Raw genomic sequence first — 278,123 nt, forward strand, 5'->3', positions numbered from 1 at the left:
AGTACATTTGTCTGGGTTGAGTTTCATTCCATGCGACCTCATTATGTTGAACGCCTGAGAGAGGTCTTTGATGTGGTCCTGCGATCTCTTACTCTTGACCAGCATGTCATCAACATATACTTCCATGGTTCTTCCGAGCAGATCGCCGAACATCTTATTAACCAATCGTTGGTAGGTTGCGCCCGCGTTCTTCAACCCGAATGGCATCATGTTGTAGCAATAAATCCCTTTATCTGTGACGAAGGAGGTTTTGTCTCTATCCTCTTCTGCCAGTTGGATCTGGTGATATCCTTGGTATGCATCCATCATTGAAAAGAGTTCGAACCCTGCGGTCGAATCCACCATGGCATCGATCCGCGGCAGCGGGTATGGGTCTTTAGGGCACGCCTTATTCAGATCCGTGAAATCCACACACATCCGCCATTTTCCTGAAGTTTTTGGGACGAGTACTACATTGGAAAGCCAGTTCGTGTACTGGATTTTCGATATATATCCAGCTTTCAGCAGCTTCTCGACCTCATGCCTGATAGCATCGTTCTTTTCATTGCTGAAATTTCTCTTCCTCTGCTGCACAGGTCGAGCAGTGGGGTCTACATTCAACCGATGTACAATGACCTCCGGGTCAATCCCGGTGAAATCCGACGGACTCCATGCAAATATATCCGCGTTCTTCCTTAGAAAGTCGATCATGGCCATCTCCCCCTCGTTTAGGCTGGAACCTATCCTGGTCGTCTTGCTGGGGTCCTCTGCGGCGAGCTGAATGGCCTTGTATTCCTCGCTGGGTTTCAAATGTTCAGCTTCATATGGTCGGGGTTCCGCGTCCTCCCTGACCTTCTGTTTCTTCGACCTCGACTCTCCCTTTATCGACAAATTGTAGCATTTGCGGGCCTCCTTTTGGTCGCATGATACCTCCCCAATCCCATATTCAGTGGGGAATTTCATCTTCATATGGTACGTGGAGATGACCGCTCGGAACGAGTTCAACCCGGGCCGTCCCAGTATGACATTGTACGTGAACGGGGTATCGACCACCAAGAATTTAACCATCAGGGTTTTCCTCTTCGGCTCATCACCCATGGACACCGGCAGCTCAATCGTCCCCAATGAGGCCACTTCGCTTCCTCCAAAGCCGACCAGCGGAGTCTTTACTGGTTCGAGCCTCGCATTTTCCAGCCCCATTCGGTCCACGACATTTTTGAAAATTATGTCCGCTGAGCTCCCGCTGTCAATCAGCACTTTGTGGACGGTGAAGTTCGCGATATCGAGCTTGACGACCATGGGGTCGTTTTCTCCACCGTCCTCCAATCTGTCTGAGCTATTAAATGAGATGGCCGCTTCGCCCTCCACCTTCAGCACGAATTCCTTCTGTCTCACCGATCCGGCTGTTCAGGCGCATCTCTTCCGTGTTCGACTTGAATCTCCCGCAGTCGATCCTCCCGCAATTGTGTATATGACGCCTTTAGTGGGTGCGTTGTTCCCACCCGCCGGGGGTCTGTCGATCCTTGATGGGCCCGGGTTTCTGTCTCGGTCCGGGCTTCTCGATCTACTCCTCCTTCCTCCCCCTCCGATCTTACAATTTGGGGGCACGCGATCCCGGAAGTGCCCCTGTCGAACGAGCCTTTCGATCTCGTCTTTCAGCTGGTAGCACTCCTCTGTGTTGTGTCCTCTCTCCCGATGGAAACGGCAGTACTTGTTAGACATTTTCTTGGTGGGGGTGTATCTCGTATGTCTAGGCCCTTTCAGCACGTCGGCATTTTCTACCATCATCAGAGCCTTCTCCCTAGACATGGCCAAAGGAGTGTAGTTGTGGTATTTCGGCACGTACTTGGGCTCCTTCCGTTTCTCCGTTTTTGGTTTGTCGTTTCCTCCCCCTCTTCCCTCATGAGGTCGTCTGGGAATATACTCCCGCTCCCTTCGCTCCGAATCTTTCATCGCATTCATCTCCTTTTCGTTGATATATTTCTGTGCTATCGCCATTAGTTGCTCGACATCGATGGGCGGATCTCCCGCTAGGGCGGAGGCGAAAGAGCCCTTCCTGAGTCCGTGGATGAGAATACTCACGAGCATGTCAATCCTCAACTCTTGCACCTCCAGGGTCTCATTGTTGAATCGGCCCATGAAATTTTTCAACGTCTCATCCTCTCTCTGTCGGATGTTGAACAGATGGGTAGCCGACCTCTTTTGCTTCTTTTTGCTCGCGAAGTGGAAATTGAACTTTTGCACGAGCTGTTCGTAGGACTCAATGCTTCCTCGGGGTAGGTTCGTGAACCACTCTTGAGCCTTTCCCGTCAGTGTGGTCGCGAACAATTTAGCCATTATCGGGGCTGATTGTCCGTAAAGATTCATCACCATTTCGAAGGCGGCCACATGCTCCTGGGGGTCTCTCATCCCATCGTATCTCCTCAGATCGGGCACCCTGAACCCCGGCTCGACGGTCTGAACGAGGATTTCATTACAGAAAGGGGAGTTCTTGTTCTGCGAGACGATCTCCCCCCATTTCTTCAACTCGTCGATCTGTTTATTTAGGTTGTGTATCTGTTTGCCCACGCTTTCCACTTCGGCCCTGGATATAACCGGCTCTCTTCTTTTCGCGCGTCCGTGGCTGCTGGAGCCTGCATCGGATGATGCCGGTCGCTTACTGCGATGATCATGTTCCCCTTGAACTCTTGACTCTCTTATTGGTTCCACGTTTTCGAATAACTGTCTTCTAGCAGTTTCTTTGACCAGGGGGGTCGCTGTTCTCCTTTCATATTCTACTATGGCTTTTCGGCTTGCCTCGTCTATCATTCTTTGCAACTCATCCATAGTGATTTGGATGGTTGCACCTGCTCCTTTCCTGGGTGTCTCTTCCTCAGCAGCATTTCTCCTCGATGAACCTTCCATAATGACAAAATTCTCAGAAGTTCCCACAGACGGCGCCAACTGATCCGGGTCGAATTATGCGATCTCTTGAGACGATCTCACCGCTGATCGACTAACTCTTCCGAAACAGGTTTTGGATCCCCTGAGAATAAAATACGAACCGTGAGCTCGTCGGGTATGTCCCCGACAATGACCCTCCGACGCTCAAGTTAGGTTGATCGAGAGAAATGTATTCTATCTCAAAGTTCGATCACAATTAATGTATATCAGTTACCTCATTTACGGCGTATCGGGGTCTATTTATAGTATACAGTTGTACGGCAAGTACTGGGCCACGTGGCCTCATCTGGTTGATTCCCATTCTGATCGAATGGTCGTCATTGTCCGGGTCTTCTGTCGGTTCCTACGACCCGGGTCGGGTCCTCTGCGACCCGCCCGCTGCGAGGTACGCGGATTCGGTCACGGAAATGACCATCCTACCCTTAATGAAGGGCTTTTCAGTCTTTTTGCAGGGGGATTATACATATACCCATCAAATACAAAAACAGATATCTACTATATTTAAATTAGGTGGTGTTTCTAATTGATATTTTACTGAAATTTAATTATGATATGGAGATTAGATTTTGAATAAATACAAAAATAAATAATTAAGATATTTAAAATAGATAATATTTCTAAATAATAAATTTTTTTCTTGACAATTAAAAAAATTAATTATAATTCTGGAGATAAGATTCTGAATAAATATTTAATATATTTAAGTACACGATGTTTCTAACCAATGAGATTTTTTCTTATTATTAAAAAATTCAAAATTACCAAAAATCAGAATTTGGTCAAAATTGGCTTAATTTTAGTCACCATTGTTGCGCTGTATACAAATGTGAGGAGGTATATATTCACTGTTATAAAGGCAGTTTAATTGAAAAAAATTATTCGACTTGCAATAATTAAGTAATAAGTCAATCCAGTATAAATATTTGTTTTTCATTCATTTTTTTTTTAATATCAGCAAATTCAGTAAATTTTGATTAATAAATTGAATTTATTCAAATAATAGAAATTACGTATAATTACACCAACTTCAAGGAGGAAAGCGTAATTATGAATCCTTCTTTCTACAAGAATTTAAATTGTGCTTTTCCCATTTTGTTTATATCAAACCAACATTTGCTCACCTACTAACAAACTACATTTATTTTCATTAATGATATTTATTTTGCCACCATCTAAAATACTCACAATTGTATCAAGTTATAAAAGATTCAATAAAAATATTTTACTAATTCAGTAATATTACTCTTATTTTGTTCCCTTTATAATATATATTTCAATCATTTAAGATATGTATAAAAATTGTAGTATTAAAAAGAAAAAAAAATGAAACATGTTGTATATATAAAAAGAATAAAATGAAATAGAAAATGTAAGATGATTTGAATATAAAATTATGGATGGCAGTTTGTTAAGTGAAATAAAATTCAAGAATTAAAAGGAAATGAGTTGGCAAAATTTATTTTATTTTCTGGGTTGTTTAATGAAAAATAAAGATAAGATATTTATAAGTAGGTGGGTGTGAGTGTGATCATCTGCCTTAATTTCTTTTTATAAAAATTGGGGCATTAATTGTCCCTTCCGTTGGAATTAAAAAAATATACAAAGACAAAAACTCCTAAAAATATCATATATGTATACATATTACATACATACAACAAAGATTAGTAATTACTAGAACAAAGGAGTAGCAAGATTGTCGCTTTGGCCGAGTGGTTAAGGCGTGTGCCTGCTAAGTACATGGGGTTTCCCCGCGAGAGTTCGAATCTCTCAGGCGACGGTTATTTTTTTTGTATTATTATTATTATTTTATTTTTGGTCTCCTTTGTGATTTATATATCTTGTGTTTGTTTTTTATGTGTTAATTTTAGTTTGAGGGATTTGGTCTTCCAATTCCAATTGAATGTATTAATTCTAAGGCGGCCCTCATCATTTCCAATTCTTTGGATTTGGATTTAACTTTGATTAGGAGAGTTAATTCAACACTTCATTTCCATTCTCTATATGTATAGTTGTTTCATAAAGTTACATTAATTAGCGCATGATTGTATACATACCTGCGAAACCAAGCAAAAGAACCAAGAAAGACTTGCCACCACTACTTAATTATATTTTTCTTCTGTCCCTCTATTGGTATTGAATGTGTGTCTGAGCGTGTGAGATACTACTCACATATATCGTGTTGGGATTAACACTTTGCTGCACCAACTCCACAAACATCAGCCGCCTTCAAGTGAACAAGTGTGCATTTATGTGTTCTTCTTCTTCTCCTTAAACTCGCATTTGTACTTCTTCTTCTTCTCCTTAAACTCCTTAAACTCGCAGTCATGTGTTCTTCTTCTTCTGCTAAGTATAATCTTTTATTCATTTTTCAAACTCAATCTCTAAAGATTTCTACTTTAATAAGTGTTGAAATTTCCATTTATTAGAGTGGGAGACTATTCATGTGCATAAAACTAAGTTAGTCCAAACCATCCAAAATGAAAAAAGATACAAAAGCCATGTAACATTCTTGGAAGCCTAAGTCATGAGATGTCCAAAAACACTTGACAAATGGTCATGACATGTGCTCCCCAGAGAACATATTGGCAAAGAAAGGAGGTTGAAAACATCCCTCTCTCATTTGGCCCATGAAAAGATGTAAAGCCCGAGCTAGGCCCACTAATCCATGATGAGGACGGCTGTTGAAAATTACCAGGCTTAGCCTAAGAGAAAAGCCCAGTATAGTAAGAATACCTCACGAAGAAGGCTTGATCGAGTTCTGCCTTCCAAGCCAACCTTAGGGGAAAGGAGACGTCTTCAAGAAGTTGGACTCATTGATCTAGAAGGATTTCTTGCAAAACAATAGTACTCCATAGAGGGAGTACTCCTCCAACCAAAGACGTGTTGCTCAAGTCATGGAGGAGATAAAATCATATCTTATCCCCGAAATTTTCGTTTTCTTTCTCGGAAAGGCAGGTCAACTCAAAGTTCCTGCCAAGAGAGACTCCTTCTCTATAAATACAAACAGCACCCCTCAATACGGATACCTGCAGCCCCCCTTCAAGAAGCTGGAAACTCTAGAAACCGAAAAACCACTCTCAATTCTTGCTTTATCATTCGAATTGCACTCTTAGCACGATTTCTCTCATGAAATTATTTACTTTATCACGATTTCTTATTACATTTTTTATGATTGTTTTTATCATAAATTCGATATTAACTTGCCCGTCGGAGTGCTAATGTCCTTTTTACAGGTCCTCCTTCAGGATTGACATTCGTTTTGATCCAAACTTTAAGCATAGTTATATCAATTGGACCAATGCATTTTTTGAACGCATCAAATATATATGTACTGTGATAAATTATTATAATTGATTTGATAACTAAAATTATTTTGAGATATAATTATAGCGAGAAGTCATAAGATATCGAGGGTAGCGTAAAAACGAAGCAATTGAGTTTGAAGCACAAGGAGACTTGGCCCATAAAATCAAGATGCAACAATTATACTATTCCTAATTTGTCTCTTTTGATAATTAGTGTGTTATGTTACACAAATGACAATAATATTTGATGTTAACCAAGTGAAAAAGTAAAAGGCAGCAATCATGAAGTGCAGGTAGAAATTAAAGCTAAAGGGAGGAGGTAGTGGTGAGTCGGGACATCTACACTTTTAACTTGGCATTAAATTTATTACATCCAAAAGCTCATTGTATTATTGGTACGTATCTCTACCTCATCTTTGTAGCTTTATGTATATAGTACCAAAAAATAATGGAATTGTTGAATGAATATAGGCATGAAGAATTTCTCTTTCATTGCATGATTGTCGCTTTGGCCGAGTGGTTAAGGCGTGTGCCTGCTAAGTACATGGGGTATCCCCGCGAGAGTTCGAATCTCTCAGGCGACGGTAATTTGTTTTTTCAAGCATTATGAATGCAGTATGCCGCAGCATCCCAAGAAGTAACAGGGTAACATTTCAGTTTAATTCATAATGTATTTGATTTTAGCCTCTCTCTTTTCAACTTAGCTGATCCGTTTGTTCATGGGTCATTTTTTCGCCTTTGTATTTTTTTTTTCTTGGTAAAAGAGACATTGCAATATAAAGAAAATAATTTAGTCCCTTACTTTTCATTTTTAATAATTTGGTCTATTGCACTTAAATATATAAAATGCAAAATTATTTTAATTAAGATAATTTATGTTTGGACAATTATTTAGGTATTATTTTTTATGTGCATAAAAATAAGTCGGCCCAAACGATAAAAAAAATAAAAAAATAAGAGGGTCCGTAACATTCTAAGAGGCCCAAGAACACTTGATAGACAGTCTTGGTGACTGCCTTCAAAAAACAGATTGGCAAAAAGAGGAGGCTAAAGCCATCCTCCTACTCGGACCAAGATCAAAGCCCAATAGATATTCAAACCAAAAGACTCACACAAGTGGCGGCTCACTTTCCTACTTTTCTTACCAATTCTTGAATTTAATTTTGATGAGGAGTGTTATATATAATATAATAATGAAATGAGTGATGTATTGATATAATTAATTAATTGGAGCTGCAGACTGGAAAAAAGAATAGGTAGCAATTTGTGTAATGAAAAGGTTATATATAAATAATAGAAATGTGGATTTAGAACAAAATTATTGATGATGGATGGATGAGTAGTGATCAACAATTATAAAAGCAAGTACATATGTAAGTGCCAGTGACGGGATCGCCAACGAGGGTGCACACTCCATTTCCATTGTGAGCTTTGTAACATTGTTCTCTGCAGCTTGCCAGATCACACCCTTTGGGGTTCAGTATCTCTTTGCATCTCTTCTGCCCCTCCACTTCCACAACCAGTGTTGCCACTGCAACTGAGAAAACAAGCAAGAGAATCAACAAAGACTTGGGACCCATTCCCATTTCAACACAAGTTTCTTTTTTCCTATGTTGCTATGACTATTCCACTATTCCACTCATCATCATCATATATAGGGAGGGATGAGAAATTTTATTTCCTTTTTCAAATTTGAATAATTAAATTTTTACCACTTAAGTTAGGATTCTGATGAGAAATGTTAGGCAATAGCATGTAATTAAATTAGTATTAGACATTATAATTTGGATTTTTTACTAATTAATCTTCGCATATGCAATCCCATGCTATTTAACTCAAAATTATATTAGGAAAACTAACATAATATCACTTTCTTTTCATTTAAATATATCTGCAGAGCTTCAATTCCCACGTTTCTAATCCTTGTAATTGCAAATTCTCCAAATCATGATTAATTATCACTAGTCATCTTCTCAATCATATATTTTGGATTCTGAATTAAATTATCTTTGTATATAGTTAAACTTATTAATCGGATCATCATATTCCTTAATTAATTGTCGAAAATTGCCGTTTTGTTATAAATTTAAAGAAATTTTAAGTTTATTGGCCTATCACTCCTAATAGAATGTAAAGAGGACAATATATGTATCCTTTTTTAAATCACTTTCTTATTCTCTCAAAAGTTTCTATTTACAAATAAAATACATGGTGGTATTTATAGACGACCAAAATTCATGAAATTATATCGTGATTACCGGCCCTAGCCACGTTAATGATTGATATTTTGAATAACTAATCCCAAAATGTAAGGTGGTGAAACTGAATCCAGTTATATATATTAATTCCCGCAGGAGAAAAATTAAGACATTATGCGTTAAGGTAAAATATATATATAGTATAGTATGAAGGTGTTTTTTATTAAAACTAAAGTGTAATGATGAGGTTGTTGAGGTTTTATAGTGCATTATGAAGCGTGTATTGAGAGAGAATCAAAGAGCAGATGAGTAGTATGTATGTATGTATTTATGTATGTATGATGTCTATGATTGATGAGTCGACGTGCAAGAAGAAGGCAGGCACGTAGCTAGGTTTGACCGTTTGAGTCAGTTTTTAGCGGTTATAAAGACGACTTGCATGCGACTTTCCCGCAACACATACAACAGAAAAATTATCCCTTCTCACTTTCTTCCCAATCACACACAAGTTTCTTCCCGTTTTCCTGTCTCCCTTACCTACAGGTTCTTAATTTATAATTTCCCTGGATTCTCATTTCTTGATTTTCTTGCATTTTTATTCATGATGGGATTTTGGGTTTTTGTAATGAAAACCTTTTTCCAAACATTTCTTAATGTAATTTGTTGATTTTTTTCTGAATTTTTTCATGCACATTTGCCTAATTGATATGTGATCTGTCAGTGCTGGTTTCTCATTGATGCTGTTTGCATTAGTCATCCTGTAATTTTCTTGCATGTTCTTTTCTTGTAGGTTTTGTCTCTGAAACAATTAACAAATTGTGAGTTTGATCGTGTGTAATCTTTCTTAAAAATTACTGCATTTCATCAAGGTTTCTGTGCCTTGAGAATTGAATAATGTCGTGCTGTGGAGGCGGAGAAGAGGAAGTCAACAGTGGTCCGCCGGCAAGCCAATACACCGCCCCGCCCAAAGCAGGCGGTAGTTTCCACGGTGGAGGTCTCTTCTCATTCCTACATTGTCATCATCACTTATCAATAATGCTTCAAGAGGCATATTCTGGACAAAGAATTCATGAACTTGGTTTTTGACGACCTTGATTTAGTCTTAGATTGCTGTTTTATGCAATGTTGTTAGGCGGTGAAAGAGGAGAGCCAAGGACTTCTGGTGCAAGAGGTGGAGCTCCTCAGAAAGTTTTGCCTATTGAGATACCAGCACTGTCGTTGGACGAGCTAAATAAATTGACAGGTAATTTTGGAACTAATGCTTTGATTGGAGAGGGCTCTTACGGGCGTGTTTACCATGCTACATTGAGCGATGGCCGGCCAGTGGCACTCAAGAAGCTAGATACAAATTCAACACCTGAGACAGACAGTAGCGAGTTTGCAGCCCAGGTGAAGTAATTTTCAGTTTCTTGTCTGATGGAATACAATATGAAACTAGGATTAATCTTATAAGATCTGTCTTTGTATATATGATGTATCATGCAGTTATCCATGGTTTCGAGGCTTAAAAATGACCATTTTGTGGAGTTACTTGGGTACTGTTTGGAACCAAATAACAGAATCTTGGCATACGAGTACGCCATGATGGGGTCTTTGCATGATGTCTTACACGGTATGTTAGTCAAGTTTCATAGCATAGAAATTCTGGGATTTTATGAAACATAAGGTGATGTCGTCCGCATTATGTTGCAGGTAGGAAAGGGGTTCAAGGGGCAGAACCTGGTCCGGTTCTGACATGGAGTCAAAGAGTGAAGATTGCACATGGTGCAGCAAGGGGCCTTGAGTTTCTGCACGAAAAATGTCAGCCTTCGATTGTCCACCGTGATATCAGGTCCAGCAATGTTCTGCTTTTTGATGATTTTGTAGCCAAGATTGCTGATTTCAGCTTGACGAACCAGTCTTCGGACACAGCAGCTCGACTGCACTCGACCAGAGTCCTTGGAACATTTGGCTACCATGCTCCAGAGTAAGCTATTACACTCCCTCTATACACAGGTGTCTTATTTGAACATCATAAATTTCATTTCATGCCAAAAAAAGGTTATCAAGATTTACATAACTTAAAAGGTTCTGGAAGGCACTAGTCATAAATGTCTGACCCAACCTTAGCTGATGCAGCCGAAAAATACAGCGACTTTTGATGTTAAAAAGGTTGATTTACTAAGACTAAACATCATATTTTCTTGGATCAGGTATGCCATGACGGGGCAGATAACACAGAAGAGCGATGTTTACAGCTTTGGTGTTGTTCTTTTAGAACTTCTGACAGGGAGAAAGCCAGTAGATCACACCATGCCTAAAGGACAACAGAGTCTTGTCACCTGGGTAAGGTTTTTTGGCCCAACTAAAGTTGTGTGTTTTTTTCTACTTGGTACAATCAGAAATACAGTTAATCTGTGTCTGCTTCCGGTATACGATGAAATTTGAAGTTATTTTCCAGGCAACTCCAAGGTTGAGTGAAGATAAAGTGAAGCAATGTGTGGATCCAAAGCTAAACAATGATTATCCACCAAAGGCCATTGCCAAGGTAGAGTTTGTTGATTGTTTAACTTGAGACCACTTAAGCTATTACTGGTACATGTTATTATGTTTGGTTTTTGTTTGTCAGATGGCTGCCGTAGCAGCATTGTGTGTGCAGTACGAAGCAGATTTCCGGCCAAACATGACGATCGTGGTTAAGGCATTGCAGCCACTTCTCAACGCAAAGCCGGCGGGGGCTGAGACTAATGCATGAAGATGGAAGAGAAGCAGAGCAGGGCAGAAGCAAAAGTTGTTTGTTTTTGTAAAACTAAGACATGATGATGTTGTTAGAAAATGAGAAGATTGGCAATTTTGATTCTGCAGTTTTTGTGTTAAGCATTTAGTGTTTGTTGTATTGTTACTGGAATCATACCATAGATGATGTTGGATTGAAATTCAGAGAGATTTGTGATTAGTTGATGATAGTTGAATTTATATGTAACTTAGTCATTTATCAAATTTGGTATTTAAAGTAGAGTGAGTGCATTAGTGGATCATTTTTCATTCTTAGTAAAGAAAAAATAGAGACCAGAAAATCTCTCACATTAACTTTTCAGAAATAAATTTCATTTTTACAATAAAAGAAATTCCATAAACTGCCAATGGAAATATTAACATATCAAAAGGTAGAGAGGTAGTAAAGTAATAACTGAAAAAGTTTGGGGGCCAAGTGCAAAATGAGTATAGTTTTGATGATTGAAAGAGGGAGGGAGGGAGCGGCGTGGTGGTGAGGATGGACGTGACAGAGGTAGAGTTAATGGAGGTGTGGAATAAGGAAATTGTTCCAAAGGTGATGAACATTGTGAGCACCAGACTCCCTCAGACAGACCTAATTTCCCTTTTGCTTGTCACCCCTTGGATTCATCGGAATCTCATTTCTCACCCTTCCTTATGGCTGGTAATTTCTGTATATGTTTTTCTCTTTAGCCACTTGTGTTTTTTGTTCCGATTCCTCCCTCCGGCTGCTAAATGGTGTGTAGATATACAAGATGTACATACTTGCCTGTGCTCTCTCTCTCTCTTGTTGTGTTCGTCTGTAAGAAAAACAAAAACCAATTTCTACTCCTTTATTACCCATTTTTGTAGTAATCTTCTCTTTTGGGCTTCGCCATAAAGACATAATTCTCTGAAGATCATTTTTTTCTTAGTGTTCGTGGTATGTGAAATTAAATTATGATATTTGGGATAATGGGTGTGAGTTTATCCCTTTTTTTGTCTTTCTTTCAGGTTCTTGATTTTCATGAGATGAATAATGCTGGGGATCGTCTTGTGGCAGCTCTCTCACTGGTCCTTCTTTTCCTACACGATTTCATGTCTTTTCTCTTTTATTCTTTTGATTGTTGAGTGTGGGTTCTAAGGAAAACAACGGAGACCTATAATCTATCGCAATATCAATAATCAACATACTCAAACTGCTGCTGATACTTGAACCTAATATCTCATTATCATATAGGCTCGTCTCATCAAGGTTTATGACTTGAGCTTGACTTCATTGATAGAATTCAAATATAAAACCTGTGTTCTTTATCTTTTGTATTAAATTGAAGCAAGAACCACGATTAGTAATGATGTCTAACACATCTGCATGTCTAAAAGTTGTTTTGCAGTCGAGATACCAGAATGTTAAGCATATAAACCTTGAGTTTGCCCGTGATATTGAAGACAAGCATCTTGAAATTGTTAAAAGCAAGGTGATACGTCAAACTAACTATTGGATATTTCTATATCTCATCGACTCTTCAGTTACTTTGCCTCAGTTTTGTCTTTTCTTGAAGTATAATTTCTGTTTTGAAATTCAATTAGATTACTCCTATGCATGAATTGTTATGTGTTCGGATATAAAAATCATGCAAAGAAATAGAAAATACAAAAATGGTTAGCATAGAAAGAGATGCATGCTGGAGATTCTGATTTAAACTATAAAGTGCTTGTCAAATATGTATAAACTGTGAACAAAAACGAAGTGGTTATAGCTCCATAACTGTAAATTAGGACAATCTTATCCATATTCCCCTGCTTTTATACAATTATACTTCTTTTTAATGATTATCCTTGCCTTTGCAGTGCGGACAGTCAGTTAAAAATTTAGAGGTTCTTAATTTGAATGGCTGCCAAAAGATATCTGACCTGGGAATTGAATTTGTAACATACAACTGCTCAAAATTAAAGGTTTTTTCAATCTACTGGAATGTCAGGTACTTCATGCCTTTGCTGTGATTGTTTACACTGTTTTTGTACATTCAACCAGTAGGATTAAAGGCCAAATAATTATGGACTTTGGACACAACTTTCCATTTCAGGGTCTCAGATCTTGGCATTAGGAACTTGGTGAAGAACTGCAAACTTGTGATTGATCTGAACTTGAGTGGTTGTAAGGTATATTAAATGGGGCTTGTTAGTCTTAGATGCTATATTCTATCAGTCCTTTGTCTAAAATGATCATCTTACATAGGGTAGTTTACGCTAAACCACAGAATATCACTGATGAAAGCCTGAAATTGATTGCGGAAAATTATCAAGGGTTGCAGCTGCTGAACCTGACAAGGTATGGAACTTTATTGTGGTCTTATAGGTTATTGTAACTGGAACTAAGAAAGGAAATTGTAAGCAAATTTTGACGCAATTCTAACGACTCAATGAGTACATTGTCCCATTTCCCCCATTCTTATCTTGGAGTTCCTTTATTAATATTAAATCACACACTTTTAGTAGCACTTCCCAAAATATTGAACTATAAGTTATCTTAGCATGTCAATTATTACATATTTAAGTCTTGCTTGAAGGATAAACTCAACACAAAAGAGATAGTCAGACAATGTGGTCTATGTTTGATACAAAAATAAAATATTTTCTCTCATCTCCTTATGCTGCACTATTTAATGTATGGTATCTAGATGCATCAAGCTAACAGATGGAGGTTTGCAAATGATATTGCTCAAGTGCTCTTCACTTCAGAGCTTGAATCTATATGCCCTTTCCAGGTAAAAGTAAATGATCCAAGCTTTCTCTGTCACAGTTCGCCATGGATTATGATTAGAATTCAAGTTGGTCCATATCTTACTTTATAAACAGTTTCACAGACGTAGCTTACAAGAAGATATCGCTTTTGACCCACCTTCAATTCCTGGATCTCTGTGGTGCTCAGGTATGCTTGTATCTGCACAAATATTCACTTAAATAATTAGCTTTGTGGTCAATTTATTTGCTTGTAATGCAAGAACTGTGACTCAAAGTTACATGTCAGAATCTGTCCGATGATGGACTGTCTTGTATAGCGAAGTGCAGTAACTTGATTTCGCTCAATTTGACATGGTACGAAAATTATCAGTCGCTGTTATGTTGTCATTCAGACAAAAACAGATAATCTGCTGAAACACTTGAGTGCTTATGTTGCTATGACAGGTGTGTGCAAGTCACTGATCATGGAGTGATTGCTATTGCGGAAGGCTGTAGATCTCTTGAGTTTCTAAGGTAAGTATCTGGATATTAAACTCGGCATCATCTATACAGCCATTCTTGAGGTTCCACTGTTATCAATCACAAGTTCCACTAACTAGCCTTGTTAATGTGCAAAAAGAGTCTGTTAGTGACTAGGTATTTCACTTATGATTTGACCCTCGAGAAAAGTTCGTGAAAACACTTTTCATGTTTGTGTTTAGACCTCATTTTAATATGGAATTTTTTTATGTTAATCATGCGATACAAAAGCACATTTTCCATTATCAAGGAAATCAACATTTTGGAATGGTAAAATGTCCGTAAGATATGGCTTTAGATCTATATGATATGTAAATACATGAAAAGCCAATACTTCGCAGACCAACTATCCTATTGGTGGAATTGTAAGCACTGTATAATTTCTGTTGTTTGCAAGTGGAACATGTGGCTTATTCACCTCTGTTCCATTCCAACTTGTACGTGTCTGAAACTTGACCAAATTCAACATTTTGTTACATAACAATGAATCTGGAGATTTCTTTTGCAGAATGAAGTCTTTTGATATTATATTGTTTTATGATTGATGCTGCAGCCTGTTTGGAATAGTTGGGGTTACAGACAAGAGCTTGGAGGCACTTTCAAGCTTCTGTTCAAATACAATTACAACCCTGGATGTCAATGGTTGTATTGGCATAAAGGTACATGAGTTTCCTTCAATATGAAGGAGCTACTAGTAAGGAATTCGAAATACCATCATCATTCACATCCTTGCCATCAACTGAAAAGGCAGGATAGTTTGCGCCATCTGCATGCAATTTCGGATAAAATAGTTGGTTCTATGTCAGACTGACATCAGAGATAGAGAAGTTTCTTTTTACCCAGAGATGAATTCCCCCCTTAGGCTGAATTTTCCAATCTAACAGTCTGAGAATATCTCATTTATTCTTATAGTTATCACTGTTCGTACAATGTGTATATTTTTTCTTGCAGAGACGAAGCCGTGATCAATTGCTTCAGCTGTTCCCGAAATTGAAGTGCTTTAAAGTCCACAGTTGAGTGTCGGCTGCAGAAAAGAATGGTCGCTTGCTTCAAAGTGAGAATATCAACCTAGGACTTCACTATATTGAAACCAATATGGAACATAACACTAAAATTTCCCCTAGAACTTTATCTCATGCCAATATGGTATCGCATGCCAGACGAGTTTTTGGGTCCAGTTCAAGTTGTGCATTGGAAACCTGGTAGCATACAGTTTCTTTTCCTAAGGTTATCATGGTATAATGCGAAGTCTCTCTTTCCTGCCTAATATCAAGTTGTTGAAGTGGCTTCATGTCAACCTAAGCCAACACACAAGTGAGAGTAATAATGACTCTCTGTTTCATCGATGGCAGAACTTTTGGACATTTGGGTCTTTCAATTCACTGTTACCATGGGCCGAAGTATCTGTTGAGACAATTTCTGATGCCACCGCGTACGGTAAATTTTAGGATCAATACTCTGATAATGTTTTTGTATCATCAGTATGAAACTAAATTACAGCAAAAGCTACTTTTCCACATGATTTTTAGAAGTACCGGCAGTGAAAATGATGTCTTGAAAGATCAGTTACAAAAGGGACAAAATCTTGTGTACTGCTTACTTGCATTTGGTATTATTACTTGTGCTGTGTGGAGGGAGGTTTTTATTTGTTAAAAGACATGTTGATCCGATGGAAATTCAGGGACACAATGCAGACTGTATCTTTAGGTTTATTTGCAGATGGGAAAAACACCCCATTTGGTGGACTGATCAATGTGGAAAGTCCTGTTTTACTGCAGCAAGCATACTGTGGCATCTGCATTTCCGGGGCAAATGGGCATGAGATTCAAACCAGAGCTCCCTCAAGTTTTAATCCAAGGCTAGAGCCATTCAGACCTTTAATGAGGAATGTAGAGCCGAATAACTCTTTGCTTGCAGCTTTTCTTACACCAGTGCGGTGAATTCCTCTTTGCTTGCGCTTTTCTTCACCAGTGCAGTGAGTTGGACTAACACGTTTCTGGCTGGCAAGATCTTAACCCAGCATACCGTAACATCATTAAGAGAGAGAAAATCACGCTCGCACACTGTTTGTCATTGTTAACAATTGAAATCAAGGATATATTTTTCCTGCATTCAGCCAAAGTGCTTTATGCATCCATTCAACTAGATAACAGGAAGCAATGATTTGCAAGCGCAGAATCAATAAGAATACATGTCCTAGGATCACTGACCAATTTGAACAGGTAAGATTACAGTATTTACATAAAACTCACATAGACAGGAACCACGTCCCTTATTGCATGAAGGATGTGTCGACCTCTGGTGCAAGATGCCAATTGCATCTGTCCTCAATTGACAGCCCCGCATAAGAGGACACTGGAGGTTGAGATCACCATTTTGCAATCTGGATTCTCCCTGTTCAAACCCCAAGTGACCTCAAAGCAATCAAATATTTCTACCTTTGCACTTCATGGACAGGATGGTCATCTACCATACCTTTTCCACACAAGTTAAAAAACCACCACCAAGCAAAAATTGCTCCACCTACATGCAACTCAATTAGCAAGGGAGGTCAAAAACCCACCCTTAACCCAAAAAAACAAAAAAGAAAGAAATCGAATGCACAAGAGCTTAATCTTTTCGCGTCGTTGCTGCAGAATTATCATCGTAGCAAGGGAAGCGGTAAATGTCAATTCTAACATGCACTTGTTGCTGGAAAATGCGAAGAGGAAGATCAAAAACGCTTGGCAATTTTTTTTTCCAAAATCTGCTTTAAAGCAATTAGAAGGGAATACAACATGATCACATTGCACATAGCTATAAACTACCTATACTTCACTTTCAAGGTGGGGAATAAACTAAAGTAGCCATTATAATTTTCTATTGGACATGGCTGGCATGATACAAAGGAGCTCATATAAAGATCCCACATTGGGATGTACCTAGAAAATAGACGGGAAATTACAACCACTTCTCTGTGCTCTATAACAGTTCCAGCTACTATTTTTGAAATTCTTCTTTGGACCAGACCTGCAGGAGACAGACAAATGTACAAGGACTAAGCATTAAACAATTAGAATGAGATGGTAAAAACAGGACTCACATTGATACAACATGAAAATCACCTAAATAAAACCATTGGTGGACAATGAACATAACTTCCCATTTCTTAAAAATGGAAACTTTATTTCCAAGAATACCCTTTCTCGAAGTACGATCTAGCGCCACTAGCTCGTTATTTAAGAACCATGCATGGCATGTATGCGTCCATTTGTTGGAGCAAAATAATAGTTTCAGCAGTAAATTATGAAAAATGTTAGCATGTGAAATGGTATGACAATACTGTGCATTTGTGCAATCGACAGAATGAATTCCATTAATATCTGGGCGTTACATGTTATAGCTATAAGTAAATATAGAACTGAAACACTAGTTAGTAATCACACTTCACAGACTACAGGATCAGCAGAAATTAGATTGGGGAGCGACCTTTTCTCCAAAATAGCAAGGCAGGGAGTTGAGAATCTAAACAAGATATCATGACAATGCTCAACAGAAGAGGAAAAAATTGCACACCTTTTGTCAGCGTCTAGTCCTAGGTTTGCAGCGGAATTCAGCTAAGAGTGCTATATGATCCGAAGACCATTCTGGAGAAGGAAGGGCAGTATCTTTGCGCAAGCTATCCTCATCCAAGAGCTCCAACAGAGACTCGACCGTCAAGGAGTCAGCTAGAAGGACAAGCAAATTGTGATCTAAATTAGTGTCATACAACGCTCAGAATGTGAAGATATAGTGCAGCTTTAAGCTAGATTTTCACCTTTTTCATTTTTGCTTTTAGCTATTAACTCCTTTTTCTTCTTTGTGCGTGTGTGGGTGGAGGGGGGGGGTGTGTGTTAGATAGTGTGTCAATAAAAGCAAGACATTTATTATACCTGAATAGAATATGTAATCATGAGTACCAATAAAATCTCTTGTGCAATTCGTAAATATGGGTTCATTGGTAGCAGGATCCATTCTCCTTCTCTGCTCTAGTCCAAGGCCCACCCCAACTCTTGCAAACGATGAGTAAGCACTTACCTAGAGGATAGAATGACCAAAAATGATTAAGACTAGGCATATAAACACAAGTTGAGCCAACAAATGACCATAAAAAAGGATTAATTAGGTTATACCAGTGGTAGTTGATGCGTTAGTTTGGCAGCAGGGCGAAGAATTCCAAGTGGGTCTATCGCTAAGTCCGGGTGAAGTGGATCAACTTTCCCCATAGCGAGGAGGGTATGAGGAGCACTGTACATAAAACAAAAATGAAAAATCAAATTAAAAAATAATAATGGCGTCTAGTAGTGCAAGGTGCCCTGAATGTACATAAAGATGGAACTACAAGCATCTGAACAATAATTATATAACAGAAGAGAAAAGCACTCCACCTTCCAGGAACTGAATTAAAATCACCGCACACCAACATTGGGATATCTGCACTTGCAGCAATCTTTTCCAGTCCTTTCAATAGTGTATGGACCTGATATGGAGGAAAACAGAAGAGCAACCTCGATATGTGATCACAGTAATAAATCATGTTAACCAGGATAACTGACTCCACGAACCTGCCAAAGCTTCACATCTTTCAACTCTTGATGCACATTTACATGTGTGTTTGCCTATGTACACGAGAAAAAGTAACATAATGATCAGCAGATGCTCCACCAAGTACCCAGCCAATTTTATATAAATAGTGAATAATCTAAGAGCAAGAATTGCAGAAGTGTTCATTCATTCACAAGCAATAAAAGTTAAGAATAGTATGACTATATTTGAAGACAACATGGACACACCGATTGAAACATCTGGAGAAAGGTTAACAGTTCTTGGAATAAAACAGATGAATGAATGTAAAATCAGAACTCCATCTACAGGTAAACTGATTATGTCAAATCAAAAGACTGCCACTAATGAGTAAAATCTCACAAGTTATATAAGCTCTCATTTCAACAACCAACCAAAATTTTTTAGCCCATCATGCTTCCACCAGAAACAAGAACAAGCCTGAGAATATTTGACAAGAAAACTTCCGTGCTCACTGTTTTACCATCTTTTATTCATTGGATTGCAGAATATCTCAAGTGAATATTACCTTGATAACCAGCAAAAGCATGTGCCAGAACTGCAGAATCCCTGAGTGGCAGAGAGCAATTTTACCCTATCCTCAAGGGCCACAATAACTAGTCCTTAACACTTCACATTAACACAGTCTAGGGCCAGGAAATGCACTTAGAGCCTATAGTCCTATACAAACATAAACTCTCTCAAAATAATTTCCTTATAAACATATTGAAAGGTTAAAGGGGCAGCTGCACACATTCTGCTACTGTGATCCTTAATCTTCCAGCTCAATGTTTGCAAGACTAAATTAAGTACCCCCGATTTTTAGTTCCCACTGGGGTTACCTGGTTCACAGGTCGACCCCATGGCAGCAGGAGTAAATTCTTTTTTATCTCATCCGAGAAAAGGCTTCTTTCGGGGGTATTGTAACTAGGGGTAACGAGAAGGAAGGAGTCCCGCAAAGAGAAGAGGTTGCTTCAATTCCTAAGAATCATTCCTATTCCGAAAGTCTGTAGGAATAGGGCAAATGTTCCCCTTCCCAATATATTACACTCAAATTCTGAATAATAATCAAGTTTTAGAACTGCGCCAGACTCCACAAGATACCTTGATAGATCAATTGGCCTCAAATTTTATTTCTTGTTCCCCATACATGGAAAGACTAATGGATTGTGGTACCGGACACCCTCCAAAAGCCTCAACAGAATGTAAGACGTGAAGAAAAAGTGGCGTGGTACAATAGCCTCTTCTCTCTGAATACTTAGATATGGAGAAGTTGGAGGTTGCAGAAATATAGCCAGAATCTTGTTGGCACAACTGTTAGCTGGCCTATTGAATATTAAAAAAGTAATATCAGAGTTTCCAATTTGTGGCGAAAAGCTTACCACACAAACAAGCTGGCGCTTACCAGGGTTATCAATACCCTGGTTATTGAACTTGGCTTCTAGAACTACAATCAGCGCAACATTATCCTGTATGGATGAAAAGGATATTAAATGATATACGTAAAGAAATGTGAGATAAAGTGTCAAAAATATAGTTTAAATTCCAGGCAAGCAAAACTAAATTTTATAAATACAGTACCTTGACCAACCGATTCAAAGCATTTTTTTTCTGAGCACTAGGAACCAAAGCATCAGTTAGAGATTGTGCAGCTTTATTGAATTCAACCTACAATAATAGAAGCCAATGATTAAAAGATACCAAAGGAGCTCAGAGATTTTACATGCATAATATGGCAATTTGTTCACCTCATATTTTTTGACATGAGAAAATCGATCACGACGGAAGAAAGTTGCACAACCATCAATACTGTTGATGTTCCCACCAAAGACCTGTAAACAGCAAAAAAGCATAATACATAAATAACAGCCTGACTTCATCAACCAACTTCAGAAAATGTTTGACCAACCTCTGCTGTTTTCCTCTTAAAGAGAGCTTGATAGCCATGTTTATCTAGCTCCGGTGCAAAGAATTCCTCAAAATGATCACTTTGCACCTGATGGGGGATTTCAAAACACACACACAAAAAAGGTAAGGTTACATAAGGTAAAACATTTTGGCATGACTGCATGCACATCCGAAACTGTAATGCCATTCAATAAGTGCAAAATTCAAATTCTATACGCCAGTGAACTTGATTGCAAGTAATTTTGAATAATGAAAAATTTTAAAAAAAAAAAGAGTGGCTCTCCAAGAAATGCCCATGGAGACGTATTTATTTGCCATTACAGATTGACAAAGAAATTTCATTAGATCTACAAAGGGAGATGCTAATATAGTGGTTCTCCTAGACCAAATACTAATATAACTATTTAATCTCAATGATTGCATTGCGAACAAATAAAGCCAAGAAATCCTCAAATGTTTAAAGCTTCTTTCATGAAATAAGCAGAATCCAGCGTCGCAAAAGTTCTTGAAACCAAAGCTAACTTCTAAGGCTTTGAAAATGCATAATGAAATTTCCCACATGAGAGTGTACCTCTTGAAGACAAACAATGTCTGCACGGTAGCCAACTATTTCTCGCAGTAGGTTTTGCCTGCGGTAAGTCCAAGAAAGAGCCCACGATGGGCAATAGCTGTAAAGTTCACTTGTAGCATATGTATCGGAGAGGATGTTGTACGAGAGCACTGTAAATGTCCCTGCAGATGAAATACGACCATCCAAATCTAGATGCCCAGGCATATCAATTCCACCCACAATTATCAAGCGTCGAGGACTGGGTGATGGAGCTGGAATCACACGGGAAGTTAGTAAAGTATTTGCTGGTCCCACAGCTAACTTTGTTTCAGCATCTACCACAACACACTCAAATTTAAGGACATGACCAATATCATCAGCTGTCGGTGTATATGTTTTATAACATCCAACTTCAAACCATGTTTCACCACCACTCCTCTGAGTAACTGTAGCAGGATATACAGCAGTAGAACCATTTGACAAATTGGGATTTGAGTGAGATGTTGACAGGCCCACATTACTACCAGTACTATTGAAGCGCCCAAAAATTTCTTCATCCTCGCTTCCATTTTCATTTACAGCACTAGCCGCACGCTCGTGAAGAACACGATGGTGTTGCCATGCATCAGAAAAACACTTTGGAGAACAATGGTAACTTTTAGCAACAGGTATTTTTGCCTTAACACATCCGAGGCACTGTAATGTAGCTTGCTCAGCTGGGTGGACACTACAAACTGCAACTTTTTTGTCACTTTGTACACGATACCTGCAAGGATACCCAATTACTTCTGCGTGAAAAACATATTTCAACCAAAGATGTTGATGTGTGCAATTGCATACTCTTGATCCTATTGCCTATCTGTACCAATAGAAAACATCCATCCATTTATACAAAAGAAGGCATAGGAAGAAATCACAGTTAAAAGAATTTAGAGCACAAGATCGCAAAAAGGAAGTCCCGCACTACCATGAAATCAAATAAGGTTTAAGCCACATATTTTAGAAAAGATAAAGTAAAAAGATTCGGACAGGATTTCCACAGATGAGCTCAAAATCACCCCGGAGATCATGATTTGAGTGAAGCAACCATCTCATCAAACATGTTACAAAAATAATAAGACCTTTAGGAAGCAAAAGAGAAGAACTTCTCATCAAACATACAGGGAACTGTGCAAGATGCCAATGTTTACCATAAACCCAGACGATAATCAAGGTAACTAGCTCAAAGTGATTTACTTAAAATAGCTTCCATTGAAAAGCGTAACACTTAGGTTGGAGAATTTTGACTTGTACAACACGACAACAACATTTATTTTTAAAGTACCTGACAACATTAGCAAGTTGAAGTTAGCTCCATTTGAGGAACTGAAATGCACAGAGAAAAATTTCCTAACAACATTAGCAAGTTGTAGTTAAAGAAGCCACGTGCCCGGCATTAATCACTAATGCAAAGTAAAGCAGTAATAAAGATTCCCTTCTAAAAGTAATAAAGACTAAAAAATGCGTGCGATTAGCACCAGAACACATGGCACAAGTCGCAGCTGACTCACACAAATAAGTTAATCTTTTCTCCAGGAATCATGGTGCGATGTTTTCAGAGTCATGGACAAATCAAGTCCAGCAAGCAGACAGACCCAAGCCTAAGCCTCCATGCATTTATACGTCAAAGAAAAAGTATTAACGGCAGATGAAAACCGACAATCCGGAAACTGACAGCAGCAGCCAACGACTAACAAGAAACCACTTGCATAAAAAAGGAATGAAAAGTAAAAGAAAAGTATAAATCATGGGTACTTTTTAAAACAATTCCAAAACAGCAGCCATTTAAGAACAGTATTTTAAAACAGTTATTCAATACAATGATTTCCAGCAAACAACCAAACCATAAATCATATTTACCGCTTTTCAAGTTTTCATATGCCGATTAAGATTACTCAGTAAACGGTGCTCAACAGTAAAGACCGATCTTAGGGTCGGAAAAATAAATGCAAACTATAGAGATTTATTATCCGCCTATCTTCAAACAATTTGCAATCTACAGACAAAATTTGAACAGAACTTCAGAAAACAAGCTCCCCAAGCTCAATTTACACATCGCGTTGACTCTATAGCCACAAATGCATGAGCACAATAGCAACCATCACCATTACCACAATCTGGAAAAGAAAATTTTTTTTGGAAAAATGACATGAAAAAGTGATGCTTAGAAAAAGTCACCATTTATATCTCAAGAAATGCCCGTCAATGGGGTTTAACTCAGTAACATCATCGGTTATCACAGACTTATCAGCGCGCTTCAAAAGCACATACGGCGTCAACTCGCATCCTACAATCGGTATATCGGACGGCAGGTGCACCCGCAGCACAGTCAGCATTTTACCCTAAGCCCACAAGAATTCAATGCCTCACTCTCTTCTTCCAACGTCACTTGGAACCCTAAAACAAATAGAATTGAATATTCAAGCACCAACTCTCGGCGGACTTGTGGCGGATCCGCCATCACCTATACACAGCGCCAATCGCCAGCCTTGCGCTCTCAAAACCACAATTAAAATAGCAAAAAATGGAGATCAATTCATACAAAAGAAAAATGATAGAAACGGGAAAAATTGGCGATCTTGTGGGAATAAAATCGGAATTGAGGAAAAATTGATTATTCAAAAGAATAGAGAGAGTGGGGAGTAAAGATTTGAGCTTGCATGTGAATGTAGAGTGGAGGAATTCAAGAGAGGGAAAGTAAGTGCGGAGGAATCGATTGATTGCAAGAGTTATTAGGGTTTTACAGCAGAGGAAGAAAGGAAATAAGAGAGCGTGAAAATGTCTTTCCAACACGTATTAATAATAATAAGAGCAGAGAAGTGTGTGTGTGTCTTTTCCCTTTTGTGCATTTTATCCAAAAACTAGGGATAATTACGCACTCATTTTCTAAAAATTTGGTATAAATTATATGTAAATTATTTATAATTTGAAAAATTTTATTTAACCCCCTTAAATTTGTTTTTATTTAATAAATAAGTCTTTTCGTTAATCAAAATTTATCGAATTTGCTGATATTAATAAAAAATTAGAAAAAAAACTATATATTTACTCCAAATTGACTTACTAGTGACTTATACAAACTCAAATAAATCCTTTTATAACCAAATTAACCTTATACGTCTCCATAGATTAATGCATATAAGAAGGTATATCTTCATTGTTACAAGAGTAGCTTGGTCCGAAAACAAATTATTTGACCTGCAATAAATTGATTTTAAGTCAATTAAGGCTAAATTGCAATTTTCATTAGGTTTTCTTTAATATTATCAGCAAATTCAGTGAATTTTAACTAATAGGCGATTTATTTGTTAGATGAAAGCAAAATTTGGGAGTAATAGATGTAATTTTTCAAACCACAGGATGTCTATATGTAATTATAGGAAACTTCAAAGAAGGGGAGTGTAATTATTTCAAAAATCTATTATCATTCATGCACACACACACATCACATCTATATACACATAGATACACCTATTATAATATTTATTAATTATTAATTAATATATATTTCTTAAGGTCTATTAATTACATCTTGTTTAAAAATATACATATATAAAAAGAACAAAGAAGTATTTTCTTCTAACCCTAATTGGATGTATATTGGTTGTTGGGGTTGTGACATATGGTATAATATGATTGACTACCAATAGAAACATAAATAATGAGTGAGTGGTAAATATATTTTAAGAACAAGTTAGGTTTAGACATTTGCAGGTCTTCCCAGTTTCGGCCTTGGTATATTTTGGAAATGCAGGACTCAAGTAAGGTATTTTCATCTACTCAATACTCATTATTAACCATTGCTTTCTTCAGTCTAATACAAAAATGAAGCAGCCTACCCTGTTTCTTCAATCTCAACTACCCCTGCAATTTCTAACACTATGATTCTTGCAAAATTAGAGTCCAAACCACACTTAAAATCAACACGAACAAATAGTAAAATAAAAAAACTAATTCCAACATCGAGTGTTTAGACATACATTAAAAAAAAATACAAAATTAAAATGTAATTTCAGAACAAATTAACATTAAAAAGCAATATTTGGCTCAAGAGCTGTGAACGATCAAGGAAGAATGGCACTTTTGAACATGTCGATACAACGATAGGATAGGCGCAGCAGCTAGTGATGGAACACCAACTCAAGTGATGAATGCCAAATCAAGAGAAGAAGCATTTATTTGGGAGGGTCATGGCAGTAGTATGTGCAGATGCAGTAGTTCCATCTGCATCTTCCCTGCCCCCCTGGCTTCACAGAGCATTTTTCCATGCATTTGTAGGTATTGCATTTGCCTGAACGGATTTTTTCAAGGCACCTATGCTCCGGAATCCATACTGCAACCGCATCATTCAAACCTGCAATGCAGCGAATCAACGGACAAAGACTTTATCATCAAGAATCTGTCGTTGAACTAAAGCTTAAATGTCGCTGGTGCAGCATTTACAAATATGAATGTCTACGATGCTGAGAAAATTACAAGATATGTAATGAATAAACAACCAAACCATGTGGTAGAATGAGGCGACCTGAGAAGACGATGAGAGCAATGAAGAAGCCAATGGCAGCAGGCAAAATTTTCATTCTGAACAGAAATGGGAGTCCACAGCACTGACTCCAAACCCAAGTATTCTCTTCAAAAGCATAAGCTTAAAGAAAAGCCACCACTGTTGCCCCAATATATATACAAAAGCACGAAAATTTGTTACTTGTACAAAAAGATATCACCTATGGTACGCAATATATGTGTTTACTAGCAACTCAAGGATGAGTAATAGATTTGTTTTTGACCAAAATGATTAGGCGGAAGCTGAGTTAAATGAAAAAATGTATTGTATAAGTATGGGGAAGGAACTCACTTATCAAACACTTAACTAGTTCTTTACTTTGAGCACAAGTTCTTTTCTTTCTGCCCACTCCTAAAGCCAGCAGGCAGCAGGCAAAATGGATGCCCTGATCCTTGTTTGGTTGATAATCCTTTATATAGGTATATGTTTTACTTGTTTCATGATCCTTGCTCTGTGTTTGCTCATCCAAAAACGTGAAAACTTCAGTTTACCCATCGGCTGATGATTTAAAAGACCAGCTTTCATTACGGCACATTATCTGCTAATTTTACAGAGTCCTGATTTCCTGATGAACAAATAAATACGAGGCGCATGTTGATATGTGAAAAATTGGACTTCACATACAATGTAGTTATCCCTGGTATTCCAGAAGAAACCAACGAGGTACTGAAAAACCATGAGAAGATATCTCACATTCTGAGGCGTGAAACCGTCAAATTAAGATAGACAAAGAATGTAACAGAATCTTGGTGTACCCCATCTTACGGCTTAAGCTCATGATATAATGAACTCATCATCGCAGAAAATTGGAGCCTCTTATATCAAGCCTTGAAATGTCATTTAATGGATATCTAAACATCCCCATTAAGTCTCAACCGGTATGTTCCCTGTTAATGAAAGCTCATTCAGTAAAGGATAATGCCAAATGCTAGCATTGATCAGATCAGATATCATTTTGCCCCAGAATTGGTCTAAATATCAATTGCAAACTCCTTGTCCATCACAAAAGTAACGCAAGAGAGAGAGAGTTTGACTCAACAATTTCCAGCAAAAAGCCAAAAGAACAGAAAATTCCTAGCCACCACCAGGGTCTTAGTAACCACCCTTGAGATCATTGACCACATCATATGGGATCGGAGTGACAGTTTCTAGAGTGGCACCTTCCACCATGAAACCAGGTTTGGGACCTTCTGGCTGCCTCTTCGTGCTAATAATTTTACCTTGCGCCTTAGCTTCAGCCTTCAACTGATCATTCTTTTTTATCCTCTCAAGAATCTCCTCATGGCATCGTGATGGCTGAACATGTTCCACACGAACATGTATCCTCTTCTTGATGATTCTGTTGCCGACCTGAGTGCATGAACACACATCAACAAACTTTAATTTTAATTTTCTTTAGTGGGTCAAGCAAGAGGGTAGAGAAGCTAACATATAGTACAGCATGGAAAACTCTGACAAACTGAAGATCAAGTGACTGCAGATCTCAATCTCCTCTGTGTTTTACAACCTAACTAGAAGACTAACAAGCCAGAATTAAAACAACGGTAATGATAGAATGAACAGCTTAACAAAAAACTTCTTTTCTCAATTGCTGTAAATGCTTTCAAGATAGAGATAGATACAAGGCTTGGAAATATTATCCAATCACCAGCCAGCACCTTATTCAATGTTCCAAACAGCTGTGATATGATGTTTAAGCCATTGTTCTCTCACAGGTAATCAAGAATCAAATGTTTAAGATAATTCAGAATTTCATTGAAAAGTCTAGAAAACAAATGACAAACAGCTGTTCTGAGACCATAAAAAAGAGCTTCATTTTTGTCTAACACTTCCACAATACTTTAGCAGAGTAATATAAACACCAAAAGTTCGATAGGAAAAAGAAACAAAACTTCAAAAGGTGGAATGTTCAAAAGGAATAAAAATATCAAAAGCAATTAAATCAAAAGTTGAAAGAATATAGTCTCAGACATCCAAGGAAGGATAAAAGCAGCAGAAGCTCTCAAGCCTGGCGAAGGCGAAAGCTCTCAGGCGGCCACTGCGAATGTATTGAGAAACAAGCCTTAGAATTTGTCATCACAGACTTCCAAAATTAACCGATCCCACAAAATCCAAACAATACAACCTTTAAATGACCATAAGCACAATTACATTCCGTACTGGTGAAACATGACTGTTACCAAGAATGCAACCAAGGAACTACGCTTGAATACAAGATTAACCCGGATAAAAGCAAATCAAAAGATGAAAAAAATGCTAACTAATTGCCATCATATTTTCTTAATGTTTCAAGACCAAGTCACTCTTATGTGGTTGACTACCGTTAAAAGAAGAAAACAAAGTAGTATAGAATTAGTACTAACAGCTCTAGTTATTTATACTTGACCATAATGGTTCAAACGAAGGTTGTCCTTGCCAATTTCAATAAGTCCGAGGAACTGCTCCCAAAGGTGAAGTTACAAAAACACGCACAAATAAAAAAAAAAAATTCATATAAAACACCACCTAAATTGAATCAAACTACATAAATACATTAATACAGCCGAATATCAAATAAATCTTATCAGTTCCAGCCACAAAATACAGTTCTTAACACCGCACAAAGAAATATAGTAAAAATGTAGATAGACAGCGACCATGCTTAGACGATTTCTACCTGCTTATTGACTTCAACGCCGATGGCACGCTTGGTTACATTCCAGACCCGACCCGTACGACCATGGTAGAATTTATGGGGCATGCCCTTATGGATGGACCCGTTAACTTTGACATCAACATAATCTCCGATTTTGTAGATCCGAAGGTAGGTCGAAAGATGGGTTGGACCCTTCTTCCTGAAGGGCCTAGCGAAGAGATCCCTAGTCCGCGCCCTCTGACCGTGTCCCGCCGGCATGTTTTAGTGTCGTGATCGTGAAGTGTGTGAAGAAAACCGAGGGTGGAGGGAAACTGATCAAAGACAGGAAAGAATAATTATATATAGGGGACTTAGGGTTTTGGGACAAGAATGGGCCGCAATGTAGAGGAGGTGGAGTTGTTGGATAGTTGAGGGAAATGAATATAGCTGCATCACTGGGCTCGATTTGGCAACCAGGCCCACTAATATTTTCCTCTTTCACTAATTATTTTATTCTTTTATAATTACAATTTGATATTACATCCTATATTCCTATGCTACACAAATAATTATATTTATACCCCTAATCTATGATAGATTTACACAAATTACTCTCTCTTTTAGATAATTATACATATACCCATAAAAAATATCAATATTATTTTACAAAAACTACCCTGTTTTTTTAGAAAATTATGTATACATTCCTATAAAACGTTAATATCATCTTTATTACTTGGTAAAAAGCTTAAAAGCACCAATACACTTTGATTACAATCACCTCTCCAAAAGCTTTACATATTTATAAATATTTTTTATTATTAAAAATACCTTCTGTTTAATATTTGCATAACAACGAAACCAGTGGATTAGATTTTCATTTAATTTTTATAGTGAACGGATTAATATACCATTTTGAATTATAAATTATAATTTTATATACTTTTTAAAATTTTATAAAAATATTTTTATGAACTAAAATTTTCAATGTATTATTTACTTTACCAACCCTCATTTTTTTTTTAATATTTTATCATTTAAAAAAATCAACAAGGATAAAGTAATAAGTTTTACATCATTATTTAAGGACTATATAATTGTAATTATTTTTTATTTGAGAAGTATTTGTCATTTTCATTTTTCAAACAATAATAAAATATTTATAATTATAACAAACATAATGGGAAGTAGTTGCAATTTACCCTATGTTTATTTCAGTACCTTTGGATTCAAGTTTTAGGGTTGTTTTGGTTCAAATAATAGGAAAAGGGAAGTGGGGGGGGGGGGGAGAGAATAATAATTTCCTTTTAAATTGTTTGGTATGATTAAAAGAGGAGTAAATCTCAAATATTTTCAGTTGTTTGGTACGAGAAAAACAGATTAAGAGTGAAAAGACTATTTTTTATAATTTCATTAAATAGTCCTTCTTTCATTTTGTATTAAAAAATAAATAATTAATATAATTTTTGTACATGAAAATTTTAAAAATCTCATTAATAAAAGTATTATCAAACAAGTACAATAATATTTTTATTAATAAAAATATTCATCCTTGACTTCGATGCAATAATTTTTCAATAATTTTTTTATATTATCTTTAGTGAATGTGTATGGTATTATTAGGGAGAAGGGAAAAAAATTTGAAGAAAATTATACATAACATATATATATACATACATATAAATGGGCAATAGAGTAATAAAAATAAAATATATTTTTTTGTCTTTTTTACTTATACTTTCACTTTTTCGCCAAATTTCAACTGAAAGAAAATTGAATTTTGAAATAATTTTATATACATCGTGTTTTATTTCCATTCCATCGTTCTGCCCTAATAAAAAACACCAAAATAGAGGTGGCAAATGGACGGGTTAGGTCCAAAATGGGTCTAAATGAATGGGTTCAAAATAGATTGGGTCGGGTTATTATAAATTATTTTATTAATTTGAATATAGAGATTTCAAAATTTTACAAAATAAAAAGAAAAAAGGACAATATTTGAACTATTGAAAAAGGTAATCACTACTTGTAATGTAATAAAATTAAATCTGTCGCACATGTCATTTCTGTCTAATGACCATGTACATTAAGATTCATTTGGTAAACCATAAAGTAAAAAAAAACTACTAGTTATCTGATAAAATACAACATTTTATCAAAATAATTCATAACGTTTTCAATGCTCATATTGAATGCTTACCTTAAAAAAACATCATTATCTTTCAATAGTTTTTAAACTAAAATAATGTACTTTTATATTTAAAAATATATATTGCTTCATCTTAAAAAATAAATAAAAATAAATTACATATATATATTTGTAGAGGAATAATTTATTCACGTGTAATATCACAAAGAAATAAATTGCATTAACACATTATAAAATGATTAAGGTAAGAGAGTGACAGTCAAATTCATTTTTTCAACTTACTAAGAAGAAATTCATAAAATTGTTAATAAATAGTAACCAAATATAATATTGTTAAGGAAAAGCATTTGGACATCCCCTTCAAAGCTGAATTATTGGTACTAATAATAATCAATCTTTAAAATACTATATTGTTGCAAGCAGACAAAATTTAGTAGGTATACGGTATATGTGCCGTAACCCAAACAATCCCTCAGCCGTCAGTGTATATATACTACACCCCTACATTTGCAGCTTTTCATGCTGAATCCCACAATCACTATGGCCAATTACGCTTTCCTTCAACTCACACTCCCCATTTTCACACTTGTTCTCATCATCTCATCAAATTTCATCCAGACACATTCCCAACAGTTTTCAAGAAGGCTTTCCAAAACTGAAATGGGACTCAAAGCACAAAAGCTCTCCCACCTCCACTTCTACTTCCACGACATAGTCAGCGGCCGCCAACCCACCGCCGTGCGCGTGGCGGAAGCCGCCGTGACCAACTCCTCCGCCACGGGCTTCGGCTTGGTGGTGATGATTGACGACCCTCTCACTCTGGGCCCGAATATGAGCTCCAAGATTGTGGGGAGAGCTCAAGGAATCTACGGTTCGGCGGATTTGAGCAAGCTGGGGCTTTTGATGGTCTTGAACTTCGCATTCACTGAGGGGAAGTTCAACGGCAGCACGCTGAGCGTGTTGGGGAGGAATGCGGTGTTTTCGGCGGTGAGGGAGCTGCCCATCGTGGGGGGAAGCGGCGTGTTCCGGTTTGCTAAGGGGTATGCAGAGGCGAGGACTCATGAGTTGAACTTCAAGACAGGGGATGCTGTCGTTGAGTACAATGTGTATGTCTTCCATTATTGAGATGTGTACTGTATTGTATGTATTATGCTATAATAATTTATTATGTTGGTGGGATTATTTCTCCATTTTCTACCAATGTCATCTTTGTTTTGATATTATAATAATTTATATAAAATAAAACAAATACTGATACAAATATTCACACATTTCAAAAAATTCAAGTTGATGATCCTAACTTTATTGATGAAACCTCACATTTAAGCCTCCAATGTCAACTTTGTTTGTTATGTTAGTTTTGGAAAAGATTGCATATATACAGCAGTGGTGTATTTAATGTAGGGGACGGGGACCGAGGTAGGCGGGACACTCATTTAAATTCAAAACTATACCACGTTCCATTCAAGTTGGAGTACAATATCTTTGGCACATTAAGTGAATGAGACTGAGGGGACGACAAACTGGTATAGTTGACAGGCCCTGTTGAGCCCATATATTCATCCAATGAGTCCAAGGCGAAGCCCAGGCCCATACTGGATACCCCCAGCCCAAACCCAGAGGCAGGCTTGCTGTTACTGCCTACATTCCTAAAGTTGTGTAGTCTAATACTCATGATTGAATGGCTATGGCTGTAATTTAGGTTTGACTTGTTATTTTCTGTCCGCTGTCCTAAAATGCTGACATCCATTTCACAAGAATTGCTTAGCTAAATAAAATCCATCTTTTGTTTGCTGCACTGTTGCTGTGAATGTGGATATATATAGCTATTCCACTTGCTTTTTTGCTTTTCCCTCTAAACTAGCTCGTGAATTAGCATGTCTCAGTCTTAATTCCATTACCTCTTAGTTCTTTTGTTTACTACCTGAGTAAGACATCACCTGTTTTAAGTAGAATAATCGAATCATATGTTTTTTCTCCCCAAAAGGACTTGAACTTTACAGAGTAAGCTGGTCTATCTTTTCTATTCTATGAGTAGGAATTAATGAGCTGTTGGAGTTGTTGAGTTAATTCCTTATAATATCTCATGCATTTTTTGGGGTGTAGCTGCTCTTTGACACCCCGTTTTTATCAGATTGATCTGATGACACCTTAATTTACAGGCTATGCACTCCCAAACTTCACTCAACTCACTGTGACATCATATTATGCTGCTTCAAGTGCATCTAACTATGGCATTTCACAATGAGGATGACCATGTTTCCAATATTTGATGATGTAAGGAGCTTAAGTGATCTCCTGCAGGTGGCCCAAATTATATTAACTCTACCCTACCTCTTTCACTTTTGTAATTAACTCTAACTATAACCAATGTGTAAATCTAGAGTATCTTTACTTTTGTTTTTGTGAATATCTGTGGCCTAAATCCCTTAGGCCCAGCCATCTCACTGGATGGCTGGGACTGGTCCACCTCATGGTGCTTGGCCCAATTGCTTCCGACCTTGGCCCATTTTCCTGACCCGATCCACTAAGATTACCGCTTTTACCCCTTTAAATGGTCTCTCTCTCTCTCTCTCTCTCTGTCATAACCCTAATTCCGTTCCCCCTCCTCTTCGTTTCTCTCCTCTTCTTCCTCTCTCTTCTTCTCTCTATTGTTAGGTCTCCCTCCACCACCATTCTTCTTCAATTCTATTCTGGAATTAAATGGCTTGTTCCCTTATATATGTTGGCTTCAGTCTGGTTTCAATTTCAGAAATTGAAACCCTTCTCCTCTCTCTAATCTACTTCTGTATTCCTTAAAGCTCTTAGTTAACAAACATTACTGGTTGAATAAATCTTGAAAGATCTTAGCCTTTGAGGCCCTAGGTTAATCTAATAGCCTTTGTGGCAGTATTTAATGCCTTGTGGCTCAGTGGTTCCAAGCAACCGTGAGTCTGGGTTGGGGCCTTTGTGGCTTTTGGGTTTACATTGACTGGATCAGGCTTTCTGAGCCTTATTCTTGTAAACCATTGAGTATTTCAATTTTCTTTTATACTGTATTATTTTTTTATACCTGTATAGATCTGTAATTTCTATTTTGAACTTTTTTGTATAAGGGGTTTTCAAACCCTATTAAAATTTGTAATAGGTGGTAGATTTGATTCATTATTTTCTGGGTTTGATTCGAGTTCTAGAGGATTAATACCTAACAGTGGTATCAAAGCATTGTTCTCCTTGTAAGATCATTCATTTCTTCTACATTTCTTATTTTATTTCAAACCTAGACCAAACCCCCTTGCTATCTTTCTTACTTGGGCGAGCCCTTTAGGCTGCGGGTATCTAGTTTTGAGAAGTAGCCTGGGTGCCCTCTTAACTGCAGTTTATTTATTTAATTCTCTGATCTCATTCTTAGTGATTATTATGTGATTATTTCTGTATATATGGCTAGATATAATTTACAACTTTTTGATGCTAAATCTGATTTTTTCATATGACATCAAAAAATGAAAGGAATCTTAATACAACAAAAAAAGTTTAAAGTTATTGATGAAAAATATGCTGATAATGTTTCTGATGATAAAAAGATTGAAAATGATGAGTATGCTTACTCTTTGATTATTCATAATTTATCTAATTCTATTATTAGAAAAGTAGGGAAATAAAATTCTGCTAAAGATCTTTGAGATAAGTTAGAAGAACTCTTTACAGAAACTTCTTTACCTAGTAAGCTCTTCTTACTTGAAAAATTTTTCAGATATAAGCTTGATTTGTCTAAAAACATCAAAGAAAATTTGGATGATTTCTCTAAATTAATTCAACACATAAGATTAACAGGAGATAAAACATAGATGACTACTCTCTTATGGTGCTTTTAAATGCTATTCCTGAAACCTATGGAGATATCAAAGCTGCAATTAAATATGGTAGGGATAATATAAGCTTAGAAACAATACTATTTCTTAGGGGCAGAACAAAAAATAGAAATTTTGATTATAAGTTTATAAAATATGGCAAAAGCAGAAGTAGAAATAGAAGTAAAAGCAGGTCTAGGCCTAAGTATAGAGATGATAGACATAATGAAGATAGACATGAAGAAAAAAGATGTTATAACTGTGGAGCAAAAGGGCATTTTATAAAAGACTGTAAGAAGCCAAACAAAGACAATACAAAAGAAAATGTAAATGTTTCTGATGAAACTTCTGATGAAGTTTATATGATCTGTGATATTAATTATGCTAAAACTTCTTTGCATATAAATGAATGGCTTATTCTGGTTGTACTTATCACATGACTCCTTTTAAAGAAATATTAACCAACTATAGAACTGAAAAATTGGGCATCGTTTCTATGGCAAATGAAAAGATATGTGAAGTTCATAGTCTTGGTGATGTTTGCTTAAATTTTGAGAATGGTTTCAAGTTTACTTTAAGAAATGTTAGAAATGTCCTTGAACTGTGTCATAACCTAATATCATGTGTTGCCCTTGAGGAAGAAGGGTTAGAAGGGAATGAGTAAGGGTGTGATGAAAATCATGGAGGGTTCCCTTTCTATTTTAAGGCAGAAAAGAAAAGGAATTTGTACATTTGTTCTATTAAATATTACATGCTTGCTGCTTCTGTCTTAAAAACAAATAAAACTGAGTTATGACATAAGAGGTTAGGACATACCAGCTTGAAATGATGGGAATTACTTCATAAAATTGGTGTTCTAAAGGAAAAATTTGATGATATGTGATGTTTTAGGAAACAACATAGAGTTCACGTTCCCGCTTCACCTTCCCCAAGACCTTCATCATCCTCATACATTTTAGATTATATCCATGCTGATGTATGGGGACCTGCTAACATTCCTCACACATGGTGGAAACAAGTATTTCTTTTCAATTATCGATAATTTTTCTAGAAAAGTTTTTGTTTTCTTAATGAAGCAAAAATATGAGGTTTTTGAAAAATACAAAAACTGAAAAGTTTATGTTGAAAACCAAACGAGTAACATATTAAAAGCTTTAAGAACATATAATGGTTTGGAATTTTGTAACCAGCAGTTTATTGATCTTTGTAAAGAATTTGGCATTAAAAGACATAAAACTACTCCTTATACTCATCAACAAAATGGAGTTGCTGAACGTATGAATGGAACTTTATTAAATAAAGTAAGATATTTATTAATAAGTCCTGGATTGCCCAAAACTTTCTGGAGTGAAGCCTTTTTAACTGCTGCTTATCTGATTAATCATTCCCCTTTTGTTCCCTTATTTGGAAAATTGCCTGAATGTATTTGGTCTGATAGAGATGTTGGTCTTTCTTCATTTCGCATTTTTTGTTGTTTTACATTTGTTTTGCAAAATAATGATAAATTTGATCCGCGCTCCCAAAAATGTGTTTTTATTGATTATCTTAATAGAACTAAAGGGTATAGACTCTAACTTAGAAGCTTACCAGGTTTTAAAACAATAATCAGTAGAGATGTCATTTTTAATGAATCTGAAATACCCTGTTTTTCAAAAATACCTAGAAAAGATGAAGAATATAATATAGAAACCACTTTTAATAGGTGGAGGGATCTGTAGAGGATAACCAACAAGGGAATGAGGTTAATGAAGAAAATTAACAAATAGAAAATCAACAAAATAATAAAAATACTGAAAATGATAACCCTGAAAATAATGACTCTGAAATAGATCACTATCAACTAGCTAGAGATAGAGAAAGACGAGAATCTAGGACTCCCTCTAGGTATAGAGATTATCACTTAGCTTTATATTCTGAACACCTTGAACCTCCCTCTTATGAGGAAGCTGTAAAAACTACTGATTCTAAACAATGGATAAAAGCTATGAATAAAGAAATCTAGTCTTTATATAAGAATAATACTCGGGTCCTAGTTCGTAAACCCAACAATGCTTCTATTATTGACTGTAAATGAATTTTCAAAATTAAGCAAGAAAATGATGAAGACGTTTGAAAGCAAGATTAGTTGCAAAAGGTTTTACTCAAAAGGAAGGAATAGACTACACTGAAACTTTTCCCAAGTTGTAGAATACACTATCATTAGAATTGTTCTTGCTTTAGTTGCTCATTATAATTGGGAACCGAAGCAAATGGATGTCAAAACTGCATTTTTGCATGGTGGTCTTAATGGACAAATCTATATGTATCTACCAAATGGTTTTATTAATAAGAAAAATACTGACTTTGTCTGCTTACTTAAAAAGGCTCTTTATGGTCTAAAACAATCTCCTAGACAATGAAATAAACAATTTGATCTCCTCATGCATTCCTTCAAGTTTCAAGGAAGTACTTATGATCATTGTTTATATTTCAAGTACAATAATCATGTCCCTATTTTTCTTGTGTTCTATGTTGATGATATGCTTATTTCTAATCCTAGCATAAATCTAATTAAGAATCTCCAATACAATTTATGCAAGAATTTTAAAATGAAATATCTAGGACATGCTAAGTAAGTATATGTCAAATGCGGGTCTTCCTCATTGGGAGGCTCTTAAGTGGTCATTAAGATACTTAAATGATTTCAATAATAATGGGATAAAATTTACTAAGTGTAGTTAAGGTGTAAACTTGGTTGGATATGTTGATTCTAACTATGCAAACGATAGGGATAGTAGAAATCTACTACTTCTTATGTGTCTACTTTATGTGGTGCATGCATTAGCTATAAATCTCAGCTTCAACATATTGTTTCATTATCTACAAAAGAAGCAGAATATATTGCTACCACAGAAGCCATTTGGCTTGAAGGATTATTAAAAGAAATTATTTTTTTAAAGAAAAAGGTTACAATTTTCTCAGACAGTCAATTTGCTATTCAACTATGCAAAAATCCAATCTTCATGATAGAACTAAACATATTGATATAAGATATCATTTCATTTGAGATATAGTTGCAACATAAATTATTAACTTAGAAGAAATCAACTCTAAAGAAAACCTTGCTGACATGGGGACCAATGTTTTACCCCTAGAAAAATTTAAGAATTGTCTTAAAATTCTTAACTTGATTTGACCCTCCTGTATGCATGTATTCCCTTCTTCTAATGTGCAGGTATCCTTTAGGCCCCGGTGTTTGGACAATGATGATGCTTGTATCCACCATCTTTCATTTGGTCCAAGGTGGAGATCGTAAATATCTGTGGCCCAAATCCCTTAGGCCCAGCCCATCTCATTGGATGGTTGGGACTGGTCCGCCTCATGGTGCTTGGCTTAATTGCTTCTGACCCTGACCTATTTTCCTGGCTTGGTCCACTAAAGTTGCCTACTTTGGCCCCTTTAAATGGTCTGTCTATTTGTCTCTCTCTCTGTCATAAACCTAATTCCCTTCCCCCGGCTCTTTGTTTCTGTCATATTCTTCCTCTCGTCTTTTTCTCTCTAGTGTTGGGTCTCCCCAATTCTTCCTAGATTCTATTCTGGAATTAAATGCCTTGTTCCCTTATATATGTTGGCTTCATTCCGAATTCAATTCCGGAACTTGAAACCCTTCTCATCTCTCTAATCTCCTTTTGTGTTCCTTAAATCTCTTTGTTAATTGCAAACCTTAGTTGTTGAATAGATCTTGAAAGATCTTTGCCTTTGTGGCCCTGGGTTAATCTAATAGCCTTTGTGGCAGTGTTTGATACCTTTGTGGCACAGTGGCTCCAAGCAACCATGAGCGTAGGTTGGGGCATTTGTGGCTTTTGGGTTTACATTCACTAGATCTGACTTTCTGAGCCTTATTCTTGTAAATCTTTGAGTATTTCAATTCTCTTTTATACTGTGTTATTTTTTTGTAATATTATTTATGTATCTGTATAGATCTGTAGTTCTATTCTAAAATTTGTTGTATAAAGGGTTTTCAAACCCTATTAAAATCTGTAATAGTTGGTAGATTTATTCTTTGTTTTTTGGGCTTGGTCCAATTTCGGGAAGATTGATACCTAACCGTCTTAATTTAAGAATTTATATGTACTTCCCTTAAATGCTTGATAGAAATTTTTAGAGGCATATGACTGCATACTATTATTGGGAGTTTTACAAAAAAAAAGACAAAATTGCAAAAATAGTCCCATAGGTATAGGGGGTGGCAAAATTGGGACCGTAACTACAAGACTGACAATTTTAGTCTTGTACGTATTGATTTTTTACCAAAATTGCCCAAAAACGCGACGGAGAGATTTGGGGTTTAGGGTTCCGACGTCCACGTGCGCAACTTAAACACCTAGCAGCTTGTGTGGCTAATAAAGTGGCTTAGGCCGGAAAAGAGGCCCTCTTCCCGTTTTTTTTCACCCTTATGTAAGTAAATCTCTCTCTCTCATATTTTTGCTGCAAATGAAGTTGCAATGAAGAAAAATAGTGAAAATGTCTTCATTATCGTCGGACAATTACTCACATTAGGCTGCTACAGAGAATCATTGGGTTCGAACAAGAATGGGTGATGATCATTCTTGCGGCCAAGAAAATTAAGAAACCCAGCCTCGGCCATGGAAACTATTTTTACAGAGAGGTGAAACAATACGCACAGTAAGCCAGAAGCTGTAGGAAATCTTGAAAGAAGAAGTTTGTAATTCTTGTTTCTTGGTTTTGCAGGAACGTTAATATTGTAAGGTTGGGTTATTAAATGTAAATAGGGGTCTGAGTGTTTGTGCCAAAGAAAAATCATGCATCGCCCTAAAAGTTTTGAGTAATCCCAAGGAAAACGCTTGGGCAATTGGGTGAGTGGGGTTCCATCTCATTGCTAGAAATTTGTGAAGAAGGGACGCCAAATTCGCAGGCTTGCTAAAGAGAATTTTTCAAGCAAGCAGTGTTCATACTATGGGATAGTGCAGTTAAGTTTGGTGGTATGTTTGGAGTAGGATAAAAAAGTTATCATGAGTTATGAGCAATGCAAGCCAAGCGTAATAATATCATTCAGGTTTAGTCAGAAAATTGGTTTAAGATTTACTTGTGAGGGTGACTTGATTACTCTGGTTTTCTTTGTCTCACTTGTGAACACTTATTTACTCTTCGTTCCCAACCCGAGAAGATTAAGAAGCAGCAGATAAGCAATCATGTTGTTTTGCAACCCAATTACCCCTGCTGTGTTGAACCTGAGAACATAATATAAATAATCCTGGTAGCTAGGTAAAGAAACTATTAATCTGTTTAGCAGTTATCTGTCATAAATTATCCATTAAAGTACCGACCGGGGATGTGTTTAAAAATTGTTGTTATTTGGGACAAAACAAACAATATAGACCTTTGTTTTTAATAAATAGGTAGAGTTGGTGTTGTATTCTACGTACTATATATGATAGATAAAAGGCTTTACATTGGATTTTATTGTGATGATGAATCCAAGCCAGAGTGCAACTGTTATTGAGTGAAATGCTTGAATCAGCTTATCACTCTCCTACAATAATTACTTGAAGTGATGTCCCTGTCTTCATTCTTCATGCTTTTATGCTGGGATTGGTAATATTGAGAAAAGTTGATAAAATGGTAATTTAGTTAATAAACATTGTTTTTTCACTGGCAGGAAAAGTAGTAAGACTCCATACTCTTCCTCTCTGCGCACGTTAGCCTGGAAACACTGTTCAAACTGTCAACCTCCTTTGCAAGCTTTATGGGGCAGTGGGCCGATGTTACTTAAATTCCACTGGTCTGTGTTTGAGGCATTGTGGTCCTAAGTTCCATAGTGCATGTACTCTTCATATGTCTTTGTTCTGCTCTTTATTTGTCAACTTTTCTGTACATGTGTTTCTGTAGGTTTGCTGTGTCCTCACCAGAGTATTAATTCGTGGGCCTTCAGATAGTTGGACTCTGTTTCCACTATGACAGTATTTCAGTGAACCCTCTCCTATCTATTCCTATATATATATATATCGTGCTTTACTTTTTGGGTTTTTTCTGAGTGGGGTAAAAAAGTTGTTCCATGAATGCACATACATCACTTCTTATTTAAGTTTATCAAACACTTGGGTTTTTTTTCTTTCTTTTTTGAAAATGGGGTATCATGAAATGCCCTTTTCTTTATGTGGTCAGAGGGAGCATGGTGAGAAAATGTTAAAGATTGGTCCCCAAACTCTCAGAAGTGAGCATATTTACTATTTAGGGCGTTTCGATTGTCGCTAAAATGTCATTAATCACATGCATTTGTTGTAATGAAGCATCACACATCTTTTTAGCATATATCTCAGGATTATGAAGGTTCATGAAAGAGCAAACAATGTTTCATCCTTACACCTGCAACAAGAAGTTGCTTTCTGATCTCACTATTTATTTTAAACTACTGAATTTATATGGCTATAGAGTACATACGTGATTAAAAATCGTGCTTTCGTTGTTTGTTTTGGACTTTTAATATAAAATGCTCAAAATTTGGCATATTACGTCATTGAAACTTCAAGATTGCATATGCTCACAAAATATCATTTAACTGTCGTTATGCAGACATAACTAGGTTCATGAGTATATGTCGTTAGAAAACTGAAGCACCATTTGTGCTTTGCCCCCATGATTATTTTTTCTGCACAACAAAGTGACACGGGGTACCAAAATAAGTGATAATCTAGAAGTACTCGTGTTTCACCCTTTTCTAAAAGTCAATTTCAAGAGTATCAAATTAAATGTTGTATGATCTTTAACGACAAACCATTTAAAGATGTTAACGCGTAATATTTAAAAACTCTTTTTGAAAGAGTCCATCTTTGGGGTATGCAAATATTAGATAATTTCAAGGTTATGACCCTATGATGATGATATCCACATTTTGGAACGTGAAAATAAGGACCCCAAAGACTCCTAACATGAAACACCAAAGTGCTGGAATTAAGTGGACTTAAAACTGCCACCTTTCTTAGATTGACCTCGACCTTTAGCTACAGGTTTCTACCCAAATCTTCAACTAGATATGCTCTTCTATCGTCACATAAAGTTCGATAGCTACAATCCATGCAAATAACAAAAGATCTACATAAGCTCCATGTGTGTGGGTGACCCCCAATTAAAGTTGATGACGACCCACATGGACAAAACTAGTGAAGAATGTTGATTCATTCTTCCTTCAAATTTACTTGCAACTATACACCATTGGAAATATCGCTTCTTTGTCTAATCGTTCGACATCACTATATGAGATCCTAAGACATACTAATATATAGCTGTTTCAAGTATTGATGGAAATTTCTTGTAAGAATTGAGAATCTGATGATGAATTTGTATGCATTCGTGCAGCAACGGGTAAATTAAGTACGTGTAATATTGTCAAATAATTAAGAAACAGAGTTGTTATTCCTCAATTTTCCTCATATATCGATCACGAAATAGCAATGAATAATCTCTATCTTTACCCCTGTAGAGGAAATGGTTCGTGGAGAATCAGTCAAAGATGTAAATCCAAACTCACATGATCATGCATGTCAGCCTTCGTCTCGCGCCCAAACCTGAACTGATGAGAACCAGGGCTACTACTGATTGATGATAATGGCTTCATCATCTCATCCTTGGAGTTAAACAATGGGATTTGCTGATGCATTGGCAACGGGCGGTCGCGATTGTACGCCATCGACGGATTATGAGCATCTGGGATTCGCCATAAAGCCAAGGGGCTCCCGTTGATAGGCTGTGTCTGGTGAGCATTGTAAGAGCCATGGCTTCCGTGGGAGCTGTTTCTGCTGTTCCAAGAATTATAAGCCATAGGAACCGTTGTCGGAGCTGAGCCGAGCCTGCTGCAGTTCATTAGGCCATAAACATGCGCATGATCGACCAAACCACCATATTGCGCCATCACCGACTGCAAATGAGCTCGTTTCGCTTGTTGTCGTTCCCTCTTGTGCGCGTTTTGATGGCCTCCAAGTGCTTGAGAAGTAGGGAAGTTTCTGCAGCAGTAATGGCATTCGAACTTCCTGCTGCTGATCTCTGTGTTATCACCACTGATTACCTTATTCACTTCTCCTTCTCGAGCAATCTTGTTCTCATCAGTGGAGTCTGAGTCGTCGTCTATGGTGGTTTTGTTGTAACCACCAAATTCTTGGCCGAAAAGCCTAATGGCTCCTCCGGCACCCTTTTCTTTGGGAAGCGAAGGCGCACGGCGGATAAAGGGCAGCTGAGAGAAGGACTCAACGTTCATGAAGTCCTGAGTTTCTCTCTCAGTCCTGTCCATGGAATTTCTGAGAATTAAGATAATAGCTCCTCTTGGTGTTGAAGAGAAAGATGGAGGTAGAGTTGTGCAGGAAATGTGAAAGAGGAGAAGATTGATTTGTTGTTTGAGGGGGGGGGGGGGGGGGTGGGACCTGAAATGGAGTGGTTCAGATATCCATGGTGGGTTAATATTGGAGCTAAACTCTAAATTCTTTTGATGAATGAGGGCAGATAAGGTCCCCAGTTGGGATGTGTATAGGTGAATATATGGATCCTTTCATCTCCACTTCCACAGACTAGTATTTGTGTATGTGATGATTGGAAAAGGAGAGAAATGACTGTATCTAATTGCGTGTCAATGTCCGATAATAATGATCGATAAAGCCATCAAAATCACGAGCATATATGCTACATATGTATAGCCCACTTGCTAGAATCAGAAAATCTTAATTAGTATTATCAAATTCTTAGTCCTTTTTCAAGCGATGCATGGAATTAATAGAATGTTGATAAATGAGTTTGTTTTAAGGTTGAAATTTCATGTTAAGCATCTTCAAACTCATCATCTTCATGAGCCACAATAAACTCCAAGGGGGTGCTCAAGTACTTGTCCAAAGAGTGAGGACCATGTAAATTTAAAGACTATATAGAGTAGTAGCTAGCTACCTTGTTGCTTCCTCTTAATAGCAACGTGGCTGTTTATATATGCAGCCTGCACCTGCCACTACCCATCCCATCCATTCTACTTACCTTAAGTGGTCCATTCAAACTCACTCACAAATCACAATATATATATATATATATATGTCTAATCATCATCATCATCAACTCTCTCTCTTTCTTTTGAGAAACCGTATACTTATTTTGTATTTTATCTCTCTGTTAATTTGTCGTATGTACGGTTACATAAATGTTTTCCTTAATTGCTCACCTATATATGCATGAAAACAGTAAACTATTGGACCATGATGTTCTTTTTCTTTCTAACAAATGCTGCTAGTGTTGGGGCATCTCTCTCATCATTCTTTATTTAGAAATATTGAGGTACATGCATGTTCATGTTCATGTCCATGTTACGTGGGATTTTCCTCAAGCTAGTGGTAAAAATTAATTACTGATGTTAAATATTAATCACGGTAATGAAAACTGAGCATCTGCCAATCAACCAAACAAACAAATTAAAGAATATTACATGATATATATAGCAACCTTATATTCTGCAACTACTATATACAAAAACTACCCATGTACAGCATCATGATCAGACTAGTTGAGAGATGGGATTTATCAAAAAGTTGCTCAATGTCATCTTCACTAGCAACATTTTTTGTCAACATTGTACAGTTTTTCTTATCTTTCTCTGCACCAGCTTTCATTACCACCCAACTCCAACCACTTGATCACCTAAACTTCATATATACTTGTGATCACTTATTCTTCTTCTTCAACTACTTTTCTTCCCCACCCAAATTAAACCTCTCTGGTGAAAAAATTAATCTTTAATTTAATCAACTCCATGCTGTAAACATTTGTTCTTACATGATCTGATGTTGATATATAGTAATTATTAATTGTATACAGCTACCTTTTTGAAGATATGTCACCATCCTCGTTTTCTTTCCTTGTTCATGGGATTTTACAGTATATATTTAGTCATTAGTTCTTAGGTTGTTAATTCAAGTAGTACTCACTCATGATTTCAATATTGAATTTGTGGAGGGGTCCATCCCAAACATGTCCTTGAGAAATCCACATCTCCATCTCTCACAACAACAACCCTTCATTCATGCAAACCCCTTCTTTGCCATTAAAGTTACCATCACTGCAGGCTACGTTGTCATGACCCGCCCCTGAGGGGATGGGGACCAATTATGTATATGTATGTATGTATGCATCTTATGTATTCATACAAACCTTAATCTTGTACATGAAAATATTGTGTTGTGTTGAGTACTACAGCTAGCTAATTATGGCCAACACTGTGTTTTTGAGTACTCATGCCATTCAGACATTAGCTTCAGATTTTCCAATTATATAAGTTCAACTCACGTGCGCTACAATTTAATAGTAGGCAGTTTCTTTCTTTCTTTTTTTTTTTTTTTTTTTTTTGTATGGGTTTACGACAGTTTCAACTTCTATGAATAAGGCATACACAATTCATATTTTGTCGGTTCGAGATTTAAATAAATAGTGAAAATGTACGTAGTAGTAGCCAAATTGTCTTACATGCAAACATTAATAACCATATATTTGCATTGGCAATATATAAATTGCATTTACTATTCCGTATGTTATGGTAACGATTACAGTTATAGGAGTGGTAATTAAACACTCATAATTCACTAATTCTGACATTTGAAACACTCATAACACACCTGAAGATGCCGATGATGAAGATGAAATTAGGAGTTTATAAATTGTGGTTTTGCTAACCAAACATCCAATTAGCACCTCTAGCCACATAAGCTAAATTGCATTTTATGCCCTAAGGGTGTACAATTTTTGGTTAATCAACCGAACCGAAATTTTGATTTTTATCAAATACCGAATCGAAAATGCGTTTAGGTATTTGGTTATTTTTTGAAAAAATTTCAGTATTCGATTCAATTTTAATTATTTGTACCGATTAATCGAATCCAACCTGATATGACAAAAAATGTTTGGCCCAATTCATGGCCTTCATACAAAAGTCCAACACAAATAAAAGAAGCCCAACAAATTAGCAGGAAGCCCGAAGAGGACCACAAGAGTTCCTACTCAACTAGGGCCCAAGGAGGACGAAACATGAGGAAGGAGTTTATCGATCCAAGGAGGCAGGGGCAATGCCACCCTATTCGCCTAAAGGACACTCGCCTAAGTGGCGGTAAATTATTTTAGCAAAGGTGGCAAAGAAGCACACATGGAATACAACAAGGACTCGATGAGGCTTCACACGTGGCCAACCACTCCTGAGAAATCCGGATATAGCTAGCAGGACTCTTATCCTGCCTTGATCTCCCCTAACCAAGTTGGAGTCTCTTGGACCTCTCCAACTAATACCAAATTCTAAGAAGGCCTATCTACAACAATTGCCTCCCCGATTCCCTAGGGCACAAGACGCCTCACCTACTTGGGAACTTCAATTATAAAAGCAGGTTTGACCCCCCCCCCCCCCCCCCGGTCAGGGATAACGCTTTTCTATTTACATAAACACTCTTTTTAGCAATAACTTCTTGATCATTATCGCATCATAGCTCGTCATGTTGTTGCTATATTTTTCTTTTTGAATTTTATCATTCTACAACTGTGTACGAATACAAATAAAAAAAACCCAACAAATTAGCAGAAAGCCCGAAGAGGCCCCCAAGAGCTCCTACTCAACTAGGGCCTAAGGAAGACGGAGGGAGTTTGTTGATCCAAGGGGGCAGGGGACCAATGCCACCCTTTCCGCCAGAAGGACACTCACCCAAGTGGCGGTAAATTATTTTGGCAAAGGTGACGAAGAAGCACAAGTGGAATACAACAAGGACTGACGATGCTTCATATGTGGCCAACCACCCCTGAGAAATTGGGATATGGCTAGTAGGATTCCTATCCCGCCTTGATATACATTGGTTTGGCACCAGCTGGGTTGATGGTATACGTTGGTCAATCCAAGAAAAGTATAGAGGGTATCAGTGGCTATGCCTTTTGGGCTAAAAAACATAGGGCCCACTTATCAACGCTTGGTAGATAAGAAATTCCACCCCCAGCTAGGAAAAAATGTAGAAGTTTACATACATGATATGCCAGTAATGAGCAAGAAAGCTGGTGATTACATTGTGGACCTCGAAGAAACATTCGGGGTCCTTCGAAAGTATAAAACTGAAGCTTAATGCGGCCAAGTGCACATTTGGAGTTTAAAGAGGACGATTCTTGGGATTCATGGTGACGAAAAGGGGCATCAAGGCAAACCCCCTCAAAATCAAAGCAATACTGTACATGAATGCCCCGACTAGGGTCTATGAAGTACAACGACTTACGAGAAAGATAGTAGCTCTCAGCCGCTTTATTTCTAAATACACTGAAAAGAGCTTACCCTTGTTCAAGGTGTTAAGAAAAATCAAGAACTTCGAATGGAGCCTTGACTACCAAAAGGCATTTGAAGAACTTAAAAGTTACATGGAAGAACTCCCGTTATTAGTCAAACTTGACCTAGGGGATACTCTGTACTTTTACATATCTACGACCCCTCAAGCTGTAAGTTTTGTCCTTCTCCAAGAAGAAACAGGGATACAAATGCCACACACTATGTGAGCAAAATACTCAATAGCGCGGAAGGGCATTACACCCCTCTCGAGAAAATGGCTTTCGCCTTAGTGGTCACTGCTTGAAGATTGCGACCATACCCTCTCGTACCCGATGAGGGTGATAACCAACCTTCCCCTAAAACAAACCTTAGGGAAGCCAGATACTTCAGAAAATTTGGTGAAATTGGTCTTGGAGTTAAGCGAGTATGATATCTCCTATTTACTTCAAAGACCATCAAAGCTCAAACCTTGGCCGATTTTGTCTTCGAAAATGGCAAGCCCCTCTCCCAGCAAACCTCCTATTAAAGAAGTATGGCTGCTACATGTAGATGGGTCAGTTAGCTCTTAGGAAAGTGGGCCGAAATAGTTATCACTTTTTCCTAGGGTGTAATGCGGAAGGGCATTACACCCCTCTCGAGAAAATGGCTTTCGCCTTAGTGGTCACTGCTTGAAGATTGCGACCATACCCTCTCGTACCCGATGAGGGTGATAACCAACCTTCCCCTAAAACAAACCTTAGGGAAGCCAGATACTTCAGAAAATTTGGTGAAATTGGTCTTGGAGTTAAGCGAGTATGATATCTCCTATTTACTTCAAAGACCATCAAAGCTCAAACCTTGGCCGATTTTGTCTTCGAAAATGGCAAGCCCCTCTCCCAGCAAACCTCCTATTAAAGAAGTATGGCTGCTACATGTAGATGGGTCAGTTAGCTCTTAGGAAAGTGGGCCGAAATAGTTATCACTTTTTCCTAGGGTGTAATGCGGAAGGGCATTACACCCCTCTCGAGAAAATGGCTTTCGCCTTAGTGGTCACTGCTTGAAGATTGCGACCATACCCTCTCGTACCCGATGAGGGTGAGAACCAACCTTCCCCTAAAACAAACCTTAGGGAAGCCAGATACTTCAGAAAATTTGGTGAAATTGGTCTTGGAGTTAAGCGAGTATGATATCTCCTATTTACTTCAAAGACCATCAAAGCTCAAACCTTGGCCGATTTTGTCTTCGAAAATGGCAAGCCCCTCTCCCAGCAAACCTCCTATTAAAGAAGTATGGCTGCTACATGTAGATGGGTCAGTTAGCTCTTAGGAAAGTGGGCCGAAATAGTTATCACTTTTTCCTAGGGGGACAATATGGAATTTATCGTCAAATTTGATTGCAAAGTCTCAAATAATAAGGCTGAATATGAAACCCTCACAATTGGTATAAAATGGCCTATGAACTTAGGGCTAAACAGCCTACTCAGGCTTCCAACTCATAGTCAAGCAGATAGAAAGAGTATATGAAGCCAAGGAGGATAGCATGATGCAATACCTACAACGAATAGAAGAATTAAAAACGAAGTTCAAAAGCTTCCAACTTGTGCGGATACCCCAGGAAGAAAATACTATAGTTGATTATTTATCTAAATTGGTTAGTGGTTTAGAAAATTGCAAAACTAGATAAATTACTATACAACATCTATAGGGGTTTGTAGCACCCCCTTCGCTACAAGGGCTATATCTACGCTAAACATCATACTTATAGTAATCCCTGTGTTTATATATATACATTTGTACATACCCATCTAATTAATTTGCATACATAATCCCAACATGTCATAATAGTTATTATCAACCCACAATATTATATATATATACATATCACACATCACAAAGTGATTCGTCACAGGTAATCCGTACACTTATATTCTCTCTGTACAGACAAAATGTGATTTGTACTCTAACTGACTAAGAGGAGAAAACTGCATACTGGCCCGACCTGCCTGAGTATAACGCGTAGACCTATTCTTCAATAGTCAGACACCTCAAAAGTCTACTCCTGAAAGAAAATGTTAGCAGAGGGATGAGCCTGTCACTCAGTAAGTAAATAATCAGCCCTATCTATATATGCATGTCAAACACAGCCCAAACAAGATAAACAAGCAACACGAATAGAATACGATCAATTTAATTCCAACATAATCAGCTTTATTACACCACATGACTATCACATAATAAGACAACCAACCAAACTCCATTTTTCCTAGTTTGCTTACCAGAAGGTGATATTGTATTTTTCCCGCCAACTCAATCTCACCGTTATATAAATTTAAGTGAACCCCCTTGACATCCGGCTCATCAATCTCTTTTCGCACATAGCTTTTTCATATCGCAGCATCGCTCTTTTCATATCATATTTTCGCCTCATAGGCTTTTCAACACATCAAGGGGTATTCACACCACAATTATATTCAATTTTCACCACTCCCTCATTTCCACATATCACCATTCTTGTAAGCAACTAGTAACGTAAAACCATATATCAATACATTCTCATTCTCAGACACTCACAACACATCAAACAACAAACATAATATTTCAACGTACTTTTTCATTCCACGTACACATTATCGTCAATCAAATTACATCATTCACCACTCATATATATTTTCAGATAAATCAAAGTCAGCATGAACCACAAAATCATATAACAGTAATACCACAAATAAAGGGGACATATATAGATAATACTAATTATTTACTTACCTCTTCCTTACCACGCCTTTATCTATTCAATAGGTAGTGGTTCGATTTTTTCACTTTACCCCCGTATCCTATAATGAGTTATACCATATACAGTTAATATATCGAGAATATCATAACTTCTTTTAAATATAATATTAAATATTATTCGTACAATTTCTAATAATTCCTCAATATTCCATTTCTTTCGAAGTACAAATCTTCATTTTTCCTCTTTATTAACATACCATTTATTAAATATAATTCTCGGAATATTTCTATGAATTTTCTATCAATTTCTCGCTATTATACACTTTAATTAAACAATAATACATATAATTGCGTATTTGGTAAGTAATTCCGATGGAATTGTATCAATTAGCTATAGCAATATTCAAATCTAATAAATTTAATAATCTAATTAACCAAAGATGTCATTTTTATATCCAATTTGATATTTAATTCGACACTATTCTAAATAGTTAAACTCGTAAAATATTCCGATTAAATGGTATATCGCTCAATATAATCAACATTTAATAAACAAACTAAATAAATAATATAATTATATGAATTAATAAAAATTGAAATTACAATTCTCGTACCTCTAGTTTTTCTTCCGCAAGAGAAACCCTCAATTTCATGTGTGTGTGTGTGCCTTGCATGTGTGTGTACTATGTATGTGTGTGTGAGTAAAGAGAGGAGAGTGAGGCGGTGGGGGAATGGCCCACCTCTCACTCTCAATCCTCTCTCTCTCTTTTCATATGTATATGTATATTATTCATTAATATATATATATATACTAATATATATATTATTTACTAATACATATATATAAATAATAATAATATTATTATTATTTATTTAATTAGTTTTTTTCTTAAAATATCCATTACGTCCTTCCTAAATTTCTTTAATTAATATAAATTGTCCCAAAATATTATAACAAACTCCAATTTAATCCGTTCAAGTTTTATTATATTCCAATTATGGCCCATAATTTATTTACCAATTAACTAAGTTTCATAAAAATTATCAATTATATATTATAATCTTTGGGGCGTTACAGGGTTGGGTTTCCTTAGAGATTCAGGCTATCCTCGGAGGCTTTGGGCTACTATAGAGCAGGGTACCTATCGATGGCCATGAGCATTCATGCTGGACTGGTGAGAAGAGAGGTTTGATGCTTGTTCTTTAAGTCAAGGGGATTGAACAGTCCCCGAGGTTCTCTCCTGCTCCTCTAGGAAAGAATCTCATTTTCACTTCTCCTTTCGTGGTTGTTGTCCCTCTTCACTAGTCGAGTTGCTTCTAAGTTTATGTATTTTTCTACCCGAGCCAGCAAATCGTGAAAGTTAGTTGCGAGCTTCTTTTCCAGGGACTCGAAAAGAGGTACTCGAAGTCCTTGTGTGGGTAGTTGGAACCTCTAGGACAACATTGTTAAAATGTTGAACACATGCCCTCAAGATCTCATCTTCTTTCTATTTCACCTTGAAATGGTTGATAGCCGATTTTCAGTATTTATTGCTTCTAGCGAATTGGTATAGAATAACAGAACTGGATTCTGAAAAGATCATACTGATCTAGCTGGAAGGGATATGCCCAACAAGATCTATAGTGCCATTTTAAGTAGGCAGATGCAAAGGCATCCTGAAATGAGTGAGGAGTTCTTCTGCTATGATGTCATCGTTGAAGGAATACCACGTTTCAAGACCAGCGCTTCCTTCCTTACCTCCTGGCAGAGTTCCATCATTTTTTTCGTGAGAGAGTGTCAACTCTTGGGAGGCTCTTAGGTGACTGTCTCCTTATTGACGAGGTCAGTTCCATCAATATGCAGTATTGGATTTAGAAATACTAGAACCAGTTGTTCCTAAATAAATCAAGAATCTGACTAGTGCACATCAACTGAAACGACATCATATTATTTATTAGGGACGGGTTTTGGAACATCTTTTTAAAAATTTGACCGTTCCGAAGCCCGTTTCAAATTTAAGTATATAAATAACACTAAGCAGATTTTTTTCTTTCGCCTCCTCCTCTCCCTCTCTCACTCGCTCGCACTGTCTCTCTCTCATTGTGCCGTCGCGTCTGTCGTTCGTCATTCGCCACGTTCGCCCTTCCTCTCTCTCTCTCTGGTCGAAGGTTGGTTCACTTTTGTTTTTTCTCCTCATCCTCCTCCCCCCCCCCCCCCCCCCCGCATTTCTTTCTTAAAATTTCCCGCATTTTCCAAAGATAATATTTTTATTTCTTGAAATTATTTTCTATCTTATTCCAATTTTTTTTTTTTTTTGTAATATTTTCAGAACATGAGTAGTAATTTCTGTTTTTTTTTCCAAAAAGATTTTTCTAAAATTTTTTCTCAAACTAAAAATATTTTTAGATATTAAGTTTAATATTTCCTAACATTAAAATATGTTTTTCCAAAATCGAAATATATTTTTTAATTAAATATAAAATTAAAAAATTTACTGAAATTAAATATTTTTTTATAAATTAAAATATATTTTTTTCTGAAAAATTCAAATATTTTACAAAAATGTTTTCTGAAAATATTTTCAGAATTAAAATTTGTATATTATTGTGTAATATTTGTGTAATTAGGGTATAATTGTGTAATTTAAAAAAATATTGAAAATATTGGCATGTAATAACTGTATAATTGTGTAATTTCTATAATTATTGTGTCGCATATATCATAATCTGTAATTTTTGTAATTATTGTGCCATTGTGTAATTTCTAAAAAAATATTGTGTAATTTAGATCGATTATATTGTGTAATTTTGGTTACAATTGTGTCATTGTGCAATTTCTTCAATTATTGTGTCATTATTTAATTTCTGCAATTATTGTGTAATTTCTATAATAATTATGTCATAGCGTAATTTATGCAATTATTGTATATATAATTTTTGTAATTTATTGTGAAATTTGTGTAATTTAGTACACATGTCGTAGCTGAGGTCGTGGTCCTCCACTTCCATCATGCCATTCGATGCTTCCCTGGGTGGGGAAACATTTAATTATAAATTACGAGTAAGTATAAATATATTAAAAGTAAAAATATTTTTTTGAAATTGAAAAAGTTTCTAAAATTAAATATACTTTTTCTAAAATTAAAAATGTTTTTCTTAAATTAAAAAAGTTTCTAAAATTAAAATATATTTTTTCTGCAATTAAAATATTTTTTAGAAATAGTTTTCAGAAATTAAAATAAGTTATTTTCAAAAAATGATTTCTGAAAAATATTTTCAGAAAATATTGTTCATTTTCAGAAAATTCTGCATAGTTTTTTTACAGAATTTAATTTTTTTTCCTAGAAGTTAAAATATTTTCATGAATTCTTTTTAGTAATTCTTTTCAGAAATTTAAATTTGCATATTATTGTCTAATTTAGGGCATATTGTGTAATTAGGATATAATTGTGTAATTTAGGCAATTATTGAAAATATTGTTCTGTAATAATTGTATGATTGTGTAATTTCTGCAATTATTGTGTAATCATAATATGAAATTTTGTAATTATTGTGTAATTTAGATCATGTTGTGTAATTTTGGTAATTATTGTGTAATTTTTGCAATTATTGTGTAATTTCTGTAATTCATTGTGAAATTTGTTTTAATTGTCACAGCCGACTGCCTCTGCTACCACCCCAGAACAACCTCCGACAAACCCTCTAGCAGGAAACAACGACGAAATGAATGACACTGATGAGGAGGGATTAGATTACGTTTTTAATATTTTTTCTAATTTTGTAATTGAATAATAATAATTTATATTAAAATAATATTTTTTTTCTAATTATTCATGTTTTTTTATAATATTTATTACATTCCATTATTACATATTTATTCAAGTAATTGAATTTATAAATATAATTAATTAAAATTTTATTATTTATTATAATTTATTAAAATACATAAATTATTTTATTTATTAAAATTTATTAAATATGTAAATTAAATAATTTATAAAAAATTAATAAAATTAAAAATTAGGAACGATTTTAGTAATTGTAAAGAAAATGCTACAAATCTAAATAAAAAATCGTTCTTAATACCAATGTTAAAACAGTTCTAAAAACGTGTTCCTATATAAGATTAGTCGTTCCTAAAATAGTTATAAAAGACTGTTCCAAACAAAAAATTGATCGTTCCTAATACTATTTTAAAAACAATCCAAATTAAATTATGAAACCGTTCTAAACTTTATCCAATCGGTTCCAATGAAAAAAAATTATATTAAAATACAATATTATGAACAGTCACTGTCGATGTGTTACAATGTCTGTTCCAAAATGGAACAGTTGGTCACCAACCGTTCCTAAATATTCGTAATGCCATCTGCATCAATGGACCGTTCCAAAATTCAGCTTAAATTGAGAATCGTGTCAAATGACAAAAAAATTGTTCCTAAATTCGCCCTAAATCTCGCATTTTTTTGTAATGATATATGTATACATCATGTAATATTAATTAATTCATAAAAGAAAGTGAAAATGGTAATATTATATATGTTATGATAGATGTGAAGATAAAATAATGATTGAGCATGATGTAATTAATTAAATATGTGTATAGTAGAAAAAGATATATACAAAATATAATTGGTAGCTGGAGGAGTGAATAATTGGATTAATTAATTAGTTGAAATAATAATTAGGGATGAAGGTAAAAAGTACTTGAACAAAAAAGACGTATTCATGGGCAATGGAGTTAGAGGCACTACCTGCACCTGCACCTGCACCTGCACCTGCTTATCAATTACTACAGTAAGATATGTGTTTTCGACAAAATTAACAACAATTGAAAATACAACTGCCCCTTTCCCTATTCACTTGCATAAATTAACAGTAGCAACACCTTTTTCTTTTTTGGCATTACTTAAGGAGAGAGGTACTGTACTGCTCCCAAACTATTCTTTCTCCTTTCTACTTTCAATTTCCAAACCCACCACTGCCACTCTGTCCACTACTCACACACCCCATATATATATATATATATATATATATATATATATATATCTTCTCTTCCTCCACAAAATAAACTAAAAATACCTTTGTTTCTTACCAATTTGCAACAAGTAGGGACAGAGAAAGGTACAGGACCCCTATATATATTGGCCACTACTGAACAATAGAAAAAGCCAATGAATGCAACCACAGATTGTGACGCTTTGTCATCATCATTCATTCAGCTTCTAATTCTGAATTTCATGTATGCATATTTATGATCGCATCTCCTTGTTTTCCGCTCTTAATTCAAATTATATGGTTTTCACTATAATTATTCCCATGCACCTTCAGAATTTTCAAAATATATATGTAATCAATGTGATTAAATTAAATAAAATACCCGCTGCTAGCTTGTACTTGTATGACCAAAACTCGTTTCTTACTTTTTTTTTCTTGACATGTTGGCCTCAATCTTGTTTATCCTGAGCCACATATAATTTTGATGTATGTCTTTTAGTTAATTAAATGAGTGATTTCCCCATTCCCAATACCCACTACCAACTCAACAAACATGAAAAAAAATACAATAATTAAAAACAAGGGTAAAAGCATGCATGTCATCTGGTTTCTTTCTTTTTTGAAGACATATAACACATTTTTCACTTCAATCATTTTCTCAAATTCTTGTATTACTATTATTATAAGATAATAATAGTAACTCTATATTTTTCTTTTTAATATTACAAATTGAATATGCATACAAGTATATACAAAAACATAGAGGAATTAAGATATGTGCATGTGGCCGACTTCATCGACTCGGTCGAATCCATTTTGACCCATACCCACTATTATTATGTAACTTAAGCCCAAACACCACATCTCAAGTTGGCTTAAAATTGGGCCCACCAGAACCTGGAAGCCCAACTGCTAATGATTTCATAAAGAAGCAATTTGGACTTGTAAATTTTCGGGCATAAGACTTATTAATGTTTATACTTTATAGACTACTCGTCTTGCATCAAATCTCACTCCATAAATAAATTAGGTTGGAATTGGATTTCACCGTCGTTTTTTGCTATAAATAATGGGTAGGCTCATGGCTGGTAGGATAAATCCTTCATTTTCAGAAACGACAACTGTGACTGTTTCACCAAGATCGCTAATTCAATTCCCTGGCATTATGTGCGCTGCGCTGCAAGGCTATGTTCCTGTGGTGGGTGCAAAGACATTCATCAGAACACAACCAAATCTCAAGATTGGTGCGTAATAGAAAGGGGCAGAATCCTTCATACATTAGAATGAAGACAAGGACAGGTAAATTTTCCATTAGCAGCAAATAAAATAGAAACTTAATGCTCTCCGCACAAGAAATAGGATCAGTTCAACAATTTTATTCAGTGCTCAATCATCAAACTCTTGCCTTTAATAATAATAGCTTACTATTACTACATCATCATAATGCATGCTTGCACATCTTCTTCAGCTTCCTTCCGCACCATCAACATCTTAAACCCCCAACAACACCACACTCCCACACCATCTATAACGTAACCACAACGAAGCTTCAAAAGAACACAAACTTGTACGTTGCTTTAAATTACCATGTCTAAGGAAAGAAAAGCAAACTTGTACGTTGCTTTAAGATGTTTGTTTAATGTTTCTATGAACCGAAATATCCAGCATAGAATAACACAAATTTCATGGGGTGATATAGGAGTAACTCCATAGACAAGAACAGCTTGTGGGTTAAAAATCTTATAGTAACTAAAAAGATTATCCAATGGAGAAGGGGGTGAATCAGCATACTAGAAATATCCATCAATAGACAAGTATGTTACAATGAAACTACTCCAAATTCTTTTGCATCCGGAAAGGCCAAGATTTGGTGCTCTTACTATGAGAAATGGCAGATCTATGACTTCAAATCAAGATCCAACAAAACCAGGGAGTATTGTGAATTAAAACTACAATCATGGCTGTTACAAACTCCCATCAACAGAATATCATTATCTCAAGAAAGAAAAAAAAAAGGTTTGAGCTAAAACGTCCACAGCACAATCAACAATATAAACAAAGAAAAACAAAAATGCATCAATCAATATTCACATAATTCAACTACTGTGGTGAAACAAATTTCTTAAATCACAACGAAAACCGAAAGAGCTTTTATTAAAATCCACCAATTAATAGAGCTCGGTATCAGCATCTTTCTAAGACTTGAGCCATCTGATGGTCTTGGTCTCCTAACAAGCATAAATAATTAGACAAAAACAATAGCAAACTTAATAATACCAAAAGGCTGATCGAAGTAATTCATTCCTCAACTAGACTTAGGATCCGGCATGGGGAATAACCCAGCACCAGCAGCCCCACGAGGCGGCGAAAATCCTAGAAACTTCTGCAAATTAGTCCTTATGCTAATCGAACACAGTAGGTACAGAAAGGCCATGGAGCAATCCGTCATGTCGTCACCCGGCAATCCCCTGTGGCTCATCTTCTGCACCAATCTTATGGGAACAAAGGGAATTTTGGCGACTGCCTTGCCTTCAAACAAACTGTTTAACAATCCGAATACCATGAACAAAACTAAGGCAACAACGGCGCCTGATTTGAATTTGAACATGGACAAATCGCGGCTCGATTCTTTCAAGGAGGTCTCAACGCGGTCCATCTTTTTGGTTTTGGATGATTTTTTGAGGAGGTTTGAGGAGGCGGAGGTGGAGTCGGTAGATTTCATAGTCTCGAGCTTTTTGGAAGCTTTGTCGATGGTGGACTTGAGGGATTTGTAGGAGGCTGTCCGGTAGATGAGCAGCCATGAGATGGCTTCGCAGACGACGGCGGTGCAGATTGAGATTCCAACTACAGTGAGGCTGTCGGAGTATCTGAGGGCGGATAATAGGGCTGACGCCATGGGCAAGCGAAGAGGTGAGATCTGAGAATTGAATTTTTGGGGAGGAATGTGAATGTGTATGTGTACGGGGGCTTAGCTTAATTATTTTTTTATTATTAAAAAAAAATACAAAAATATTGTAATATTAATAATATGAGTCGTGGACTTCTCTCTGGGCCTCAGCCCATCATATTCAACTTCACTCCGGGCCTCAGCCCATCAAATTTTCTTTTTTTTTTAATCAATTAACTTTTTAAGAACAAATCAAGGTTATTTATTTATAAATATTATGTTAAAAACATTATTCATTTTGCAAATACACATTATGTTGAAAGAATATCGGAACTTATAAATCGTTCAAATGCTTTATCTGCAATAAATATAGAAATATTTGCCATCATCTCCCCAGATGAGGGGCCTGGGATAGGCGGACAGGCACATGGCCCTTTCCGATATACAATGCCAAATAATATAACTTGTGATTCTATAACTATAAATGCTCCGTTGCGCTGTATATTGTCCGTTTTTACTTTGTATGAACATCATGATTTTATCCTTAAAAGGTGCCCAGTAGAGAGAGAGACATTAGTGGTTAGATGGGTGCCCAACTGTGCTAGGTATTATCCACTCTGACTTCATATAAGCTTCACGATATACGTGTGTGCAATTTTTATAAATATCATTCAATATAAAGTATTTATAAAATATTTATTATTTAGTAAAGTATTTACAAAAAATAAGTTAATGACAAAAAAGATGAAAGAAAATAACTATAAAAAAATAATAGGTCAAGTTACATAAAAATTTTAAAAAAATAAATTAAATATAAAAAATATACCAAAAAAGGATAAACACCAAAGAGGTGCTCTCAATTTATATATAGTATAAATAAATTGAGAGCCCACATACTAAATAATAAAAAATAAATTATTTAATAAATAAAATCTATATTATGATAATTTATATCTATACTATTAATAAAGCCTCAAAGGCTAATTCCAAATGAACTCAAACTCTATCATATCTAAAAATCAAAATAGAAAATGTTGTCTTACCCATATTTAGGGTCAGGCCATCTCATTAGAATTTTAGTAGTTTATCATCGATTTCAAAGAATAGATGCGTGTAGAGTAGTGTCATGGATCAATTGGGATGTCCCAAAATTCAATTGATCCACAAGACTACTCTCCACATATTTATTTTATATTTATAATATACATACTAATCATAATCATATATATGTGTTTAGTAATTATAATTTTCATTGTATTATATGATGATTTTTTTATGTAATATTTTAATAATAAAAAATATATTAGTTGTATTTTTTAAAATTTTAACAACTAATATAAAATTAAAAATTATATATAAATAAAAAGTTAGAAGAATTAAAAAGTTTTAAGGGGCCATCTCTAGTACTACTAACTTATTGATTAGATAAATATTTTGAGATATGCCTCTAATGTAATTTAATCTTTCGTTATTGTCTGTTTTATTATTACAACTTATTTAAATATTTTTAATTTGATTAGCATGAAGTAAACTGAAAATAATATAATTAAATAATTTTTAAAGAGAAAAAAATATATTTAAAATAAAGTATGTTTATTTGTGAATGTATCACAATAACTAATAAAATTTAATTAACAAAAAAAAGAAATGAATGCCCAAATTGCAGTAGGAATGTATGAAAGAAATTGATGCGACAGTTAAAAATTTTCATGTGATATTACTACTTGGTGGCTAGCTGCAGACTGCAGATTCAGAGAGCAGCCTAATATTTCTTTTTACCAGATTAACCCCTCTCTCTCTCTCTCTCTACACACACACGTCACGCGCGCACGCATATATATGTATATAGCCACAATACACACACACAGTGCCGAATCTTCTCATAAGCGAAAACCCCTATCTCCCTCACCCCGCCTCTCTAAATTCTCGATCTCTCTCAATTATATTTTACCCTTTGTTTCTAGTCTCAGTTCATCCCCTCAATCACATACCACAAACGCATATGCTGTTTCTCTATACATGTATCAATTTATATCACTTTTTTTTTTTTGTTGATTCAGACTTCTTTTGTTTCGTGATCTATGAATTACGTTAATATACACTTTCTTCTGGTTAATTGAATAGTTATTCCTTTGTTTGTGAATCGGACGGCGATTGGAGGGAGTTTTTTTTCTTGGAGATGAGGATTCAATACAAGGGGAACTGAAATTAGGGATAAGAATGCCTGGGATAGCGCAGAAAATTAATAATACTAGTTGCGATTCTAATGACACTAATACTAATTATAAGAACCCATTATCCCAGAACGGGTATAATTCCTTTAATGGATCCTCGATTTCTAGCAATGGGTTCTGGTCCAAGCATCGGGATGATGTGAGCTACAATCAGCTCCAGAAGGTATTTACATGTACATTTATTTTTCTGTTCGACTAAAATCTTGTTGCAAAACTCTGTATGATGGTCTTTTTGGTGGTTTGTGCTGATTGGATGTATGGAGTTTTTATTTGGATCTTGTGGTTTGGACGGTTGTAGGGTTGAATTTTTAAGATTATCACTCTTCAGTGGGTGACTTGATAATGCTGTATGGATCTATGTTTAGGTCATTCAAGAACTACTCTTGGGTCATTCTGCTTTGTTCTGTGTTTATTTGCTACTTAGACAAATCAGTTGTTAAAGCAATTCCAGTTTGTAAAACACTGTTATATTAATTTTTGTGCTTTTATAATTAAAACGACATAATATTTTTTCAGTTTTTGAACTAGCAATTGAACAAAGAGTTCTTAATGACTGAGATGATGAGCTTCCTGTTGGATGCCCTGTACATTAAACTGGACAGTAAAGGCTCGTATTGGTTGTCTTGCAGTTTTGGTGTGAGCTGACACCCCAAGCTCGGCAGAAACTTCTGAGGATTGACAAGCAGACACTTTTTGAGCATGCGCGTAAGAATATGTACTGCTCTAGGTGCAATGGTTTGTTGCTTGAAGGTTTTCTGCAGATTGTCATGTATGGGAAGTCTCTGCAGCAGGATGCAGCAGGTGGCCACTACAATGGAGGTTCAATGAAGAATCAGAATGATGATGATTTGTGTATGACCAATGGGTGCCAAGATGATGTTCTAGATCCATCTGTCCATCCGTGGGGTGGATTAAGCACTGCAAGGGATGGGACACTCACGCTCATGGACTGTTATCTTTATTCAAAGTCTTTAAAGGGGCTTCAAAATGTAAAGATCCGCTATGATATTATTGAATTGATTCCATATATTTCTGTTTTCTTCGGGGAGCACCTTATGTTAACTTTTTCTGATTTGTATCAGGTATTTGACAGTGCACGAGCAAGGGAAAGGGAACGCAAATTGCTTTATCCTGATGCATGTGGCGGAGGTGGTCGAGGATGGATAAGCCAAGGACTGGTGGGATATGGTAGAGGGCATGGCACAAGAGAAACCTGTGCTCTTCATACTGCCAGATTGTCTGTGGAGACATTGGTGGACTTCTGGTCTGCACTTGGGGAGGAGACTCGACAGTCTCTTCTAAGGATGAAAGAAGAGGATTTTATTGAACGGCTCATGTATAGGTATGCATCTTATCCACCATCGTTTGTTAATTCACTTTTCGTTGACTCGTAAATAAATGGAAGCAGTTTTGAACAAATATAAAGATGTCTAGAGGTTTTTATTAAAGAAGCCCGTTACCTTTGCTTTTGCACATTGGGGGAGTAATGTTCAGTTGCCTTCTTAAAAACTGTGGTCATACTATTGAAATTATCAACTATAGGCCTGATTTTCTTATGAGCCTGTTATTGCAAATAATTTTTGGTGTGTGCTTGTGTCTTAGGATTGTGGCGGATGGGGTAGGTTTTGGGCAGGTGACATATTTTCTGTTCCAGAATGCTTTGTGGCTGGTAAAATACTTTCTGGTCTGATGGTGTGCAAATTCAAACTTCATCATCTTTAAGTATGCAGTTTTGAGTTTCCTGATTTCTGGTAAATAACTAATTTGTCTAAAGTGAGAAAATGGTATCACTGTTGGAAGAAGTGGAATTTAGTTTTATTCTGCTGGATAGCAGAGAAGTTGGAAATCTTTTAAGCTACACCGACACGTCAAATATCTATGATTTTAATAAAGTAATAGGTTCTGGATCAAGCATTGAGACTCGAAAAATATAAATAGTGGCAATGTAAGCTCTTAGCTTTGATAATGTGAATGTGGAAGTCTATCAGTCTACCTAAGTTAGCTACAAGGTGAAGTGGCAGGGCAGGAGTTTAAGAGCTTGTTATACTTATATAATCCTTTTAATTTTAGTTTTGTGCAAAGTATAAACATTGAAATCTTCTTTAATCAACATAGGAGACCCCCATCTTAGCTTCTGTTAGCCTCAACTAGGCCTATGGTACAGCCTCTTTCCAATGTTTTAACTTTAACATGTCTGAATGACTTGATTCCAGGGAAAGCCAGTAGACAAACAGTACCATCATGCATAATGTGAGGATAAATGTATGGAATATTTTAATCAGCAGGCTTGTTAATTTTTTAGTCATTGCTAGAATCAGTTAAGCCGTATGAAAATTACATTTTCTTTGCCCAAGCTTTTAGGTGGTTTTTCTCATTAAGAAAAGATGAACATTGTTTACCTCCGCGAAAATCACATTTCATTTTTGGAAGACTTCATATGGTAAAAGCTGAATGATTTTTGCTTTGAAACGTTTTTTATTGTGTGATGCAAAAGAAACATGTATGTCTCTTCTTTGCAGGTTTGACAGCAAAAGGTTTTGTAGAGATTGCAGAAGAAATGTGATACGTGAGTTTAAGGAGCTGAAGGAACTAAAGCGCATGCGAAGAGAACCTCGTTGCACGAGTTGGTTCTGTGTAGCAGACACAGCCTTCCAATATGAGGTGCATAATTTTGGGTTATGTTGCCATTGTTTTGGAGATTGTTTCCAATGGAAAGCATCTTCAGGGAACTATGAGAACTGCAATGATGTGCTTGCAATCAAATGTGATGTTCATGATAGTTCTCCAGTATGCTAGAATTATGATGATTGATGCATCTTCTGTCTTAATTATCAGGTGTCTTGCGATACAGTTCAGGCTGATTGGCATCAAACATTTTTAGATGCTCTTGGAACATATCATCACTTTGAATGGGCTATTGGAACTGGAGAGGGAAAATCTGATATCTTGGAGTTTGAAAATGTTGGCCTGAGTGGAAAGGTTCAAGTAAATGGCCTAGAACTAAGTGGCCTGAATGCCTGCTACATAACTTTACGGGCTTGGAAAATGGATGGACGCTGTAATGAACTGTGTGTGAAAGCCCATGCCTTGCAAGGACAACAATGCGTTCATTGCAGGCTTGTGGTTGGTGATGGATATGTAACAATTACAAGAGGGGAAAGCATCAGGAGGTTCTTTGAGCATGCAGAGGAGGCTGAGGAAGAAGAGGTAGTCAATTTGTGGCAACGGAGAATTTGCTTCATTCATATGCATTTTCCGCCCTGCATTCCTCTATTCCTTGTCATGGTATTATGATTCTAATTCTATTATCATTTTTAGGATGATGAATCCATGGACAAGGATGGAAATGATCTTGATGGTGAATGCTCCCGTCCGCAAAAGCATGCAAAGAGTCCTGAACTTGCTCGTGAATTTCTCCTAGATGCTGCAACTGTCATTTTCAAGGAACAGGCATGTTTGTATTCTCTTTCCTTTCAACTTATCTTCTCAAATTCAGATTGAGTAACCCATGTGAGTCTCAACTATCCTATGTAGCAGTTTATTTTCTTGTGTCGTAGTATTGTAGTGGGATCATTTGGTTTTTGTTGTTTCCAAGAATATCTTGTCAGTAGTTGCTTTAGCCTTTTGAGCAATTGATTTTGATTTTTCTACTATGCAGTATGATTATGTATTAGCATCCAAGATAAGGCTTTATCTGGTAATTTTTTCATAGATATGTGTTTCTTTGTGCTCCCAATAAATTCTCAGCAAAAAAATTATTGCTATATAATTCCTACACAGAGATCAGTAGTACCAGCTCAGGGATTGTATAAGAAAGCATCTTGAGGGAACTAGTGTACTTTGGCCCATTAATCTTGTGGGGTTTAATATTCTAGATGAAGTACAAATTGGAGGATTTTTCATCTTGTTAATTGTTTCATAAATGCTCGAACTTGTTAGCCGTTACGAAGTTTTCTAACTTGGCTGGGGACTCCTGCAGGTTGAAAAAGCTTTTAGAGAAGGAACTGCCCGGCAAAATGCCCACAGCATTTTTGTTTGTCTTGCTTTGAAGTTGCTGGAAGAGCGTGTGCACGTGGCATGCAAAGAAATTATTACTTTGGAAAAGCAGGTGTTTAACTTGTGCTATTATGAAGTTCTGGTTTATCTATGGGTGTTCTTAGAGTCTGACTTCTAAAATGGGATACCATTTTATTTCCAATTCAATATTGAATCCACAGATGAAACTTCTTGAAGAAGAAGAAAAGGAAAAGCGTGAAGAAGAAGAACGCAAGGAACGCCGGAGACTAAAAGAAAGAGAGAAAAAGCTGCGCAGAAAGGAAAGATTGAAAGAGAAGGAAAACAAGGAAAAGAAATGTGCTGAATCAAATTCAGTTCCCGTGTCTCTTGATGTTTCAAAGAAGTCACCACCTTGTGTTGATGAGGATGCTCATGTTGAGAGAAGCATGGATTCTGTCAGTGAAAAAGGTGAAGCTATTTCGACCAGTCATTTGTCTCCCAATATTCACGAGGACCAGCTTGTGATGGATGACATTTATCCAAGTGTGGAAAATCACTTTGAAGATACTCGGTGTAGGGAAGTTGGCAACACCAGGGATTGGAGCCCCTCTTTCTCATATGATCGCTTTAAGTATTCCCGCCGCAAGCTGAAGTTTCAAAAAGATCCTCAACTGGAATCAGCTTTAAAATGGTCTGACAGGAAGAAAGGTGCAGCATTGTCAGAGAATGAGGCCATTGTTAACAAATATGAATCAAGGTTTCATGCTGATAATTTTGAGTCCATGAGGAGCATCAATGGCTTTAATAAGCAATTGAGGAGCAATGCTGCAAAGTTTAACACCAGAAATGGCTGCACAAAGTTGAGTGAAACACTCCCATGTGACAATAGTAGAATAGGTGAGAGATCAGATCCCCATGTTTGCAGCTGTAACCATCATAATGAGTATAGATCAAGACTGGACTCGCATACCACCAAAGCACTTCGAGAGACTAAATATGTGAATAAGTTGGACTCTCTTGCAGATACCTCAAAATCGTATTTTCGTGGCAGGTACAGTCAAGTTGAGGGCACACGTGAGATTAATGGCCGACCTAAAAGCAAGATCACTGCTGGCAACCCGACTACGATGAAGAAAGTTTGGGAACCATTGGATTCGCAAAAGAAATATGCTCAAAGCAACTCAGATGATGTTATCTTGAGATCGGAACGCAAAGTTGAAAATTCTGAAACCGATCAACTCCCAGAATCATCTGCTACCGCTAACTCAAATGAAGCTGTAGATACTTCAGTTGAAACTAATAATGAGGCTAATGATGTGAGGGGCCCTGAGAATTGCGGAGACAGAGAGAATCAGTTCCATGCAATGACGAAATCAGAAAAATACTCAAAGGAGGCAGTAGCAGAGGATGGGGAGGGGTGTTCTTTGGCAAGATCTCCACACAGGAGAGTAGATTCATCAATGAGCAGCTCTTCCAACTCTGATAACTGCTCCTCCTGCCTCAGTGAGGGTGACAGCAATACATCCTCCTCAAACCCCCAAAACCTGGAGTCAACTTCCACATCAGATTCAGAAGAGTCTAGCCCAAACTCTGAGGCGCGAGAAACTTCACATTGCCTTGAAAGTAGGTCCACTGAATGTTGTAGTGTTTTGGAGGACCAGAGCATAACGAGAGGGCATGACACTAAGGGCCAGACACCTGCCTCTGGAATAACCAATACTTTAGGCAGTTTGCCCACTGAAGTAGCTACATATTGTGAGAGCGGGAGAGCAAATATCAGTAGAAGTGTTCAGTCTCAAAGTGTGCCTCCGATGCACAGTCAAAACATACCCTACCCTGTCTTTCATGCTCCCTCAATGGGCTATTACCATCAGAGTCCGCTTTCCTGGCAAACTGGTCCTAATGGATTGATGTCCTATCCCCACTCCAACCATTACTTATTCGCTAATGCTTTTGGATATGATTTGAATGGTAATGGTGGGTTCATGCAGTATGGAGCCTTACAACATCTGGCACCACCATTGCTTAACCCTGCTCACATGCCTGTTTACCCCCTGGTGGCTCAAGCTAATGGAGTTAGCACAAAGGAGCATTGCAAGGGTACCAATCTGTGTGCCCCAAGAGAAGTACATCATAGCATAAACAAGGTGGACTCAGCTGAAACACATTCTGCAGAGACACCAACAGTTGTGGATGCTGGGCAAAATGGGAAATCTGATAAAATAGATAAGGGGAATAATGGTTTCTCTCTTTTCCATTTTGGTGGCCCTGTAGCTCTTTCAACAGGATTTAGTGCTGACCCTGTCTCCTTGAAAGAAGGAACTATGGGTAACACTGCTCTCGACCTATCAGATAACAGTGCTGATGGTAATCATCCCTGCAATAAGAAAGATTCTATAGAAGAATACAACTTGTTTGCTGCTAGTAATGGCATAAAGTTTTCCATCTTCTGAGATAGTTATATAGTGAGGCTATTTGGGCTTTTATTCCAGTTTTCATTACTCTATTATAAAAGCTTAGAGCAACTTAAAACCTCTTACTTTCTCGTGATACCGAGTGATGGAAGCTTTGAGTGCTTTGTAATTTGGTGCACAATAATCCTCCTCTGCAAAAAATTTAGGGTCTTTTACATTTTGGAGAGTGTTTGCTTTGATTGTTACTTACTTGCTTTTATACTTTACACATACATATAATTGAAAATTTTCATTATGTTGAACCGTATGAGATGGAACATTGTTTGCTCTGTTTTGGCATGATATGTGTAATTGTTCAACAGTATTTCTACACTAGTTATTTCAGGTGGTTGTTCTATAGGGGCTACTAGTATTCAAGTAGTCTGAAGAAATCAGACTAGTGCTTTTCTTATGAACCTTTTTGTTTGTGGAGTAACAGAAGCAAAGATGTAGTTGTGGTTCTTCCTTGTGTGAAGGAACTCTTTTACTGCAGTTCTGACCAACTTAGTCAATCGCTCGCATATATTAATGCTTGTTGATGTTTGGTCTTCTAGAATTGGATGCCTATACCAGGTGCAGTTGAAGTTGTTTTTCCTTGCATGTGTTTGAATCTTGACTGACTAAGAAGGAGAAATACAAATGTTCTTGGTGTTGATTAAATACAATATAGTTACTAGTTAGTAGGTAATGAGATTAAATAAATAGCCAAGGAAGTTTTACCTCGGAAAACCAAAAGAGGTATAAATTCATTCCTTCTAAGCAAATCCAACATTGTAATAATCACACACACCAAAAAGAATAGGAAAATAAAAAAAAAAGGACGAAGGCCCAATAGCTGACCATTACACACAAATTGGGCCTCTGAAAGCCTACCTGCCTTCTTCATAAGCTCGATACTGTCTTTCCCTCTGCAAATTCGCAGAATACAGTGATGAACTCAAAGGCGCGGTTACTCTCTTCGTTAACAAAATTCCCTTTTCATAATCTTCATCATTATCGTACAATAGCCAAAGTCCGCTTAAAATGGGTTAAAAACCGCTCACTGGATCACATTATCGACGTCCAAACCGACATTAAGGCTGCTTGCCTTATAAAAGATGCCATACTCCGCTCTCCCGCCGGCTACTTAACCTCAAAATCACTTTTGGATTCTCAAAAGCTGCTGGGTCTCACCGTCCCAACCCTCCGCTTCATCCGGAGGTATCCCACGCTTTTCGAGGAGTACCCTCATCCCAAGTACCCCTCTTTGGCGTGTTTCAAGTTGACCCAGTTGGGAAATATGATGCAAGAGAAGGAAATTAGAGTGTTTGAGGAGTGCGAAGGTGATATCGTGGAGCGGCTTTGCAGGGTTCTGATGATGACGAGGAATAAATTGGTATATATTCATCTCTCCCCTTTGTATCTCTGTGTGCGTGATGGTGGCTTTCCTTATGAAAGATTTTAGCTTTTTCTAGTCATTTTTACTTTCTTCTTTATTTTAGGTAAATCCGAGTTAAGAAGCTTTGTGTTTTATTTATGATTTTCATATAAATGTGGACGTGAAGAAGCATAATTGTTTGGAATGTTATATATTTTATCGAAGCAGGGGACTTGCAGAAATGAATTCGAGTAGAATGTAACCAATGTTTTAGTTGTATGATTACTCTTGAGGTTTTGTTAATTAACTGGAAATATGCGTATGGTTAAAACAAGTACTTTTCAAACAAGCGACATAATATTTCTGCTTCTGATCCTTGTATTTGATGGTGTTCTGGTTTTACAAGACAGCTATGCTCAAGTTCTCTTCAGTTTGATCTCAATCGCTTATGCTTTTATATGTTTCAGCTGCCGTTGCAATCTTTGCATCCATTGAAATGGGACTTAGGACTGCCAGATGATTACGACAAAAGCCTAATTAGAAAGTATCCAGATCTTTTTCGGTTGGTCAAGGCAACTAATGGATTGAATTGCTTGAAGCTTGTCGAGTGGCGGGAAGAATTTTCTGTTTCTATGTTGCAGAAGCTGAATGAGAAGAGTATAGGTGGGAGCATTGATGACAACAATGCCATATCTGGTTATAGGGAATTCAAGAGGGGAAAGGCAGCATTAGAGTTTCCGATGAGTTTCCCAAGGGGTTATGGGGCACAGAAGAAGGTGAGAGCATGGATGGATGAGTTTCAAAAGTTGCCTTACATTTCTCCCTATGAGGATTCAATGGGAATTGACCCAAATAGTGAGCTTATGGAGAAAAGGGTTGTTGGGGTGTTGCATGAGCTTTTAAGCTTGACCATTTACAAAAAGACTAAAAGAAATTACTTGAGGAGTTTGAGAGAAGAATTAAATCTTCCTCACAAGTTTACTCGTATATTTACAAGATACCCTGGGATATTTTATCTTTCACTTAAATGCAAGACTACAACTGTGGCATTGAGAGAGGGTTATCGCCGTGGTAGACTAGTTGATCCACATCCTCTTGCTCGCCACAGGGATAAACTTCACTACGTAATGAGAACTGGGTTAATTTATCGAAGCAAAGCTGCAGACATGTTACCTCATCTTGACAGTTTAGTTGATAATGCAGAAGACCAAGGAGGAGAAGAAGAAAGCGATGAAGAAGAAATCATAGTGGGTGATGAATATAATGATTCAGAGGCTGAAAGTGGTTCTGATGAGGACTAGCGGTTGATTTAACTGTAGACGAAATTATTTGTGCCAGTAGTAGAAGCGTATGAGCTCCTGAGGTAGGAAAATATAATTGAATTATTATGGTAATTCAGTATTTGATGGTTTTTTTCTGAGCTGGGACAAAGTTTGGCTTGCTCTTTTCCATGTTAGTTCACCTGAAAGTCTGTCATCTATTCGTCCTATCTTCATGTATATATGCTGCGTAAGTTCCCAAGCAGAACAAAGTGCTGGACTTCTTGATGGTATGGAGAATAAACTAGTTGGAAACACTGTTGGTGAATTGCTATCAAATAGCCTGCAGCATTGGGGTGCTTTTTCTACCCATCTTAAGTGATTGGCTCTAGATTTGAGGTGTCTGCTTGGGAAGAAATTGGACATATTTTTTAGGGTTTGAACCAATTCAAAAAAGCCCCTAAGTTGACGTGATATGGCAAACCAGCTCTATTCGCTACGCTGAAATATTTTACCGCCTCAGTATCTTCATGATATTGCAAAAGTTTCTTCCTTGCAGTTAACTGATCTTTACTGCACATTGCACGTATAATTCAACCAACGAAGATGTGCTTCTTTCTGACCTAATATTATTTATATCAATTGACTGGCATTGTTGTAGTGGCAGTTTTACTCTTGAGATTTTTGGCAACATGAGTTCCGTTCGCTTCTGCCTTTCTGATAACATCAACTTGGTTAAGGGTCCAGCTCCTCTTCGCTTCACTATGATTTCAAGCAGATTTGGGCAAAAGAAAGACGTGGTAGCCAGAGAGTCTGAGGCTATATTGAAGTTGTCCTCCTGGTATTACAATCAATATAAGCAAGAAATTATGCTTAAATACAGGCCACTGTTTTGACTGAGAGAAGGTGAACCTATGTGGAAACAAATTTGTTGTCAGCCATCACCGCCGACCCCCTGTAAGTTAAACCAAATGCTACACAAATGCCTGGTAATGTTATGATCCCTAGTGAAATTGTATGGAGCAATACATTAAGCCAAAAACTTACTACAGAAACAGAAACGTGTATTCCTATAGAATCATCACAAGAATGCCTCACGTTTGGAGGCCATCATCTACATGCTCTACATCAAGATTCCATCCCAGCAGAAAGTAAATTTAGAACAGGAGCAGTTAGAAGCGATACAGAAATAAAAAGACTTTCAGAAAGGGATCAACCCTAGTTATCAGCAGTCAGTAACTATGTACTCTGCTACCATCACATCTCTCCCGTAATCCCAAGTGGATTACACAAGTTAGTAACCATATTCTTTTCATGGATGAAAAATTATATATACTCTGCACGACAACATTAAGCATATAGTGAAACACTAATCCCACGCACTGGTCACCCCAGGACCATATCCTCCACCATAACCGTTGTAACCGCCACTGCTGCCACCTCCGTAATAGTCATTACCACTCCCACCCCTATTAAATGAGGAATCCCTTCTAAAATCACGAGCACCAAAGCGTCCACCTCCACGCCTATTTTTACTTCCATATGAAACTCGACTCGCAAACCGAGTTAACCAATCAGGTACCTCCTGATTTGCTTCCTGCATCAAACTTGCTAGTGGCTTTGCCAATGACATGTTATTCTCATTGAAGAATGCTGTAGCCAATCCTGTCTTTCCAGCACGACCCGTGCGTCCTATACGGTGGACATAGTCATCAATGTCATTTGGGAGGTCAAAGTTGATAACATGAGCAACATGTGGAATATCAAGACCACGAGCTGCCACATCGGTTGCAACTAATATTGGTGTATTTCCACTCTTAAATGATCTTAATGCCAACTCTCTTTCCTGCAACCACAAATCCACCACATTCCCATAAATTATACATAGGTGGTAAGAAAGCAACAAAAGTGCAACTAAGGTTGTGATGAGGCTTAATGCAAACATTCTGTATGAACAACCTTTCACCCAAATTTTTACCCTTGTTAAAACATTCAAGAGCAAGGGACCGTGATGAAGAAAACAGCTGAAAATCCATTGGCTAACATGCATTCGCATGACAACATCATGAGGACTACAGCACAACCCTCAATAGTGTGGCTCAATCATTCTAATAGCTTGCAAGAATTTTTCACTTCTCAGGAAAAAGATGTCCTAATGCACTGGAAATGAAACTCAAGAAGGAAACCAAAAAGGGCTCCGGCTCTCTCTGGAGATGCCCTCTTAAGGTCTCCGGTTCCAGTAGCCACTTTTCAACTTAAGAAAAATCATAGAAAGCCACACAGTCACTGGAAATGAAACTCAAGAAGAAAACCAAAAAGGGCTCCGGGTCTCTCTGGAGATGCCCTCTTAAGGTCTCCGGTTCCAGTAGCCACTTTTTGGCTTAAGAAAAATCATAGAAAGCCACACAATGGACATCATAGGTTTGTAGCAACAGATACAACTTTGCAGACTTCATGCAACAAGCACGTTCTCCTATTTCAAAGCATCACATTACCAACAACTAAGGTGCCCTAGAATTACGTCCAGTGCTTAGTTATGCAAAACTAATTACACCACACTAAATGACTGGGTTACCCCAAAAGCCGATAAATACAAATGAATAGAACTAATTGTACAAATTGACTATATTAGTATAGTAGGTTTAAAGATCAGTTCATGTCCACTCTGCTCACTAAATATCTCAAGCACATTAATAAAAAATGACAGGAAAAGTATTATAAGTATCTTAATTGCATCATCTCCTTACCTGTTGTGTTCTATCCCCATGAATAGTGGTAGCAGGAAAACCATTAAGACATAACCAATGTTCCAAAGAGTCAGCACCTTTCTTTGTTTCCACAAATACTAAAGTAAGAGCTTGCTGCAAAAATCAGCAACAATCAGGAATCAGAGATTCTCTTAACATAAATGGAAAATCAAATAAAGAGAGGAGACAGTTCCCAATATAGAGAAAGCCAAAAAAGTAAATATGAAAGATGAACCGTCCAATTAACATTATTTGGAAGAGAAACTGCTCACACGAAGGACAATACTACTAGAAACTCAACATCATAGCCAAAAACTAAATGGGCCAAACAAGTTGCCCCTTTAGCTGTTGAGGAGTTAGACAACAGATTTTATCTGATTACTCATTAATATGAATAAAATATTTATATCTTTAACATGTTCGAAATGGACTTTGTCGACAATGAACAATCAATTTATGATTAGCAAGCTGAATTGATTCTAAATTCATGGATTTTCAGAGGTAAGTTATGTATTGAGGGGGGGAGAGAAACTGGACCTAAATAAACCAAAAACAATTAAAACAAATAAAATTTACTAATTTGATAATTAGATAAGTCTTCTTATGATCAATTAACCATATAAATAAGACCTAAAGGTCCAACAAAATAAATTATTTATATTCACCAGAACATCAACCTACCTTTCCTTGAGCTCCATTTGCCCTCTGCGCATGAAGAAGATCCATCAAATAACTTCTCTTGTCACTCTCATGAACAAATTCAACTCTTTGAACAATCAAGTCTGTACTGGAACCAACCCTTCCAACTGTCAAAAAGATGTAGTTTGAAAGAAAATCGGACGCCATTCTCTGCACAACAACAGCATGAGATTTCAGAAGATTACTGACAAACTATGTAATGATATCCATGACAACAGCAGCATCCTTCCATTTACATTACATCCAATTCTTAGTAAAGGATACAGCAGATGACAAAACAATTCTTACACAATTATGCAATCATGTCCGTACTCTTCCAGAAATTGGATAACTTCATTTAATTTTTAAGTCCGCTTTCCTTCCCTAAAAGCTCTTCTCAATTTTTCTTTCTAAAAGTCGAAGCTAGAAATTAACAAGTTACTTAATGCCTAACATCAAAGATTAGATTTGGAAATGTTACAATATAAAGGTGCCCAGTTTCCACCCCAACCAACAACAAAAGCTGATTCTTCTAACATGTAAATATTTTGTATAAAAAAGTTTAAGTACAATTCAGTAGGGGGGTGGGGAAGTGAAGTTGAGAAAACTAGAAAACATTTATAAAAATGACCTGGATCTCTTTTGGAAAAGTGGCACTAAACAGCATTGTCTGTCTTTCGCCACGAGGAGGCATATCCATCTGTTCCACTATCTTTCTGATTTGAGGCTCAAAACCCATATCCAGCATTCTATCTGCCTCGTCAAGAGCCAAATATCTTATCATTTGTAATGAGACTTTGGCTCTCTCAAGCAAATCAACCAATCTTCCAGGAGTTGCCACCAGAATGTCAACTCCCCTTTCAAGTTCCCGTAGCTGCATAGAAACTAATACATTCGGTCACCTGTACATAGTAACAATTATAACAAAGACTTCACATGGGCATGTGGCAGGACATCTATATTCAGAATGGCCCAACTTTTACAAAATAATAAGAAAAGAATCCTTATGACAACTATAGAAGTATCTGACTCAAAAACAGCAAACTAAACCTGAAAATCCTCAATCAGCATGCAGCAGTACAATAAAATGGTCAAGAAAGACACCAACAAAATTCTGTTTCAAACCAAATTGCGTCACTTTTCTTAGGGCCGAGTGCATTGGATAATGGGCTTTCAAGTCGTTTTAATAATAGCTAAGGGGGAGAACACAATGATGATATAACTAGTTAATTAACTGTTTTTCCTCCAGCATCCTTTACATCAGCTATAAATAGTAAACATCCCCTTGGAGTATCACATTTTCAGATTATGCCAATTTAATCACCATCATGTATGCCCAAATCAGCAGCAAGAAAACAGATAGCATAATATTTTACGTTAAAACCAAGACGTGACAAGAATGGCCAAATATATCCATTTTAAATTTTAGAAGAAAAAATACCAATTGCGAAATAAGAAATCAGCAAAATAGGCAGGTTCTGGACAAATTACAAAATCTCTGAGAGAGAGGATTGAGATTATACTTCCATGTACAAACTAGAGCAACGTCATAAATGATGCTCGGCTCCTCCATCTCCATAAAGCTACACAGACAATCACTTACTCACAAACTTCTTGTGGGACTAAGCTACGGCACAGCCAGCAGTTGAAGCCAATTATAGTCTTACATATCCCACAGTGAACTTTATAAATCATGTTGAAAATTAGCAGTTGTTTACATATATTGAACACAAACACACACATATCTTCAGGTATTGATATTCATTCAATTAAAAAAAACTAATACATGGAAGTAAAGTTAAAAAGTCCATCTACATATTCACTACAAACTCAAAAAATCAGGAAGAAAAATTAATTTTTCAACCATAAATCAATCAGAGTACAATAAGTAAGTATACTCTAGCAGTAGCAGGTAAACATGAAAACCAAATGAACTTGCATTAACAAATCTAATGAGACAGTATGTGATACAAAGTTTCAATGAACTTCTCACTTAGCTTTGGTAAATATTTCAACTTGAACTTAGAATACCTATATAGATCTAGCAATTATCACCTTAACAGGACAAAATAAGTAATCAACAAGGCAGAGAAATCTTCAAAACTCTGTCTCCATGTGTGTGTGTGTGTTCTCTAGCGTGAGAGAGTTAAAAAAGAGATTTTTCATGGAAATGCATGTAGTGCATTACAATTGGCTAGCTTCTTGATCTTAATGCACTAAATTATCTTTTCCAAGTGTACTAATGGTCATGTGTATTTTCACTTTGGGAATCAATTAAATGGTGCTCCAAAAGAGACTTCTACAAGTTGTAGACACATACATCCAGTGCTCATATTAACCACGCACTTTAGCTTCAGTCCTCAAACATAAAAGATGCATCAAACTCATGTTTGAACCCTAAATGGAAATGAATATATATTAAATAAAATGCCAAATTAACCTGCTGATTTATTGGTGCTCCTCCATACGCAACAACTACTCTAACACCAGTTTGATAGGAAAACTTTCTAGCTTCCTCGTGTATCTGCAGATCAAATGCAATTGAGCTGTCAAAATTTCCTACTTCAGAGGAAAGATATCAAAAAATCTTAGGGATGGTGTGGAAGTAATGCTCATAAAATGGCATGCCCACCTGCATTGAGAGTTCTCTTGTTGGTGAAAGAATAAGACCTAAGGGAAATACAGTGCGGACACCACGTGGTCGCTGCGGAAAATGACCTCTCATAATTCCACTAATAATTGGGAAGCAAAAGGCAGCAGTCTTGCCTGAGCCAGTCTGAGCACAAGCCATCAGATCTCGTCCTGCCAGGGCAATTGGTATTGCATGTCGCTGGACAGGGGTTGGTTTCACATACTTGCACCTGCGAATATTCAGATTAAGCGCATCCCCCAAATCTATTTCTGCAAATGTATTCACGGGTGGCGGCACATTATCCCCACTTGTATCCACGGGAATATCCTCATATGCATCAAAGTTAATGCCAGTATTCTCCTGCTCATTAAACGCGGCCTCTGTGTCAGCATCCACATCATCCTTACCAAAAGGGTTGACCTCACGTTCCCTGCCACCCCAACCACCTCGGCCACCCCAACCACCACTGCCACGACCACCACCACCGTATCCTTGACGTCCATAATCAGACCTCGAACCAACCCATCGTGACCCACTAGTGGGTCCGCCATAACCAGAGCGGTCATTAACGGATGGTGGTCCAGTAAGTGAAGGAGCAGGTGGGTCCGCTGCTGGAGGTCTGTTCCTAAGGTGGGGAGGAACATAGGCAGGCTTGGTGGGAGCTGATGAGCGTTCACTTCCACCACTAGTCCCAGCATTATCGGAAGATCCAGTAGCTACATTGTCAACAGCATCCGCCCATGAAGTCCTCATTTTCCCAGAAGAGTTGTTCAAAAGATCGATCTCAGCGTAATACACAACACCTGCGATCCCAAGAGTGGTGAGAAATTAAACTACCAACTTTTTCATATATCAAAGTTCAAAACCATTGTTCCGGAAACAGAAACAAGTATAAAAGTTAGATCATGGATCAAAACGAATCAAAGCAATCTAACCTATAAAATAAACTTAAAAAATGAATGGAAATAAATAGATATAAAAACAGCGGAGCAGTGGGTGAATAGTGAAGAAAATGATTTTTCTACAAAAGATTCTCAGGGTTGCTGTGTGGCTCTAACTCACAGGGTCACATACAAAGAGATGAACAGACAACAATTTGGATCGTGTCCGGTAGAATGTATGGGGCAGGGAGACAGAGACGTATATAGATAAGCAGAAAGCACATCACAGTAAGGTACCAACCAACCAACCAACTTACCTGAGTGTAAATGCAGAGGAGTAGAGAGAGAAAGAAGTAAAGGGTGGGTGTATGATGTTTTGGTAGAAAGAGAAGAATTTTGAAAACCCTAGCCAGAAAATAATGGGGAGAAAATATAGGAAGAGAAGCAGCAGGCGAGAGAAGGGAGAGAAGGAGAGTTGGAGTTACTTTTATATATATATATATTATAATATTAATCGGTCGGAGTCGGACAACAAAACAAATAATAATATTAATTTCTTTTTCTTTTCAACAATTTATTTTACTACAACAACAACTACTCTTTGTATGCGTATGCGTATGTGTATGTGTGTGCGTATGCGTATGTGTGTGTGCGTGTACGTATGTACTCATCAACTCTAATAATCAATCCTAAATATATATTCCTACTTCTCTTTCCCCTGTCGTCAATCTCCTCTTGTTACTTTTTCACTTTCCGCAGATAAAATTCAAACTCACGTTACCACCTCCTACCTTCCTCCTCTCCTCTCATTCCTCTTTTTTCCTCAATAATATATTTTCTTATTAACTATTTATTTAAATTAATTCAAAAAATATATTACTCATAAATATTATTCTTATATTAATAATATCATGTTTTGATACATTACAATTAATTATTTTTTCTTTCTTCAAGTCATAGCTCCTATATATATTAATTAAGTACGAAATGATTATATATGGATGTCGACCCTCAAAGAATATAAATCTGAAATACTATATTTATACAATCAAAGTACGAAAATATTAAGTTTAACTAAATTGGGATTTAAATTTTGAAGTTATTCAAAATCAACAAATTGAATGAAATCTTAGAATATGTAATAATTGATGTGGTGGTGATTTTAATGAAAGGATGAAATTGAAATTTTACTCTCGACACAATACTCACCAGCTGAAATTAATTATAGAGAGAGAATTTTTTGGAGAGGGTGTATTACCATTGTAAATAAATGGATACCACCAACACATACATTATATAACCACCCACTCTTGGAAGAGTTACTAGGATGAGTAAATCATATGAGAGTAAGAACACACAAGAAGTATCTAGGGCCTTAATTTACTTCGGACAACTATTGAGTCATATATTGAATAAGTTAATAAGTCCAAGATTTATAATCCAAGCCCTCGAACCGGATTTAGGCGTCAAGTCGAGATTGGTGCCTCAAGCTAGCGGGCGGCACCTTGAGCACGAGGCACTTTGTTGGAGGATTCCCAGAGTCTAGCTCGAGGCACCAGTCTCAAGATAGAAGAGGTGCCCAGCTCGTGCCTCGAGCTGGAGGAAATCCCCGGTAGAAGAGGTGCCTCGAGCTGGCAAGCTCGCACTCCCGAGGTTCGAGTCCTCGAGCGCTCTGGGAGGAGGCGCACAATATCGCGTCCCATGGGTTTTGAATCCAAGTCAAAAGGGTAGAAGTAGAAACCTCAATCACTCCACCATCAAGTATTTTTTGTCAATTTTATTCTCACTCTCTATTAGTAGAGGTTATTCAGAGTTATGGTATTCGTTTTAGTCATTCTTTACGCCGACATCATCTTCAAGAGATGAAATCCACATTACACTAGAAGATTTTCATATATTGTGGATGTGCAATCAGTCACCATATTGTTTTCTGCTATCAATGATGGGAGGTACTTTTACTTCTATCCCTACTTGGGGTGTAAATTTTTCTGGAGGGGTTTGCCTCTTCTCGGCTTCGAGGTGGATGGGGAAGAGTTAACAACTTTTACTTATGGTGATGAAGCCCCCCAAGACCTTGGGGAAAGTCGAGTGGCGTACTGATTTCTTTTTCTTTTTTGATTATATGGATGCTGCTTCAAGGGGTAATTTTCTTCTGACTCATATGGTCGAAAATTTTGGTATGTAATTCAACATTTAGTACTTGGGATGAATTTCTTCCGACTCACATGCTCCAATATTTTGGTATGTAACTAGGCAGTATTTCGCATCTATGAACGTTGTCTTTACACTTGATAAGTTCTATTTTCGTTCTTTTATGCTTTATTTTCGTCGGGTGTTGCCTCAAGGGATGTTTTTACTCATGCCGCAGAGTTGATTTTTTTACCAACTTCACAATGTGTCAAGGGCCACCTGCACACTCGGCACCCTTGACACGCATTTCGGCCACTCAACCGTTCTACATGGCCTACCAATCAACCTTCACCGACAGACGCTGGACTTCCGTAGTCTTAGAGTTTTAGGTGCTTGGTTTTTTACTTTGCTTTGTTTTGTTTAGATTGCTCAGGGGATGTTAAGCTTCCCGAGGTGCGTTTTTTAATCTTTTTAATGTCTATTGCTTTCAATAGGATTTTCTTTATTAAGCCTATAATAGAGGGGGGAATGAGTTCAAGAAGCTTGATTTAGTGACGTGTTAGAGTCCCCCTCAAGGCGATCCCCTTGCTCTAGCATCATTGTCCACTATATACGCATTTTTCAGTTCAATAAAATCTCCTTTCTGAAATTGCTTGTGCAATTTGCTGTCGTTGCTGTTGTTGCTCTCATTATTGTGATTCTTGTCGGCGCGTTGCTTTAGTGCCGAGCGGGAGTGTATTGCGATTGGCGGAAGTAGTCAGCGGACTACTAGCCACATGGTGTGCGTTGCGGAAGGCACCTCATGAGAGGTGGTATCAGAGCCTCGTGCCGAGATAGGGCCGACGCGGGTTGCTGTGACCCAAATAAATCCTGCTGCGAGAGTGTCGGGGCAAGATGCGGAGAGCCCGTGACATGCAACATCGCCTAGCGAGCGAGCTGAGAACCCAGAGGACGGATACTCCCGGTTGACTGAATTGGAGGGGAAGGTCTCTTCCCTGGAATCTGAGATCACGGTGTTGAATTTCAGAGCTGGACGAATGTCGGCAGGTGATCCAAGAGATGGTTGGTGCCTTTGGAGGCGATGGCTTTGCCGATATACAGCGGCACATGGAACAAATGTCTATTTAGATAGGTCTACTCCAATGTGTAGTGGGTAACGCCCTTGTTGTTGCTCATGACCCCGGTGCTAGGCTTCGAATTCCCGAACCGAAAGCCTATAGCGGTGCTCGTGATGAGAAGGAGGTCGAGAACTTTCTTTTTGACATGGAACAGTACTTCCTTGCGGCAGACGTGCAGGACGAGGCAAGGAAGGTGTCGACTGCGATCATGTATCTGACTGGTGATGCCAAGTTGTGGTGGCGTACCAAGTATGCGGAGATATAGGCCCATCAAGTGCGGCTTGATACATTGGCCCTTCTTCGGGAGGCGATCCGAGAGCAGTTCTTCCCGGAGAATGTTTAGTACAATGCCAGGCGAGCATTGCGAAAATTGAAGCATACAGGTTCCGTGCGGGAATATGTGAAAGCTACGTCAACTTTTCTTAAAGAAATGAAGCTAGTCATCCTTCTTTTTTTTTTTTTCCCAAAACTTTGGAAAGTTACTTTTAAAAACAAAACTTAAAAATCAAATGGAGTTCACCAAAAATTTGGAAAAATATGTCTCCAAAATTCAAAGGAGCATCTTTCTTACATTTTTCAGCTTCGGTTCAAGTTTTCGGTGAAATCAAAAAAAAGGAGGCAAGAACATGAATCTTACAGACGATAGACGAAGCTTGTAGAAGGAAAGATGAAAGACTTCCACTTCCAAGACTCCAAAATGGATGGAAGAAACAAAAAATGTACTTGTTGTCACTTTTTTAACACAAATTGGAAAAAGATGCTAGCCTTGTACTAATTTAATACCACCTCCTTAGATGATATTACTTATACAAGAGAAACAATATATAGATTTGTACAGGGCCTCCATACAAGAAAGTAAACATCATATTAATCTATACTAATTTTCTTATACATGCTAGTATATCAAAGTAAATAGGGCCTTAGGGCATGATTGGTGCGTAGGAATGGAACGAATTTTGAGGAATGGAATAAAGAAGATAAATGAAACGCATTGAATAGCATTTCTATAATTGGTTTATCCAACAAATTACAAGGCAATAGAATTGTCATTCTTTAGTTCCTTAACATAATTGATAATTAGAAAATAATGATTAGTAATAAAATAAAATTAATTTTATGATAAATTTTCTTTTATATAATCAATTGGTGGATAGATTCTAACATGGGTTACGTATTATCAAGGAAGTCATAACCCAACAGGCACAACAAATTGCTTCTCCATCCGATGATACTCCCACAACATCCTACAAGCAAAGAAGAAGTTCTAGTCGAATGTCTATTAGTTCAGTTGAACGTTATGATATTGTGGTGGATATAGCTGGTCCTTCTACAGTTTATACACCTCAAGATTATTACGTGCCTCAACCGTCTCAAGATTATTATATGCCTTAACCGCCTCAAGATGATTAGTTTCAATTAACTCCATATATGCCGAACCAAACACAAGATTATACTTCACAAGTACATCTTCCTTATGTTGTTAGTACATGCACACTTTATCATTTTTGGTGGATTCCTTGGCCTGTCGAGGAATTCACCTAGTTGATGATCGATGTACTGTACTTATGTACCCCTCCTTTTTTTTATTTAATAAAATTTACATTTTATCGAAAAAACTGCACGATTGTCTATATAGTCTGTGGGCTTTGTTGTGATGTTAGAGTAAATATGAACACATAGAACGAGCATGACAAAGAAAGAGACCAATACCAAACACTCATTTTATTCACTAAATAATATTACATAATGTCGAACATTGTCAAAACAGATTACATCTAGACCAATCTAATTGGCTTTCTGGCCATCTATCCTAACAAAAACCCATCTTAACCCTTTTTTGTTTTTGTTTTTCAAATCACCTGTTGCAGATGCTAAGAAGAAGAGATTATGACTAGAAGAATGAACCTTCATGACCCAAAGTTGAGCGATTTTCCATTTTCTTCTTTATTTCGGCCACCTCTTTTTCCATTTTGTGCAACAAATTCACATTCTTCTATTTTGTTCATTTTGCAAAGGAGCCCATATATGATTTTTTTCGCCCATGTGCATATTGGTGGGTTTTTCGATTGTAGAAGTCGAATGACGCCGTTTTTTCATAAATTGAAACTAGATTTGGGTTGAAAGAGAGAAAATGGTGGAGGAATCCCAATTTTTTAATTTTATCCTCTTTTCTATCAAGTCTGGTATATTTTTTCTCCCCAAATACGCATCACATGAGAAGCATGTGCGCCTCTTTAACGGCAACTAACATATTCCGTCAATTATCTGACGGTGGGATCAAAATTGAGATAAATCAAAAGATATTATCCTGAAATTGAGATTTTTGTAATAAGTGGGATAAAAATTGAATATGGCCTAATATGTGGACCAAAAATGAAATTTTAGCAATTATTTACCATAATTTTTAATCCATAGTTATTAAAATTGTAGCCAATAGTCATTTTTTTCTAGTGTAATAATTTATAATGAACTAACACATACTATTATTATTGCGATTGAAAATTTACAATTCAATTTTGAAAAAAATTCATGGAGAAATTAATTGTACAACTATTCATCTCATGATTTATTTCGAAAAAATACAATATTTTTAATACTTTACAAGCTTTTTATTTTATATTTAACAAATGAATCTTTAATTTAATTAATCTAATTACTTTTCATAAACAATGAATAATGTAAATTTAGTTGTATTATATTATATTACAAGTTGTATTGAAAATATTGTCATCTTATTACCGGGTTATTTATTTTTTTATTATAAAAAAAATTATATTAATATAATTTATTATAATACTATAATCTTAATATGTCGAGTCATGATTTGAAATCACGACTCGACTAAAAAATAGTTTTTTTTTTCCACAAAAATACCCAAGTCACGTTTTGTCGTGATTTGTAATCACGATTTGGACCATTTTTTATTTTTAAATTTCATTTAATTAAATTTTGTTATAAGTTAATTATATAAAATTAATTTTTTAACAACATAGTAAAGTTCAAAAAATTATAATATTAAAATTGTCTTAATTTAAAAAATTATAATTAAGTGTACAAATATAATAGTATATATTTTTTTGTACAATTATAAAAAATACAATGAGGCACAATTATTCTTGCTAGATATGTTTCTTCCTATTGTTATGATCATTCATAACTTTTTGAGAGGAGACTCCTACCTGGCACATCTACTTGGTAGCTTTCTTTGGTAACAGTCCGGTGCTATAGTTTTTTGCAACATTCTGAGCTCTCAATGCAACTTCCTTTGACTTGTGCTTCTTTCCTCTTCGGTGTTCGTTCAGAGCTAGCTCACTGGTGGCATTAACTCGGCCAATTACTCTATAAGATATCCAAATAATATGGGCACTCCCAAAATACACAAAAACTTCAATGCGAGAAGAGACAATCCATCGCTGTATAATTCACCACCAAAATACACAAAAACTTCAATTCAAAAAGATGAAGTAGACATAGTTAGCAAGAAATAGAGAAATAATGCATGATTGTATTTGAGATAGCAAAGAGTGAATGGGTTGTTGCGTCTATCTGTTTGAAGCACATAAGCCCAGCTATTTATACACGCAATCGAACCTATCACCAACTTTTTTATATAAAAAAAATTGAACGATGTGTTAGTTTTATTTAATTACAAGGCGATGTTCGCAGTGATGGGTCAATCAATGTGACCTGTCAGCATTATATTAAATTTAAATTTGACAACCGAACGTCTATAAAAGGCTGGGATTTACTCATTCAAGCATTTTCAAATCAAACATCTCGTGTTACTTTCAATCATAAGAGTTTACTGTGTTATATTCTTACAAATATTTTGTGTGGGGTTACACAAATTAATTTTTTGTACAAATGGATAGACACTCTGTGTACGACCCTGTGACCTAGATGCCGTACTACAGGCACGGCGTGCGGATGGTACCTTATGGACTCATTTTCAACAAAATAATCTTTCCGTACGTGTACAATAAATCTTACACCAAATAGGATTTTATGGAATTTACAGATGCGGACGCCTTCAATTACAGATGCGGAGAGGTGGCGATCGGAGACGCACAATTTTTATTTTCGTGTAGGGGAAGTCACAATTATAATACAAGATATTCAAATAATATGGGTACTCCCAATAGATGGCGAGCCGGTGACTGGAGTTGATATCAACCGCACAACACAACAATGACATGAATATTGCCTTACTTATTTAGGCTTTATCCCAAATGCAAATGCGTTCAAGGGTTCAAGACTGCAAACACAAGGAATTATATCTCATTTGGCGGCGGTCAATATCACTCAAAACACTCCCCACGATGTCGTCGTCCAGTACGCCCATGCTGTTGCATTGTTTCTCTTGGGGGGAATGATGTGCCCAAATTCCTCAGGTAACCTGGTATCATTACTTTCTTTCAAAATTAGAAGATATAGAAACAACCAGGAACTATAGTTGGGGGAGTGTTGTGCTGGCATTTTTATATCGTGCATTATGCAATGTCAGCACAAAAGGCAAAGCAGCAATTGGTAGCGCGCTGCAATTGTTGCAGGTAAAATTTACTTAATAACTCTTACACAATTCTTTTGCTATGAATATTATTTATTAACATATATTTGTATTATTCGTACAGATTTGGACATGGTCGCGGATTACTCCACTTTGCTTTGAACTTGGTGCAGAGCGACTATTTATGGGCCAAGTCTGGATGGACTACAATCGCTAGCTCCCAGCAGCACCATATGGTGCTACTTGGAATTGCTAGCACACGTTCACCCGAACAGTACGGGGAACTGTCTGGGTGATAAGAGAAATACTGGATGAGATGCAGGCAGATCAGGTAACTTATTTTTAATATTATACATATATTTATACTGTGAATTTAATGTGTATTAATTTACATCTTTTTATTTATTACAGTTCATCTGGCAGGCGTATGACATGGACTAGGATGTCATTATGGCTTATGCAGCTGATTTGAACCCCAGTTGTGGAGGTCATCATGTCCATTGGTATTCTACGCAATAGTTGAAATGCATTATCCCGAACAAGTTCTTTACCAATTCGGGATGAGGCAAAATATTCCAGAAGCGACGGATATCAGGGATATGAGCCTCCATTAGATCTCCCGTAAAAATCACATGGGCACAGATTGTCACCTGCAACACATACAATACATCACTCGATGGCAAAGATGATATAACACGATTGTATAGAGGCCACCTATTTCCAATAGAAGAGAAACAAAACAAGGTTATTGGGAATGGTACTACAACATATCAAGAAATTTTCTGTCGTCATCTACTGATAGACGTGTGGAAAGCGGGTACCAACTGGATAAGCACCTATGTTGCAAGTTGGGGTGCGTTGTTATATAATATCACATATTTTATTTTAAATATTTTTTTTACAACTCAAGACTCATTATTTTTCTATAATTTTCAGGCAGACGATTTAAAAAAAGAGAGAGAGAACTTTAATTCCCAATATATTGAAAATAATTAAATGACTAGTTGTTTATCTAAATGAATAAGAATTTTCATAAAAATAAGTATTCACATACGTATAGCATATCGATCAAAGATGTAAAAAATAAACTTATGCTTATTTTATTTCTATTTATTCCTATATACCAATCACACCGTTAATGATAAATGACCAAAGTATTTATTGTTTAGAGTCTTGAAATTATAAATGTCTACTCATAAAATTTGAAACTAAAAATGAGAGATTATATAGCGGGAGTACAAAAGTGCGATTTGCCGATTAAACGTTCTACTATTTATGTTGCAAATTGAATGGTCAAAAGCCGACTGCTGAGTGGTCTGAGCTGTTGATTCTACGCCACTTGACAGCTACAATGCCAACGAAGCTTCGCCTTCTCCTCATAATCTAATTATTCATTTATTTTAACACTCCAACTATAAAAAACTCCCAATATTTTAAAAATCAGAAAAAATTTCTCTTATTTTAAAAATAGGTAAAATTCCCCTTGTATTTTTTTAATTCAGTACACGCTCCCTTTTTTATTTTAAAATATAATGGCGTTAAATCTTTACATCGTCTGATTGTTATGCCTCTATATAATTTTAATTATATATAAATAATTAAAAATTGTAAAAAATAAATTGTTATGTTATATATATATGTTTTTTTTTTAAGAAAAAGATAAAAAAACACTACTCCTCCACTGCCTACCCTCACTCCCAAGCCCTGCCCTCGCCGTCTCCGATCTAACGACGACATTGCCTAGCAACAAGAAAGAGGGTGATGACCGTCACAAAAAAATAAAGGGCGACGGTCGAACAAAAAAGTGTCATTATCATCCCAGATCTGATACATATTGAATTTTTTTTAAAAATATATATAATACTAATTTAAATATAAATGTCATTTATAAAAATAATATAAATTAATAAAGTATTTAATTTATAAATTATAATTTATTATAATTATTTAAGATTTATATTCATGTATATATATATATTGTTGGGGTTTTGAAAATAGGAAAGATTTTTTTTCTATTTCTAAAACACAAAGAAATTTTTTGCTAATTTAATAAAAGATAGGGGTAAAAATGGAAATTAATAGGCTAAATTACACAATCAAACAACGGACATTCTTGTGTGTATCAACAGGAGAGCAGGATTTTATTTCAAAGGGCCACACAAGTTTCATCTTTTGACAATTAATCAGTAGTGGGTCTTTGAAATTTCTTCACAGATCATATCATTTCTTAGTCTTCTTCTTCAATCTCCTTCTCTTTCTTCCAGGGGGAGAATTGAGAACGAGAATACGTCCAAGGTCATAGAGAGAGTTTAAAGAAAATAAATGGAAAGCATAACAGGGTGGCAAGTACTCTCTCTTTGTGGAATAGCATTGTGGATTTCGATTTCTTCAATTTTGAACGTGACGCAATACCTCAGATCTTTTACACAGCCATGTGTTTCTCGCCTTGTCATATCTGGCACTCCCATTATTCTCAAGATCCAGGTTTGTTTCTGGATGTGTTTATTTCAAGAATTATGTTTAAAGGTTGGAACTTTTTGATGTATTTTTTAATAAGATCTTGAGTGTTTTTTTTTCCTGGGTTTTGCAGAAATACCAGCGTAGACATTTGGATGCCTTGTTTTCTGGGTTATCCTGTGTTGTTTCTGTGCCTTTTTATACTGCCTTTCTCCCCTTGCTTTTCTGGGTATGCCCTCTCACACCCTCTCATATGTATATTTTGTATGTGTTTCTATTTTGCATTTTCTAGAGGAGTTCGAAATTTTTTATTTGTGAACTGGTATGCCAATTTTTCTTTATACATTATGTTTTTGGTTGTGTTTTAGACTGGGCACTGCAAATTGGCTCGGCAAATGACTCTCTTGATGGCCTTCTGTGATTATGTGGGAAACTGTATAAAGGTATCTTTGATACAAATGTTGATTTTCTGTACAAATGCTCTGTCGTATTCGGGTGTCCTGTTTTATAATTCCATCTATGTTCATGGCTCAAAGGATGTGGTGTCAGCACCTAGACCCAGTTGTCCACCTGTTAGAAGAGTAACAGCCACCAAAGATGAGGAAGAGAATGCCATGGAATATGGATTACCTTCGTCGCACACTCTTAATACCGTTTGCTTATCAGGGTAATAAGACTTTCCTGCACTTTCTCAGTTAAACTTTGTTGAGGCTAAATTAAGAGATGACAGACTCCAGGTTGCTTTCTTCTTTTTTTTTTTTCAATCTGAAATTTGATTTTGCACGTTCTACTATTTGGGGTTTTGCCTCATTTTTTGGCTTCCCATGCTGTCTAAACTTCTTGAGTGTTTGTCCAGATACCTATTACACTACATTCTGGACTATAATGGAAGTAATGGTGTCTTTTTAGAGGTGGTTGGATTTGCCATGGTTTGTTTGTTTGTTGGTCTCATTGGATTGGGTGAGTTTCAATCTATCGCATAAATTTCTAATGGTTTGTTATTCTTAAAGTCATGTTTGATTTCCATAAAGTTTCCCATACTAAATCTTGTTATATTGTTAGGAAGGATATACCTTGGAATGCACAGCTTGGTCGATATTATTGGTGGTCTGGCTTTGGGATTGGGGATCCTGGCAATGTGGCTTTCTGTTTCTGAATACATTGACAATTTCGTAGTTTCAGGTCAAAATGGTACGGATGCTAATTCCTTTAAACATTGCTTCTTATGCACCTATTAATTTGAGGAAATAACTAGCAAGCTTCTTATTCCAAATTGAGTTTCCAATACTATGTTTGCTGGGACCTGGTAAAAAATGGCAGTAATGCAGAAACAAAAGAGAGCCTTACTTTTGGATAATTCTTTAAGCATGTATTCACTAATTATAAACATGCTAAAGGGTCTGTTTATGGATAGACTAGCGAAAACATGTAGAGGACGTAGTCATGCTCAATGCTTACTGTAAATTTACGGCTTGGATGATGCATTTATATACGTATCATGTTTTGATGCTGTTGTTAAGATCTTTTAATTTTGAGAAATCTTTTGTCTGCAGTTGTATCCTTCTGGACCGCCCTAAGCTTCTTATTACTGTTTGCTTACCCAACTCCTGAACTTCCAACACCAAGTTTTGAGTATCACACAGCCTTCAATGGTGTTGCCTTGGGAATTGTAAGCTGATTTTCCTATTCAACACAACTATAATTCCAATGCAAGTTTAAATGGTTTTTGTGTAATTTGGTTTAATGTAGCACAACGATTGTTCTGAAACAGTGTCCTCCCAAATTCATGTTAATGCGAGCAGCATGATGTTAATCAACATAAAGTTTTAGGTGTTAGCTTTCTAACATTCCATGGTAACATGAAAAGTTGTTTAGACACTGCCCGCACTCCCAGCTTCTTTTCTTTCCACTCATTACTTGGAAATTGTGTTATCCAGGTGATCGGCATCCACCAGACATTCCATCAGTTTCACCATGAAAATGTTCCACGCGTATTTTCCCCTCAGCTTACTTTCCTTGCATTTGTTGGTAGAATACTACTGGGAATTCCAACGATCCTTCTTGCTAAGTTCTGTAGCAAGGCTCTTGCGAAATGGATTCTTCCCATTCTAGCAAATACTCTGGGAATCCCAGTAAGATCAACAAGCTATATACCTGCCTTACATGGAATGCCTGCTGATAAGAAGTCAGACGAAATAAAGCAATTGGGTTATCTCCAGAAAGTGTTCTTTTTCTCCAAGCAGACCTCATTTGATGTTGATACAGGCATAAGGCTCCTTCAGTACGCTGGTCTTGCCTGGTCTGTCGTTGATCTTGTTCCTTCTGTGTTCTCTCACCTGGGCTTGTGATGCTTGGATTGCGTTGTATAGCAGTCGTATTTCTTCTTTATTGTTTTTTTTTACTTTCATTTTGTGGTTTCCAGGTGGGGGTGAAGGGTCGTTTAGGCTGTATGACCAAAAATGTAGGTGGAGCTAGTGTTAAGATGCTTATTGTATAGTGACGTATCCAAATTTTGGTGCAATTTACAATTCTTCACAATGGAAGCTGAGTTGCTTCTGCTCTTCTATCAGGCTGATCTTTTACGATTTGCAATGCGTACTACAGTCGAACTTTTTGAAAAAGATGCTTGTGCAGATGGTTATGTCAAATTTCCTCCTTTATTTGGAGTATCCTCCACATGCAAATCCAAAAGTGTTACTATATTTGATGTTGTTAAAATGCCTGCTCTCAAATTTGCTGCAGCCGGGCTCGGCTATTATTATACAGTTCATTACAACTTAGGTTTGGCTTACAACTTAAATGTTCAGCTCTTATTGTTCTCAGACTATGGCATGTCCCTATCATTCCAATGTTTCTTGCAGAACTAGAGAAACTCAGGCATCTATGACTATGATTCGACTTAGACGCACATATGTTTGACTGCATTTATTAATCAACAATAAACTGGCACATCTCTTGTTCATGGGGAAGTACACAAGGTGAAAAGGGGCTAAAAGAAAATCATTCTTTTACATTAGACTGCAGAAATTAATAGCAACGTTTTGCTCAGCTGAAGCTGCATCAGCTGCTTAGACCTCTTCCCTTCATCACGTGCCTCCTCAATCCTGGTATGTGAACATTAGTTATGTAATCTTTCCAATCTATGTTCTCAACATCAAAGCCAAACTGTTGTCTCTCGTCCTTAGACATGAATCCCATCAATCTCTTCGTGTTGCTGTTATCGAACCTGTTGTATTTTTCACCATTATATGTCTTGCAAACTATATGAAGCATTAGATAACGATACAAAATGTTTTGTTGATTTTTACCTTCCACCGTAGAAAGTGTAGGACTCGTAGATCTTTGCCAAATACTTAGCTTGTTCCACTGATTTTCTACAGATACTCTCGAGCTTGTGGGACAATTTCCCATCAAGGTTGGTGAAAGCTCCTAAACCAGTTTGTTTAATAGCATGCCTCCAAAGGTGAGAGGAGAAATCTTCCATGGAGCTGAATAGCTTCATTTTTGGAACACGAACTGGACTCCCTGTTGGATCCATGAAAGGCGAGGAACTGAAGTGCTGATAGAGCAATTCGGCCAGGTCCCTAAAAACTAAGGGGTTGACAACGGATGAAGCAACCTGGTAGATGCTGCATTCTGGTTTTCCACCTGCCCCATGCTTTGCCATGGCTGCAAACGTCGCGTTGACAACCATATCTGCTGGAACCTAAAACAACCCATTTCTCAGTGCTTATTTCTGTCTTCCAAGTCTAAAAGACAAATGGATACTAACTGTGTAAGGATATCCACTTACAACATCAAGAACTCCATTCGGGTCAACCAGAAATCCTGTGAGCTGCCCCTTCCCGTAGTGCAGAATGATTGGATCCATCATCCTGGAAACCAATTAGTTTTGTTAGCTAACCTGAAAAGGTATCAGACCCAAAACTAAATTCTTTGATCAGTTCACCAACTATCAGGAAATACACCTGTTTCCCTCCATCCATCCGGGGAATGGTTCTCTGTATGTGCTCTCGATAACACTGGGTCTAATTACAACTACTGGTATCTCGCCCCTTAGACTGTCTATCATCATTTCTCCCATAGCCTTGGTAAATACATACGTATCTTGCCAACCGAATTTGTTTGCCCTGAGAAAATCACAGGTTTAATCACAGAAAAGATACGCATCCATGGATGACGATTAAATAATATACAAAGAATCAAGAGGGGTATATATACTACCTCTGCATCCCTAGTTCTTTCATTTTCTGAAGCAGTGAATCATCTTCAAGAGTCTTTTTTGATTCCAAGACTACCTTTATTTCGTCTTCAACACTCAATTTGGGAAGTGACACTTGGTGGTTCCCGCAGACAACAGTCTCAGCTGCTATACTTTCACCCATGCTGAAAGGTTTTTCCATGATTCTACCTTGCCTTTGTCCATTCACATAAGCTGATGGATGCAACAGGACAAAAAGAAAAAAATATTAACAGTGCCAGGTTTCATGTTTAGAATGGCACAAAAACTAGTTTCTGGCATATACATGTTGGATACTTGCCTGTTGATACTTGTAAAAAGAGCTTCAGTTTCTTGCATTTTTTGGCAAAACTCATGAGGCGGGTAGGTCCACCAGTGTTTATATCAAGAGCTGTATCATACCTGAAACCATCCAATGTTTTACCTAAGATGTATCTTCTAGTTATTTTACATTTTCATCTTATATTTGTATGAAGACTGTAAAACAGAAGTAGATGTCCTGGAACCTTTCATCGAAAGTGGTATTAGCTGCAGAATTTATGATTACATCAACCTCTTGGGTCAGGAGCTCAGCTGCGTCTTCATCCACACCAAGATTTGTTTCACAAACATTTCCAACCACAGGAATCAACTTACTCAACATGAAAGCTTGATAGGATTTTCCATGAATCTGCTTCAGGCGCGTGAAAAGTTCCGCGTGCATGATCTATGATTCGAGACGTGTTAGAAAATTCTAAACAAAAATGGCAATAGATTGGAACATGACCACAAACGTCATCAAGAATTGCATACTTCATTTCTCAATCTTTCTGATGCAGCTTCTTTGTTCTTAGCCTTGATCACGACAAATATCTTAAGAACATCAGGAGCTGTCCTCAGCATTTTCTCAACAAGAACTGCAATTCATACATACAACAGGGACAGTGAAAAGAGTTAAAACTACTTCAAACTTCATGCAGGATTGTATATGTAACAATTCAAGAAAAACACAACACCTTTTCCTAAAAATCCGGTTGCACCAGTGAGAAGAAAGGTTTTCCCTCTGAGATACTTGACGATGCCAAGACCTTCGTCGTGCATTTCCACATCCAAATCCTTCCCATTTGGACTTAAAACTAAGCTCCCCTCCATCAAAGCAGGTCCGTGATCTGCGCTAATCAACGCCGATGTTTCTGTCAAAACAGATGAAATCCCACTAGACTTTATGGCATGATTACCACTTTGACAATACACCATGCTCTTCTTATTCCCCGAAAAAAGCCTTCCATGCTTGTAGTTGTAAACTTTTGTAACTCTGCCTGATGCAATGGAGATGGAGGAACTCAGAGAGAAAGCCTCCATTGTTGCAGAAAAAGAGAATTGAAGAAAAACTAAAACTTTTCTGAGGAGAAATGGTTGGTCTACAAACTTAGTTAATCAACTCTTTTTTCTTTTCTGTTTTCTGTACAAAAACAAACACAGAAACTAGTTTGTTTAAGATTTGAGTTTGGTTAGATTTAAGAGGGTGGAAAAAGAGTGGGGAGTGAGAACACAATTGTTGATCTGGTAACGATTTTAAGGCGTGAGGAGATGAGAATTAGGAGAATAACAAGAAGGCTCTCTTTTTGCCACCCCTTCACATGCTTACTTAGAAACCGACTAATTTGGCGCAAAGTTAATTATTTTGTATTCTTAACTTAGTCATTTTATAGGATGGAAACGATCAAGTTTACCACAATAAGGGTGTGATCATAATCTAGCTAGATATGTTATTATTTGGAGGTTTTAAATTCATTTATACAAAACCAAAAAACACATATACTCCTACAACTAGGGAAACTTAGAAACTTTATTACAACAGACCTCATAAATTATTCCCCTGATGTAAAAATCAACAGTTGAATATCTTGCTAAGTGAGTTGGTAGAGTATGGATTGGACAAGAGAAAAAAACAAACACTGACAACATTCAACAAGAGGAAACTTAAAAGAACAGATACTTCATTCTTGTGACCAAAGTAGTCCAATAATTAAGCTGGAGCTATATATTGATTGATCACTATACATGTATATGCATCATTGAGTCTAAGTACTATGCAACGATCAAGTTAAGAAGGTGGAATTGGAATCTCTCCATCTCCTCAGCAGGTCGTTGAATTAATATGTTAACTCCATCAACATAGGGAAACATCCAACACAGACGCTCTAAATTGTTCACCACATGGCAACAATACAAGGACTTGCCCCACGGAAACACCACCTCATTGAGTCCCAATCTCAACCAAGAAGTCAAAACGCAATCTCCATATGGGATCCCTTTGTTGATCTCCAACCAGTCTATTGCGGATTTCACGTACTCATCGCTCAGTCTTTCAATCCCTTCTGATATCATTTCCACCAGCTTTAATAGCGGCCATTTCTCGATATCTCTGCACTTTGCTGAGGCATAAGCTGGTAATATTGCATTGCCGCAGTATTCAGGTGGCAACGGCGGATTCAGCCTTGACCTCAAATCCACGGCATAACACATAGTAAAAACTCTATCTTTATTTCCCTCCACATCACACAACGACAAAGCTCTGCACCGCCATATCAGGGCGGCCATAACGTTAAAGCTGGTGATTTTTACGGCGGTTGCATTATCTGCTGCTGCCTGCTTGGCGACCATGGCCTTCAAAAAATTGACGTCACTTGAGCTTATTTTGAAAACTTTGAAATCAAGTTCTTTTTCGGAACCGGAAACTGGGCGACCAAGAACTGGGAACTGGGGCTTGAGAAGCTCCGGGTGTGGGAATGAGATGAGCGGCGGTGATCTGGCGGCGAGGAGGCGGCGGTTGTGGCAGGGGATGATAGCCAGGGGTTTGTCCTCAAACGCTTGTGATGCTAGATTTTCTAGGAACATTCTTCCGGCTAAGCCATCAAGCAAGATGTGATTTAGAGATACTCCAATTGCAAAACCACCGCACTTAAATGATGTTACCTGCAGTTTCCAGATTATAAGCACGTGTTATAACAACTAATTAATGATCACAAACACTTTGGAACTCAAACTCGACGACTGATAACTCTTTTTAAGACAGGCAGTCCAGCCTTGAGTTCTTGCACTGACCTGGAAAACACACAACGGCTGATCCTCATCCTCCAAATTATTCAAGGTTTGAACAACAAGCTGCCTGAATCCCGGATTGGGACAAACCAGGTCACCTATCTCATCAAGAGAGAAAGTGGAAGAAGCCGCCATGAAGCCAGCCCCGGCAGCGTTGCAGTGGAGGTCGAGGCGGGCAGAGTGGTGGTTCCACTTGAGTCTTCCAGCCATGAAATCATATGGGACGAGCACTTTTTCTACAGCGAGTTTGAGCCTAGTGACCACAGTATCTGGGGGGAAATCTGGGTTGGGGGAGAAGAAATAAAGTATTTGGACATTGAAATTAAGGGATTGGTCTATGTTGGACAAGAACAAGGTTTTGTGGTCATCAGTTTGTTGTGCGGGGAAGACAAGGGTGGATAGCTGGAATGTGAGCTTGAGGTCTTGCATGGCAGGGTTGGGGGAGAGAGCTGCCATCTCAAATTTGGTCCTCATTTCATATTCTTCACAAACATATGTATATATCTCAAGTCTTTTCTTGAATCACTTGCGATGCACATGCATTGATATGAAGAGATGAGCATAGTGTATTAGTCCACCTTCAGTTTATCGGCAAAGAAGGATTTGGACGATGGAAACTTCCAAAGTGATGATATAAGAAATTGACAGACGTACGTGATTAATACTACTTTTGTCATGTAATGTTGGTAGGCATTGGCTATTTATATCAATTGTACATGTGATGTGGGGTGGTATTAACAATGTCATACATATCTGAAAACTTTTGTCTTCTTTTTTCTTTTTCTGGTTACATGCATGGGAAAAGCAAATTGAGAAATCTTGATTTTCGCACTCTTCTGGCTCAATGAATCTTTGTGTTCCAAAAAACAGCGATGTTGTATTTGAGCTATTCCACAATAATAGTGAGTACATGAGTATGGGAGAACAATGCCTGCAAAGAGACAAATTGTTAAGACCAAGCCGGGAGAGTTACCAGCACAAAAATCACTAATCGGAATGAGTTCTCAAGAATCAATAATAGTGATATCAAGTCTCTATTGGTGGGGTAACAGCTCTATAGCAGACCTTCAACACTTGGTCTGGATATGGATAGTCTTATTAGGAAGGTCTCTGGGAGACTAATAAATTATACCTAGGAGTTCTTGAAAGATTGGTTCCCACACTAATAAGTACAATCTCTAGAAGGCCTTTAGATACCTAGCTGAAATATTCCCACATCAGAGTCTATCTCTAGAACCCACAATCTCATCTAGTCCTTCCCCATAGTAGAGTCTTCACCTATGCCTAAAAATTGAAATATGGTTGATTTCATGATTCAAATATTTAATGAGGATAAGTATGGGTATAAAGTTGATTTCCAATAACAGTAGGATGAAAGCAAGGGCCTTGAGGCTAAATCTTTGTAACTGTAAGCATTACCAATGTAAGGCATGTTGATATATCAACAGTCTCGGGAGGGGGTTAGGACAATTGCTGACTGCAGGACTCTCTCAATCATATTATAAGAAGAGGATGAAGTATGGAGTTGAATGTTGTAGTGATTTGAGATATCAAGTGTTCAAATCACCATCTATTTAGTTTGTTTCCATTATGACCAAAAAACAGATGCATCATTTACATTCCCTTCTCTACTTTCCTTTCTCATATTACAACTCTAATTCTATTCCTCTTTCCCTTAGCAAGAGAAATAGTTCCTTTGTCGTTTTGGATGAAATCTGTCACGCTTCAAAAATTATAATATATAATTGTAGGATTAATTTGTATATTTTTATAAAATTTAGTTAATTAATAAATAAATTGTAGATTGAAAATAGAATATAATAAAATTTGAACGAAATATTTTGAAATTCGTTATAATATTTAAAAAAAATCATATTAATTAAGTAGGACTTAATGGTAATTACTAAAAAATTAAATAATATGAAAAAATAATATGATTAATAATTATAAACAAAAAAAAGAAAGAAAAGAGAAAGGCATGCGGTGGCCATCACCTCACCCACCGCCTCACTTTCTTTCTTTTTCTTAATCACCACACACACACACAAAACACAATTAGGAGTGCGGAGGATTAACAGGTACACGATTTTCTTATTTTAATTCATATTAATTTATATAATTATATTATTTAATTAGTTTATTTACTAAATATAATTTATATTGACCGATATATTATTTAATTAGAATATTTTACGAGTTTGGCTATTTAAATTAGTGTCGAATTAAATATCACATTTGATATAAAAATGATATAATTGATTAATTAAATTATTGTATTTATTAATTTAATTATTATTATTATAGTTAATTTACACAATTTCATCGAAAAAATTAATCAAATACGTAATTTTATGTATTGTTCTTTAATTAAATTATATCATAACGATAAATTAATAGAAAATTCATAGAAATATCCCGAAAATTATGTTTAAGAAAATTATGTTACTAAAGAGGAAAAATGAGGTTTTAATCATAATCTAATTTATGGATTATGTTAAAAACGATAGTTATAAATATATAAGAAGTTTGATTAAATGAATTTTTATGAGTTAGTTGATAAATTAAATATATATTTGAAAAGCTTAGAAAGTGTAGTTATTTAAAGAAATTGGAACAGATGTTTGGACTTCAATAAAGATATTAAGAGATTTGTGGAAAATGTACGAACATTATATAATATATTATTTAGAGTTTATAATATTATATATATTGATTATATGTATAATACTCTATTGTAGGATGTGACGACAAAATAGAAGGTTGAGCAGTTCCTTATGTTAATTGAATATTTTGGGATTTGAGCTAAGAATAGCTAATTGGATGTATATATATATATTGATATGTGTAGTATTGCATATTATATATATTGATTTCTTATATTTGATCGTGAACTTGGATTTATATTTATATACGTAGATTTTGTATATTCGTTGTTTATATATTTAGTCGACGACTATTTGTTGGATTACTTTTATATCGGTAGAATCGTAACTACGTGTTATATGTGATTGTAATGTATGGACGTGAGAGTTATGATTATGTGATCATATAATGGATTATTACATGAAATTGAATTGAGAAATTATTACTGAATAAGTAACTATTATAGATAATAGAATGATGGTGTTAGTGGTAGTGCTGTTGTGAATTGAAATAAAAGATGGTGCTTACCTAGTTGGAACATAGGCAATAATTTACGATAATGTGATTGATGATGATATAACTGATGATGTAATATGAAAAATAAATAAATATCCTGTGTTGTTAGCTACACACTGGGTGGTGTGGGGATGTCATAAGTGTTATGATATCCTGTGCTGATATTACTACACACTGGGATAAAGAGTGTGGGCATATCACATACAAGGGGTATCTTGTGCTGTATATAATATGACGTTGACTGAGATGATGATGGCTGGCAAAACTATTGACTGATGTACTCCAATTAGTGTAAGTAGGGCCCTTAGTTAATAAACGATAACGTCAAATAATACATCGTGGATTGATTTATAGTCGTGGGTATGCATTATCCGTTACATCTGTTGTTGCATATGATGAATATTTATTAGTTGATGTGATTGCATTGTACGTGACTTGCTACCTATGTATATACGTAGACTGGTTAGCTATACTTACTAAGTAAGCAGCTTATTTCTTACCACGTACTTTTCAGGAGATAGGTCACACTGACTAGACACATTAGACTTTGAGTCGGCCATTGTTCTTATTAGGTGGGTCAGTCATGACATCTGAAACCGAAGTTTTTGACTGTTTAATTGATAACTATTCTAGTCTTTTGCTGGATTTGCGCTCAAAATTTTGTATTGTTAGCTATTATGCTATTTTCCTTTGAGGTTATGTATATGAGGACATCTGATGAGGTAAATATAAACTTTTGATGATATCTATTATTTCTTGTGATATTTATATATTATATTAATAAAATAGCATTTATTTTACGGGTTGGAAAGACATTACTTATAGAATGAGTTGTAATTAAGAAATAGAATAAAATAGTGATAATTAAATATAGTGAATAGGGGATGCAACAATATCCACCATCAATTACATTCTATGGATTTAACCTAAATATGTTAACGAAGGATCATTCAAACAATATAACCTGTTGGACAGTACCTGCACTTGTAATGCATCCATAAACCTGATACTGATAGGATATGTACACTTCAATATCACTGTTCCCTTTCCCAAGACTACCAAACTTCTATTGCAATATGTTCCTCATAGTGACTAAAGACTGCAGGCAAAACTGAGGAGTAAAATGAAAAGATGCAAGAACCTTTCCTTCCTTTTCTCTTTCTTCTTCTCTCGTCTTCTTTTAAACTGACAGACATCTGAATTGATGGAGTTTGTTTCCTTCTCTTGAATTGTAAGTATTTAGTCCTTTGACGCGCATCTAAGACAGTTGCAATGGAAACCAAATCCTTCATACAGGATTGTCTGCCGAGCCTTGTAATCCATGCTAGCATCAATGTAGCATATCCGCAGTTCTTCCCCTGCAGCACCACACAAGTACTCAATATGTTATTGAAGGAGGTCTCACATGCACTTTCAAATAATTAGCTAATAATAGGGAAGCAATGGAAACAATAATTATGTTGAGACTGTCTTACTAGATGAATCTTCCCTGTTTGACAAAGAAAACAAGCAAATAACTTGGCAAAGCTTTATGCAATACATGAATGCTAGATGATACAGAAGAAGATTCTCAAGGGTGATTTGCTGTAGTTTATCACTTCATAGTTTATACAATACGATCAGTACCAAAGAGAGAACAGAAAAAGCCCCCTATTAGGAGGAACTTTCATGTGTAAACGTGTGAATATAAAGAAAAAGGTAGTACTAAAATGATATGTCTCCCTTTCTTCATCTGTGATTTCTCGGCCTGGGAGTAAGATGGACTATGACCAAAACCATCCTCTAAATGTTTTTAGCGAGCCAAACAAGGCCCGCTCTAGCACTATTAGCTAATTATGGGCATCATAATATTGATGAGTAAGAAAGACGACATAAAATTCTGCAAAACGCATAAACTGCAGGGTTCTCGGTTCACAGTGTCCTGGCTAAATCACATGTCCAGACAAAAGTTGAAATCAATGGGACTATCAAAGTTTCAACAACCAAGTCGAAAGAACGGACCTTCTTCAATGTCACGGAGAGCCTTTACTTTGGCATCCACATTCTCAATCCACACAATATTTACATTAGGATCTGCAATATAAGGAAAAAAGCATCATTTGCATGGACTTGCCATATTACTATTTTTATGCTGCTCTTTCACAGAAATGACAGATGCCAATACCCGACCCTAGCATTCTTTGTACTATGTGACTTGGAAACTTACTCCTGCTCTGGCTCAAGTGTATCTTTTGCCAATAAATACCAACTATCGTGACAGAAGTATGCCATAAACAACTTAAATGTAAATCCTTCCTAAAAATGCTAGTTACTAAAGAATTTCTTTGGCTATTACGGGAAAATGTAAATGCTGAGTTTGCAGAGAAATGAGAGATTTTACCACAATCATGATTGTATAAGGATGGAAGCACATAAACAGCGTTCCCAACAGCAGCTTCTGCTTCTACTGATGCTGCTGCCAAGGAAAGAAGATCTTCATATGATCCTATGGCCAATTCAATACGAAATGCATTGATACGAATCCGTGCCAACACACCAGCATACCATTCTTCAGTCAAAACTACTAAGTCAAAGACACAATCTTTTACACTCAGGGAAATAAGGTACTGAAGCTTTCATGAAATTGACTCGAGAGTATGCCATCAAGGGAAACAGAAACTTCAACTAATTTAAGTGTTGATAAACTTCAGTGCACAATGACAAGGATACATGCCATCTGCTCACTCCCAATATCCGAGCCCTCAAAAGTGTTATTTAGCAGGGCAACTTCCTTTTTCATCTGTGAATCATCAAGGGGAAAAATGGGAAGGAACTGAGTAATTTATGAATACTGATTAAATTAATGTTACATGATATATTGCATGTTTACATCAAATACCCTTCTCTTTTCTGCAGACACAAACAGGACACGCTTAAACATTTCCCTAGCCTCTTTTCACTTCTCACCATTAGCGGCACCTATAGGATCTGGGGGGGAAATACTGAAGGTCCAAGAGATAAAATGGAAAATGAGTCAAACCCCTTGAACCCACTAGGACCCCTAGCATGCACACTGAGAGAACCCAACCTAACAAACTAACTATTGAAGTAGGAGAACCAAGATAACAACAATAACCTCCACATTAGCATCCCAAAAATACTGATGTAGTTCCCGAGTTCCAAACCTTGCCATTAGGAATATAGTAGGCCACCCCAGGAAAACATGGTTTGAAGGAATTGCAGAATTAAATATATCAACTATCCTTCTGATCAAATACCCAACCTCCAAATGGTGTATCTCCCACTCTGAAGAATTTCTTAAGGGAGTAAAACATTTTTATTAAGGATTTTAGAACAGAAGAAAGTGACATACCAATTGGATTGTGAAACATTAAAGCTTTGTTCAGAAACTGGTGATGCTGACCTTAGAAATTCTATCAGATGATGGAATCTCTGGTTGAAGTATGTCAAGAACATCAGACGAGACGACTCCGGAGATAACCTGACAAGCCAGACGCTTCACCAGAAGCGGATACTTTAGACCCTGCAGTCTTCAGAAGGAAAAGTGAATATCAATATCATCAAGTAATATGATAAGAGGTCTACAGAGATCCACATACCTGCAATATTCATTAAATCTCGACCAATCTGCCTTCTTTTCAACATCATAAAACTTCTAATGCCATGAAATAGAGATTATGAGTAAATAAAAGAAATATGGAATGCAAAAGACGAAATAAGACCTCATCAAAACCAAGAGGGAGGAGAACCCAACAGAAGGTAGGGTAACAAACTGTAAAACAAAAGAAAGATTCTACTAGATTAGCGGGCAAGGATGCATAAGTATATCGATTTCAATTCTAATGGATATATAGCAGATAGCAACTCGCAAAATAGATTGTCAAACAAACTCATATAGTACTTCTTTTGTACCCGTTATCCAGACAACTTTTCATAGCCAAACATGCAGATGCAAACATCAAAATAGATGAAACACTGTCCTAGAACATAGTCCTAGAACAGCCTAGAGAGTGACCCCATGATGGAACCAGAATAGATTAATTAGAAAGTCCAGTCAGTCACCAACAACCTGATATCAGACACATTTTCTGAAATGCTGAGCAAACTCTTTCCACTGTACCATTCCCTCTTTGCAAACTACAGAAGCACTTGAAATATTCTTGTCTGCCAGCCGGTTTTGACTGGCCTATACAGGGATTTGTTTGGGGAACATTAGAAAAAGATAGACTTGAGTGTTCACCAAAGAAGAGCATTTTTTGACCCATCATCATCAGACCGAGTAGGTCCACACTTAAGCCTACATTTTACCTTCACAGAGAACATAATTCTAGTTTCCTTTAATTGAATTCCTGGGGAAAGAAAACTGGATGGCAGCCCGGGTTATAAAAGGAAAAACGTAAACGTAGTATTCGTTTGAGCTAGAGGTCGATTAGCTTGGAAGCCCGACCTCGACTAATGAAACACTCATGCTTCACCGCACAGCCCTTGCGGCTCACCTACGATCCATCTTGGGACAGTTTACACATTCTGAATAAGAACTTGATGGAGGAATGGATGGTGAGGAAGGTAACCTTGGACTGGTCTTCACACTGTGTACTGCAAAAGGACACAGTTTGAGAAGCTTCCAAGCTTCGGGCGCTGCTTGGAAGTTTCCTGAGGCAGAAATAGCAGACGGTGTGAACGGAAGATAGCGAAGGATGCGAAACAATGGGTTGTGCAGTGTGGATAAGTTCTCCGGCACTAATCCTCCGAGAGGCAAACACGCCCCGGCCCGCATACTCAGTGAGTCCGACGTGAATGGGAGGCGGCGAAGGACGAGTCGCGGTCGACTGAGAGGCGGAAGTCGAGAAGGAGGAGGGGAACGACAGCGTTGCGATGTGAGAGCTATGGAGCTTTCTCAATTGCAGAGCCCAAAAGCTGTAGCGGGCTAGGCGCGACATTCTTTGAGATGTATGGAAGTCTGAAGAGCTTAACACGCTCAATTTATAGGTCGTGGCCCATGGGCCCATAGAATAGCCCAAAATAGGCTCAAGGACCAACTTCAATATTAGTATGCCAAAGCCCATATTTGGAGGCTTTTAAAATTTTAAAAAATTCTTACTCGCACCTTGTTCGATCCAAACAGAGCAAGTATGATACAATTAGTTGTCTATTTGGACAAAAATTTCCCAAAATTCTGCAATTTACGTAGCAATTTACCTACATTCTTTAAACAACGACCATGTCTGCATTACATTACTTTAAGCATTGTAATTTGGTATTACACCCATCCTTTCTATAGCATTAGCAAGCTGAGTAGAGGTAACGGTTTATACGCATCCCCCATTCACCCGAATAATCTGCCCATTCACCCACTCACCCGCATCACTCGCCAAAAACCCCACCACCGGCGCCACATCATCCGCTTCCCCCAACCGCCCCAGCGGGCACTCCTCCACCAACTTTTTCACTGTCTCCTCCGTCTTCCCCGCGTAGAACATATCCGTCGCCACCGCCCCTGGTGCCACCGCATTCGCAGTTATCCCCGTTCCCTTCAGCTCCTTCGCTAGTATCTTCACCATCGCCTCCACCGCCGCCTTTGACGCTGTGTACGCCCCGTATTTCGGAATCAATGCCGCCACCAGTGACGCTGTCAAGCATATGATCCGTCCTCCTCCACCGCGCTTGATCCTGTACTTATACATTACAACAATACGGATAATTGAATCAAATAATTGACAATCTTAAAAGCCAAACGCTAAAATTAAAATTGATTCCGGAAAAGTGAAGTTATCATTAAAAATTAAGAAAACACACACACTCACCTATTGGCCGCTTCTCTGCAGCACAAGAAGGCTCCTCGAGCATTGACGCTGAAGGTACGGTCGAAATCTTCGAGGGTGGTATGAGCAAGCGTGGGATACTTGGCGTCTAGTACTGCGGCTGAGTTGACAAAGATGTGAACAGGAGAGTTGAAGGCGGATTCCGCGGCGTCGAAGAGGGATTTGACCTGGTCGGGGTGGGAGATATCGGCTTGAAAGGTGACGGCACGGAGAGCGGAGGGGGTGTTAATTTGGGCGGCAACAGAATGGGCTTGAGCGGAGTTGGAGGCGTAGTTAATTAGGAGTTTGGCGCCGAGAGAAGCCAAATGGAGGGCAATAGCACGGCCAATGCCACGAGAGGCGCCTGTGACAATTGCAACTCGGTCTTGGAGCGGGAGGGAGTTGGTGCTTGATTCAGCCATTATCAGGGTTGTGTATGAATAAGTTGGTGGGAGGATTGTCTTGGTCAATGTGGTAGGAATAGGATGGACATTCATATTGGTATTCGTATTCAGACAGAGTGTACTGGAAATTACGAGAAGTGAGCGCTTAAGTCAGCACAGTCCCAGTAGGCAGTAGTTGGACAGAGAAGGCCCAATGAACGAGTTGTCAGTTTGTGATTAGTCCTTTTGACCTAATCCGCTTTCACCAAAACGATTGTCTGCCGAGCCTCATAATGCATGCTAGCATCCATGTAGCATACCTGCAGTTCTTCCCCTGCACCTGCAGCACCACACAAGTACCCAATCAAACACTAATGCAAGAAATTCACCTTCTTCCTCATTTGAGACATTTCTTCTTTCATTTTGTCCAATTTGTAAGGAGCTTAGGTATGATTTTCTTTGCTTTTGTGCACATTGGTGGATCTTTTTATGCAAAAAATTCACATCCACTTGCAATATCATGACAATCATGAAACCTTGGTCCAATATTCTAGTTGTTCTACCAGATTTTCGGATATACTTTCTTATCACAATAAGACATTATAAATGATTTTGTTGAAGATTGTGACGTCCGTAAAATTTTTCACGTAATTGAGACACTAATTGATAATTATTAGAAATTTAGATGTAATTAGTAAATAAATTATAGATTAAATTTGGGATATAATAAAACTTGAAAGGATTAAATTGGAGTTCGTTATAATATTTTAAATCAAATCATATTAATTAAGAAAATTAGGAAGGACGTAATGGGTATTTTGGTAAAAGTTTAATTAAAAAATAAAATAATAATAATATTTTAAATATATAAACATATATATAATAATATATATATATATAAGGAGTGAGGAGAGAGAGAGAGAGCTTTGAAATTTGAGGCGGCGGGGGCCTCTCTATTTACCCTTCTCCATTTTAAGATTTACACTCACCCACATTTTACATTTTACACATAGCAACGCACACACACAGCAACGCACGCACAGGTATGGATGTTGGATTTTAATTTTTAATAATTAATATAATTATATTATTTAATTACTTCGTTTATTAAATATTGATTATATTGAGCGATGTACTATTTAATTGGAGTACTTTATGATTTTGGATATTTAAATTAGTGTCGTATTAAATATCATATTTGCTATAAAAATGATATAGTTGGGTAATTAAAATATTAGATTTGTTAGATTTAATTATTACTATAGCTAATTTACACAATTCCATCAGAATGATTAACGAAATATGTAATTCTATGTATTGTTGCTTAATTAAATTGTATAGCAACTGTAAATTGACAGAAAATTCATAGAAATACTTCGGAAGTTATATTTTGGAAATATTATGTTATTAATGAGGGAAAGGAGGTTTCAGTGGTAATATAATTTACGAATGTTATTAAAAATGATAGTTATAAATATATAAAGGGTTTGATTAAGTGAATTCTTATGAATTATTTGATAAATTAAATATATTGATTATACGCATTATAATTTATTATAGGACGTGACAATAAGGTAGAGGGTTGAGCAGTCCCTCGTAAAATAGAAGCATTTTGGGATATAAGGTAAGTATAGCTAATTGGATTTATATATATATCTGTATGTGTAGTATTGTATATATTATATATATTGGTTTCTTGGATGCGATCATGGACTTGGCTTTATATTATTATACGTGGCTTTCGTATATTGATTGTTTACATAATTAGTTGTGAATTATTTGAATATTGGTGAAATTGTTATTATGTGTCATATGTGTTTGTAATATTTGGACGTGAGAGTGGTATGATTACGTGATTGTAGTATGAAATCAAATAGGGAGCACTTATTGAGGAAGTAAATATTATAAAGAAAAGAATGATGATCGTGAATTAAAATAGAAGATGATGCTTACCTAGTTAGGAACACGGTCAATGGTTTATGAAAATGTGATTGATGATAATGTGATTGATAATGAGATATGAAAAATATATGATTTAAGCTAGGTAACATGGCGCGTAGGGTACCAGGGTATTCCGGGGCAGCAGGGAATATCCTGTGCTGTTAGCTACACACTAGGGTGGTGTGGGGGTACCATGTTTGTTGTGATGTCTTGTGCTATATTACTACACAGCTGGAGTAAAAGAGTGTGGAGATATCACACAACGGGTATCCTGTGCTGTATATGATATGATGATGGCCGGCAAAACCATTGACTGATGTACTCCAGCTAGAGTAAGTGGGGCCCTTAACTAATAAATGATAACAAATGAATATTATGTCGTGGATTGATTTACAGCTATGAGTATGTATTGTTGCTTATATCTGATGTTGTTGTATTATAAATGACTGTTGTCGGTGTGACTGCATGTACGTGAATCTTTATCTGTGTATATATATAGACTGGTCAGCTATACTTATTGAGTAGGCAGCTCATTCCTTGCCACGTACTTTTCAGGAGATAGGTCACACTGATTAGCCACATTGGACTTTGAGCGGTGCCTTAGTCTTTATTAGGTGGGTCAGCCGTGACTTCTGAAGCCAGAGTTTTTAATTATTGGGTTGTTAAATATTTTGGTTTTTTATCGGGATTTGTGTTTTAAGTTGTGGTATGATTTTTCTTGAGGTTATGTACATGAGAACATCTAGTGAAGGTGAACATAAACTTTTGGAGGTATCTATTATCTTTTGTGGTATATATATATATTATATTGATAAATTAGAATTTATTTTACGAGTTGAAAGAAAATTACTTATAGAATGAGTTTTGATTAAAGAAATGATGAAATAGTGATAATTAGATGTAGCGAGTAGGGAGTGCTACAAAGATGGCTCACTTGTTGACACTATTTTGTCAAGCTTGGAACCTTTGCATAGCAGGCATTTTGGCGATTTAGCTACATTCTTTAAACAACGATCATGTTTGTATTAAATTACTTCACGCATTGTATTACAACTCCAATTAAGGAACATAATTTGGAATTACACCCATTCTTTCTCTAGCAAGAGCAAGCTGATGAGTAGAGGTAACGTTTTATACGTATCCCCCATTCACCCGAATAATCTGCCCGTTCACCCACTCACCCGCATCACTCGCTAGAAACCCCACCACCGGGGTCACATCATCCGTCTCCCCCAGCCGCCCCATCGGACACACCTCCACCGCCTGTTTCACCATCTCCTCCGTCTTCCCCGCGTAAAACATCTCCGTCGCCACCGCCCCTGGTGCCACCCCATTCGCAGTTATCCCCGTTCCCTTCAGCTCCTTCGCTAGTATCTTCACCATCGCCTCCACCGCCGCCTTTGACGCTGTGTACGCCCCGTATCCCGGCCTAAATGCTGCCACCAGTGACGTCGTCAAGCATATGATCCTTCCTCCTCCACCGCGCTTGATCCTGTACTTGTATACATTACACCAATATGGATAATTGAATTGACTATCTCAAACCCTAAATTAAAATTGATTCCGGAAATTGAAGTTATATCATTAAAAGCTAAGAAAACACACACACCTATTGGCGGCTTCTCTGCAGCACAAGAAGGCGCCTCGCACGTTGACGCTGAAGGTGCGGTCGAAATCTTCGAGGGTAGTATCAGCAAGCGTGGGATACTTGGGGTCTAGTATTCCGGCTGAGTTGACAAGGATGTGAACAGGAGAGTTGAAGGCGGACTCTGCGGCGTCGAAGAGGGATTTGACCTGGTCGGGGTGTGAGATATCGGCTTGGAAGGTGACGGCGCGGAGAGCGGAGGGGGTGTTAATTTGGGCGGCAACAGAAAGGGCTTGAGCGGAGTTGGAGGCGTAGTTGATGAGGAGTTTGGCGCCGAGAGACGCCAAATGGAGGGCAATAGCACGGCCAATGCCGCGAGAGGCGCCGGTGACAACCGCGACTCTGTCTTGGAGAGGGAGGGGGTTGGTACTTGATTCAGCCATGAGTGAGTTAGCGGCTGTGGAAGGAGTGATGAGTGGAGTCAGTACTGTAATGTAGGATGAACATATCAGTCATTCGTATATAAAGGAAGGGGTGGAGGTGAAAAGCTAAAATTTGGTTCCATATCCAATTTGTAATCAATTAAATTAATTCTTTAATAAGCGTAATATATTTAAAATGGAATTGATTGTTTTTTTAATATGTAGCGTAATATATTTAAAATATAATTTGATTTTTTTAATACATATTAAATAATTTATAATTATTATAATTGATTCAAATTTAATTAAATATAATCTAATTAACATTTGCCCAGATAAGTTTGTAGCTGCCGCAGTTACTGGAGATCATGAGTGAATGACATCAGCGCTTAAGTCATTCCCAGTCGCAGTCGCCGTGGTTCGTTGTCAACTTGTAATTAAGCCTGCTGTTACCATCTCTTCAAGTCATCAACCAGTAGAAATTTTTTTATTAATAACAGGTATAAAAACCAGATTAAAAATATAAAATAAGTATGATGTGGATTTATTATGTTATTAATTATTTTTTAAATTGTATATCAATTAAAATATATATATTATATTTATTTTATAATTAATTTAAATATATTCAACCTCAATTTAAATCAAAATTTCTCTCGAACCCAACCACAACTGCATTTGACGCTCATAATAGTAATTTGTTTTGGCTTGATTGATACGGACTCAGGTTTTCACTTTTTCATTTACTCAAATTTATTCTAGTTTTTTATTTCCGCATTGGATTTCGTAGAGCTTTTGAAAAATACCACAAATTGTTGAGAAAAACTAAACTACGAAAGTTGAGGAAAAAAAAGAAAATTGTAAAATGTTTGATGAAATAATTTTTAAAATATAATTAGAAAAATAAAAAGTACGAGAAAATAGTTTTTTTTAGAAAAATTACACCAAGAAGTGGCCTTATTTGATGCGACTGTAACTGGTTCAAGTTTTACCGATTGCAGTTCCACAATTATTGAGCATAGAGTGTGGACGAACATTTCATACAGTTTGGATTCTATGTGCATTGGCATTTCATATGATGTAACAAGTCTATTATCTAAACATCGGCCATCATCTTTCTAGGTCAATGGTCACAATCCTGCACCCTTTTCCTCGGTGTCGAGGAGAGATCCATAATTAGGAGACTAAATAAGTTATCCTGACCTCATCACTTCAGAAATTAACTACGAGATTAATAATTAGGAGAGGAATAAGTTATCCGGACCTCATCGCTTCAGAAATTAACTGACCAACCACCTGCGTCGGCTTAAGAGTGATTGGAGAGCATTCACAAACACATCACTTGTACAAACATCATTGCAATTTCAAAGAAAGGAACCATCTGAAGCAAGCATATGTCGGCAATCAGTACTTCGTCCAGCATGTGGTTTAAACTAGTACATAACACTGTCACCAAAATACTAGCTACTCTAAACTTGAGGCATCCCCACATGGATGCATCATAACCCCAAGAAATTACCAACTATGCATCCAAATCACTATCAGTAGCTTTCTCGGCTCCAGCTCCTGCTCCTGCTCCTTGTCGTCGGACTTCGACTCCAGCTCCTTGAGTCATAAGGTGACTTTGAGTAAGACCTCTCCCTATAATGGCGGCCCCGAGGTGAAATGGATCTGCATTAATAAACAAGGTATTCCATTCCTTTCATTTACTCATAATACAATTTAATGTCCAACTGATTCAACAGTTTGCATACCTCGAGACATGTCTTCTCCTTGAAGAAGGAGAATAATAATCAGGGCTACGAGAGTAAGCTCGAGCATCGTGTGGTGAGGGCGAATATGAATGTCTATAACGAGGTGATCGAGAATAACGAAGAGAGGACGACCTCCGTCTACAATGGCATGAATTGAACTTTAGACATGCAATGTAGCTACTACTAAATCATGACAAGAGAAGAATCCACAAACCCCATTCACCTTATACGCTCTCGTGCCCGCATTTCCGAAGGTTTCTTTCTATTTTCTTCGGCAAACACAACAGTCAACTCCCGTCCAAGAAGTACCTGACCATCCATCTGATACTTTGCTTCAGCTGCATCATCAGGGTCAACATATTGCACAAAACCAAAGCCACGAGGCTCCCTGCATGATTTAACATAATTCACGTAAGAATAGTATCTAAAATCAGTGAGGATTCAGCAAACTCCCAGATAATTACAATGCAGCTTCACAACTAGTCATTTTGACAGCTACCCGAATCTGAACCAGGAAGCAAGTTAGCTCACTGTGGGGAACTCAGTATTCAGTAATGCAAATATATAGCAGCTAACCTTGTGAGAGCAAGGTTAAGACTTGCAATTCTTCAAGACTTCAACTTCTTCATAATTGTATTCATACTCTACTTTGCTTCAATCTTCAAGTTCATTAAGATGATCTTGACCTCTAAATACTTCATTCTTGTCTTCATCACTTTCAAATAAAAAAATTAAGAAAAAAGAACAAATTCCCATGAAACAAATGCAGTAGCAAGAAGATGACGTCCAGCCAATCTTGCGAAATAAAGTGAACATCATTTAAGATTTTCTTTAATCAGTTCAAAGCCAATGATGAATCTCTCCCTGGAAGAGATCAATTAACAAAATATTACTAACCCAGTGTAATAGTCACGTGGCAGATAGATGTCCTTAAGAGGACCAAATTCCCCAAATGGCCCACGAAGGTCTTCCGGCCTGCAAAACAAAGTTTAACTACAGATTTAGGATGTAACCATGCAGTTTAAGATGGGAGACTAGGGATATAATTTCTCCAAAGCAACCTCAGTAGCTGAGCCATAAGTTAACAATTGAGCGAATCGGCTTTGTTGAAGCAATGGAAACTTCAGGTCAAATTGCAGAGAATAAGATGTACATTATCAAGTATAAGTAGAAGTGAGAAAATGAAGGACAATACTGATCGGTGTCTTCATAGCAATCTGGCTATCCATAAAACATATTCAGTTACAGAGAAGTATATATTGAAATTCATTATTGGACCAGCTTAATTGATCATTAAGAAAGTTTGCCGTTATAATTTATGATTTTGTGGCTTTTGTTTGACGTGCCACTGTAAGAAAGCACTCCCCATTTTCTCTCTCTCATCAATTCTCCTACTCCTAGAGCATTATTCTCATGCCTTCTCAACACCCAAAAGCGGGATAAGAAAATACTGATGAGTCTGAGTCTGCCTCCTATGATAAGTCCTCCCTACTCATCATAAAAACTGATCGCATAATCAACAACAAATTGAGCCAAAAGAAGCATCAAGCTTATGAAAAATTGATGTACATATTATAGAAGGTACATAAGTAGGGCAAATTGATCAAATACATGCGCAAACCTGCAATCATGGCGAAGATTGCGGACCAAGAGGCTAGTGGGAAGGTCTTTGTCACGGCTTCTATAGCGGCTCCTAGGACTTGGGCTTCGGTATCTCCTGCTGTAACCCCTAGGGCTAGGAGACGGACTTCTGCTGTATCTTCTGCCCATTTTCAACCTATTTCACATAGAAACACGAAACTATATTACATCAGCCGTTGAGTACAAATATTCCAACGCAATCTTTTTCCTTTCACCGTCAAAATTGCACGGGACCATTGGAAATCACAAGCCACAGACATGCACCAGCACCACCACGAAAGATATCAGAGGATCTTGATTGTTCTAGTGCTAAATCTATCAAGCCGTTCACAAAAGGAGAAAATCCCAGCAGCTGAACAATTCAATTATTACAGTTTAACAATAAAAACAAAAAGAAAAAAACATCGAATTTTTCATCCGACCAAAAAAAACCACACAACACTCCAGCATAATAAAGCTTGCCACGAAATTGAAACGAAAAGGACTAAACAAAACAAAATCACATAAAAGTAATTCAATGAAACACATTGAAATATTACCAGAGAGACGATCTCAGACGTAGACACACAAATGGAGGTGTGATTACAAATTTTCTCTCCTCTTCCTTTCTGCCTTTATATGCAATGCAGGCTCCGGATTTGGGATGCTTCTCGAGAAGCTTCTATTGACCCTCTCCAGTTTGGGCTTTTCCCCTTCAAAGCCCATAAATTGTCATTTTGGGCTATGGGCCTTACAGGTCAAATTAGAGACTGTTTGTTATAACTTTTAAAAATGTACTTTTCAGCTCTAAAAGTGTTTTTAAGCCCAAAACTAAAAAAATGTCATTTCTAATTGCTTTGACTTTTCTATAAAAAAAATATATTTTTTTTATTTTTTTATTATTTTATCCTTATTATAATAATATTAGTTCAATTTAACCGCTTTTAATCTATTTTCTAAAATTATATATCTAAAGTTGATATTTTAGAGATTTCAAATAATTTGAATAATTTAACAATGCTGAAATTTACTCATTCACTTTTTTACGTATTTAATATTTTAGAATATTTGTATTTTATCTACTACATTATCTAATTATCTTATTTTTGTATTATTGAAAAATATAAATTAAATGGCTATGAATAATTAATAAAATAATTTATATTTGCAAACATGCAGGTTTAATTCTTGTGTATGAATGAACAATTATATTACTTAGTCAGAACATTGTTAAATGTAACATTTAATTTTGCTATTAATATTTTTCACAAATAAAAGATGAAATATACTAATTAAACTAAAATTAATTATTTTTTATGGAAAAATAATAATTATTGTCAAACCACAAGTGAAAATATAAGCAAAAATAATAAATTTTTTAATACATAAGGACGAAACAATTTTAATCAATTAAATTTGTCTTAAATATGATCTTTTTCCCAAATACTATTTAATTTAGTTTTTGTGCGCTTTTCCTAACACCATCCATTTTTAATTGTACTGTAACTTCCAATTTATTTTATAAAAATTATTTATCTGAAAAATCAAAAGTTTTTTCAAATACTCCCTTAATTCATTTGATAAGTGATTTCCCAAAATTAATCTTATAAAACTTTTTTCTTTTTTACATAAAATCATTTTAGTTCCTCACTTATATTTTCAACTGCAATTTGGTATCTTGCACATTAATTTGAAGTATTTACTGTTTAATGATTGTTTAAATTGATGCATACTAAATTTTAGTCCAATCATAAAGGTCAAAGAACTTTTAAAGAAATCCTAAGGAAATTATGATGTTGAAGTGATATATATTGGTATGGTGTACAAAATATAACCTTATAACAGTTTAAAAATGAGAGAGAGTTGAGAGAATAAGTGATAATTTGAGAGTGAGGAGTAATGTTATAATGACTGCACAATGGCTCGATTTATAAGTGTGTACGTAACATAGTACAATAGTTAGTTGTAGAGATTCGTATCTCATTTAAAAGCACTTTAAATCAGTTAACTACACAAAAATTTGCATGTGAGTTGGAATTTGATTAACTGAGATACATTTAGTTTACTAACTCTTACTAGATTTGTTTGGAAATATGGTATAGCATGTTATGTGTAGATTACCAATTCGATTGCTATCAATTTACACCACTTGAAAATATTTTAAGATGACGTATCTTAATGTGTCGGCGAACTATATGAAATGTCCATAACCTATGTGGTTAGAATGAACTTGATTCATAGGTTTGCCAATTCGGTAAAGTTAAAGAGAGAGCACCTTATGGGGCTTACCTCCCAACTAAAATGACAGTTGAACTTGCAACTAGCAGCGTTGACGAACATTGCTTGTGGACTTAGCTTATAAAAGGTTTTAGGACATCGTAAATAATAACATGATCAATGATATATAAATATAACTTTTGTAATGTATTGAACAATGATAAATTGTTTTATATAAACAATTATATTATTCTAAATTTATATGTGAGGGACCAAGTTAAAAATCAAAATTAAAAGTGGGGGATTAAAATACTTCTTTTGTCAAAATAAATCTAGGGGTTAATCACATTTAGACCCCATCCGAAAATGTGAATTACACTCTCCCCTAAAAGTTTTTGAGATTATACTTACACCCTCTTTAAAAATTATTTCTTTACATCTGACACCCTTCTGCTAGGATTTAAACGAAAAATGCTAATACTAACAAAAAAAATGAATTACACAAAATTTTTAATTTGGTCTCTCATTTAATATTTTCATGTATATAATTGTACTTATCAAGAGATAAATGTTATATATTTATGTGTGTGTGTGAAGTAAAATTAACATCAAGTACTAATTATTACATGAGAAAGCTAAATGAGGACTAAAATTTATGTTATTTCTTAGACTGATTTTTTTGTTAAAACCCCAATAAAAGGGGGTTATGTGTAAACGGTGAATTTTTTGTGTTGGTGTAAGTATAGTTTGAAACTTTTTGAGTGGAAAATATAAGTTTTTATTATTAAAAAGGGTTTAAGTATAATTAATTAAAAAAATTATAACAGTAATATGATAAAAGATTAGTGAAAGGACTAGTCTAAAGGTAGTTGAAAAACTAAGTACCATTTTGAAATTGAAATAAAATGTTTGGACTAAAAATGAAATTTTCCCTAAATCATTCCAGTAATGAGTAAACAAATACTGTACGCTAGAATTTAATGATGCTCCTGTCATAAAACCCTCTAAAACCCCTCTCCTCGTCCGCCGCTCTGTCTCAAGTAACTCTACGTTTTCCAGCCACCGCCGCCCGTCGGAAACAAACTTGTTACTGATAATATCCCCTTCTCCATCTTGGTCGGGCGGGTCCTACGAAATGGCACCCCCTTCGAAGAAATCTAAACCCAAACCCAACTCCAAAAACTTTCAAACTCCATCCAAGAAACCTGCGAAAGCCAAAGGAACGCACCTTAACCGCGCCGTTTCTTCGTTGCAAATGCCTGTTCAGGTCGAAGACGATGTGCCAGATTTCCCCCGAGGTTCTCTCTCCCCCTCTCTCTCTAGGTTATACGTACAATTTCTTCTGCTCATGTATTTGAATTTCATGTGTTCACACAACTTTCAGTCAGTCTGTTTTAGTTTTGCAGCACTAATACGTGGTTCAAGTTCAATTCCCTTTGGTGTTGTCATGAGTTTGCCTCTATTTTTTTGATAAATGCACATAACATATCTGTTGTGCAGGAAAAGAAACCTTGTCCTTGCTTGAGTGCTCATCAAATATATCTCAATTTCTTTACTGTTTAAGGGGTCATGATTTTGTATCCTTTTTTATTTTACTCATTTTTAATCCGACATTTTATACCTTATCTTTTCTTTCTTGATACTTTAGGTCGGGGAAGTTTGTTAAGTGGAGAAGAGGAAAATGAGGTAAGGGCATTAGCAGAGAAGGAGTCTAGGGCAGACGAGAGAGTGCTGAAGAAAAGGAAGAAGGAGAAGAGGGCGCAAAATAGGAACCAATCCACAGAGGATGATTTAGGTTCGCTCTTTGGAGATGGAATTATTGGGAAATTGCCAAGGTTTGCCAATAAGATCACTTTAAAGGTATGCATTCGTTCGTCTTTGTTCTTCTTAACCCTGTTACTAAATCCTCTGGGGTTTGCTATCATATGTTGTGATGGTTCCCTATTAATGCAATTAAGAAGAATTGATGAATATTCACTTTCTTTTTTCATAATAAAGTGAGTGGGACCTTGTTGTAATTAATTGGAATTATCATGCGTACATTTAGGTGATTTTGATCACTTGGATATGGTGTGTTTATTCTGTCCAAAATATCCAAATTAGCTTCCTGAACTTGTGAAGATACAAGAACATTTAAAATTCAAAACTTTGTTATTTAATTGTTAAGAAGTCTATTTTGCTTTTCTATCATGGTTTCCTGCAAAGTTGGCTTGTTTTTATTACCTGATAATCACTCTGCAGTGTCTTTTTTTGTTCCTTTGCCCTCTCTAGGATGCTGTCACATATTGGATTCTTAATTTGCTCCAATTTATGAATATGAACTACTTCATAACATTTATTTTGAATCATAAAGGACCTAGGTTATTAATGATTCATCCGGTGCTGTAATTCAATTATCTTGTTTGTAAATTGAAACCTTTTTAGATGTCATGATCAATCATACAAGTAAAATTACTCCATCTGATTATGAGAGCCAGTTAATTACAGACTCATTTTGATTCTTTCATTTGAAACATATAAAGTACGTAGCTGAATCATATAATGGAGTGTACTATTGGAAATGTTAGAATTTGGTGATCACTATCCTCTTTCGTCAATTGTATGTGGGGGCACTAAGTTTACATATATGGGGTTGTGTATAGACGGATACACCCGCATAAATTATTTATTATCCTTCTGTTATCTGGGTGTATGCATGAGTGCATTTTCATTATTAGTTGTTGCTTGCTTACCTTCATCTTCCTAGCACATGAAGTTTTAAGATCCTGGATTTCTTGAAAGTAGCTTTGTGTCACACCCCTAACTAAAGAAAACGCACCACTGGAGAGATATATAACTAGCAAGAAAGAAAGATGAATATTAGTTCACTTGTGTTATCTTTTTTCAACTAGTGTCTGTGCATTTATATGGCAACCCGCCTCATTCGTCATATATCTTATCCTTCTAACCCTGTGTTTGTTTCTGTCTAGTTGTTATTGTTGGTGCCTGGTGGTTTTGCTTAGGCATGAATTTGCTAATATGATTAGCTGCATCACTCGCTGTTGACTCTCAAGATATCTTCTAGGTGCCTGCATGCTTGCAAATATGTGAATCTTTTTTGGGCTTGTGTATGTTACCATTTGTCTCTTGTGGTTGCATGAGCAGCTTACCATTTTTGGCAAAACTATAATGGGATTTGGTGAAGCCTATGTAATTGTGGACAAGGAATGTCTGTCCTTTTGTTTATTTCTTACCTCTTTACTGTGCTAGCCTTCCCTTTCTTCACCTATGATCATAGTTAAAGATTTTATTACAGAACTTGGATTTTTGTAAATAGTACTAAGAATTGTCTTTCTTCCTTCGAGATGTATTTCAGAATGTTTCATCTGGCATGAAGCTATGGGGTGTAATTGCTGAAGTGAACGAGAAAGATATTGTAGTTAGTCTTCCAGGGGGCTTAAGAGGACTAGTTCGCGCATGTGATGCTATTGATCCCATTTTGGATGATGAAGTAAAGGGGGTATTTTATTTTCACTGAATCTCTTTGGTGATTTGATTGGCAATTATCAATTCTATAGAAATGCAATACTTGTTCCTATTTCCATCTTTTCTTCTTGGAGGTCAGCTGATATGGTGATTAAAGATTGTCGCTTTTCTAATTGATTTACATGTGTCCCACATGGCAGGATGTTGATTATAGCTTCCTTTCAAGAATATATCACGAAGGACAGCTTGTGTCTTGCATTGTGTTGCAAGTGGAGGATGATAGAAAAGAAATAGCAAAACGAAAGATATGGCTTTCTTTGCGTCTTTCTTTGTTGCACAAAAGCTTAACATTGGATACTGTTCAAGAAGGAATGGTATGTAGTTTCAAGCGTAACCCGGTAGAACAATTAGTTTGGTTTAAATAAGGTCCTTTTGTTTGGTTTCTGTTCTCCATTGTAACTTATGCATTGAATAGTTTTTGGTTGAAGATAGACTATTTTGGCGCCTTGGAAGTTGCTCCGGCTAAGATCAAGAGAGCCCATCTTTACTTATTCTTTGCTTTTGTGTATCATGGATGTCTTCCGTTGTATGTTAAGAGCTCACAGCTGTTCTGATTATTAGAGTGCTGAAATTATTTTCTATCTCATAACGTTATAGAGATTTAAAAAACTGAGCTATTCGATAGAGGATCTGTACACAATTCTTATTTTTAGAAATGCTTTTGGAAACCTTGTGCCCTCCTGGAATTGCAAATTTCCACAATGTCTTTAGCACTACCCAGACAGCAAGAACTCAGTGGCGAGTTAAAGTGTCAGAATCAAATGATTTTATTTGGGCACAAGATAGGTGTACTCGTGTCATTTGTGTTAATGTAGGAAAGACTGATCTAAGCATACTTCTCCTAATTGAGCTTCTATAATTTTAGGAAGTTAATTTATTTTAAGAATGACAAGTTGAGATTTTTGGTGGGGAGCTTCTTTTGGCTTGTTAAAGCGAGGAAATGCTGCTTGCTAAAAATCTTTTCTACTCTTGCATCTACATGTTCTTTATTTTTCTTTTTCTGTCTATGGAGGTAGTAGTGGCCTTTCTTATTTCTAGTTCATTCATATATTTTCTCTAGATTGTGTGACTATCTGTAAGTTAATACTATTATATGTTTTCTGAGACATACAGGTGCTAAGTGCATATGCCAAAAGCATTGAGGACCATGGTTTTATGCTTCACTTCGGATTGCCTTCCTTTACAGGATTTATGCCGAAACACAGCCAATCTGGTAATTGATAGTCAACCATGATTTTCCAATCGATTACTTAGGTTTTGCTTGAAGATGGAATATTAACCAAAAAAATAGTACTTAGTTGAGATAGCACTTAGTTTGGTTGCCTGTGAGATTTGAAGTGTAGTCTGTGATGAGCAATTTTGAGGGAAGCACTTAATTACCTTGGCAGAAGTTTGTAGATTATGCATCTTCTACTTTATGACATATATTCTCTTACTTTTGTATTGTCATATTAGTCAACTATGAACCGCATCCTACTAAGACACAGCTTCCTAAGTTTCCATGGCAAGATAATTTGAACTGAAAGAGTACTTGACCAATGCGTTATATGTAACTTGTCAACATCCTTATTTTCTGCATCAAGATGATTCCAAAATATTAGAGGTTTCTTTTAAACAGAGAATATTAAAAACAGAATAGACATTCCTGGAATAAAAAATTAGGTATCCAGATGTCTGATTGCTCATTTCCTCTTATTTGTAGAGAAGAGAATCATTGATGTAAGCCTGGGACAGCTTTTACAAGGGGTTGTTAAAAATATAGATAGAGCTCGGAAGGTAGTCTATTTGAGTTCCGACCTTGACATGGTATCAAGATGCGTGGTATGTTCTTTTTTATTGCTGTACTAACTTGTCAACTTCTTTCATTGCTATGGAATGTTCTCCTGTTTCTAATCCACCAGCATTCGTGCAGACCAAGGACCTTAAGGGTATTTCAATAGATCTTCTCGTTCCAGGCATGATGGTTAATGCTCATGTGCAGTCAACCCTTGAAAATGGAATCATTTTATCTTTCCTTGCTTACTTTACTGGAACTGTATGTCCGCATCATTTTTGTTATGGTCAGAATACTAATGAGATGTTCTATTCTTGTATTCCATATGATTTGCCTTTCTTCATTATACAGGTTGATGTATTCAATCTAGATAAAACTTTTCCCTCTTCAAACTGGAAGAATGATTATTCCAAAAATATGAAGGTAATGCCAGTGTTCATTCTGTTTAGATTGTGTAGAAATTGTGTTTTATTACTTGGTCAGTGAGTTTCGAAGAACTTGTGGCATCCAACACAAGCATAATATCTGATCTAGAGTGCTAGGAACAGACATCTACTGAATTTGTCTTCCCATTGTTTTCTGACATTTCCATATCGGAGTTTAATACAACCCACATGTTGCATTGATTGCACCTTCTATGTTCTTGTTGGAGCTCCAAGTACGTGATGATGAGCTTGTATAAACCTGCTTTCTGTTTGGACATTTTTATATCTAACTAATTTTGCATGTTTCTAGTTCCAATGAGTGTTCAGTTGATAATTTCAATCTTCTTTTCTGTTTTCTAGTTCAATGCTCGGATCTTGTTTATTGATCCTTCAAGTAGAGCTGTGGGTTTAACATTGAATCCTCACCTAGTCAGCAATAAGGCCCCGTCTTTGGTGAGTTTGTTTTACCTTGTCTGCCACTATTGCAGCATATTTTGTATTGCTTTTTCAGCTTTTCAACATATCTAAAAATATATTGTTTATTCAAATCTAAGTGAATTATAAGGTTCTTTTTCGTTGGTAGCCCGTCTTCGTGCTTTCTGCTCCATCTGGAGTACTTCTATTAACACCTCTTTCAACGTTCTTGCCATGACGAACACAGAATATGAACAATTCTTTCTTCCTGACATGAACTTATCTATTAAACAGCTTGTTAAGATCGGTGATATCTTTGATCAATCTAAAGTAGTCAGGGTCGATAAGGGATCAGGCCTTCTGCTGGAAATTCCTACTTTACCAGTTCCAACCCCAGCTTATGTCAATGTAAGTTGATTAATTTTGTTTCTTATGTGTGTGGGCATCTGTCTATGAACTTGATCTCTTAGTGCTGATCTTATTGTGAGGATTTCAGGTAGCTGATATTGCTGACAAGGAAGCTGGAAAATTCGATAAGAGTTTCAAGGAAGGAAGCCTTGTCCGTGTCAGGGTACTTGGATATAGACACTTGGAAGGGCTTGCAACTGGTATATTGAAGGTTTTTTTCGTTCCATTGGTGGATAATTCCCTTTTTTGTGCATTCCACAGTTTTGATGTATGCTTACACTGAAGAAAGCATATATATGTCAATTAATCTTGTGCTAGGTGGAAAAAGCTTGCAGAAGATGGGGCAAGTAATCTTGAGAAACAAATTTTCCATTCACTATGTCTCTAGTAAGTTTAGGGGGGGTAATCAAAACCATGTTTTAGTTGAATGAAGATACTAAACAAAAGAAACAAGTTCTAGGTACTTCTTCTATAAGTTTAGAAATCTATATTGAGCGAAGCCAGGAGATATGATGGCTGCTGGAGCAATAATTAGTGATCAACTGATGGCAGATGCTGGTCTTTATGCTCTTTGATATTTGTGTGAACTTTTTGTGATATGCAACATTGGTGTGTCATTCTTATATAATTATATTTGGAACAAATTGGTGTAAAATGTGCTTGACATGTAATTCCTTTCTTTCTTCTGAACAGACTAGCGCCTTTGAAGGTTCAGTTTTCACCCACTCTGATGTAAAGCCAGGAATGGTGGTAAAAGCTAAAGTCATTGCAGTTGATAGTTTTGGTGCTATAGTACAATTTGCAAGTGGTGTGAAAGCGCTATGTCCTCTTCGTCATATGTCAGAATTTGAAATTGCAAAGCCTCGGAAAAAATTTCAGGTTATTGAAATGTTGGTTTTGCATGAGCCTTTTTACATTGCTTATGGTCCATTTGGATTCTTTTCCATAGTTCTAATTGTTATTCGTTTATTGACCTATTGCAGAATGGAGTTGAGTTGGTTTTTCGTGTTCTTGGTTGCAAATCCAAGAGAATCACTGTTACACACAAGAAAACTCTTGTATGCTTTCTCCTGGCTTCGATTTTTGTTGAATTTACTCTCATATTTTCCTTTGTCTATATATTTTAGCTATATCCTGGTCTATATTTTAACATATGAATGCTAACCTTACACTAAACCTATCTGTCCAAGCTATTGATATAAATGTTCCCTTGGGTTTGGATGTGTTAGGTGTCAAAGGAATGTCGAGATGTGTAAAAATTGTAAAATTAAGCTCTGTGTAAAAATTGTAATGTTAAGCTCTGGGTAAGCAGTACTACCTGGGAAGTGGACTTTGTCTAGCACGTGAAGATCTAACATGCAGGCAAATGATATAGTCACCTTATCCTGGAGCCGGAAACTGTTCTAGTGAAACTATTGGTGTTTTAAGTTCAGTCCATTGTCCATATGTGGGATTGAGGAGACTGAAAACAACTTGGCATGAATTGTGAAGTTATGATAATATGTGCTTGGTTTTGGTGAGGTTCTTTAAGCACTAAACATTCGAAGTTATTATGTCCTGTTGGTTCTGTCGATTTATCTGTTCCTGGAGTTTCGGTGAGTTAAGTAGCACTTTATGTTAGATTGTGTGATGTTTTTCTCCTTCTCCCCCACCCTTCACCCCTCACCCCTTCTGTTGCGGGGACTGGGGAGCATCCTATCAGTTTTCACATTTTTTACACATGCCTTTCCTTATTTTTGAACTCATACTTTTTTGCTTCCCTAATGAATTTAATTTCATAATTATCTCAGGTAAAGTCGAAGCTTCAGATTCTTAGTTCTTATGCCGATGCGACTGATGGGCTGGTCACTCATGGGTGGATTACAAAGATTGAGAAGCATGGATGCTTTGTTCGGTTTTACAATGGGGTTCAAGGATTTGCACCCAGGTCAGTCACAGAACACTTAAGAATAATGTCTCGCGGATATTGTAGGCTGATGCTATTTTCTGGAGAAGCATGGATATAGCCGTTCAATAACAAGTCTCTCCTTGTTGCAGATCTGAACTTGGTCTGGGTCCAGGTAGTGACATAGGTTCTGTGTATCATGTTGAACAAGTGGTCAAGTGTAGAGTTGTAAAATGTATACCTGCTTCCCACCGAATCAACCTTAGTTTCAACATAACACCTATAAGGTTTGTTTCTTTTGAACTTGGTGATATTTCCTTCCATTCAGTTAATGTGTAACTGGGTACCTGAGAAACTTTTTTACTGCATAAAGTGGAGGAGATTGTTACCATGCTCCACTCTTCTCAAGTTATACTTTTCTTCAATTCTGTTTATTTTGTATTTTTCCACAAAAATTCACAGTTATATTTTTGTTGCTGTAAAATTTAAAGCTGAATGCTCCCTCAATAGAATGTGAAATTACAAAGTGTGGGTTTTTTAGGTAACATATGGGCATCATTCCTTTGGCTTTAATAGGCATACATATCTTTTTGCTTCGCATTAAAAGTAAAAGTTGGTATTGTCTCCGAAGCCTGCAATATAATGCCAGAAACTTCTGCGCCATACATTTCACAAGTGAAAACTTAAACATCGTAAATTGTTAATACTTTTTCATGCTTTTTTAGTTGGATTTTGTACTGCAGTATGATAATTTGTTTCCTAAATGTGAACAATCTATATCTCTATCTGGGCCACTTCCATAATCAAATGTTATACTTGTCACCTCTTCTATTTCTCATCTGTGTAATGGATCAATTCACTGGAAGAATGTTAATTTTGTTTTACTTACCTTTTCTATAAAATATTTGACAGTACATCAGAGAGTGAGAATGTGAAACCAGGCAGCTTAGTCTCTGGAGTTGTTGAGCGTGTAACACCTCAGACAATAGTAGTGGAAATCAATACCTCAAGTCACATGAAAGGCACTATCTCTCCTGAACATTTGGCAGACCACAATGGTATGTTGACAACATTATTTGTATAGGGTCTCGTGATTTCATTTTGAATTCCTACTGGCCGTCTTCTAGTTATCCCTATGATTCTGCAGGGCCTTATGTATGTGTGCTTGTATTTGAACTTGGCTTTGGATGCAACAGGTCTTGCTGCTTTATTGATGTCTTCCATCAAGCCTGGATATCACTTTGATCAACTATTGGTTCTTGGTAAATTCCAACTTGGTCGGGCTGAGAGTTGCTTTGTTCTCTTATTTTCGTCAAAGAAACTTGTCTATGAACATTTTGTCCACATCCCTTCCTTCCTGATCTTAATAGAAGATGAGAACTGGAAAATGAGGTTTACTCTTACATGGTTAAAAAGCTAGCTATTCAGATGTAGCATGGATGCCATTGCTGTATTAGCCTAAAAGTTCTAGGGAGTGTATGACACACATTTTCTTGTGAATTTCTGCACATGTTTTGCTAACATATGTGGGAGATGCACAACTGACTTTTCCTTTTCGATTAGAAAACAGTTATAGAATTGAGGTCGAATTTCTGATAACCGAGTGTCTCATTCTTGTTATCATACAGATGTTGAAGGAAACAATCTTGTACTTACTGCCAAGTATTCTCTAGTTAAATCAACCGAACAGCTCCCAGCTGATGTTAGCCAAATCCGTTGTCACTCTGTGGTGCATGTAAGAATGCTGCTCATTCTTTTCTTTTTGGTATTTCCTATATAATCCCTAGTCTGCTTGCCTTGTATTGCAATTCTTGGATTTTTCAATCTAATGCTTACTGGTAGCAAAATATACTTTTGTTTAACCTTTTGGAAGCATGAGTTTTGTTAGCCTTTTGTGTTGTCCTTCTCTCATATTGTTTCTTCACCAGGGCTACATATGTAATATAATTGATAGTGGCTGCTTTGTTCGCTTTATTGGACGTTTAACTGGTTTTGCTCCCAAAAACAAGGTATGCATCAAGATTAGTGTATCTTTTCTCTGGTTTATGTGTGTATAACAAAGCAATTGGCTTTATATTTAGTTTGAGTTTCTATGATATTGTTTTGTAGGCTACTGATGACAGAAGATCGGACCTTTCTGAGGTCTTCTATGTTGGACAGTCTGTCCGCAGCAACGTAGTTGATGTATGCCCAACATTTGCACTTAGTTTATACATGGAAAACATTCAGGATATCTTTTAATATTTTCTTTTCAATCTCTCCAGGTTAGTAATGATATGAGTAGAATAACATTATCATTGAAGCAGTCCTTGTGCTCCTCAACCGATGCATCTTTTATTCAGGAGTACTTTCTTTTGGAAGAGAAGGTAACACGTGAAATTCTATTAGTCATTGAACAACTGTGAGAAGAAACATTGTTCCACATTTATGCATAAATCAGCAGAACATCCTAGAAAAGCACCTATTACATGTGTTTGCACACTATTTTATTATTTTGGGTTCAGGCTTGTAGAGTTATTACTGTAATTGTTCAGTTTGCCCTGCTCTGGTTACTTGCATAGTTGTCTAGGCATCTTGAACTACTAATCAAGGAGTCATAGTTTTGGTGCCAGTAATTAATTTGCTTTACCTTCAATCTTTTGGGGATTGGGAAGCAACAAATGGAGGAAATTTTATCTTTTCATGTTGGTGTTTAGGCTGAAATATTACCTGTCATCACCTGGACTCTGTAAACTCTCCTGGGAATCCTATTTGTTCCTGTTCTCTGCAAGGAGTTTTATTCGCTTCAACAAGCTGCTATCTTTAGAGGAACTTTCAATGCTAATTTGTGTTGATATTATGGGCTGACCTTATGCTTTGACCAGATTGCGAGGCTGCAAGTATTGGATTCTGAATTTCCAGGACTGAGTTGGACTGATGGATTTGGTATTGCCAGTATTATCGAAGGAAAAGTACATGAAATTAAGGATTTTGGTGTTGTTATCAGCTTTGAGAAATATAATGATGTCTATGGTTTCATCTCACATTATCAATGTAAGTCATTGTGCTAAAAGCAATAAGAATGAATCTTAGTTACCTTGTCGAAAATTGGATTCAGGATATAAGTTTTTGCAGTGGCTGGAACCAATGTGGAAAGCAACTCCGTCATCCGTGCTGCAGTTCTTGATGTTTCAAAGATTGAACGCCTTGTGGATCTATCTTTAAAACCAGAGTTCATAAATAGATCGAAAGAAGAGAGCTCTATTGTACAAACTCCTAAGAAGGTTTGCCTTGTGTTTTTTACTTGTCACCTGAGAAATTGTTTCTTTTCATATTTATGCTGGCTGTTATGTATCTAGGTTTGTTTGTTCCATTGCTTCCATGTTTTGACTTGTACTATTCTAATTGCAGAAACGCAGAAGGGAAGCCCACAAGGAGTTGGAAGTGAATCAAACAGTAAGTGCCACGGTCGAGATTGTGAAGGAGAATTATTTGGTAAGTTTGGTTCTTTTAACTTTTTGTTAATACTTCACGATGTTCATTCTAATGCTAGACATCCCTCTCTCTTCTTTGCCCCCTTTAAACAGGTTCTTTCACTTCCTGCTTATAATCTTATTATCGGCTATGCATCAGCAACTGATTACAACACCCAGAAATTGCCTCCTACACAATTTACCCATGGACAAAGGTACGTCATTTAAATGCTTTCGAAATGCATTGCTGCTGCTTATGGCTGCATTACTCTCTTGTTCTTTGGATTGGGGAGTCGAATAGCTCTTAGCACTTTAATCAATATATTAAAAGCTGATAACTGCATGACCCTTGGTGTCGTTTGTTTTGTTGTCATAAGGTAATAAATGATTTTGGCTGAAATCAAGCTTAGAATTCATATTGATATTAAGTATTAAAACGCAATCACGCATTTTGAATACCATTGACTGGGCACTCAGCTCAGCAGATTATGTTGTATATGGATTCTCTAATGCCTGTCTGAGATTAACTATTGAACAGTTAATCATGAAACAGTGTAAGTTACTTTAGCCGACATGAAAAGTAGTGCACCAACTAGTCAGTGATTTAATGCATCGTCAATTGTGGCATGTAAAATATAAGGCATCAAATAATTTGGTTGCACTTTTGATCTTTAGTCTAAAAGTTTATGTCTGATTTGAAGTCTCACATTATAGTGTATCAATGAGTTGATTGCCTTCAGCATGGGCATGTACCACTGATCTGGTTCAAGTCCTGTAGTCCTCTTTTTTGTTTAGAAGGCTTTTGGAGCCAATCTTTAAAACTTACTAGCTTGCTTCACTGCAAATATGACATATAACATATCACTTGAAAGGATCTTAGAAGAAAAGATGTACTGAAGCTGTCTTATGCTCCTCTGATTTACATTCTCTATCTCTGTCGAAATATCTGTATATTATCTCTATCTCTCTTTTTTTTTCCGGCTCTTTCTGGCTTGCAGAAGATCCTCCTGTAATGATGTAAAATTCTATGACACTACTGTTTCGATAAGTTATTTTGCTTTTTCGTTGTAGTTTCAAGCTTGGAATTTTCATGTTAGTACTTGTGTCGTTTTGGATGCAGTGTCTCTGCCACTGTAATGGCTCTTCCAACTCCTGCAACCGGTGGGAGGTTGCTGCTGCTGCTCACATCCTTAAGTGATGGTGTGGAGACATCCAGGTCTAAGCGGGCTAAGAAAAACTCTAGCTATAATGTTGGATCTCTCATTCAGGCCGAGGTGGGATCGCTTTGTTACCTGATTGAGACTCATAGTTTTCCAATGCAGATTACTTACTGAATATAGTTATATTTTAGCAGCCTCAGTGGCCTTCACTTCTTTAACTAGAATTTAATGCCTTATTTGATTTTCAGATTACTGAAATAAAGCCTCTTGAAGTCAGAGTGAAATTCGGCTCTGGATTACATGGAAGAATACATGTGACTGAGGTTGAGTCTTTTACCTTGTTAGTTTGTTAGATTGGAAACTGGCATTTGTTCTTGTGTGTATAATCATGCGATTGTTGATTTTGGATGTTTATTCGCAGGCAACTGATGACAATTCTGCTGAGAGTCCTTTTAGTAATTACAGAATTGGGCAAACACTGGCAGCTAGGATTGTTGCAAAGCGTAGTAAACCAGAAAACATTAAAGGAGGTTATGGATGGGAATTATCTGTCAAACCTTCCTTGCTTAAAGGTGAGCATTATCAATTGTATTCATCTGATTTGGAAGTTCTTTTTAAACAGTGGACAAACATAGATAACAATTCTTAAGATTACTCCTCGCTATTCAGCCATTCTAAGCCTGTAATGCCCAGAGTCTTTCTTCTTTTTTTATGAACTTGCTCTTACATTTAAACACATTATTTGTGTTCAGGAGCTTGTATTTTCCTCACTGTTTTGGCCATGCACAATAGCTAGAATTTAAAATATGCAGATGCCAGTACTTATTTTCCTCTTGTAAAGAGACTGACGATCTTCTCAGTTACCACTTAGATGACTTCATTTTTCAGTTTTCCCCTGGCACCATTTTGTCTAGGTGTTAGCTGTTCCCATGAGAATCAAGGTAGATAGAATGTTTTTAGATGCCTTTCATTTGGTTTCTCATTGTAACTGCTTTCGTTACTTCCACAGTTTCTTTCCCCTTCCATTATCTTTAGAGTCCCTCGACATATGTTCGTCTCTAAATGATTCTACAAATGATAACTTATATAAATTTCTTTGTGTATACAGGATCTGGTGAAGATGAATGGTTGTCTTCTGAAGGTTTCAACTATTCATATGGACAACGCATTTCTGGTTTTGTGTATAGGGTTGACACTGAGTGGGCCTGGCTGACTGTATCTCGAGATGTGAATGCTCAGTTGTATATTCTTGACTCTTCATGTGAGCCTCCTGAGCTTGCAGAATTTCAGAAGCGGTTTTATGTGGGCAAAACTCTGACAGGCTATGTAATAAACGTGAATAAGGAGAAGAAGTTACTACGCATCATCTTGCACAAACCAGCAGATGGTTTTGCTGAGATCAAAGAAAATGATACAAACCATCATCTAATGAGCCATATTGTTGAAGGTAGTTTTGTGGGTGGCAGGATTTCTAAAATTCTTCCTGGTGTTGGTGGGTTGATGGTCCAAATTGATCCGCACCATTATGGTAAGGTTCATTTTACTGAATTGAAGGATTCGTGGGTCTCCAACCCACTTACGGGTTATCAGGAAGAGCAGTTTGTGAAATGTAAAGTTCTGGAGATTAATCGTGCTGTTAAGAGCACAGTTCATGTTGACTTATCTCTACGATCAGCTCCAGATGGTTCACATGACCTAATTTCCGCTGACAGTGGCGTGTAAGTGTAGATATTTTCTGATGTGGAATTGTAGCTTAACTTTCCTTAACAGCAATTTTCCTATGATCAATGCTTGCTGTTAGACACATAGGTTTCTACCTCCTGTTTGTATTGCGATCTCTATTCAATCTACTGCAGACAGGGGAAGTAACGAATAGTATGAAATATCTGTATTTTGTTTTCTGATGACTAGAGGGAAACATAAGGGGTTTTTGTCTTTTAATGAGTAGAGGGAAACACAACGGTGGAAGTAGAATGCAGGTTATCAAGTATAAGATATTTATCTTTTATGCTGTCTTCCCTCTCTACAGTATACCCAACTCGTATAAGATTTATTCACTGATAACAAAATTATCCACACCATAATGGATTTAGCAATTTAAGCATCCCTCAGCAGTGTATCTGCATAGCATCTGCTTAGTGAGATTGGTGCTGCATGCTAATTCACATTTATTATCTCAGGATTCTTTTTGTTGCTTTATTTCTTGGGGTCAAAGTGGCATTTCTTGTTCGATTTTATTTCCCATGCCTCAAAATCCTGAAGTTGAATTTGATGCTTCTATTTATGATATGTGGTGTTAATTAGTTGAATGGTTTATCAGGTGTTGTACACTCATAATGGTTTATTGTCAATGTAGATTATAGGTTTCCATGGTTTTTTGAATGAAGAATTGATTTCCACATTTCCCATACAACCGTACGAATATAATTTCAACTGATTTCTAAACTCTTATAATTTGCAGGCATACTTCTATTAAACGTCTGGACAAAATAACCGATCTGCATCCTGATATGGTTGTAAGGGTAATGTACCAAATATTTTGCCCAGGATGTTCTTTTGTAACTTAACAAAGTGCTAATATTATATGCCCTGGAAATATTGTTTTTGTGTAACTAGTATGGTTAGAAAAGAAATTCAGTCACTCTAATAACTTGCAGAGTTTACATGTTTTGCTGATAAAAATACAACTACTCTAGTGTAAGTTTATCAATGTCTCTTTAGGATTCAGTTTCTTGTGTAAAGTATGCTTTTGTGATCTCACATGGGCTGCTGCAGGGTTATGTTAAAAACATCTCTTCAAAAGGATGTTTTATTATGCTTTCACGGAAGATGGATGCCAAAATTCTCCTTTGTAATTTGTCAGACAGTTTTGTTGAGAATCCAGAAAATGAGTTTCCCGTCGGCAAGCTTGTGATTGGCAAGTAAGTATACTTAAAGACAGATTATGTGAATGTCATTAAGCAATACTGACACGCTGAATGCAGGGTGCTCTCAGTGGAGCCGTTGTCTAAGCGTGTTGAAGTAACGCTTAAGACTTCAAGTGAAAGCAGCAAGCTGAAGTCAGACTCTACTCACTTAAATCAAATTGTTGTTGGAGATATTGTTTCTGGAAAAATCAAGCGTGTCGAGTCTTATGGCTTGTTTATAGCTATTGATCACACTAATGTGGTGAGTAGATTTCTTTTGATTTCTTAATTCTAACTTGTAAACCTCATCATGTGATTTTAATTGTTATGTTTGAAGATGTAGTTCAACTATTCTTGTTACTTTTGTGCAAGTGCTTATCTTGTGATAATGCTCAACGTGAAATTTGTGGTTGTCCCATATGCATACACATCTGCTGTTCTATAACCTAACCGCTTCACCTTCAGTTTACCTTTTTGTTGTGTTCATTTATGGTTTTCATGATTCTGCTATTTACGTTTAGCATGCATAAAACAGCTTTAGATGGATGTTTAATGTTTTCATACTCACTTATCCATGTACCTAGGGGCTGTTTCTCTGTAAGTTTATAGTGACTTGCATTCAAAACTATAACTCATGCTTACGATGTTTCACTTTGCGTAGGTTGGGTTATGCCATGTTTCAGAGCTGTCTGATGATCATATAGACGATCCAGAGACAGCATTTAAAGCAGGGGAAAGAGTGAAGGCAAAAGTTTTGAAGGTAGTCACCATTTACTAAGATAATATAGCCCTACTTCATGTCAAGAAAGGGAAGACAATGGAAGGGCGTCTTTACTTTATTTATTTTTTGTTGGAGGGGGTGGGTGTGAAAGACAAGCAAAATACAATTGTTGCTTCAAACAGTGGTGCAACTTCCTGAAGTTTATTGTTGTGGTCCAACTTCAGGTTCTGGTACAACATATTTTCTTCACTCCTTGTCTTCAAATTGTGTCTTTCAGGTGGATAAAGATAGAAATCGAGTTTCTCTTGGGATGAAGTCGTCATATATCAAAGATGAAGGAGTATTGCGTACACATTCGTCACATAGCCTTGATTTTTCCATTGATGCCAATGATTCTGTTGTGTTAGCTGACCCAATGATACGACAGAGCAACTCAGTTTGTATGAAGAGCATAAATAATGAGCCTGACAGTGATTATCATCCTATACTAGCAGATACAAAATCTAGGGCTCTCGTGCCACCTCTTGAGGTTCCACTTGATGAGGTAGAAAACTTAGATATTGAAGGTGATGTGGGTCCAGATATAATAAATGTTACTGAAGCCGATACCATTGAAGATAAAAACAAAAGGAGGGCGAAAAAGAAAGCTAGAGAAGAGAGGTAACTGCACTGTGCAAGAATCATTTTGCTTTGATTTAGGAACTACAATTATTGGCTCTTTCACTTTGTTATGTATATCAGTTTCCTTGTAGCATCGCAATGTAATTTGTTAATGCCTCTGTACAGGGAGCAAGAAATAAGGACTGCTGAGGAGAGGCTGCTGGAGAAAGACATCCCAAGGAATGCCGATGACTTCGAGAAACTTATTCGAAGTTCCCCAAATAGTAGCTTCATATGGATAAAATACATGGCATTTATGCTCTCCTTGGCTGACGTAGAGAAGGCACGGACCGTTGCTGAAAGGTGCAAATGCAGTTAGTTTTTTATTGTTTGCTGTTTCATCTATAACCCTCAATTTTTTGTTGAGCCATATAAGTTTTCTATGCTTGAATTATGATTTGCCCGATTGATTAATATTGGAAAGGCCACTAAACTATGATGTCAGAGTTGCATGTTTGAAAGGAAACCTGCATAAAATAGTGTTCTTATTCCATAAGCAGACCCAAGTCATCTCATTTGGGTTCATTATCAAGGCAAACTCCTAGATTTTGTTCATATGTGATATTAAATTTGAAGTTTGGTGGATCCTGAATGGCTTGGATTAAATTGGTGGATCCTGAATATGCTTGGATTAAGTTGGTGGAGGTGGTTCTTGACAAGGAGGAAAACATGATTATGGAGTAACGCTTGTTATGGAACATGTTGTTCCTCAAGGACACTTGTAAAGCTGCAAGGCAAAATAAGTCAGGTAAGACTAGGCCTTATGGACTTGAGCTAGTATAAGAACAAAGTTTCACTTCTTGCTGCTTGGTGGGCACAAAGAGTTGCTCTTGTTAATAGTGTGGTTTCAATCACAGGGAAGTTGTTAGTGATGTAGTGGTCACAGGTGGAAGTGGATATTCCTCAAGGCACATGTGAGAGAAAAGCCCACAGTGGAAAACTAAGGGTAAAAGAGTCTCTTTATACACCTGAATACTATGAAGAACCTTGTCTGGGTTCCTCTTCATGGTATACTTCAGGGCTTGATGACCGTTGATAGATACTATGAAGAACCTTGATACTGTTGAATCTTGTTTCATGTTTATTTGCATGTTGTGGACAATACAACACTTCAGAGCCTCTTCTTGTAGGCTGATTTAATTCGTTTATGTAGAAAAAAATCAATGGGATATTGATCTTTGACATTACTGCATTAAACTAGAAGTACTTGATGTATGGGTTTGGCCAACTATTTTAGTAGGGATGTGAATGCTGGTGATTGTTTTAGATTTTTCAGGCGGCATGTTTGAGAAGCAGCATTGAGTATGTCCTTTCTGTTTTGGTTTTTCGCCTTAGCTATGTATAAATGCTAAGAAAGCTGTGATGAAGTTCAAGCCTCAGTGCCTCAATTGTTGATTTCAAACTTGCCATGCTCAGGATTAGAATGAGCCTCTTCTGTGGAGAATATCTCGAGCATGGATACCTCACTTATTGTTTATTATTTCATTTTTGAACCATGGACAGCATAATTGTATTGACCAAATATCAGCGGTAGCATTTCTATGTTTGCCATCCTTCCTAGCTTATTATAATGATTTTCTCACTTTTGTAGTAAGGACATTTATCATCTCCCTCTTTCTCTCAAATAACACCACTTTATCTTGTCCTATTAGGGCATTGAGAACGATAAATATTCGAGAAGAGTCTGAGAAGCTGAATATGTGGGTTGCTTACTTCAACTTGGAGAATGAATATGGCAATCCTCCCGAGGTACTAAGAAATCCAACCAAAAACATTTCTCATTTTTGTAGAGTTTGGCTATTCTTTTCACTACTTTTGAGAAAAGGAGATTTAATATTTTTCAATTTAAATACCATTTTTACAAGAAAATCGTTCAATTTCCTTTTCAGGAGGCTGTAACAAAAGTATTCCAAAGAGCATTGCAGTATTGTGATCCCAAAAAGGTGCATCTTGCCCTTTTGGGAATGTATGAGAGAACTGAACAACATATATTGGCTGATGAGCTTCTTGACAAAATGACTAGAAAGTTCAAACATTCATGCAAGGTGCAAAAATTCTTTATATAACTTTCCATTTTGTTTCTGTAGCTTGGCTACCCCCTGCAGCCATTGCTGATTATAATCTTTCTGGCATCCAGGTCTGGCTGAGAAGGATCCAGTTTCTTTTGAAACAAAACAGTGATGGAGTTCAGTCTGTTGTAAATCGTGCTCTGCTCAGCCTCCCCCGACATAAGCATATAAAGTTTATTTCACAAACTGCCATCCTTGAGTTCAAGTGTGGAGTTCCGGATAGGGGAAGATCCATGTTTGAGGGAATGCTTAGGGAGTATCCCAAGAGGACAGATTTGTGGAGCATCTATTTAGATCAGGTAAAACTTGAACTCATCTCTTCTGTTAAGTAAAAAATAGAAATAGGCATGAGGAGAAAAAGAAAGATGAAATTTCAACTCTTCCATCACATTCACTCAACCTGATCACTCACTCAAGGGAGCAAAATTAGTATATACATATATATATGTATATGTATGTGTGTGTATATACTATTTTTATCTATCTTTGCATGTAGCAATCTGTATAACTTGTGTTGTAATTAACAGGAGATCCGGCTTGGTGATGTGGATTTGATCCGTGGATTATTTGAGAGGGCAATAAGTTTGAGCCTTCCCCCAAAGAAGATGAAGGTGATTATGCTAGTTTTAGCCATATAATTGGTTAAACCTTTTTCATGTACTTGTTGCTATTCCAACCCCTGTAGACTCTAAATATTACAATATTTTGATGTTGTTTTGTAGTTCCTATTTAAGAAGTATCTCGAGTACGAAAAGTCCGTTGGTGAAGAAGAGCGAATTGAGTCTGTGAAGAAAAAGGCAATGGAATATGTTGAGAATACCCTTGCTTGATATCTAATTGTTTCATAAGCGATACTTGCATAAAACTGGATCAGGGTTGGTCTCCGCTTTCAGAAGGGGTGAGGAGGACATGTATGCCCTCAGAAGCTAGTGTTGCACGCTGCAGGAGTTGGGTTGGCAACATTGGTTGATCATAGCGACTAGCAGAGGTGTCCTGATATCATTGCTGTTGAGAGGCTACCTCAGATCATCACAAGTAGCACGTTGGATGATGGAGTGGAATGTGCTTGTTCTGTTTTGGGTTTAGAGGCGCAGTTTTGTAGATCGTTATGTAAATGGGGAGAGAAGTTGATGCGAGTAAATTGGTGGAGTGTTGAGAAGCAGTTTTGACTGGGCTTTTAATATTTATGGCAAGTAGCTTTTTTTTTGGTATACCTGTTTGGATTTGGAGGGTAGAAGATGGATGGCTTTGTACTGTGAAAGTATGGCGTAGTTGGTCAACATTATACTCTATAAACTACGTGTCACCTTTAATCTGGAAGGGTTGGCGTGGGGCGAGGGTAGAACATGGCTGCTGTATTGAGATTGTATTGTCCACTGTGACTGCTGAATTCTATGCCAAAATTGTAGTTAAAAGATGTGTTGCCTGTTGGTGTTGTGTGTTGGAGCGTAAAAGTGAGACTAAATAGTATCAGCGAATACACAGTGACACTCACATCAAAGAAAACATCCCAAACTGCCTTACGCTCAGTTTAATGCTTAAAATGAATGTCGCTTGTCTTCAACACAACATATATAAGAAGGGGGCTGCCACTTGCCACTCATCTATACCCTTTCTCCAAATTCCTATTCCTCATCTAAACAATAAATATTTTTGTTATTGTTGAGGGGAGCTTCAAACTCTGTTCCTGATGCATAATAATAATAAGGGCATAATTATTTTACACTTCCCGACTTACGGTTTGGTTACACAAAATATTTGTCTTTTGAATTATTATAAGAGATGTCAATTTCATTTTAATAATTATTTTTTACATTTTGAGAATTGCATACCTGAAGGCGTCAATATTATTATATAAATTATTTGGGGTGATTTTTGTAATTATACAAAATATATGAGTAATTTGTGTAAATAAGTTAAAAGTGGGATAAATTTTAATTAAGGTGAAGTAGTAGTGGGCAGACACTACTGGTAAAAGCGTTACTCGTGCGTGAGTAACGACAATCAGATTCGCCACCAATTGGTTTTTACCCGGAAATAGTCTCTATTTTAAGAGACCGTTAGCAAACAGAAACAGCAGTGATTGATTTCTTCTTCCTCTTTGCTGTAACCATCGCATCGCCATACTCTCAATTCACAGGTGAATTCTCATTTCCTGCTATTTCTCTTTCTTCTTTCTTACCACACCCAAAATTTCTGCATATTTAACGATCATAATAATAATACATTTCTAATTGCTGCTATCTTTCTCCTTTTTCCTTCTTCAGTAAGTATAGCATGATCAAATTTCAAACCTCTGTTTTTTTCCCGTGATGTTTAATTTGTTGTACCCTCATTGCTGGATTTCGATTGAAAAGAATTCTATAATTGATGCGTTCTTCGTGGATCTGCCGGCCCCTCTTTTTCTTTGTCTCTTCAGTGTACTTAAAATGGATGAAGGTCAATGCTATTAATTTCTCATTGCGATACTGGTGTTATCTTATTCTTCAGGGATTTCCATTTTCGTTTAGAATATTGGTGGGAAAAAGGAAACTGCTTGTTTATCAACTTTTTTCTTCTTTAATGTGTGACCCGGAATTTACCGTTTTGGTATATGCGTTTGGTCGGTGTAAGAAGATATTGGTTGATGAATCTGAGGTAGGCAACGGCTTTATATGGTTTCTTCTTTAACTTCCAACTTAAATCAACATATCTCCGGGACTGGAAAAGAAGAAAATTTGTGGTTCTCTGTCAACATTCTCCTGCTATATCCCAACTGCTCTCCTGTTGAATTTAAGACCAGTTCTTTATCAAAATGATTTTTTTCCCCATTTCAAAAAGAGATTCTTTTATGTTAAATTTAAAATAGACTGACATGGAGAGAACAAATATTGCGTTGACCAAATGTTTGGAATAACTCCGTTTGAGAAAGGGATTCTTTTACTCTTGAGTTCTTTATGATCGAAAATTTCATTCACATTCTAATTGATGATGATTAAAAATTACACTTGTCTTTTTGCAGCATGAATCCGCCTGCTGATGATGTCGATTTGAAACCTGAGAAACTTGAACAAGAAAAGGAGGGAGGTGCTTCATTCCACTGTGACCTTTATGATGAGGATTTAGTTCACAAAATAGCTCAGGAGTTTCTTCCTGGTTTGGCCTCGGCATGTGTTGACAACACAACTGGTGGCCTCTTCAGGAGCCCAGCTTCTGTGGCTGTTGAAATAAGAAGAGAAATGGTGGACTATCTTGTCCAAAGAAGCGAAAATTTTGTGGCCGAGTCTGTGGTCCTAGAGGGTGTTCCAAATGCGGAAGTGCCTGAGGACCCTCATGATATTATCGCTAATTTTGTTGACGACTTTGCAAGTTCAAAAAGGAACTTTTTTAGCAGAGTTTCAGGATGGCTGCTAAGTGATAAAAGAGAGGACAAAATAGATGATTTTGTGCAAGAGATGGAGATTAATGGCTTTTGGTTGTTAAATAGGAGAGAAGCAGTGGCACAAACTCTCTTGAAGAATGTTGATTTCAAGAACATCTATCACTGCAACATGAGCTTTAAGACTGAGGAAGATCTAGAAGACCATAAATTGAATTGCGGTTTTCGGACTATGACCTGCATAAATGAGGGGTGCAGTTCTAGATTTTGTGCAGCTCAGAGCGATCATCATGATTCAGTCTGTCCTTTCAAGATACTTAAATGTGAGCAGAACTGCTCAGCTATCATCATGAGGCGTGAGATGGACAGACACTGTATAACCGTTTGTCCAATGAAGCTTGTGAAGTGCCCCTTCCATTCAGTGGGTTGTCAGTCGTCCATTCCTCAGTGTACAGTCGGTCAACACAAGTCTGAGGATCTCAGATCTCACTTGCTCTACGTTCTACAAGTTATTCACAAGGATGCAGCGGTAGAAGATCTAAAGGAAAGGGTAGACGAACTGATCGAGGTACAGATTTAAAGGTTCTGTATACTATTCAATATTGCTAACGCCATGCTATTTAAGGAATTCCATTAATGGAACAAGGAAAAGTATGAAGTTCTTTTTTAACAAGTTACTAACCATCAAGTTTTATATTAGAAGATGTTAAATATCCTAATTATGATCCCACAGAATGCTGAATTCAATAAACATGCACACTTATTGTGGAGTGTAGTTTACGGGGGTAATAATTAAAGTGAAAATGCTAGAGTACTTGGTTTCTAGTTTTACGAAAATTTTTCTTGATGCTTTTTTAGAGCTTCAGTTGGTCCTAAATTATATCATTCATGACTTCAATGTGTAAATAGTGAATGGTATAGGGAGTTCTCATATCTGGGCATTAGTTCTGGGAATTGTTTGGTAACTGTGGAAATTTTTATCTTTAACTGAACTGAAAAATGAAATACAGATAACATTTTGTACCCAAGGAAAAATGTCTATTGTAGCATCATCGACGTTCGCACAGACTGCCTTTACAGAAAGGATATGTTTATTGATGACATATGCGGCATTATTAATTTTCTTCCTAGATCACATGATTTCATAAATACTTGTGGACCTGCTGCGTTTTTGGCATTTTTCCTTTTGCGTGGTGAACGCTTTTTGACATGCCAGTTAATTTGTGATATGGTGTCGGTTATTGTGGCAGTTATCTTCTGGAAAACTAGCAGGAGCTCGTGATGCACGATCCTTAACCTCTGCAATTAAGGGTCTTGAAGCAAAGCTTGGGCCTTTAAAGGTCAAAACAACTGCAAAAGGCAGCGATGAAGTTGGAGATTTAACTGATAAGAAGGATGAAAGCTCTGGGTCGCCGACCAAACATGTGAGGTTTGAGGAGTCTCCAGTGGCAAAGATAGAGAGTGTCAACTCACCCCCGAAGAACAGTGATGGTAATGACCCCAACCAGGAGAGAGAGAAATCAGTAGAGTCACCTGCCAGTATAAGTGTGCAACAGGAGTCAAATCCTAATAATGAAAATTCTATTGCATCCATTTCTGTGCAAGGAGACTCAAATGCATCGCTTCCTGGAGAAGAAGGTGGCTTGGGCACAGAGAACAATGTTGAAGTGGTGCAGGTGGGCAGATCATTAGAAGAAAAAGCGGACAAACCCGTTATAGATGAGCATTTTACATCATCACCCAAAGCAGAAGAGCAAACTGGGTCAGTTGCCAAGAGCGAAGAGCATTCTGACGCAGCTGCTGAAGTTGCCAAGAGCGAAGAGCATGCTGACACGGCTGCTGAAGTTGCCAAGATTGAAGAGCATGCTGACAAAGTTGCCGAAATTGCCAAGAGTGAAGGACATGCTGACACAGCTGCTGAGAATGAAGAGTCAACAAAATCACCTATGAGGGAAGAGTTTAAGGAATCATCCAATAATTGAGAATTTATGCCGAGTCACCCCTTGTCAGGAGAAGAGGAGAGTCTGGGATTTGATTGCAGTCGAGGATGTTAAGGGCTGATATTTAGATATAACGTGGGTTCTGACTTCCTGACTTCCTTAATACAAGACGGCGAAAGATTGATTTTTGTGTTTTGGCTGGCTTCTGTCAATTGGAATCTTTTAAACTGTCTTTAGCATGCCTGATATTTATGAATTGGTTCTCTTGCTTCATATATACTGCTCACTCTTGGGTATTGAGAGTCAGAGAAAATGCAAATGGTATTATCTTATCTGGAAAATTTGGGTTATAATGTGGCCAGGTATTGGTACCATCAGACATACAACACTCTAAGCAAGCAGGAGGTGACGCACGCACGTGGAGACATGGTTGGAATCGATGTCCTCAAAGATAGAAACAAATTAAGGGGTTCAAGGAAGGTAGATGCATTGGTTAAATGAGGATGGATGATAGATGCGTAGTGAAGAAAGCCCATGAATATTTTGTTCCTGTTAGTTTGATGTATACTGAAGACTACTAGTAATGAGCAGGCTTCTCATTGAGATTTGGATTCTCCAAGACCAAGTTTAATACATACTGCTGATCAAAATATGAAATCCCGACTTGTGCAAGAGTAAGAGGTCTGAGAAAGGAATTGGCAACAACTGGAATTTGTGTTATTATTTCTTCATTTTACTAAAATTTATAAGGTTAAGGACTTATTGAACGTTATGACTTGTTAGATACATAAATCTCGACAAACAAGAGCTCTTGCTTCTTCCTTGTTCCAGTTATCCTCCTACTTTTTCATTTTTATATAGATATATCCCTTTGTATAAATTTTTTGGGACATATTAAAGGCTTCTTTTCTACCACCACACATTCAGTGAATTTTGAATTCTATGAAGTTATGTCAATGCAAAAATATAAATATAAATATACATATTACACTCCCCTCCCTCAAAATTTGATTTAATTACACGCAGATTTTATGCGGTTTGAAATATTATATTTATTACGTATGTGGTTTACTTCCATTTAACAAATAGTCAATTCTTTAGTAAAAATTAACTAAATTTGTTAATATTAATTAAAAAAAATTGAATGAAAATTGTTTTCTTCCCTCGATTGACTTATTGCAAGTCAAATAATTTTTTGTTGACCAAACTATTCTTATGATAGTGAAAATATACCTCCCATATGTATGAACGTATGAAGACATATGAGGTTAATTTGGTCATAAAAAGCTCTACTTGACCTGTAATAAAACAATAATAAATTAATCAAGGTAAATATAAATTTTTATCTTACTTTTTTTTTTAGAATATAAGTAAATTTAATGAATTTTAACTACTGAAAAAACTTATTTGTTAGATGGAAACAAACCTTAAAGATGTTAAATATAATTTTTTAAATTACAGGAAGTTTATGTATAATTAAACTAAATTTTAAGAGGCGTGGGTGTAATGATCCAATATAAATTAATATATACTAGAAAACTTGTGGCACATCCATGTGCAACTTTTATAAATACCATTTAAAATAAAAATTTTATAACTTAATGAAGTATATACAAAATAACAAGTTAATATTAAATTTAAATAATAATGACAAAAACAAGATGAAAGAAAATTAAACAAAAAAAAGAAGAAAATAACTATAAAAAGATAATAGTGGTGGAAAGTTAGATGAAAAATTTGAAAAAATAAATTAAATATAAAAAAAACATACAAGAAAAAGAGAGACACCAAAAAGTGGTCTCATTTAATATATATATGTAAAAATAGGATATATTGATATTTGATAGTATTTTTGAAACCGATATGTAATGTAAGAGTTATAGGCTAAAGAGGTTAATGGTTTATTGATGGGCTTAGAAGCCCATTAGGCCCAACAAGGAAGGGCAATTCTGTCATATTACGTTAATCCCACGAGTCCTTTTTATAACTGCGAGCGACTAGGGTTTAGCTCACAGTCACATTCTCCATTCATTCAGCAGCTTCACGCAAGAGGCCGACGCCGTCGCAGCTTACCAGTTTCGTCTTTCTACCACTCTCCTTCTCTATTCCTATGCATTCTTCTTCTCATATGCATTCAGTAACGACGGCTATTTTTGTTTGCTGCAGGTGAACCAGAAGATATGGCGACAGTACCTGCCGTAAACGAGGGAGAAAAGGTTCACAGCGGCGTGTTGCTTTTCAACCGCTGGTCCTACGATGAAGTTCAGGTCCGCTTTTTGTTTTTCATATTTTCCTCTGGCAAACCGCATCCTTGTCACTTACTTATCCATGTACAGTTCCCATTGGATATGATCTCGTTGTTGAACCTCTTCTTGTTGGAGAGTTCTATACGTTTCTATCTGCTTTTTATTTTTTTCTCGTGAATTCGTTTGTTTGGAATGTATATTATGATAATAAATTTATTGAGTTTACTGCACCAAGGATTCAGTCTCTTTTCTGGGAATGTTTTTCAGCTTGGTATTTGCCCAAATTTTGAGATAAAACTGAACCAAAATCTATGACCTTTTCCTTGGTGTGATTATTTCTGGTTACTTTCTTTTTTGTCCGATACAAATTCATGACCCTTTCACAGTTATGAAATAATCTAGCTGTATTGAACTACAAATAAGGCTAATTAACTATTTCTTATGTTGAAAGATTTCGTGCATCTTGTTTCTGTATGAGGCCATATTATAGAATTGGAGACGCATGCACTAGCACGTGATCAGAGATTGCATCATTTGATTGTTTTCATTTCTATGAGTATAGATTTCTAAAGACTCACTTATGCCAGACTTTAAAACCTGTTCCAATGGAAGCAGTCAATGTTTTTATGTCAACAAAACCACTCTCTGCTGCTACCAGATTCTTTTCATATTTGACCCCATTAGCATAATCTTAAATTCATGAGACCACCACATGCTAACTGATCTTCCTGCAGTAGTACTTTACTGTAAACATTTATTTGTTATTGAGACTCATATATATATATATATAATGAACCAACATTGTCACCATAACATCTAAACAAACATTACTGAAATTTCTGCCTGTAGATCTGACTCATGGAGACATTATTATATGCAAATAATTGCAGTTCCTTTTTAGTATGCGGTTTCATTGTTATGGTGTATAGTGTTTTCATTTGGTAACTTTGAATCTCATCTTAATATTAGTTGATGTTTACTTGAGTTGGTGGTTGCATAAAATTTATGTTCTTTTGAAACCATGATTTAGTTAGAAGCTTTGAGGCATGAGTTTGACTGGTTGAGGGTTGAGTTTGAGAGTTTGATGGTTAGAAGGGTGAGATGGGATGGAGATGAATTGGGAAATTGGGTTTGTCAGAAAAGAACATTATCACTGAAAATAATTGTATTTTTAGTTGTAATTCGGAAAAGCAAGTTCTGTTGCCAAAAAATGTGTGAGCTATGTTTCAGCAGCATGGGGCCTTTGCGTTCACTGATCCTATATTGGCATTATTTCACTGTCTACAGTTATGTTCTCCCCTTATGATTTGGCAATGTGCTTTTGTTTATAGATTAGTGACATCTCAGTGGAAGACTACATCACTGCTACGGGAGCCAAGCATCCAACATATATGCCTCACACAGCTGGGAGGTACCAAGCAAAGCGATTCAGGAAGGCTCAATGCCCCATTGTTGAGAGGTTGACCAACTCCCTGATGATGCATGGGAGGAACAATGGGAAGAAGCTCATGGCAGTTCGAATTGTTAAGCATGCCATGGAGATCATTCATTTGTTAACTGACCTGAACCCCATTCAAGTCATTGTTGATGCTGTTATCAACAGGTCTGCAATTCTCTGCTTTGTTTTGCATATTGTCATAAAAGTGATTAAAGAGGCGACTTCTCAAATTTACTCAATATTTTTGTTTTCCAAGCCTGAAACTGAAAGCAATGTTGTGATGTTGATTTGGAAACAGTAGGGTATTGTTAAGCTTCTCATGGTAGGGAATTTATGCTCACTTCTGCACTCAATTCAATTCTGTATGTAGTGGGCCAAGGGAAGACGCTACCCGTATTGGGTCAGCTGGGGTGGTAAGAAGGCAGGCAGTTGATATCTCGCCTCTGCGCCGTGTCAATCAGGCTATTTATCTGCTCACAACAGGTGCCCGGGAGAGTGCTTTCAGGAACATAAAGACCATTGCTGAGTGCCTTGCTGATGAACTTATCAACGCAGCCAAAGGATCATCAAACAGGTGATAAACCATGTTACTGCTTCAATATTTTGCGTCAGTTTCTGATGGTTTCTATACTCTAATAGCTGAAGATCTTATCTTTGCAGCTATGCTATTAAAAAGAAAGATGAGATTGAGAGAGTTGCCAAGGCCAACCGTTGAGAGTGGAATACTGAAGTTTTTGAGAAGTTGCACCTGGCTTGTTTTCTTAAATTCGGTTTAGGGAGTTCACTGGTTAATCTTTAGCAAAACTATGAATGGGTGAAATGTTTTACCTGTTACAATACAGCAGTACCGGGTTTTGTTTGCCTTTTGACTTTATTTTTGTTGAGATATGAAAACTTGCTGGTTTATATTTATTTATAATTTGCATGTTTCTGGGAAAATATAGTTAAGATTAGTTTCAATTGGGTTATTACCTTTCGGGTGGAGTGTATACCTAAGCTTCAGCCGTTATGGAGCGGGAGTGAGGGGTTTGGTGCGAGCTACAGCATCGGAACTCCAGAGGTGTTAAAAATTAAAGGCCTAGCGAGCGTATAAGTTGTTTCTTTTGAAGAGTTAAATGATACTCTTCATTGACGGTTGATATAAATATGAACTGATGAAAAAGTTGAAGCGATTACTTGTGCGAATGATTCGGGAATGGTTTTCCTTTGGAGCTGTAGGTTTTTTCCCTTGATTTTTTGACAGTAGAAATTATCGCATAAGCAAGAAAATATATTCGTAATTTTTCTTCTCCAAATACTAGTAGTGCAATGTTCTGATTTTCTTTTTCGAACTAGTGGGGAGAGGTGGCATACATGCATAATAATTGTCCAACTCCAACATCTAAAGCACTAACCATCAAATTTCCAATATTAAGCTAACAATATCGACCAATAATACCAAAATTTCCATTGCAAGTTAATATCAACTGTTAAAATACGAAAACCATTCTAGAGAATTTCCCCTCCAGAACAACAAGATTGGAAAAATTGGAATTAGGGACACAAATAACATAACCCTATAAGAGATGGAAGAGTGAATTCACGAAAGACATCTTAAGCCATTAAAAACTACTTATTATTAATACTCTTCTTCCACATCTTCATCTTCATCGTCCAGGCCTTCAGCGCCCACTTCCTCATAGTCTTTTTCAAGGGCAGCAAGATCTTCACGGGCTTCCGAGAATTCACCTTCCTCCATGCCTTCACCAACATACCAGTGCACAAAAGCTCGCTTAGCATACATGACATCAAATTTGTGATCGATTCGAGAGAAGACTTCTGCCACGGCTGTGTTGTTGCTTATCATGCAGACTGCACGCTTCACACGCGCAAGATCACCCCCCGGCACCACTGTGGGTGGCTGGTAATTGATGCCGCATTTGAAACCCGTGGGGCACCTGTCAGTATATCCGTGTCATTTCAGCAATTATATTAGGGCCACAAAAGCAACGGACAAGCCAAATTTGGTGCGGCTACATTTTCTTCTCCAAAAAAAGGTTCCAGAAAACAAAGTTACACAATAAGACTGCCTAGTTATTGCTCGTGAAAAATTGATTTGAAGATACAAAGGATGAACTGCACATCATTAGAAAGCTCTCTTGGGTGTTTATTTATGCCAAGTACGCATGCTCTGACCAAATTCAACCAAACCTCGACACTAACCTCTCATGGGACTTCTTCACATCCCATTACCCATAATTAGTATAGATAATACACACAAGAAGATAAGCCTCAATTTACTTTCCTTATGGCAATTAGAACTTTTAAATCAGGAATTATGCCATTTATCACAGGAACTTACCAGTCAACAAACTGAACGGCCCTTTTAGTTTTAATGGTAGCAACAGCAGTATTAACATCTTTTGGAGCAACGTCACCACGATACATTAAACAGCACGCCATGTACTTCCCATGCCGTGGATCACACTTGGCCATCATACTAGAAGGTTCAAATACAGCAGTTGTGATCTCAGGAACAGATAATTGTTCATGGTAAGCTTTAGCTGCTGAGATTACTGGTGCATAAGATGAAAGCATGAAATGGATACGAGGATAAGGCACAAGGTTTGTTTGAAACTCTGTGATGTCCACATTAATGGCACCATCAAATCTCAACGAAGTGGTCAAAGACGAGATGATCTGTGAAATTAAACGGTTCAAATTCGCGTAAGTTGGTCTCTCGATGTCCAAAGATCTCCTGCAAATATCATATATAGCTTCATTGTCCAAAAGCACCACAACATCTGTATGCTCTAGAAGGGAATGGGTGGACAAGACGCTATTATAAGGCTCTACCACCGCAGTGGAAACCTGAATGCATAAGAAAATGCGGTTAGATTAGAGGACTAAGACAAACCATCCGGAATATAATAATGTCCGAGGTTTACTCATTCAAACAGGATACAAAAATCTTGAGAAGGAGAAACACAAATCACATTAGACAAGTGGCATGAGCAGATAATGAATAACAGACTATGTAGTCATAAACAATTTGATAAAATTGTATCTAGATGAATAACCTGGGGAGATGGGTAAATAGTAAAGCCAAGTTTCGACTTTTTGCCATAATCTACAGACAAACGCTCTAGAAGCAGGGACCCGAGACCAGAGCCAGTGCCACCACCAACAGCATTAAACACCAGAAAGCCCTGCAAACCAGTGCAGTTGTCTGCTAGCTTTCTAACTCGATCAAGGCATAGATCAATGATATCCTTACCCACTGCATCACAACATTATCCAAATAAAACTATAAAGAACCATTCTGGTAAAAACAATCATTAAATAACTACACCATTAAACAAATGTTTACCTGTATAGTGTCCTCTGGCAAAGTTATTTGCAGCATCCTCCTTGCCAGAAATAAGTTGTTCAGGATGAAAGAGTTGTCTGTATGCCCCATTTCTAACCTCATCAACGACAGTGGGTTCAAGATCAAGAAAAATAGCGCGGGGTACATGCTTGCCAGCACCGGTTTCGCTGAAGAAGGTGTTGAAAGAATCATCTGCAATACCAGCAGTTTTGTCACTGCACGTGAAGAGGGAAAAGTGCATTAGATGAAAAGAATAAACACAACAAGAGAAAAGTCACGAACGGGGGGTAACTTGAAAAGAAAGAAAAATTGTGCCAATGCAAACCGAGGAATAATTCTTTTCACCGTGGCATGCACAGATTAAATGAGCGATCCAACAGTAAAACAAGGATCACCAGAGCTTGAAATAAAATGAGGAGGATCGTATGCAACACAACAACAAAACAAATTTAACGAACAATCCAGGAAAAAAGCAACAAAGCGCATGCCCATTTCTAGAAAAATGGAGACTGCAACGGAGGGAAGTACAATGAAATATAAGAAAGAAACAAAGAAGTTGCAATTGGCTTGAGAAAGAAAAAGAGCAAATGCAATATCGGGAAAAAATCAAGAAAGAAAAAAGGGATAGAGAGGAGGAGGAGTTAAAACCTAGGCATGTAACCGTCGGGCTGAATTCCATGTTCAAGGCAATAGAGCTCCCAGCAGGCATTGCCGACCTGAATTCCGGCCTGGCCGATATGTATGCTTATGATTTCTCTCATCCTCTCTTCTCTTACTTAAAAATAATTTAGTGATTATTTTCTCTATGGAGAAGAGAAGAACAAAGAAATGTATGGCGTTGTGTGTTTTTGGAGGGGTGGGAAAAGGGAGAAGGAAGAAGACGCATTCAAACTATCATAGAAAGAATATTGAATGAAGCTGCATTGGAATTTCTTCAATTTTTGTTTTCTGCAAGTGTGGGTGTGTGTGAGGAACGATAGGGCGTAAGCTATGGGATTGGGGCCCACCTCCACCTCAGCTTTTGGTGGGCCTTCACACCTTTGCCCTCTCATCTCATGGGCTATCGTTTCTTTTCTCGTAGCCCACCTTTTGATTTGATTCTATATACACCATGGATAATTATACAGCTACTTCAAAAATTAGGATATTGATATGTAAATTTAAGTTAATAAATCTTTTACATAAAAATTTGATGTGTGTTTATTACACTTATTCATTACTTAGGAAGTATTTATAAAAATTTCTGCTTCTAAAAAAGTGATTTCCATAGAAAAATTTGAAAGTTGTAACGGAATAAAAAATGGACAGTTTTTGTACAAAAAACATAAAAGCTAAATTGAATAGTGATGATGTCCCTCCAAAAATCGGGCCAAACCCACAAGTTAGACCTATTAGCCCAGTTAACTAAGAGCTCAACTAGTCCACCAGCAGGACGGATAAAATTCACTAGCAAGATGGATAAAAGCCCATTAGCAAGGAAGAAAGACCTATTAGCTTACTTGCTACTTTGTTGAACCGACAGGCCCAAGAAATAAGCCCACTTCAGCTGGACACATTATCATAAAGTTAGGAGGACACGTCATATAGCTTACCAAGACGCTTGCACACATCAATCTAAAATATCTCTAGGTGGTTCTAGGTAAATCGGATGCAAAACAAGCGGGAAAGCACAAGTAACCAATTCCCGGAAAAATAGGCAAATCTGGCAGAGTTTCATCCAGCTCACATATTTTAACCAATACTTATCCAAATCCATAACGGTTTGATGTGGATGAAAGCCAATTCAAGGAGCTTTTCAATGCCCTATGACACTCAACAATTGACTCCGTATCCAACTTTGTATGAGCCTATAAATAGAAGACTTATGCAGGTTTCTGAGGAGATGGTTCAACATCATTTCCATTCTCAAACTCTCACTTTCTTGCACTGTTTTCTCTCGATTTTTTTGACCTATTCTAAGCTTATAATTTTCACTCCACATGAATATTCATCATTTTCAATCATCTTTCACCATTCAAATCCTCACTTTATTCCAAGTTTTTTCTATTATTTTTTCTTAAGTAGTTGCTGACTTAAGCATCAGAGTGTTAATCTCTGTTTTACAGGGTTAGTCCTTTGATAATATTAGGATTTTCTTGAAGATCCTTCGACCTCTATGGTGTGGAAAATTTTTGGAACACATCATTGGAGCCGTCTGTGAGAACACTTGAGTTTTGGGCTAAGAAATGACAAATTCCAACAATGGAGGTGATCACGGATCTTACGAGGGAGACTTTTCCCTCCCTGCTGTGTATGGACCTATTATTCCACCTATAAATCCTACTTCAAGAGATGTTAATGTTCCCAATCCAGACAGTTGGACATCAGCCCCCTGGTATCTAGTGGTCCTTGGAGAAGGAGATGGTGGAACTTCTCCAGCAGGTAGCAAAAGAAACCATGCCTGTTGAGTGGGGCATTCCCTTCAGCAAACATATTATGATGGAAGAACTTCCTGCTCACTTCCGAGCAGCTTCACATCTGTTTGCTTATGACGGTACTACTGATCCAGCTGAGCATATCCATAAATTTGAAAATGCAGCCTGTTGCACAGGTATACTAATGGTATCAAGTGTCGTATTTTTCTTAGTACACTAACGAATTCTGCCCAATAATGGTTTGACCAGCTTCCTGCTGGATCAGTTAGATCTTTTACAGAATTTAGCTCTCTCTTTCAACATCAGTTCGCTAGTAGCAAGAAGTACATGAAATCAACTATTAGACTTTTCCGATTAAGCAGGAGGAGAAGGAAACCTTGAGGGCCTATGTCCAACGCTTTAATACATTTATCCAGCTTGGAGTGCTGTGGTCATATAGGACTACTCGTCCCACTACTGGGGAAACCCCTTTCCAACTTAGTATATGGATTAGAAGTTGTCATCCGGGCTGAGACAGAGCTAGGAACCTTCAGGATCCAACATTATAAACAGGAGAACAATGGCAACATGCTTGAGCCAATCTGGACTTAATAGACGAATTGCGAGAGGATACACGAGTTTGTATATAGAGATATAAACAGAGGATGGTAAGTGCTTACAGTCAACGAGTTAAGAGAATAGAGTTCCAGGTGGGAGATTTACTACTTCTACGAGCTGTCGCTTTTGGACCAGTGGGAAAGCTAACCTCCAATTGGGAGGGACCTTACAAAATTACTTGCATCGTCAACTTTGAGGTGTATAAGCTTGAAGACATTGGGAGCATTCTCAGGAGATTTCACTCTTGAAAAGCCTTTATTCCCTAATCTAAAACTAAGTGTATTCAAACATTCATTTTCTATAAATATATTCTTTTACTTCTCCCTATGACACTTGCAAGGTGGAATTATAAACAATGCTAAACGATGCAAATCAACACTCCTCCTTACTTAAGTCACCTTGCTAGCACGCACTTACTTAAGTCGCCTGGTGGGCCACGCACTTACTTAAGTCGCCTTGTGGGCCACGCATTTACTTAAGTCGCCTGCTCGTGCACACTCACTTAATCCGCCTTGCTGGCGCACACTTACTTAAGCCGCCTTGCTGGAGCATACTCACTTAAGCCACCTTGACGGTGCATACTTACTTAAGTTGCCTTGCTGACGCATGCTTACTTAGGTCACTATGCTGGCATATTTCCTACCTAGGCCATCTTGATTGGCAAGTACTTTTTATCACCTAGCTGTATTTTCTTATCACCTAGCCGTATTTTCTTAAAGCAGCTTAGTAGTGTACATGCACATCTTTTCGACATACAATCTGTTGAAAACACCTCCATAATATGCGACTTATTAGTGCGTGGCTTCCTTGAGTAATCTTGGTTATTTCGAGTTTTGCAGACTTTATACTTATCACCTCAAGAGGAAATGATTTGAGCAAGCATATATCTAGGATATGACCATTTTACTACGATCTACTTCATAGAAATACTTAAGATATATATATATATATATATACTATATATACATATACCCTCCTTTCATGCTCACTTTTTCACATGAACAAATCTCTAAAACAAAGGGAAAACAACTTCCCCTGTTTTCCCTTCGGACTACATTAACTATTTTAGGAATCTTACTCGAAGCACCGACAAATAAGAAACAGAAAATAAGTATATTGCATAGATCAACAAGTAAGGAGAGGAATAAGAGTTTAAAAGTATTCAAAGCCCACAAACGGGCACTTCCATAAACCTCATGCAGGAGGTAGCAATACTGTTTCTTAAAAAGCAGGAAAACAGAAAAGTAGGTTTCACTTGGGGGGGGGGGGGCAGCACCATCATCACCAGCAAGAGGGACCATCTTCAAAGGAACAACATCCTCCACCATACATTACTCCTGCTCTGCTGGAGCCTCACCTCTTGAAGAGATATGAAGCAGGCCCTCAGGTAATTCCTGGGGCACCTCCTCATGAGGCCCAGGAGCATCTACCAGCCCAACATGGATATCTAAGAAATTAGTAGAAGCGGTCAAGGGAGGATAACCAACATCGACAAATTGGCCCACGCAAGTATGATATCCATGATAACAGTACTTCAAGGCACTTTACGTTAGAAGATGTTGAAACTCCTTGGACTTCTTGAAGTCTGCAAGCCTGCTAGTCTATAGCTCATCAAAATTTTTCTTACCCTCTTCAGTAGGAGGGTAGTTTTGAAGTTGTAGCATTGCTTGCTCAAGGCCACCATATACGCTCGATACTTAAGATCTTAGATGAGTAAGGCTAGCCTCACATTGGCGTTCTTTTTTCACGCATATGTCCCTCTAGCTCCTCACATTCCTATGGGCTTCTTCTGCAATAGCGCCTCCATGTTCCAGCAAGTTTTCGATCAGCAGGATAGCCTGCAAATAGGTCAAGCAAATTCCTCATATTCAACATATATTGGAATTAAAATTCTTATATTCCTTACCTTGCTAGCATACGAAACTAGTAAGTTCATGATCTGATCACTGGAAAACTCGGCAGGAAACTGCTATCTGAAGGAGCTAGAAGTCCCTCTACGAAATCGGCTGCCTGGCTGCTCTCACCCTCTTCCTTAAGTAAGGAGGGAGTCTCAATCAAATCAAGTTTTTCTCTCTTTATTTGCATAAGCGAGGGTCGAGGAATACTAGCATGAGTGGCAGGTTTTGGAGCAGGTGAACAAAGGAATAGAAAGAAGCCTTAATTTTCTTGGTAGGAGGCGCCAGGGGTTTCGCCTTGTGTTTCCCTTTGGAATCTCTAGTAGAAGCCAAACTCACAGTTGAAGAGGGACTTTATTCCATCGGACGCTTAGAAGAGGAATTACCTCCAAGATTCTCTCCCTCACCTAAGGCCTTATCTTGCAGCAGCTTGTTGAACATATTGACTACAGGAAATACAAGGTTGTTAGCGCAAATTTTTTCATACGTCTAAAGAAAAACTGTAAATTAAAATTTTCCAGGAAGTTATATCAGTAGCTGTATGCAAGACCATTTCCTTGGGACCCAACCATAGCGAAAGAGAAGGGTTTGATGTACTAGCTCACTGGGATCATAATGAAAAGCATTCATACGTTCTAACAAAAATTTGAAGGGAGTAGGACGGCTACAAATAGAATACCTAGGAAGATCAGGAGCACTAGAGATATAAGATGTGGGAAACTGTCAAGACGTAGAGAAGGATATGAAAAAGTAGTGGTATTTCCATTCTTTTACAGAGGTGTCAGAAGGGAGAAAATGAGCATCCCCCCGAGAAGTAAAGTAACGAGACTAGGATTGGCTTTCTTTAGCATAAAGAAAGAATGAAACTGAGCAGTAGTAGGATCTTCCCCTAAATTTCACACTGAAATGTGGAAACTAACGATTATACTGAACGCCTTCGAGGCAAACTGATTCAAAGGTACTAGGAATTAAGGAGATATTTCAGCAAAAAATGGAGGGATTGGAAACCGCAAACCAACTTCTAGTTGGGCTCCATAAAAACATATAAAACCCTTGGGGGCGAATCAGGGCATTGATTAGAAGCCGGGATTCTAATAAAAAAATGTCCAAGTATGCCAAACTTAGACATAAGATTGTTTGTATTTTCCTCCATCACGGTCGAACGATAAACCCTATACGATTTGATACTAGAGACAACTAATAAATCCTTAGTTTTTCTTATCTCCGACTGTTCTCTAGAAATTCTTTTGCTACTACTCACCTCCGCTTCCCCTTTACCCCCTCGAGGATCTAAGTTAGAAATATCAGAGAGACTTGTAAGGTCAATCAGGAAATCTTCTACTGCTCGCTTAGCTACTCCGCTATAAAAAAAAAAAAAAGCGGGATTTGAGGTGGATTTTGGAAAGTTTTTTTTTTTTTTTTCTTTGGAACGGTTTTCACAACACAAAACTTAGTTGGAGCGAATTTTGGAACGATCTTCAGAGCACAAAATTTAGTTGGAGCGAATTTTGGAATGGTCTTAGAATGGATAGAACTCCGTCCTTACAGGCGACGTTACAAAAATTTAGGAATGATTATAAAAAAAATCGTTTCTAGTTGGGACGAAAACAATAATTGTCTTTGAAAATCGTTCCTAATGTTGAATTTGTCCAAATTACTTTTTTATTTTTTGAATTGGAACGGTTAGGGGCAGGTTTTGAAAAGGCTAAAATTAATTTTCTCGAGGAACTTTTGAAACGAACTTTGTGATACTCGTGTCTAAATTTTGGAATTGTTTTTATTTGTAATTGTGATAAATTTAGTAACACGTTTTGAAATTATAATCTGACACGGGTTTAGGAATGGTTTGGCTTAATTGGGAACACGTTTGTAGAACTGTTTTAGTTAAGGTATTAGGAACAATTGTTCTTAATTTGGAACACATATTAATTGTATTTGGAACGGTTATCCACTAATTTGGAATACCTGTTTGAAATAGTTTTAGCAATGGTCTTTGGAACAGTCCATCCAGTTTAGGAACATGTGTTTAGAACTATTGTAGTAACGGTATTTGGAATGGTTATTTACTTAAATTTGTAATATTTTTTTACAATTACTAAAATCATTCCTAATTTTTTAATTTTACAAATTTTTTATAATTTATTAATATATTTAATAAATTTGAATAAATAAATAAAGTTTTATACATTTTAACAAATTTTCATATATAATTAAATTAATTTAATGAATTTTTAATTAATTATATTTATAAATTTAATTAATTGGATAAATATAAAATAATGGAATTTAAAAAACATTATGGAACATGAATAATTAAGAAAAATAATTATACTAATATGAAAAATTATTTAATTACAAAAATGGAAAAGCATGTCTAACCACTCCTCATTAGCGACGTTCATATCATCTTGATTCGGGGCCAGGAGGTCTATCGGAGGCGGTGCTGTGGCCGAGGAGGAGCCCGCATCTCCCTCATCATGGCATCATGAGCTCGAGGAGATCGATGCGGTCTTCCATGGCCGAGTTTGGCAGTGGTGGTGTTGGTGGGGGTGGCGACGGTGATGTGAATGTGCGGCTGGGGATATGGGCCTCAAAACCAAGACTGAATACTCAGCGCTTGTTCTTGCCCCAGACTGCAACCAACTACATCTGTTGCTCCGTGATCGCCACCGAAGCCTCCGATCCGATGGGTGCATTGTGTTTCTCCGTCATGGGCTGAGTTTTGTTGAGAAGGTACAACAACTGGAGAATCTTGATCATCCTTAGCGTCTATCTCGACAGGAATAGTGGAAGTTTCTAGATCATCTTCAGACCTTAGTATTTGACTGGCACTAGCAGTGATACTCCCATTCTGAAGAAGGCTGCTAGGGCCCTTGCAAAGCAACGGAATCACCCCCGATTATTGAAACAAACACCAACATTGGTAGAAACAGGGGTAGCACGTGAAGAGGTACCAATAAATTGGGAAGACTTCTAGGAATTTGGCCTTCTTTGGCAGAGAAGATTCCCTATCCTAACACTTTGGGAAACCATGATTGTCCATGCTGAAACAATACAACAACAAAGTCAGAAACCACACTATTAAACACAAGCAAGATCAGGAATATATATATATATATATATATTCTACTAAAGTACGAAGCATCAAGCTCACAAGGAGCAGGGGATAAATCAGCAAGAGTGAAGATCTCTTCTATCATGAACAATATATAATTATATTCATACCCAAATCCTCAATAAAATCATCATTCCAGGTGGTAGGAAGTGATGGTTCAAGATAAGGTCTATTTAAGCACCACCTACCTGAACTACACCAAGTTGAATTTACAAGGGACCGAACAAAGAAAAAATGCTCATTCCAGTTAGCATATGAAATTTTGTTCGAAGTCACCTGCTTGCAACCTATTTTGCTGGTAAGATTAAACAAACCCTTTCTCCCCAAAAACACTAACATTCAATTGGTGAAGGGCACAAAAATTACAATAAATAGGGTCGACATGGAGATATTTCATCAAAATCACAAAGACAACGATGGTCCCCAAGGAACTAGGAGTAAATTGAGAAATTTAGAGACCTAGATTCCTAAGGATCTCTTCAACTGGTGAGTGTAGGGGCAATCTCAACGCAACTTCGAGGTCAGCTAAAAAGAGAGTTCTACATCGAAAAGGGGAAGATGAATTCTGTTATTCGATGAAAGAAGTAAAAGTTCATACTCATCAGGAATAAAAAATCTAGATCATATGGAGACAAGATCATTAACAGATAATGTTGTAGAGAGATGCAAACAAAGACAATCAAAATCTAAGGTGTTCTCGAAAAATGAGTCGGCATTTTCGTGCCTCTTACTAATCGATTTAGATGCTTCCCCAATAAACACTGAAAGTGATGGACAAACCCTTATAATAAATTACAAAAAATTAAAAAAATTAATTACAGGCTTTCTGGGTTAAACAAACCCTTATGACAAATTACAAAGAACCTAATAAACAGAAGTAATAATACAATAAACAACCCAAAGAACTATAAAATAAGAGATGATGGGCATATATACAGTAACAGATCTAGGCTCAGATAGCCAAGATCCTAAAGCACCAAGGCCAAAGGCCACAACCTAGCACGGTTGCTTTACTTACAGAGCCACAAAGGCTATTCACAAAACCACCAAGGTTACGACCACTAAGGCTTTTACAGAACCATCAGGTTATGCCACTTAGGCTATTAACTTAACCAGTGACTTCAAACTTAGGGCATGAAGAAATTGGTAGGTATTTCAGAGAAATGGGAAGAAGATGATAGAGTACTTTCAACTGAAACCCTAAGAGCCATTTCAAACCATCCATATAAAAAGGTTGGACATTAAATGTCTCATAACAACCATTTTTTTTGGAGAAGGAAGAGACACAAAAGAGATCGAGGTGAAGGGCACCCAGAGGGTCGTCTGGGGAAGAAAGAGAGAAACAGACGACGGATAGAGGGGGAGAGGGTTAGGGTTTGAGTGAATGAGAGGGAGAGAGAGGCTTAAGCAGTCAGCAAAGCGGGTCAAACCTTTAGTGGGCCGGGTAAGCAGGTTAAGAGGCTTGATGGGCCTAAGTGAGTAAGCCGTCCAGTGCTGGACCCAGCCAATGGTTTGGGCCATTTTATTAACAAACACTAGGGCATTATCAACACTAGGAGAAACATAAGAAGCGCCATATACATAAGTGAATAAGGTGTGAAAGTGTGTGTGTTAATATACATATAGTTTTGTGTGCGTATGTGATTTTATTTTAATTTATATGTGTAATATATATATATATATATATATATATATAATTTGTGTATATACATATATGTAGAGAGAGAGATAGAGAGAGAGAAAGGAAAGAGAGGGTGAAAAAGAAAGGGTGAAAAGAGGCCGGTGGTCCCACCTCTATTCACCCTTTCTTTCCTCTCTCTATACATATATATTATACTTATTATTATTATTATTATTTGGGCTCAATGGGTGGAGGTCCCCCTAAGGATTGGGCCCTAGGCCTTCGCTCTAGGCGGCCCACTCTCAAGAACAGCCTTGGGTTTAGAACTTAAAACATTTTTGCATAGACCATTTTGCAGCAGAAGATGAAAATTGTAAAGGAAGATGAAGGGTTACTTTTCAATTAAGGTTGGGTATATATTCTAGGAAAGGAGCGTGAGAATCGAAAAAGTACATTGTTTGTTATAGATGTTGTGTTGCAGTTGTTGGGGGCGTCTCGAATTTTCAAATTCAAAATTTTAGGTGATGTCATAATTAAGAAATCACTGAGAAATTTTTCTAACTCCAAAAGTCTAGACGGACCTTTGCTGAATATAGATATTGCTTTGAAGGTTGTACTAGTTCCAGTTTCCAAGCTTTGAGGCACTAAAGAACTTGATAAGTAGGGGAACTCCTGATTTGGGGATATTTTATACATCCCACTAGAGACCTTCAACGCTAATGAGAGACCTCCAGTCTATCAAAAATATGATCCTAGGACGTTAAGAGACCTTATTGAAAAATACTGACCTCTAATCGCTAGGACCTGGATGAATATGAAATCGCCTAAATCATAAGGTATCCCGAGACCTTCGTACTTGGTGAAAAGGACATTTGTCCTGTATTGATAGTGTTGCAGTCATTTTTGGTAGTATGACAGGCCTTATCACCTAGACCACCTCCTGTCACTATTATACGGTATGTGTGGCCCATTGTATACCCTTGGCCACAAATCTTGATCTAGAGTGCATGTGAAATCATACAATTCAACCGGCATCTACAAAAAAGGTTTCTCCCCCATCAAGTACAACTTTAGCTATCCCAACTCTTTATACTCCTTTTCTCAGAGACTGTGAATCTTCACTTACTTGAACGTTGGAGAGTTATTGTAGAAAATCTTTTGGAGCCTGGTTTTAACACTGTGCTCTTTTGTAGGCTTTGCATTGTATCTGGGAATAAATTCTGAGCATTTGGGTAGTAAAAACCTTATACACTTATCATTAAGCATCCGGATACCTTATTGCATTTTCAGAATACAACAGCACCTATTACTATATTAATAATGTAATAAAAGACGCACTTTTTTAATTTGGGTGTTAAGAAAAAGAAAAAAAGAAAAAGAAAATTAGGTAGAGGTTGGAATGAAGTAATGGGGGTGGTCCATGTCCATCCATGGAATTGGAAATGGGTGAGTATTCAGTAGTTGGTAGTAGTAGATTGCTGATTGCTTCTCCCATCCCACGTCTACTACTTTGCCACCCTTCATTTCCCCTGTTAGGTTGAAGACACGTATTTTTTTCAAGGGTCTGTTTGGATACCACTGCATTTTATTACTATTCCGATTCCCATAAGATTATTACAAAACGCAATTCCTTACCATCAGCTAGCAACAAACATAAGATTGGTCCGGGATTTGATTTGAATCCATATTCATTTTTAACATTAATTTGGATGAATACTTAACAAAATTCGGTGGGCCCACTGTATAAAAATCCGGCACACAGATACCGACGCCAAATGACCAAAGCGGAGTCGTGTGGATATTCTCCACTTGCATCTTTCTCTCTCATTCCTATCCAACTGTAGCAAGCAACTACAACTCTGCTACTGCTATTGCTATTAGTAATTATCCTTTTCTTTTCTTATTCAGATCAAAAGACCAATTCAATTCAGAATCTCTACCCCATCCACAACTCTTTCTTCTTTTGTCTCCAGAAGCTCTAAGAAGGCTATTAATTACAACTCCTAAATACTGATTGTCATATATGTTGGGCTTTTTCTTGTGTGTTTAAAAACTTCGATAGAATAAAGTATATGTATGAAAAAAAGAAAATAAATATCTAGTAACCCTCTATCAAAGGGGTGCTGGGCTGGCTGCTGAGGTTATTGTTTCATTTCATGTTGGGGCCCGTGGTGGGCTAATCCCCATTTTGTCATCTCTGAGAAGGACAACCTCTCAGTGAGGAGCTGCTACAAGTATCAATGTTCACCTCTCCAAGTGCAACAAGACATCTTAGGCTGCCCTTGTCAAACTTAAATTCCCCTCCCACCCCTCACTGCCCTAAATATACCCACCCACCCATTCTTTAATTCAATATAATAATAATTCAACACACATGCTAGAAGCATCAACAACACTTGCACTCAAATCCCTCAATCACATGGATCTTGAAGAGTGGGAGCTCCTCTCTGATGAGGGATTTCTTGAAATCAATGATGATGGAGGGAAGAAGTTGTTGCACACCAAGGCCTCCACTACCAGTGATTTCCAGATGAATTACTTCATCTGTCCCCCAAAAGAAAGCCTCAAGAATCAGTTTTTACCTGTTCCAATAGATCTGGAGAAGCCACAGGATGAGGTGGTGGATGAAAAAGACGGCATAAAAATAATCCCAGTTGAGAGCACAGATATGATGATGATGATGATGATGATGATGCCTGAGAAGAAGATGAAACCTGTTTTAAGCAGCGGGGGGGCGTTGGGAGTTGATCAAGATCCAGCTGTTTCACAAGTCTTCTTCAAGAAAATGAAGGAAACTGAATTCGTCGACATGAAGGTGGAGTCACCAAGAGGGGGTAGTGGTACTAGTAGTAGTAGGGGGATCATGCCTCAGATTGAAGGTGCGGGAGTTTTTCAGTTTGAGGAGAAGGGAGATGATGATCCCTGCAATAAAGTAGATGTTGAACCAGAGATGGTGATGAATAAAAGGGAATTGGGTTTGGAGGAAAGCGATGAGGATGGGATCAACATATGGAAATGGAGCTTGACTGGGATTGGGGCGATTTGCTCATTTGGAGTGGCTGTTTGCATAATTATTCTGACCAGCCACCGCAAGAACAAATATGGTGATGGGAAGCTTCGATTTCAGATTTACACAGATGATAAGGTAACAAGATTGATTTGATACGATTATAGATAGAGTAATAACTAGTACGTATATAGCTGATGAGTGGTTAACTTAATTGTAACTACAAAATTGAAATGGTTATGGTTATGGTTGTGGTTGTGGTTTTGTGTGGTGCAGAGGATGAAGCAGCAAGTGGTTGAGGGCGAGGGTGGTGGTAGTTATAATAAGAAGATCAATGAAGCAATGAAAGCAGTGAGAGGAGTTCCCAATCCCATGTCCATGACCACTAGAAGAGCTCGTATCACTTATGGGGGCTACTATGATGCATCATCTGTTTGAAAAGATAATTATTTATACATGGATGGGAATAGAGGTGTAGACTGAAGAGTGCATCAAAAGGTATATACGTACATAAATAAAATAATGCCCTCTGCTCACTCTCAATCAGTACAACAAGAAGCAGAAGCAGCATCTTTCTACCGGTAGGTATGGTATATAAAGATGGTTAACAAATGATTGTATTTGTATGTAGGTATGTATATGGTTTTGATGTTATTGGTGGGGCGAATGTTGCTAATCTCCAATGCCAATGAATTATTATTAGAAATAGAATAGTTTTGTGTTAAAAATATTTATGATGTAGTAGAGAACCCACATTAAAAAGAATAAACTAACAATGCCAAAAGCATCAATCAGAAAAACATTCGGAAGCCCAGGGCAGCAACCCCAACTTAAGCGAACACAGCTGGTACTAAAGTGGCGGCGTCGGAGGCGGGGGCCTCGTGTGCAGCCACATTTTGCAGGGCCGAGAGGGTGGCGCCATAAAGGCAACCAGCAGGAGGATCTTCATCTTCAAGGCTTCCATATCTAATAGAGAAGTGAATTTTGGCAATGACGACAGAGAAAATGAATAATAATTGAAGCAAGTATGGAAGGGGTGGGTGGGCTTACCGCTTATATTTATATATATATATAGTAGTAATAATGGTGAGGAAAGAGAGCAGAACAAGAAGAAGAAGAAGGGGGGGTTAGCTCTTGAAATTTGAAAGAAAAAACAGGGGTGAGCATGAGTGGCTGCGGAGCCAATCCAGTCCATACAGCTGTCGCCAACACTCATATTGCTTCTCCCTCCCTGACTGTTTTAACTGTAACATTTTCATAATAACAATAATTTTGAAATATAACCATTTATGCGTTAATGAACCCCCACACAAACACAAAATAAAATAAAAAAAAAAACAAGGCCCCAAGCTCCTCCTCCTCCTGGGCCGCATGCTACTAACACAATAATTCATCAACGGGATGGGCTGCCTTGCCTTCTTGACAAACCTCTCCAATTCATGAAAATCTTGTCTTACGATCCTCTCTCTAGTCTCTACTACTACTACTACTCATTCACACATCTTACTCTGCATATTATCTAATGGATTTTGTTTTTGTAGAGACTGAAATATAATACGAGAAAATAGAGAGTAGTGTCCTGTCTCGTCGGAGAGAAGCTTGGAAATGGGGATGTTGTTTTGATTAGGGGAATGTGGGAGGGTTACTGTGTTTGGTCAAACAATTTTTGGTGCCAAATATGAAAAGAGGGTGAACCTTCCTTTGTATTCTTTTTCTTTTACTTCCGTTCTACTCGGCCAAGTCCAACTGCTATTCAATACCATAAGAACTCATTTTTCCTTCTGATGCATTAAAAGGTATGAATGTTTTCAGCTGTACGTACACTCAAGTTGAGATGACAACTCAAACACACATTTTAAGTGGAGTGGATGACAACATCATGACTCTTAACTCCCTAAATCAACCCCCTTTATTCAACTGCTTTGGTTTTTGGCAGCCTGAAGCATTTCTACTATCAGTGTCTTCACATCCCTACAAAAGTTAATAAGGAAGAGTGCGTGAGATCAGGACATAAAATCAACAGTTGAGAAGCACAAGTAGAAGACACATTATGCGTTCCATCACTCACTTTCTATCTGCAGCACGCCTTGTAAAAGGAATTCGGAGCTTCATACTCTTCCCTTCATACCCAGCCTTCAAACAACAACAACAATTTTTTAACAACTCCACCTCTCTTATGCTATCAAACACAATAATATTATAATTTGATGAAACTGAAGACAACTTCAGAGGAAAGCCATGAGAATAATATGTTAATGGGTAAAGAGAATATCAGAGAAATCAATATAACCTTCACATTGAAACCCAGACTGTCTATGTCCAGCATGTATGCATATTCCACCTGAATATTGAGTAATTTGAAATTTCTCAAAGTTATCATCAACTTAACATGAAATACCAAACCAAAATATAACTGACTCCATACACTAATATAGCAAATATACACACATAAACTATAATCTTTTCAACAGGGACATACCATCAAACCCTGAGGTTGAAACCTGAAGTAAATTTCACAGAGAACTGTACATTCTCAGGAAGAAAGTTCATGGATCAATGCGATACAGGGAGAAGTAAGAGGAGATGATTCACATATGATTAATGCTGATATCATCCTATAAATATGGCACAACTATGTATTTTATAATGTCGGGACTCAAATAAAGTGGAGTTGTGGAAGGACTGAACTCTCATGATTGACAAACATTCCATATCTGTCCAGATTCATACAAAGAAATATACAAGCCGACATATAATCAAGAAAAATATTGCAACATTACCGGGACAGATGTAGAGTGTTGCACGATCAGCCTTGTATCTTCTGCATGATCTTTGTTCATGTGAGACTGAAAACAAATTCAGAAGCTTGCTGAATTTAGAGATAATAGGCAGCCCAAGTATGACAAAACAATAATAACAGTATCACTAATATGACTACTCATACCGCTATAGGCTTGGAAAATTGATATATAGGATCCACTTTTGCGGTTCTAAATTCATCGTTGCTGAATTCTGCAAGTATCAGATGGTGAATAGACAGTAAGCAACATTCAAACGAAAATTACCATCAAATCATATTGAATTGAAGACAGTACAGTGTTTGCTTCCATCTTGAGCTGAGATGGAACATAAATATGGAAATATAACATTTGATAGACTTTTCTCATAGTTTGGTCCTGATGCTATCAGCATTCAGCTTAAATGAAAAGGGGTGAATTGAAAGCAACATGGAAAACAAGTGAATGAAACAGTTGCTCCAGTAGTATACAGACCTCCTGATCCTAACAAAGCTGTTGCAACTCCCGAGACATATCTAACAACTCTAGGTTCAATACGCAGAAATTGGAAGTCACCAAAGTCAACCTTCAACAAAGTTTATCTCAGTAGTTCAACAAAATATTACAGCCATAGTTGTAGAATGATGAAATAACAGAGTGTACAAAAGAGAAAGTCATTGGTTACCCAAAATGCATCAGGATGTCTTGTCAAATATGCAGTACGTATAGCTTCCTTATCCGATTCATTAACCTATATTATGAAGAAAATTCCAGGTCATGGGATGAAGGTATAGAAGAAACTGAGATTACAACAGAAAGCGACTAACTATAATATGCAGAAGAGAGGAAAAAGGTGACAATTAGAGTAGAAGTGATGCTTACTTGAATAGCATCACCATGCACTATAATAACTAGGTCGGTCCTGTCCTCGGGATCCCTTGCTACAAGCAATGAGCATTTGGGATTTGCTAAAAGGTCCTGCATTAATTACCAAATTTTCAAATTAAACCCTGCCGAAGTGGGACTTTGAAAGATTCTCAGAACTCAACATTTGACACTAAACCTACTCTCAGCCAAAAAAATACTTCAAATGTTGCCTACTATAAAATAACATTCAGAGAACTCCAATATTTTTGAAGAAATTGAATGACAACTTCCAGAGAGTGTACGGACCTTTGTATGAACCGCCAAGTTACTAACTGCTAACAAAGGAGATCCATAAGCATCGCAAGCAAAGTCTACCGTGGACCCTGATGGATATCCCGCATACTTCTGTATTTAGGTTGGGGAAATGAAAAAACTCAGCCACTAGCAATACAAATACATGATAATGAGATTTATTATGGGCATGGAAATGACACTAAATCAATGTAAATTTCTTGTGGCCCATTTGCCCAAAGGCCCCAGCCCAAGCCCCCTCTAACCTTATCACTTGGATGGCTGGCCCATCCCTAAGGTCCAACCCATGACCACTTACCCGCCCCCCCAGTCCAACCCGGTTCCACCTCTTTAAATATGATGCCTCTCTCTTTCAGTCAAACCCTAACCCTATTCCCAGCGTCTCTTCGTTCTCTTCTCTCCGGTCTTGGTTTTCTCCACCATCGTCCTCTCTCTTGGTTATCTCCTCCAACAATCAATGTTCTACCTCTATATATACCCTCAGTCTCCTTCTGGAGATATAGAGAGCCTGAAAACTCAATCCCTTCTTCTTCTTCTCTCTCGATAAAAAGTTCTCTGTGAACTTTTCTATGTGAAAACATAGTGTTACTGTGTGGACTTGAGCTTTTGTGGTTTTAGGTTTTCAGCAACCGTGATAGATTGTCGGGGCTTTGTGGTTCTTGGGCACAAAGTTTGTTACCTGAGCGTATTTTCTATGAGATTTTTTTTTTCTGTTAATATTTAGATCTGTAGATAATATTTCTGTATTTCGTTCTTTTATTGTTGTTTTGTAATATTATTTGTATAAGGGTTTTAGATCCCATTGATTCTTTGAATAGTTGGACAGGTTTTGGTATCTGGACTCTCTACTATCTGGTTGATACCCAACAATGGTATCAGAGTTCCAACATGGTGACATCTAACTCTGATTCTTTTTTTAAATGTGTAAAATAACTACTAATCTGCTTTGTGCAAGGGTCTATGCTTTTAACTGCAGAGTGAGATTTGCTAAGTGCAAATACTTTTACCATGCTGTTTACTGCTTAGTGCATTTTTTCTGTTAAAGATCACTTACTGCTTTGTGCACAAGTACTGGCTTTGTGCAATTTTTTTGATACTGTTACTTAGTGCATTATTATTGTTCTGCCGAAAATAATATTTTTCTGCTTAGTGCGATTATTTACTATTTTGTGCATTATTCTTACTGCTTATTATTTTTCCAACCTAAGATCAAACCCTTGCTAATTTCTCACTTGGCCAAGCCTTTGAGTCTGACAAGCATCTGGATTGAGTTTTAGCTAAGGTCCCTTGTTAAATCTATTAGTATTATTCTATTTATTAATCTTCTCTTGCTTCTATACTTGCTGGTGTTATCTCTGTTATTAATATGGCTGGTTATAATCTGCAATCTTTGATGGTAAATTTTATTTTTCTATATGGCAATAAAAAATGAAAAAAAATTTAATTTAACAAAAGGTTTTTAAAGCAATTGATGAAAAATGTACAAATAATGTTTATGAAGAAAAGAAACTTGAAAACGATGAATTTGCTTATTCTTCTATCTTCTTAAAATTATCTAACATTGTTTTCAGGAAAGTTGGAAAACAAAATTTTGCAAAAGAACTTTGGAATAAATTAGAAGAACTTTTTACATAAACTTCTTTACCTAGTAAATTATTTTGCTTGAATTTCTTTTTCAGATATAAACTAAATTTATCTAAAAATATTGATGAGAACTTATATGATTTTACAAAATTAATTCAAGATATAAAATTAGCTGGTGATAAAAATATAGATGAGTATTCTCCTATAGTTTTGCTAAATGCTATTCCTGAAGCTTATAGTGATGTTAAAACCGTAATAAAATATGATAGGAATAATGTAATTCTTGATACTGTAGTCAATGGTCTTAGACTAAGGAAATGGATCTAAGACTAATAAACCCAGTCAGAATCAAAGCGAAGTTAATCATGTAAAGATAAAAACTAAATACAGAAATTCTGATTATAAATACAAAAAACATAGTAAGGGTAGAGTAGAAGTAGAAGCAAGAGTAAATCAAGATCTAGAACTAGGGAAGATAGAAATAGGGATGAAAAAAACTAGGGAAAGAAGATGTTATAGTTGTGGAGGAAAAGACCATTATATCAAAAATTGTAGGAAACCTAAAAGAGAAAATAAAAATATTAATAAAGAAGATGCTAATGTTATTGCTGAAGAAAATTCTGATGAAGTGTTTATGGTTCAAGATGTTAATATTGTCTAGTCTTCTCTCAATATAAATGAATGGTTAATTGATTCTGGATGTACTTTTCACATGAGTCCTTTTAAGGAAATTTTCACAAATTATAAACCTGGGAATTCAAGCTTTGTGTCTATGGCAAATGAAAAATTTTGTGAAATAAAAGGTCTTGGTGACATCTGTTTGACTTTTAAAAACGGTTATAAGTTAACCCTAAAAAATATCGGACATGTTCCTGATTTAAGTCACAATATAATTTCTTGTACTGCCCTTGAAGAGGAATGACTTAAAGGTAGGTGGGGAAAAAGTATCATGAAAATCATGAAAGGTTCATTAACAGTTTTTTAAACCAAGAGAAAAAGAAACTTATATGTTTGTTTTAGGAATTATGATATTATTGCTGCAATGATAAAACTAGTTTGTGGCATAAGAGATTAGGTCATATTAGTCTTAAAAGCATAGAATTATTGAAAAAGGAAGGGATTCTAACTGATAAATAAACAAAATGGATTTCTGTAATGAATGTGTTTTGGGAAAACATAAAGTTTATTTCCCTGCATTATCTTAACCTAACCCTTTATCATCATCTTGTGTTCTTGACTATGTGCATTTTGATGTTTAGGCCTCTGCTAATACTCCCACCATGGTGGAAATAGATATTTTTTTATCTACAATTGGTAACTACTCTAGAAAAGTCTTTGTGTTCTTAATGACAAAATCTAAGTTTTCAAAAAATTCAAGAAATGAAAAACTTTAGTTAAATCAGACAGGAAAGAAGTTAAAAGCCTTACGGACTGATAATGGGTTAAAATTTTGCAATCAAAATTTTTCTGATCTATGTGATGAATTTGGAATTAAAAAGCATAAAACAAATCCTTTACGCCCAACAAAATAGTGTTGTTGAACGCATGATAGGGCCTTACTAAATAAAGTTAGATGCATGTTAGTAAGTTATGGATTACCAAAATCTTTTTAGATGAAGCTGTGTTAACTGTTGCATATTTAATTAATAGATCTCCTTCTACCCATTACTTGGAAAAATACCTTAATCTGTGCGGTCTAGTAAAAAATATTGAATATTTCTTTCTTACAAATTTTAGGGTGTTCTGCTTTTGTTCTTCAAAATATTGATAAACTTGATCCCATTTCTAAAAAATGTGTATTTATTGGTTATCCTGAAGATGTGAAAGGGCATAGATTGTGGCTCGAAGCCAACCAGTTTTAATCGCAATAAGTATGGATGTCAATTTTAATATGTTTGAAATGTCACGTCTTACTAGTTCAACTAGAAAAGATAAAAAGTTTAACTTACAGTCCACCTTTAAAAAGAACAGATGGAAAAAATTCCTTATTCAGATGCCATTGGTTCTGTTATGTACCTCATTGTCAACACTCAACAAGATATCCCTAAGGTCCAACCCATGACCACTTACCCACCCCACCAGTCCGACCCTATTCCACCTCTTTAAATATGATGTCTCTCTCTCAGTCAAAACCCTAACCCTATTCCCAACTTCTCCTTGTTCTCTTCTCTTTCATTCTCTCTGGTCTTGGTTTTCTCCACCACCGTCTTCTCTCTTGATTATCCTCTATGGCAATCAATGTCCTCCTACCTCTATATATACCCTCAGTCTCCTTCTGGAGATATAGAGAGCCTCAAAACTCAATCCCTTCTTCTTCTTCTCTCTTGATAAAAGGTTCTCTGTGAACTTTTTTGTGTAAAAACCTAGTGTTCCTGTGCGGACTTGAGTCTTTGTGGTTTTGGATTTTCAGCAATCGTGATAGGTTGTCGGGGCTTTGTGGTTCTTGGGCACAAAGTTTATAGATCTGGTTATCTGAGATTATTTTATATGAGATCTTCTATTTTCTGTTAATATTTAGATGTTTAAATAATATTTCTGTATTTCGATGTTGTTTTGTAATATTATTTGTATAAGGGTTTTCGAACCCATTGATCCTCCATAATAGTTGGATAGGTTCTCGTATCTGGATTCTCTACTATCTGGTTGATACCCAACAATCAGGGTATGGATCTTTCATCTTTTGCAGAAGAAGAATATCTCACAAGTTTGACTAGTATCAAATTTCAGTGAATATATCATTGTGCCTTTGGTGACTTGGTTAGTGCCGTCATCCTTGAACAGATGATGATACTAACACAAACACCCACCAAAAGGAAGAAAGAAACATCAATTTTGCAACTCAATCAAGAAAATACTTTGAGAGAGTAAGCTAGTTTTGCAGAGTGAAAGGGAGTGGACCAGGGAGAAAGTGGAGAGGACTCCGCGTAAGCTGTAATGGAGAAGTGTCCTAATTTCCTCTATAGGAGGCAGCCTAGCTGCTTTTTCCTGACAAAAATTTCAATTGAATTGTAAGCCAAAGATCCAGAAAATGAAAAAAGAAGAGTATCAGTTTTTAAACGTTTAGCAGTAGTAATTGGAACCTGGTGAGCTTGGATGAGTTGAAAGACATTGACATCATCCTTTACATCGGAAGCATTCTGTAAAAAGCTCCAAAAAAGCAAGAAAAAATTAAAGAAACTGAAATGGCAGAGGCATATACTGGATTATGTATGGTGAATTATTATTATTATACCTGATTGAGTGGGGATAGGGAAGCCCTCCGTATTTGAGATTTGAACGGGAAAGTAGGAGAGCGAGAGAGGAGCGAAGGAGTTTTATTGTTACCATTAATAAAGCAGTAGGAGGAGGAAGAAGAAAAAGTCGAAGAAATGGAAGGAGAGAGGAAACATGGAGTGCGACTGCGAGCCACTTGCTGTACTACAAAACTCCTCTTCATCTTTCGCAAGAGACCGCTGAGCCCCGATTATCTTTTCTTTTGGGCGTCCAATTTGTGTTTGTATTTTATTTTCTCTTGTTAATCTAACCAAATGGGCCTGCCCTTATTTTAACCTCAGCCAGAGGCTCAGGATGGATGCTAAAAAATCGCCTCTTTGGCAGGCAGCACTGCAACAAGTTCTTTTAAGTTATTCAGCTCCTCAAGGATTGTAAATAAGTTGAGCCAACATTTGATCTGGATTCTTAAACCGTAGTTTGAAAGATCTTGAACAACTCAAATGCATTTGCAGCCCCGAATGCTGATGATTATTTTCCAACAATTCCACTCCAAGCTAATTGTAGGAGTCATCAACCCAAGACTTCAAACAACCTAATGATACTCATACAATCTATCTATCTCCACTTCAGGCTGCTCCTACTGAAACCAAACGAGTTTGGCCTGATAAACTGCACTCATTTTGTGGGGTTCTTGCTCACAGAAACATCTTTATATATCAGTATACAAATTTTTGACGCATTGAGTTATAAGAAGATATTATTGCAGAGCACAAACTTAAAGGGCCCTTGAGAAATCAGATATGTCAGTGACAGAGCCACAAAAGTCTGCTCTAGACCTCCTATATTCCTCAAATCCACTGCCTCAACAGTGAATACTTCTAGCGCCATGCTATATCACAATTATCTTCTAATCTAAATAACCATTGATTGATAGAAAAACTTCGGCGGTGGGTATAAGTGCTTTGATTACTAAGCTTCCAGATATCCTTTGTCTTCCAAGTATGAGACCACCTGCCCAGCCATCTCATTAGGTGTAGGGCAATTTCCATCTTCTTGTCGTATCTCAATCTATAATAAGCACAAGACACCACCATTTCAGTGTCTGAGACAAGAAACATAACCGCCAAGGACAGTTAATAATTAATAAATCAGCTAAACTACGCACCTCACAGTTCAAAGGAGTTTCATAAGGATCATCTATTCCTGTAAATCCTGGAACATTGTGAACTCCGGTTAAAAGATGGATCAAGTCAACTTCCATGACACTACTAAACTTTATGGTTTTTCTTTAATTCTCCAGCTAATAAACAATCCAAAAAAAGAGTAACCGACAGGATGATACACACCTTTGATCTTCCCAGCTCGTGCAAGTTTGTAAAGGCCTTTGGGATCCCTTCCTTCACACAACTCTAGAGGCATGTTTAAGAAAACCTGCAATTTGAACAGATCCATTACATCCCCCCATCAACCTGTCGATGAGAATCCCCAACTTTTGAAAAGAACTAATACCACAAAGCCTTGCCTCAATAAACTTTTCTGGCAATAATGCACGACAAGAATCACGGTCTTTACGATATGGAGATATCAAACTAGCAATGCAAATTAACCCAGCATCAGCAAAGAGCTTGGCAACTTCCCCTAAATAGACAAGAAACAAAACGATTAAGATATAAAAGTTGAAATCTTTATTGTTGAGTAAAACCACCAAGCAGATTGACCTCCTATAAAGGAACAGTTCAAAGTATAGTCCTCAAATTGTCATTAGTATAACAATCATCACATCCACTACCACCAAGTAATTGTACTGGAGCATAATCTTTCCAATAAGATGAACACTCAGCCTTCTGTGGAAATACTCCAGTCGTTAAGCAGAGAAGAGCTGATAATGTCCTCATATTTCAGTTACTCTAATAGTTCCTACACCAACTACCTTCAGGTATCGGCTACTGGTATCTATATGAGTGAAGATGAATGTATATTTTTGCATCTTCCCCAATTTCAAATGCCAAACACCATTTGAAGTTCTCTTTCTGAGATACCTACAACTGCACATGTTGACTTAAGGAATTAATTTCACAATGGGGCTCTAGTGGTTTATTTCCACCATATAGTTTTATTCAATTAAGAATAAGAAGAAAAATTACAAAGAGGGTAAAACAGTATCTAGTATGGCGTCTTTGGAGCATATTATGGGAAGCAAATAATTACAAGAAGAACAAAGAGATGAGATAAATTCATAGGCCGAACAGAAACAAAGACAAAGATAAAGACAAAGGGGTTCTTTCATCAGCCCTACATCCAGTGATTAGTATCCTACCACGCAACTGTATACTTACCAACCCTGCGTATATTTTCAGTCCGATCTTCTGGTGTAAAACCTAGATTCTTGTTTAGACCATGCCTAAGGTTGTCACCATCGAGGACATACGAGAGTTTTCCCCGGCAGTGCAATTGTCTACCCAGTGAGCATGCTAGCGTGCTTTTCCCTGCAGAGATGGAGCAAAACACATTCACAACCAATGAAATTATAACAGCCATTTACAGAAGTTTGCATTTGGATCGTCCGAAGATGTCGCTTGATGCATTTATCCAGAATTCTTCATTTATGCCGCACTGGCAAGAAAGTTAGATTTTCTATCTGAAAACTAAAAGGGGCAGCCCCCACCCAACTTATCATCGTCCAAATTGCTTAAGTTAGTAACAGGGAGAAGATGAAGTCCCAAGAGAGTGTTAGCTTGACAATAAGAGTTGAAATGTAGCAGAGGTATAAACTTACTAAGATATATCATTATCTAGAGCACTACAATCAGTCCTGTTGATTGTTAAAAAGACAACAGAATGAAATTTGGAACAATGGTTCTAACGTTTTACCTGATCCACTTAGACCAGTGATCCATACAATGCAGCCCTGTTGATTGAGCAGCTTTTGCCTATCAACCTTGGAGACAGGACATTCATGCCAGAAGATGTTAGTTGAATTGCCCATAGTAGCCATCAGGCAAAGTGCTCTTCTCTATCCTGTTAGGGCACATGCATTCAGATTCGTCGACAAATAGGAGAAAACAAGATCTCAACTTTAAAGCTTCATTTGGACCCTAGATTCTATTGGGGAAAAGATCAAGACAAGAAAAATCCTCAGCTGTTGGATAATGAGATGTTACACATAATAAAGGAAGATCTTCAGCAAGATTCCCATATATTTTGAATCATATAAAATAACATTGACCGTATGCAGAAAGAAAGCAAATCTAGCATCAATTCTTAATCATTATTCGATAGAAGAAGACAGGCCAGTCTCCAGATATATTGCTTGTCTTTTTCTAATTTTCCTAAAGGATCATCGAACGAACAAACCAAGACACAAAAAAACCTAAAGAATTAGAAAGACAAACACTCGCAACTCATGCTCAAATATATCATAACAGAAGATGGCAAACTCGGAAAGTCATAAGCCGAACGGCAATGATCATAATGATATTCCATAAAACGGTACGCATTGTCCTGTAAAATGGTATCATTGAGGGAACGTCAAGAAGAGAAACGACATTTCAATTTCTTGAACATGAAATGGGAAACACAGAAAGCCAAGATAGAAATTGAGGGAATAAAATGGCTACCTAGTTGCAATGAGAAACAACATAAAAGAGAGAGTGAAGATGAAGGAAAAGTTAGTTGATGAATCAAGAAGAAAAAGGAAATTACCTGCAACAAAAAGACAGAGAAAGAAAGAAAGGAAGCGGAAGGAAAGAGTGGCGATGGTGGGAATGGAATTAAAGAGTTGGGGATTTGGGGGTTTGGTGAATGTGGACGTATTCGCGAGGAAGGGAAAAAATTGAAATGGAGAGATGAAAGCAAGAAAGAATGGAGAGCGAGCGCACCGATGCTGCTGATGATGCACACCACCACATACACAACGCATAGTCGTCAAATACACATTAACACATACTTAATTCAATATTCAATACAAATACTACTTTCCTCGCTTTCTGGACCATAATATTATTAATAATAATAATAATAATAATACACCACCACCACCCTACTGTCTACTGCTGCTGCTTCTACTACTATTGCTAATTTGCTACGTTGTTTAAATTATTAATTGCTTTGCAACCAATTATGCGGAACAAAGTATTCATATTAGCAATAACTCTATATAATTTTTTGTTATATCATAAAAACAAAATATGAGAGTTTTTGGATGCAGTTAGAAATAAAATACAATTAAATTTAAATTTTAAGAAGCGAATAATAATAGAATCATATTTTACTAAGCTGTCTTAATTATATTTATAATTTTATAAAATTATTAATATATATTATTGAATGGACCATAAATTTATATAAGAGTTTTAAAAAAAATTACTATCTCATTAATTTATCAAAATTATTAATATAAACCTTGAACTCGAGGCAGGATCCAGAAAATTTATTAGTTTAGAAAAATTATTAATTTATCAAATATTAATTTATAGAGATTGTACTATAATTAATTCCAATTTGATCAAACCCAATTCGAATGAAAATTTCCCGATCCTTGTTTGCTCTATTTTCAGCAAACCCAACCATGATGGTTCAAACAACATAGCAAATTAGCAATAATAAAACTGATGATGATTTTAGTTTCTCAATCAACAATATTTGCATGGAGATGCACCAAACACTCTCGTCGTAAAATTATTGTAAATCTGTGTTCCTCATTATTCTTACTCACTTTAAATATAATTCAGAAGGAGGAACAAAAATAAAAAAATAAAAAAATAATCTTGTGTGTTGGGTACAATTTGAAGCTTGCAAAAGTGTAGTCGGTGGTGTAATTGGGCCTCAAAAACGGTAGCCAGATTGGTCCAACTCCCAGTACTACAAAACGCACTCAACAACGTGGAGATAGTTGATTTTAGAAGAGACCATCAATAACTCAAAGTAGTGCTCCGGCCCAATTCACTATTTCACAGGATGATACGCCAGATCACGAGTTCCACCAGCCACGCCACAAAAACTTCCATTTTCTCATTGCAGTAAATTAGCAGGATTGCTATCTATATCCTTCTCTGTTTCTTTTTTCTTGTTTTTGGGAACAAAAATTAACTTCTTATCTTTCTGATATTTTCCTTTCCAAATTTCAGGCAACACAAAATGGGTTGTGTGCCTCCCTTGGACACCGCAGGCAGCAATCATGTGCAGAAGAACACCAAATGTTTCTACAGCACTCACCAACATAATGTAGCTACAAATTGGATCAAAAAATCCAGAATTTACAATTGCAGGCAAGGATATATTGTATTCTACCTAACAGACACAGTATTCATCTCACTTTACCAAACTTAGTTTAACATGATATACAGATGTTTCCCTCTACTTCTGTGGAATACACATTTACAAAACAGAAAAGAATGACAAATATCTCATGGAATTGAAGCACTAGTAACCCTTACACACTGCAGTAGCAGCCACCAGATTCAGGTTAGATCAGCTTGTAGCTTGATTGACATATACAAAAGAGTGAGAACAGCACCTTGGGGTAATGGAGCATACCTTGCAAGATTTGAACCAAACCACATGGCAACAACTACCAAAGCGACAACACTGCTACTTGTTTTGCCACAAACCCAACTTGCAAAAGTTAGGAACATTGTAAGCAAAATGCCTGCCCTCCCTCCCAATATCCATGCAAATAAAAAACCCAACTTATATCCTGCATCCAATTTCCGGTCACTCAAAGCCATAAGGCTACTAAATGTGAGAGATGGCCGGATGCCTACTGTTTGCATCAGAAACAGAGAGAGGAATGCTGACTTTAGCACCTCGATGAAGGAGCCTCTCTCCTCATCTGGGTTTTCTTCCTCGGACACCTCATCAGCATCATCATATGGTGAAAACTTCTCTTCCCTAGCATGATATTGCTCCCAATATTTCTCCCGTTGCATTTTACGCCTCAGATAAGCCCATCTATAGAACTTTAACCCATCCTCATATTCAGGATTTATGGTCCATTCATCTCCCAAAGGCCTTCTGGTACTTTGATGATGATGGAGGGCTCTATCATATTCAGTTCTTGTTGTTTCATTAATCAGTATCTGAATCAGATAAAATTTCTGTTATTTTCCCAAGTTCAATGCTGCTACCATCAGGAGACAAGTATGAGTTTAGCTCCTAGAAGTCTGAGGATGTGAAAGTTTCACAGTGTAACATTCAACAAGTACTTTTACAGGGAATCAAGAAATTCAAACCTAGTGCAGGTTGCTATAACTGTCATGTCCACACAGCATTAACATCAAACATCACATATAGGGAATATCTTTCCGCGGTTTATTTCCCCAGAAAAGTTCATAAATTATGAACAACCAAAATTAAGGTATCCATAATTAGACATTGGATGCTTAAAAACTTTTTGCCTGGACCAGTATCTAGTAAAGGAAGTACAGAGGATTATAAGACGTGAGATGGTCAGGCAAGCATTTCCTCGGGCAATAGTCTTGCTGTACACGTTTGGCCTCTATTGAAAGAGAAAAGATGCTCAGACCACAATCACTTACTACAGAACTTCAGCTGTGAATGAAGGATGTTTGTCCAATAAATTGCTTACTCTCATTTTTCCTTATCTTTGTTATTCAGATCAAAAAGGTGTTGTAGAGAACAGACATCAGCAAATACGTAATAGACCATACCATCTAGTTTACAAATCATGAGCATATAACTGGAAACAGATCAATGGGAAAGTTGCTCACATCATAGGCAAGTCGGATGCTCTTGAAATCCTCATTAGCTCCTCCTTCCTTGTTAACATCAGGATGATACTGCAGTCATGTTACAAGTACAAGAGATGAATCTAAGAAGAGTATGAAAAGACCACAGTAAGTAGATATGGGGCCAAAAAAACTTAAACAACTAAGGGAGTAATACTAGAGAAGCTACGGCAATAACAAGACAATGAGGAGGCTATCAAGGTCATAATATACTTAAATATGCCGTTAATCCATATCCATTCCGACTGAACAAGCAAAAGGCATAAAGGAACAGAAAAAAAGTAATAGATTGTAGATAATAAGCACCCAGTTGTTTAATGCTTCCTTCATAATCCATGAAGCATACCACCACTTGGATGATATGATGGTCCCGCTGACACTACTTTATATTTCCTTTATGCTACTACTGAATATGGATTCATCCATCATGTTGAACTATCAGATTTTTGAGCTTACATATCTGGAGAAGAAGAATGCATCCATACACCCCTTCTCTAGTTGAACCAACAGGGTAACTCTGTAATGTTAAGATTTTTCCCTAACTATTTTTACAATTGTCTGAAGAATTTGTGAAGTTAATACCGTGTGCTGGAAATGTATATGTGAACTCACCCAACCAAATTACCAAATAAAATCCTCGTCTAGCATTGGATTGGGAAATTATAAGTTAATCAATATCCCGCTTCGGATGGCATCTACCTTATAATGATATTAAGTCCACGAGAGATGATATTATGAACGTTAACCAATTGGGTAGTAGGCAGGATCAAAGACGATGTAGTGCGTACCTTGAGAGCGAGGAGACGAAAAGCCCTCTTAATCTCTATGGAGGAAGCATTTGGTGAGACGCCCAGCACGTCGTAGTGATTCCGGCGGCCGTCGACGGTGGCAGAAGCTGAAAATCGAGGGCGCAAACGGGAAGAGGGCCAGGACCATGGGACAATCAATTTGGAACAGCCACCACCGTCGAAGGAGGTAGGGCACAACACTAGGTAGCCGTAAGCCTGCATAGCTCTCTCTCTCTCTGAGCGAGAGGGGACTCAGGGGAGCAGTGAGTAGAGGGAAGAGAAGGAAGTAGCTGCAGGCTGTAGCTCCCTCCAAAGCCCAATCCAATTTTGGATAAATCGGGCTGGATATGAATGGACCTATTTATTGGGCTCCACTCATTCAATATGGGTCTTATTGGGCTTCAACAGCCCAAATGGTACCCAACACAGTAGCCCACTCCACTGGCCCTATAATTTATTTCAGAGCCACTGCGCCTCTCCTACATCATTAAATCATTTTATCACACTCGACTTCCAACAGCCTACTTTACTAAACCCTACCTCAGAACCCTCCCTTTGAAGTGGAAGCAACAGCATGAGACCTCCGAGGGGCCGCGGCGGCGGAGGCTTTAGGGGCGGAAGAGACGGCGGCGGCCGCGGCGGCCGCGGCGGCCGTGGCGGACGTGGTGGCGGCCGTTTCCCTCCTCGCGAGGAAGGCCCTCCTTCCGAAGTTGTTGGTCTCTCTCAACGCTTACCTTAAAAAATGCATCTTAACATGTTTGATTTCCACAAAGTTAGTTCCTTTTCTTATTTATACTTCGATTTATGCGCAGAGGTTTCGACGTTTGTTCATGCTTGTGAGGGTGATGCAGTCACAAAGCTCATAAATGAGAAAATTCCATACTTCAATGCTCCTATTTACCTTGCGAACAAGACCCAGATTGGTAAAGTAGATGAAATCTTCGGACCCATCAATGAATCTGTGAGTTCCCTACTTAAGTCTTTCGCGTGATTCATAGAGTGCTTTATCCTTTCTTACTTAAGTCTATTGTGGTGATGTTTGTAGTTTTTTTCCATTAAGATGATGGAAGGCATTGTGGCAACATCGTATTCAGCGGGTGATAAATTCTTCATTGATCCTGCTAAGCTCTTGCCACTAGCGAGATTTCTTCCCCAACCAAAGTATTTTCCGCGTTTTCTCTTTTTTGTTAGCTCGATTTATTTTAGAATTTTATTGTCTTGCGTGAAACACCTTGGTAGTTCATGTGTCTTACTAAACGTCAACACTCTTTGCATTTTCTGGATTCTGTGATATGTCACATCGCATTAATCCACCATCAAAAGGATGAAAATTTGTTGTTTATTGTGGTGGTCATCTATATATTGTGTCGATAGTAGTTTGGTTCTTTACTAGTAAATGATTTGAGTTTTGATCTGTTCTCATGGTCAATAATGCTGAGCATGTTTCCACAGATTCATTTACATGAGAGACAGTTGTTAACTAGCCATGAAATATCAGGGGAATATGAAATGAACTTATCAAATATGCTATCTCGTTTCTAATAGTTAGACCTTTTTCAGTAGAATATATCATCAAGACCTTTTTCAGTAGAATATATCATCAAGACCTTTTTTTGAGATTGATGGGGCATGGTGGATTCAAATCGAGTACATGCCTCGTGTCACAAGAATTCTGTTCTATCACTTTTTCAACCTTGTGAGGAGTTTTCAGTTTGTGGAGGAAGATTTGATCCTTAATAGCCTGTAAATCTGAAGAAGCACTTCTACTCAATGTTCTTGTCATTTGTGATAGAATGATGCATGTGTTGATATCCTTCCTCTTTATGTGGTATGAAAGACTATTATGTCAGTATCAGCTGATATATTTACGTGCAACAATTCTTTGCTGTTAAATTGACAGTCAATTTACTGCTATATTCCTGGTGCATCATATATCAGAGATTGTACCATTTCATTTGTATACTCCACCTATAATTCGATGTTAAATTGATTCTGCAGGGGACAAGCACAGGCTGCTAGAGGGGGAGGACGCGGTGGAGGAAGAGGTGGTTTCAGAGGTGGTCGTGGAGGTGGCAGCGGATACCGCGGAAGGGGTGCTCCCAGAGGTGGTAGAGGTGGTTTCAGAGGTGGTGGTCGTGGTGGAGGTTTTAGAGGCAGAGGAAGATCATAGAATGTTTGGGTGTTATACTGTTTGTCCATTCCTTCTTATGACTTGCCACTCCGATGTGCTCAATCAGCCAGACCAATGCATGTTTATGGAGGGTTTCCATTTATCAATGGGGTCTACTTCCCAATATATTCCTATATACCCATGAGCACATACAAGAGAAATGGGAAACAGAATTTTGATGCTTCTGTAGGTTTTGTACCCTAAACAAATTGGTAGATTTCTTAGAACTTTGACTTTGGGTTCCTCTTCAAACTGATGATGATTAATGCACTTATTTTGACGAAGGGAAGCATATCACCTTCAAGTTTGTGATGCCTGGGTTATCAATTTGTGAAATTCGTCACTCTTGTCAGCCGGTTCGGGTGAGTCGCCCCTGTTTAACAAGTATCGACATACCCACTCTCATTTGCTTTTTGTACGTACAAGGATTAATTAGCCCGTGCCTGTCCACGAAAGGGCCGTGGAAAAGATTCCAAGTTTCCTCTTATTGCTAACCTAACTAGTCTTCTAATCTGTTCAGTTGGAAACATGTGTAGTGGTTTGTTGTGCTGTGTGATAGACTGATTTCAGATATCTACTTTCTTCTTACATGTATTTAATCCTCGACCAAAAAGCTTTAATTAATTAAGTGCGCGTCTCCCAGGCAACCCCGAACAATAATCCATCAGGTATTATGCCTTGTCTCGCGAAATTGTGGATCTCCTGATAGGCCCACTCACAAAGTGTCGGCAGCGCAGCCCAAACCAAGAAGAGAGATGCAAACCAGCCCGATACTTAGATTAAGCAGGATTCCATTACAATTTTCACAAAGTTAGCCCAATTATGTTTACTTATTAGCTATTTCATTTTGCTTGTTAGCTATTTCATTTTCCAGAAAATTCTTAGCATTGTGGGATGAGAAACACGTGTAGAGAGATCCCTTGTTGAGAGCACTAACAGTATGTAGTTGTGGTGGGAATTGAGGAGAAAGGAGGCCAGAAAATCAAAATTGAAACAGAAATTAGTTTTTCCTGATAGTACAATTTCTTATCTCCTCCGGCCAATTTGTCGCCGATTTGCGGTAATCCGTCGAACAGATTAAAGGCATAACATTTGGTGCTTTCATTGCCTTCCGTCCGCGCTTATCATGCAAACTCGTTCACAGTCCGAGCTCCAACAGCTTCAAGAATCGGTGGCAGCTCTCTCGGCTTTGGTTCAGGACCTTAGGACGACTATGGACGAGCGTCACGACTCCACTGTGGCTGCGATTTCTGCTCTCCAACGCCGATCGTCTTCTCCCCCACCGTCGTTAATGGTTCCTTCCTCGCCCCCTCTTCCTTCAGAGGTCGCCCCGGAAGTCGAGCCCCTTCCTTCTCCGCCAAAAATTCACTTGCAACTGTTTGATGGTTCCAATCCCTTGGATTGGTTGTTTCATGCTGATCAGTTTTTTGCTTATTACGCCGTTCCCCCAAAGCTTCGCCTTCGTCGCATTTCTTGTTACATGAGTGGTGATGCTCTCGCGTGGTTCCAGTGGATGCATAACAATGGGCTTCTCTCGACTTGGCAGGAGTTTGTTTCTGCATTGGAGCTTCGCTTTGGGCCGTCTTCATATGAGAATCATCGCCAAGCCCTCTTTAAGCTCCGTCAATCGGGTTCCATTGTTGACTACCAACGTGAGTTTGAGCAACTCTGCAATCGGGTTGTGGGTCTCTCCCCTGAGACGGTTTTGGATTGTTTTCTATCGGGTCTCTTGCCCGAGTTCCAGCGCGAAATGGCCATTTTTCAGCCACGTTCAATTTCGCAGGCTATTGGGCTTGCTAAGCTCTTGGAGTCTAAGTTCAACGATCGCCCTTTTCTGGGCCGCGCCATTCCGGCGCCCTCGCCCCTTTCCCGGACTGCGGCCCCTGTTCTTACCGCGCCAGTTTCTGCTGCGCCACGTTCTGCCCCACCGGTGTTTCCCGCCCGTCCGGCCCTTCCCATTAAGCGCTTATCACCGGCGAAAATGCAGGCTCGTCGTGCCAAAGGCCTTTGTTTCAATTGCGATGAGAAGTTTTACTCAGGTCACCGTTGCCGCCCGAAGCAATTTTTATTGCTCCTCGCTGATGAGGACGCCCCTCCTGCTTCCTCCGTTTCTTTGGATTGTCTAGACGATGATTGCTCGTCTCCGTTGGCGAGTGACACTCCTCCCCCACTGCCGGTTTCTCTGTTGTCGTCGTCTTCTCCTATTCCTTCACATTTTCACCTTTCTATTGATGCGGTTTCGGGTATGCAATCTCCTCGTACGCTGCGCCTAACGGTGTACATTCAGGGTCGCCCAGTGTCGGTTCTCGTTGATTCCGGAAGCTCGCATAACATTCTGCAACCTCGCATTGCCCAATTATTGGACTTGAAAGTACATCTTATTGTTCCTTTTTCAGTTTTGGTTGGTAATGGAGCTTCCATTGGTTGTTCTGGTGTTTGTTCCGATGTACCTATTCAATTGCAGCAGCATGCCTTCCGTATTTCATTCTATCTTCTACCGGTGCACGGCGCGGATGTCATTCTTGGCGTTCAGTGGTTGCGTACCTTGGGCCCATTTGTTTCTGATTTTTCGATTCCTTCAATGCAGTTCTACTATGATGGGTCTTTGGTTGTACTCGTCTGTGTCGGTCTCCTTGGCGTCCTTTCCTCAGTTCATGCGCTTACTTGCCCATCGTTCGGTAGCATCAGTCCACGCGGTGTCCATGTTACCTGTTGAGGATGCCACCCGTTTTCCGCTGACTTCGCTGGCACTTGATGTTTCGGCAGACTTGGCTGCGCTACTGCAGCGCTATGCAGCAGTGTTTGCTCTTCCGCGCGGTTTACCTCCGCCTCGGGCTCACGACCATCGTATTCATCTTGTGCCCAACGCACACCCGGTGGCTTCACGCCCCTATCGTTACCCGCATTTTCAAAGGAAGGTTATGGCAACTCTTATCTCCGAGATGCTTCGGGATGGATTAATCCGGCCAAGCACTAGCCCCTATTCTTCTCCAGTTCTGTTGGTCCGAAAGAAGGACGGCTCGTGGCGTTTTTGTACAGACTACCGGGCCCTTAACGCTATCACGGTGAAGGACCGTTTTTCGATACCCGCTATTGATGAATTGCTCGATGAGTTGCATGGCGCCGCCTACTTCTCCAAACTCGATTTGCGTTCGGGTTATCATCAAATTCGCATGTGTCCGGAGGACATCACTAAGACGGCTTTTCGCAGTGTTGACGGCCACTACGAGTTCGTGGTCATGCCCTTCGGGTTGACCAATGCTCCTTCGATCTTTCAGTCGGCTATGAATGATTTATTCCGCCCAAATTTACGTCGATAGCTTATTTGGGTCACATCGTTTCCTTGGATGGTGTTCAACCTGATGCTGACAAACTCAATGCTATATTGCAATGAACGGTACCCCGCAATGTGACCGAACTACGTGCTTTTCTCGGGCTCACTGGTTTTTATAGACGTTTCGTGCGGGGCTATGCCGCAATCGCCAGCCCGCTCACTGATTTGCTGCGGCACGCGACTTTCGTTTGGTCGGACACAGCCGCTGCAGCTTTTATCCGCCTTAAGCGGGTTATGACTTCGCTGCCGGTCCTTGCCTTGCCGGATTTTGATTCTACCTTCGATGTCACTACGGACGCTTCCACTGTGGCGGTGGGTGCTGTTCTCTCTCAACATAACCACCCGTTGGCATATTTCAGTAAGCGGTTGGGCCCACGTATGGCGATGGCTTCCGCTTATGTGCGTGAACTTTATGCGATTACCGAATCTGTCAAGAAGTGGCGCCAGTACTTATTGGGTCGCCCCTTTCGCATTTATACGAACCACAAGAGCATTAAGGAGCTCATCACGCAACCTGTTCAAACTCCGGAACAACACCACTGGATTTCTAAGCTTTTGGGCTTTGACTATGACATCCTCTACAAACCCGGTAAGGAAAATCTGGTTGCCGACGCCTTGTCTCGTATTCCGCATTCTAGCCAGCTCCTCTCCTTATCGGCATGTCGCCCCACTGCCGCTCTTGTGACTCATCTGCAACATTATTTTTCGGGGCATCCATCAGGCCGCAAGTTGGTGACGGAACGCGCGACTTTGCCTGATTATTCTTTTTGCAATGGGTTGCTGTATTTTCGTCAGAAGCTTTTTATTCCTGTTGATGCAGGCGTCGTTCCGCTGTTGCTCGCAGAGTTCCACTCTTCCCCCATGGGTGGCCACTCAGGCTCTAAGGCCACCTTGGCTCGGTTGGCTGCCTCCTTTCATTGGCCTTCTATGGCTAGAGATGTCAAGTTGTTTGTTAAAGGTTGTTTGGTTTGCCAGCGGAGCAAGTCGTCCACGCAGCCGCCTTATGGTTTGCTTCAGCCCTTGCCAACGCCTGACGGGGTTTGGGAGGAAATTTCGATGGATTTTATCACGCATTTGCCTAAGTCCAACGGTAAGACGGTTATTTGGGTTGTGGTTGATCGCCTCAGCAAATTTGCACACTTTATCGCCCTGCCCACGGGTGCTACTGCTGTCTCTCTGGCCTCTATTTTTTTGGCTGAAATTTATAAGTTGCACAGTCCCCCACGTGTTATTGTCAGCGATCGCGACAGCCTATTTCTCAGCACTTTTTGGAAGGAACTTTTTCACCTTATGGGGACCACGCTGGCGTATAGCAGCTCCTATCATCCTCAAATCGATGGTCAAACGGAGGTACTAAATCGGTGCCTTGAATCTTACCTCCGTTGCTTTGTTCATGAAGAGCCACACCGTTGGACTTCTTTTTTGCCGTTGGCGGAGTTTTGGTACAATACGTCACACCATTCGTCCATTGGCATGTCGCCTTTTCAGGCGTTGTATGGTCGTTTACCCCCAGCCCTCTCGGGGTACAGTCCCGGTGCCACCAAAATCGCTGCTCTCGACGAGTCCTTGCAGCACCGCCAGCAGCTAATGGGCGTGCTTCGCGCCAACCTTCATCGCGCTAGGCAGCGCATGCTTCATCAAGCGAATTCCAGGCGTCGTGACCACGCTTTTGCCGTAGGCGATTGGGTCTTCCTTAAGCTCTAGCCTTACCGTCAGCATTCGGTGCAGCGTCGTCCTTCTCAGAAACTAGCCCCTCGCTTCTACGGGCCTTTTCGTATTTTGCGCCGCATTAGCGCTGTGGCGTATGAGCTCGAGTTGCCGCCGGCGGCCCGCATTCACCCGGTATTCCATATTTCCCTCCTCAAGCGTTGTCATGGCTCTCCCTCCTCGCAGACTTGTCCTCTTTCGCCCGCCCCCTTTGGCGTTCCGCCTCTGCTGCAACCTGCCGGGATTTTGGCCTCTCGTGTCAATGCTTCTACTCCAGAGGTGTTAGTTCAGTGGCACGGACAATCTGAATTGGAAGCGACTTGGGAGGATGCCGCTGCTTTCCGGGCTAAGTTTTCCATGGACCTTGAGGACAAGGTCGATTCTGTAGGGGTGGGTATTGATAGGCCCACTCACAAAGTGTCGGCAGCGCAGCCCAAACCAAGAAGAGAGATACGCAAACCAGCCCGATACTTAGATTAAGCAGGATTCCATTACAATTTTCACAAAGTTAGTCCAGTTATGTTTACTTATTAGCTATTTCATTTTGCTTGTTAGCTATTTCATTTTCCAGAAAATTCTTAGCATTGTTGGGATGAGAAACACGTGTAGAGAGATCCCTTGTTGATAGCACTAACAGTATGTAGTTGTGGTGGGAATTGAGGAGAAAGGAGGCCAGAAAATCAAAATTGAAACAGAAATTAGTTTTTCCTGATAGTACAATTTCTTATCTCCTCCGGCCAATTTGTCGCCGATTTGCGGTAATTCCGTCGAACAAATTAAAGGCATAACATCTCCATTCTGAAATTTAATTTTTCTTCAGAGTAAAAGGAAGGGGGTCAGACTTGTATATCCTTACCTCCCTCAGTAAAGTTGCAGATGACGATTGGGGCAAGTGTTTCCGAGATACCTGAAAATGGCTTCCGACCTCAGCATCAGCGCACCATGCATGTTTGTGCGCCGTATGAATGACTGCATAAGTCAAAAGAAGAGGAAACCATCATTCTTTCGGTTAATTATTTTTTCATTATTAAAAAATAAATAAATTATATAAATATAATTTTAATGAATTGGAAAATATAATTATAAGGAGTAGCGGATGTCGAATTTAAAAATACTTTTAAAAAAAAATTGCACAAGTCGTGGATTGGAACCACGACTCTTTTTTATTTTTTTATTTTTTAAGTTTTTATTTAATTAGACTTTATATAAATTAATTATATAAAATTAATTTTTAACAACATACTAGAATTGTATTAATTCAAAAAAATACAATTAAGTATACAAAAGTAATAGTCTATATTTTTTTATACAACTGTAAAAATACAATGAACTATACAATTATTATTGACAATCCTGCACCGGCATATTTGATTGTGTACAAGAATCTCTTTGTTGGGCTTGTTGTCTTTCATGCGTTTGTACACAATCCATCTCGTTGTGAATACGTGATGTTTGGTTTCGACCAGGACGTGTAGAGATAGGAATAGTAGTGTTGGCCAACATTATACTACTTTTCGCTAACCTCTTATGAAAATAATGGATAGCTCGTTGAAGTGTCATATCAGCTATTGCTGTCAACGGTAGGCGGCGATCCCTTAAATACTTCATTAATGCATTCTGACATGTTTGTCGTTAAAATACCACATCGCCATCCACCATCATGAGATGCTGTCCATTTTTCGTTGTTAATTTGGTCTAAGAATTCAAACGCGGCTAGTTTTTGGTTCTTTATCTCTTCTATAATTCAATTGAATTTTCTGATTTGATATTTAGAGCCAGCTGCTCTAACAAAGATCCTTCAACACGATATTTTTTAAAAGAGTGTTGAATTTTAAACACACATGCCTCAAGCAATACTGGTATAGGCCATGAGGTAGCACAAAATCCAAACTTTCACGTACTGCTTTAATGATCTAGGATGATGGTAAAAAATAAGGCACATTCCATGTCACCCCCGTATAACATGTTTGCTCAATTATCTAAGAAACAACTTCCTAGATGAATATGATTCTTCATTGACAATTGCAAAAGTAAGAGGGAATACCTGTTGATTTTCATCCATGACAGCAGCAATCAACATTTTGTGCTTGTATTATATGTATAAATGGAAGCCATCTACACTGATAAGTTTACGACTAATGCTGTAACATTCAAATTCAAACCTACCCGTCTTAATGATACATACAACGAAAATCCCGCTGTAGAAATGAAAATCGTGCTGCACTCACCTTTAAGGTTGACATGCACCCGTCAAATCCAATTTTTTTTTCTTTTCAAGAGGCCAACCTTTTATTGCAAGGGTGAGGCGCGTCAGCCTTAATTGATGTGACCCGTCAATTTAAATGCACACCAAACTTGTCTATAAAATGAGGGAGTTTTCCTTTCACTTTCATAAGCATTCCCACGATAAATTAACAGTTTTAGTCAATCATATTTTTTAAAAACCTTTGTGTTGTGTTAGAACATTCAAATTTTCATACGAATGGATAGACAAGCACTGTACGGTCCTCGTTCGAAATGTGTTGTTCCAACAAGCTCAACATAGGTCCGATGAAATTCCTGAAAGTGACCTTGATGCCGTACTAAAGGCGCAACGTGCGGATGGTAATTTTTGGAACTATTTTCAACAATATAATCTTTCCGTACGTGTACAATAAATCTTACACCAAATAGAATTTTATGGCATATACAGGTGCGGACGCCTCCCATATGATTGCCATCTAATTACCGTATTGGTGGAGAGGTGACGATCCGAAATACATATTTTTCATTTTTCGTGTAGGGAAAGCCACAATTACTTTACAAGATGTACAAATAATGTGGGCACTCCCAATAGATGGCGAGCCAGTGACAGGAGTTGATTTCGATCGAATAACTGTTCAATGGCAGGAATATTGCCTGACTTATTTAGGTTTTAGCCCAGATGCAAATGCGTTCAAGGGTTCTAGATTGCAAACACGCACAATTATATCCCACTTAGCAGCGGTCGAAATTACTCATAACACACCCCAGGAAATTATCGTCCAATATGCCTGTGCTGTTGCGTTGCTCCTATTAGGTGGGATGATGTGCCCGGATTCATCAGAAAACCTTAGGGCAATGTTGTGCTGGCATTTTTATATCGTGAATTATGCAATGCCAGCACAAAAGGCAAAACTGCAATTAGTGGCGCACTGCAATTGTTACAGATAAAATTTAATTATTAACTTATACACAATTTTTTTTGTTATGAGTATTAATTAATAACACATATTTGTATTATTCGTAAAGATTTTGTTATGGGTCATGGATCACTCCACTTTCCCCAAGACTTGGTGCGAAACGACTATATATGGGCCAAGTCCAAACAGACAACAATCGCTGTCTCCCAGCAGTATCATATGGTGCTACTTTCAAATGTGAGCACACAGTCACCCGAACAGTACGAGCTACTGCCCCGGTGATAAGAGATATATTGAATGAGATGCTGGCGAATCAAGTAACTTATATTTAATATTATACGTACATTTAAAATGTAAATTAAATGCGCAATAGTTCACATCATTTTATTTATTACACTTCATCTGGCAGCCATATGACATGGACTCAAATGTCATTATAGCTTACGCCGCTCATTTGAACCCCAGCTGTGGAGATCATCATGTTCATTAGTATTCTATGCAATAGTGAAAATGCATCATCTTGAACGGGTTTCACCAATTCGGGATGAGACAAAATATTCCAAAAGCGATGATACTCGAGACATGAACCTATATCAGATCTCCCGAAAAAGTCATACGGGCACGGATTGGCACCAGCAGCACATACAATACATCACTAGATGGCAAAGATGATATGACATGATTGTACAAAGACCACTCATTTTGAATAGAAGAGAAACAGAACAAGGTTATTAGAAATGGTACTAAAACATAACATGAAATTTCGTGTCGTCATCTACTGATAGACGTGTGGAAAGCAGGTACCAACCTGAAGCGCACCATTGCTATATAAGATCACATATTTTATTTTAAATATTTCTTTTACAACACAACATTCATTAGTTTTCTACAAACTTCAGGTAGAAGAGGTGAATGCCCTTGAAGCTTTCTATCAATCTAAACCACTAAATATTGAAGAGTATGGTCAATTGGTGGATAGATTCGAACACATATTATATATTAACAAGGAAGCCATAACCCATCAGCCACAACAAATTGTTTCGCCATCCGATGATGCTCCCCACAACATCCCACAGGTAAAGAAGAAGTTCTAGCTGAATGTCTATTAGTTCAATTGAATGTCATGACGTTGGGGTGGATATAGCTGGTCCTTCTACAGTATATACACCTCCGGATTATTACGTGCCCCAACCGCTTCAAGATGATTGATTTCAATTTGCTCCATAGATGCCAACCCAAAAAAGAATATTATTCTTTACAAATACATCTTGACCTTGATCTTGGCATTAATCAACCATATACACCAGGATACAACATTTCACCAGTTTCATTTCCTTCATTTAGTGCATATCGTGATAATGTGGAATCTAATTCTGCAACAACATCAAATCGGTTGGACATTAATCTCGGTGGTGATGATAATGAAGCGCAAAATGAGCCAATGCAAAATGTGGGTGAGGAACTACAGACGCAATTGTGAAATGGGTGGACATTTTTTACATTTGCAATTGTATAGTTCATTATATTTTATATAATTGTATAAAAAAATATACACTATTATATTTGTATACTTGATTGTGCTTTTTAAAATTAATACATTTTTAATATTATGATTTTTTAAACTTTAGTAAATTGTTAAAAATTAATTTGATATAATTAATTTATATAAAATCTAATTAAAAAAAAAAAAAAAAGTCAATCCAATCACGACTTCAAGTCTTGGATTGAAACCACGGCTCTATGTCAGGATGCAATCCACAACATCAAATGGCAGTTCCAATCCGCGACTTATTTTGTTTTTTAAAAAAAATTATTTTTAAATTCCAATCACCGATGTAATTCAGACTCATTATAATTATATTATATATTTTATTTAAATTATATCTATATAATTTATTTATTTTATAATAATAAAAAAACAATTCATCCCTCATCCTTTATTTTCGTGATTCTGCAAATACTTGGGCTATTTGCAACACGGTTTTTGTTCTTCACTCATTTGACAAGAAAAATATCTTGCTTGTTTTTGCTCCATCGCCATTGACTACAAACCACAATTCCTAAGCCAAGTTCCAGTAACAAACACGAAATGCTCTCAACTGCATCCATCATAGGACTATTTGCTGTTTTCAATGAAACCACCTTGCGAACCAACCACAGTACTGAATGTAATAAACACTTGAATCCCATTATACAAATTTTTAGTGTAAACAGCAAGCTTATATGGATGTCGCTCTATGCCTTGCCAAGTACCCACTGTCAGCTTACATAGGACCCCATATTTTTAACGTCAGCCAACTCATGTTCATTTCAGGCCATGTGTTGATAACTTCTGTGTTGCTCCCCATGTCATTTTTACAGAAGCGTGAGAAGAAAGCTTTTGGGCAAAAAACACAGTTTCTGGATAAGAAATACGATAGAAATCACCCAATGTACTTGAAATCTGAGACAGATAATCTCAGCTTTCAAAATTTTTTAGCTCCGGATCTTCAAGAAGATTATACATACAGCTTCAGCAAACAGTGCGACCATAACATATTGATGCAATGTAGAGGTTCTTGGACCACTTCTCCTGCAAGCAAGAGAAAAGCAAACACCACCTTTCAGTGTATGCAAGGGTATAAAATAACTTAAAAAAGGGATATCAAAACTATAACTTAACCAACAGTCAAATATTTCCCAACCAAACTAAACATTTCCTGGGGGTTAAGAGAAAACCCAGAAAATTAAAATGTAAAGAGAGAGGAGTCCATTTAATTGCTATTCTGATAGAATCATCTAGGCCATCCCCCAAAAATCTTCATACCATTAACAAAAGTGACAAGATAGTACCTTTACATGGGTACTAGGGAAGGCGGATGTCCGAAGGGTTTCCTGAGTCTCATCAATCATTTTTCGTCTCGGTATACTAAGTATGAAAGCTGCTTGATCACCAGTTGCGGCCATCGAGGTAATTCTATAACCATTTTCCCATCTGCGATGTATTCCCTCACTTGGATAAAGAAAATCGAGCTCCACAACCTATGAATCAGCATTTCATTATCTATGTAGACTATTTACAGAACACAATTTTGGTGACAATTCCATGAAGGCTGAATCATTCAAATTAAATAGATAGGTTTACCTGTTCAGAATATCCCGAGTTTCTAGACATTACAACACCCCAACGACTGCCAGCAGTAGTCATGGATGTGACATGGAAACCTTCTTTCCACTTTTTGTTGATCCACTTGAAAGGAAATGATTCACTAACTTTATAAGACTGTTGGGTGTAAGGAGTTCCTAAAGAAAAGCCAAAAGCACAAAGCCAAGACATGAAACTCATTAATATCATATATGCATGTCACTCTTAGAAATTTTAATACAAATTATTGCCTTCAGTGATGTTATATATGACAAAGAACAGCATCTTGAAACTCACACAAAATGTATGAAAGGTATAAAAGGTATACACGCAAAAGAAACAGAAGCTTTAACCAACCTTTAGACATAACAACCAGTGAACTTCCATTAGCTGCACCAGCTATAGAACTAATGTAATAGTTTTTTTCCCATTGTTCCATGATCCAATCCTGATAAGATCAGAGGAAACCATAGTAAAATAGGCAAGCATGTCTAGCGCACAAGGAGAGAACCGCAAAAGACATAATAACTTAAATTATTAGTCCCAAAAACAACCTTATGAAGAAAGACAGCTGAAAGCTCATACACCTGCGAATTGAAACCAGTTCCAGCATCCATGATCAAGGCCCAAAGATTTGCTGCTGAAGCCACGCAGCTAATATATAAACCATCTTCATTACCCTTCTCTACATGCTGACAGAGCCTGGAGTCTGCAACATTGTAGTGGTATCTACAAATAGAACAAACTATGCATTCACCAAGAAAGCAATTACGAATAGGTTTGCGATGTCATGTATCGAACTATAGAGAGAGTATATAGACTGTGTCACACAGTCAATTGCAACACAACAAATTTTCATGTCAAATAAAACAGTCACATGATGCATCAGCAAAGAAAAGACTGACATATAACAGTTCACTTTATCAGTTCCCAGAGGTTGCAACTTCTGTAAATCCATGACATTTAAAGCAAGTGGAAACTAATGATACCACTGAAATTTCTCACTGCTCTGTATCTATGTGAAACATGTGCAGAAGGCAAATCTCCAACCAGAAACCCCAAACCATGCAATGCACAATGCCAAAAGAGTAAAGTAGACTTTCCTTTGACTAACCAAGAGGGATTTGTTTCTCATAAAGTACCAATATCATCTCTCTTTTTTCAGGTTTTAACATATTATTTAACCCTAGAGACCACATCTATCTATCGCATTCTTCAAGACTTAACAAAAGCCTGAAACATTAAATATATCAACAAGCGTCAGTGTGAAGGAAAGATAATTGTTCGATCACCATATGGTAACTCGGTAGATAGTTAAATGCAACTGATATTATAAAAGTTTCATTATGGCTGTTTACCCTGCATGTAAATTCTTCTACAATAATAAGAGAATCCATGGATATATGGTAGCACATTGTTGCCTACATATCATTTTCTTCACTATGCAAGCATGAACTACCCTTACTCTTTATCTAAAGTTCTGATGTGCAATGATCCCCATACGAAAATCATGAAACAAAGACTGGTCAATAAAACATAGGAAGGAACAGGTAGGAAAGAAAACCTCCTGTTGCTCTTACGCAAAGTTCTTGAAAAATAAATAAACAAATAGAGCACTCCTACACGCAGCTCATATGGTTAGGAGGAGCACAATAGAAATAAAGTTATGGATGTATTTTATTGGCAAATATGTGAGAAAAAGCATCATGCCAGGTTTATGCCCAACCATAGTCCATCTTTTGCATCAGAAATTAACTTCAACAATCACAGAGCAGTACAGAGAATTAAACACAACCAACTTCTGTGATACTGAAACTGATGAATATTTTCCACAGAGTGAAAAAGATACATAACTCAAATTGATGAACATCTACAAAGTAAAAGTTTCCAATGCCTGCATTAAAATCTATCTTTACACACAAACACCCTTTGTCTCAACAACAAAAAATGAAAGGCGAAAATGAAATGAGATTTATCATTATCATTATTAAAAGGGGAAAAAAAAAAAAAGAGAAATTGCAAAGGTAGCACCAGCGATGGTGCATCTGCATGCGGCGTGCCCGAGGAAGTCAAAATAGATCCTCCAGCCTCGTATCTTCTCTAGTTTCTTTAAATCCACAAAGATGATAGTAAGTACCAGAAGTCTACATAAACATTATTCATGTCCACTAACAGAGGGGCAGAGAAGAAAATCTCAAAATTTATAGCAGTACAAGCAGATCTATTCTCACTGGCTGGTACAACTTCAAAGAAGCAATAAGGTGAATTAAGCACAAACATGAATTACACCTAAGCTTTGGAGCTGTTTCTTCTGATTTACACACAAACATAGCAGTAACTACTTTACATCATTTTTATTTCCATATTTAATAAGCACAAATATATGCATATGATGAGTAAAAGTACGAACATGAAGATTTGGTACTCAAGGTTGGTTTTTCTTTAACTATTCTTTTTTATGGTACACTGATGCATGCCATATAACAGAAGATGCCACTTAACACATGCTATTTACCAGCAGGCTCTCACCTTTGTTTCATGGGACGTCGTGCATTATACACTGAAATCCACTGAGTAGCAGGACTTCCCAGCCGTACTTTCTTCTTTGGCTGCTCATCCTCATCCAAGTTTATAAGCAACCTTCCGCGCTTTTGCCCAACCTGTGATAGAAGGTAAATAATTGTAACATATGAGTTTTAACAAAACGGACATACATCCATAAAATTAATGCTATTATGTGTTTTTTCCCCATACACTACCTTCAGAGCTCCATCAATTCTTATCGGTCTCATGTTCGAGCATGGTTCGATAAGATTTTCAAAAAGTGATATCAGCTTAGAATAATTTGGCTCTTCATCAAACTTCATATTAGTAACAGCCTCAAGGAACTGTTTGAATGGAGCAGGGCAAAAGCAGCACATCAACTCCGGAGAAGTGGACATTTTCTTTTTACAGACTAGAAAACTCTTATTATCACCCTGTCATCATCCCAAAATGGGAGTGGAGAATACAAGTTAAATCTAGTAAGTTAAGATGCTATATCTTACCAAAGCAATAATGCTAATTCACCTGATAGCCTTGCCATGGTAACCTTCCCTTTATGAGAAATATCAGGGTATACGCCAGCGATTCAAGATCGTCCCTCCTGCTTCCTGTGCGACCCAAATGTGCATGCACGCTTGCATACCTTATAGTGCCTCTGCAGATGGACCAATTGAGTTCGTATGTTCAACAAAGCCAGAATTATTATCCAATAAATTCAAAGTGCACAAACCTGAATATATCAGGCCTTTGATCATACTCGACATGCTGACCAGATGATGCATTTTTCCACCTAGAAGCTTATCAAAAACAAGAGAAGATGGAGCAAGAATGTGAAATGGTCTAAAGAAAAATCAATCATTTAACATTAAGATGTCAACGTATATTCAAAAACTACGGAGAAAGAGATAAATTTCATAAATTGGCTTCTAGCATGCCTAGCTGTAGGTACAAATAAGAGAATTAGAATGAAGTATCATACCCAAACCAAGATCAATAAGATATAGCTTTTTCTCATCAGCAGTTCCAGGCTGACCAAGTAAAAAGTTCTCTGGCTTGACATCTCCATGAACAAATCTAGATAAGTAGCAGAGAGGACTAATAGTAAACAATTGTGTGCTAAAGTGAAGAAAGCAATTTAAAACCCAATAAAACAAGCATCCAGACTGTAAAATTAATGGCATTCTTTAAGGAACATTATGGTCTGTGATGGGAACCATTTCAAGTAGGCTTTACCCCTTCATGTGAAGCTTTTCAAGAATTGATATAGCCTCCACAGCAATGCAAGCAGCCATATTTGGAGACATCCTGTTTCAGTTGCTCATGATCAAGTACAGAAACATGTACCATAAAAATGGAAATTAATTGGCTGACACTATAGTGGGATTCTGTCCATGATTCAGTATCCATGAGCTGGTTCATGCGAACTGAAGGACAAAGCAGGATAGGGAGAAAGAAACAGAGGAATAGAGCTTACGACTGGCCCAAAGAATTCCAAACGTCCCATAGACTGGGTCCAAGCATGTCCATGACCTGAAAAAAAAATCAATCATTAGAAACAACATAGAAATATGAAGCCAAAACACAAAAATCAAAACTCACCAGGATGTAAAAATCTCCTTGTCGGCCCTTGTAGTGAACCCAAGGGATACCATAACATCCATTCAGGGTGCTTTTTATAAAGGAAACAAATATCATGAAGTGAACATTTGAAGAGCAAAAACAAACAAAAACCTGAAATTAAAAACAGAAAACTTACTTGTACACCTGCCACTCATATGGGGGGCCATAATTGCAGCCCTTACTACTTCGATGTTCACACTTCAATGCAACCTACCAAAGATTATAATATTTGCACTTACATTCAGAAACTTATATGATTTCAAAATTCCCCATGTCATTAACATGCGCCAAATGATACCTCGATTGCATCAGGACCCGTTCTTTCAGTTCCACCACTTACCCTTCTGCCTACATAAACTTGGCCAAATCCACCCTTACCTAATTTCCTTTCTGTCTTATACACGGGAGAATTACCCACTTGTACCTGCACGAATAAAGCTGGAATCATAACCAGAATATTGCCTAAGGCAAGAAACCAATAAATAACTCAGAGGAACAAAATTAATACAAAATGTGTTAAAATATCGTGAAGTTCAAAATCCATCAATGACTGAGCGCATAACCAAAGTATTTTGAGAATACATCCAAAATTTGAATAGAAAAAGAAAATACCCTCTCAGGTACTGGAGTTGTACTTGCATCTTCTTCAACTCCCATTATTTTATCCCCACTCCCGCCTTCCATGGGAATTTCCTTATTAGCAACGCCCTCTATTCTATTAAATGCTGGTTCGGCAGCCACCAGGCCAACAGTTGGAGGAAGAACCTCACGTGGTGGCTCTGGGTCTAAATCTATTAACCTGACCCCCCTGCCTCTACCAGCAGCAGTAGGCCTAGCGGGTGTTGCTGCAGAAGGCCCTTTTGCTACGGCAGCTGCATTGCCTCTCCCTCGTCCTCTCCTTCTGGTTCTAGTCTGAGCAGGTGCAAGAAATTTTTCTTCTTGATTAGCAGTCTGAGGGGCAGGCTGGAGATCACCAAGCCGTTTTGATCTCCGTGCTCCGCTCCGCAATTCTGGCATCGTCACCCATGCAAAACAGAGTCCTACTCACTAACCCACCTTCTGCTTAGAATCTGGAGTGACCTGATTAAGAACACCAGGAAATCGAAAAAGAATCAGTTTTTCTAGAGTTACCAGGACCAGAAACAAATTAACAGATCAAACTTTCACATACTACGACCAATCAAAGCGCAAGAAAACTGAAAAAAGAACACATTTAAAAGAATTGCTGCATAAGAGACACTATTTTCAACAACTTCTGCTTACACTTAAGCACAAGCGGATAAGTTATTTGTAATATGGTTTCCAAGTCACGGTTTTTCCAACAAATATTAAGGCACCGGAGTGGAAATTATCTTAGTTAATTCCACAAAAAAAAATGAAAAGGAGAAAAAAATACATAAAATTTGCAGAATAGAAAAAAATCATGAAAGCTTATGTTATGCCTTATGGCCTACCATAGTAACCATACCCAAAAGCACAGGTAAGTTCAAATTTTGGCAGAAAAAAAGATAATAAGGGCAGGAAAATAAAACATCCAATAGATTTCCCCGATAAACAGAAAAGTTAAACCAGTCAGTGACTTTTGTGCATTGAGTTAAATAATAATAACAATATAACTATAAGAAATACCAACAACGACGAACACAAATAATAATAATAATAATCAGCCGGTACAGATCAATTATCATACCACTAAAAATAACAAAAGCAGGAGGATTGGAGATAAAAAAGATAGCAAAATCAAGTTGAAAGAGCCAATTCGATCAGCCGATCAACGGCAGATCTTCGGTGGAAACGGCCATGACATTCATTTACCTAATAAATTGGGCTTCGTGAAAAAGGGAAATGAAATGTTAGCTTAAAAGTTTGGATGGAGTTGTGTGTTGAAATGGGTATTGGTATTGTACGGCTATCCGCTCGGTTTCTCTTTCTTTGTACACAAAAACATCTGCTGCGGCCGCCTGCTCTGCCCTGCCCTGCCCTCCCCTCTCTCGCCCTCTCCACTCTCTCTCTCTTTTTATCCTTTTTCTTTCTTTCTTGCCCTTTTTTTCTTTTTTATTTATTAAGGGCTGGTGGAATTGTATGTGAACTGGATACCTCGAAAATCTAGTCTAGTCTAGTTACGCTCCGTCTTTCTTTTTCTTTTTTGATGATCAGTAGTTATGCTCATTGATTACTTGGGATAATTTCATGTATCCCTCTTCAATTTTACTCTCAAATTTCTTTAGAGTTAAAAAATATTTAGCCCTTTTTGATTATGTATGTTTTTATACTTTGTTATTTAATTTTTTTTAATTAAGAATACACACTACACGAATTTTAGAAGTTCACATTGTAAACTTCTTTCTCATAAAATTTTCCACTAAAAAATTGTCTTCCTTATTTAAAAAGATCACTCACGAGTTTATAAATTTTACAGTTTCATTGTTTTATTTTAAGAATATGGTATACTCTTAAAATAAATAACCAAATTTGAGATTGTGTGATGGAAAATTATATAGAAAAAAAAATACAACAATCCTCTTGTAATATTACAAATAAGCAATTATTGTCCTATGAAAAAAATGCAGCAATTTACCTCCCTGTGTTTTTAAAAATGCAGCAATTCATCCCCCTATTTTTTCACAATGAAGCAATTTACCTCCTTAAACAGGAAGGTCAGTTGCTTCATTTTAACAAACACAAGGGAAATAAATTGCTATTATTTTCTCATAAGAAGGTAATTTGCTCATTTGGAATATCATGTGGAGGAAAATTGCATTAAATCCAAATTATTAATGTGATATTTCTCAATGCAAATTTCTACCACTTAATAACTCACAAAACTCGTATAGTTGATATAGCAAATTGAAACAGAAGAAATGATATAGCTTAAAAACATTCATAGTTCGAAAAATAAGTTATTTTTTACCCTTTTCTTAAAATTTAAGAAAGCCATTGGATATAAATTAAAGTGACTGACCAATGTGAAACTGAACGCATGGCTTGTTTGGATGCTTTTAGCTTTTATGGTAAATGTGGAGGGTTTTTATTTACCACAAGAGAATGTCCCTTCACAAAAAGGAACAAATGGAAATGAATTAATTATTTTTTACGTATAGACGTATCTGTAAGGAATGGATCGGTCATCAGTTTCAACCAATATACAGAAATTTAAAAAATTAATTACAGGTCTTCTCGGTTAAACAAACCCCTATAACAAATTACAATGAATCTAATGAACAAGAATAACAGTACAATGAATAATCTCAAAAACTGCAGAATAAGAGAGATAAATAACATAACCCTGTAACAGATCTTAGGCTCAGATAACCAAGATCCTTAAGCCACTAAGGCCAAAGGCCACAACCTAGCACGGTTGCTTATCTCACAAACCACAAAGGCTTTAAACCCACAAAGGCTATTCTCAGAACCACAAAGGTCACAACCACTTAGGCTTTAACAGAGCCACCAAGGCTTGCCACAAAGGCTATTAATTAACCGGTGGCTTCAAGCTTTTAGAGCATGAAGTATAACTCAGAAAATCTAAGAGAGAAGGGAGAAGAAGATAGAAGATGATTATTTTTTTGTTTGATGCCATGAGCCGATTCTTATCAGCCATATAAAGAGGTTGCTGGTTAAATGACATTCAACGGCCATTGATGGGGAATAGAGAAGATTAGAGGAATACGAGGAAGAGGGGGAGACCCAAAGGATCACTTGGGAAGAGGAAGAGAGAAGCAGACGGAGGGGAATGGGGAAAGGGTTAGGGTTTAAGATAATGAGAGAGAGACTTAAGTAGGCAGTCAGTCAGGTCAAACCAATAGGTTGGCCGGGTAGATGGGTTAGGAAGCCTGATGGGCTTTAAGTGAGTAAGTCGCCCAAGTGCTAGGCTCAACCAATGGTTTGGGCCATTTTATCAACAGTATCTCTATGTATGTAGTTATGCATATGCAGAGCTTTTGATTTTGCATATTGCTTTATTGATTTTGCATATAATTAAATAGTATATGTACATACGAATTCCAATCTACAAAAATGAATAACAGTATTAAGAGAATATGAACAAATGAATCTCAAATAAATGTAAATCGAAATATTATATTGTTTAAAAAGATTATCTCCTAATTTTTTTTTTCAAAACTGTGATAAAGAAAAAGGGGATGTAAATTTATTTTTAGATGTGACTTCATAATCTCCTCTGAATTTGTAAGATTAAATTATAAGTCATATTGAAATATGGTATTAAAGCTTTGAAAGGCTCTAAAACACTTTGATTGTCACATCGAAAACAGCATGATGAAACCCCAACTAAAGTGATCATAGAAACTAGTAGCAGTTTTCGAATGAGGAAACCGGACTAACCTCCGCCTGCTTGTAGTGATTCACCGAGTTCTCGCCAGTTTAAATTCATTTTTTTACTTAACGTAAGAGAAGAAGAAAAAGCCTTCTTTTTATCATTGTACAATGAACATTTTTTTCAATGATAAGATTTTTGTTATTTTTCTTTTTTTTATGAATAAAAACTATTTATAAAAAAAATTAGATAGAATAACTTCAACCTTTTCAACTGATATTGAAAGAACAAAATCAGGGTACAACCAATTCCTAGTACGGGTAAAAAAATAGAGATCGAAAGAAATAACTCTCGTGGTCCAGAATCAACAAAAAAAGAGTTTGGAACATTAAATATCTTGTATCCATAGAACATCTATCGTAACATAGATAATAAATAAATAGAAGTTAATATCATACCAATTGCCATTACAAAAGTAATTAGGAGTTTTTTCATTAAAAGATATTTTGGACTAAAAGGTTTTGTTGCAAAAGACATGAAATCTTGCGATTAGGGGAGGGCATTCAAACCAAAATTTTTAGATCACAATTCAACCCCGATAGGATTTGGGTTTAACGGGTTGGGTATTTTGTGTAAGTAATCGAGTTTGAGTAAATTCAAAGTCCGACTAAATTATATGGGTCACTGTGAGCTCAAAAACCTAATTAGGTATCTGACAATAATTAAAATTTTTTTTGAAGAAGTGTACTATAGAGTAGTTGTCCACACAATTACAACCCAACCAAAATTTAATATGGTTGTAGTTTTAGTTTCTAAAATTAGGATTTTGAGGCTCAATTTTAGTTTTATAATTGATTGTCTACTATTTCTTTTTGTTCTTGTCAGTTTTTGTAATTATAAATACTTGCTCCTATAATTTTATGCTCATATATCATGTTTCCCTTGTCTTCAATAGTTTTGATTGGGCTTTTTTTTTCAATGTCAAAGAACAATAAATATTTAATAATAATAATGTCAATTTATTCATAAACAACCAACAATTCTCTATGGTCTAAATTCTCCATAAGTAAATACTGTGGAGGATATTTTCCCACGCTCTCCAAAATCTTCATGACTGATTCAAATACTTGGAAAATACTCTGTAAAATTCAAACAGAAGCACAAACAAATATCTTCTGGAGCCTGGGGGCCGGTACTATCTCTTTCTGGCATGATTGGTGGCTACCGGAAGGCACACTATCGAATATCTTAGGCACTCACTGCAATCTTCATGTCCCTTTTAACTGATTCTGGAACAACTCTGAGTGGGACGTCAACAAACTCCAACAAACTGTGCCATAGCACATCATCGAATTGATCAAGAAAGTTCCTATTACTGACAGCCAAACTGACTTTCAACATTGGAAACTGTTCAAGAATGGTGCGTTTACAACAAAATCAACTTGGAATGAAATTAGAAGCCATCAATCTCCTCAACTTCTATCACACTCTCTGGTCTATCCCAAATATTTCAGTATTTATTTGGAGGTTGATTCATAACTGGATACCTGTTGATGAGAGGCTTCAGTAGAAGGGGATCACAATACCCTCCAAATGCTAGTGTTGTGAAGCAGAAGAAACCATACCACATCTCTTCTTACATAACAATAAGACTTTGGAAGCTTGGAGCTATTTCGCAGCTAAATTTCAAATTAATATCCCCCAAACAAATGACATCACCATTCTCATCCAATCCTGGAAAAATTGAATCTACGGTAAACCACACATCAGAAATATTATCCCAATCTTGATTCTTTGGAACATATGGAAGCTTCGGAATGATGCTAAGCACAGGGGAGTCGCATTCAAGGCCAACACCATTATCCACAAAACACTGGCATACATGCATAACCTCTATTAAAGTGAGATGCTAAAAGCCATGCACGTGCAAAGGGATTTTTTCACTATAAACACTATCAATATCTCCCTCCAGCCGAAGACTAAGCAGCAGAAAACCACTATTGTCCATTGGAGAAAGCCTCAAGCAGTGTGGTACAAACTGAATACAGACGGAGCGTCTAAAGGTAACCCAGGTATTTCCAGTGCGGGCAGCATCCTCAGAGGTCATCTCGGTCAAGTCATCTTTATCTTTCAAAAACCTCTTGGTATTACTTGTAACACCCAGGCTGAACTTCAAGCTATACACAGAGGATTGAAAATATGCATCGGAAAGGGATTTCACAATATTTGGATTGAAACTGATGCAATAGTTATTATCAAACTCATCTCCACACCACGACAAGGGGCATGGAACTACCAGATTATCCTTCAAAACATTCGAAACCTTCTGAGGCAAATCGAATATAAAATCTTTCACATCTTTAGAAAAGGTAAATAAGCGGCGGATTTTCTAGCCAATCAAGCATGTACATCTCAACAACTTAGCATCCTTACCAAGGAACATCTTACAGGTAAAGTGAAAGGTATTGTTCATCTTGACTTTTGTGGCCTCCCACACGTTCAATTCAAAATTGTTGTTGATCCCCCCTGAGTCGCTTATTTGTTATTGATTGCCTTAGTTTCTCGTGAATGCTGGGTGGACTGTTTTGTTGTGTCTGTTTCTGCATTGTTGTCTGCCTATTCTATAGCTTAATTGCGTGTTTCTAGTTCATGGTTGTTATCTATAGTGCAATCTCATCTCTTTTTATCTTGTCAGCATGCTTAGGTTGTGCCCATTTTGGTTACACACATTATTATTGCTTTGTTGCCCATCTTTTGACTTGTTTTGCTCCATTATTTTGACATGAAAGTTGAGAATTCATGTGACTAATATTCAATTAGCTCTTCTCCCCTTTTGTTACATTACAACTATTGATGATGCATCTCTTTTGGTGACAAATGTTGGATTGCTTGTATAGCTTGATCTGCAGATGCTAGTTGGAACTGATGATTCGATTGTAGTGGCAGAAACTTTTTGACACACTGGATTATCATCTCCAACTTTGTTTGTCATTTTAGCACGTCTTACTTTTGTAAGGGAGTAATACTCCTTATTTTTGCTTTCGTGATTTAATTGTAAGGAAGTAGTACTACTCATTTATGCTTTGGGTGAATTCTTGTAAGGGAGTAGTACTTTCGTTTTTACAGTTTTTTTAGAAATAATAGGGAGTTAGCACTCCTCGATGTAAATTTGCTCACTTTTTGATCTTAATAAAGAAGGATCAGGGACTCCGAAAAGCACCCCCTACCTCCGGTTGGTTTAAATTAAAAAAAAAACAACCAACAATTAATTCTATTATTATTTTTCAATAAAAATAAAGAATACTAAACCCTACTAACCTGGGTACCAGGTTCAATCAGGTTTGAAATCGAATTTGTTTTCATACTACTCGACACGTTGGGTACCCAATCTAGGGAATCCAACCTGATGTCCACCCCTACTTGTGGTTGCAATGCTTTGTCATAGCAGAGAGTTTTGAATTTTATTTGAACTTGAGTCGTTGTATATATGTAATGTATATAATATTATTTCCTAAAGATGCCTTTCTATAGGTACTAGTAGTCATCGCAAATGATATTTGAGAACATAACATTTGAAAGTTACAGTATAAATAAGCATTAAAATTCTTTTATTTATAAATAAATAAAATTCTACAATTCTAATTTAAGTGACACTGTTTGTATATGTAAATTCTTTAACTCTAGCCATTTATTAAATTAATAGATAATGACATAATATTGCATTAAATAACTTTAGATGTTTATTCATCAAGAATATATTTTTTTATGGAGTTGTCTTTAAATGCGAAGTTAAATGATTCTTGTTGCACATATCCACATTTTTGTTGTTGAGTAAGCTCGTGGAAAGGAATGAGTTCAAAAGAGATGAATAATGATCATTTGCATAAAAGATTGCTTGAGAAGAAAAGTGGACAATTTTTGTGTAATCCGCTACAGATTGCTTGAGAAGCTGCATGAAAGAAAAGCTACCATCATTTGCATAAACTGGTAAAGAAATAATCAACTATAATAGAATATTTTGTGAATCCTCAGATGTAAGTCTGTCGATGGGTGGGTAATACTTAAATCCTTACCCAATAATTTTATGTTAGACTTATACCTGGACCCAATCATTTTATGTTAGACCCAAATTCGGATTCATACCTACTGAAGTAAGTATTTTGGATTTGAGTAGGGTCTAAACCCTAAAATATCCGTGAGTATGAGTATTGAATGAGTATAATCTAATAATATAAATTTTATTTTATTGGTAAGTTCTGTATATATTAATCAACTAGATTTACTTGTCATTTAAAACTTTTAAATTTTGTACATAGTATATTAATTTTTTTTACATATTGATATTTAAAAAACACACAAGATTATGAAAGGAAAATGAACTGAAAGTGGAGTCATCAGCTATGCTCAAGCGCTTGATTTTGTAGGTATTAACTCCAATTATGTTTTGAATGTTGTGGAGTCATTAGAATGTGGTAAGTGGATGGTGGATACTGTGCTTCAAATCACATGTGCTCAAACAAATCTATGTTCTCATTACTTAAACATGCATATAAAAATACTTAAGTTCTACTTCCTGATAGATCAATTAAATTAGTCAAATCTCTAGGAAATATTGCTTATATGACGAAATCATGTTAACTAATGTGCTTTATGTGCTAGAATTTCATCACAACCTTATCTCTATCAACAAATTACTAAGTGAGCATCCACTCAAAATTGAATTCCATTCCTTATGTTATGTTCTGCAAGACTTGCAAACTAGGGAAGTCCTTGCCCTTTGGAAAATACTAGGCAAACTGTATGTGCTTAATTCAGATTCAAGCATTTTTCCCCTTTCCAATGCTAGCATAAACAGTTCAGTTTTAAGTAAATTGTGGCACTAAAGATTATGTCGTCCCTCGTACATTGTACTCACTCATGTTGATGCTATAAATAGATTTGATTTGTGTACAATTGTTCCTTGTGATGTGTGTTAGTAATGTAAACAACACAAAAAACCATTCCCAATTAGTTGTATTCAAACTTCAACTTGTTTTTCTTTGATCACGTGGACATATGAGATTTATATCACCTATATTCATTTGGTAGTATTCACCATTTTCTAACTATTGTAGATGATTTCTGTAGATGTACTTAGACCTATCTAATGACACACAAATATAACACTCCATCATCTAAAGCAATTTTGTGCTATTGTAAAAAACCAATTCAACACCACAGTTCAAACAATTAGGATTGACAATAGAAGTGAGTTTTTGGGCTTAGATTATCAATCATTTCTCTGCAAATATGGAATTCTCCATAAAAAATCTTGTCCATATACACCACAACAGAACGGTGTCGTAAAGCGTAAACATAAACATCTACTTCAAATTGCTAGAGCTTTATTCTTTCAATCTAAATTGCCTAAAATCTTTTGGGGGGATGCAATTTTTACTGCCACATATCTTGTTAATAGACTTCCTACACCTCTGTTCAAATGGAAAAGTCTTTATGAACTATTATATATATAAAGAAAACCATACTACACATTCTTGAAGTCTTTTGATTGCTTGTGTTATGCAACCAATGTTCATCCTCACAAAGACAAGTTTGACACCAGAGCTCATAAATGCATATTTCTTGGTTAGAATTCAGGCCATAAAGTGTATAAGTTACTTGATATTGTCACTAGAAAAATAATTATATTCAGAGATACAATCTTTTATGAACACATTTTTCGTTATCATGCATCTGTTGATCCTTTTCACCATCAGTCTATACCTTGTGTATTGATGATCTTGAATATGAGCATTGTAACCCACAATTTGACCATTTAGTTGATTCTGAGCCCTTTGTAGAGACACCATCTCATGTACCTTCTATTCCACAACCATATGATCTTAACATACCTGATGCAACCAATCTTCGAAGGAGTACCGGACAACATAATCCTCCTATTTGGCTATAAGATAATGTGTATGTTTCTACTGATAATCTACACTTTAAATCTGTAAGCTCACACGCACTTACTCATATTGCTGATGTTTGTCCTTCTTCTATTGTACATGAACCACATTCTTTTAATGAGGCAAACACTACAAGAAAACAGGGTATCAGAGACCAAAATTTAGAGACGGAACAAAATCCGTCTTTATCAGAGACGGATTTAGAGACGGAACTCTTACATATGATAAATTATTAATAACTTTTATTTTAGAGACGGATTTATAATTTCGCGAAATTCTGTCTCTATTTCCGTCTCTTATTCCTTAAAAATCGAGATGGCTGAGAATTGGTTATTTCCGTCTCTGTTTCCGTAGCTAATTTTTTCTTTAATTTAGCCACGGAAATTTCCGTCTCTGATGGTCTAAATAGGAATTTTTTTATTTATTAAAATATTAAAACACAAAAATAAGAATTTTTTATTTATGTAATAATAATTAAGTTGTAATTATATGACATGATAATATATATTTGTATAATTATAATGTATTTTTAATTTTAATTAATTACAATAAAACTAAAGTAAACTTTTTATTAATTTTTTTTAATTCATTTATAATTTTTTATTATTTATAAATTTATATCAAAATTTTAGTAATTCCTATGAATTAATCTAAAAATAATAATAATAATAATAATAATAACAACAACAACAATAATAATGATGATGATGATAGTTGAATAATTCTAATTATTATTTTATTTTATATATAATGAGATTAAAAAGTTTAATCAATAATTACGATATCTTAAAATCCGGGCACCTGATTCATACGAAATTTAAATATATACAAGACTATGTCCATTAGATCATATCGGACGGTATGATTTAATGATTTAAAATCACATGGTCTGATTCAACGATACACCTTCTTGAATGATTACTCTTATGTTTCGAGTATGATATCTCGACATCCGTATATCCAATAAGTCTAAAACTTTACCAAATGTATTTTTTTGTAAGTTTTATCATATCTAACGGTCTAATCTGAATTTTGATGGCCAGATTAACCCATGTTGTTCAACAATATATGATGATAGTTATATCAATGTTATACTAACATTTATAAATATATAAATTTTGCAGATTGTGAGCATATATTAATTTCAACTATATCTATGTAAAAATTTTATGATTCGATTATCATGATTTAAAATAATAATAATAATAATAATAATAATAATAATAATTATAACTATTATTATTATTATTATTATAGTAATAATAACAACAATAATAACAATAATACTAATAATAATAATAATAACAATAATAATAATAACAGTAATAATAATAATAATACTAATAATAATAGTAATAATAATAAGAATAATAATAATATATTAATAATAATAATTATACAAAAAGTTAAAACTCAAAAACTGATCTCTTTCTCTCTCTTTCTTCCTCGTTCTTTCTTTCTTTTCCATTCCTTCTCCTCTCTCATTTCTTCCTTCAAACCCATCTCCATTTCTTCCCCAAACCCATGTCTTAGAACCCTAACTCCAAACTCACGGCAACAAGGACGCAAGATCGGCAACGAGGACACAGATTTGTACGGCTTCCATCTTTCTCCTCTCATTTTTTCTACAAACCCATCTCTTAGAACCCTAGCCCTAAACTCACGGCAACAAGGACGGTAAATCGGCAACGAGGAAGGCGACGAGTACGGCTTCTCCAGGTAATTCTTATTTCTTTGTTGCATTTTATTCTTCTTCTTTTTTTTTTTTTGGGTTTGGGTGTGTTTTTAGCATCTTATTTTTAGCAAAATTTCTGAAAAATTGAGTATCTAGTGTTGTATATAATGTTGTAATTTCTTGAAAATTTCTGCAATTTCTGGGAAATTCTAGTCAATTTCTGCAATTTCTGCAATTGTTGTTCTTTTGTTGTTCTTGTGTAATTGTTGTTCTTTTGCTCAGTAGGTAAATGCCTGCATGTCTCTTATACTTTGCAAGTAATTATTTTATAAATATGAAAGGCTACAGAGTTTTGTGGAAATATAAAATAGATGTAGATATGCACATGTGGGATTTGCACTTTAGACCATTGGAGCAATCTGTCAATTATATAAAGCATCACAGCTGAGTCTTGCCCTCCCAAAAATTATATATAGTTCAAGCTCTCTTCTCTCTTTAACTTTTATGGGGTGCATTCTTCACATTAGACATGCATATCTGAAAGATTTGAAACATTTCTTATGTCATTAAGCCTACATTGTACAGTTTGTACCTTATTATTGTTAATTGACATATATTTTTCAAACTTATTTATCTTCCAACTATTATCTCTGTGCAAAAGATCCTTTCTAAAAATAGTATCAGTATTATAATTCAGAAACTAAAGTTTTATGTATCTTATATCAACAATTTCAAATATTGAATTATGATGCTTTCAAATAGAGATAATCACGAAGGATTGCTTGTGATATAAATCTCATCTCGTCTAGCCAATATTTTACATGTAGATATGTGTTTCTTTATAAGAAATTTTTCAAAACAAATCTCAAACACATTTCACTGCTTTAAGAAAAAACTACATCTCATCAACTACGGTATCATACCCAACAACTTTTACATATCAGGCAAACTATTATCAGTACACTTTCTATCTCACGTCCCAACCCACATGCAAAATAATTCCAATCTCATATGCACTTATCCCATCTCATTTTTTCACACTAGGATGAAATGAGACGAGATGAGACAAGCATCTATTTTAAAACTGTAATTTTAAAATTAGTTTTACATGTAGATATGTCCCTCTGGAATTTTGTGGAAATGGGAAATCTATTTTAAAGAGAGTAATTTTTGCATGATTAGATAGGATCATTTGGATCAACTCTGAATTGAGCTTGGTGGGTAAAACTCCATTTCTGTATAATCTTGTCTGCTATTCGAATGATATCTCATACAAACTTTTGTTTCAAAGTCATTTGAGGGAATTTTGAACACAGTGAATGATTTTATTACATTTAGTGGGAGAATGATTTTAGTGAACTATTTAAGTGTTATAATTAGGCCTAATATGAGATCATTTATTCCTATTTCTTATATTAGTAGAAAAAAAATCTTGATCTTCAAAATAATGGTTAATTCATCTAGCCTCCTTTATCTAAAAATTGCAGAATAATGAATATTGACCGTAGTTGGATGTGGAGGCGTTTGGATGATAATGGGTTTCTTTTAGATGAATTCGTAACAAGGGTTGATCAGGAGTTCTTGAACTTTGCCTTTAATAACCCACGATTTCTGAATAATGGACAAATCAAATGTCCATGCTCTAAATGCGGCAACACAAGATTTTTGAATTGAAGTGATGCGCATTTACACATAGTAAAAAATGGATTTACTCGGGGTTATAATATCTGGTACGCACATGGTGAATCCGTGAACACAAGAGATGATGTGGGGGGTTCTTCAACCGCTCCTCAGGTAGAAACGTCTCGTTATAGAACAATGGTGATGGATGCAATAGGCCATGAGTTCAGCTCAAACTTCACGTGTGCTGAACAACTGCCTAATCCAGAAGCACAAAAGTTTTTTAACTTATTAAAAGATGCTGACGAACCATTATGGGATGGCTGCAAAAATCACACAAAACTCTCTGTTGTGGCCCAACTATTAAGTATCAAATCAGAGTACAATTTACCTGAAGCTTGCTATGATCGACTTGTGTCAACAATCAAAAGCATGCTGCCTGAAGATGAAAAGTTGCCAGATAACTTTTACACGACCAAAAAACACCTAGGTAAACTTGGTCTAGGTTACGAAAAAATTGATTCTTGTGTAAACAATTGCATATTGTATTACAAAGAGAACAATGGCCTTCAAGAATGCCCTATATGTTATCATCCTCGATACAAGCCAATCAAGGCAGGATCACGGAAAAAAGTAGCTTTCAAGGTGTTGCGTTATTTGCCTTTGATACCTAGGCTGAAAAGGCTATATGCATCTAACTACACCTGTGAGCACATGACATGGCATGCAAATAATCCTTCGAGCCAGGAAAGTATGGCACATCCGTCTCATGGAGAGGCATGGAAACATTTCGATCGCACTCATCCATCATTTGCCTCAGATGCACGAAATGTGCGCCTTGGGTTATGCACAGATGGTTTCAGTCCATTTGTGAATTCTAGTACTCCTTACAGTTGTTGGCCTGTTATTATTGCTGTATATAATCTTCCCCCATGGATGTGCATGCAAAAGCCTTTCTTGTTCCTGAATATGGTTATACCAGGCCCAAAAAGTCCAGGAAAAAATCTTGATATATTTTTACGTCCATTAATAGACGAGTTGAAAATATTGTGGACAATTGGGGTGCAAGCTTATGACGTGTGCAAAAAACAAAATTTCAACATGAGAGCTGCTCTTTTATGGACAATCAGTGATTTCCCTGCAAATGCGATAGTATCTGGATGGAGCACTCATGGGTTGTTGGCATGTCCTTATTGTATGGAAAGGACAAAATCTTTCAGACTTCGTTAGGAAGGAATGCATGTTGGTTTGATTGTCATCGTCAGTTTTTGCCTCCTGACCATCCTTATAGAAGACAAGCCTACAAGTTTCGGAAGGGAAAATGTGAAAATGATCCCTATGCGCTTAACTGGAGAAGACATGCGACAAAAGGTGGATGAGCTTCCTGAAACCATCTTGGAAAACCACCAGGTGGTACACACCCAATTGATGGATTTGACAGGACACATAATTGGGTTAAAAGGAGCATATTCTGGGAGTTACCATATTGGCACACAAATCTTATCCGACATAATCTGGATGTCATGCATATCGAAAAAAACGTCTTTGATAATATCTTTAACACTATTATGGACATTAAAGATAAAACAAAAGATAATGTCAGATCTCGAAAAGATTTGGAGTTGTATTGTAGTCGTACTGAGATGCATTTGTTTGAAGGTGCAAATGGAAAAATCTACAAACCCAAGGCACCATATACTTTAACTAAAGCACAGAAGAAAGAATTGTGCTCTTGGGTAAAATCATTAAAGTTACCTGATGGGTATTCCTCAAACATTGCTCGTTGTATGAATGAAGAGGAATGCAAATTTTATGGAATGAAGAGTCATGACTGTCATGTGTTCATGCAAAAATTACTCCCAATTGCATTTAGAGATCTACTACCGAAACCTATTTGGGAAGCGCTGACTGAACTCAACAGTTTTTCTTTAAGGATCTATGCGCAACTATATTGCGTGTGGAGCACATGCAAAAACTTGAGAAGAACATTGTTGAGATATTGTGTAAGTTAGAGAAAATTTTTCCCCCAAGCTTCTTTGATTCTATGGAACATCTACCAGTTCACCTTGCGTATGAAGCTAAGGTTGGTGGACCTGTACAGTATCGATGGATGTATCCATTTGAGAGGTAATTTTTTTAAGTTCAATTATCTTATATAATTAGAAAATATAAGTTATCTTGTGTAAATTAAAAGTTTAACAAATTTTAGGTTTCTATACCATTTGAAGAAAAAGGTTGGAAATCGAGCTCGAGTTGAAGCATCAATTGTTGAAGCGTATATGATTGAAGAAGTCTCAACATTTTGCTCTTCATATTTTGAACCACATGTAAAATCCAGATTAAATCAGGTTCCACGAAATGATGATGGAGGAATGATAGATTCTTGTGAAAGTCTATTTTCTACACATCCTGGACGACCACTTGGTAATAGAATTGCAGTTAGATATCTGGATGAGGATGAGATGAAGGCTGCACATAGATATGTCTTGATGAATTATGAGAAGATTGATCCATTCTTGCAGTGAGTGATCTAACTCGTGCATTATGTCCTCACAAATGTTTCTTATGACTTGTGTCTATAATTAACATATGATCATCACAAATTCTGTAGGAAATTTGATGAAGAAAATAGAAAACAATTTCCAAGAATAACTGACATGGAACTTGAAACATTGCGGGACACAGATTTTTCTCGGTGGCTACTTGCTCATGTAAGTAATAGATTACTTTTTAACAATGTATATATTGGCATATTGAAAATTATGTTATTTTATAAATTATTATTTTTTTCTTAGATTCGAGATACACGTAACGAAGTTGACGACCTCATAAAAAAGTTGGCTCATGGTCCAAGTCGACGTGTTTCTTGCTATAAAGGGTACTTTGTGAATGGATTCAAATTCCACACTTTGGAGTACGGGCATTCTAAAGCAACATCAAATTATGGTGTATGTGTTTTGGGGAGTACCTACAATGAATATGAAGTGGATTATTATGGATTTCTGGAAGAAATTATAGAATTGGAGTATTACGGGATAAGACGTGGGGTTGTCTTGTTTAAGTGTCATTGGTACGACACTTCTGATAAAGGGCTTAAGTGGCACACATCGGGTCTTGTGGAAATTAACCATAAATTGAAATTAAAATCAAATGACCCTTTTATATTGGCTTCCCAAGCACAACAAGTCTACTTCACAAACTTTCCGAGCACCAAAAGAGAGAGACGTGATTGGTGGGCAGTATGCAAAGTAAAGGCTACCGGTAAATTTGACGTCCCATTAGCTGAAGGACAAGACGAGAATATTGAGCAAAGCGTCGATATTGCTTTTCAAGAGGATGAGACATCTGATCCACACCAAATTTTGATTGAAACTGATCGAGATGAGATCAATATTGTTTCGGACGGTGTGGTAGAAGAAGTAGATGCAAATGAATTTGAGGGACTTCAACATGGTGTAGATTTCAATGAAGTCATAATAGAAGATGAAGATCATTGGGAAGGAGAAGAATTCGAACCAGAAGATGATGAGCAAGAAGAAGAATATGATTCAAATGAAAGTGATGAGAATATGGACAATGTTCGTGTAATTTTATTTATTTAATTATTTCATTCTATCACTTTATATGCATTTTATATCAACATTGTTCATCATAGTAATCTTAATCTTAAAACTTAATAGTTTTTTGTTTCTCTTTGACACAGGATGGTGACTAGAGGACGAGCCAGCGGACGTGGGTGAGGGCGAGGCAGGGGTAGAAGTTTGCAACTTCGAGATGAGAATGAGGAGTTAGTGGGAGATCACTTATCGCAACCTGAAGATAATCTTAGTGAAGAGGTGCGTGGACAAAGTATCTCATCTCGTATTCTTCCAAGAAGTTCGAACAGTGAAACGCAAGTAAGACAAAGTGAATTATGCATTAGATAATTTCTGTTATTGTTTTTTTTTTTTTTTTGGTTATAGGTTGGTGAAACAATACCTTCAAGACCTGAAAATGAACAAAATACAGGACAAAGTGAAGGTACTGTGTCACATGGACGTCGACGGGGACCCAATAGTGGAGTTCAGATCCCAGATCATCCAAGTAAAAGGACAAAAGTGACAATGGTGAACAATCGGTAATTTCAAAGCTTCTAAAATTGAGCTTAATATATTCATAAATAATGTTAGCTCTATTTCTTAATTTTATATATTTTTTAAATTTATTCTGTCAAAATAGATTTATTGAAAGTGGTGTTATGCGAAACCTCACAAATGATATTAAAGGCATTTTCACTGAGGCATGGCCAAGATGGCACGCTGTGCCAAAAGCATCTAAAGATTTATTGTGGGAGAAATTCAAGGTAATAAATACTATTTATATTTAATTCAATTTATTCATTGCTAAATTATATAGACATATTTTGTAATTATTTAATGTGAGTTACTGTTTTGAAATGTGATAGTTGATGTATTGGTGGGATAATCTAACCGACGAGGAAATGAGGAAGGTGTGGAATGAAAATGCGAGTGATCGATTCGAAGAGATGATGTACAAAGCTAAGCAAAAGGCACTGAATGATGCTCACAAACAGTTAGGTAGAGAACCAGAGATGAGTGATATGATTGATAGAGGTCCTTATTGGTTGAATAATCAATTATGGAATGATCTAGTTCAGAAGTATTGGGCCTCAGAAGATTATTTAGGAAAATGTCGAACTACCCAAAAAAATCGTTTGACTGAAAAATATGGTTCGATAACAAAACACACTGGTGGTTCTATTCCTGTAGGGGCACATAGGCAAAAATTGGTAAGTTTTAAGTATATATAAGTTTTTAGATATCTTTTATGCAATTTATTGACATGTGAATTAATATTGTTTTGTAAACTATAGGAAAAAGAACTTGGTAGAGAAGTGACTGATCTTGAGCTATTTCAAAGATGCCATAGAAAGAACAAAGGAATTGGGGAGTTTATTGACAACAAATCCAAAAGAATTAGTGTAAGTATAATTTGTCATTAGATTTAAATATTGGTTAGTATATATATTCATTGAGAAATTTTATTAGACTTTTATTACATAAATGTTCCTTTTTATCTAATGTACTTGTACAAGAAGAATACCTTGCAAAAACGGGTTGTACTGATGTTTCTTCACAGTCTTCTTTCGATATCTCAACTTGGTATGATATCACTGGAGGTCCTTCTAAAGGACGCTTATATGGATTTGGATGTAGCTCCTCATCTACAGGTTCAAGTTCAGTTAGTTCTACTGTTAAAGCATCTGACCAAAAGATTAATGAGTTAACAAAAGCTGTGGAGGATTTTTCAAGACGGGAAGAAGAAAATAGAAAGTTTTTTGAAAATGCGCTTGAAGAAGCTCGAAAGAGGGAGGAAGAGGCTCGGAAGAGGGAGGCAGACCTACAAGAATTAGTTCGAAAACTAATTCAAGAGGTGGGATACACAAACCATCAATTTCCTGGTGGGTCTGGACAGTAGGAGCAACAACATTCCAGGAAAGATAATTAGTTTATTTTTTTCTCTTTGTTGTTTATGACTTAGTATATGTTGCTTTCGGTTGTACTTTGACTTATGTTTGTTGACTTGTGAGTGCAGACATTGATATTATTTGATAGTATTTGGATGATGACATTAATTATATTAGTGGTGTCGTATTATGAGTATCTTTTTTGTTAATATTTGTTGTTCTTGTTTGGGAAATTTAAATTTTGGTATTGATGGAATGTATTTGATGATATAATGACTAAGATATAAATTTGGGTACAGAAATTAAAAAATATATTAAAAAAACCAAAAAAAAATTAGAGACGGATTTGAGACGGAAAATTTGAAAAATTAGAGGCAGAAATAGAGACGGATTAGACGGAAATTTGTAATGTTTTAGAGACGGAACATTTTCTCCATTTTAGAGACGGAAAATAGCAAACAAATACTTTATCTTTAGAGACGGATTAGAGACGGAAAGTTCTTTTATTTATCGACGGAATCAAAGACGGATTGCCTACGGAAATCAGAGACGGATTACACTTCAACTTTCTTCTCCTTTGTCGACGGAATTAGCTACGGAATTTTCCGTCTCAGAATTAGAGACGGAATGTTTCCGTCGCTAATAATTTAGCCACAGGGCTTTCAGCCACGGACTTGGGCGACGGTTTTTTCCGTCGCTAATTTGCTTTAGAGACGGAAATCCGACTTTCAGAGACGGAAATTTCCATCTCTGATACCTGTTTTTCTTGTAGTGAAAATCACAAGAAGTTTGGGCTAATGCCATGCACCAAGAACTTGACGCGTTAGAGTAGAACAACACCTAGGAAGTTACTTTTTTTATTTACATATAAGAAGACCATTGGATGTAAATGGGTGTTCAAGATAAAAATGAAGCCATATGGCACGGTTGAACGTTATAAAGCTAGATTGGTGGCCAAGGGGTACAATCAAGTGGAGGAAGTAGATTTCATGATAGTTTTTCTCCCATTGCAAAACTACCTACTGTCAGGATATTACTTGCACTTGCTGCTTCAAAATTGTGGAGTGCCCATCAAGCGGACATCAATAATGCCATTTTGCATGGATTTCTTGATGAGGAGGTATATATGCATCCTCCTCCATGGTATGATGTAGCTCCAGGTATGGTTTACAAGTTGAAATGTTCACTCTATGGTTTAGAACAGGTATCACGACAATGAAATATCGAGTTTACACAACGTGACTGTTTGTATGTTAAGTCCAATGACCTGCTTTCATTGTTGTTCTTGTGTATGTTGATGATGTGTTCATTGCTTGTGAATTAGTAGATGTTATTGTAGAGGTCAAAAGATTTCTCTATCAATGTTTCACCATCAAAGATATTGGTCTATTCCAGTATTTCTTAGGTGTTGAGGTTCACTCCTCTAGCTCAGGAATTTCTTTGAATTAAAAAAGTTATGCCCTTGATATTGTGAATGATGCAGGGTTACTTACTTCTAAGGTCACAGCTACTCCTTTGCCACGAGGGATTCAGTTTCATACATCAACAACATTATGTTTTGATCCTGAGAAGTATAGACGCTTGGTCTATCATCCTCTTTATCTTGGCTTTACTAGACCAAATATCACTCACTCTATTTAGCATCTCAACCAATTTGTATCTTCACCCACTACACAACACTAGAGTGTGGTCTTGCATGTAGTTCGCTATATCAAAGGCTGCCCTGATCGAGGTTTGTTATATGCTGCACATAGTTCACTCACTATGGAGGCCTACTATTATGAAAATTGGGCTTCTTGCCCTGATATATGGCTTTTGTGAGTTTTTGGGTTCTTCTCTCATCTCTTGGCGTACTAAAAAGTAGTCCATAGTGTGTTGTTCCTTCCTTGAAGCGGAATGCCGATGTCTAGCTTCCATAGTCAGTGAGTTAATTTGGGTTTCCTATATCCTACGAGATCTTTATATCTTAGTTCCATTGCATGTTTCTCTTTGGTGTGATAACTAGGCGGCCATTTACATTAGGGGCAACCCTGTATTTCATAAACGTACAAAGCACCTCGACATCGACTATCACTTTTGTTAGGATTATTTCAAGTCTAGTTTTATTCACCCCTAGTACATTTCCACTAAGCATCAACTTGCTGATTTTTTCACTAAGTCATGGCTTCGTTGCGGTTTGAAATTCTCCTTTTCAAGTTGGGCTTCATTTCGTCATCAAGTTCCAGTTTGACGCGCTATATGTATGTGTGTGGAAATATAATATTAACCATGATGTGTGATGATGCTTTTGTAGTGAGAAAGAAAACCTTGAACATTTATAACTTATATTTAATTCTTGTTATTTAATTTCTGTTTAACTCCTTTGTTTAACTCTATAGGCATTTGTGATTAAAGCAATATACGTATTTTTGTATCTGCAATTTTATTTTTTTGATGTGATTAGAGAGACAAACTTCTCAAAAATTATTTGTGTTCTCTTCTCTTAAAGTCTGAAGAATGTTGAGAATTTTAAATGAAATTGTTTAGCACAACGGGGTGCGCAGATTGCAGTTCCAATCTGTCAATATATATAATTTTAGGGCATACATGGCACGGTGCGCAGTGCCAAGAAAATTTGAATACTGCAGGTCCAATCTGTCAATATCTATAATTTTAGGGCATACATGGCAATTATCCCTCGCTCTTTTTTTCTTTCCTAAAGTGCCAATTGGCGGGTTCAATTCCAGGATTCGGGTTCGAAAAGGATCCAGAGACATACAGCGGCGAGGCGCGTTATAACTGTGGGGGTGCTTTTCTAGGGCTTTCATGCCACTTCCATTCTTTTTCATACTACCAGTAATAGTAACTCATCTCTGCTCGCGTCCCTTCAGTTTCTCAGTGTCTACCTTTTAGACAACTCCTTTAGGACAAATTAACTTTACTCAAAGCTCGATCGGAGATAAAATGGTAGGATTTTCGATGCTCCCGTATGGGATACAGTCAATGCTGAAAGAGGGGCACCGGCATCTGTCGGGGCTGGACGAGGCGGTGCTGAAGAACATCGACGCCTGCAAGCAGCTCTCAACCATTACGCGCACGTCCCTCGGCCCCAATGGTTTCTTTCTATGCCTCCTCTCTTTTTTTCCCTTGTTAAAAGTATCTTCTCACTTTTGGAAGTTTCGTCTCTTCCCCTTTTACTTGGTTAAGTAACTTCAATCTAGTTTCCACTGGATTAGCGAGCCTAATATGATACTGGGCTTTGTTGGTTGGTATACCGGTCGCCTGGAGTATAATGAGTTTTGCCTTAGCTTAAATTCCCAAAAGGTCCTCTTTTGAACTTTGTTTCAGCTCACAAACTCATATGGCTGCGCGTAAGCCTGAGTTTGCTTAAGTTCGTGTGTTCTTTTCTATGTTACAAGGTATTACTTTGTGCTTTCTTATCTATGAACTGTAGTAGGCCTGAAAGTGCGTCGATTATTAGCAATCTTCATTTAGGGCTATGTGCTGATAGCTAGAGCTTCTTTAGTGCGATTCTAATCCAAGACTAGGTATTATGGTATAAATAACTTCATGAGCTCAAGAGCTGAACTACTTCGAAGATAGACACAGCTTTGTTTACAGTAAGCTTGAACTGTGGGCCTGTAGGATATGATCAGATCTGATATAGCTTTACCTAATTTATGCTTAATAATACGTATTTGTGTGTGTGTGTATAGATAATATAAAAAAAAATATCAGATCTCCAACTTTAGTTATGTTGAATCATAAAATTTGTTAACAATTTGGAACAAAATTTCATCTACTTTATCATTTGTTACTTGATGATAGAGAACATAGATTCATAGTTTAACTTAACAAATAGTTCACTGTGTAACTAACAATAGCTGTATAATTTTTTGGCATGCCTGAAGAATGGGTTTTGGAGGCCCCACCTCTTGCTTGAAATTAACTAAAATCCAATTATGATTAGAAATGAATTATAAGGCAGATAGATCTGTATCCATTTCTGCCTGGTCTTGCCGAAATAGGATCAGAAAAATGGCAATGGACTATTTTTGCTAAACCCAGAACAAAACACTTACCTTGATATAATATTAATGTGCTTGTCTGAGCATTAAGCTTGTCTCATGAAATATGCAATGAGCTCAAGAGGGTTGAGTAACCTGCTTGTTTTTTATCTTTGGGAACAAGTTTTGAGAAACTTAAATAAAGACTTAGAGTGAAATGCTGGATCTCTAGATATATTACTGCAGAAGTACTGTGATCCATTGTTGTAAACATTTCTATTCTCTCACTAAAATGAATTCGAGTCTCCGATCTACTGTGATTCTATCATTTTTGAATTTCCTCCCTCTATTTACGTATAATGGTTTTAGTGATACATAGTAAGTAGATATTATATCTTTTCTAGTGAATTTATTCTTTGTGCTTATTAATGCTCAGGCTAGGCCATTAAATGTGTACTGTTTCACAGTTCAATGTTGTTATTTGCAGATGATCACCAGCTAATTGAGCATTTATATGAAGTCCCCTTCTATGCACCTTCCAACATAATGTTATATCAATTGACTAGGGAGATGTTCATGGTGTCAATCTTTTTTCTGTTCCTATCCTGTTTATTTTAGGAGGTTTTTTCCCCACCCTCGACATCTATTTCTGAGCTCGGCTGCTGGGGAGCATATTACCTTATCACTCTGTTCATCATTATGGCTTTTCATACGTTTTCTTCTCATATACCCTGCTTTTCTTGTTAAGGTATGAATAAGATGGTTATCAATCATTTGGATAAGCTCTTTGTCACAAATGATGCTGCAACAATTGTAAATGAGCTGGAGGTTCAGCATCCTGCAGCCAAAATCTTGGTTCTGGCTGGGAAAGCACAGCAAGAGGAAATTGGGGATGGAGCCAATTTGACTGTTTCATTTGCTGGGGAACTTCTTCAAAATGCCGAGGAACTCATTCGAATGGGATTGCACCCTAGTGAGATCATAATTGGATACACAAAGTCAATTAATAAGGTTTGATGTCAATCTTATATGTACTGGATGCGAGCATGTGTGGCTTTTTCTCATTGATTGCCAATCTTAGTATTGTATTATTGCAGACTGTTGAGATATTGGAGGAATTGGTTGAAAAAGGTTCTGAGAATATGAATGTGAGAAATAAAGATGAAGTAATTTCACGAATGAGGTCTTCAGTAGCCAGCAAACAATATGGCCAAGAGGATAAGTTATGCCCTCTCATTGCTGAGGTAGATTTCACCTCTGCTGTTGTTTGTATACATTTATGAATCTACCTTTTGATATTACTGAGTGGCAATGAGCTTTTCTTTTGGAGGCTTGTATACAAGTTTGCCCGAAGAACCCTGCAAACTTCAATGTGGATAATGTGCGAGTTGCGAAGCTTTTGGGTGGAGGTTTGCTTGATTCCACAGTAGTTCGGGGTATGGTGTTGAAGACTGATGCTGTTGGAACTATCAAGAGAGTGGAAAAGGCCAAGGTGTGTGTTAAAATAATACAATACTGGTTGCTCCATAGTTGTTATTGCGTCTTTCTCTTCTTTGCATGGCTGAAAGCCTGCTATGTTTTAGTCAAGTTCAACTTTCATGGTCTATTATGATGTACTTGGGCAGCTATGAGTTGATGCAATTAGTCAAATGCTGTTTTCGTTGTTTTTTGTGGGCATGGCTGGGAACAGCTAACTTTAAAATATAGGCTTACCAGGATCAAGGCACTTGCTTGTGGAAGGCTCCATCTTAATCATGCATAATATGAGAAAAGAACCTGAAGCAGCTGGAAAAAGAATTAAAATGTTAATCACGAGGTGACTGTAAGGGAACAGTGAACACAATTAAATCATCAAATTGGACCACAAACAAATCATGGGACTGGACCTAAAACGTGGTATGCAGAATGTTTGTTCATTAGGCTACTCACCAAGCCACCCCAATTTTGTGTTGGATATTTGTGGCTTTCTTGGATGAACAATCTTTACTGAGTTTCTGGATTAGGTTACATGGCCCGTGCACTCTGCGAATGATTCATTACTATTTACCGTGTCAGGTTGCTGTGTTTGCTGGGGGTGTTGATACAACTGCAACAGAGACGAAAGGAACCGTTCTTATTCATAGTGCTGAGCAGGTATCCCTCAAGTGCTTCTTGGCACAGTGTATTTCTTCCTTGCTTGTTAGGTAACTAATGAATTACCCTCAGTAGTTTCATAATATCATTTAACATTTGAGTAGGAATTTTGAGAAGCAGGCAATTCAGGTTCTTTTATCCTTCACCATGTTATTCATGTGGGGTCAATTAATCTACCTCCTCTAAGGTTTGGTTTAATTGCTAAAGCTGTCCCTTGAAGTCTTTGAATTACTTTGAAACCCTTAAGGTGATGAGCGGATGCCAGAAGAATCTAATGGACTTGGTATTTGGCTTTTCTACACCTGCTTTAAGTTGATCAAAAAGCTAGAATATAGACTGAGAAACAACAGAAGAAAAGGATGACTTTGCCCCTCAATTCGCTAACTGCTCCTTTCCCAAAACCACTTCTTTTGCATCATTTTCTCACCAATTCATTTCAGAACACTTACTGTTTTTGTTTAGATCTAGACCTATGATGATTGATGGTGTGTGTATCCTCCATGCAATTAAGACATTGTTGAAGAGGCCATCATTTTTCTATTTCTTCTGGGATTTCTTTTTTACTATATGGAAAATCAGATGTGTCGTGATTGTGATGTATCCTGCACCAGATGGTTGTCCCTATTGTTTGAGAGACCATGGGCTCTGGTTCTAAGATTTCTAAGAGATTTTACTTTTCTGACTGAAGAACCATGGTAGTTTCTTGCTAACAAATATTAGTTCTTGATTGAAGGTGTGCTTAAATTTTAGACCCTCAAAATATTGTTGAAGACACCCCCACTTTGAGTTTCTGATTTTTTTATTCTTTGGTATGGAAAACCTGATGCCTTGTACTTGTGATGCATTTGCGTTAGATAGAGAAACCAGGGGGATTTAATTGTAAGAATTCCGGGGATTTTGAAGGTTTTTCCAAAATGACTTTGCTCTCAGTTTATCAAGTATTTTCTGACTTCAACAAATTTGTTCTTCAAGTTTGACCAATTTTGAGTGGTCAATGTGGAAAATGATGTAATTTGAAGATTAGCGAATAATTGGTTATAAATTTGAGTTAGTGGGAAATGGTAAAGCTGAAGAAATGATATGTTTTGTTTGATAATTTCGGGGGACAAAAAATACTATAGATGTCGCTTCTTGTCTAATTAACAGCCTCTTTGTGTTTATGTATGACTATTATACTTGTGTAACATAATGATATGCGCGCGTGTGGTGGGTTTGTCTGTGTGGATAACGATCAGAAAGAGAGATGAAAGGAATGAAGAATTGAGTGAACTTTTATTCTTCCCCAAATTTTTATACTAAAAGTTGGGAGAAATATATTTGGCAAACGTGTGGGATTTTTTCCTCGACTTCTATTTTTGTTAAAAAGTAATCCAAGATACAGCGCCGACATTAGTGTCAGCTAATATGATGAGGCATTTAAGATAGAACGAAATATTCATCTCATGTTTGTGGATATATGTGGAAAGGGCTTTTGCTGTTGGTATAAGTTTTCTTGGTGAAATAAAGGTTGTTTGGTGAATATCTAAGTTAAAATTTGTTTTTGAATCAGATTATTGACATGATGTAAAAACTTGTGGCACTTGTGTAAACTTGTGGTGAACTAGAAGGGCATAAATGTAACGTGTTGGTTACTGTTTATTCCATCTAACTTTGCTATATATATAATATGGAAAATTCAAACAGCAAAATGAGTTCGTTACAAAAATTGATGATAAAGCTTATATTTGAGGTACTTATGTCATGCTATACGATAGAATATGTTGACACAACTAAACACTGTGGACATAAAAATGAATAGATAAAAACTCTTCACCCCCCATAGATATTGTAAAATATGATCAGTCGCATGTTGCTGCACGGGATAGACCTCTGGTATGTGGGAGCCCCCAAAATGCATTATTGTTTCCAAGAATTTCATAGGATGTACCTTGAAGGGGAAACAGCATATCCTCATCATTTCATCCGATGTTAGTGTGTAAGATGAAGAGAAAATGTGTGGTGGGTGTAATTTTGAGCTCGAACAGATAAGTGGTGTCCAGAAAAAAAAAACAAAATGAAGTCTTGGTACTTAAGGACAGACTCCAGGGTGGTGGATGGAAGTTGTCTCACTATTGCCCTCTCATACGAAGCTTAAGAAGTTTCTAAGATCTGTGTCCTTTTTTGATGAACAGAATCCCAAATCTTGTTAATTTTCAAGGTTATGGTTGAACGGCTCATACCTGATGTATGCTTATCTCATAGCTTTTCCCTTGCAGCTTGAGAATTATGCAAAGACTGAAGAAGCTAAGGTTGAGGAGCTAATCAAAGCAGTTGCAGATTCAGGTGCAAAGGTCATTGTTAGTGGAGCAGCTGTCGGGGAAATGGCATTGCACTTTTGTGAACGTTACAAGTATCACCTTTATCTTTTTCAAGAATTATTTCTCGTTGTTGTTGTCGCCAAGTTACTTCTAGTTGAGAATGATCCTGAATATGTATATCTGTCCTTTTGGAACATGCGGTTTCTTGGCTCTCCACCTCTACCATGTGCATTCGATTCGATGCTTCTCTTTGTAATATCTACTGCCGTTCCTTGTACTGTCTATGGTAGACCTAGTGGGGTGTTATGTGTATATTCGTGTCTTTTGTTCTATGAAATGGAGCAGCATGGATGGGACACTGATGAGTGTGTTAGTGCCTCATCATGTTTTCATGTGTACAGAAGATGACTGGTAAATCTATTATCGCCTATAAAAGGACTCTTGCTCAATAACAACTTCTTTCTTCCCTAATTTTTTCTCTTTTCCAGCATTCAATTTTCGGTTGTCTTGCTTTCTTGTTCTCTTGCATATTTCCTTCCTATTAATTGTTGAGATTACACAACGACTTTGGGACATGTTGGGAGATAGCAGGTGAATGAACTCATGTTTGCATTGTCTTTTCTGGGTTTATTGTTATTGCATCATATCTTTTACCTGGCCAGGTTTATTGTTATTGCATCATGTCTCTCAGGTTATGCATGCTTTTAGAAACCTTATTAATTATGTTATTTTCTATCTCAATCTGGTTTTCATGTTTGATGATTTTATTCTCCAAATTTTCGTATCACCATTATGGCCTTGGCAGACGTGTCTTTTTGTTCTTGCCATGATTTAATTGAACATCCAAAAACATGATTTTTTAGGCTCATGGTGTTAAAGATCAGCTCCAAATTTGAACTACGACGATTTTGCCGCACCACTGGTGCAGTTGGTCTTGTAAGCACGATCGTATTAAATATGATAAATGTGCATGATCATTTTGTTCTCCTCTAACAATTTGCTTTTGTGCGAGAACAGTTAAAACTCAGTCAGCCGGATCAAGATGACCTTGGATACGTTGATTCTGTTTCAGTGGAGGAAATAGGCGGGGCTAGAGTATGATATGCATGCTGACCTTTTTGATTGTTTGTCAATTTTGTGACTCCTATTCTTAGCATGTAAGATTTGCTGAATCTCTAATAGGTTACAATTGTAAAAAATGAGCAAGGTGGAAATTCTGTTTCCACTGTTGTGCTGCGAGGAAGCACTGATAGCATATTGGATGACCTTGAAAGAGCAGTTGATGATGGTGTAAATGCATACAAGGTAATGTTTCTTCCGGATGATATTTTGAATTTTCCCCCAATTATTTTGCTCTATTTATTACAAACAGATAATAGGCGGTTATCAAGTTTTGCTTTCCAAATCAAAGGATCTCTTACTTCAGTTCTTGTGCTATTCTCCACCAGGCAATGTGCAGGGATAGTCGGACAGTCCCTGGAGCAGCAGCTACTGAAATTGAATTAGCTAGAAGGCTGAAGGAATTTTCTTTCAAAGAAACTGGGTATATATATCTTATATAGCTCCGTCTATGATTGTCATAAATTGTATATCTTCTTGTTAGGATTCTCTGGCCTCTTCCTCCCCAATTTGCAGCTTCTCTTGTGATACCTTTATAGTGAGGTTGATTCAGCTGAAGGAAAGAAATGGATATTACATTGGGCTATCTAGTGCTCTTCAACTTCCATTAAAAATTGGGTGGATTACCAAACCTCCCCTGAAGTTTGGAACTTATAGGGGAATTGCATGTCGTTCTTCTGAAATTACATTCCACCATGTTCACCATCCTTGTTTTTTTTCTCCTTATAGATACCCCCCTGATGCTTGTTATAGAAAATGTTGACATCAGCCAAAAAAGATGGTGATGCCCTATCCTACCTCAGGACACTGTTTATAAAACCTTTGGAGACAAAGGTCTTGGGCTCCGTGTATGCTTTATAATATCCTGGCGAAATGTTCTTTATACTTTTGTGTTCATTATCTATAAAGAGAACAGGATGTAGCTTTAACTTTAAATGTCTCTATTATATTTTTAACAAATAACATGTATACCTTTGTCAAATTTAGACAAGCATAAAGAGATTTAAATTAACAATTCTTTTTATATTTATTTTTCATCCCTTTGTAAAACTACGAACAGAATCTACAAATATTTATGAAAATTATTGGGCTAAAAATACAGACTTATTGTACTCTGAACTAATATAATTATTATATTTTAAAATCACTATATAATACATAGGATTATGTTAATAGAAGTTCAAAAGTTGAAAATTAAGAAAACAAAAAGTAAAGGGAAAAGAGGAACTTCATCTTCATCGCTGAACCCTAATCTAACCCCTACACCATTTGAATTCTATCAGCAGGAATTCACATGTTCATTTATATGGACCTGCCTAATTATATCCTGGTGCTTATCTCTGTCTTACGCAGTTTGCTTGTCCAGCAAATGAATCTATCATATGTAATCAGTATTTTATTTCATGTTTGATCGTTGCCTGAAACTACATTGATACTTGCATGTTTTGTCTTCTACAGAAGCTGAAGAGTTGTTTCTTTGAGTGTGAGATGATAGCGTATCTGAATCTGTCAATATTTCATGCCCTAAGAGTGAAACATTGTGGCTCTTTCTTTTTTAAATTGTTTCATTCCATGTTCTGCTATATTTTTGTTTTGTATTTGCAAACTAGAAATATAGTAGTTTTATATATGATAAAGTACTTTTTACTTGTTGTGTTCAACTGATTCATATGTTTCTGAGATCAAGCTATTACCTTGCAGATTGGATCAGTATGCAATTGCGAAGTTCGCTGAAAGTTTTGAAATGATACCTAAGACATTGGCTGAGAATGCGGGGCTTACTGCGATAGAAATTATATCATCTTTATATGCTGAACATGCATCTGGTAACACCAAAGTGGGCATTGATTTGGAGGAAGGCGTCTGCAAGGATATCTCTACCATGAATATATGGGATCTCCACATCACCAAGTAAGTTGTTCACTGTGGAATAATGTGAAAATTGAGGATTTTACATGTCTTTCCTTCTCTCAAGTACTTCATGCTGGTTGATAAAAAATGGTAATGGTGTGGGTTGCCCCTTTGGCCAGCTTGTTCTATGCTTGGTAGACTGTAAGACACCTTCTGTTCACGTTATTGTGCTCCCCAAACCCTTGCTGTTGTTTCTAACCTGTCGTATCCTTTTTGCTTATGGATTTGATTTGAGATGCTAGTCTTTATTGCAATAAAAGAGTGCACAAATTGTTACCGCAGCACCGACATGCTATCTTTCAGCAGTTGCATATTGACAAATCATTTTTGCCTGTGTATTATATGTTTGAGTTGGCAGCTATGTTAAACTGATCAATTTGTCCCCATCCTTGCAATGGTTTATGATTTTCTTGTATGTATTTGCTTTTTGAGCAGATTTGTTGCCCTAAAGTATGCTGCAGATGCTATCAATTTGTTTTCATCCTTGCAATGGTTTATGATTTTCTTTTATGTATTTGCTTTTTGAGCAGATTCTTTGCCCTAAAGTATGCTGCAGATGCTGCATGTACTGTCCTGCGAGTAGATCAGGTAATAAGCTATCAGTAACTGTCGGCTATCTCTTTGGTCAACGTTGTTAATGTAAAAATTGCTTTTTTTGGGCCTTTACTTTCTTTGGCAATGAATACTTTATTTATTTGAGTTGGTAGTCTTTGATGTTATGCTAGTTGTGCCCCTCATTAGTTCAAGAAATTTTATTTATGTTATTTCCACATGATGTTTTGAGCTAGCAAGTGAATTGACTCAGCTGGGAATTTCTCCTAGTGTCAACCACATAAATTACATGAATATTCTGCCTTTGAAATACTTGACGAATTTAAGATATTATGTTGTGTTTATTTTGGAAAGTTTGGACCCATAGAGGCTTGAAGCTCTATTTTTTATCCCCGCTTAACTAAAGGAGACTCGAGACAATGTACTTTTTAACTGCCTTTTCATGCTTTGGGTCAGAATAACCTTTCAAATTGCTTTTTTTGGTTTGTGTTCGTGCACATTCCTGTCCTCCCTGAATCAATTTGCTCTTTATGCAGTCATCCATTTGCTTGCGATGTATTTCTTTTAAGCATTCTGGTTGGGCAATTTCTTTGTATCCTAATTGTTAGATGTTTATTTTTTCTCTTGCAGATCATAATGGCAAAACCAGCTGGTGGTCCAAAGCCCCCACCTGCTGGGATGGATGAGGATTAAGTGTCTGGTTGCAAGATTTTTTCTCCAGATCTTCTATTACCCTGCTCTTATGAGCATGATCATTCTAGACTTTGTTACTTTGTATATGTGTTGCCCTTCGGCCCTTCCCTTTGATGCCAGTTTGATTGGCTGAAGAAATTTTTGGAGAAACTGGAATTGTTAGTGTTTATTATATATGCTGATATTTGTCCTGTTTTATTACTTACAATTGACTGTCTGAAATATGTTTTTCAGTTCTTTAAATTTGTGCTTGTCTGGCCTTCTCTTGACCTCCATCATACCTCCTGCACATTATCCCAAGCTCTAACAACCAGCACACAACCAGATAAACGCATGAAAAGAAATACATGGTAAAGTGGTGAGCGAGCAACTCTGATATGTTTATTATGCCTCTTATGTAGCTGGTTCGGAGATCTTTCTGTGCCTGGCTTTGGGCCAAGGGCTTGTGTTTGACAGTTTGTTAATTAAGAATCAAACTGGAACCTGTTGCTTTTGTTAACGGTAGGGGGTCAAGAGGAATGCCGGTGGGTGGGTAGAGTTGAGGGTTTCACAGGCGATGATGGTAGCTAATAAGTTAAGGCTGCAGTTGGAGCTGGACTTGGCAATGATAATTACCAGTTCACGAGGTGAGTTATATTGGTCCCTAAGCAATTGTGACACTGCAAGTGGTGGAGGTTTATACTATGTGTCAAGTATGTAGTCCGAGTATTGATGGGTTTTGGCAATTTTTTAAATAATGATGGTGTTTCATAATTATTCCAATTTCCAACTTTAGTGGGAGCGTGTTGTAATTTTCATATATATATAGAATTATTATATTTACATTTGTTGACCTATGTCTAATTGTATAAATTATTCATGTCTTGTGAAAAACTATACAAACATTCAGTAAAAACGTTGACATTATTTTACAAGTTGACATTATCCATCTCTATTTGTACAAATTGTTCTTGCTTTTTATTTGTTACAGGGTGTAATTATGAAAAAGATAAAAATAGTTTGTGTACAAAAATTTGAAGTCATAAAGTGTAAATATAATTATTTTGTACACAATATATATATATATATATATATATAACTAGGAATTATCACGTGCAATGCACGTGTACGACATATTTTTAGATGTGCATATAGAGCTTATTAGTTGCTAAAGATATTAATTTGTATTGGAATGTTCTATAATTATTCTGATTATATTTTACTATCCATTTTTAAAGTTTGTCAAAAATATTATTTACATTCGTCATTAGCCCCTAAGTTTAAAATAGTAATGCTTAAAATGTTATTCTTTGCATTTTTAACTTCATAGTTTTAGTGTGAGTTCTTGATCTATTAATTCATATAAATTTATTTGGTACTATGTATTTCTTATTCAGTAGTATTTTATGGTTTTAAAAACTTAATCTTCTGTGTGCATCTTGAAAATTACATAATGAGAGATTTTTCATACAGAATTTCAACTTAATATATAAAAGGAGTGCTTTGGGGATACTTTTTATTATTAGTATTTAATTCAATTTTGTTAATTATTAGATGCTATAATTGTATCCACTACTATTTACAAATTCTATTGCGTACACTCTTTTTCAACTCTATTAGTTTTTAGCGCATTCTTATATACAATATTAATTTTTTGGATGGGTGCTAACATGGTATTTTTGGTTTTGAATTGCACATTTGTACTCTATTATTTACTCATAGTACTTTATTTACTTTAATCAAATTATTATTGGTTTTTTCTTTTAATAACATATATTGTCATTGCAATTTAAACTTAAATTGAATTTGTTAGTATTAGTTTAACTCCATTAGATTATGGAACAAAAAAAAAAAAAGAGAGAGTAAAAGCACAATCTAACAATGATTATCTAATACTAACATAAAAATAAAATCAATTATTTATAATTTTCAACGGACATCTATAATGAAATTGATTATTTTTATTTAGAATTTCCTAATATTTACTCTTTATTATTTTTTATGTTTTAAAATTTTGATTAGTATATATTTAGATATCGCTCGTACGCTATTCATTTTAAATTATATAGTGCCCGAGTAAAAAAATAATTTTAATTTTTTCTTAGCAAATTAATGTTAAAATTTATTTGTTTATTTATTTTTTAGAAAATATTACTCATAAATAATCCAGACAAATTAGAAATACCAAATACTTTTATGTTTTTAGCCCATTTCCTTGCTAGGAATGCTGACTACAATCATGTTTTAGAGTCGTATATCCTACTGGCTTTTTTTCCTTTGTTTTTAGCTGAATTGCGGTTGAATGAAATTTCAATTTTTCACTAAAAAAAATATATTTAGAATTTGGTTCTTATAACTAATTTTTTTCGTAGATAATTACATTTACACTTTGTAATTTATGGTTTCTTTATAAACATCGCCTATGTCTTTTTGATAATTATACATACACCATCAGAAATGTTAAAAATGTTTACACACACTATCGATACTTTTTAAAAAATTACACTTACACCCCCAAATATATCAACGTCATTACATAATTTGGCTGTTATGGGTGGTTCATATAATTATGTAAAAAATGCGAATGGTTTGTGTAAATACACCATAAATCAAGGGGTGTAAATGTAATTAGTCCTCTAACTTATTATTGAAAAAGAAAACCACAATAAGGATATGAATGTCTTCTCACAATAGTAATAAACACTCAAAAGATTCTCGCTATTATATATTTAATCTTAAGTTGTACTTAGTAGTATTACTTTAACTCCGGCATATTATGATAAAAATAAAAAGTACGTGAAAATATAATCTCAAAATAGTTTTCTACTACTGATATTAAAATAAAATCAATTAGTAACAAATTTTCTACTACTAACAAATTAATTGAGTAGACATATGATTGGTCTATATTTAGTACGATATATTTATAATAGTGTAAATAGTTTTGTGATATTAGAACTCTTAAATAGCCTTCTTTTAATGGAATTTTATAGTTTTATGACTAATTTTTATTTATTGTTATAAAGATTACTACTTAGGTAAGAGTATAAATATTTTTTCACAATAGAGAACAAACACATGAAAAATTCACATATTTATATGTGTAGATAGATACAAAATGAGGCAAGCCAGTAAGATGTTATTAGCTTTTTGATGAATTTGATAAGTAACAACACATGCATTCTGTTTTACTCCTACACTAGGGTTAGAGTGCATCTTTCTTTTCTGTATGGAAACTGGCACTATGGAGAAGTTGTTGATGCAAATATGACCGACCCCGCTCTAACTAATTTAAGTTCTTGGCATTATAGTAAACGTAACTATGATGTTGCCTAAATTCGTTGAGCAATGGGTAATTTGCATGTCTTTTTTGGGTGATAAGGTGACTCAATCAAAACTATAAACAAAATCATTTGTACAGTCAGAATACTCCAACAATCAAATTGAATTGGAGGTGGGTGAAAAGTGGGAAGACGTTTTTGAGGTGGAAAATGCATATTACTTGAGGACTCAAAGGCAAAGCTAATAATGGGATTGGCGCCGCATCAATCTGTATTCTATCCAAAAGGGAAAAAAAATCAAGGTACGTAGTATAGTGAGTGAGGATAAAAGGGAGCGAGGAAAGATTGGGGTGGGGTGGCTCACCGCTCATGGCTGGCAAGTGGCAAGGCCAGTAAGTAACTATACACTCCTTCCCTCCCTCCATCTCTTCTTCTTCTTCTTCTTCATTAATGGCTTCTCTTCTACCCTTCTCTCCCCTTAAGACTTGCACACCCAAAGCTTCCGCTTCAACATCCACCTCCCCTGTTGAGAGTCTTGACCAGAAATTCGGGCGGAAAGGAATTAAATTCTTTGAATCCAATTATATTCCGAGTGTGGAGCTAACAGTTAGGAATGGGAGCTCGCTGAAACTTGAGATACCCAATGCCCATATAACTTCGTACAAGCCCAAAGTGTATTGGAAAGATGATGGATATGAGGAGGTCCTTTTCAGTCTTGATGGTTCTAGAGGTGGCATTGGTTTGGTCATCAATCAGCAAAATTATTCCAATGAATCTGAATGGAGCGTAAAGGATGTTGATTCTGACTCCATTGATGCTCTCCAGGTATTATTAATTAATTAATTAATCAATTGCTTCATGGTGTCTTGTTTCCATTGGACAACATGTAAAATGAGGGGAGGTCTTATTCATCCACAGGTTGAATTGAGCTGCAGCAGAGGGAGTCTGGATATAAACTATGTGGTGTCACTCTATCCCCTGAGCATGGCCACAGCAGTGATAGTGAAGAACAAGGGGCGAAAGGCTGTAAATTTAAGCAGTGCTGCTATACTCAGCCATTTTAAATTCAAGAACAGAAGTGGGGCTGGAGTGCAAGGATTGCAGGGCTGCACTTACTGCACCCACCCTCCTCCTCCTTCACCTTTTGAAATCTTATCCCCAAGTGAAGCTATGAAGGTTGAGGAGGCTGCAGGTTTGTTTTCTTTTGGGTGGGAGCCTGAAAAGAAGGCAGGAATATGGAGCGTGCAGGATGTTCCTATCACTGTTTTAAAGCATAAGGTGAGCAGGGTTTACGCTGCCCCACCAGAAGAAAGATCTAAGCCATTTCATAGGAGCGCGCCTTCAAAATATGAAACCATTGATCAGGTGATGAAATAATGATAGCTTTTTTCATTTCTGCTGCTGTAATAAAATGTTTTCCACTAACATACAGTACTGGGCTCTGGCTCTGCTATGTATGAATTGGTTGGTTGCAGGGGCGTGAACTCTTCTTTCGAGTGATACGAATGGGTTTCGAGGAAATATACTTGTCCAGCCCAGGTTCATATTCTGACAAGTACAGGAATGAGAATGAGTATTTTATATGCACAGGCCCTGCGTCCATCTTGGTTCCGCTCACTTTGAACCCTGGTGAAGAGTGGAGAGGGGCACAAGTCATAGAGCACGATAATTTATGATTCTCTCATTTCAAACCCTCAATCAATATTTTCTTCCCCCTCTTCCCAAGCTAAAGCAGATGCTACATCCGTTTACTTCTGTACAACACAAGAATAATCATGATTTTATTGAGGCTGCGCATTTGTCCATCTAACTGATTGTTTTGAGATAGATAGGGTTGATTCCTTTTTTTTGGTGTACAGGATGAGGATGGTTTTGTTTTGACATCTCCCCAAATGATTCATTATCATCATCATTACTATCACAAAAGATTTGAAACTTTTGTTCCTCTTCTTCCTGAATTATGAAAAGCTCCAATCCACCTTTTTGAGGAGTATTCCCTAAATTAATGTGGACACTGCACCTGATAAGCTTTTGCCACCAGAACAACGGTCTGTCTGTTCTCTCTTTGAGGACTCTCTCAACCCTCAATTTCTTCTCTGTATCAAAGATTTTCCACTTGAAGCTCTCCAACTCATCGCCATATAACAAAATATGCTGACACAGCTTAGGAACAATACAGACCACTGGCACAATCACACCTCCATCCCATCATCAAGTCTTTTGAGTTTTTCAAATTACGATGAAGGTTTCCATTTCTCTTCTAGGCGCACCTCTTAGAGCACAATTTTGGATTTACGGCACATAAATAGAAGAAGAAACAACCTAAAAAAGAGAGATTCACTACTACTAAAAACGAGCAACACACACATCAATGTTTCATTTCTGTTATAGATGCTCTTAAACAGAGAAGAATATCCCAAGTTATTGTAAATTCGATTCAACTGTCAATACCCAATACTCTCAAAACAAATCACTAACTGAAAATGGATATAGAAAGTAGTTCATGTGAGGTATCTACATAAAGGAATCTATAGCAATAGTAAAGTGATAGCTGTCAAAAATGCCAGAGACACCTGCGCCAATCTTGAAGAAGATGAGGTAGCTATCTGAATGGTGAAATTGCAGTTCCCCTGAGATATATTTTTATCAGTCACCATGGCTAGACCCTGAAAATTGCAGGTCAAATCTCTTTGATTCTGGACCTGAAAATACATATTAAATGCATACGATGCATTTCCATTGGCATCTAATCCATTGCAGGAAGAACCAAAACCAAGCGCTGTGCAGTCTGAAAACGTACAAGCATAATTAATATTGTCCGCAAGTTTGCTTAGGTCATTGGCGTCTGGCCTAAGCATGCACCATTTTGTAGGAAGGTAGTTCACATTCTGTGCACCCACAAGATACTTGTCTGATTGTTGTCCAGACAAGTCCATAGGGAACTTAGGTTGTCCATCATACCTGAAGATTCCCCAGTGGCGCTCAAAATTACCTGGAGCTATGCTCTTGGCATCCTCGTCAATAAGGCCAAACAAGTAAACTTCTATATAACCAGGCCGAAGAGGGGTACCTTTATTTCCTGCAAGTCTTGGTAAAAGACCTCGATAGAACCTCAAAGCATAATTTATGTTGGCATTTTTGTCTCCATCTGTCGGCCACCCCACCTCCCCTACAATAATGGTCATATCACCATACCCCAGTGCTTTTAGTGCTGAAACCAAGGTGTCAAAATTGGCATCAAAGACATTGCTGTATGAAATTCCATTATCAACAATGGGATTACTCACCCCATCAAAGAAGGCATAATCAACCGGGAAGTTTTCGTTAGCATAGAGACTCAAGAAAGGATAGATGTTTACAGTGAAGGGCGCCTTGTTTTGGTTTAAGAACTTAACAATCTGGCTCATTTGATCACTAATATCTGTCCGGAACCTTCCAGCTGATGGCACAGGGTTGTTTTCTGGTGAACCATAAACATCAGCATTCAAAGGCACAGTTGCTTTAATGGAGTCCCCAACCCCAGCTTCATTTAGGGCGTTCTGAATGTTCTGAAGAGCTGGGAATGTTGTGTTCACAAATGAGTTGTTATAGGATGTAAGGAATGGTTCGTTGCCAACTGCGACATATCTGCGCAAAAAGAACAATTAAAAGACTAATAATGTCATTAAAGCTACCACAACTGCTGATGGACTCAGTCCACAAAACTGGGTAAAATAAAACTATTGACAGTGGAACCACAAATGAGGATTCCTTAACAAATGCACACTTTGCAGAATCTGATTACTCAACTAAGTGCACACACTCCACATTGTATTAGACACTGATGTATGCTGCCAAGGAAAAGCATTATACCATTATTCTTGAATACAGCGTTATCTGAATAGTTTTCTGAACAAATATGTATGATAATTAAAACCAAACATATCATTGATCTAACAGATGCTTAATTTTAATTTTTTAGGTTGGGGATTCATTTGGAAAAGTCGCATGCTACAGTAATGGAGGTTTCATATCTCCATTACCACAGAACATATGTAATGTTACACTCGGCAAGTAGAGACACGCCACAAGTCCCTCAAAATTAATGGGTGAGGCAACTATTATCGCCTCTCCTCTGCCATTATGCATTAATTTTCAGAGAGTGTCCATGTAAATGTGTGGCCATTTCATGCCACCCACTTATAGCGGAACCCAAGTGTTAAGAACCATCAGGTTGGAATATGATGATGTTGTCAAGTGAAATGCACACATTGCCATGTATGATATTAAAGGTTTATAATCCACTTGACTGGCGTTGATGAGCAGCATATTTACGTGTCTATAAAAGTTTAGAATAGGATATATTGCAATAGGAGAGAAACGAGGTGTTCCAAATAGGCTCAGAACAGGAAGACAAATTTTTAACTGGTTTGGCTCAATATATCGACTAAATATATTTATACCAAGTTCCTACTTGTAGCCAATTCAACATGGCAAAAAAGAATAGAGCATCTTCAACTTCCTGAATTCCAGGAAATTCTTAAGAATGTCTGAGTGTGAAGTAATAACAGCATTCCAAATTAAATATTACAAGTTAGCAAACTAATGAACAAAAATAATCCCCAGAGACGATGCAATTGAGATGCACTGATTCTAAATTCTAGGGTAAATTACATTTCACCCGTCCGAACTATGTCCTTCTTGAATGGCAAAGTGTAAAATATTGTAAAGACGAGAGGGTAAGTTGACATGCTTAAAAACGGGCATAGTTACCCTAAATTCTATCAGCAAGAAAGATACAGAATCAATTTCCTCTCTCATATTTTCGACGGATGTGGTAACGAATCCTCCAACATTTTAATTAGTCAAAAATCAGATCCAATAAAGGAACGCATAGATTACTTTTTTTTGCTTTAAAATGTGATATATAAGAAAGGAAAGAAGTAGAGAGAAAAAGTCATACTTGATTGTTACACCGCCATTGAAATTGTATCGGGTGATATTGCGCTTGACCCATTCCTTGGCTCGATCGTAACTGCCCATAGCAGAAAGCTGGTCATTGGGGATTGCAACCATGACTTCAACACCAGTGCCAGCCAAAGCGCTCATGGTCGACTGATCTGCATCGAATAGCTTCACCTTCTTTATTCCGTTGTCGGTGAGCATTTGCACCACCACTTTGGGCGGCAACTTGTGGGTGGCCATGGTACCCCAGTTCACACCAAGGCTTTCAACAACAAGCCCTTTATACAGAACACCACAAAACAATAATAAATAGATGAAAAGACAAAATCTTGACATTATTTGTTAGATAAAAAAATCGGAGCTTTTCCCTCTTTTTCTCCAGGAAGGAGCGAGTAAAAAGCAATTGTTTATGCCAAATCTAAGTATTATTTCCCCCAGCGAAGCTGCACTAGATTACGTGGATGAAGAGAATCTCCAATAAAAAGGAAGGGAATAGATGTTGGCTTCGCCGCAGGGAAAATTTTTCAGAAAGGAAAAGAGAAAAGGAGGAGGTTTATTCTGAATATATGAATGTGGGGAGCTCTCACTTTATGGGAACTATAAAAAGGCAGAAGTATAAAGTGGTGTATAAACGATGAGGGAGTAGTGGGGACTGGGGGAGAGAATTTAGGTATGGGGTTGCGGTAGTTTGAACAAGGAGTAGGAGTAGGAACCCACGACCCTTCCTTCTTGTAAGAAACAGCAGTTGTTCCAACAAGATAAAAATAGAAACAATGAGGCATGAATGATGAAAGGTGAGTTCAAAATTTGGAGGCGAGCCGGTTTTTAAACCAGATTTCAAAGTAGTGGTGGTTGGAATTGGAATTGGAATAGTGATTAAAAAATGGAATAATTAGGATGAATTTTGAGGGGGTAGGACAGGAGTGCAAGATTGGATTTTTATTCAAACTTGTATTGATATTGACAGATATATTACACATATGTTTGTGTGTGTGGTTTGTGCGCCGAAATTGCATGGTGAGTGAGATGATGAGGCTCTCAGAGAAAAGCTCAACCAAATCAGAACAGGTTACAGGTCAGGCTCAGGGAGGCCCACTCTCTCTTCTTTAACTTATCATCATCACGCTTCACATTTCAATTTTGAAATATGAAAACTGGAAATCAAGATGAAAAGGGTAGCACCAACGGCTATTTTTTTCACACACAATATCTATCTATCTATCTGTCTATATATAGAAAAAGAGATATAGACAAAACAAGTAATCATACAAAACAGTAAACAATTTCAATTAAGAGGTTCTTTGCCTAAATTTATTTAAAAATTCTTATAAATTTGTATATTTTATAAAATATTTTTACCTCTTATAAATTATTAAAGTATTTGACGTATTAAATTCTTATATTAGCAGATGATAAAAAATAACATGATACCACTAAAATCAACTACATAATTATTTTTTCGATATATTTTGTATTTAAATCTTTTTAAAATACTTTTATGGATATTAAACATTAATTTAATTCCAATACAAATATAATAATTACTTTGTTTATAAAAACAAAAAAATTGATGAAATACTCTAAAATTTTATAATAAAATAATATATATGTACATTCATGTTAATTGAATATTAACATAAATACATATTTGATATTTTATTTTGTAATTGCAAAGATTATTTTTTGTCATATAATTTATAATGTTTAGAATCTATATTTTCTTTTTAATATATATAATATCAATAGCAATTTTATTTTTGTGTAATTATAACAATTTATTATTAAACAAATAAGCACTTTCTCCTCTTTGAGTACAAGAAAAATTAAATATAAAATAAAATTGTTTGAAATTAAGTACAAATAAAATTATCATCCACTATTATGACTAAAATAAAACGTACTAAATAAGTTTAAACATATGAGCCATAAATATACTAAAAATGAGAAAACAAATGGAATATAGACAAAACCATGTGATATATTTGTTGTATGAAATATTAATCTCATAAAATTTACTAGATATTTTAAAAAAGTTGAGTAAAATTAATTTTTTTATAAAAAAAACCACATCCTTTTTTTTTTAAATCTTATTTGTTTTTTCTAAAAAGTATGTCAAATATTTTTTTTAAAATTTATATAAACTTTGAAATATCCTATAAAATATTTTAATCATTTTGACATTCAACTTTGAATATCATTCTTACAAGTATAGTGCTGGAACTTGTTTAGTTTTATATTAAGCTGAAGTTTGGCACCACCTGACTCACTGACACCTCAACACGTTCCTCTATCCATTCCAATACATTTTTACGGAGTTCGCGTTCTGCTCCACATTTTTACATATTTTTTTCCGCTTTTGTCCTCCTCTCCCAAGATCCAAGATTCACATATTTATTGAACCTTTGAACGTCAACCTTGCCAATTTCCACTACGAAAAAATAAAATAAAATAAAACAAAGAGGGTACCCTGGTACAAGTGAGAATGACTGAATAGAGGACATGGGCGGTTTGGCCGGTGCCCAGACATTATACAACACTTTATTTTGCTCTGTGCACTGCACACCACCATCCTCTAGAAAGCTACGAGTATTTCTTACTTTTCTTAGATTCTAATTATGTGCCTTTTCTTCTTTTTATTTTGGAACAAATTCTAATTACGTGTGATGCCTCAAAAATGCACCCAATCCAAGAGGAAGTACAATTCGAATGAAACCCAATAAAGTACTAAAGAATGACCCAAGGAAAAATAGCCCCTTGCCCAAGACCTCGAGAAAGAGAAGTGCACTATAGCAAAGGCTTGGTTGTACACCCATAAAGCTCATAGTAAAGGGTGACGTGGTTGCCACCTTGGCACCAATATGCCCACATGTGCAATTGGCAGAAGACCATTTGACCACTTGGAGGCAGCTCAACCACGTAAGAGCCCCAATGATCTAGGCAAATTCCCTCACCCTTCGAACCACTCTTTAGGAATTTGGGAGCATATCCAACGAGGAGGCTCACAATAACAAGAGGCCCCAACAGACACAATCTACAAGATTTTTTACGGATTTGGTGGAGGCTTATCCATGTCAACTGTAAAATGATATGGCCCAAACCAATGTGATTGGGCCTTGCTCACTGGACGACTGAATCCACTAAGCCCATTATCTCACTTATCCACCAACCCGGCCCATGGAAAGGTTTGACCCGGTTCCCACCCTACTTAAACCTTTCTCCCTCATTCTGAACCCTAATTTCTAGTTCGCCGATTTCTCTTCTTCTTCTTCTCCCACACGACCCTTTGGGTCCTCTTCGTCTCCTTTGTATTCTGTGCTCTTCCATTCTCCAAAAATGGCTGTTAATGAGCCATTAGGATCATGCCTCTTTAAATAACTGATTCTTGTTGGCTCTTGATTAACGAAATAAGCATCTCTTCTGTCTTCTTCCTTTCTCTGATAAACTAAACAAAAAGCCTTTGTGGCGAGACCTTAGTGGTTTCTGTCTAAAGCCTTTGTGGCGATTCCTTGGTGGATTTTTGAGTGTAACCTTTGTGGTTTACAAGCCTTTGTGGCTATTGTGTGATTCAAGCAACCGTGAGTAAGGTTGTGGCCTTAGGCCTTGATAGGCCCTGGGTCTTAGGCCTCTGAGCCAAATATTCCGAACTGGTTAATGTCCCCTTACTCTGTAATTTTGCATTTCCCCGATTTATTTCTTGTAAGTTTATTTCTGCTTTATAGGCTTGTTGTAATTTGTATAAGAAAGGTTTGTAACTATTTTTAAGTTTCTATAATCATTCATACTGTAATTTTGCCGGAGATCGATCCTCATCCAACAGTGGTATCAGAGCGGGGTTAAGTCTCTGGCCTGAAAAGCCACTCACGGTAACATCTTTCTAACTCTTGAACTCCTTTAATTTTTTCGGTCCCAAATCCCCAAACCCTTACTGCTAAACTCCCTTGGCCGGGCTCGTGAAGCCGTCGGGTATCTAGTGGGAGAAGTAGTCAAGGCCCCTGCAATATACTGTTATAAATCTGTGATATTATATTGTTACTCGTTCTCTGTTGGTACTCTGTTTTCTGTGTATTTCTGGAAATTGTTCTGTGATCTATAAGTGACTTGTTGTTTTTCCTGAAAAATCTCTGGATATAATCTTCAACCGTTTGATGAAAAATCTGATTTTACCATTTGGCAACAGAAAATGAAAGGCATTTTAATACAACAAAAGGTCTTTAAAGCTATTGAGGGAAAATACTCTGAAACTGTTTCTGAAGAAAAACGGCTTGAAAATGATGAATATGCTTATAGTTCTATTATTTTAAATCTGTCTGATACTGTAATTAGAAAAGTTGGAAAACAAAACATTGCTAAAGAACTTTGGAATAAATTAGAGGAACTTTATACAGAAACATCTCTTCCTAGTAAATTATTTCTTTTAGAAAATTTTTTTAGATATAAGCTGGACCTTTCTAAAAATATTGATGAATTTACTAAATTAATTCAGGACATAAAACTGACTGGAGATAAAAATATAGATGATTATACCCCTATAGTTTTATTAAATGCTATACCCGAGTCTTATGGTGATGTTAAGGCAGCAATAAAATATAGTCGTGATAATGTAACTCTAGAAACTGTTATTAGTGGTTTAAAATCAAAAGAAATGGATTTAAAAATAAATACTCCTAGTAGTAGTAATAATGAAGTAAATTTTGTAAGAGGGAGACCTAAAACTAGGAATAATAATAATAATTCTAAGTTCAGAAAATACAGTAAAAGTCGCAGCAGAAGTAGGGGAAGAAGTCCTTCTAGAAATAGACATAACAATAATAATAACAATAATAAAAGAGATGAAGATAAAAACACCAAAAAGGATTTTAGGTGTTATAACTGTGGAGGAAGAGGTCACTTTATTAAGGATTGTAAGAAATCTAAAAAGAATCAACAAAATAATGAATCTGCTAATGTTTCAGAAGAAACTACTGATAAAGTTTATATGGTATCTGATGTAAATTTTGTTGAAAATTCTTTAAACAAATTTGAATGGCTTGTGGATTCTAGATGTACTTTTCATATGACACCTTACAAAGAGATTTTGATTAATTTTAAATCCAAAAATTCTGTCATATGAAAAGGAAATGTCTCCACAGAAAATAAATCCAAAATTGAGTTATTACACAAAAAATGGAGACATTTCCAAAATTGAGTTATTGCACTGGCAAGTATGATTCTTTTTCTGGAAATGTCTCCACAGAAAATAAATCCAAATTTGGCATAAAAGATTGGGTCATATCAGTTTTAGGGGACTTGAGTTATTACACAAAAATGGTTTCTTACATGAAAAACCCTCTGTTTTGAATTTTTGTGATGATTGCATATTAGGAAAACAACACAAAGTACATTTTCCTACTTCCTCATACCCATCTCCCACTTCCTCAAAATGCATCCTAGAATATGTACATGCAGATGTATGGGGTCTTGCTAATGTAAGTACACATGGGGGTAATAAGTATTTTCTCTCTATTATAGATAATTACTCTAGAAAAGTATTTGTTTTTCTTATGAAGCAAAAATCTGATGTTTTTGAAAAATTTCAGAACTGGAAAAACCTGGTTGAAAACCAAATGGGTCATAAGCTTAAAGCTTTAAGGACTGATAATGGTTTGGAGTCTTGCAACAAACAGTTTTCTGAATTATGTAATAAGTATGGTATTAAAAGACACAAAACTACACCATATACTTCTCAACAAAACGGGGTAGCTGAGAGAATGAATAGGACTTTGTTAAACAAAGTAAGATGTCTTTTAATCAGTTCTGGTTTGCCTAAAACTTTTTGGGGAGAAGCTCTGTTAACTGCAGCATATTTAATAAACAGATCACCTTCTGTGCCTTTACTTGGAAATATTCCTGAAAAAGTACGGACAAATTCTGATGTTGATTTTACTTCTCTGCGCATTTTTGGATGTACTGCTTTCTGTCATAATAATGGTGATAAACTGGATCCTAGATCCCAAAAATGTGTATTTATTGGTTATCCACCTGGAGTAAAAGGATATAGATTATGGCTTAAGAATCAACCTGGTTTTTAATTGTAGTTAGCAGAGATGTGATTTTTAATGAATCTGAAATGCCATGTTTAAACACTTCCTCTAAAAATACTGAAGATTTTAATATTGAAAATACCTTTAATAAGGTGGAACCTAGCAATCAGGATAACCAACAAGGGGAAGAAATAGTAAATAGAGAAGAAAATCAAGATGAGAATAACAATGAAAAACTTGAAAATGAAAATCCAAACACTTACCAGTTAGTAAGAGATAGAGAACCTAGGGAACGTAGGATTCTTTATAAGTTTAAAGACTATCACTTAGCTCTAAATGCTGAAAATATAGAACCTAGCCCTTATGAAGAAGCTATTGAAAGTTCAAATTCCAAAGAATGGATAACTGCAAAAGGTTTCACACAAAAAGAAGGCATTGATTTTACCGAAATCTATGCGGACCATCGCATAGGAAGCACCCGCTGCTCCTTTACGGTGCCCCCTGCCTGTTCTCCTGGGGCCTGTCCTGCCTGAACTGTCCTGTGAGCTACTCTGAGCATGGGTCTTCTCTCTCCCACCCGGCTTATTCTGTGAAGGGCTAGGCGCTGCCTGTCTGTCCCTCCGAGTCTTTGGGTTAAAATCTGCCAAGCGTTCAGCCGCTGTCATAACCGAACTCAAATCAGTCACCCGTTGGCATTGCAACTCAAAACGAGCACACGGTTTTAAACCTTCCATGAAAGTGAACAGCTTATCCTTCTTCGACATGTCTCGGATATTCAGCATCAACGCTGAGAAAGCTTTCACATATTCCCGCACGAAACCTGTATGCTTCAGCTTCCGCAATGCCCGCCTGGCATTGTACTCGACGTTCTCCGTGAAGAACTGCTCTCGGATCGCCTCCCGAAGAAGGGCCCATGTATCAAGTCGCACTTGATGGGTTTGTATCTCCGCATACTTGGTATGCCACCACAACTTGGCATCACCAGTCAGATACATGGTTGCAGTCGACACCTTCCTTGCCTTTTCCTGCACGTCTGCTGCAAGGAAGTACCGTTCCATGTCAAAGAGGAAGTTCTCGACCTCCTTCGCATCACGAGCACGGCTATAGGCTTTCGGTTCGGGAATCCGAAGCCTAGCATCGGGGTCATGAGCAACAACAGGGGCGTTACTCACTGCACGTTGGAGTGGACCTATCTGAATAGACATTTGTTCCATATCACACCGCATACCAGTGAAACCATCACCTCCAAAGGCACCATCCATCTCTTAGATCATCTGCCGACATTCGTCCAGGTCCAAATTCAGCACTGTGATCTCAGATTCTAGGGAAGAGACCTTCTCCTCCAATTCAGTCAACCAGGAATGTCCGTCCTCCGGGTTCTCAGCTCGCTCACTAGGTGAAACTGCATGTTGCGGGCTCTCCGCATCTTGCCCCGAAACTCTTGCAGCAGGATTTGCTTGGGTTGCCGCAACCCACCTCACCCCCATCTCGGCACGAGGCTCTGATACCACCTCTCACGAGGCGCTTTCCGCAATGCGCAGAAAGGAGCACCGTGTGGCTAGTAGTCCGCCGACTACTTTCACCAATCGCAACAAACACTCCCGCTCGGTACTAACGCAACGCACCAACCGAAATCACAATACGAAAGCAACAACAACAATGACAGCAATTTGAACACACAATTTTAGAAAGTGGATTGCATTAACTGAAAAGTGCGTATACAATAGACAACGATGCTAGAGCAAGGGGATCGCCTTGAGGGGGACTCTAACACCTCACTAAACCAAGCTTTTTGAACTCATTCCCCCCCCTCTATAATAGGCTTAAAAATATAAATCCTATTGAAAGCAGTAGACATTAAAAAGATTAAAAAACGTACATTAGGAGGCCTAACGTCCCCTAAGCAATCTAAACAACATAAAGTAAAATAACAAAGCAAAGTAAAAGACCAATACCTAAAACTCTAAGACTGCGGAAGTCTAGCGTATGTCGGCGAAGGTTGATTAGTCGGCCATGTAGAATGGTTGAGTGACCGAAATGCACGTCAAGGGAGTGCGCGGGCGGCCATTGACACCAGGGGAGGATATGGAATTCGCCGTCCAATTTTGATTTCAAAGCCTCAAATAATGAAGCTGAATATGAAGCTATTGCAATGGGTATGAGAATGGCCTATGAAGCTGGGCTAAACACCAAAAGCCTACTTGGATTCCCAGCTTATAGTCAAGCAGGTAGAAGGAGTATATGAAGCTAAGGAGGATAACATGATTCAATACCTACAACGAGCATAGAAATTAAAAATGAAGTTTGAAAGCTCCAACTTGTGCAGATCCCATGGGAAGAAAGTACTAAAGTTGATATTTATCTAAATTGGTTAGTGCTTTCCTCCAATAGACCGTTGGGAGGCAGCCCGACTCAAGATTTGAGCCACCCATTTGTTACTGCTAGGAGACACTCTTTACAGGAAATTTTTCATACACCCCCTGCTAAGATGTCTGTCCCGAGAAGAGGGATTGCAATTGTTGAAAAGAAATCCACAAGGGCCGTTGTGGGGCCATGTGGGGACTTTGGTCTTGATTAATAAAGCTTTAAGGATCGGATACTTTTAGCCCACCATGAAAAAGGATGCTAAGCAACCAGTAAGCAAATGTGATCTGTGCTAAAGACATTTTGCTCTCATCCACCAGCCAACGAAACCTTTCACCACCTTGCTTTTCCTGTCTCCATTCTCCTAGTGGAGAATGGACATAGTGGGGCATTTTTACTTAGACTCAAGCCAGAGTAAATTTCTATTGGTGGCCCTATTTTATGAAATGGGTGGAAGTAGAGCCCCTTGCACGAATCACTGAGGGGGAAGCTATAAAGTTTATATGAAAAAATATCATCTATCGCTTTAAGCTCCCCCGAGAAATAATTTTAGATAATGGTCGATAATTTAAGGGCGTAAAATGCAAGCCTGGTGTAAGAGTTTACATATCAAGTAAAGATCCACCTCTGTAGCTCATCTACAGGCCAATGGACTAGTAGAAATCACTAATCGTGTACAGATACAAGGAATTAGGAAGAGGTCGGAACGAACTAGAATAGAACGGGGCAGAAGAATTAACTAGTGTTATCTAGATTTACTGAACCACCCCAATGGACACAAGCTATCATCCGTATAGAAATGGAAATGCCCTATCACCAAATCATACACTACTGGGAAGAGAGTAACAATGATCTCCTTAGAGAAAATTTCAACCATATTGAAGAACTTTGGGAGAAGGCTTTTCTCTAGATTCAACAATACAAAGGTATGATGATTAGTGCCCACAAGAAGTGGGTAAAATGCCGAAATTTGCAGGTAGGAGATTTGGTACTTTGAAGGGTAGATGCTTTAAAATTGAATGGAAAATTAGACCTTAATTGGGAAGTGCCGTATAAAGTCACCAGAGTATTGGGGTAAGGGGTTTATGAGTTACAAGATGGGGAGGGAAGGACACACCCTATCCCGACCATGGAACGTGAACAACCTCAAGCAATGATAAGCTTGAACCAGGCATGCACATTCATCAGAAAATAAGTCCAGCCCAGACAGATGTCATCCTAAAAAAATAAGTCATGCCCCCAGGAAAGCATCCTCAGAAAATAAGTTATGCCCCTAGTAAGACACACTCCTCAAAAAATAAATCCTGCCCCCAAGTAGACATCCTCTATGAAAAAAAATAAGTCCTGCCCCCAGGCATTCATCCTCCACAAGAAATAAATCCTTCCCCCAGGCAGACATTCTCCTAAAAGAATAAGTTCTGCCTTTAGACAATCATCCTCTTTAGAAAATAAGTTCTATCTCCTAGAAGTCATTCTCATCAGAAATAATACCTGCCCCCAAGCAGGCCTCATTGGCCTTAGTTAGGAGCCTCTTCAGAATATATCTTTCTCAAGAACCCGCCTACTTAGACAAAGGTTCATTCTTAAACAAACGACGCTCTAAACACAAATAATCACCATGGAAAGCTTTAATAATCCAGACAAGTAGTTTCCATAATATTATCTACTTAGAATAAAAAAAAATTCTTACTGCATACTAGCAAATTAAGGTCTTACTGCCTGACAGGTGTCGCCTGACAAATAAGCCTTGCTAGAAAGCAAACACATTATGTCTTTAAAAGCCTAAATCTAAACGAGCATGATTAGGGCATCCGACCAACCATAAAGATCAAAGACAACCTATCTACTAGAATGGACTGGTAGCCCTCACTCACTCAACATCTATTACCAATGGCACCTCTGCCTGATCAGACTCTTAGATTGGAGCCATCCTTTGTCCCCGCACCTCCCTCGAAGAAGCCTCCCCCTCATTGCTTCAGAGTTTTCATCCTCTAAGTCAATGGACTTGTATATGAAGTAGCATTGTGTAGCAGTCGCCTTAAGCTCCATCTCTGGATGCCTCTATAGGAGGATGAGTATAAGCCTATCCCCCTCTTGTTCACCTATTAGGGGTCATCACCAACGGGAGTCTCTCCAACAAAATGCACAGACTCGTCGGTCGACGCCCCTAAAACTAGTAAAACGCTCAAGATTTAAAACATAAAAATCCAAGAAAGAAAGAATAAAATAAAATACAGGAATAATAAAGGAGGAAAGGAAACTATAAAAGTTCCAACCTTTCTTTTTTGATCGTTGGGGGGAAATGAAGAAAAAAAGAGAATGCGCAACATTAAGGAAGAAGAGGGTAAGGATGTGATAACACACACCTATGTCCAGGCAACCGCTTCCCATTGGCAGTTATGCGCAAGCGGTTACCAACGGGGTTGGTTACCATAATCATTGTCCACTCCGCATGGAGGCCCGCACCCACACACCATTACGGCATTACAGACCGTTATTAATTCAGTGGCCAAACATTTTTTTTTTTTTTTCAGAACAACACACTTATCCAAGAAAGATGTATGTGCCCTGAATGAGCATGGGGTTGGTGCAGGATAGGGATTACCTCTTCTAGGAGAAAGACTGCCAAGCCCAAGAAGACGACATGCCTACTACTCTAATGATGTGTAGGCCACCGCCACTTCATCAGAGTGGAGGAGGGGAGAACTGAATGATGCCCCAAAAATGCACCCAGCCCAGGAAAAAATTGAGCTTAGGTAAAATCCAATAAGGGGCTCAATAATACGGACAACGCATGGAGGAGTGGCCCCTAGCTCAAAACCTCGCGAAAGGCCTTTGGGGGAAGCGAACTATAGTAGAGGCCCGAAAGTACACCCATAAGCCCATAAAAGAGGGTGACCTAACACCTTGGCACCAACATGCTCACATGCACAATTGGCAAGAGGTCATTCGGCCACTTGGAGGCAGGACAACCACAGTCATGACGAGGGCTAAGAATCAAGGTAGATCCCATCCCCTCACTCTAACTACCACCTAGGAAGTTGGGAGCATATCTTGCAAGGAATTCCACTGATCAAGAGCCCCCAACAGACGCAATCTACAATATTTCTTCGAAATTTATGGAGGCTTATCCATGCCAACTACCTGCCCGGGAGGGGGCTACATTTCATCAACCAGTAAGAGACTGAGGTTACAAAAGCAAGTCTTTTCTCCTCAATAATGTAAGATCGAGTGATTTGCAGAACTTTGTTATGCTCCACGAGATGTCGGGGTAATTATCTCTTTTCCTTATGCGATAAAATTGATGGGTTTAGCTGTTAACCAAAATATATTATCAGTGTCAAAGCAATAGTTTGGAATTAAGATAGTCTAAATCTTTCTGGGGAGAAGTTTTAGAGGGAGCATCCCTAAAGGATTTATGTATAAGCAGAAGATGAATTATCCAAAAAAAAAAAAAAAAGAGAGAATACACAGAAGATGAAGTGATAATTTAGTCATTTCGGATGAGGTAAGTGTAATTAACCAGATGATGGTAGCTCCAGGCACTACATACTTACCATAACAGAACAAAAGATTTCCTATTGAATCAGAAGGAACGTCAAACCTTAGAGCGATTTGAACCAGTAACAAGCAAACTGTAGCTTTTCACATGGAAATCAGTTACAGAACACACTGCACAATCACAGTAGCAGACTACAAATCTTATTGTCTCCAATCATGCTATGATTGCAGCCAGTCCTTTTTGAGAGAGAGGAGATGAACAATAGCATAATGATGAAGGTACCACTAGACTTTATGATTAGATCATCTTCAAGATCACTGTACTCCTCAAGAGATCACTGTACTAAAAAATGAACCCGTCTTGATTCTGGCACCTAAGTCAAAGCAAAGAAAAAGGAGTAACTAAAACCATGAATATATAGATTCATCATGAGAATTGATAAGTCATATTTGTACATGAAGATAACACAAACATGTGTAAGCGCATAAATTACATGGATATATGATGCAAAACTGAAAGTAGATTTTAGCCTAGTGAATCATTTCCTTCTGAAAGAACTGAACTTTTGTTCACCCAAATAAACAAAAGGCTTACCAGCAGAGAACCTAATCAGACAACCCAGCATCATTTAAGATGTCATTCAGAATCACACCAGTTCCATCCATTTTGCAGTTTGTAAGCCCTCTGACCTCAGGGTGCAATATCAGGCTAACAGTATCCTCCCAGCTTTTCTATTTTCTATAAATAAAATACAGACTAATGTAGCAGTCTCCCAATAAGAAACAAAGGCAGCCATCTCACTAGGAGCCTCCATTTACACCATTTTCCAAGGAAACATGCCTCTCTACCAAAACCAGCAATTATATATATAACTGACTCGTCTCTACTTGAAGCAAAATCAGCAATTAATTATATATATATATATATATATTATATGTTCTCAGACATCAATCCAAATAGCTTTATCAAAGGCAGCAGTGCCAAGCTTTCCAGATGTCTACCTCTTTACGCAACCCATAACTACCATTCTTTCTTTGACGTCGAATGTGACAGCTCACTAACTACAAAAATAACATACACAATCTGCCTCTCTCTAGAAAAAGCAGACCGAGCTTTGTGATTGCAAATTCTCAATAACCTTATGCAGTGTCAAATGCAAAGTCTTTGCTGTGTGTTAATACTTATATCAAGCTGATTGGCATAAAAACAAGTGGGGAAATTAAAAATCACAGTTACAGAGGTAACCATGAAATATTTTTCCAAATAGAATTTTAAATGTATCAAGTGCAATATCCACCATACCAACATTAATCACTCCCAGCAATGTAAAAATGAAAAATGATGTGACTAGTATATCAATGCAAACGGGTGGAGCTCAAGAAAAATTTTAAGGGATTGAGTTCAAGCTTTGAAAGAAAGGAATTGAGCACAAACTCATTCATGAAAAAAGCATAAATCAAAATCTACTTTTGGAAAATAAAATTATGGAGAAACTTGTCATTTCTTAAAAATATGTATTAAACATATAAGGCTTACAAAAACATACTTTTATTTTGAATTTAACTACAAGAAGAGATTCTTAATTTGGTACGGCACTAACAAGATATTTCAAAGTAGAGTTGCATTGAATGTGAAATTAGATGCTAAGCAAACCCAAGAAAGATCATGATCTTATAACCACGTTAGCTAATGTGTTCCAGAACCTAAAGTAGTATAAAAGAACAGAGAACCCCATAATAGAGTTTGGATCACTGCAATGTGCAATTAATGATGCTAGTCCAACATGAAAAAGCGGTTGAACAAAAAAAACCTGGTAATGATAGATAAAAATTCCTCAAAACACATGCTACAGGCTAAAGCCCATGATGTCTAAAAGAAAAAAGTTGTAACTGGTGAATTCAAGTTTGGGAATGAAATCATACTGTCTACAGCTCCACTACTTGGTGGCCTTGAGCGCTAGTCCTCATATAGTTTGCAACTGAGAGAAGGAAATCCGAATGGTTGAACCACTAAGTGATGTAGCATGCTTGCACACAAGGGCTTCTGTAGCCTGCTCCTCATTTTCAAAGAGGACAAGAGCCTGCTTTTTTCCATTCATCTCAAAGAGTTTCGTACTAACAATTGTTCCATGCTCTTCGAGGTGGGTTATTATTTCTTCTTCAGTCACATCCTGGGGGAGAGTGGAGATGTGGATCATTTTGGTCGGTGAACAGCAATACCGGTAATTTTTGGCAGCGTTCCGATTGAAACGATTGAGATTCGAGTTGGAGTACTCATGTGTATCAGCTCCAGTTGTAATGTTTGGATGCTTTGAAAAGTTCACCTCCAAGCGCTTACCAAACAACATAGCACCCTATATAAAAATGAGATGCAAGATTACTAGCATAATCAACAAAAGCAACATAGAAAATTGAAGGTTGTGAAACAAACCAACAAATAGATAAGTCGGGGAAATTCCAATTTTTCGCATTTTTACATATATGTTTCACAGGTCGGATATAGAAAGGCCAAACTCATTCAGCTGGATAACATAATGAATCAGGAATCAGTCAAGCAGCGCAAGTAAATAAACAAAAAATTCACTGAACCTTCAAAAAGTGAACAGCCAATTCAGCCTGAAAACCATCTCCCATTTGAACCAATGCATGATCTGGTTTATTTCGGAGAAGTTTGATTCTAATAATGTTCCCATATATTGAGAACAAATTGAAAAGCTTATCCTCGTCTATTCTCTGCAAAAGACCGTAAGACGATGATAGAGTCAGTACAATTTTGCTGAATTCTATAATTTCAAGCACTAAAGGCAATGAGAAACAGACAATACATCAGCTTGTGTGAATATGCACCTGTGTGCGTGTGATCATGTGAGGGAGGAGGTGAGCAGAGAAGAATAACAGGTAGAAACTTACATCAGGATTCAGATTAGATACAAGAACTGTGCACCTATCATTTGTTCCACTTATACCGGGTGGTAGACCTCCTCCAAAGGCAGCCGCGATGGCAGCAGCATTGCCCATCTACAATTTAAGACAACAAAGAAAAATCCACCACAAATGCTATAACCAACATTATTTTACATGTATACATCGGAAGCAGCACCCAATGAGTGTACCAGAATGGCATACCATAATTTAAAGTAAAATAAGACAAAATACACTGTATTGGCAAAAGAAAACACTCATTTAACCACCGTATATAAAGGAAGCAGCCTGACCAAACACTAGAGTTATCACACGATCATTGTCTTCCAGGTCAGCAAAGATGGATGATGATAAAAAGGTGACATTATAGCTAATAAATACAAGCTAAACTGAGTATTTATACCTACAAAGTATTATGATAGCAAGTGCATGATAAATTTTTAGAAGAAAAAAGTTGAAACGGTTGCGTCACCATCACAGCATATTCATTGCATTTGAAGTGAAGATAAAAGTTGTGGGAGGGTGTTAAGACCAGTACACCAGTTGAAGCCTAGACAAGCAGCAAGGTTCTCACCTGTGGAAATCCAACTGAGAGAGCAAGAGAGAGAGAGGGAGAGAAAGATGTTAGAAAGTGGGATTGAGGTACAAATGAAATTGACAACAAACAATCATACAATAGCTAATTAAGCACCTGCATGGGCATACATGCCTGTATCTCCATACCCAGGCTGCCATAAAAGGAATCAAATTTGATCTAATCAGGCAAAAAGTTTCAAGGACAGAAAGCTAAATGATGTCAATTGTCATATCAAGAAGATTGGATTTACTTGAGAGGACTTGCCCTTTTGTTCTGAAGGCAAGGAAGGGTTTGTGAAATCCCTATGACAATAAGAGAACAAAAAGAGAATCTTAATGGCAATACTCACCGACAAGAGAAAAATAACATGGCATCTGACTGACAAACTTACCTTGAGCGTTCATTATTATAGTTCACTTGCAATTCGTCAAGGCTGGATAAAGAGCACTTTGGTAACTATACAACATAACAGCAAGGAGAATGCAGGAGAATATAGTAACATGTACATGCACCAAAACTCTTAAAATCAACTCACTTTGAGAACTGAATATCCAGCTGACAGCAACCATCATATATATTTCGTCCCTAGAAAAGAGTTGCAAGTAATAGACTTTGTTTCAGTGCCAATTAAGTAAGCCTATCTAATAGTTTAACATTCAATATACCTGAAGGGAGTTCCTCGCAGAAATAGCACTTTGGTGTAATTGATACTGAATTAGAGCTTGAAAACCTACACAATTTGCAGATTAGAGTATTGTCAAGAATTACAGCACAACTAGAGAAAGTAGCAGTTAATGATGCAGTTAACAGATTAAGGGGTCAAAGATAGTGATCTTAAGAGATAGTTATCTCATACACGTCAAAGAAACAGCATAGACAGTAATTCACCGAATCATATTTAGATCTCTCAAGAAAGAGAGGAAATTTCAAATCATACAAAGATATTTCTCGCACAGGATGACACAAAATTTAGACATTCTCCCTACGGCCTTAACCAATATCGAAATTAAGAGAAAAGAGAAAATTTGAAGATGCTGACCAGCCGACTTCTGAAACGTGACGATCTTCTCTACAAATCCATGAGGAGAAAAAACTTGATGCAGCACTTCCACAGTAATAGGATATAGCATGTGATGTATCGTAACTAAGAGGATTCTGTTAGGCTGGATATCCAGAGAGAGCGGAACAGCAGACCAGCATAGAGACAGAATACAGAGAAGACCCCAACAGCAAACCAGCACAGACACAGCAGAGAGAGAAGAGAAGGGAATGAATAGAAAAGAATACAGAAAGACAAAAGGATATGGACATATAGAGCTAGAATAACCAGCATAGAGCGATCACTCAACATGCAAACACACAAAATAAATATATACAAAGCAAGAAATCAAGAGCCTGAGCAGTGACATAATTGGTTGGTTTGCAGCCATACTGCTTTGGCTGATCTATATGACATCATGCACCATCCATTACAACGCAAATATGCAGAAACCTCAACCCCCCCCCCCCAAAAAAAAAAAAAAAACAAAAAAACCACGTAAATAACTTAAAATAAGATGGAAAACACCATGTAAGGATCTCCAATCACGAAAAAGAGATACTTGCATCACGAAAAGTATACCATAAATTCATTGCAACACCATACTTTTAATTCTTATTTTCAATCTATAGAAAGAGAAAACATATACACTGTTAGTTATTTTTTTTTAAAGTAGAAACTCCATTGGAACAAACGTGTTAAGAAGTTGGAAATTTCCAATATAAGAATGTAACGACATAATATTCACAAGTTGCAAATCCATCCACAAGTGTCTCAAGTTTATGTTATTGATAGGTGTTAATGACACAGTTCCTTATATAAAACGAAGATAATGAAACCAACTAACAGGTTTTAGTAATGCTAGTCATGCACTTTGGCTGATTATATGCAATGATATAGGGCCATTACATTCCATCACTGATAATTTATTCTACTTGACATTAGATGGCAATAAGAATATTCATAATATTACAAGTACCATTGCTTAAATGGAGCTTTATTATATATAGTTATATACTTCAGGTCTTACATGTGACTAAAGGAAGACAAGTCTATCGCCTTCTAGGCGAACTAGAGTACCAAAAATATATTTTGGTTATTCACAGCTTGCCCAAGATACATTGGTCAAATGTAGACATTTGATACCTTTTCCTCCAATATGGACATCATTCAAAGATGATTAACCCACCCAACATTACGAATCTAAATCATTTCATCTTTCTCAAGTGAGTCATAAAGTTTCGACATTTGACCATATACTTGAGTAAGTGATAACCCAATTTGTGAAATATAGTGGCCTCAAGATGATAGGGAATACTCTGATCAATCTTTTTTTATTACTGCTGCTACTGCTACTATTATTGTTGCTTCTATCATTATTATTATCATCATCATCACCATCATCTTGTTACATTTGGAAAGCGAATAACGGCTACTCATGCTCAAACTCCTGCAAGCCATTTGTAACTTGGTACAACTGACCAAAACATGAGTCTCAATGAAGTATGGGAAAATTGTCGCAGTCATGCATAATATTCACCTCATCTCCTCTCGCTTGAGCATTTTGATCCATAATGGTTAGTTCTTGATGTGATGAAAATTGAACATAAACATTCCTTCCCCTAGAAGTCAGTAAGAAAATACATTAACAGACTCGACAATGCTAGATACATGAGAGGAGAACTGTCATAATGAAGTTGGAAAGCTGAAAGCCAAAAGGTAATATTTTCTATCAAGTCAAGATACCTTATGCTTGGCTGAACGTTAGTGTAGAATTGCAATGCACTTACTGCTGAAGCGATATCTTGCATTTGGAGGAGGGCCTGAAATTTTAATATGAACAGCTATCAGAAACAAATTTACTTTTGGCTGCCCACATTGCATAGCTGCTCGAACATATTTTCAAGAAGGAAACCTGATTTTTGGCTCGAAGCATCACAAGTTTGGTGATAACTCCAAATGGCTGGAACAGCTGGAGCAAGTCATTCTGGAGAAGAATAACATAATATAAAAAATAGAATGTATAAGTAATTTATTGTTTTATTGAAAGAGCAATAGATGTGTTTATATGTTTGCATCAACAAGAAACAAAAATAAAATATGTGTACTTGCTTAGTATTTTAAAGTGATGAAATATAAATGCTATCTAGTCGTATACTCAATGAGTTTTCTTGTAAAAATTAGAAAGAGGACGGTTAATTTTCTTTAATTAGCCACACCAATTAAATCTTGAGGATAGGAAAAAAAAATAAAGAGTCAAAGATTTTGTAAATCCACATATAATCAGTAATTCATATTAAACAAAGCTGAATCATTGGCACAACATATGCAAGCTGGCGAATTACATGCAATAATAGTATGGCATGAGTAATTTTTAGTTATCAAGAGACACCAGCCTACTATGATCCCTCAAAAACAGTTGACAGAATAAAGGCACAAATCAGATAACATTATGATAAGGCTGCGTATTATTTGAGAGATTGCTCAGCAAAATCAAGAACTAGATCAAGAAATAAACTTAGGTGCATTTAGCTCAAGACGCATCGGTTAAGATTTTTAGGTCTTGTACCAATCTGGGTTCTATAGGGATCCTCTTCTCTTGTGCCTACTTAATCAAAGACAATTTCTTCAAATCCAAGTCATCCCTCCTATTTCTCAATCACAAAATGTGCACTAACTTCAGTAAAAAACTCTGTGTTGGTTGTTTCAGTTTTGGGATTGAATGCCAATTAAGAATATAAAGACATGACATTCTTCCAAACATGTATGACCAACAAAATGCAAAATCTGAAAGTGCAACATTATGTGTCAATTAGGCAAGGTAGAAGGAAATTACCTCAGAAATTTCATGACCAACATTACGAACGTGAATGACTTTTGAGGGCTCTGCCATAGTGAACAATCCTGAAACTAAAGAATGTAACTATGGGGAATTATGATATGGCTACTCCTAGAGAATCAACATCCAAGGATAGCAAAAAAGAGTATGGGCAGGTCGAACATAAAAAGGAAAAAAACACTAGAAATAAATGATATGCTTTGGAGGTTCACCCAGAAAGGAAGAAAGAAACAAATAACAGAAACTGCAGAGCAAATCCACTTCATATGCATTGGATGGTCTATCACTGGAGTGACTGTAGTATATATGACCTGACAATTACAAATGAATCCAAAGCCCATGAAGTTGCCCTAGTTCTGAATTCAGAACAAATGAGAACATGAAGATATCAGCTCATGTTTGAGCCAATAAAGCACATAACATGGATCCTAGCCTTGAGCCAAAGTCAAGTTTTTATAACTTCTAATTATTTGGCCTAAAGAGCACATGAACATACCCCTTTTGAAAAACTCAGCCAGACACTTGAAAGGTTATCGCCTTAATTACCTTCTTCCGCAAGCTTATTACCCTTTCAGAAGTGGTGCCTCACTGTTCAACCAAGCTTTTATACAAACTGAAGGAACAGAACCAGTGTTGAGGAAGCCTGCAAGAACAGCAACATGTATAGCACATGCTTGAAAAATTAAAAAATTCCACACTAGCCCGATCCTTAGCCGCCCCACCCTCCCTTCCACCCCAAAAGAAAAGGAACTCTGATCGATATGCTATCAAATTAGCAGCATAAACATGTATTATGAAATTATACACCAAAAGCTTTTAGAGAAGCCCTAAACGGGATGAACATCAGAATAAGACAAGTACAATCACCTTATAATGGACAAAGAGAGGAGCAGACTAGGCACGGATGGAGAGTAAGTACTTGAGGGGAGTGGAGAGTAGAACGAAGCAGAAAGGAGAAAATCAAGGAGTGGGAGGGTGGGATGTACTTAGGGTGTAGGGTTAGGGTTTTCTCGGCAGGCAATTCATTTTGCTATTGACAGTTATGCCCTCGGGAACCAATCGCAATGGGTTAAGGTCGCCAAGTAGTAACTGGAACTAAAGGGGTGTTTCAGGTAATTAAACAGAGACTATGGGGCTGGAATTTTTCACGGAATATAGGAGTATATAAAGACAGAGCAATATGAGCAAGGGCTTCTAACGCACTACTTGATCTTATCTGAGCAGGTGGCGGTGGACAGCGGGAAAAAGGGGGACGATTTTCCATAGATTGTGAAGATTAGGATGCCGCCCTCCGTCATTGGCTGCAGGAGGCTCTGATATCTTCACATTCGTTAATGGTTTCCCCGGAGCCGTCTTTCTCTGCTTCTACTGCGATGAAGACTGCCTGCCGCCGGAGCTAGCCCCCTTCTATGGCGGTGATGATGGATAAGCGGGCTTTTCTTTCGAAATTAGTATCTTTTATTATTTCTTTCTTCCCCCTTTAACTTTCTTTAGTGCGATTGTTGCTATTTACTTGTCAACACACTCTTAAAGTCACAGGCATCATGTTTCAGAGCCCAGAAGTTTAGATTAGAAGTGCTTTCGTCGATCTTTCCTGCGTCTGCCATGTTTTTGCTAAAACCTCTGTGAAGCCTACAGGCTTAATTTGTTCCCAATACCATTGATGTAATCGCCTTTCTTCGATATCTAAATTAGATTCTTAATAATCTGCATTCTTAATTCGAGATTATCTATTATACGTCCCCTGGTCTTAATATCACAGTTTTTGGTTAATATCAGCCTACGGATCACCCAGTAACTGCATTAAGTTGGAGTTATCAGGTCCCTTACATCCTATATTCACTACTTAAATTTTCATCGATGGTCTAACTTTATCATCTGCTCTTTGTGCTAATCTACTATCGAGACTTTTGAATGACTGCACATTTGACATGTGAAAGTGAAACTTATCTTTTTGTGCAAATTGATTTTATGCATTCTTTCTTTATAGATGCAAAAGCAGAAAGGGAAGGTGACATATTAACTTGCCTTTTGCTTGAGCATATACGTTTCATTTATAGATGCAAAAAATCAACCTTTACTGTATTATAAGTACAACCCTAATATTTTTGCCTGGGTACATTGCAATCTAGTTCGGAAAATAGCCAAATAGCCCCCTTATGAAAAATAAACTAGCAGTTTATCCTCATGTGTTTTTCAAAATTTAGCAATATACACTCTATGTTTTAAAAAATAACACAGGGTCTAAATTATTATTTATTTTTTATAAGGGATAATTTGTTCATTATGAATATGGCAGTGGGATAAATTGTTATTCACCCCATTTTTGCTTGTGTAATGTAAATAGACTATGTCACTTTAGGACGTTCATAGTAAATATGTACTTCTTGAATGCCTTGCAATTTAACTGCTCATAATGATATTGTTGTTTCCAACTTCTTGAATACCTTGCAATTTAACTGCTCATTATGATTTTGTTATTTCCAAGGCTGGATATTACTCAGACAGTTCTCTTGAGCCGGAAAGTCCTGGCCCGCCCTTGTCTCAGCTCTTTTTTTGTTATCATATTTTACTTTTTTTTTGGTTTCTTTCTTTCTTTCCGTTTTTGGTTTGTTTTTTCTATTAAATGAGAACACAGATAAAGACTATGGTGCTGCGGCATACCCAGGACGTCTTGGATTTTGCAGTACTAGTTGTACAGACAAAATGATTCGGTTTAGCTCGAGAAATGTACGTTTTCCAGTTGAACAATTCATACGCACTTATGAGAACAAGAAATCAATGGAAGTGACATCATGAGGCCATATCTGGAATCAAACATGACGTATTGGGTTTCTTGTTTAGCTCGACCTACCATAATTTTGAAGGTCTTAAACATTGCTGAGTTGTATATATGGAAAGATGTCATATATGTCAATTGAAATTCTTTGGAACATGAACTTGAGTTGAAAGTTGTAAGTTCTGTGTCATACTCGACTTTCAACTTTTTAACAGACTTGTGTTCTTTTTCTGCGGGTTTATTTTCTCCATGCTGTTGTGCTTCATTTCTTCTGAAAGTTACTGGGAACACTGGCCTTGAATGAAATCAAATACAAAATTTAAAAATGAATTATTACAGGAAACAATCCTTATTATTACATGTCTTTTGAGCTATACGTAGGTCAAAAATATTAACTTTAGAAAGATCCTGTAATGTTGGGAAGCAGAATTGTCAATTTGCTGCTTTGAGAAATGGCCTGATAAAACAAAAAGTAGAAAAGGATTTTACACGGATGTCGCTTAGTTATCAAGTCTACAAGTTTGCGTGTTTCCTCTGTTTTCCCATGATCCCCCATCTCACGTGTAACTATATACTGAACATGGCAAAAGTTTCACCTTGCAACTGCATATAACTTAACAATGTCGCATGTTGTACTGTTAAATCCTACATAAGGAATCTTCATTCACATGGTTGCATGGTACCAGCAACATGTTCACTAATTATAGGGAATACACTTTGGGACAATAAATTGCAGCCTAGGTACTAATTATAGTTGGCAGTCAATGCATGGCGAGTTGTTAAAGAGAGAAAGGCCCATTTGGGGAGGGGGAGGGGGTGCACAATGTTGAATGCACTATGAGCCTAAGAGCACCAAACAGATTCTGAGTAAAGACGTTCAAGTTGAACATGCAAGGTGCTTTAAGTTGCCGAGGATAATACAAAAGAGACCAGTGAACTGCGCAGAAGGTAAATTTATATGATTAAATCATCTTCAAGGTAACTGTACTCAAAAGTGAACTCAGTCTTAATCCTCTGACACCTGGGTGAAAGCAAAGAACAAAAGTCAACAAAAACGGAAGCAAATTTAGATCACAAATTGGACTTGATAAAAAGCACACTCAAATAAAAATGTGAAACACAAAATTCACACAAGATCTAGGCAAATTATATTAATCTCCTTTTTCCTGTAGTTTTAAAGTGGTGAAGCTCTACAAAATGGAAACTGAGCACGGAACATGCTCACAGCACCGATCACTAATTAAAGCTCCTATTATCAGGGATGACATTATGCGATGAGAAAAGGAACAAAGGGATCCCTTTACTCTTGGAACATGCCATGTGCGATTAATTTTGCAGCACACAAAGAAAGCAAATCTTTCAGAAAAGGCATTGCCTAAACTCAAGCACTTGGAGCTTGCAAGCCTTTGACGTGCAATATCAGGTGAACGTGTACTCATCTTTCTATGCATAAAACTGAGACTAATACTGGACTCACCCCATCAGCTTCCTTTTCACCGAAGCTGGTCCTCAAGTCGAAGCAGTCACTTCTTCTCAAGGTCCCAGTCTCACTAATAACTAACAACGTTCCTTAGCGACAAATCTCAGCAGCCATCAAAAGAAAAAAATTGTGTCTGTCTCCAGGATTGAGTTTCAAGTGGATTTCAGCTTATTGGCACCCCTTATGCAGCCCCAGAGGCAAAACCTCGGCCACAATCATGTTAATGCCACTACCAAGTAGATTGGTACAAACCCAAGTGATTGTTACACTTAATATTATGTTTTGTTACAGTTACTCAGCTTCTTCACAAATAAAATTTAAAAATGAAGCAGCTGAAGCAAAAAGAAAAAATATAGAAAACAATGGGTTACAGCCTTACAGGAAATAATCAGATATCAGAAAGTCCCGACCAAATAGTGTATGTAATTGCATCATCATGATATAGAATGGGTAGATAGTAACAAAATAAACAATGAATGTGTTCTTTGATGGAAAGTGCAATCACAAAGATGGAACACAGGCAAATGGAACTTAAGAAATGGAAAACATACCAGCCATGCTGTTCATCGTTGGCAATATGGAAATCGAAGTACACATATGTCCCCTGTTCAAAATCATCTGTGGCAACTTTTGGTTCCTCATGCCGTTGGAACCATGTGTTGTATTTTCTGTGGTATCTCCAGGACTGCTTTTTTAATTCCTTAGCAGCCAAATATTGCTGGTAAGTATTCTGCAGATCAGCGTTAGCGTCAGAACAAGTTAAAGAACACTGAAATACATGCAGGATACATAAATAAAGGAATGGAATAAATAACCTGTTGATAGTAGAATGAAAAGAATAGGGTATCCGTGCCGTATGTATCTGCACCGAGCCGTTCCCAGAAGGCGGGATTATTGACAATAGGGGCTTGTACTTGAGGATAACTCAGAGGTGTAACAGCTGGGTGTCTCTGTGCATAGCCAAAGCAAACATTGGAATAGCGAAGAAAATGAAGAACGAGATCTACAATAAGTTAGCTGCATACTGGAGAATAGGTCTTTGCACGCTCAGAGTCTTTGGGTTGAGGAAGTCTATAATAAGCAGCCTCGAGCATCTGCAAATTGTATAACTGATCATGCATTCCTCCCGAATTTGCAGTTGAGGCACTGATGTTATCTCCAATAGCACCAAGGTCAGATACACTTCTTCGACCAATAACCCCAAGACTTCCAGAAGATGAAGCTGATTGCAAAGGTTGTCCTGGAGATAGGTCAGTTTCCCTCATCACTTGGGAAGGTTCAGCAAGTGCGCCGGCAGCAGCTGCAGCCTGCTAGCAAACAATTGCATAGCAGCAAAATTGATTTCGTGATAATTAACTAGAAAAATTGACAACATGACTTGACTCAACCCAATGAGTTCAATAATGAAACCAAGACTCGGAGTACTTTGAAAATTCAAAACAATTATACATGTATCTCCATATTAAAGCAATGTTATCGTTAGACATTGGAGGGCCCACCCAGGGAACACAATAGCTGATATCTTAGTGTATACTATATAAGATTCAGTAATCAAGCCAAATGTAATGTTAACCAAATTCCCTAGAAGTTTTAAATTAGAGAGGACCTTACACATACCGCGGAATCTAAGGTGTAAGAAGAAGCTTTCAATTCATCCTCTTGCATGAGGGTTTTTCCAATAACGGAGTTGGAAGCGGAATCCACTGATGATTCTTCTGTGAGGGACTGTTGCTGCTGCAACTCCTCAACTTTTGTAAATCCAGTTTCTGCAGATGTAAAAACATTGTGCCATCAGGATGTCGAGATCAAACAATTGCATTCAGTCAATTTTGGAGGGTTCACTTAAAATTGTTGCAGAATTGTAATTATAACGATAATACACAGGACCTACAACCTTTCTTCCCATCATTAAACAACACTTGAAAATGGATTGAAGTTTAAAATTGCGTCCTGCAGGTTCCTGCATCCTTATTTTAAAACTCAATGTACCCTATGGATCTAGAGATATATATAGTTAAATCAGCAATTTAGTATACTGAAAGACTTCATTAAAAGTTTTCTAGACATGATACAGATGATTCAGATAAGCATAAACTTAAATCAAGTTAATTTTTCGGGCCCTCTTGATAAGCTAAATTCGACCTAGCCAGGTTCGGTCAGTTTTTGGATGCATTATCACACGACTTAATCGTAAGGGAAACTATGAAGACTAAATGAGATCAAACTTTCAGAATGCAATACTTTTAAGCACAAGTACAAACTATTTTGATAATTAATGATGGAACTTAATGATGCAAATGTAAATCGTCAAGGAATTCCTTAACTTCTACAATCAATCAGATGTGACAGTGAGCACTACCTATTATTACCTTCTCTCAAGGTCAGCAGTCTCCTCTGATCCAGAGAAAATATCGAAATAGAGAAGCATCTTAGTAATTCATTAAAATCTCTGCTTTCTCAGTTTTCATTCTATATAAGAACGAAGACATTTTTTATTTCTACCATAGTTTGGACCGGAGAAGCTGTGCTTAAAGCATATAGCGCCCAGTGACTTCTCAACAAGTGTTATCATGTCTCAGACATGTCAAATGAAAACTAATATATATTACTATTCCAAGCTCCAGTACAGGGGCCAGAAACATTGTCAGTCAAGGATGCTTCAAACACAAATTCACGAGCAACATTACCTGCATCTTTAGATGTTGAAGATATGATTGTCTGCTGATTAGATGGTTGGTGGATTGCACTTGGCTGCTGCTGCAGTGAAGCAGATGTTGTAACACTGTTAAGACCTGAAGCTTGGACCCCAATCCCCAACCCAAGTTGAGGTGAGATAGATGGGCTTTGAGCATTGAACTGAGTGGGTTTTTAACAAGTGAAAGCAAGTTTCAATAAATTAAACAAGTCCAAAGGGATAAAACTGTTCAAAGAAATTCCACCATAGCAAAAAGAAGAGAAAATATTCCAATCCGCAGTAGGAAGATTGTATTGATTGGACCCTATCTTCTTAACTCTTTCAGAACCTTGGAGGAGTCAATACAATAGAAAGATAAATGGATTTAAGGAGAAAGAAGAGCTGTGAAACTCAAACACATACAAACTAGACACGAGTGTGCTTTCCTGGAAACTTCCTAAATTTGACCACAATCCTATGCAACAGCAGATAGATCAATCTATTAGTAAAACTTCTACAAGTAGTTTTCTGTAACTAAAACAGATTATAGTTCTTTTAAGGTGCAAGATTCATCTAAACTTCCAGAGCTCAATTCAACAGTCATCATCCAAAAATATTTTTTTAGTGATGATCGAGCAGTAAACTGCTTCTTTATTTGCTTTTTTCTCCTCATCTTTTAGCATGAGGACAGAGCCAGGGAGGATGAGGAATGTAACATATGTGCATATGCAAAATAAAGAAAGCCTGCTTGGAGTTTTCCTTGAGAATACCACAGTTTAAAAAAGGAAAAGTTATTCATCAAAAGACCTTTAATTTAATTCAAAGTCCATAAGAAAACACTTGTAGACGTTATCCAACAAGTAAAGATTTACGACACAGATTCACAGTCACATGTATTAAAAGACCTGAAAGAAATGCCAACAAAAAAGTGAAGGAAACCACACCTGCTGTAAGAGCACACTCTGTTGCTGTGTAGAGTACTGTTTTCCTCCAGCAAGAGGAGGCATACCAAGAAGATTACTTTGACCTTGCTGCTGTACCTGCTGAAATCGCTGAAGAAACTTTTCCCTTTGATCAGGAGCAATCTCAGTTCTCCCACGAAACTGCCCCTAAGAATACAGGAAATTAACTTGTTTTCATGATGATTAATGGTTTTACAATCAAGATTGTGTATACTGAAGCGTGGCGAGACAATGTGTGTAACTGTAACATGAGTTGGAATCACAAGGTAAAAAAAAAAAAAAACAAAAGATTTTCGGGCAACAGCATGTTAGAAAAAATTGACTTCCGGTTCAAACAGCAGAAACAAACCTTGTCAAATCCATTAAATTATGTCCTCTTACAGATGCCAAACATGATCTCATTGCTCGTCTATATGACTAACAATACCAAACATCATCATAAACCAAAAGAACAGTTTATTCTTAAGTTCACAATCTTGCTTCAATCTAGCTTCTTATATTGTGCCTATTACCAGTTGATTCCCTAACAATTAACATCTTGATCTCAAAAGCATGGTGATTTAGATCCCATCAGTGTAACTTCAGTTCATTGTGTCTTATACTTGTCAAAAAAATAGCTTTAGCACAAGATAAAAGAATCAATGTCAAACTTTTAAGCAGATATGAAAGAAAAAAGTTCAACCAGATCCTCCACACATTGTAGAAAACTCAAAGCAAAAATGATATTTTTTTTTCAGTTTTGATTTTAAACTTGAGGTCATCGTAAGTGCCTAAGATGCTAATAGGAGGTGAACTGAGAATCACTAACAATATGGAAACAGAATAATGGAACATACTGCTTCATTCTGGTTTTGGAAGGAACTTCCGGGCCTCCATTGCATACCAGGAACCACAGGAGAAGTGAAAACCCTGCTGCTCATAATTGCAGCATCATTAACATTTCCAGTATCAGCTGATCCAAGTGTATCAGCAGCCTTGGCGGCTTGTGGCAATATTATTCTATTACTTAGAGGGGATACAAGAGACTGTACCACACCACTACTCCCTGATCGATCATCAGAACCTAAAATATTTCTTTTCCCCATTTCAGAAGCCAAAGGAATGTTACCAAGGGCCCCATTGCTGGAAATTGTGTTGCCAGAACTAGGAAGGATATTAGAAGTTGGTTGACTAGGCAAGCCACCTCTACCAACAGCCCTTAATCCAGTTTCAGCAAGAGCTGGTGATGATTTTCGACCAGGGAAGTTCGCAATCTCCTCTTCTTTTGTAGAAGTTGAAATGGTTACCGGAGAAGCAGTGGCAGCACCTGATTGTTCAAAAGTGCAAATAGGAACTCAAACCAGAAAATAGGAAAGGAACTCAGATACCAGCAAAGTTATAGTTAACCAACTTGTGATGCCAGGAGATGCCTGGCCTGCTGCTGGTGTTTGTGGTGCAGAAATACTGAGGGTGCTACTTTTAGGAGGTGGGGTTCTTGCAACTGCATCATCCTGGAAAGCTGTTTCATCTATTTGGTCGTGCGCAGAGGCAACCTGTGGGATGGAAGCTGCCGTTGTTGCCTGAAAAGGGTATCATCAAGTTATACCATAGAAGATAAATATAAGTGAAAGGAAAAATACAAGCAGATAGGGAATTCAATATATAGTTGTGGGATGCATCAAGTTTTCGGAGACCTCTCTAGCTTTGTCTTCCTTCAGCGAGTGTACTAATTTTACCCTCCCATTTGATAAGTTACCCAAATAAACAGCATTCCATTTGATTCAAGTGAAGCTATTTCCCAAGTTTCATTAAAAACCAAGTTTATCCCAAGAATTACTGCCAGTACAATCTCTTGTCAACTCAGCACAAATAATACTTAAAGGAAGGTCTTCGTTTTACTTGGAATATCATAAACTATTGAACAAATTACTGTTGCAAAGTAATGTAAAGACCCTTATTATGTCAATCTGTTGACAAGGAAGTATCTCCTAAGAATCTATGTAACAGCATGCATTTCCATAATAATTAAAGAAAAATCATTCTTTGTCAGGGGCATTGTTTCGAATATCCAGTGAAATTATTATTCCAATAGCACAAACCTTGTAATGCCATCAACATTGATTGACAAAGCATCTTCTATAACTTCTTTAGTATTAGCCGATACCGTAAACTTGGATAAATTTAACATAAAGCGAAAGAAAACAGTTTAATTTACACTCTACTGCTCAATAGGATGTCCAAGGACAAGACGATTAAAACATTCTTACATTTTCTTAGCATAACTAGCAATGAGAAAAAATCAGTGGAAAAGTAATAATACTGGATGTTATAGGTACAGTTTCAAGTGATGTGAGCAAATACTCCTAAGACAAAAATAAATTAATAGGAAGCCAGAGCATTGATGTTGACATTTTGTTGGGAAAAGTTGGAACTCACAACTAAATTTTCTTTGTTATCTCCTTAAGGGTTCCATACAAGTTAGTAGTACTGTAAAGCTCGGCTTAGTGTTCCATAGACATTAGTTTGTCAAGTTAGGGGTTAACAAAAAAAGATAGCTTCTTTTCCAGGGCAATAGAAAGTCAAGGGACATGGAGCGTAAGATGCAGTATCAGAAACAAACGTACTGGAGCCTGAGTGGGGGCTGCAGCCAAAGAAGTTTTCATACTTAAAACTGCACTGGAGGCACTGACACCCTGCTAATAATAAAAAGTTGTGTTAGGATTTCAGCTCCAACGTTTACTTTTCCTCTCAAAAGAAAACTAATAGAAATCTCTACTCATGACAGTACTTATAATCAACCTAAATCAAATGTGAGGAGGGGGCCCGCGGCACATATTCTAACCTAACTTTTTCTCTGTAATGCATCGGATTGCATCCACTTTCTCATTACTAATGAAACTCTGCTGAAGTCAGTGGGGCAGAGTGAATGCCCACAGGCATGGAAGATAACTTTGAAGAACATATTTTTAAACTATGCCATACACAAACATGGTAGATAAATTGGAATGACATGTCTATGACACAAATTGTAATAAAGAAGAAATGAGAGAGAGCAAAGGAGAGCTAATAAAAAAGCTGAATAGACTTAGAACTTTGGAACACAAGTAACTGTGGGAGAAGTCATTCACCTTTACAAGACCAGGAGGACCAATAGTAACTAAATCTTCAAGAGATTCCACCTTGTCTAGAGGTAAAGAACTGTAAAGCTCATCAACATCACTAAATTCGTCAAAGTCCTCCTACAAGTTATATGCCAAAAAGGAAAACATAGTTCAAGTTTAACTACCAATAAGTCAACAACCTTCACACTCAGCAATAACTGCAACCAAATAAAAAATATAAGGATTAAGACTTTCATATTTTGTCATTTCAGAAATCAGAAACCCTTGTTAAGGTACCAAATCATGTGAATAAACTTGGTCATTCCTCCATAGATGTATAACAATAGAATAAGCTCCATTTGGACATGACAATAACGGAGTAATTAAAAAGACCTGATTTCTTTCCACATAGTCATCCAAGAAATCCTTGACATCATTGACTTGCTCTGGACTCAATTCATCGTTGTCCAGCAGCCTTAGAATTAATTCTAACTTCATAATATGAGCCTTATGCCGAGCAATCGATGTCTCCAGATGCGTCTATAAAAGAAAGATTTTTCAAATACAAAAACAACACAGTTAAACAGAATTAAGATATTTAACTTTCTTCTCATCATACCAGTCTGGGAGGCCTCGTCTTCCCTTTTTTAACAGAAAGTCCCTCTATTTCAGCTTCAAAGCTATCAATTTGATTTTCCAGTTCGCTGACCTACTCGATGAGACATAATATCTTCAAATATATTCATGGCGTGTTTGAAAAGTATCATGAAAAGATGACATTATATGCAAATCAATGACCAAGAGTCATGCCACTCTGAATTCCTCTCTCGGATACCCATATCTAATGTCCACTAGCTAAAATAGCAATGTAGTATTCAAAATACCCTTAAGGCAACGATTTGACTGTTATTAACCACTTCAATGGGTAAAACTGTAGAGATAATAAACTTTCAGTAAAGTCATCCAAAATTACATGAAACTTCATAAGGGTAGACCTTTCGTTTGACACAGAGAAGTTGTATAAACAGTTAAACGAATGATGATAACTCTGCAAAAGAATAACAACTTGAGATCCCCAGCTGAAACAAATTAAATACTAAGCATGACTTTTCAAACTATGAAATCATGAGAACTACAGAATAGTCAATAATGATGAGGAAAACAGAGATGCAAAAAATCAAACAGATATGTATGAGATCATTTTACATGCTAAACAACTCCTTGAACTATGCAACTCAGCTGACAGAAATACAAGAACTCCAGTAACATACCACATTATTCAGCCAATCTCGTGTCTCTGATTTAGCTTTTTCCTTTGGATCCTAAAACATGAAAAAAATAATAATAGTACCGCATGTTGGAAGAAGTAAAATATGCCTAATGCTAAACAAACAACACCAGGCTAAAACTTCCATATTAACTGCAAGAGACAGCCATGCAATCAGAAAGCTGCCTGATATCCATGAACGATATAGTGAAACAACTTTTCCGCTTCAGTTATAACATGTAAGAATGGAGTACATTCTGTTGCACAAGGAAAACAGCTCCATTTGGTGCAAAAGTAAATTCACATGACCGGGAATTATTAATAGAATTCCACCCATCGACAAACTATATTTCTGAAATGAGAGACTATATTCCTGATTAATGTTAATCATAGTGAAACTTAATCCAGAAGACAAACAACAGTTTGAACAGCCACAAACAAAAACAAGAGCAACGAAATACCCACTGTTTTAGGTTGCTGGCCAAGGCCTTCTTTTGAGAATGCTTTCGTCTTAGTTTCTTTTTCACAAATCTTAAATCGCTCCATTTCACGCTCAATTTGCTTTCGAGCATCCATCAGAGCCTGCTCATAAGAGGCACTAACCTATGTCAACAAGTATCAAAAGAAAATCCACTGTCAACATCAGAAAATAGGCATCAAACAAGTGAAATATGACTTTCTCAGCTACTGCAAAGAAGATATTATATAATGGAGTTCATCACAAAATGACAAGGTCTGAATTAGGAGCAAGTAAAGTAGGAATAAAAGCACCAACCACCAAAAATCCAGTGAGATTAAGACATTGAAGAGAATTCATTTCAGCGCAAAAGCATCACTCACTAATCACAGTATATCAAAATAAACAAATATAACAAATACCATTCATTGTCTTCCTCATGCTTTGCAATGGTTGTTGGCCTAATTACCTGAATTTATCAATGCATTTATTTCCTAGCTCCAATAAAGCTACATGAGAGCATTGGTCCAGATTTTAAGAAATGCCAGTGCAAGCAAACCATTTCTCCTTCTTTGCATATTCTGGGTTCATAAAAGTTGATTAGCCGTTTTGAAAATACATTTTTCCTTTTTGCAAATTTTGAAGTCATCAATTTGGAGAAGAGGTAGCCTTGAATCAAAACCAAAACCTTCACAATATTGCATAAACACCAAAAGTATCAATCACTAAATACTAAACTAGATTCCGTACATTTCCACCTTGTATTTTTCAGTTCATATTAAACAAATAAAAAAGAACAGATTTCCTCCTTATTTTAAACCACTTGAATGCTTCATGTGTCTGATTTAGATGAGTATTTTTGCTGTTGCTTCTAGAACATCTTCATTTCTTGAGAGGAGTTGCCAATCTTTTCGTTAATATATCTATTAGTGACCAACAGTAGCTCCGACGGGTATTTGAAAAGAACAGTAAAATTAGTTCTCAAACGAAACCAAAAGCACCTGGTAGGCACATAATTGCATAGTAAACTGTACCTTCTTATCCTTTATCTCGCTGGACTGTATCCATGTCTTGATCTGGTCTCTATATCTCTGCAACTTCTTTATCTCCTTCTTCAAGTCAGCCTCGAATTTTTCCTTCTGATTTGCATTGTCCGTGTCATAAACCTAAACAATAAAAAAGAGCAATCCGATCAGAATTTACAGCAAGATGAAGATATTCCGAAAATGCAAGATCCAAAGGACAAGAGAAAGACCTTGTTCCAAATGCTATCGAATACATCGACGCCCTCTTGAACTTTCTTCAGAACTCGATCGATCTCGCCCTGTAACTTCCTACTTGCTCCCATTGTCAATTTCTCCAAGTGATCAAGAACGAGTCAAGAAACGGTCATTCAAAACCTTAGGGTTTTCAGGAAGTCGATAGAGAAAAAAAGAGAACGAACTTTTCTCTTGCGGGTCTGTCAGCCGCTATTAGTAATCTGCTTTGTGAGAGTAAGGAACCAGTGTGACGGGGAACAGATAATTCTGCGGGTGGGCTACTCTGAACGGGCCTCGAACTCAGACCTGGTAACTGTATGTGGAGTTGGGCTACGGCAATATATGAATGCTTAAAAACCCAAACTCAATGTCAATGTTTGGGTGAATTTTATTGGAAAAAATTCAGAGACCCTATGTAATAATAGAAATGTTTAAAAAATCTAATATGAAAATTAAAATATTAAATACCCTCATAATATAAAATAAAGTTCAAAAAACTCCCTCCGTACAAAAATTGGGATACATACGCTTTAACTGCGATTTTTCTATAAAATTACCTATTTTTTTCACATTTTTGCCATTCTCTCACAATTAATATATAATATTTTATATATGTATTTAGTAATTAAATATTATTTTATATAATAATTATATAGCCATGACCGAAGGTCATGGGGGATCGAAGAAAATAATAAAAATTTAAATCCGGCCATGAGGCGGTAGGAAGAACCGACCATGTAGGCGGAATGCACAACAGTAAAAAGATAAATCCGACCATGTAGGCGGAGTGTACAAAAATAAAAAGGTAAATCCGACCATGTAGGCGGTAGGGAAAAATCGGCCATTCAGGCGGAATGCAAAAAGGAATATTTTGATTACGATAAGTATAAAGAGAAACGAATACCATAAGGAAAGACTAAGTTGGGAACCTTTTACATTGGTTTAAACTAATAGGTATGAATTTTGGTCAGAAAACACCACACTAAAGCCCAAAATCAACGCCAAAAATTGGCAAAACCGGGCAGCAATGGCAAGGCCGACCTCATTCATACCCATAATTTAAACCGACGACCCAGAGAGCCTTATCATTAAGTTCCTTCAATTTCTCCTTATGTTTATCAGTAATGAAAAATCCTCTTTTTATATATACATCTATATAGCCATGCTATCTTTGTTATAGTTGGATAATTCAGCAGCAGCAACTTAGCCTTGCATTAGGCTAATAAAAACAGAAACAAGAATGGAAATAACTAATGCAGAAATTTAAATAAGAGCACTCACAGGTGGTTTCTTCTTATGCCAAATGAAAGTTTTTATAACTAAGGGAAAAGAAAGAAATTACAAGTGGAAATGCCTCAGCTTCAACACATGAAGGCTTCCGAGGGCTTACAGAAAAGGGGGGAGCAGGTTATATTTATAACCAGTGGGTTCGGACTTGAAATCAATTCTTCACGTCCGCATGACCTCCATCAGCCAAGTGTCCTCTCATTCTTGACACGTGTCATTTGGTCAATTTTTGTTGACTTGCCCAGCTATCGCTTCATTTCTTCATGAGTCTGGAGAAGCTACTTCCTTCTGACTCTGATCCTGATTATTTGTGATCCTCTTTGTCTTCAGATGATTCTAAAATGTCCATTTTTTATTTTCCTTTTAGTGTCTCCCGGATTCCTTTAAAAAGATTGTCAAGGAATTCTTCTTGAGAAGATTCTTCAAATGGATTTTGAGCTTCCCCAGCGAGACAAGAAAATTTATTTTCTCCATTTTTGCTTGAGGTCTCCATGGGAGAAGCAATTCTCGAAAGATTCTTTTTCAAATCATTTTCCATTTGCTTGAGGTATTCCTCGATCATCTGATTTTTAGTGATTACCCCCTTCTTATTTAGAATTCTCTGGGAGATATGCTCAAAAGGATTGGGTGCCTGATTTTCTTCCTTTTCTACAAGAACTTTATATTCTTGTAATTTTTCCTCCATCTCATTGATGATCTCTTGACCATAGTATTTCTTGGTCTCAGGATCAATTTGCATTAGCTTGTTCCAGAATTTCAAACAGAACCTCCTTTTTATGCAAGGGATTTTCTGTAGGGTAATTCCTACCTCTGGCAGCCATTTCCAGATCCATGGGATAGAGAATTCAGTGAAAAAATAGAGTGAAGCCATTCCTTCTATCCATTTCCTTGATTTTTCTGCTTGTATTATTTTTGGCGAATAATTTAGCCATTCTGTATAATATTCCTGAAAGATTTCAGGAAGAATAGTAATTGATGGGCCGAAACTTATCCACCATTGGTATACCCAATTTGGTATCTCTTGTTGAAAAACTAGTGGACAAATTTTGAAAAACCATGTATGTTTTCTTTTATAATTTTCATAAAGAAAAGCCTTATTGAACGCCTCAACATAATCCCAGTAGTTAAATTTTATTGTATTTTTTAACTCTGAGTGAAAGTATTCTTTTTCCCCTAATGGGTTAATTCCCCATTCAACAGCAGTGATAAATTTTTTAATTACTGCTTTGGAATAATTAAACTCCTTCCCATTGCTAGAAAATGTGTGATTAATTTCAACACTTTGAGTAGCCTTAAGGATATATTCGTAATGCGCCCTAGGCTTATATGACCCTGCTGGAAAAGATGCAACGTTAAGATACTTTTTTATTAGATACCATGGGTCGTTTTCCCACCTCAAGTCTTCATTCTCAAGGAGTATAATTATCTCGTGGTGTTCACTAAATTTGTAATTAACCAATTCATCTTCATCTTCCTGCACCATTTTTGCATAAGAGGCTGATGATTCATCAGTCGTTAATTTCTTATGTTCCTTTTTAAATTCAAGGAATTGTTTGAAGAGTTCATTCTCTTTTTCAGGGATGTTATTAAATTTTCCTATTCCTGAAATATTTTCTCTTACTAAGGCTCTATTCCCATGCCTGACAATATCACCGGCTCGGAACCTACCTCCTCTCTGATTAGAGGAGGAATTTCTTCCTCTTCCCCGTTGGGGGAGCATTCCTGAAAAAACAAAGATGATTCATTAGCCAGCATAAAGACCAGCAATTTGCTGATGGTATAGCAAATTTGCTATCCAAAGTTGTTTCATACGATTTTCTGCAGTGACATTTGCATCTGGAAATTGTATGAGAATGTCAGAAATTACTTCCTTGACTTTATCAATTCGTTTTCTGATTATTTTTTGAATTCTTTTTAATCTTGTCTTATATTCAATTGGTTCGTCCCAAAATTTCCATTGGTAAATAGGCCAATGAACTCCATTCATAAAATATCTTTCTCCTATGACCATTTCTTCAATCCAACCATTTGGAATTGTTGAGGAAATATTCATTCCTCTAAACATATCATTATTAAATTCATCCAGATTTATTTCCATCAATATATTCTCTTGAAAGGAAGTCAGGGAGACATTTGTCTCTCCTTTGATATATTCAATGGAGAAATTAAATGGGGCAAGATGTGCTTGCCACCTAGCAAACATTTGTTTAGAAACATCATGTTTAAAATCTTTATTAAACATAAATTTAGCAGCAGAACAATCTGTCCTAATGGTGAATTCTTGATTAAGTAAATCATCTTGAAATTTTAAAACACATTTAACAATTGTAAGAACTTCTTTAGCAACCGTAGCATAATTTCTTTGGGTTCTTTCCATTTCCCTGAATGGAATCTAACTAAGAATTCTTGTTTATTTTCATCAATTTGTTTTAGTATTCCTCCAAATCCAATATCAGAGGCATCTGTTTCAATAATTTTCTTCCAATTTGGATTAGCAAGAGTTAAACATGGTAATGATTTTACCTTTTGTTTAATTAACCTAACTGCTCTTGTATGTTCATTAGTCCATTCTGATGGATTCTTCTTAAGCCTATCATACAATATTGCTGTATCTTGGGCAAGGTTCTTATAGTAGGGGGCTATATAATTTAGACTGCCTAGAAATCTTTGTAATTGAGTTTTATCAGTAATTTTATTAGGGAATTTATCAGCGAATTCAATACTTCTATTGATGGGTATAATTTCTCCCTTTTCAATATGATGACCAAGAAATCTAACTTTTGTTTGAAAAATACTCATTTTTGATTTCGATAAAACCAAACCATTTTGGATAACTAAGGTTTTAAACATTTCTAAATGCTTAAAATGGTCCTCAATACTATTTGAGAACACTAAGATATCATCAATATAAACAATGATAAAATTAGAGAATTGATTAAAAATATCAGTCATAATATTCTGGAATTCTGAAGGTGCATTTTTTAGTCCAAATGGCATAACATTCCATTCATAATGTCCAAATGGGACTGTGAATGTTGTTTTGTGTCTATCTGATTCATTTATATGAATTTGCCAATATCCTGATTTCAAGTCAAATTTTGAGAAAATTATTGCCCTATGTAATCTGTCTAACAAGTCTTTTTTATTAGGAATCGGATACCTTATCCATTTTAAAACTTTATTAAGAGGTTTATAATTTATTATGAGTCTAGGTTTTCCTCTTTCTTTTTCTGCATGTTTGTTAACATAAAATGCAGTACATGACCATGGTGACTTTGAAGATCTAATTAGTTTTTTTTCAATTAAAGAATTAATTTCATTTTTACATAATTCTAAGTATTCACTATTCATTTGGCATGGTCTTGCCTTAGTGGGGATGTTTGCTTCTGAAAATTCACTTTCATATGGAAGGTTAACAATATATTTTTTTCTATGCCAAAATGCATTGGGATGTTCATCGCATATTTCTAGTTCAAATTTATTTTGAATCATTTTAATCTTCCCTTGTAATTTAGGATTTTTAAGTAGTTCATTTATTTGTATTGAATTTATTTCCTCCTTAATGAAGCATATTTGGTTGGTCTTAGATATTATTAAATCTTTTATTTCATTTATAACCTTGTCTATTTGTTGGGTGATGAATTCAAATTTTATTATTTCATTATCATAGGTTCCTATTATACCCTTTTCATTAATATTTTTTATTGGAAAAATCTTTTTAAGGAAAGGTGTTCCAAGGATAATTTCGTTTGTTAAATCTTTTATTAGCAGGAAGCTTGTTGGAATACATTTTTTATTATTACATATGTAAGCTTTTGGAATTTTAAAGCTTATATTTAGTTTTTGGCCATTGGCAGATGATGAAGAGTGGGTCGTTTTTTCAAAATACCTAGTAGGTATAAGGCCTTCTTTAATGCAGTTAATATCTGCTCCACTGTCAATAAGAGCCGTAAATGTTTTCCTAAAATTGTTATTTATTAGGAGATCAATTTTGACATTCCATTTTTGACTAGTGACTATTTCTAAAGTGGATAAAAATTCTTCCTCGTATTTTTCTTCTTCTATTTCCTTATTCTTACTAATTTCAATCCTTTCAAGTCTGTTTGTAAGAGACTGGTTGTATTTTTTAATATTCTTTATTTCTTCTTTTAACTTTTCGACTTCAATTTTGAGATCCTCCATAGTAGAGGGGTTATCTCTAATGGTATGCTTTTCATTAAGTAATTTCTTGACTTCAGCTATAGTATATGGTTCAAAGGTTTTATTAATGGTCCTATCATGAAATGGGATATGCTCAGATGTGGAGGCATTATTACTATCAATCTTGCTTAGGATAATGTCCCTAACTTCAGGATCCTTTATTTCCCTAAGTAATTCAATAATATGATTATCTGTGAGAACATTTATTTTTCCCATTTCTTTAAATTTTGCCATTAATTCATAAAATTCTTGATGTGAATTTTCTTCCTGCCTACATGAGCAAGATGGCTCTTCTTCTTCAGATTCAGAAGTGGTTGATGAATATTCAAAATTCTCTTTGATATTTTTAAGTTCATTTTGCTCTTCCGATTCTTCTGATTCAGAGGATTCTTCTTTCTCCGAAAATATTACATTGAGTATTTCTTGTTTTTCTTCTTCTTGTAAATTAAGATTATTTATTTTCTTTTTCAGCCTTCTAGCTTTTTTGTTTCTGCATCTATTAGCAAGATGATCTGTTTCTCCACAAATATAGCATCTTCTTATTTTCTTTGTGGTATTATTCTTAACCTTCCATTCATTTTTTCTAGCTAAGTCTTTTCCTTTATTTATTTCTTTTCTAAATTTTCTCTTTTTGTACCTCTTTTCCTTAAACCTCGAAGTTCTATTCCTAGAGATTTTTGATTTATCGGATGGTTTCATTTCCATTCCAAATTGGGCACAAAACTGTCCTAATTGGCTTTTCTCTGTCAAATTTTGTCTTTTAATTTGCTTATTTAATCTAATTTCGTTGCATAAATTTAATCCTTCCTGAATGCAGGTTCCAATTAACTTCCCATAAGTATATTGATTATAGTTGATGTGCAGGTCTCCTTTTCTTAGGACATTTCTAACCCTTTCTGCAAAAAGATGAGGGAGGCCGTCTATAAATTTAGACTTCCAATGAGAATCATTTGACTCTGGGAGTTCCATTACTCTACTGAGGAATACATCTTTGTACCATCTAAATGAAGTTAATGTTTTACATTTTAAATTCTGTAAAAGTGTTCGAATATTTTCACTATTATCAGACCATCTACCTGTAAAATGCTCAACTATGTTTATGGCTAATGTATAAACTGCTTTCTCTTCTGAGATATTATTTTTAATTTTCACTGTATTTAATATTTCATCTTTATCAGTTTGGCTGAAATAATTATCCCACCATCCCTTTAATTGGCCAGTAAATCCAGCTATGATCATTTTAGCAATAGCTTTATCGGAATTATTATTTCCTTTACAAATAGTACTGTACATCATCATTCTATGTATAGTATTATAAGTTTGTCTTTCTGTAAATCCATCAATGTTCCATTCATAAATTTGTTTCCCATTATAACTATTTTGGTCAATTATCTCTTGTTCTTCATAAAGGACATCTTGGGATGTTGGCCTAGGATAATAAAATTTGGTTTGCATTGGCTTCCTAGCGAACTTTTCTATTTTGTTAATTTCCTCCATGAATTCGTTTTCATGATCCTGAGGATCTCCTTCATTATTTAGAGTATTTAATTTTAGAGTTTTAAATTTTTGATCTAATAGCTTTTCTAGGTCTCCTATAGGTTTTAAATTAAAACCTACAATATCCGGGGGTGGTTGAATTGAGGGTCTTGCGATAATTTCTCCTCTTGTTTCTTCACCTATTGTTTTAGTTGAGCTAATTTCCTTTTGCCAATTTCTTTGCCACTCCATAATTTTATCTATTTTATTATTTAATTCCATAATTTGTTCCCCTATAACATTTAAGTATAAGTTGGCATAATTTTGCTTTTTTAGTAACTCATTTATTTCTGTTATTGTAACTATTAAGATGTTATCTTCAATTAATTTAGAAAATACTTTAAAATTAATCTCTGTTTCATTAGAATTCATTTTGAAAGGCTGTTGAGGGGGAAAGACATTATTAAGGATTTTCCCATTTTCTAGGAAATATTTTCTCTCTAACACATTTAAATATTGTTTTGAATATTTGGTTATAAACCATGGAACAAAGGTAACTTTCTTATTCCATACAGATAGTTTCTTATAGAATTGATTTGAAATTTTATTTTGTTTATCAGGTGGGAAATTTTTAAAAAACCATTTTCTAAAGGGTTCCCATCTTTTTTCAGAAAATTCTCCCTTAATTTCTTTTCTAGCCAGGGATCCTGGACTAAAGTCGATTGTGTTCTCATAGGCAATTATGTCATGTGTGTTCATTTATAAACAAAAATTCGTTTCTGAAGTTAATTCTTCATTTAGTTTAGGATCCTTATATACTCCCTTAACAATATTATTTGGTTGTACCCTTATTTCTTCAACCTTATCATAGTTTGAGCTATTAGTTTCTTCTCTGATTTGGGATGTGGATGCTCTAGATGGGGTTGTCACCTCTATTGGTGATATATAAGACATATTAGAGTATCTTGAAGAGCAACTTCTCAAATATTTTGACTGATTAACAAAATCTATTATGACATTTCCTTCAAGATTTTGTAATATATTTGTGTACATACTTTCAGTATTACTTCTAATGGGGACCTCCTTCTCAATCACCCAATGTTCTGGAAACTCTACTTCGCTCCATTTTATTTGTCTCCTAGTATTAATCCTTGAATTTTGTAAATTAGTTTCAAAGAATACTGTTTGTTCAATAGTTTTATTATCTTGTGTCTTACAATTAGGATTAAGTGTATGGAGAAGCTTATAGTAAATTCTATAACATATACATATTAATTCTGATCCAGGTGTATAATTATATCCACGAGTTTTGACATTCAACGTTAGTGCATCGAGTATATTTACATCAGACATTGATAACTGTAAATTTGGGTAAACATTAAAAAATACTGGCCCATGGACTAGACTAGATTGGATTATTCCTATTAGGGATTTCTTCCAGTCTAAATTCCTGGCATCTCTCAGGGCAGCTAAAAAGCTTTCTGGTAAACCTTCTAATGTCAGTTGCTAAAGAAGTTCTTGCAATTGTTAAATGTGTTTTAAAATTTCAAGATGATTTACTTAATCAAGAATTCACCATTAGGACAGATTGTTCTGCTGCTAAATTTATGTTTAATAAAGATTTTAAACATGATGTTTCTAAACAAATATTTACTAGGTGGCAAGCACATCTTGCCCCATTTAATTTCTCCATTGAATATATCAAAGGAGAGACAAATGTCTCCCTGACTTCCTTTCAAGAGAATATATTGATGGAAATAAATCTGGATGAATTTAATAATGATATGTTTAGAGGAATGAATATTTCCTCAACAATTCCAAATGGTTGGATTGAAGAAATGGTCATAGGAGAAAGATATTTTATGAATGAAGTTCATTGGCCTATTTACCAATGGAAATTTTGGGACGAACCAATTGAATATAAGACAAGATTAAAAAGAATTCAAAAAATAATCAGAAAACGAATTGATAAAGTCAAGGAAGTAATTTCTGACATTCTCATATAATTTCCAGATGCAAATGTCACTGCAGAAAATCGTATGAAACAACTTTGGATAGCAAATTTGTTATACCATCAGCAAATTGCTGGTCTTTATGCTGGCTAATGAATCATCTTTGTTTTTTTAGGAATGCTCCCCCAACGGGGAAGAGGAAGAAATTCCTCCTCTAATCAGAGAGGAGGTAGGTTCCGAGCCAGTGATATTGTCAGGCATGGGAATAGAGCCTTAGTAAGAGAAAATATTTCAGGAGTAGGAAAATTTAATAACATCCCTGAAGAAGAGAATGAACTCTTCAAACAATTCCTTGAATTTAAAAAGGAACATAAGAAATTAACGACTGATGAATCATCAGCCTCTTATGCAAAAATGGTGCAGGAAGATGAAGATGAATTGGTTAATTACAAATTTAGTGAACACCACGAGATAATTATACTCCTTGAGAATGAAGACTTTAGGTGGGAAAATGACCCACGGTATCTAATGAAAAGGTATCTTAACGTTGCATCTTTTCCAGCAGGGCCATATAAGCCTAGGGCGCATTACGAATATATCCTTAAGGCTACTTAAAGTGTTGAAATTAATCACACATTTTCTAGCAATGGGAAGGAGTTTAATTATTCCAAAGCAGTAAGTAAAAAATTTATCACTGCTGTTGAATAGGGAATTAACCCATTAGGGGAAAAAGAATACTTTCACTCAGAGTTAAAAAATACAATAAAATTTAACTACTGGGATTATGTTGAGGCGTTCAATAAGGCTTTTCTTTATGAAAATTATAAAAGAAAACATACATGGTTTTTCAAAATTTGTCCACTAGTTTTTCAACAAGAGATACCAAATTGGGTATACCAATGGTGGATAAGCTTCGGCCCATCATTACTATTCTTCCTGAAATCTTCCAGGAATATTATACAGAATGGCTAAATTATTCGCCAAAAATAATACAAGCAGAAAAATCAAGGAAATGGATAAAAGGAATGGCTTCACTCTATTTTTTCACTGAATTCTCTATCCCATGGATCTGGAAATGGCTGCCAGAGGTAGGAATTACCCTACAGAAAATCCCTTGCATAAAAAGGAGGTTCTGTTCGAAATTCTGGAACAAGCTAATGCAAATTGATCCCGAGACCAAGAAATACTATGGTCAAGAGATCATCAATGAGATGGAGGAAAAATTACAAGAATATAAAGTTCTTGCAGAAAAGGAAGAAAATCAGGCACCCAATCCTTTTGAGCATATCTCCCAGAGAATTCTGAATAAGAAGGGGGTAATCACTAAAAATCAGATGATCGAGGAATACCTCAAGCAAATGGAAAATGATTTGAAAAAGAATCTTTCGGGAATTGCTTCTCCCATGGAGACCTCAAGCAAAAATGGGAAAAATAAATTTTCTTGTCTCGTTGGGGAAGCTCAAAATCCATTTGAAGAATCTTCTCAAGAAGAATTCCTTGACAATCTTTTTAAAGGAATCCAGGAGATACTAAAAGGAAAATAAAAAATGGACATTTCAGAATCATCTGAAGACAAAGAGGACCACAAACAATCAGGATCAGAATCAAAAGGAAGTAGCTTCTCCAGACTCATGAAGAAATAAAGTGACAGCTGGGCAAGTCAACAAAAATTGACCAAATGACACGTGTCAAGAATGAGAGGACACTTGGCTGATGGAGGCCATGCGGACGTGAAGAATTGATTTCAAGTCCGAACCCACTGGTTATAAATATAACCTACTCCCCCCTTTTCTGTAAGCCCTCGGAAGCCTTCATGTGTTGAAGCTGAGGCATTTCCACTTGTAATTTCTTTCTTTTCCCTTAGTTATAAAAACTTTCATTTGGCATAAGAAGAAACCACCTGTGAGTGCTCTTATTTAAATTTCTGCATTCGTTATTTCCATTCTTGTTTCTGTTTTTGTTAGACCTAATGCAAGTCTAAGTTGCTGCTGCTGAATTATCCAACTATAACAGAGATAGCATGGCTATATAGATGTATATATATATATATATATATAAAAAAGAAAAAAAGAGTATTTTTCATTACTTATAAACATAAGGAGAAATTGAAGGAACTTAATGATAAGGCTCTCTGGGTCGTCGGTTTAAATTATGGGTATGAATGAGGTCGGCCTTGCCATTGCTGCCCGGTTTTGCCAATTTTTGGTGTTGATTTTGGGCTTTAGTGTGGTGTTTTCTGACCAAAATTCATACCTATTAGTTTAAACCAACGTAAAAGGTTCCCAACTTAGTCTTTTCTTATGGTATTCGTTTCTCTTTATACTTATCGTAATAAAAAATATTCCTTTTTGCATTCTGACTGAATGACCGATATTTCCCTACCGCCTACATGGTCGGATTTTCCTTTTTATTTTTGTACACTCCGCCTATATGGTCGGATTTATCTTTTTACTGTTGTGCATTCCGCCTACATGGTCGGTTCTTCCTACCGCCTCATGGCCGGATTTAAATTTTTATTATTTTCTTCGATCCCCCAATATTATTTTTATTTAAATTAAAATTAATTTTATATATTATTAAAAAAAAACAGCAGCGACGGCGTCGTCGACGTCGTCGCCCTCCTCGGCATCGCCCAGATCTGAGCAGTCGGCATCACCCAAATGGGCAGTGGGAGGAGGAAAGGTTGCCGGAAGGAAGGGGGGATTTGGAGGTGAAAGGGGTGGGGGAGGGGGGAAGAAGATGGGGTAGTGGATGGGGTATAATTGTTATTTTTTGAATTTTTTTTATAAATTATAATTATATATATTATAAATTAAAATAATTATATATTAATAAGCCTAGTTGACCAGTTGACTACAAGGGGTATTTTAGTCATTGTTTCTAAAAAATAGACTCAAATTGACCAGGAGACGGTGTGATTGTTTATTCGAAACATAGGGGTGATTTTTGACATTAAAACTTTCATAAGGAGATTTTTGATATTTTGTTATATCAAAGGAGGTCAAAATAGACTTAACCCGAATTTAATTTTGTATAGTTTTTGGTTGTTTTTTCACTATGAGATAATTTTTTGACACTATTAAAAACATCCCAACCTATCTTCTATTGTTTCCTCCTTGATTCGGCTGATAGAGTTGGCCCACCACAATTTTTGCATTGGTCACTTGTGAGTTCTGACAAAATTTTTGAATGATTAATTTGTTGACAAAATAAAGAATTTCGAATAAAATAATAAAAAATATTTGAGAAATTATTTTATATGACTCTGCAATTTGGACATCATACTTAATTTGTTTTCCCATCTTATTGATTAGCAACTGCTATTTCTAATCCAATGTTCAATTTTTTTTTAATTACCATATACATAATTTTTTTTATTTCTTTTCTCATTCATGCTATAATACCATAATATTTTAGGACAAAATGCATAAAACCCCCCTGTGTTTTAAAAAGTCTGCAAAAAGCATCCCCATATTTTCAAAATAGGCTAAAACCCCCCTCCTGTTTTGTTTTAGTCAGCAAAAAATCCCATTCTGTTAGCAACTAACGAAAAGTGGAGAAGACGCGCATATGCTGCGTTTGGTAGTCTTTTTCTGCGATTTAGGTTGATATTTAATGATTTTTTGGATCAAAATATCCCTCTATGGGTCTATATAACATACAAAGGGATTTTTTGCTTGTTTATGTATTCCTTTTGCCATTTCTCACCTTAAAAAATAAATTAAATTTTGCCATATTAAATTTAAATTGAAATATTAAATTAAATTATATTTAAATTCAAATAATTTTGTATTTGTTAATTATTAAATCTAACTAATATTTTTAATTACTTAAAATATATATTTAATTACAATAATTATTATTATTGTAATTAATACTGAATTATTGATTATTTAATTACTGAATTATTATTATTTAATTGCAAATTATTGATGAGATTAATACTGAATCCAGTACTTCTACTTCTTATAATACAGAAGAAGACTTAAAAGGAACAATTATAAACCCAAAAAGATCATACAATATGAATGAGGTAATGAACCAACTTAGAAGTAAATATCAATATAAAGAAGATAATATATCTCTTAAAAAATTATATAAAGAAATAAACAATCTAAAAGAAGAAATTAAAATATTGAAAGATAAAATACTATTCAGGAATCTAGAATTTCTGACTTAGAAAATATTTCTAGATTAGAAAATAGATCTCAAAATGATAATAAACTAAAAATAGATGAGCATAGTATTTTCTCTGAAAACTTTTTATCAACCATAGAAATGGTTATATCCCAAAAATGGTATATAAAAATATCTCTTTTGATTGATAATCATTATACAAAATCATTTACAGCTCTTGTTGATAGTGGTGCTGATTTGAACGTTATTCAGGAAGGATTAATACCAACTAGATATTTTCATAAAACTAGTCATACTTTATGGCATGCTCGAGGTGAAAAACTCCAAATACAGTATAAAATTTCTAAAGCATTTGTCTGCATTGATAATAAATGTATTTCTCAAAGTTTTATTCTTGCTAAGAATGTAACTAACCAAGTAATACTTGGGACTCCATTCTTACATAATATTTATCTAATAAAAAAGATTGATAATAAAGGAATTATAGGAACTTTTCAAAATGATGATATATTTCTTGAATTTATTATTGAACCATTTAGTAAAATGTTGCATAATATTTATGATAATATTAAAGCAAAACAGAATCAAATTAATTTCTTAAAACAAGAAATAAACATCATAACAATTGAAGAGCAATTGAAAAATCCTAAATTACAGGATAAAATTAGTCTATTAAAAAATCAAGTCTCTTTAGAAATTTGTAATGATCATCCTAATGCTTTTTGGGATAGAAAAAAACATATAGTTTTTTTACCCTATGAAGATTCTTTTGATGAAAAGAATATACCTACTAAGGCGAGGCCTTGTCAGATGAATTCTGAATATTTAGAATTATGTAAAAAAGAAATTGAATCCCTTTTACAGAAAGGATTAATAAGACCTTCTCAATCCTCATGGTCATGTACTGCTTTTTATGTTAATAAATATTTTGAAATTGAAAGAGGTATTCCAAGATTAGTTATAAATTATAAACCACTTAATAAGGTATTAAAATGGATTAGGCATCCTATTCCTAATAAAAAAGATCTACTTGGTAGACTTTATGATAGTTTAGTATTTTCTAAATTTGACTTAAAATCAGGATATTGGCAAATACAAATTAATAAATCTGATAGATATAAAACTGCATTTAATGTTCCTATTGGACATTATGAATGGAATGTTATGCCATTTGGTTTGAAAAATGCTCCTTCTGAATTCCAGAAGATTATGAATGATATTTTTACTCCTTATAGTACTTTTATAATAGTATATATTGATGACATATTAGTCTATTCAAAAACTATTGAAATGCATTTTAAACATTTAAATATATTTAAATGTCTAATTATACAAAATGGTTTAGTAATCTCTAAGTCAAAGATGGAATTAATCCAGACAAGAATAAGATTTCTAGGTCATATCATTGAAAAATGAAATATCATCCCTATTAATAGAAGTATTGACT

General features: G+C 36.7%; 33 protein-coding genes, 1 long non-coding RNA gene, 3 other non-coding genes and 1 pseudogene across 60 annotated transcripts; 17 read left to right on the forward strand and 21 right to left on the reverse strand.

The window, feature by feature from the left end:
* The first annotated feature begins 4,617 nt into the window (after positions 1 to 4,617).
* On the forward strand, positions 4,618 to 4,699 carry TRNAS-GCU (transfer RNA serine (anticodon GCU)). Its single transcript has one exon. It is a non-coding gene; the product is annotated as a tRNA-Ser (tRNA).
* Positions 4,700 to 6,729: 2,030 nt separating this feature from the next.
* On the forward strand, positions 6,730 to 6,811 carry TRNAS-GCU (transfer RNA serine (anticodon GCU)). The gene has a single exon. It is a non-coding gene; the product is annotated as a tRNA-Ser (tRNA).
* Positions 6,812 to 8,851: 2,040 nt separating this feature from the next.
* LOC105162486 (protein CYTOSOLIC ABA RECEPTOR KINASE 4) lies at positions 8,852 to 11,420 on the forward strand. Of its 2 annotated transcripts, none has more exons than XM_011080511.3 (8): positions 8,852 to 8,968; positions 9,216 to 9,419; positions 9,558 to 9,814; positions 9,911 to 10,037; positions 10,118 to 10,391; positions 10,618 to 10,750; positions 10,866 to 10,952; positions 11,034 to 11,420. In XM_011080511.3, exons 2-8 carry the CDS (start codon positions 9,320 to 9,322, stop codon positions 11,157 to 11,159), a joined length of 1,104 nt encoding a protein of 367 aa, XP_011078813.1. In that variant the 5' UTR covers positions 8,852 to 8,968; positions 9,216 to 9,319; the 3' UTR covers positions 11,160 to 11,420. The 2 variants fall into 2 exon arrangements, with proteins under 2 accessions (XP_011078813.1, XP_011078815.1); XM_011080513.3 differs by having other exon boundaries at positions 8,894 to 8,968; positions 9,295 to 9,419.
* Positions 11,421 to 11,595: 175 nt separating this feature from the next.
* On the forward strand, positions 11,596 to 16,077 carry LOC105162484 (RNI-like superfamily protein). 2 transcript variants are annotated; one of them, XM_011080510.3, is made up of 12 exons: positions 11,601 to 11,843; positions 12,173 to 12,232; positions 12,553 to 12,636; positions 13,010 to 13,140; positions 13,246 to 13,321; positions 13,420 to 13,490; positions 13,840 to 13,926; positions 14,018 to 14,090; positions 14,190 to 14,257; positions 14,348 to 14,416; positions 14,976 to 15,081; positions 15,374 to 16,077. In XM_011080510.3, exons 1-12 carry the CDS (start codon positions 11,679 to 11,681, stop codon positions 15,437 to 15,439), a joined length of 1,056 nt encoding a protein of 351 aa, XP_011078812.2. In that variant the 5' UTR covers positions 11,601 to 11,678; the 3' UTR covers positions 15,440 to 16,077. The 2 variants fall into 2 exon arrangements, with proteins under 2 accessions (XP_088736833.1, XP_011078812.2); XM_088880707.1 differs by lacking the exon at positions 12,553 to 12,636 and having other exon boundaries at positions 11,596 to 11,843.
* A 596-nt stretch (positions 16,078 to 16,673) lies between these two features.
* On the reverse strand, positions 16,674 to 24,307 carry LOC105162483 (carbon catabolite repressor protein 4 homolog 1). Of its 3 annotated transcripts, XR_016065550.1 has the most exons (14): positions 23,679 to 24,307; positions 21,483 to 22,227; positions 20,913 to 20,999; positions 20,752 to 20,835; positions 20,585 to 20,671; positions 20,386 to 20,472; positions 19,006 to 19,059; positions 18,829 to 18,920; positions 18,574 to 18,688; positions 18,334 to 18,478; positions 17,978 to 18,129; positions 17,344 to 17,431; positions 16,898 to 16,945; positions 16,674 to 16,816 (listed from the first exon to the last, which is right to left on the reverse strand). XR_016065550.1 is itself a non-coding variant. In XM_011080509.3 (12 exons), the coding sequence occupies exons 1-11, from the start codon at positions 23,834 to 23,836 to the stop codon at positions 17,984 to 17,986; spliced, it is 1,800 nt and encodes a 599-aa protein (XP_011078811.1). In that variant the 5' UTR covers positions 23,837 to 24,306; the 3' UTR covers positions 17,134 to 17,431; positions 17,978 to 17,983. The 3 variants fall into 3 exon arrangements, 1 of the variants encoding a protein (XP_011078811.1); XR_016065551.1 differs by lacking the exon at positions 16,898 to 16,945; XM_011080509.3 differs by lacking the exons at positions 16,674 to 16,816; positions 16,898 to 16,945 and having other exon boundaries at positions 17,134 to 17,431; positions 23,679 to 24,306.
* A 2,710-nt stretch (positions 24,308 to 27,017) lies between these two features.
* On the reverse strand, positions 27,018 to 29,022 carry LOC105162482 (large ribosomal subunit protein eL21z/eL21y). Its single transcript, XM_011080508.3, has 2 exons — positions 28,721 to 29,022; positions 27,018 to 27,414 (listed from the first exon to the last, which is right to left on the reverse strand). The coding sequence occupies exons 1-2, from the start codon at positions 28,955 to 28,957 to the stop codon at positions 27,157 to 27,159; spliced, it is 495 nt and encodes a 164-aa protein (XP_011078810.1). The 5' UTR covers positions 28,958 to 29,022; the 3' UTR covers positions 27,018 to 27,156.
* Positions 28,026 to 28,149, reverse strand: LOC148788025 (small nucleolar RNA SNORD14). Its single transcript, XR_016065645.1, has one exon. It is a non-coding gene; the product is annotated as a small nucleolar RNA SNORD14 (small nucleolar RNA).
* Positions 29,023 to 31,272: 2,250 nt separating the features above from the next.
* LOC105162481 (dirigent protein 21-like) lies at positions 31,273 to 34,002 on the forward strand. 2 transcript variants are annotated; one of them, XM_011080507.3, is made up of 2 exons: positions 31,273 to 31,933; positions 32,990 to 34,002. In XM_011080507.3, the coding sequence occupies exons 1-2, from the start codon at positions 31,347 to 31,349 to the stop codon at positions 33,054 to 33,056; spliced, it is 654 nt and encodes a 217-aa protein (XP_011078809.2). In that variant the 5' UTR covers positions 31,273 to 31,346; the 3' UTR covers positions 33,057 to 34,002. The 2 variants fall into 2 exon arrangements, with proteins under 2 accessions (XP_011078809.2, XP_020549530.2); XM_020693871.2 differs by lacking the exon at positions 32,990 to 34,002 and having other exon boundaries at positions 31,275 to 32,009.
* Positions 34,003 to 42,020: 8,018 nt separating this feature from the next.
* Positions 42,021 to 43,113, reverse strand: LOC105162480 (zinc finger protein 8). Its single transcript, XM_011080506.3, has one exon. It carries the CDS (start codon positions 42,939 to 42,941, stop codon positions 42,162 to 42,164), a length of 780 nt encoding a protein of 259 aa, XP_011078808.2. The 5' UTR covers positions 42,942 to 43,113; the 3' UTR covers positions 42,021 to 42,161.
* Positions 43,114 to 48,768: 5,655 nt separating this feature from the next.
* LOC148788026 (uncharacterized) lies at positions 48,769 to 50,422 on the reverse strand. The gene is made up of 3 exons (XR_016065597.1): positions 50,293 to 50,422; positions 49,712 to 49,779; positions 48,769 to 49,004 (listed from the first exon to the last, which is right to left on the reverse strand). It is a non-coding gene; the product is annotated as an uncharacterized LOC148788026 (long non-coding RNA).
* Positions 50,423 to 55,525: 5,103 nt separating this feature from the next.
* Positions 55,526 to 57,628, reverse strand: LOC105162479 (transmembrane/coiled-coil protein (Protein of unknown function DUF106, transmembrane)). Its single transcript, XM_011080505.3, has 2 exons — positions 56,933 to 57,628; positions 55,526 to 55,848 (listed from the first exon to the last, which is right to left on the reverse strand). Exon 1 carries the CDS (start codon positions 57,549 to 57,551, stop codon positions 56,961 to 56,963), a length of 591 nt encoding a protein of 196 aa, XP_011078807.1. The 5' UTR covers positions 57,552 to 57,628; the 3' UTR covers positions 55,526 to 55,848; positions 56,933 to 56,960.
* Positions 57,629 to 59,387: 1,759 nt separating this feature from the next.
* LOC105162607 (uncharacterized) lies at positions 59,388 to 66,403 on the forward strand. The gene is made up of 8 exons (XM_088880630.1): positions 59,388 to 59,939; positions 60,406 to 60,765; positions 60,859 to 61,118; positions 62,296 to 62,437; positions 62,612 to 62,983; positions 63,095 to 63,226; positions 63,756 to 63,884; positions 63,994 to 66,403. The coding sequence occupies exons 1-8, from the start codon at positions 59,763 to 59,765 to the stop codon at positions 66,223 to 66,225; spliced, it is 3,804 nt and encodes a 1,267-aa protein (XP_088736756.1). The 5' UTR covers positions 59,388 to 59,762; the 3' UTR covers positions 66,226 to 66,403.
* Positions 66,404 to 67,112: 709 nt separating this feature from the next.
* On the forward strand, positions 67,113 to 69,180 carry LOC105162477 (Ubiquitin carboxyl-terminal hydrolase family protein). Its single transcript, XM_011080501.3, has 2 exons — positions 67,113 to 67,600; positions 68,050 to 69,180. The coding sequence occupies exons 1-2, from the start codon at positions 67,157 to 67,159 to the stop codon at positions 68,881 to 68,883; spliced, it is 1,278 nt and encodes a 425-aa protein (XP_011078803.1). The 5' UTR covers positions 67,113 to 67,156; the 3' UTR covers positions 68,884 to 69,180.
* Positions 69,181 to 69,849: 669 nt separating this feature from the next.
* Positions 69,850 to 76,260, reverse strand: LOC105162478 (DEAD-box ATP-dependent RNA helicase 37). Of its 2 annotated transcripts, none has more exons than XM_020693786.2 (7): positions 76,097 to 76,260; positions 74,899 to 75,701; positions 74,707 to 74,790; positions 72,898 to 73,140; positions 72,270 to 72,437; positions 71,589 to 71,702; positions 69,850 to 70,687 (listed from the first exon to the last, which is right to left on the reverse strand). In XM_020693786.2, the coding sequence occupies exons 2-7, from the start codon at positions 75,649 to 75,651 to the stop codon at positions 70,211 to 70,213; spliced, it is 1,839 nt and encodes a 612-aa protein (XP_020549445.1). In that variant the 5' UTR covers positions 75,652 to 75,701; positions 76,097 to 76,260; the 3' UTR covers positions 69,850 to 70,210. The 2 variants fall into 2 exon arrangements, with proteins under 2 accessions (XP_020549445.1, XP_011078806.1); XM_011080504.3 differs by lacking the exon at positions 76,097 to 76,260 and adding an exon at positions 75,961 to 76,072.
* A 9,414-nt stretch (positions 76,261 to 85,674) lies between these two features.
* Positions 85,675 to 88,560, forward strand: SPP1 (Phosphatidic acid phosphatase (PAP2) family protein). Its single transcript, XM_011080499.3, has 8 exons — positions 85,675 to 86,018; positions 86,125 to 86,220; positions 86,360 to 86,434; positions 86,528 to 86,658; positions 86,848 to 86,951; positions 87,054 to 87,182; positions 87,545 to 87,660; positions 87,929 to 88,560. The coding sequence occupies exons 1-8, from the start codon at positions 85,857 to 85,859 to the stop codon at positions 88,337 to 88,339; spliced, it is 1,224 nt and encodes a 407-aa protein (XP_011078801.1). The 5' UTR covers positions 85,675 to 85,856; the 3' UTR covers positions 88,340 to 88,560.
* A 330-nt stretch (positions 88,561 to 88,890) lies between these two features.
* Positions 88,891 to 92,038, reverse strand: MS2 (Jojoba acyl CoA reductase-related male sterility protein). The gene is made up of 9 exons (XM_011080500.3): positions 91,227 to 92,038; positions 91,024 to 91,127; positions 90,738 to 90,937; positions 90,533 to 90,633; positions 90,216 to 90,426; positions 89,960 to 90,121; positions 89,785 to 89,866; positions 89,300 to 89,697; positions 88,891 to 89,217 (listed from the first exon to the last, which is right to left on the reverse strand). Exons 1-9 carry the CDS (start codon positions 91,570 to 91,572, stop codon positions 89,052 to 89,054), a joined length of 1,770 nt encoding a protein of 589 aa, XP_011078802.1. The 5' UTR covers positions 91,573 to 92,038; the 3' UTR covers positions 88,891 to 89,051.
* A 106-nt stretch (positions 92,039 to 92,144) lies between these two features.
* LOC105162473 (acyltransferase GLAUCE) lies at positions 92,145 to 93,947 on the reverse strand. Its single transcript, XM_011080498.3, has 2 exons — positions 93,319 to 93,947; positions 92,145 to 93,189 (listed from the first exon to the last, which is right to left on the reverse strand). Exons 1-2 carry the CDS (start codon positions 93,787 to 93,789, stop codon positions 92,302 to 92,304), a joined length of 1,359 nt encoding a protein of 452 aa, XP_011078800.1. The 5' UTR covers positions 93,790 to 93,947; the 3' UTR covers positions 92,145 to 92,301.
* A 3,372-nt stretch (positions 93,948 to 97,319) lies between these two features.
* Positions 97,320 to 101,540, reverse strand: SDG38 (SET domain protein 38). 2 transcript variants are annotated; one of them, XM_011080497.3, is made up of 7 exons: positions 101,046 to 101,508; positions 100,074 to 100,129; positions 99,878 to 100,004; positions 99,184 to 99,253; positions 98,855 to 99,034; positions 98,476 to 98,547; positions 97,320 to 97,832 (listed from the first exon to the last, which is right to left on the reverse strand). In XM_011080497.3, exons 1-7 carry the CDS (start codon positions 101,481 to 101,483, stop codon positions 97,714 to 97,716), a joined length of 1,062 nt encoding a protein of 353 aa, XP_011078799.3. In that variant the 5' UTR covers positions 101,484 to 101,508; the 3' UTR covers positions 97,320 to 97,713. The 2 variants fall into 2 exon arrangements, with proteins under 2 accessions (XP_011078799.3, XP_088736857.1); XM_088880731.1 differs by lacking the exon at positions 100,074 to 100,129 and having other exon boundaries at positions 99,878 to 99,997; positions 101,046 to 101,540.
* A 98-nt stretch (positions 101,541 to 101,638) lies between these two features.
* Positions 101,639 to 102,822, reverse strand: LOC105162471 (NADPH-dependent aldehyde reductase-like protein, chloroplastic). The gene is made up of 2 exons (XM_011080494.3): positions 102,279 to 102,822; positions 101,639 to 102,144 (listed from the first exon to the last, which is right to left on the reverse strand). The coding sequence occupies exons 1-2, from the start codon at positions 102,770 to 102,772 to the stop codon at positions 101,784 to 101,786; spliced, it is 855 nt and encodes a 284-aa protein (XP_011078796.1). The 5' UTR covers positions 102,773 to 102,822; the 3' UTR covers positions 101,639 to 101,783.
* Positions 102,823 to 105,598: 2,776 nt separating this feature from the next.
* On the reverse strand, positions 105,599 to 106,699 carry LOC110011243 (NADPH-dependent aldehyde reductase-like protein, chloroplastic). The gene is made up of 2 exons (XM_011080495.3): positions 106,209 to 106,699; positions 105,599 to 106,091 (listed from the first exon to the last, which is right to left on the reverse strand). The coding sequence occupies exons 1-2, from the start codon at positions 106,625 to 106,627 to the stop codon at positions 105,731 to 105,733; spliced, it is 780 nt and encodes a 259-aa protein (XP_011078797.1). The 5' UTR covers positions 106,628 to 106,699; the 3' UTR covers positions 105,599 to 105,730.
* A 1,249-nt stretch (positions 106,700 to 107,948) lies between these two features.
* LOC105162470 (serine/arginine-rich SC35-like splicing factor SCL30A) lies at positions 107,949 to 110,635 on the reverse strand. Of its 3 annotated transcripts, XM_088880230.1 has the most exons (7): positions 110,541 to 110,624; positions 110,217 to 110,353; positions 109,982 to 110,137; positions 109,258 to 109,335; positions 108,584 to 108,748; positions 108,361 to 108,498; positions 107,949 to 108,277 (listed from the first exon to the last, which is right to left on the reverse strand). In XM_088880230.1, exons 3-7 carry the CDS (start codon positions 110,128 to 110,130, stop codon positions 108,148 to 108,150), a joined length of 660 nt encoding a protein of 219 aa, XP_088736356.1. In that variant the 5' UTR covers positions 110,131 to 110,137; positions 110,217 to 110,353; positions 110,541 to 110,624; the 3' UTR covers positions 107,949 to 108,147. The 3 variants fall into 3 exon arrangements, with proteins under 3 accessions (XP_088736356.1, XP_011078794.1, XP_020549803.1); XM_011080492.3 differs by lacking the exon at positions 110,217 to 110,353 and having other exon boundaries at positions 110,541 to 110,635; XM_020694144.2 differs by lacking the exon at positions 110,541 to 110,624 and having other exon boundaries at positions 110,217 to 110,506.
* Positions 110,636 to 113,175: 2,540 nt separating this feature from the next.
* LOC105162469 (RIBOSOMAL RNA PROCESSING 5) lies at positions 113,176 to 133,013 on the forward strand. Its single transcript, XM_011080491.3, has 40 exons — positions 113,176 to 113,495; positions 113,846 to 114,057; positions 115,553 to 115,696; positions 115,863 to 116,036; positions 116,836 to 116,935; positions 117,425 to 117,543; positions 117,635 to 117,757; positions 117,848 to 117,919; positions 118,282 to 118,374; positions 118,630 to 118,743; positions 118,832 to 118,954; positions 119,437 to 119,622; positions 119,727 to 119,801; positions 120,534 to 120,670; positions 120,781 to 120,915; positions 121,541 to 121,686; positions 121,825 to 121,890; positions 122,257 to 122,363; positions 122,557 to 122,637; positions 122,738 to 122,812; positions 122,893 to 122,994; positions 123,493 to 123,661; positions 123,743 to 123,891; positions 124,019 to 124,102; positions 124,195 to 124,295; positions 125,201 to 125,354; positions 125,489 to 125,563; positions 125,662 to 125,812; positions 126,349 to 126,958; positions 127,702 to 127,762; positions 128,016 to 128,161; positions 128,225 to 128,408; positions 128,808 to 128,906; positions 129,145 to 129,527; positions 129,654 to 129,830; positions 131,180 to 131,276; positions 131,417 to 131,572; positions 131,665 to 131,895; positions 132,124 to 132,207; positions 132,319 to 133,013. Exons 1-40 carry the CDS (start codon positions 113,333 to 113,335, stop codon positions 132,424 to 132,426), a joined length of 5,766 nt encoding a protein of 1,921 aa, XP_011078793.2. The 5' UTR covers positions 113,176 to 113,332; the 3' UTR covers positions 132,427 to 133,013.
* A 566-nt stretch (positions 133,014 to 133,579) lies between these two features.
* On the forward strand, positions 133,580 to 137,167 carry LOC105162468 (TRAF-like superfamily protein). Of its 3 annotated transcripts, none has more exons than XM_011080488.3 (3): positions 133,580 to 133,736; positions 134,598 to 135,522; positions 136,205 to 137,167. In XM_011080488.3, exons 2-3 carry the CDS (start codon positions 134,599 to 134,601, stop codon positions 136,934 to 136,936), a joined length of 1,656 nt encoding a protein of 551 aa, XP_011078790.1. In that variant the 5' UTR covers positions 133,580 to 133,736; position 134,598; the 3' UTR covers positions 136,937 to 137,167. The 3 variants fall into 3 exon arrangements, with proteins under 3 accessions (XP_011078790.1, XP_088736378.1, XP_011078789.2); XM_088880252.1 differs by lacking the exon at positions 133,580 to 133,736 and adding an exon at positions 133,766 to 133,862; XM_011080487.3 differs by lacking the exon at positions 133,580 to 133,736 and adding an exon at positions 133,911 to 134,233.
* Positions 137,168 to 138,813: 1,646 nt separating this feature from the next.
* RPS5A (ribosomal protein 5A) lies at positions 138,814 to 141,490 on the forward strand. The gene is made up of 5 exons (XM_011080486.3): positions 138,814 to 138,969; positions 139,061 to 139,161; positions 140,472 to 140,743; positions 140,949 to 141,152; positions 141,239 to 141,490. The coding sequence occupies exons 2-5, from the start codon at positions 139,075 to 139,077 to the stop codon at positions 141,291 to 141,293; spliced, it is 618 nt and encodes a 205-aa protein (XP_011078788.1). The 5' UTR covers positions 138,814 to 138,969; positions 139,061 to 139,074; the 3' UTR covers positions 141,294 to 141,490.
* A 512-nt stretch (positions 141,491 to 142,002) lies between these two features.
* LOC105162465 (tubulin alpha-1 chain) lies at positions 142,003 to 145,121 on the reverse strand. The gene is made up of 5 exons (XM_011080485.3): positions 144,576 to 145,121; positions 143,928 to 144,142; positions 143,638 to 143,837; positions 142,920 to 143,428; positions 142,003 to 142,515 (listed from the first exon to the last, which is right to left on the reverse strand). The coding sequence occupies exons 1-5, from the start codon at positions 144,686 to 144,688 to the stop codon at positions 142,197 to 142,199; spliced, it is 1,356 nt and encodes a 451-aa protein (XP_011078787.1). The 5' UTR covers positions 144,689 to 145,121; the 3' UTR covers positions 142,003 to 142,196.
* Positions 145,122 to 155,839: 10,718 nt separating this feature from the next.
* On the forward strand, positions 155,840 to 157,287 carry LOC105162464 (uncharacterized). Its single transcript, XM_011080484.3, has 2 exons — positions 155,840 to 156,714; positions 156,853 to 157,287. The coding sequence occupies exons 1-2, from the start codon at positions 155,944 to 155,946 to the stop codon at positions 157,012 to 157,014; spliced, it is 933 nt and encodes a 310-aa protein (XP_011078786.1). The 5' UTR covers positions 155,840 to 155,943; the 3' UTR covers positions 157,015 to 157,287.
* A 1,046-nt stretch (positions 157,288 to 158,333) lies between these two features.
* LOC105162463 (non-canonical heme oxygenase HOZ, chloroplastic) lies at positions 158,334 to 165,742 on the reverse strand. Of its 2 annotated transcripts, XM_011080483.3 has the most exons (12): positions 165,349 to 165,721; positions 165,197 to 165,253; positions 165,015 to 165,101; positions 160,527 to 160,625; positions 160,236 to 160,331; positions 160,039 to 160,104; positions 159,849 to 159,939; positions 159,521 to 159,588; positions 159,357 to 159,422; positions 158,867 to 158,917; positions 158,645 to 158,709; positions 158,334 to 158,547 (listed from the first exon to the last, which is right to left on the reverse strand). In XM_011080483.3, the coding sequence occupies exons 1-12, from the start codon at positions 165,550 to 165,552 to the stop codon at positions 158,490 to 158,492; spliced, it is 1,008 nt and encodes a 335-aa protein (XP_011078785.1). In that variant the 5' UTR covers positions 165,553 to 165,721; the 3' UTR covers positions 158,334 to 158,489. The 2 variants fall into 2 exon arrangements, with proteins under 2 accessions (XP_011078785.1, XP_020549376.1); XM_020693717.2 differs by lacking the exon at positions 158,867 to 158,917 and having other exon boundaries at positions 165,349 to 165,742.
* Positions 165,743 to 166,017: 275 nt separating this feature from the next.
* APK3 (adenosine-5'-phosphosulfate (APS) kinase 3) lies at positions 166,018 to 169,326 on the reverse strand. Of its 3 annotated transcripts, none has more exons than XM_011080480.3 (7): positions 169,208 to 169,326; positions 168,201 to 168,347; positions 167,666 to 167,815; positions 166,852 to 166,967; positions 166,676 to 166,760; positions 166,495 to 166,541; positions 166,018 to 166,397 (listed from the first exon to the last, which is right to left on the reverse strand). In XM_011080480.3, exons 2-7 carry the CDS (start codon positions 168,322 to 168,324, stop codon positions 166,299 to 166,301), a joined length of 621 nt encoding a protein of 206 aa, XP_011078782.1. In that variant the 5' UTR covers positions 168,325 to 168,347; positions 169,208 to 169,326; the 3' UTR covers positions 166,018 to 166,298. The 3 variants fall into 3 exon arrangements, with proteins under 3 accessions (XP_011078782.1, XP_011078783.1, XP_011078784.1); XM_011080481.3 differs by lacking the exon at positions 169,208 to 169,326 and adding an exon at positions 169,032 to 169,201; XM_011080482.3 differs by lacking the exon at positions 169,208 to 169,326 and adding an exon at positions 168,947 to 169,201.
* Positions 169,327 to 170,563: 1,237 nt separating this feature from the next.
* Positions 170,564 to 173,157, reverse strand: LOC105162461 (Chaperone DnaJ-domain superfamily protein). Its single transcript, XM_011080479.3, has 3 exons — positions 172,864 to 173,157; positions 172,058 to 172,126; positions 170,564 to 171,406 (listed from the first exon to the last, which is right to left on the reverse strand). Exons 1-3 carry the CDS (start codon positions 173,083 to 173,085, stop codon positions 170,789 to 170,791), a joined length of 909 nt encoding a protein of 302 aa, XP_011078781.1. The 5' UTR covers positions 173,086 to 173,157; the 3' UTR covers positions 170,564 to 170,788.
* A 192-nt stretch (positions 173,158 to 173,349) lies between these two features.
* Positions 173,350 to 175,136, forward strand: LOC105162460 (putative H/ACA ribonucleoprotein complex subunit 1-like protein 1). Its single transcript, XM_011080478.3, has 4 exons — positions 173,350 to 173,579; positions 173,676 to 173,824; positions 173,909 to 174,024; positions 174,862 to 175,136. Exons 1-4 carry the CDS (start codon positions 173,438 to 173,440, stop codon positions 175,031 to 175,033), a joined length of 579 nt encoding a protein of 192 aa, XP_011078780.3. The 5' UTR covers positions 173,350 to 173,437; the 3' UTR covers positions 175,034 to 175,136.
* Positions 175,137 to 176,159: 1,023 nt separating this feature from the next.
* LOC105162605 (uncharacterized) lies at positions 176,160 to 178,353 on the forward strand. Its single transcript, XM_011080679.1, has 2 exons — positions 176,160 to 177,660; positions 177,716 to 178,353. Exons 1-2 carry the CDS (start codon positions 176,160 to 176,162, stop codon positions 178,351 to 178,353), a joined length of 2,139 nt encoding a protein of 712 aa, XP_011078981.1.
* Positions 178,354 to 185,325: 6,972 nt separating this feature from the next.
* Positions 185,326 to 192,562, reverse strand: LOC105162459 (casein kinase 1-like protein HD16). Its single transcript, XM_011080476.3, has 17 exons — positions 192,339 to 192,562; positions 191,136 to 191,603; positions 190,822 to 190,947; positions 190,660 to 190,733; positions 190,503 to 190,572; positions 190,378 to 190,433; positions 190,137 to 190,208; positions 189,883 to 189,977; positions 189,634 to 189,700; positions 189,429 to 189,558; positions 189,119 to 189,337; positions 188,889 to 189,019; positions 186,914 to 187,088; positions 186,717 to 186,807; positions 186,360 to 186,517; positions 186,068 to 186,256; positions 185,326 to 185,807 (listed from the first exon to the last, which is right to left on the reverse strand). The coding sequence occupies exons 2-17, from the start codon at positions 191,538 to 191,540 to the stop codon at positions 185,748 to 185,750; spliced, it is 2,118 nt and encodes a 705-aa protein (XP_011078778.1). The 5' UTR covers positions 191,541 to 191,603; positions 192,339 to 192,562; the 3' UTR covers positions 185,326 to 185,747.
* A 9,621-nt stretch (positions 192,563 to 202,183) lies between these two features.
* LOC148788027 (uncharacterized) lies at positions 202,184 to 208,163 on the forward strand (annotated as a pseudogene).
* Positions 208,164 to 212,224: 4,061 nt separating this feature from the next.
* Positions 212,225 to 222,443, forward strand: LOC105162457 (T-complex protein 1 subunit theta). The gene is made up of 13 exons (XM_011080475.3): positions 212,225 to 212,603; positions 214,244 to 214,506; positions 214,593 to 214,739; positions 214,826 to 214,987; positions 215,551 to 215,628; positions 217,884 to 218,017; positions 218,789 to 218,861; positions 218,943 to 219,020; positions 219,108 to 219,230; positions 219,374 to 219,468; positions 220,746 to 220,955; positions 221,486 to 221,543; positions 222,138 to 222,443. Exons 1-13 carry the CDS (start codon positions 212,453 to 212,455, stop codon positions 222,198 to 222,200), a joined length of 1,635 nt encoding a protein of 544 aa, XP_011078777.1. The 5' UTR covers positions 212,225 to 212,452; the 3' UTR covers positions 222,201 to 222,443.
* A 3,249-nt stretch (positions 222,444 to 225,692) lies between these two features.
* Positions 225,693 to 227,270, forward strand: PNSB2 (NDH-dependent cyclic electron flow 1). The gene is made up of 3 exons (XM_011080474.3): positions 225,693 to 226,285; positions 226,379 to 226,825; positions 226,936 to 227,270. The coding sequence occupies exons 1-3, from the start codon at positions 225,911 to 225,913 to the stop codon at positions 227,134 to 227,136; spliced, it is 1,023 nt and encodes a 340-aa protein (XP_011078776.1). The 5' UTR covers positions 225,693 to 225,910; the 3' UTR covers positions 227,137 to 227,270.
* Positions 227,271 to 227,824: 554 nt separating this feature from the next.
* On the reverse strand, positions 227,825 to 231,217 carry LOC105162454 (glucan endo-1,3-beta-glucosidase 8). The gene is made up of 2 exons (XM_011080473.3): positions 230,403 to 231,217; positions 227,825 to 229,087 (listed from the first exon to the last, which is right to left on the reverse strand). Exons 1-2 carry the CDS (start codon positions 230,738 to 230,740, stop codon positions 227,989 to 227,991), a joined length of 1,437 nt encoding a protein of 478 aa, XP_011078775.1. The 5' UTR covers positions 230,741 to 231,217; the 3' UTR covers positions 227,825 to 227,988.
* An 11,124-nt stretch (positions 231,218 to 242,341) lies between these two features.
* PTB3 (polypyrimidine tract-binding protein 3) lies at positions 242,342 to 250,691 on the reverse strand. 5 transcript variants are annotated; one of them, XM_011080469.3, is made up of 17 exons: positions 250,534 to 250,691; positions 250,213 to 250,309; positions 249,664 to 249,731; positions 248,743 to 248,814; positions 248,574 to 248,650; positions 248,368 to 248,449; positions 246,828 to 246,951; positions 246,454 to 246,518; positions 246,324 to 246,373; positions 246,180 to 246,221; positions 246,039 to 246,090; positions 245,903 to 245,939; positions 245,786 to 245,799; positions 245,200 to 245,307; positions 244,879 to 245,022; positions 244,213 to 244,643; positions 242,342 to 242,663 (listed from the first exon to the last, which is right to left on the reverse strand). In XM_011080469.3, the coding sequence occupies exons 3-16, from the start codon at positions 249,718 to 249,720 to the stop codon at positions 244,254 to 244,256; spliced, it is 1,314 nt and encodes a 437-aa protein (XP_011078771.1). In that variant the 5' UTR covers positions 249,721 to 249,731; positions 250,213 to 250,309; positions 250,534 to 250,691; the 3' UTR covers positions 242,342 to 242,663; positions 244,213 to 244,253. The 5 variants fall into 5 exon arrangements, with proteins under 5 accessions (XP_011078771.1, XP_011078772.1, XP_011078773.1 ...); XM_011080470.3 differs by having other exon boundaries at positions 249,664 to 249,737; XM_011080471.3 differs by having other exon boundaries at positions 249,664 to 249,750.
* A 2,335-nt stretch (positions 250,692 to 253,026) lies between these two features.
* LOC105162452 (transcription regulator NOT2/NOT3/NOT5 family protein) lies at positions 253,027 to 263,913 on the reverse strand. 6 transcript variants are annotated; one of them, XM_011080464.3, is made up of 17 exons: positions 263,621 to 263,913; positions 263,400 to 263,531; positions 262,374 to 262,511; positions 261,913 to 261,963; positions 261,261 to 261,350; positions 261,035 to 261,181; positions 260,669 to 260,779; positions 260,165 to 260,233; positions 258,952 to 259,120; positions 258,398 to 258,867; positions 257,544 to 257,702; positions 256,613 to 256,781; positions 255,543 to 255,691; positions 254,951 to 255,232; positions 254,741 to 254,875; positions 254,477 to 254,655; positions 253,027 to 253,466 (listed from the first exon to the last, which is right to left on the reverse strand). In XM_011080464.3, exons 1-17 carry the CDS (start codon positions 263,711 to 263,713, stop codon positions 253,400 to 253,402), a joined length of 2,610 nt encoding a protein of 869 aa, XP_011078766.1. In that variant the 5' UTR covers positions 263,714 to 263,913; the 3' UTR covers positions 253,027 to 253,399. The 6 variants fall into 6 exon arrangements, with proteins under 6 accessions (XP_011078766.1, XP_011078768.1, XP_020549482.1 ...); XM_011080466.3 differs by having other exon boundaries at positions 257,544 to 257,708; positions 262,374 to 262,490; positions 263,621 to 263,912; XM_020693823.2 differs by having other exon boundaries at positions 256,613 to 256,679; positions 257,544 to 257,708; positions 263,621 to 263,912.
* Positions 263,914 to 278,123: the final 14,210 nt, after the last annotated feature.

The sequence above is a fragment of the Sesamum indicum genome, linkage group LG5 (genome assembly GCF_026168435.1).
Source record: "Sesamum indicum cultivar Baizhima isolate 11 linkage group LG5, ASM2616843v1, whole genome shotgun sequence".
Classification (NCBI taxonomy): domain Eukaryota; kingdom Viridiplantae; phylum Streptophyta; class Magnoliopsida; order Lamiales; family Pedaliaceae; genus Sesamum; species Sesamum indicum.

Bases quoted from the DNA above. Each gene is read 5' to 3' on its own strand.
- LOC105162479 (XM_011080505.3), bottom strand. From the start codon at position 57,551: ATGGCGTCAGCCCTATTATCCGCCCTCAGATACTCCGACAGCCTCACT.
- LOC105162478 (XM_020693786.2), bottom strand. From the start codon at position 75,651: ATGAGGACTTCATGGGCGGATGCTGTTGACAATGTAGCTACTGGATCT. The intron at 72,438-72,897 runs GTCATTTTTATA...GTTGTTGTGCAG, and splicing joins CTTTTCCAAAAGAGATCCAG to AGAATGGCGTCCGATTTTCT. The intron at 70,688-71,588 runs GTAAGGAGATGA...TTGTGGTTGCAG, and splicing joins ATGGGGATAGAACACAACAG to GAAAGAGAGTTGGCATTAAG.
- SPP1 (XM_011080499.3), top strand. From the start codon at position 85,857: ATGGAAAGCATAACAGGGTGGCAAGTACTCTCTCTTTGTGGAATAGCA. The intron at 86,019-86,124 runs GTTTGTTTCTGG...TGGGTTTTGCAG, and splicing joins CCATTATTCTCAAGATCCAG to AAATACCAGCGTAGACATTT. The intron at 86,659-86,847 runs GTAATAAGACTT...GTGTTTGTCCAG, and splicing joins AATACCGTTTGCTTATCAGG to ATACCTATTACACTACATTC.
- LOC105162468 (XM_011080487.3), top strand. From the start codon at position 134,190: ATGCGTTTGGTCGGTGTAAGAAGATATTGGTTGATGAATCTGAG. The intron at 134,234-134,597 runs GTAGGCAACGGC...GTCTTTTTGCAG, and splicing joins TATTGGTTGATGAATCTGAG to CATGAATCCGCCTGCTGATG. The intron at 135,523-136,204 runs GTACAGATTTAA...TTATTGTGGCAG, and splicing joins GGGTAGACGAACTGATCGAG to TTATCTTCTGGAAAACTAGC.
- LOC105162607 (XM_088880630.1), top strand. From the start codon at position 59,763: ATGCCTGGGATAGCGCAGAAAATTAATAATACTAGTTGCGATTCTAAT. The intron at 62,438-62,611 runs GTGCATAATTTT...CTTAATTATCAG, and splicing joins ACACAGCCTTCCAATATGAG to GTGTCTTGCGATACAGTTCA. The intron at 63,885-63,993 runs GTGTTTAACTTG...TTGAATCCACAG, and splicing joins TTATTACTTTGGAAAAGCAG to ATGAAACTTCTTGAAGAAGA.
- RPS5A (XM_011080486.3), top strand. From the start codon at position 139,075: ATGGCGACAGTACCTGCCGTAAACGAGGGAGAAAAGGTTCACAGCGGC. The intron at 140,744-140,948 runs GTCTGCAATTCT...TTCTGTATGTAG, and splicing joins GTTGATGCTGTTATCAACAG to TGGGCCAAGGGAAGACGCTA. The intron at 141,153-141,238 runs GTGATAAACCAT...TTATCTTTGCAG, and splicing joins GCCAAAGGATCATCAAACAG to CTATGCTATTAAAAAGAAAG.
- LOC105162480 (XM_011080506.3), bottom strand. From the start codon at position 42,941: ATGGACAGGACTGAGAGAGAAACTCAGGACTTCATGAACGTTGAGTCC.
- PNSB2 (XM_011080474.3), top strand. From the start codon at position 225,911: ATGGCTTCTCTTCTACCCTTCTCTCCCCTTAAGACTTGCACACCCAAA. The intron at 226,286-226,378 runs GTATTATTAATT...ATTCATCCACAG, and splicing joins ACTCCATTGATGCTCTCCAG to GTTGAATTGAGCTGCAGCAG. The intron at 226,826-226,935 runs GTGATGAAATAA...GGTTGGTTGCAG, and splicing joins AATATGAAACCATTGATCAG to GGGCGTGAACTCTTCTTTCG.
- PTB3 (XM_011080469.3), bottom strand. From the start codon at position 249,720: ATGGCAGAGCCCTCAAAAGTCATTCACGTTCGTAATGTTGGTCATGAA. The intron at 245,940-246,038 runs GTAAATCCAATC...CTTTTATGGCAG, and splicing joins AAAAGGGCAAGTCCTCTCAA to CCTGGGTATGGAGATACAGG. The intron at 244,644-244,878 runs GTTCAGTGAATT...ATTTTTATATAG, and splicing joins TGGCTGTTCACTTTTTGAAG to GGTGCTATGTTGTTTGGTAA.
- LOC110011243 (XM_011080495.3), bottom strand. From the start codon at position 106,627: ATGGCTGAATCAAGTACCAACCCCCTCCCTCTCCAAGACAGAGTCGCG. The intron at 106,092-106,208 runs GTGTGTGTGTTT...ATACAAGTACAG, and splicing joins TGCAGAGAAGCCGCCAATAG to GATCAAGCGCGGTGGAGGAG.
- LOC105162460 (XM_011080478.3), top strand. From the start codon at position 173,438: ATGAGACCTCCGAGGGGCCGCGGCGGCGGAGGCTTTAGGGGCGGAAGA. The intron at 173,825-173,908 runs GTGAGTTCCCTA...TGATGTTTGTAG, and splicing joins TCGGACCCATCAATGAATCT to TTTTTTTCCATTAAGATGAT. The intron at 174,025-174,861 runs GTATTTTCCGCG...TTGATTCTGCAG, and splicing joins AGATTTCTTCCCCAACCAAA to GGGACAAGCACAGGCTGCTA.
- LOC105162470 (XM_011080492.3), bottom strand. From the start codon at position 110,130: ATGGGCAGAAGATACAGCAGAAGTCCGTCTCCTAGCCCTAGGGGTTAC. The intron at 108,499-108,583 runs GTGAATGGGGTT...ATGCCATTGTAG, and splicing joins CGGGCACGAGAGCGTATAAG to ACGGAGGTCGTCCTCTCTTC. The intron at 108,278-108,360 runs GTATGCAAACTG...TTATTAATGCAG, and splicing joins AGGAGAAGACATGTCTCGAG to ATCCATTTCACCTCGGGGCC.
- LOC105162477 (XM_011080501.3), top strand. From the start codon at position 67,157: ATGAACTCAAAGGCGCGGTTACTCTCTTCGTTAACAAAATTCCCTTTT. The intron at 67,601-68,049 runs GTATATATTCAT...TATATGTTTCAG, and splicing joins TGATGACGAGGAATAAATTG to CTGCCGTTGCAATCTTTGCA.
- LOC105162457 (XM_011080475.3), top strand. From the start codon at position 212,453: ATGGTAGGATTTTCGATGCTCCCGTATGGGATACAGTCAATGCTGAAA. The intron at 214,988-215,550 runs GTGTGTGTTAAA...TTACCGTGTCAG, and splicing joins AGAGAGTGGAAAAGGCCAAG to GTTGCTGTGTTTGCTGGGGG. The intron at 215,629-217,883 runs GTATCCCTCAAG...TTTCCCTTGCAG, and splicing joins TTATTCATAGTGCTGAGCAG to CTTGAGAATTATGCAAAGAC.
- LOC105162463 (XM_011080483.3), bottom strand. From the start codon at position 165,552: ATGAAGAGGAGTTTTGTAGTACAGCAAGTGGCTCGCAGTCGCACTCCA. The intron at 160,626-165,014 runs GTCCACTCCCTT...ACCTAAATACAG, and splicing joins TCCTCTCCACTTTCTCCCTG to AAGTATGCGGGATATCCATC. The intron at 159,423-159,520 runs GTATGAGTAGTC...ATTTGTTTTCAG, and splicing joins AATTTTCCAAGCCTATAGCG to TCTCACATGAACAAAGATCA.
- LOC105162461 (XM_011080479.3), bottom strand. From the start codon at position 173,085: ATGCAGGCTTACGGCTACCTAGTGTTGTGCCCTACCTCCTTCGACGGT. The intron at 172,127-172,863 runs GTACGCACTACA...ACATGACTGCAG, and splicing joins TTCGTCTCCTCGCTCTCAAG to TATCATCCTGATGTTAACAA. The intron at 171,407-172,057 runs GTGAGCAACTTT...TATCTGATTCAG, and splicing joins GCATCCGACTTGCCTATGAT to ATACTGATTAATGAAACAAC.
- LOC105162473 (XM_011080498.3), bottom strand. From the start codon at position 93,789: ATGAGGACCAAATTTGAGATGGCAGCTCTCTCCCCCAACCCTGCCATG. The intron at 93,190-93,318 runs GTCAGTGCAAGA...TGGAAACTGCAG, and splicing joins AGCCGTTGTGTGTTTTCCAG to GTAACATCATTTAAGTGCGG.
- LOC105162484 (XM_011080510.3), top strand. From the start codon at position 11,679: ATGGACGTGACAGAGGTAGAGTTAATGGAGGTGTGGAATAAGGAAATT. The intron at 13,491-13,839 runs GTATGGAACTTT...TATGGTATCTAG, and splicing joins CAGCTGCTGAACCTGACAAG to ATGCATCAAGCTAACAGATG. The intron at 15,082-15,373 runs GTACATGAGTTT...TTTTTCTTGCAG, and splicing joins ATGGTTGTATTGGCATAAAG to AGACGAAGCCGTGATCAATT.
- LOC105162465 (XM_011080485.3), bottom strand. From the start codon at position 144,688: ATGAGAGAAATCATAAGCATACATATCGGCCAGGCCGGAATTCAGGTC. The intron at 144,143-144,575 runs GTTTTAACTCCT...CTTCACGTGCAG, and splicing joins CCCGACGGTTACATGCCTAG to TGACAAAACTGCTGGTATTG. The intron at 143,429-143,637 runs GTTATTCATCTA...TTATGCATTCAG, and splicing joins CTATTTACCCATCTCCCCAG to GTTTCCACTGCGGTGGTAGA.
- LOC105162471 (XM_011080494.3), bottom strand. From the start codon at position 102,772: ATGAATGTCCATCCTATTCCTACCACATTGACCAAGACAATCCTCCCA. The intron at 102,145-102,278 runs GTGAGTGTGTGT...GTATAAGTACAG, and splicing joins TGCAGAGAAGCGGCCAATAG to GATCAAGCGCGGTGGAGGAG.
- LOC105162486 (XM_011080511.3), top strand. From the start codon at position 9,320: ATGTCGTGCTGTGGAGGCGGAGAAGAGGAAGTCAACAGTGGTCCGCCG. The intron at 9,420-9,557 runs GTCTCTTCTCAT...CAATGTTGTTAG, and splicing joins CGGTAGTTTCCACGGTGGAG to GCGGTGAAAGAGGAGAGCCA. The intron at 10,038-10,117 runs GTATGTTAGTCA...ATTATGTTGCAG, and splicing joins TTTGCATGATGTCTTACACG to GTAGGAAAGGGGTTCAAGGG.
- LOC105162605 (XM_011080679.1), top strand. From the start codon at position 176,160: ATGCAAACTCGTTCACAGTCCGAGCTCCAACAGCTTCAAGAATCGGTG. The intron at 177,661-177,715 runs GTCTCCTTGGCG...ATCGTTCGGTAG, and splicing joins GGTTGTACTCGTCTGTGTCG to CATCAGTCCACGCGGTGTCC.
- LOC105162452 (XM_011080463.3), bottom strand. From the start codon at position 263,713: ATGGGAGCAAGTAGGAAGTTACAGGGCGAGATCGATCGAGTTCTGAAG. The intron at 263,532-263,620 runs GTCTTTCTCTTG...TTTATTGTTTAG, and splicing joins TCGATAGCATTTGGAACAAG to GTTTATGACACGGACAATGC. The intron at 255,233-255,542 runs GTATGTGTAAGG...GTTTGCTAGCAG, and splicing joins CTTACACCTTAGATTCCGCG to GCTGCAGCTGCTGCCGGCGC.
- LOC105162459 (XM_011080476.3), bottom strand. From the start codon at position 191,540: ATGCCAGAATTGCGGAGCGGAGCACGGAGATCAAAACGGCTTGGTGAT. The intron at 189,701-189,882 runs GTATGATACTTC...GTTTTTGATAAG, and splicing joins TCTTATTGATCTTGGTTTGG to CTTCTAGGTGGAAAAATGCA. The intron at 186,518-186,716 runs GTTGGTTAAAGC...GCTTTTCTTTAG, and splicing joins ACTGGTTGTTATGTCTAAAG to GAACTCCTTACACCCAACAG.
- LOC105162469 (XM_011080491.3), top strand. From the start codon at position 113,333: ATGGCACCCCCTTCGAAGAAATCTAAACCCAAACCCAACTCCAAAAAC. The intron at 114,058-115,552 runs GTATGCATTCGT...GATGTATTTCAG, and splicing joins CCAATAAGATCACTTTAAAG to AATGTTTCATCTGGCATGAA. The intron at 123,892-124,018 runs GTTTGCCTTGTG...TTCTAATTGCAG, and splicing joins TTGTACAAACTCCTAAGAAG to AAACGCAGAAGGGAAGCCCA.
- LOC105162483 (XM_011080509.3), bottom strand. From the start codon at position 23,836: ATGCTGACTGTGCTGCGGGTGCACCTGCCGTCCGATATACCGATTGTA. The intron at 20,672-20,751 runs GTGAACAAATTG...CTATTATTGTAG, and splicing joins CTCATGTCAAAAAATATGAG to GTTGAATTCAATAAAGCTGC. The intron at 20,473-20,584 runs GTACTGTATTTA...TCATCCATACAG, and splicing joins CTTTGAATCGGTTGGTCAAG to GATAATGTTGCGCTGATTGT.
- LOC105162481 (XM_011080507.3), top strand. From the start codon at position 31,347: ATGCTGAATCCCACAATCACTATGGCCAATTACGCTTTCCTTCAACTC. The intron at 31,934-32,989 runs GTATGTCTTCCA...CTTAATTTACAG, and splicing joins GCTGTCGTTGAGTACAATGT to GCTATGCACTCCCAAACTTC.
- LOC105162482 (XM_011080508.3), bottom strand. From the start codon at position 28,957: ATGCCGGCGGGACACGGTCAGAGGGCGCGGACTAGGGATCTCTTCGCT. The intron at 27,415-28,720 runs GTAGAAATCGTC...TCATGCACTCAG, and splicing joins GCGTTGAAGTCAATAAGCAG to GTCGGCAACAGAATCATCAA.
- APK3 (XM_011080480.3), bottom strand. From the start codon at position 168,324: ATGGCTACTATGGGCAATTCAACTAACATCTTCTGGCATGAATGTCCT. The intron at 166,761-166,851 runs GCAAGGCTTTGT...TTCAAATTGCAG, and splicing joins TGCCAGAAAAGTTTATTGAG to GTTTTCTTAAACATGCCTCT. The intron at 166,398-166,494 runs GTGCGTAGTTTA...TGCTTATTATAG, and splicing joins AAACTCCTTTGAACTGTGAG to ATTGAGATACGACAAGAAGA.
- SDG38 (XM_011080497.3), bottom strand. From the start codon at position 101,483: ATGGGCCCATGGGCCACGACCTATAAATTGAGCGTGTTAAGCTCTTCA. The intron at 99,254-99,877 runs GTCAGCATCACC...GATGATTCACAG, and splicing joins CATCTGATAGAATTTCTAAG to ATGAAAAAGGAAGTTGCCCT. The intron at 97,833-98,475 runs GTCCGTTCTTTC...GTGGTGCTGCAG, and splicing joins TCTCCGTGACATTGAAGAAG to GGGAAGAACTGCGGATATGC.
- MS2 (XM_011080500.3), bottom strand. From the start codon at position 91,572: ATGGAGGCTTTCTCTCTGAGTTCCTCCATCTCCATTGCATCAGGCAGA. The intron at 91,128-91,226 runs GTGTTGTGTTTT...TATGAATTGCAG, and splicing joins AACCGGATTTTTAGGAAAAG to TTCTTGTTGAGAAAATGCTG. The intron at 89,698-89,784 runs GTAAGTGGATAT...GGGTTGTTTTAG, and splicing joins CGAATGGAGTTCTTGATGTT to GTTCCAGCAGATATGGTTGT.
- LOC105162464 (XM_011080484.3), top strand. From the start codon at position 155,944: ATGCTAGAAGCATCAACAACACTTGCACTCAAATCCCTCAATCACATG. The intron at 156,715-156,852 runs GTAACAAGATTG...TGTGTGGTGCAG, and splicing joins AGATTTACACAGATGATAAG to AGGATGAAGCAGCAAGTGGT.
- LOC105162454 (XM_011080473.3), bottom strand. From the start codon at position 230,740: ATGTCAAGATTTTGTCTTTTCATCTATTTATTATTGTTTTGTGGTGTT. The intron at 229,088-230,402 runs GTATGACTTTTT...CTTTTTGCGCAG, and splicing joins AATGGCGGTGTAACAATCAA to ATATGTCGCAGTTGGCAACG.